Source organism: Pteronotus mesoamericanus, unplaced genomic scaffold (genome assembly GCF_021234165.1).
Source record: "Pteronotus mesoamericanus isolate MK-2021 breed Mesoamerican mustached bat unplaced genomic scaffold, CSHL_Meso_final contig_220, whole genome shotgun sequence".
Taxonomy (NCBI): domain Eukaryota; kingdom Metazoa; phylum Chordata; class Mammalia; order Chiroptera; family Mormoopidae; genus Pteronotus; species Pteronotus mesoamericanus.
The window spans coordinates 2,182,575-2,470,932 of record NW_026555091.1 but is presented as its reverse complement, the minus strand read 5'-3'; the positions used below and the strand labels follow the sequence as shown (position 1 = coordinate 2,470,932).

At 45.9% G+C, this 288,358-nt stretch overlaps 1 protein-coding gene and 1 non-coding gene across 3 annotated transcripts; both read right to left on the bottom strand.

Moving 5' to 3' along the window:
- Positions 1 to 59,081: 59,081 nt before the first annotated feature.
- BMPER (BMP binding endothelial regulator) lies at positions 59,082 to 274,930 on the bottom strand. 2 transcript variants are annotated; one of them, XM_054571349.1, is made up of 15 exons: positions 274,711 to 274,930; positions 273,555 to 273,640; positions 243,278 to 243,377; positions 222,747 to 222,829; positions 219,020 to 219,110; positions 214,847 to 214,929; positions 158,077 to 158,176; positions 153,611 to 153,720; positions 150,271 to 150,411; positions 148,068 to 148,172; positions 144,212 to 144,257; positions 128,003 to 128,332; positions 122,380 to 122,716; positions 69,206 to 69,336; positions 59,082 to 60,488 (listed from the first exon to the last, which is right to left on the bottom strand). In XM_054571349.1, exons 1-15 carry the CDS (start codon positions 274,841 to 274,843, stop codon positions 60,307 to 60,309), a joined length of 2,058 nt encoding a protein of 685 aa, XP_054427324.1. In that variant the 5' UTR covers positions 274,844 to 274,930; the 3' UTR covers positions 59,082 to 60,306. The 2 variants fall into 2 exon arrangements, with proteins under 2 accessions (XP_054427324.1, XP_054427325.1); XM_054571350.1 differs by lacking the exon at positions 150,271 to 150,411.
- Positions 173,779 to 173,917, bottom strand: LOC129068947 (U4 spliceosomal RNA). Its single transcript, XR_008528971.1, has one exon. It is a non-coding gene; the product is annotated as a U4 spliceosomal RNA (small nuclear RNA).
- Positions 274,931 to 288,358: the final 13,428 nt, after the last annotated feature.

Genomic DNA, 288,358 nt, shown 5'->3' with positions numbered 1-288,358 from the left:
TCCGGGTCCCTCAACGTCTGCGCTATTGCCATTTGGCGCTGGATGGCGCTTTATTGTGGGGGACCAATCTGCGCACTCCAGGGTGTCTAGCAGCGTCCCTGGTCTCGACTCACCAGGTGGCATTAGCACCCCCTCTCCCCCGGTTTTAACAACTTTAAATGTGGACATGTGGGTGAGGACATAGAGAAAGTTGAGGGGCTTTTGAGCTTTTACTTGTTGAAACTGGGTATATGTCAACTCATTGCGCTATTCTCGCCAAAGTTGTATATATTGGAAATTTTCTAAAACTTTCTATACCAAAAATAGTTTTTCAAGGGCAGATTCTGTCAGATAAGCTCTCAAAATTACAGAAAGGCACACACATGTATTTACATGCATTGAAGTCTGGCAAACAAGTAAACCAGCCTAAGCCTGAAGGAAACAAGATCCTAGAAAGATGGGAAATACATTGAGTAAGCAGCTGTTTGATTGTTTGTTTGTTTTCTTTGAGGTGTATGTTTTATTTATTTATTTATTTGTTTTATTATTCTTTGGGCATTTACCAATTCATATTATGGGGTATCGTGGCTAAAAAAAAAATCAGTGGACTGAACACTTCAGCCATCCTTCTGGGGTGAAAAATAATAAAATAAGAAGAGTTCAGGAGTCCTAATGTGACAAACCCTTGAGGGACCAAGATCCTGGAGCGAAGACAGAAAAGTGAGCCCAAAATGTATGCCATTTTCTCTGGAAGCATCTGTCAACTCCTATGAGGTGTGTGGCGGCAGGGAGGGCATGCAGTGCTCGGAGGTAAGAGACGAAGTCGGCAGCATCTACTGAGAGGCGAAGAAGCTAAGCAGACTTGGGCAGCCTCCTGAGACTGGGGAGACCAAAATTGGGGCTGGGCCTGCTAGGGAGGTGAGGCCCTTACAAATGTCCCAGGACTTTACCTGGGCCCATGACCCAAGGAACTACCCCGAGGGGTCAGGACAAGCAGGAAATATAATACATGGGCCTCACAAAGCCTGTAATCATGGAGGTCGCTGCTTGCGTTAGGTGATCTGCCTATATCCACCTGCCTGCTGGAAAAATATTACATCCTCTCTGAAGGAAGATGAAATCTTCCAAAGCCCCATATTATTTTTCATAGATAAAGTTTGGCATCCGAATTCATAAGCACACAAGGCAACTGAACCGAGTGACTAAAAGGCAAGAGAAGAGAAAATACGAAATGGAAACAGACCATAGGTGATCACAATACTGAAGTTGTCAGACATGGATTGTAAAATATCTACAATTAATGTGTTTAAGAAAAGATGAAAAGATGGATAAATTCTCCAATGAACTAAAATATATAGAAAAAGCATCAAGTAGAAATTCTATAACCAAAAATAATGTAGTACTAAAATTAAGAGTTAAATGGATGGGCGCAACAGCAGAAGAACCAGAGGAGAGGATGAAGCAGCTGGAAAGTAACCAGTAGAAAATACCTAGATTGAAGCATATACAAAAAAAATTAAGAGCAAGATATTTTTGAAAAAAGGTAAGACTCAATGGCATAATATCTAAATTGTGTAACTGGGATCTAAAAAGAAGTGAAGACAGAATGGTGCAGAAGAAATACGCAAAGAAACACTGGCCAAGGATTATCTAAAATTTATTAAAAATTTAAAGAGGCAAATTCAAGAATCTCTTAAACCTACACAAGGTAAATATGGAGAAAAGGATGTAATAACAAAGAGATAATTTTAAAAGCTACTAGAGGAAAAAAGATATGGAACCCTTTAAAGCAGCAATACGACTAACACCAATATTTTTCATAGAAACAATGGAAGCCACCAGACAAGAGTGGGACACATTTACAGTGTAGAAATAACACATGTCATCTTAGAATTCTATACCCAGCATAGGATCTTTCAGAAATGAAGTAAAATAAAAAAATTTTTGACCAAAAAATATTGAGAAAATTAATTCCAGAAAGACTCTACCAAAAAAAAAAAAAAAAAAGAAAGAAAGAAAGAAAGAAAGAAAAAAGAAAAAGAAAAAAAGATGCTAAAGGGAGTTTATCAGGCAGGAAAAACAAAACAAAACCAAACCTGAGATGGTAACAAGTAAATGTAGGAAGAAATGGAAGGAATGTGAGTAAATGAAATAAATATTCCCTTTTAAATCATAAGCAATGTCTTATGAGGGTTCAAATAAGTGTATAATGAAAGGAAATAGAAACAATAGCACAGAAGGTAGGAAAAATATTAATAGAGCAAAGTGTTGTGAGATCCTTGCATTACAGAGAGGCAGTAAAAGTACTAATTTAAGGTAGGTTGTATTAAGTCAGAAATGCATTATAGGTTGCCACTAAGAGAAGAAAAAAAAAAGTAATTAAAAAGCTAATAGAAAAATAAATAAAAATTTAAGATATTAGACTGATATAAAAGTAGGCAAGGAAAAAAACAGGAATAAGATAGGACAAATAGAACACTAATTGTAAAATGGTATATTTAAGTTTAAATATGTCAGTAATTATAATAAATTTAGATTGACTAAAAAAACTGGAAAAATATATCTTACAAGAGTATCCCTTAAATATAAAAACAGAAATTTTGAAAGGAAAAGGATAGGAAAAACATGTCACGCAAACTTTATTTTTTTAAAGATTAAGTTTTCTTATTTTTAGAGAGAGAAGGGAGGGAGAAAGAGAAGGAAAGAAATATCAATGTGACAGAGAGACATTGACCAGTTGCTTTTCATACACACCCCGACCAGAGACTGAACCTGCCACCCAAGCATGTACCCTGACTGGGAATCGAACTGGCGACCTTTCGTTTTGTGGGACAGCACTCAACCAACTGAGACACGCCAGTCAGGACTGTCATTCAAACTTTAACCAAAAAGAAGCTGGCACTGCTTTATTGACATCAGACAACAAAGACTTTAAGGAAAGGAATACTACTGGAAATGAAGGACATCATTATGACAATAAGATATAAGAATAATGCAACAAGGACATATCATAAGACATAAATGTGGATGCATCTATTACCATAGACATATTATACACCTGTGAAAAAGAGCACACTGTTCTCATAAGTGGCAACATGAATGGCTCTCATAGACATCATGCTGACAGCATAGTCCAGGTACAAAGAGTTTATACTGTATAATCTTATTTAAAGTTCAGAAGCAGGAAAAACAGCCCTAGCAGTGAGGCACGTGTGATGGCGATTTCCTTTGCGGGCCCAGCGGATGCTGACTAGGACGGGGCTTGGGGGGGTTTCTAGGTGCCAGGGACGGCCTCTCTCTTGATCCAGGCAGTATATGGGAGAGGCAATTTTTTAAATACTTACAGATTTTTAAATACATTTAGGATCTGTGTGCTTTACTGGGTATATGTTACGTTTCTACTGTTTTACTTTCTAAAGGAAAGAAAACATATCTCCAGAAGTCCTGATGTGCTCCAGGCCTGAGATCCACAAAACCCTGCGGTACTTGCCAGTTGGCTGGTGTCTGCGCCTCACACCAGCCACTGGACATGAGGCCCCACCTCCCAAGGGAACTAACTGCAGCTGGGCAACCCTGGGGCATGTGGGGCGCTCCAAATGCCCCTGAGCAGAGCAATATGCTGGAGAGCCTCACCTGCCACAGGTCAAGAACCCCACGCCTTCTCTGGCCTGCGAAGTTTTAGAGCCTTCACTCCACCCATAAACTTCCCCCTCTAGAAAACACCAGAATATATCAAACATATACTCCATTACATCAGTTTTTCTTAAATAAGCCTCAGCTGCTTCCTTCCACAAAAGACAAAACCCTGCAGTTCTAAGACCTGTGTGTACTACTAAACCCCACAGCTTTACAGCTAAAAACGTCACTGTCTCCTCTCCCATCCACATGGACTCCTTTTCGTGTTCCTCATCACGGACTCCTATTTCTAATCACTTTGGGAGCAGGGAGACACAGTCTGATCTGAACACAAAGTGGTGGTAAGTCTCCCTCCTCCTGACCTCAGATAGTATGGCTTCATCTGGGGAGCAAAAAGTTTGGGTTATTATATATGGAAATCTAGGGGGACTGCCTCCTTGAGAGCATTTTAATAGCCAATGTGCTTACTTTGCAAATGTGGGAAGCACTGCAAACTTTAAAAGGCTTGGACTGGTGTAGCAATTGGACAAATCTGGCCAGTCTTCAAAGACACGCTTCCTCTTTCCGTCGTAAGCACGGAATTCCAGCCGAGCTGGACCCGTTTCCTGCAGTGGTATGATTAATGCACTTACTGGTGCGTGTAAGCACTGAAGGTGCCACTGGGTTTTCTCTCCCTGTGTTCGAGGACGGGAAAGTTTCCTGGAGAGGAAAAGAAATGTGCTTTTTGTTTCTGCTCAGGTTTACTTATTTATTTTTCACATGATGATAAATTGCACAGTGTTTGGGCAAACTGAAATGGTACATGTTAAAACAAAAGAGCAATGGCGTGGAGCACCACAGTTTGGGAAGCAGCTGGAACATCTTAAGGTAAAAGGGGGAAATGGAAGTGACAGGGTGCTGGGAAGAATTAATTTCCTCTTCATCATCTAAACAAACAAAAATGTTTCTTCGGGGCTCCATTAGGAAAGATGAATGTTTGATGACGCTCCTGTTCAAAGCCATTGAGTGTGATGGATAGTACCCAGGTTCTACCCAAAAGGGGTATGATGGTCCTGAGTAAATGATTTGTTATTCTGTGCCTCAGTTTACAAATTCACAAAAATGGGTAATAAGCATGGAAATAGCCCACACAGACGGCTCCTAAGTGCAGTGCTCTGAGCACTTGGCGTGTATTACCTCCTTCAGTCACCACAGTGAAGTGCGCGCTCTTACCATTGTCTCTGCTTTGCAGAGCAGGTTGCTGAGGCTCGGCAGAGCTCACCGATGTGCCCACAGCCACACAGCCAGTGAGGGGCAGAGGTGAGATTCAAAATGAGGCTGTTTGGCTCAGTGTCGTGTTCTCTTAGGCATTAGGTTCTACCGCTTCTCTTTTAGGTTGGAGCATGTCCCTTAAAGTGTTCCTCTGGGCCCTGCTTGCCATCAGGGTCAAGTCTCAACTCCGCAACATGGAAAGGATGGCTTGCAGAGTGGAGGCTGCTCCTACCTCTCCAGTCTTCTCTCTCTGGACATCTGGTCTCCCCAGCTCTTCCCCCGCTGGCCTAGGGGATTCTCAGCATGCGCTCCCTGAACATCACTGGTGCCCTCCCAGCCCCTGGACTGTGCTCTTGCTCTTCTGTCCACCTGCAGTGCTCTCCCTGCACTGGCTACCCACCCCTCTGGTCTCCTCCAGGGACTCCTATGCTTCCTCCAAGTCTCTGAAAACTTACTATGTCTCAAGAGTTTTCTTGACTTCTCTGGACATAGATACATCACCTACTTTCTCTTCCTCTTTTTTTAATCCTCTCCTGAGGACACATTCATTGATTTTAGAGAGGGAGGAAGGGGGTGGGGATAGAAGAGAGCAATACCAATCACTTGCCTCCTGTACATGCACCACCCAGGACTTGAACCTACAGCTCAGGTATGTGCCCTGACTAGGAATCAAACCTGCAGGCTTCTGGCGTGTGGGACAAGACTCCAACCAACTGAGCTACCTGGCCAGGGCTCACCTACTTTCTTTGTTCCCTTACAACTTAGAGTGCACTTCTGCTGTAGTATTTATCACTTGACCTTGTACTATTTGATGTATGAATCTGTCTGGATCAGACATTGTTTCCTTCTCTACCAGTCTAAGGAATTAGTGATACTCCTCAGAGCACTGTGTTATGAAGGATTCTGAGGTCATGTTTGAGTTCAACAGAAGAATGCTGAGTGCAGACTTCACAAGGGCAAGGACCTTATCTGACGTTTATACTTTGGTATCTCCAGTGCCTGGCTCAGTCTGAGTACGTAGTGGACCCTCAATTAATATTTACATAAATAAAGGATGAATGAACGATGTCTGCTGTAGTCAGGGAGGTGAAAAGAGTGACACTCATCCAGATATTTTACATTCCTCCAGTAGCCTCTGAACCCTTCACTGCATCTTATTTATCTTAGTACCTTTGGTACCTTGTTTAGCGCATTGAACAAGATATTATTTCTATGTAAATATTACATGGCTGATTAAAGCAGCTTATAGCTCAGTCTGTACTGATGTGAAGCATAAAGAGGAAAACTAAGCCATATGACTCATTCTCTCCTCCGTAATGAGCCACATGGAACAGCCTAGAAAGTAATGTGCTCTGTGGCCAAAGATGGGTTCACTGACGTGTGGCTCTCGTCCCTACATTGTGAAACAACACTAGGTCCACCTGAGGGTTGGGATGGAGAGGAAGATGGCAGCTACCAGAGGGCGCTGGGACGTGGTGAGCCACTCTCTACATTTATTGTTGTCCCCTCCAACCCTCAGAAATATCATCTCCGTTACACATGTACTGTGGTACCTCCTCTCCCGATGAGTCCACAGTTTGTCCCATCAAAGGGCTTGTCTCTAGGTCCTTTGGATTTGAAGAATCACTATTTCATTGTGTTTTGAAACTTTTCCAAACTGTTATACAACAAAGAGAGGACGTTTAGTCCTAAAAAGAGGACTGTTTTTTATAATGAACCAAGGCCAGGTGGGAAGTTCTCCCTCAAGATGCCAACCTGGCATGACTATGTCTCTTTTATAAGGTTAAACTGTTGATTCACCTGCTGGCCTTGAACCTGAGAAGGCACCAGAGAGTCTCAAGGGAAAAGGCCAAAGACTCAAAGTGAGAGATGACAGAGGGGTCTGGTCAAGGAAGCCACACCTGAGCAGCACCAAGTGACCAAGCACGCGCCGCTGTGTCCATACCACACTAGTGAAGTCAGTGGTGGGCAAACAAGCCTATGCAATCTGAACAGGTTCTATTTTCAGGCCTGCTCAAAAAAGAGCTTTTCTTAGAAGACAGAAACAATAAAAGTTTTGCTCTTCACAGGAAAAAAAGAAGTGGAGTGTGATATCTTTTTTTGTTTTCATTGCTCTGAATTGGAACAAATTAACTTAAAAATAATGCAGAGGCCTTCTTTGAGATATTCTGGGAACGTTTGAAGTGTCATAACACCAAAGACAGCTTAGGGAGGGCGAGCGTTTCCTCTCTTCTTGTCTCACTCGGGGGCTTGATACGAACTCGCTATGGTATCTGGAGCAGAGCTCCTCTAATGGAACTTTCTGCATTGATGGCAACGTGCCACATTTGCACTGCTCAATATGATAGCCGCTGACCACACGTGGGCGCTGAGCATTGGAAATGTAGCCAGTGTGACCTTATTTTACCCTTCTCTTCAAAATGAGCTTTACAATTTAGCGGGGCGAGCTTTCTCCTTTCCCCTTAACATATACATTTACCTATAACTTGAAGCCAATGTCAAGCGCAGTCAGATCTCTAAATCCCTCAGCTCTCAGGGGCTGGGCATCAGGAGCTGCATCTGGCCAAGCAAAGCTGCCAAGCCTCTTCTTCACTGTGTGTCTGGGTTATCCTGAACTCCCGGCACCTCTCTCTGCCTCTATAAGGCTCAGTATCACCCAGAGAGTTTTCCTAACCCTCGCCAGCTTCACTGCCCAGACTTGTGCGGCCCTTTATTTTGTGAGGATCATTGTCTCTCCTTTTTCCTTACCTAGAGTCCCTGATAGTAGCCTGGGAAACAATCTCACCCAACCTCCTCTTTAATAGCAGGGGATACTGACGTGCGTCTGTCCTCATAGAGAGTTCACACCCCCTATCAGATTCCTACCCTTTTATTCGAGGTTCATTTCTAGTGCCCCCTCTTTTTTCCTGAGGCCTCCTCTAATTGTTTTTGTGCCCCCAATAACCCTTCTGTGAATTTGTCTAGCATGCCACCAATAGCATCTACTTTGGCACAATGTCTTGCTGTTCCGTCAGCCTTTTCTATTTTTTTAAGATCCTAGTTCTTTATTTTTAGAGAGAGGACAAGGGAGGGGGACAGAGAGGAAGAGAAACATCAATGTGAGAGAAAAACATCAATTGGTTGCCTCTCACACACCTCCAACTAGGACTGAACCCACAACCTAGGCATGTGCCCTGACTGGGAATTGAACTGGCAACCTTTCACTTTTTGGGGTGATGCCCAACCAACTGAGCCACACTGACCAAGGCTTACCCTTTTCTTAACAAGAATGTAGATGTCAGAAAACAGGAACCATTCCTCTAACTGTCTTCCCCGACAGTACCGTCTATCAGTGTGTGTGTTTAAAAATACTGATGGAAAAATGAAAATGACCAAGCGTGTCCTGACTCCTAAGACAAGATCGTGTACCCAAAGGGGAAAATTGTAGGGTAATCACCTCATGTCTCCTCCTCTCAGATAAGCTGGGGAAAAGAAATATTTGCTTAATTTTTTTATGTGTTTAAATGGCCTTTTTAGATAGCCTATGTTCAAGCATGGATTTAAAAATTGAAATTAATTTCAGTATATGAGTCAGTCACTTCCATTTGGCAACTATTTATTAAATTCAGAAACCGTAAACTATAATTTAAAGGACAATACTTTATCATATAAAGGAGACTGAGATTATTATGACAGAAAATAAGTTAATTCAAGTGTCTATTGAATGCCTATCTTGAGTCAAAAAATGTGTCGCTCAGAGCTATTCAAGGTTGGTGGCTGCCCAAGTTACTAAGGATCACCTTATTAACATGGTAAGAATTAACATGGGTTTTACAAGATGGTAGAAGATAGCAAGACTGATAGGAAGAAGAGGAAGAGGAGTTGCCAGGTTGGGAAATTAGTTAAGCGGTGGCATTGATGTGGAAATGCATGGGATCTGGTTAGACTTCAGCCAGAATTGAGGTTATTTACTAAGAGGTGGGCATTTCACGATTTGGGGCCACCAGCCATGACCAGGGCATGAGACTGAACGGGACTGCTCAGGCAGGAGGGAAGCGCATGAAATTTCTGAACAACAGAGGGACACACAGGGGTGTCTCTGAGCTGTTCAGAGCACAGTGGCGTCAGTGGCATTTGGGGAGAGAAAGAACACACTAGTCCAGGAGTGAGTTGCTGTTCGCTCTCACTACGGTGGGGCAGTGGCCACAAAGGGCAAGAGATTAACCCCTGTTAATAAGTGTCAGAATAACTTAAGGATATGTTAATCTTATGGGTAGGAAGGGTTTAAAGAGAGAAATGAAAGACTTTTTACAAGCTTGGAGACTGGGAGAATGGAGAGATGTTCCACTGATGAAATAAGAATTAAGAGAGGAAGTGAGGAGTTGATGTGGTAAGAAGAAAATATATCGAGTGTGACAAGAAAATGGGCTTTCGGACAAAGATGCTAAATAAATTTCAAAAGTCATTTGAACTGCAATTAGGGGCGAGGATGAAGACAGTGGCTTTCCTGTCAAGAGAGATGACCTCCTCTCCTCCCAGCTGCACATGTGTTCTTTCCTATTAGACTCTCTAATATAGTCAGTAATATTGTAATAATTATACACAGGGCCAGGTGGGTACTGGAAATACCGCGGGGAACGCTCTGTAAAGTGTATGATTGTCTAACTGCTATGCTGTACATCTGAAACTAATGCAAAATAATATGGAATGTAAAGAGTAATTGAAAAACATTTTAAAAGAATGTGTAATATGGAAGTCCAAGAAAGGGTCAATGTTAGACTACAGTTCGACTGAGGCCACTATCTCCAGGGGTCTCCGACTTAACCTTGCCCTTGCCCAAGGCTTTGCAGGTGGTTCAAAGTCAAACCGCCAGTTGCTATATGAATTGCCCACGAATAGATGGTCTCAGTTTGGTCTGAGGCCTAGACCTTGAAAGAGAGGAAGACATTTTGCCTCATGCACTCCCTCATGGGAAGACCAAGGGTGGGAAAGTGGAAGTGGGGGAGGGGTGCATTTACTTTGTTCATATCCCTGGCTTTCTCATGTGAATGCTAATAAAATGACCCATGTTTCCCAGCCCATATGTATCTGAGACAAGTGAGCCACATGGGTTACCAACGACAGTTCTCCCTACCAGAATTCTGGGAGCACCACACCCCAATCCACTCCCCATTGCCTACGCACGCACGCACGCGCGCGCACACACACACACACACACACCCTTCTCTTACTACAATATTGGGTTAACGTGCACCTTCCTCTGTGGCTGCCACTGAAGTCCCCCTCTAGCAGAAAAGGGGTATCTCTCTGTCATTGCCTCTGCCTTATGACACCTCCTCAACCATGATGCTGTCACTCCCAAGCCAAACTATGTGCCTCTGATGTTTTCCGTGCGGGGTCATCCCAGGTCTTTCCTGGTCTGTGGGATTCCTTTTGTGCAGCCTGTTTAGTCACCTAGCACTGCCTTGGCTCCAAACAATGAGAGATGACTTTCTGGAACTTCTGGCCATGGTTGGTGCCTCACGGGTTGCACTTCCAACTTGTCACAGTTTCTTTTGCCCTTCTTGTTTCTGTCCAGCCTGCTCTGGCCGAGACAAAGGAAGTCCCTGCCAGGCCCCAGTCTTGCAGCTTATCACAGATCTCCAAGCAGAGGCCATGCTCGGACCTCGTAACTACTGCTTCTTGGTGTTAAGTCACCTTTTCAGAGTCATACAAGGCCCCTAGGACAAAATCTCACGTCAGTGAGAGCACAGTGTGTGCACTGTCATTCCGTGTTATACCCAAGACCTTTCCTCTCCCACCATGGCCCCTCGACAGAGCTCCGGAACCAGCTTCTCTCTGAGCTTCTGGCAATTCGCCCACTTGACCAAGGGCACACTCTGTGGCGGGCATTTTCCTGCCACAGTTCTCATCTATAGGGTCTATGGTCGGATGGGATGGAGGCAGCCACTTCCTCTACCCGAAGACTCAAGGACTCCGTTTCTGAACGGAAGCAGAAGCGCCCATCTTGACCTGCTATGTCATTTTAGGGCTCTGGGAAGGTCAGCCAGCTGAGTTACACACACGCGCACACGGGCCCGCAGTATAAAAACAGTAACAAGAGTAACGGTAATCAGAGACTCTACTAAAGGCACATGCTTTCTTTCAGTAACAAGGACCATGTGTTTCAGGAGATGTAACTCACAATTATACAGGATTATTTGACTGAAGCCAGTGGCCTAATCTCATGTAAACCATGTCCCACTTTCTTTGAAATCCCTGATAGGAACTGGAAGTTAGTTTAGGATAATCAGTTTCAAAATAAAGATTAAATCATAATTCATTACCCTAGGCGAGTCCAAAAATTCCTTGGTCAGGAGTTTCAATCATTTCCAGTCATTTATAAAAGACAAAACATGGCCCCTATGATAACCCTGCTGATCATTTCAAGCTGCCCTTTACGAGCGTGAAAGCAATACTGGTTCCAAAATATTATCTGATAGCGTAAGAGGCCTTTTTTTTTTTTTCCTTTCTGCCAGTGAAAAAATAGGTTGGAAGAGAACAGAGGAAAAATAAATCCAACCTGTAAGTTCTAAGCGCAAGTTAGAGCCCGCTGTCTCTGCCAGGGTGCCTGATCTGGCTAATGATCTTTCAGGAAGTGCATCAGCATGCAGCAGGAGCGAATTCTGGTCCTCTTTTCTGACACAGTATGAATTGTAAAAAATGGAAAAACACCAATCTTCGTCATTTGACGCCAATTGGCAATAGAAACTTCTTTCCTAAATTGTTTTAGCAATTTTTCATAGCCACAGCATGTCTAGGTAAAAACAGCTGGTTCATGCTCAGGATTTCAATCCGCGCAAGTACTTATTTTATTTAAAAGGTCACAGCTTTGAATATTGTTCAGAAAACCTGCCATGAGACGTAGTATGAAGAAAAGAAAAGGGCTAGAAAGAAGAACTCAAGAGGACTGAAGACTTGGCTCTTCCCAGGGGAGGCAGAGTGATCATCAAGACATGTACTGGTGAAACACAAACAACTATTTGTAGAGAAATCATATGGTGGAAATTAAATGCGGACGCTTTTGCCATTGTTGGTGGGAGGTGAAATGGATTGTACTAGCTTCATCGCTGCTTTGAATCTGTGACATTTATATGCTTGTAAAGACATTTTTATCCTTGAAGACTGAGGAAGATTCCTTATACACTCCACAGATATTACCAGGAAAGATATTTGATCCTGACCCTGTTACCCTTATGCATAATATTCCCAGCATGTGCAAGATCAAGGCCAACCCCCTTCCCACCTGCACAGTTTAGGAGATCACTCCCCATCTGCTACTATTTTTCTAGGCTTCTCTTCCTTGGCCCCTCCCCACTCCTGTTTGTATAAACCCTCCACACCGACCATATCGATGTGCTTATAGGACCCTGAGAAAAGCTATTCCCTATGTGGGTGTGTTGTCTGCCTGAAAAGGCCCTCTGCCCTTCAGTCAGCATTCCGGTGCTCCCGTCCTCCACCAACCCAAAGGCTTCTCCCAATAGATCTTGTCAAGGTTCCCTTTGCGTAGCCTAGCCAAGTGCAACCGTCTCCCTGTGACGGACCGACCCCAGCCTTGCCCCATGACTAGACTTACAAAGTGATGCTCTCTTCAGTTCATACCTGGACCCCAACCTGGGGACCCTGGAGCTTCACAGGGCTCCATCCCCTGTGGGGAGTCACTGTCAGAATGAGGAGAGTGATGATGACAATGATGAGAGCCACACTGGTATCAACACCCTTTGGATATTTCACATACTGCCCTCCAGAAAGTGAAAAATCTACCCCATTAAAAGACCCAATGGCAAGTACCAAAATTAACCCCCCCCCATCAAAAAGTTTAACATAGGTCTTTTACATCACAACATGCTATTGAAATTCTAAAGCCACCTCACAGCAATGGCCAGTGTTTAGTGGGATTCATTTTGAACGGCTTACAAAATTATTCTCTACTCTCTATCAGACGCAAAGTCAGTGTTTGACAGCAGCTGAAGATGTGAGTCCTTAGATGTTTTCAGAAGGGAGATAATTAAAAGATTCAAGCATCTTTTCAACCAAGCACAGAGAACGTGGAGCCTAGATCTGGGCGGCAGGCACAGCAGGAGGCTGCAGGCAGGTACAGTCACCTGATGGGAGCTGGGGGCAGGGGCGGGGGCAGGTGGCTGGACCACCTCGCTGGCTGCTGCCTCCTGCTCAGTGCACCCACGTGGGAGGCGCGAGTCCCGGAGCTGGGGGCTCTCCCTCGGCGCTGCCTGGCCACTGAGTCGCAGGGACAGCAGAGCCACAGCAGCTTTATCAGCGCCATTTTTCATGAATTGGGTAAGGAGTTTTATTGACAATAGCTGGATGTAAATTCCCCTTCTGAGCACTCCTGGAAATGTCTAAATTAGAAGACAAGCACTGTTATCATAAAATTATATTGCATGTAACTGACACAACTGACTTTTTAAAGTAGGACAAACATTAAGGGCCTCAGGGTTATTTAGAGGCACAAAGATTTCCTAGCTGCCTGCCTTCCACATTTAAATCTGCATTCACTGTCTGTATTGTGGATGCTACCCAGTGGCTGTAATTAGAAATAAACAACAACAACAAAAAAAAGTGCTGCTAATCTATTCAGCACTTGACCATTTATAGGCATTATATGATTTAAACCTCGTACTAATTCTACGACATAGGTTCTATCATTAGCTGTACATTCAAAATTAAAAGAGGCACAGAGAGGTTAAGGAAGCTGCACAAAGCATGCAGTGGGCACAGGCAGGGTGGAGGTTCCTGGTTTTAGAGGCTGTGCTGTCAACTGTAGAGCATCATTGTCCCCTCTGGACCCAAAAGTGGCACTGGGACAGTGTGCTGGCCATGGTGCAACTTGTACCTGAGTAGAAATTTTACTTAATCTGACCTTTTCTCCTACTTTCCTGTTGATTCAAACAGACCCGATCCAACCTGGGAGCAGCCTGGCTCCCCCGCCTCCTTCTCCCTCGCATGAGCGCTCACGTAGGCATTAAGCCCTCAGAACAATGAGCTTCTGACTGGCATCTAGTGATGTTAGGAACAGAGCCTCGGGTCTGCTGACCACAGAGACAGGATTGCAATCAAACTAGAGACAACATCTAGGCCTCAGGTGCATTTCAGCTCTAGGCCCAGAAAAGCAGCAAAACCAAATAAAGCAACTCCATGGCGACAGCAGGACCAGATGCACTGATCTGCCACTTGTTACTCTAGCACTGACCAATCAGGAGAGACCATGACCCTGACCATGGCCCTAACTCCCCTCGTGACCATGATTAATGATTTCCCCCCCATGTAGCCCATCCTCTGGAAGCCTTCAGGGAGCCGTATCTGTGAGCATTAGCTCCCCTGTGTCTCCGGGCTTGGCCACGCTTTCTTTGCTGCAAACTCCTGTCCCTCTCTTATTAGGCTCTGATGCTATCAGGGAATGGACCCCTTTCATCTGGTAACAAATCTTGTCGCCCAGCTCTCCTGCCCCTTCAATGCCTTGGCCAGAGCCTCCCCAAAGCTCCCTGCACCCACAGATCTCGTTCTGACCTGCCCATGCCGAGACTTGGCATCAGGTGGAAAATGCTCTCTGATTCACTCTCAGCACAACGCCATCTCTCAGCAACCTTCCAGAAAGCCATGGGCAAGCTGTTGCTGTTGGCTGCCTGGCCTCCTCTCTTAACCTCCAACTCCACTTTGCCTAATCCTTGTGGAATCACGGCGGAGATGAACCCAATCCTTTGTTACCCATCCCCATGCCTTTTTTTTTTTTTTTTGCACAACCTCATCTTTCTTTTCTCCAGTTGCACAAAAAGTGTCCTTGGCCTGCTCCTCTTACACAGTCTCCAAGTCTCCCAGGCACGTCCCTGAGTAATTCTGTAATGCTATCTAAATTGCCTGCCTGCAATGTTCAAACAGTAACTTGGTTTCTTAAGCAATTTCCATATTCCCTATATAAATTTTGGACATTATTACCTAATTAAGGTAGAAAGCATGCTAAGAAACTGTCATTTATGAGTCACTATTTTCTGTCTAAGAATCCTTCTATTAAGATCATAGGAGAGATCAAATCAAACAATGTTTGCAGCTTCTATTACTTCCATTTCACTCATTAAGAAAGACACTCAGGGAAGTCAAGCCACTAAAACCCAAGTCAGCTCCCCTCCAAACCCAGGTTTTGTCACAAGGGCTGAGCTTCTGACACCTTAATGAGTACATGTATCACCCAGGGGTCTTGTTAAAATTCAGATCATGACTTAGAAGGTCTAAAGTGGGGCCTCAGATTCTGCATTTGTGATGAGCTTCCAGGTAAGAAGAGGCTGTTGCTTTGTAGACCACAAGTTGAGTAGCAAGTCTTACAGTGCTCAGCTTATTTTTTTTTCACAGTGCAAAGGGCATCCTTAGGCCAGCCCCTTCTAAATGCCACAAATCCCATGTCCTGAGAGTCAAAATGAACATACACTGACTCAATGGGAAGACGGAAGGTACTTCCTAAGGAGGTGCTCCTTGGACCATCTGTGCAGAAGCCCCTGGAATGCCTTCTCAGTGCAACTTTCTAGGCATCTCCTCAGCCCTCCTGGACCAGAATTGTAGGAGGTGGGACCTGAGAAGCTGCATTTATGGCCAGCTCCCCAGATGCTTAAAATGCATGATCAAGTTTGAGAAAATCTTGAGTAGCCTAAGCACTGAATGTCTGGGGGAAAAAAAGCGTGATCGTGGGGTCTTGCAGAGAAAGACCCACAGATGAAGGAGCCTGAATGACACCTCCCTGTAGGCAACAGGAAGCTTCTTCCTCCATGGTGGGAGAGTGGGGTCAGAGCCAAAAGGGCGGGTCATAAAGTTGCAAGGTTGGAAGAAGCTCAAAAAATAGATATTGACAGACATCTCCTGGGAGATCTCAAGAAAGAAACTGTCCTTTGCTCCTTATGAGGAATGTTTCATTGCTTCTTTCTCCTTGGAGAAAAACTTGATGGATATTACGTATTGCATTGATATATACTACACTTTTGATATTGTCTTGGCAGTGTCTGTAGAGAAGAGAAATAGAAACAAACTCTAGTTCACGAAGCATTTTTACCATGTGTGCTAAAAATGATGTATATGGCCTCAGAATGTGTGTAAAGGCAAGGATTATTCATTCCCAGCCCGCAAGTGAGAACAGCGGGCCAGACATCCAGCCTCCGATATCATGACCATGCTCTTCAACCAGTCCCAGTGCTCCCAGATGTGGCTGCGCATCAAAGCCACTGAGAAGACCCCACTCACCCCCGGAGTCAGCACCTTCCGGAGGGAACCTGGTAGCAATCCCACTGTGACGCCATGTTTGGAGACCACTCAACTAGATTCCGTGGCATGTGAAGAGTTTTCTAGGATTCAAAGGATCATCTTAGAAGAAGTAAAGGTATGGGACTAGGGAACCCCTTCTAAAGATCCTAATGGTAGCAGGTACTTTTTAGGGTCTTTCTCACTTATAACGTTGGTTTTAGAAGTAAGGTGAGACCCTTTAAGAGATTTTTCTTTTGAAACATTGACCAATAGAAAACATAGCTGAGAATGCAGCTGGTTTTATTAGTAAGCCCTTCAAGGTTAAGAGAAGGATTTAAATTTCTGTAACTATAATATATGAGGAAATCAGAGGAGGATGCTACAGTGCTGGGTTTAGGATCAGCACTTGGTTTACATCCTTCATTGCTGTGTGACTTGCCTAAGTCAGCTACTCTCTGAGATGTTTGACTGCCTTCTCCCTAGAACATAAAAATGTGGGAAAAGATGAGGGAAAGCAGGCAAAACATGGTAGGTGCTCTGTACACATTAGTTGGGATTGAACGTGAGGTTCTCAGATGGGTGGGCTGGCAATAAGGGACCAGAAGTCATTGTTCCTGTCACTGTGGGCCAGGTCCAAAGCAGCTCAGGCTCTGCGGTCTAGCCCTTCATCAGCGGGTCTGGTTTTCCAAATCGACAGATGGGGCAGCAAACTGAGCGGTGTGACTGAGCAGTCTCTAGAAAGTTCCTTAGGGACGTAGCATCAGACATTTCATTGTTTTATTATTTATAGACTGCTCCTTGGAACTTTTTGGGTTTCTCTTTGAAAAGTGAAAAAGCCCTAGTGAGTCAACTTTATTCTCAATTTTAATTGTCCCTCTGACCAGAGAAAGCACAAGAACATGTGTGTGGGAGAGAGAGGATGCCACGGGGAGAAGGGGGCACAGGAAAAATGGGGGGCTGCAGAGGCCAGTTGTGCTGGCTTCCCATTTCCCTTGTGCTCGATTTAGGAGCTGTGAGTGGTGACATGAACTTTAGGTGCCCACTAAAGGTGGGAGGTTTACCTACAGGCACGAGAAATCTGAGTCCCCCTGAGTGCAAATAGATAGGAATTTTTTGTTTATCATTCTCCCCTTCGAAGCCATCAGAGAAAACATTACTCCAGCTAAACCCCAAAACATTTCCACTCTGTGTAGATCCTTGTTGCAAAAAAGGAAATGAAAGTCTGTTTGAGAATCACAGCTGATAATGGTGCCATCGAAATATCAGGGATATATTGTGAGATTCAGTGAAGGAAAGACTGGCTCGAGGAAGGGACTGGTGAAACCGAGATGGACCTTTTACAGAGGGAAGTGTGTATGGACAGAAGTGGACAGTACTGTCCACAGAACACATCCAAACACCCCCAACCTCGGAGCAGCAGGGGCCGGAGCTGAAGGTAGCCTACTGCTCAGTTGATGAGAAGCAACGGAATAGAGTCTCTGGTGCAGTGTCCAAGGCTAGTGTGGGCAGCAGCTGACTGCAACTTTTACTCCCAGCTTATTCCAAGAGTATTTGCTTTTTTATATCCTCACCTAAGATATGCTTATTGATTTTAGAGAGATGAGAAGGGAAGGGGAGAGAGAGAGAGGAAGAAAAACATTGATGCAAGAGAGAAACATCAATTGGTTGCCTCTCGTACCCTTGACCAGACCAAACTCACAACCCAGGCATGTGCCCTGACTGGGAATTGAACCCACAATCTTTCAGTTTACAGGACGATGCTCTAGCCAACTGAGGCACACTGGCCAAGGTGAGAGTGTGTTTTTAATAAAACACAACAGCCCCCACCTCAGCCGTGCCAGATAAGAAGGGAAATGTTGCTCATGTTAGCAATGACGAAATTCTTTAATAGGAATCTCACTGTACTGTACCTCTGAACCTAGGTCTCTTCCGACCCCAATACACAAAGTTATTAAATAGACAACATCTATAGTCAAATCTACTTAAAGTTCTGTCTAAAGTCCCCCCCTCTCCCTTTGCCTGGACCTGTATTCTTTGATTAGGATCCTCTATGATTTCTAAGTGAAATTCCCTCACCTACCAGACTGGAACAAAGTGACACCTCACCTGATAAGGTTAAGCAAAAGAAGAGGAGTCATCCTGTGTGGCAAGACTTACTAGGTCAAAGGAAACACCCTGCTTAAGGCTAAGTGCCATTAGGTGGCAGCTGTGACTTCCTGTCTCATGAGCATCGTTGACTGACAGTCCCAGGTGCTGCCACGCCAAACCTAACATGCCACTCACACCAAGGTGCCTCCTCCCAGACCATTCCAGCAAGCAGTGCACCAATGCAGGCTCATTCCTGCATGACAAGGGACTCCTCTTACAGGTGACTCTGGCTAAAGGACCCAACTATCAACATCACCAAAAATTTCTTAAAGCTTCGCTGTAGAACCACATCCCCTTCCTCTCTAATTCTGCACAGGTATCAGACCGCAGGGTCGGAGGCATCTGCTGCTTTCTCCTGCTTCTTCTCCTTATCCTTTATGGCCATTTCCCCCCAAATCCTTTCGCGTGTCTACTCCCATCTTGGAGCGTACTGAACAGAGGACCTGAACTGACCCACAGTTGAAATAAAAAATATTAGAAAATCATCACCATTGAAGGAATTTGCATCAACGCAAGGTAACCCAAGACCAGGCATGATTACTATACATTCTCATGTTGTAGATAATGGTTTAAAATCTTTCTAACGGAGATAAGAGAAATACACTGAATAGTAGATCCTATCAATCCAGTTCATTTTAAATGCTGGCTTGCTTGTGCAGAACTTGGAGGGAAAGGATGGATTTAAAATATATAGAGAATGGGTCCAAGAGAGACAATACATGTTCTAGAAGAAACCTACGGGAGCAAATTGAAGAGATAAGGGAGAATTAATGAATAAAGGAATAAAAAGATGTTTTCCCTGATTCTGAGATTAAAGACGTCATCTTCTTGCTCTAGATTCTATAATTCAAGCAGCATAAGAAACAAGAGGAGCTAAAAGTCATGCTCTCAATGGCTCTAGAAAGCAGCAGTCCTAGAAAACCCTGCCACGAGCTCCAACCTCTGCGAGTCCTGTTGTCAACTGAGGAGTGAAGAATAAGACTCAAATCGCTGGAGGAAGTAATAGTTTTTGATGGATTATTTTCAACTGGATGCCAGCTGATAGGAAACCTGGCCCCGAAATCATCTATTAAATGACATAGTGTGACATCAGGGAAACACGTGATCTCAGCATGATGTGCCATTCATCTAGATCAGCCTGGCAAGGTGGAGGCTGTGATTTTACCCAGACGCCTTTAAAAAGCAGATTATTATTATTTTGTAACTTTATGTCAAAACTCAAAAATGTCTTCTTAGCTACCCCTCTGCTAAGACCTTGTCAATGGGATTAGAACATGTGACCGATGAGCGATAAGGCAAAGTTTTGGGTAGGGAACACATCACCCCCAAAACAGACTCAGCTCTGCCCAGACATGTGGCATGACTACATGGCTACTGGTGTGACCAGGGTGACATCTTGATCTGAATTAAAGTAGATTCCTATGATGACATTTCTTTTTGAAAACAGAAATGATATATTCAGCCTCATTGGCTTCCAGAGGGGGAGATCTAGTTGCTGATCATTGGGGTCTTCTTGGCCCGGGCCTTACCCCCAAGTGAGACCGCCCACCTTGGAAGGGCAGGGGAAACAGGATTAGCACACAGACTGAAATTTCAGGCTCTCACGCTCCAGCTATGACCGATAGCTATGAATGCAAAAATTATATCAAAGTGCGGATATCTCATTTCATACGCCATTGTACCCATGATCATTATGTTCAAGGCTCTGGATTTTGATTTCAATAAATTAACTTAACTGCTCTCTCTCTCTCTCTTTATAGAGTACATGAAAATTCCATACTATTTGGTTTGAGATATAGGCAATGACTTTCTATTGAATCAAATATCCTGATTAATAGAGAGCTATCACCATTTAGACATACTAGCTAGGCATTACTAATTTTCAAAGAATTTGAACAAAATCAATTCAACATTAAAGTAGTCCTGAAAAAAGTTAATACCTTAGATTCACGTAAGTGTTTTAAGCCCTAATTTATTTAAATTATAATAAATTTTTAAAAATAAGTTTTATTTTATTAATTTTTACTTTTTAAAAATTGATTTGAGAGAGAGATGGTATGCATCCCTAACGAGGACTTAATTTTTACCTTGTATCAAAATTTTATAAATTTGAATATTTAAGAAGGAAGGGGAAGAAGAGAGTTGAAGAAAGTATTTTACAATTTATTGAACTATGAGTACTTGCTACTCCTTTTTCATGTATAGGAAAAAAAAGGGGGGGGAGGATTAAAAAGTAGACCTAAAATTGGAGCAGAAGAAAATTCTCAGTTGGCCATGCCCCTGTGGGGAACAGGCAGCCCACAGGATTTCAGAAAAGCTAAAATGGCCCACTGGAGAAAGGAGAAGACTGGCTCTTCCCTGATGGCACGTTGTTGCCACTGGAGTGACAGGAAGGCGGCCTCGCGCCCCACTGAGCGCACGGAGGAAGAGCTCCAGCTCTCACCTGCTCTGGGCCAGCGCCTGGGCTGGACCACTTAGGGAATCTGGTGTGAATAGCAAACTGGGTTTGAAGAAGGTTGAGGCCATCGGCTAAACTAGGCAAAAGCAGCATTTCCACTGCATCAGCTGTGTCAGTGGACAGCTGTAAGCTACAAATAACTGCCAACTGGAGCTGGCAGAGTGAAGAAGTGGAACGGCTTACATAATTATAATCGGGAGGGAGGCAGGCTCCCGTGCCATCTGCCTGTTTTCCCCGCTCCTCTGCGCCCATCCCTGTGGCTGTCCCCTTCTATCAGCTGGGTGGCTGCAGCCTCGTCTACAGGGAGAGAAACCAGTTGTTCCAAAGGCTCTGTCTATATGTGACAACACTCTCAAATAAAAAATGTTTCTTTCACCTGTAGTGGGGCCCCTTACACATTCCGAAAGCAATACTGTGGCCACCCGTTGGTGAGGCATGGCTTTCTAAACAAATTCCTGGAAAAGACCAGGCGTGTGCCCTAGGATCTCATGGAGGGCTCAGCCCCCAAAGTTTGTGAGTCAGCAGGACTCGGGTGGGAAAAGCGCATTTGCAATTCCAAAACTATAGTTTTAGAAACTGATGCTTCAGGCCCCGGGCGCCCCACCTGATAACCACTGGATTAGACCAAACAGGAATGACGATTAGGCTTCAGAAAGGGGCTCTGCTGTTCTGACAAGCTCCCAGGGGATGTCAGGGCTGCTGGCCTGCAGGCCAGTCGAGGAGAAGCACAGTCAGAAGTCCTTGTCATACTCTCCCCTCCCTGCTCACGTGTGTGCCTCTTTGTAGAGCACTGTTCCCCCTCCACCCCTCCGCCCCGAATGCTTCTGTAGGAGGGCTTCCTCTTCCTGAAGAATACAGAGAGCAGCTCTGTCAGTGTACCTGAGAGTCACCCACAAAGGGAAAACTGGCACTGGGCAGCCCCGACACCCATCTTTGGTAGGCGTATCACCCTCTGCAGTGAGCTCTGGGTTCAGGGACATCGATGTGGTACCGAGTCCAGGCCTCTCAGATACAGGCAGCACCCTCCCGGCTGAAGGCTTGGTGCCAGTTTCATCAGCAAGACTGTCTATCAAAAGCTCAGTATAAACTTATCTGAATGGAGGAAAAACTTTTTCATTTCAATAGCATCCTTCATACAAAAATGCTTCAATCACACTCCCGTGAACATCGCAATTTATTACAAAAATATCATGAGATGAGTGATCCCTTTACTCCTAACGCACTAGTCTTGGTCTGGGAGGGGACGTGTCAGCCGGGATGGATGTGGGAATTCATCACTGTCCTCAGCCTCCCCTTTTGTCCGTTCTTTGCTTAAAATGTTTTATTTAAAAGCCATAGGAGACAGTGGCCATGAGTCAATGCCAAGCTCTCAATGTTGGCCATGAATTATACTCATGAGAAATGATCCTATCTGAGGCAGGTGGGAGGTCTGGACCAGCTGATGGATGAGTTAGGAGAACAGGGCAAGAGCCCTCGGCAGCCATGACGAAGGCTTCCTTCCCGTCTTCAGGCATCACATTGGATTTTCTCAAGAATGAGGTAAAGTGCTTCTGTGGGGCTATGTGAACCATGCGGTGTGCTAAAGCAATCTCTTGCTAAATGGTGCAGGTCGAAAAAAGAAAAAAAAATAAACCTCCAGAAGACCTGGTTAGTGTACCGTTTGGATGGCCGCCAGCCGTTCAAGAAACCCCACGAGCAAGAGGAAATGGAACCGGAGGAAGAGGATGTTGGCAGAGAACACGTGTTGAGGAGAATGGTGTTCAACAGCTTGGCCCAGTACCTGCTATTCAAGAGCGAGCAGAGAGGTCAGGTGTCTGGGTCTGTTGATTACAATCCCAGCAAACTGAGAAGGGCTGCACCATTGGCTGTGTAAATGGAACCAAAGGAAGAAGAAAGGCAGAGGGCGAGGGTGGGAGAGGAATATACAAAGACGTGGATGGCCAACGCGGAAGGCTGGGCGGACCAGTCTCTAAGGGCCGTGCTACTTAATGTTCGGTGTGCAGGAGAGGGTGCATTTCATGTATTGGTGGCTGTCATCACTTCTGTGTTCAGAGAGCTTAGTCTCAATGGAAAATGACGGTCTTACGAATGGCCCCATTGAATATAAAGGACAAGGCTTGGCCACAAACTAAGAGCTAAGCTGCTTTGCCTAATGGTGAAATGGGAACCCTGGGTATTAAATAGGAGAAAAAGGGTCTAGGAACAGAGAGAACAGAAAGGAGAAAGCCCTCACGAGGGAAGCAAGGGGGTGGGAACCCCGGTCCCAGTAGGGCAGACAGAGCAAGAGGTTTCTGTGGTTAGAGGACGGCAGACAGAGCTCCAGCAAAAGTGACTCCTGACCATACAGCGAGCAGTTGCTCCCTGTTCTGTGCTGCCATCTCTCCAATGTCCCCAAATATTTTCAGGAAAAGCGAGTTGGACACTACATGCCTTGTATTAGTAAAGACCTGGGAGAGTAACAAAAAGTGTGCTATGTCCCTATTTGGGTGCTGTCATTGTATCTCTTCCCCCAGCTGCAGAGGAATGAACTTGTGGATTACCCAAGGGAAACAGCAATTCTCCGATGGAGGAGGAGGGCTGATGAATATTTCCAAATTATTAGATGTGGGCAGCTCATTAGAAGCTTTAAAGAGTCTTTTTGCGTTGTTTTAAGTAAACAAGATGTGCAGGACCCCTGGAGGTATGACTAGCATGGAAAATTTTGAGAGTTACAGGGTTAAGCAGCCTGTTTAAGTTAAGAGAGGCTGTAGATGCTGTTTATGGCTGTCTTACTGATGTGACACATTGTGTTCACACCTTTAAATCATCAGAAGAAGGAAGAAATTTTTAACCCGGTCCCGGCCAGGAAGGCACCCTTCCGCTAAAGCTTCTGAGGCCCTTCTCGTCCTGTGTCCCCCAAGAGACACACGAACAAAGCTGTGGTACAGGTGTACAATGGCATGTGACTCAGCCATAAAAAAGAATAAAATCTTGCCATTTGTGACAACGTGGATAGACCTAGAGGATATTAGGATAAGTGGAATAAGTCAGAGGAAAAGAAAAATACCGCGTGATTTCCCATGTATGTGGAATCTAAAAAAAAAAAAGAAAAAGAAAAATAGAAACAGATTTATCGATTCAAAGAAAACACTGATAGTTGCCCTAGGGGAGGGAGGTGGGGAGGTGGGTGAAATAGAGGAAGGAGATTTAGGGCTACAAACTTCCAGTTATATAATAAATAAGTCACAGGGATGTAATGGACAGCGTGGGGAATATAGTCGATAATATTGTAATAACTTTGTGTGATGACAGATAATTACGAGACTTGTGATATTATTACAGAAAGGATATAATTGTGAAATCACTACAGTGTTCCCTTGAAACTAATATAATATTTTATGTCAACTATATTTCAATTCTTTTAAAAAAGCCTTCCCACTGCCACAGGGCAGGCGGACAGGGAGGCGATGCTGTTGAGGCACAGGTGGCAGACAGGACCACGGGGGAGGCCGAAAGCGTCAGGGCCAGAAAGGGACGGCCGCCAATGACCAGGACAATCGTCCTGCATCGGAGGAAGCAGGCACGCTCAACTGCTCCCATTCGAGAAGGAGTGAGCGAAGAGTAGCACAGGCCGCTTTGGAGTGGAGCGCATGCAGTGACAAGGGCCTGGGTATACGGGAGGGGTCAGCTAGGGGCAGGAGGCGAGATGGAAACCAAAGAGACCCGAAGAGACGGGAGGGTGCTGGGGAATTGTGCGGAGTCAGGGATTTTGCCATTCTTGGTGGAGACTCAGAAGTTCACCTCAGGAGCTATTATGTGTCATTTATAATTTGTTAGGTGCAATTTTACTAGAATTGTCTGTATTGAATTAAATTGTATTAATTTAAACCGTATTAAATTGTCTGTAGTGAATTATGTGCACAGTTCTTATTCTAGTACCAAAATATAGGTTCTGTCATTTTCAACAGACTGCCTGGGCTGTTACCATAAATGCTTGGGCTTTCCAGGTTTGACGTAAACAGACACCTTCCAGACACCATTGCTCCTACCCAGACACACACACACACACACATACACACACAAAGGATTCCTGGGCTCAAACTGAGCATAACATTTAGATAGCCTATTTATTTTTGAACCCAAACCAAAAGTACAAGGTCGTCAACACATACATACAGGGAGGAAGAGGGAGAGAGAGAGTGCGCGAGAGATTCCATAAATTGAGGGATAAAATGTTAGTTAAAAAAAAATCAAATATGCTTTGTAGACATTTTAGTGCAGTAGTTTTTATTTCTGAAATTTATGGCCTACTTTTCTTCAGTGAGGAGGGACCACAAGGGGGAAATCAGATTTTAAGAGAATCTTAACCTCCACATCCTAAAATAAGGTAAAGAAGGGATCACTGTCTTAGGAAAGTGTACTTTCTTTGGAAAGATTACATGAAAGAAAAATATTCTATAAAAATGAACAAAGGAAATAAATAGGTAATTTATCATAGACAAAGTTCGAATGGCTAAGAAACACATGAAAAAAATGTTTACGCTCACCGCTAATTAAGAAACGCAAATGAATACAAAATCCCACTTTTTGGCATCTCAAGTTGGTGAAGTAGAAAGAGGATGAACATGCCTATTACTGGCAAAGGCACAGGGAAACCAGCTTTTCTGGTGCCAAGGCGGGCACAGCACAGGGCCAGCCTTCAGCTGGCGTTTCTAGGAAGAACCAGAAGCTGCATCCCATGTTTGGCCCCATACTTCCCCCTGTAGGAATGGTTCCCAAGAAACTGATCGGTTGAGCAAGGAAAAGATGTTCCTCGCATCATTGTATAGGATGATTCATGTTTGCTCATTTCAAACAGTAAAAATTATTTCTACATATTATGATATGTCAGTACAATGGACTATAATTCAGCCACTTAAAATAAAGATGTGATTAAATAGGTTTTATTGGCATGAAAAGATGTTCACAATATATTGCTATGCCAACAAGAAAGTTACAGAAGAGAATAGTATGATACCAGCTAGAAAAATGATAAACACTGGGAAGTTTTAAACACACACACACACACACACACACACACGTGCGCGTGTGTGCAAGAGAGGGGGAAGTGGAGGAAGAACTTACTCCAAAATGTTACCAATGGTTTATTATATATGAAGAGGTGAGATCGTGGGTGATAGTTTCCTTATGGTTCTTCTGTACTGCCCAAGTATTCTATAATAAATACAAATTCATTTTGTAATATTTACAATAAATAAGAAAACTACATCGTTTTACTTCCATAAAACAGAGATTGGGTTCTTTTGTAATTAAGTTACTGTTACTGGTATTTGCAGCTGTCTTTCTTAATAATAGCAAAACTAATACCAATGCTTTTTAAAAGCCATATGTGATCTGCATCCAGATGAGTCTAGTAGAGGCTAAACTCCTTCCGAGTCCACCTTCCTAACAACCTAAAGGAGAACAGAGGACTGTTGTGTTCTGGATGGAGAAAAGGAGGCCCAGGCAATCAGTGAATTTTCCCTTTGAGTTTAAGGAAGAATTAGAAGCAGCTCTGAGGGGGAAAAAAAAAGGCAAGACCCCGTACTATTGTTTTGAATAAAAGCTGATTTCTTCTTGGATGTCAGTGGTAATTTTATCATCAATGCAGCCTCGACACCCTTTGCCTTTGGCTCCAAAAAAGAATTTTTTCCTCTGGTCTGAAGGCACCTTCCTCGAGCTGGGAGCAGGTATGTAGGTGGATGGCTCTGGGGCCGCTGTGGACACCAAGTGTCACTGCCACGTTGGGTGGATACCCTGGAGCTGCCCTCGAGCCCTTTCTGTCCTCAAGAAGAGATGGCTTTCCTTCCACCAGGATGAAGCTCCCCCAACAGAAAGGGGTTGAGCAACCCCAAGTGAGAAGAACACAGAATCAGACATACCTTTGCGCCTTCCTGTCCTCCACAATGAAAGGGCACTGCCCAAAGAAGGGGAGAGAAATGGGGAGAGTGTGACGAGCCCAGTTGCAGGCTCATGGTCAGGGACTCAGCAAGCGGGAGCACTCTGTCCCCAGACTCCTACCCCGTCTGTGAGAGCCTGGTCCGCTCTGCGCAGGAGGGTCTGGTCCATCGCACATCTGCTCATGCCCATGGTGGGCACTCAGCCGAGAGGGGTCCCCATGAAGTCATTGGGTTAACCTTTGGGGCTCTGCCTCGCAGGGGCCCATAGAGCGTGTTCTATGCGGAGATGGGATGACACATTATAATAAGAAGCATTTCTGGACAATTGCTTGAAAGGATCTCTGAGAGAAGAAATGAATCTCTAAGGCCTCAATAATCTGTTATGATTTCTTTTTATATTCTAGACCAACTTAATCTAGATTTGTTTAGTGGGTGTTTGTACTCTTGGAGTTTTTAAGAGGCATCCAAAGACTGTATAAATTCCAGGTCCTCCAAAACCTGGATCATCCCTGAGACCTTTGTTCACCTTTCCTACCACCGCCACCCTGGCCTCTGCTCAGACACCAAACAGTGAGATTTCTACCTCCGGGGTAGTCCACTCAAGTTAGAAAGTTCTAAATGAGACCAAACACACCAGTGGAGACACTATGCTTCTAAACTCCTGCTCACAGTCACATTTCTGCTCTCAGGGACCGCCCGGAATACGCAGCATCTCTGAAGTCGCCTTCCAGGCCAAATGCCCCAGCCGTTAGCCTCCTCCCCTCTGCTCGCCTGCCCAGTTTGCGTCAACCCCTAAAGCTGGGCCCGGCCCCAGGTGTGGCGCTCGCCAGAGCACGGCAGCCTTGCTGCTACCACCCCCAGTAATGCTGGGCACAGTCTCTCTTTGAAAAAGAGCGACCGCCCTAACAGTGCCTGCTCAGAAGCAACTTTCCCCTAAGAAATAATGGCCATACGTTTTGATGGGACATTCCCAGGGCCAGGAATGCGGCTCCCGACCCGCTGCCCCTCCACTGGGAAGCAGCGGCACCCGGCACAGAGCCAGCTCTGCCTGTGGCGTGGAAAGTGAGGGTTCATGTTCAGGTGCAGGCAGGACCTAACGTGGGGGAGGAGGGCCAGCTTGGGGGGGGGGGGTTCTGTGCCCATAGAAGGAGCAAAGAGAAGAATGGAGCCATCTTTGCCTGCTTTCCTCGGAGGCCTCACCCTACCTTCTCCAGGTTCCTTTCATTATAGTCCTAACGATGGTCACGACAGTGCATTCCCGTAAATTGTCTATTTGGGTTATGTGATCGGAGGGAAAAGTTGCCTCCTCTGAATTGACTATCCACAGCCCCCGCCACCACGCAATCAAAGAAGGAATGTAATCCCGCTGCCTCCTAAAAGCAGTTTTGCAACTGGAAAGGGCTTTCTTGATAGCTTTGCCCCAGGATTTCCTAATAAACCAGGAGCCTTTGCTGATGGGATGCAAGGTGTTGTCCCAAAAGGCAGTCGGTAGGTGGGGTAACACAGCAGAGTGGGCAGGTCAGCTGACATGGGTGCATGGTAGGGGTGCGGTCAGGGTGCCGATGGTTCCAGGCACCACCGATGGGCTCTCCAACTCTTACTTAGGTCCCCTACACACACACACTCATGCACATGCTCCTACATTGCAGGGGCAGCCCACGGTGGACTTCCTGTGTTGAGACAGGCCTCCCTGCTATAAACTGAGGCCAAAATGAAAAGGCTGTGCTAACTGAAACAAGCACATGCAAGCAGCCCAGTCAGTTTCTATATAGACATTTCATCCGATGCATTTGCCAGGTAAGGAAACTTTAAACATGTGAAGCTGGTTCCAGCACTTTCCCACCTGCTTGCTGCCCTTGTCTTACGCCCACGGCATCCACAGGTTAGAGTGGATCCCAAGCCAACAGCCTCTAGAGAGTGAGCCCCAAGTTACTCAGCACCCTGAGTGGTAGTGTAATGGAATCGCCCCATGTGTCATCTACCATAACATGTGAAAATTCTGATTAACTAGAGGGATAACTGATAATAACAGTAAAAGGCTAAATTGCTGTTTTCAGAAACAAGCCAAACTGATTCAATGGGCAGATTGGTTTTGAACATTTGGAGTTTGAGGGTCATGAAATAAACATGCTGGTTAACATGCTCCGTTATAGAAGACCAGTCAGATGATATTTCATTTTTTAGAATTGACCGATGAAGGTTACACAACAGCCTTCTAGAACAACCATTAAAATATCCACTAACTCATCCCACCCAGAGCCTAACAAAGTCCAGGTGAAGCAAACTTACTCTTCACTTGGCTGCATTCATCTACCTCGTCCCCCATCCATTGAGTTGCTACCCCCAACCCATTCACCTCACCATCATATGAACTTTGTCCAGAAAAAGTCCAATATAACAAGAAGAGTTTGCACGACACCAATGTAACCTGGCAGTCAAGGAGAGTGGACTGGAACATGCATGTGTGAACAATGATGACTTCACTGTACTAGTCAGTGGGGGCGGTAGACGCCATTGAGTGAGTGTGTGTGTACTGTATGGCTGTGGCATTCAAAATGACTGAATGAGTAGAGCAATGACTCTGCATCAAATTTTGCATTAAACTTGAACGTTCCTCCGTGGACACAATTCAGATGATTCAGAAGGCTGAAGTTATGGGTAACTGGCAATTAGCAGCGTCACCACAACAAGGCACCTGCGCATGCATCATGTCTCGTGCAGAGTTTTTTTAGCAAAACACCAAATAACCAAGGTGACTCAGCCCCCATACTGCCCAGATTTGGTGACCTGTGACTTCTGACTTTTCCCAAAACTAAAGTCACCTTTGAGAGGGAAGAAATTTCAGACCATCGATGAGATTCAGGACAATACAATGGGGCAGTTGATGGAGGTTCCAACAAAGGATTTTGCAGAGTGTTTGAATAGTGGAAGAGATGCTGGGAGAGCTACTGAGGTCCCAAAGTGCCTACTTTGAAGGGGACTGAGGCATCATTGTCCTATTTGCAATGTTTCTTGTATCTTCTTCCATAAATGTCTCTATTTTTTCACAGTACATGGCTGAATACTTTCTGGACAGACCTCATACTTGTGTATACATACTTCTCACGTGTTAGAAACTGACACGTTGAGCCACAACACAGGAATTTGTTTTATACAGCCCTTCTCTTCCCATCCCTTCCCTTTTCTTCCCTTCCCCTTGTTTTGGTCATCATAAGGGTCCAGGCTATGACTGGTGACTCAAGACTGCGAGGCAGATGGGAACCAAACCCAAGTAATCCAGGTTCACTTCTGAGAACCATTGCTAGGGCAGGGTCAGGCGCAGAGAGCTAGTGGCATCACTTGCTGAGATGCCAAATCAAGAAGGCATGAAGCAAGGGGATGTTTGTGTGCAGTGTGCACAGCGTATATTTACTTCTCTGGAGACACTAGGGCAGCAACACTGGAAGCTGGATTTGGATCAGGATGAAGCAACAGGGAGCAATGGGCCAAGGAAGAGGGTCATGCTCAGACTGTAGAGATGAGGCAGAGTCTAGAGAGAACAAACTAATTACAGAAATTTGTATTTTTATTATAATGAATAATTCCTTTGAGCCATATTATGCCTATCTTGGTGGCTGTCCGTTCAAAGCATGTCTTAATTTAAATCTGGCAATAAAAAGAGAAAGTTAGGAAGAGAAAAAACAGACATTAATGCAATGGGTTGAGATGAACACAAACTTGTCAACCATGGAAAATTTTTGTATTAAAAAATGTTTAAAACAATATGCAAAGAGCAAAGTGTGTGCCAAGGAAGTTTGGTACCAATTTTTAAGTGTCACTATCATTTGCTTTATATTATAACAAAGTCAAAAATCATTGCTATTTCCTGACTGGGTGCACGTTCTTAAGACTCTTTAATAGCTTGGCTGGGAGCCAGATGCATTCCACAGTAAGCCGTCAATTAACCTGACATCAATTAGTGAGACTGAGGCAAAAACTAAGACACTAAAGAAGACCATTGGAGCAGTCATAGTGCTTTTTATTTAAATGTATGCAGCAGGCATGGGGGCCATCTGGGACATCCTGTTTGGAATTTTCAAACTCCTACAGTGAAGTGATGAGACAGGTCTGGATTTCAATCTTATGTAGCTGGGATCTCTGCCAGTTCATCTGTCAAATGTGCATCATAATAGCTCCTTCACATGGTTCAGTGGTTTCACCGCCCAGCTCTCTATCTTGTTGCCATCAAGGTGTTTAGGAGCCATAATGCAGTTACAGAGGGAGACTGAGGAAGTGATTTCGAAGCTTCATTTACATCACACTCCTTTTCCTTTGACTTGGGGTTTATTTGGAAGAGTAAAGAACTTATCAGGTGAGAGGATAACCCATCCACTCCTTGTCTACCAGAGCAAACCTCTCATGTAAGAGACCAGAGGGTAAGTATTTTATGGTTTATGAGCCACCCAGTCGCTCTAGTAACCACTCAGCTCTGCTAGGAAGTGCGAAAGCAGCCATGGGCAGCACACAAACAAGCAAGTGTGTCCACGTTCCAATAAATGCTTATTCACAACCACTCAGCAGACCAGGCTTGGTCCATGGGCTGTAGTTTGCCTACTCAAATGAGAGAGCATCGAGTTGAGTTATTCTGTTACTTTGACAACATAATTGTAGGAGAGAAGGAACATCTATTCCATGCAGAGTGAATAGTGAGAGTGAATGCCCTAGGCTAGCGATGAGCACTTCCTGTTCATGGAAAATAAAGAAGAACGAGGACAAGCATGAGGATGAGAAAGGGCACGTCGGACCAGGCAGGAGGGAAATGCAAAGCAAACCACAGATACAATTTAAAATTCTCTGATATATATCTATATGCATATCTAAAATATTATCATCTCAACATGTAATCAACATAAACATTATTAATGAGATATTTTCCTTTTTTTTTCCATAGAGAGTCTTCAAAATCTGATCCATATTTTACACTTACAACACATGTGGACCAGCCCCATTCCAAGTGTTCAGTAGCTGCACATGCCTCATGGCTTCCCAATATGACAGTGTAGATTTAGAAGTTTGTAAAGTATGGGACGGAGCTTGGATTTTTACTCCAAGCCATGGGAGGCTTTGAGCAGGAGAGTGATATGATCTGATTTACATTTTAAAAGAGCATTCTTTGCGGACTGCTTTGTGGAGAAGGGGTCACAGGAAGACTGCACGAGGGAAACCGTGGAGGTAAGAGGAGCAGCTGCAGAGTTACTGGCCTGGTGCAGGTGAGGGGAGTTGGTGGGTTGGGTTGGATCTGTGGACGTGATAGAGAAGATGGAAAGGATGGATTTAAGATGCGGATCCTGGGTTTGTGTCACACACAAATTAAAGGCCTATGGCTTTCAGCGTTGGGGTCAACACCTGCACATATAAGGGACTCTGCCACACTCACGAAAACTTCACGGAACCTCCAAACAACCTAAGTTGTTCCACCATGTTTGTTAATGTCATGGGGACGCTGCTAGTCTTTGCTGAGAGAAAGGTCCCCAGTCCAGGTCAAATAAGGATGATCCATGCAGCCCTGGCTCGTGTGGCTCACTGGATTGAGCGCCAGCCTGCAAACCAAAGGGTCGCAGTTCTATTCCCAGTCAGGGCACATGCCTGCGTTGCAGGCCAGGTCCCCAGTAGGGGGCGCATGAGAGGCAATCACACACTGCTGTTTCCCTCTCTCCCTCCTTTCCCCTCTCTCTAAAAATAAATAAATAAACTCTTTTAAAAAATTACATTAGGCTAAATATTGAAAAAAAGAAAAAAAAAGAATGATCCATGCAGAGAAGAGAGAATGACAGACAGCACAGAAAATAAAAGTGTAGACTTTATTAGAACTGGCCTAGAATTTCCCTCCCAGTTGCTCACCTATCAGAGGCCTGCTGGGCAAGCTTAGATTTCTCAGGACCCTGCCCACTTCCGCCCTGCCCACGCCACAGCAGACATTTCCCGCCCCGCCCTTCTTTTTGTCCCGCTTCCAAAAGTAGCAGCAGGACACCTGTAGCCCCGCCTTTCATTGCCTCCAATCTCAGCTGCCACCTTGGACCCACCCCTCAGCCAGTGACCCTCAAAGGGATCCAAGGCCACACAGACAGAAGGAAGAAGGGGGCTGCTCAGAGCAGCTTCTGGGGAATTGTGGAAGCACACGAGAGGGGAGGACACCAGACAAGGAGCCAAAGCAGGAGCAAGGGACAGACCCCGATCATCCACAGAGCAGCAGGCCCCAGGCCAACGGGACACTCTACAACTTGCCGGGTGCTTGCCTGTGTTTCCTCCATGTCACCTTCAGGAAGACCCTTGAGGCAGACACATTTCTAGAATATCTTCAGGAAAGGAAACTGAGCCTGACTCATTTGTCTGCAATCATGCGGCCTGGAAGAAATGGAGCAGGCGCTTCAAGTCCATCTGTCACTCCTGTTACATTCTTACCAAAGGGGAAGCGCGTCCACAGGGCCATGTCAGAGAATCAGCCACGATCGCCCAGCTGTGCGCTGCACAGGGAAGCCGAACGCACCAAGGCTCAGCCTTCCAGGTGGAGCCGGGGAGTCACTTGCATTACCCCCTGTGGACACCAGGCATCTCTTCTTCATGTGTCCCCTCGTATCTGATTCCAGACAATACATTTCAATAAGTGAAATGCTGCCCTGGGCTGAGGATATCTGTAACATCTGGATCAGGCCTAGGATGGGGACTCTGGCTAGGGCAGCACGGAAAATGTTTTCCATCACAGTTTATTTACATATTTCCAAGTTAACTTGGCCAATCTTGAAGTGCCTCTAAAAGATAACCAAAAAAACCGAATGCCCTAAATGAAAAAGGCAGCTAAGGGACATGAGCTATTGCGTTCCTTCTATTTGTATGACATGTCTATTCCAAATAGAAAAAGGGATTTATATGGACTTGTCCTGTCTTGTCTCCATCCACATGTGCCAAATGAAAACAAATATCCATTGATGCAATACTTATTATGTGTGCAGAACTAGTCAAAATGTGTTATATTTAATCCTGAAAATAACTCCACATGCAAGGGTTCTCCAATCTTTCCCATTTCACTTGTGAGGAAAAGAAAGAGGAGGAGGAACATGAAGGTAATTAGCGTTTACTGAGCACCGACAATGGCCCGGCCGTAGAAGCAGCACCTTAAACCCTCTGAGTTGCCCCTGACTGTCCCCCATGCCACGGGCCCCGCTCGCTGCATCTCACGCGTGAGCACACCGGCTCAGAGAGGTCAGTACCTTGCCACAGTTCACAGCTACACGTGGTGGGAGAAGGATCCCACCCCAGTCTTTCCTGCACATTCAGCCACGGCTGCGAGAGATTTCTGTGACAAGGGGTCTCCTATGGCACAACCCTATGATGTGCAACATTCCGTTCCAGTGTACGAACAGTGTGACTCTTTCTTCAGGAATCAGACAGGCTCTCCTTTCATTCTTGGAAAGTACATTTTGCCTTCAAACCCCCACCCCCCACCCCATGAACTCATTTACCTCAGTGTTTACCCGCGCGCCCACTGATTCACTCAACCAACCTTAAGGGCAGCATTCCAAGTGCCAAAGAACGGACTGATGCGGAGCGCGTGTTCGCCCCAGGGCCCGGCCGACAAGATTTCCCTCCTTACCCGCTGCCGTTTGTCGGAGGCTCCATTTCCTCCGCTGTCTAATGGCCTTTAGAACAGGACCTGCCTCCTGGACTCATGAGGAGGCCTTAATACCATCACTGCACACAGAGCGCCTAACACACTCAATGAAATAGCAGATGTTATTCTCGCTGCCGCTCTTAGGTGCCAAGCACATAATCAGACCGATCAGAGAATCAGACAAAATTTACAAAAGGGACCTGCAGGGGACAGGCACCACGCTCACACCTGAACGGGAGCAGCACAGCGTCCCTGCTGTGTTTTCTCGGCACTGTCCTGAGGGGCTGTGGGATACTAAAAAGCCACCAGCCCGCTCACCTCCCTTTGAAAGGGAAATCGCTCCAGTACCTTCGAGTACCCCAGCTCAGAGCTGCCTCATTTTTTGCCTGAGTGAACATTGTGCAAAATTCCTCACACTGCAGAGCCCGTCCCTGAGAAGGCTGTTAGTTCCATCATTCACCTTGTCTGCTTGCATAAAACAGATGTGGCTCCCCCAAGCTGACTTGAGCATCCAACCATCTGGAGATGCGGCATCTTTATGTGCATCTGATGATTCCAAAAGAGTGAACACCAAGGGCGGGGCAGGTCTTAGGAGCAGGGAGCAAACGCTGCCACCCAGTCCCCCAGCATGGGCCGTGCGTCTTTCCAGCTCATCCTCTAGCTAGGGTAAAACCTAGCAAATGACATTGCCCAGAAAAAGAATTGCTCCCTAAGGAAACAAAGAGAATTCCAGTGATCCAAGTGGGGTCATTGTACCCATTTAGATAATAAATGGTAATGTAAATGGAGATGGATGGAATTATATGCAACTTTGAACTCTAGCTTTGGGACAGACAGAGCAGTCGGGCATGAGAGGTGAGAGAGGACAGCAGGGAGCAGGGAGCCATCGGAGGTAAGTGACTTGGAGTATGGGCGCGGGCCCTAGAAAGCTGGGGCCAGAACTCACGTGCCTTCCACTTGCAGTTGGTATTCACGGGCTTCTACAAAAGTGGGTATTTTTACAGAGGGCCATTTGTTCATTCATCTAATCGCTTATTTGTTGAATATTAATGTTGTAAAGAGAAATTCTCCTTTTTATTGTATTTTCCCCATTACCCTTTAGTCCCCTTATACCCCCATTTACGCTGCAATCTCCACACGGTGGTCTGTGTCCATGGATCATTTTTCCTTTTTGCTCAATCCCTCCACCGCCTAACCTCCTCCCCTACCAGCTGTCATCTGCTCTCTATCTATGAGTCTGTCTCTCTTTCGCTTGTTAGTTCAGCTTGTTCATTAGATTTGTCTTTCTCTGACTGGCTTATTTCACTTAGCATAATGCTCTCCAACTTCATCTGATATGCCTGTATGTACATGTATGTAAGTACATATATATGTGTATGAGAATCAGACTCCCGCAGAGCAGACCTGAATCCAGCCTACAGCCTGAAACCAAGCCCAGCTGAGCCCAGCAAAGCACCTCAGAGTCACAGCTGCTGACATAAGCCTGTGGGTAAGAAGCAAATATTTGCTACTATTTGGTGAGGTGTGGGGGAGGTTGTTTGTTGCACAGCCTCATTGCAGAAAAACCCAGTTAACAGAAGCGTCAAGTTAAAAATATTTCACATAATGTCTATGAGAAGTTCAACTCAGTTGATAATTGCACTTAAGTTCATAGGACCCAGAGGGGAGGGAGCCCGGTAAGGAACTTCCCCCACCCCGTGTTGTCTGAATAAAGCCATATGTGGCTGACATGCCACTTACCATGTAAGTAATCTGGAGTCCAGGGATGAGGATGGTATTCCCATGTATTATAGTCTAGGAAACCCTGGATAACTATTCACGGGTATCATTCATTTCTCTGTTAGTACTAATGCTACCATTTATAAAGGGCTCACTGCTAGGCCACATATCTATTATACAGAAACTGGAGTATAGAGAGTTAAGAAAGGCATCCCCAAACCACACACACACAAGCAAGGGAGCCAAGACTTAAACCAGGTCGGTGGACCTCGGAGAGTATGAACTTGCTGCCTCTAGGGATCCGTGGGGCTCACAGCGCTTTGTTCCCACCTCCCTCCCATCCATCCAGCCGTTCCCAGGGACGGCCCTTCCTCCGGCCCTCTGCCAGGGCTCCTTCTCCGTGGTCCCTCAGATTAATTCTGGATCACACACGGGTCTGAGGAGACTCCATGTAAACAGATCCCTTTGTTGTCCTTGAGAGGTTCTGTCTGGGTGATTCAGAGGTGATGTGGTGAGGCAGAAAGGTGGGTCACGGTCACTGAACCTGAACCTCCTAGGGACCATCTGGCTGCGGGCTCCTGGCCGTCTTCTTCCTTTCTTTGGGGAGGCCTCCCAAACACCCACAGTTGTTGGTTTTGTTGTTGTTGTTGTTGTTGTTTTTTACCATGAAATTTGTTTTCTTTTCTGGGAAAGGCTAGGTTTCTTACCTTTTCTCTGTAGATACTCAGTATTTTTCTTTGGTTTACAGCCTTTGCGTTTACTGCCCTCACAGTTCCTCAAAGGCTTCGAAAGGCTTCCAATGCTCATCCGCCTTCTCAGGATGCAATAAAGGGCAAATTTCATTCTGGTGAGTCTAGCATTGTGGTTGGAAAAGAAACAGCCCCTTCTGAGATCGTTTAAGCAAAAGAAGAAAGAAAAGTAAAACACCTGGATTAGAAAGGCACTATGTGTTCATTGTTAAAAAAAGAAAATTTGGGAATATAAGTAACTAAAATCAATATAAAACTACCCATACTTCCTCCTTCCTCCTGAGATTACTGCTTTTAGTTAATATGTTAATATTATATTTTCTGCCAGTCTCTTAAATACACTTTAACATAATCGGGATTTTACAGTACATAAAATTTAGTAGCTTGCTTTCTCACTTAATGTGATATTTTCTAAATCTATAAAAACTATTAGAAGAGTGTTTGCTGAAGCATGTGAAGGACCATTGGTTTCTAAAAACACCCTAAAAATTAGGAGGACCGTGGTCAGACACTTTTGTAAGACAACCTAAGCGCCAGGAGCCCATCTTGGAGATGCACATTGACTTATTTAAATATCCGGAAAGCTGACTGGTAAAGAACTCTATTTCATTTCCTTTACCCAGCATTTACTTCCCAAAGACATTGAGGAAGCGTCCCATCTTTGGAGGAACAACTGTGAAGTCCCACAATGGTCTAAGATGGCCCGGGGAGGGTCTTGGGAATTGCTATATGACTCCTCACTTGAAGTCAGTTGGCAAGCTAGGCCCCAAAGCTTGAAAAACAAGACATTGTCATTAAACCTTGTAAAAAAAAAAAAATCTAGTTGATGTTACAAGAAGAGACGTGAGGGTATGTAGTTTTCTAGATTCAATTTGCATTCCTAAAGAAGGAAAATCCACTTATTAACCCACTGCAGGTTATATTTGACAGTTGTATGCCACCTGGTCTCTGCTGGGTCTCTTTATATTTAGTTTCTCGTTCCACTGTAATCACAGCCCTGTTCAGCCCCTACCGCTGTGCCCATTCTGCAGGTGGGAAAACTGAAGTTGCCAGAGCGAGAGACTCATGCAAGGGCACGGGGCTCCTAGCTGAGACGGCACCCTCCACAGCGTTACAGCCGGCTGCGGTCCGCCTCGTCTCCTGGCAGCCAGCAATGCGCATAATAGCTTTCAGTGTGGAATTAAAACCAGTGGTCCGGAGATAACAGGTTCATCCCAAAGCCATTAGCCATCATCTCAGTGATTTCATTACACCCCCCGCACACGAGTAATCCTCTCCCTTCCTATCATCTATCTAGCAGCTCCGGCCACTGAAGGCATCTCACGTTCCTGCTTATTTGGATCACGAGGGAAATCACTCTGTCTCGTACATTAAAATCACTTCACTCATTGCATTGAGTTTCAGCCTCTTATTTGGTACATTAGAAGATGAGAGGAATGCTAAGCCAGAACCCATTTCAAGACAGAATACTGGGGAGATCACACATCATCTCCCCTCCAACAGAGAGGAACTGGAACCCAGTTGGCATGGCTATAAGTTTCGTTAGGGAAGAATGAAGAAAAGGAAAAACTAGGATCCTTTGACCAACCCCAAGTCAAATCCTAATTTATATACATTATCTTATTTAACCTTCAAAGCCATGCACGAAGTAGTTACTGTTATACCCATTATATAGATGGGAAGACAAAGAGTCACTGACGAAACTCCTTATCCAGGTCCGTTCATTTAGAAAGCAGTCAACTCGAAAACTGCACAGAGATCTTCCTGAGTTTAAAGCCATAGGGCGGTGGTCACATCCACCTATCACTTCAAGAGAAAGGGCCCCAGGCACAGCCCCCAGTCAGGGGAAGCCTGTTGCACATTGGCTGCTACAGGCAACGTCAGGAGAAGGAGGTAACTGGTACCTGTGATGGTCCTGGTTTATTCTTTGTTCTGGCCTGATTATCAAGGGCACCCCTTTTGTTCTCAAAGTTGTGCCAACTTGGAATGATAGATTATAAGTTGCTCCAGTTCGAATGAGTGGGTCCGCCCCTCAGGAGTAGTCAATGACAAAGGTCTAAGGGGGAGTGGAGCTATCATACACTGTATATGATACAGTGTTTTCAGTATCAGGAAAACACTGGAAACTGCCGGCTGAAGGCACAGTTACGTTAAAGCTTCACTGCTCGCCCGAGACTGCTGGTCTCTTCATCCCTTGTCTAGCCCCTGGAGTAAACAGCTGCAACCCAGCTGAAATGAAATGGCAAGTGGATTTCTTTTCAGGGACAGGAAAGCGCCATTTCACCACCTCCCAAGAGCAGGGACCAGGAAGCCGTGAATGTGGGATCCGGGGAGGCACGCTGAAGGCCGGAGAGAGGGGGCGACCGACGTGGGCCCAAGGAGGGGCCCGCAGCTGAGCTGGAGGAAGTCAGGATGAGGCCGACCCCCACCCGCGGAGCAGCCGGAGGGCCGCAGAGAGGAGCCAGGTGGGGATTCTGCTACGAGGCCTGGGACAACGCGGTGGGCTGGGCCAGGACGCCGGCGAGGATCGGGGAGGTCCGATGTCAGAAGAGGGCACGCAGGCCCTGAGGCCGGGGCTCTTGGAGTCCCTGAGGGCTGCATGGGGCTGACTTGGGGGGACCCACAGAAAGCCAGCCACCTGGAAACAGAAGATCTAGGGGCATGAGAATCCTGGGGAGAAATGCAGTCAGACACTAAAGTCCCAAACGCCGGGGCCGAGAACCCCTGGAGAGATGGCGCCCCGCGGGGACCGGCGGGAGGAGCTGACTTCTAGCCCTGAGTCGCGTGGCTCCATAATCGAGTCCTGGATTTCAGGAACGGCTAACACTGAGGATTTTAGCTTATTTATTTGTGCTTGCTTTTGTAGTTTTTTGTTTGATGCATTCATTCATGAAGAAAACATCGTTTAGCTACCACACACGTTGAATTCCTATTACATTTACCTTCATTTCCCCCTTCCCACCCTGCTCTGACACCTATTAGTGAAACCAAAATACAAGATAACTCATGAAAATAATTGAGCTGCCATTCATCATCTCCCTCCTCTTTTGTGTCAGGAGAAAAGTGTGTGCATGGCACCTATTATATACCAAGTTAGATATGCGGTAATTGCTACTACGCAGCTCTGCAGCCAGGGGTTGCCTGGACTATGGCAGGGTTTGCTGTAGGGGAGATGCTGCCGGGCCGATACATTCAGGAGTACAACCTGCTTTCCCCAAGCCCGCGAGAGACAAAGGAGTAGTGGGAAGAGGCTCATTCATCGGCTCTGAAAAGGGACACATTCTGTTCTTACTAGAGTTGCGTTCCAGCGCCTCCCCCACCCCAATCAAGTTTATTTACATCTCGCTAATGTATCTGAGACCAAGGGCAAGCTCTCCGGAGGAGAGCACATCTTTTTAGGGCCAATGTAACATGCAGGCTGGCAGTTAAGTAGCTGTTCAGTTTGAGCACTTACAGGTGTGTTGGCTAGCGGGCGGGGAGAGGCCAAGGGGAGACTAAGCGGAGGAAGGCAAAGAGGTGTCATCCTCAGAGTCGCCGTGGCTGGCCCCGGAGCGGCAGTCTGACGCGTGGTGTGGAGAAGGATCCGGAGGCTCACCACGGAAGGGCTGCTCCAGCAGGCAGGCCCCCCACGTGCCGCCACAGTGGGGGCAGTGCCAGGGCCCGGGTGCCGCGGGAGCCACTTGACCCAGCTCTGTATCTGTGTCTGGAGCATAGTGCTGAGGGACAAGCCAGGTGACAATTTGCTCGTGTGAGAGAATGGGGGGAGCCTGGGGAAAGGCACACCCTAAATGCTTTGGAAGTACGTCAACTCATTCCCCAAAGACTCCCCGTGTTTCAGGTGGATGAGAGGCTGAAGTCACCCCCCCGCGGAGAATGGTGCTGATGGCGGGAGAGAGCCGTGCGCAGCTGTCCGGAGGGGCCGGCCCCCAGGGCAGGCACGAGGGGCGGTGGGCCATGGCCCAAAGCCCTGACGCTCAGATTGGCCTCCAGCCTGGTTCTCTGGGCAGCCAGAGTCCTCAGGAGAGAGAGAGCTGTAATGGAAAGAGGAACCAAAGAAAAATTTGGACGTGAAAGGACATGGGCGGGGCTGCTTTGTGGTTCCGAAAGAGAGCCGACTGAAGAACTGAAGTTCTTTCCAATCCAGCAGCGTGGAGCCTGCTGGATTGGAAAGAAGAACCGACTGGGTCTCCCAGAACTGGGAGGAGAAAAGCAATGCTCAGCCATGGTGGTCCCCAGGCCCGTCGAGGCATTGGCAGATGGTCACCATGGCAACCCATAGCCAGCAGCCCACCAGGAGGCAGAGCACAGTGAGTGAGCAACATTAGAACATCTCCTCTCGGCTGGAGCAATGGATTTGGAGGGGCAGGCCTGCCAGGATCTTGCATCTGCAGCGAGTCACGGAACCGGCACTGTGATTACCATTGGTGACTTTGTTGTGCCCTAGGGCCGGTGACCTGGGAACCCCAGCTTCCCTGCAGTATCTCTGTCACCAGAGCCCTGGTGGAGCGGCGCTGTTTTCGGTCCCATCTGCTGCGCGGAGGCCAAGCCTGCTCTCAGCCCAGACTTTTCCTTCCCATCCTCCCCCATATTTCTAGAAGGGCCTCTCATATTTTCTATTTCTCCCTTTCCCAAAAGCCCTTGTCTGAGGTGCCTGACCAAGGGAGACAGTGCGTCCCTCTTAAACTAGTGAGAGGAAGGAAAATGCGGAGCCGATTGGGAGCGAAGCAAATGATTCTGTGGAAACATTTAATTCACTCTTGGCGAGCCAGGCCACGAGCTTGGAAAAACCAGAGGTGCTGTGTAACATCCAGCAAAAAGGGCCCTGCTGCGCCGCTCTCCTCTGGAAGCCTATTCAGGGGGCCATGGAAAAAAGAAAAAAACTGAAGAAAGGTAAAACTGATGCTTTCTTCAGCAATCTGGGCATAACGGTGACAGTCCTGTGAGTGACTGCTGTGAGCAGGACTGGAACAGAGGAAGGGGCTGGCTCAGGATGGCGGCCTGAGGAGGCAGCAGGGCTCTGGCCCCGCCGTGTGCGTGCTGCCCGGGGCCTCGCCTGGGGAAACCGAGCTCTGCTCGCTTTTGGACCCGATTCTGGGCCTTCTTTTTTCTCCACGTGGAAATGGCCTTAGCTTCCCATGGACGGCGGGTAAAGGTTAGACCTCCTTTCTGCCCAGCCTGCCCCTAAGGGAAGGTGGGAGTGATTTATTCACCATTCCCAGTGTACCGTTTTACTCCGCGCAGAGCTGTCTGGTGTGGATGTACTGCGGGCAGCTCGGCAGGGGCACTGGCAGCCCGAATCCCGTGGGGACACCCACAGCTGTAACAGCTTCAGCAGATGCTCAGCCGGACGGCGGCAGCTCTTCACTTCCAATGGCAGACCCTGGGAAAGGACCAGAGCTCCCTTTCCTGTCGAGATCTGACCTACGGGCCCTGGCCAGGTAGCTCGGTTGATTAGAGTGTCATCTCTGTGTGCTAAAGTTGTGAGTTTGATCCCCAATCAGGGTATAGACCAGAGTCAACCAAGGAATGCATGAATAAGAGGGACAAAAAGTCTCTCTCTCTTTCTTTCTCCCCCTTCCTTGTTCTCTCTCTAAAATTAAAAAATAAAAAATAATTAAAAAAAAAAAGATAAGACCTACATAACCAACCCAGTGCGGCCAACTGGAGGGAGTTGCACGTGACCTGGAATGGTTGCCCTCCCAGCCTCTGCCCCCACCACGCTTTGCCCTGTTGGCCCATCTGGACGGCTTCCTCGGGCAAGGAACGAGGGACCGGCCCCAGGCCAGGCACCCTGCTAGGGGCGGAGTCCGTGGCACTGCCCCAGGCACCCACTCTAGCCAGACAAGTTCTGACGGAGGCCGCCAGCGCCGCCAGCCCCGCCAGCGCGCGCCCCTCCATCCAGCCTTTACATTGCTCGGACTGTTGTGTGGCTCCTGCTGCTGGTCCTCCCAGACCCCTGCCCTCAGCCGGGCCCCTGCTTCTGAAGCAGACACGTGTGCTGCCCTGGGCACCCTGGCTGTGGCCGCTGCCCACACAGAGGTCAGCACAAGGAGACTTGCGAGCCCCGCTGGGCGCACCTCGAGGGCCAGAGGTTGTGCGACCCACGTGTCTTAGGCGCAGCATTGGCATAAACCAGTTTAGGGGAGAAATGTCCCTCCTGTGTACTTATCCCCTTCTTCTGCTGCTGCTGCACTCACAGTTTCCAGCCCCTGTGAGATCGTGTGTCAAGATCGGTGCAGGAAATTAGAACATACAAAAATGCAAAGACCCGGCCCTATCCTAGAGGACTCGGTCCGGAAGGAGAAGCACGCTGCCTAGCCCTCGGTAGACTCGGGGGTCTCCTTTCCTAGGTCACCGTCCCCAGAGCCTGGGCATTTCCCCCCTCCTCCTCCCTGCGCCAGAGTGGCCACCATCCAGGGCGGCCCTGGAGGTCCCCTCCAGACTTGGGCACTGGCGGGGAACGGGGGGCCTTGGCCAAGCCCACCTGTGGCTGCAAAGGCCAATGTGTGGGTTTCACGTTGAGGCTACAGGGAAACAGCTGGGGAGGAAAGGCAGCCTGAAAGCAGGAAGGGGGAGGGCTCGTCACCTGTCATTTCCTCCAACTCTTGGTCACTGGCTCATGTTTCCCACCTCCTCCTGCGAGAGTGCCTGGAGGTTGCTGGATATTTTTCTAACAAATAGCTTCAATTTCTGAATGTTGTCACCTCCCAGTCCCCACCTTCCCAAGGCTACTCGTCCTGTCCTCAGGTATGGGTGGGAGAACCCCCGCCCCAGCCCAGACTGCCAGCCCCCAGCCTCTCAGATCCTTGTTTCCAAGCCAGCAAAGAGCAAGGAGGAGGCCCCTTGTGGTAAGGACCAAGGAGAAGCTTCAACCAGCTGTGCAGAACCCGGCAGTGGGAGGGTGAGAGAGACGGAGATTTGGGGGGACGGCGACCATTAGGAAGAGCGAGAGGCGCCCTAGCACAGCGCTGAGGTTGGGCGAGCTTGCCTGGAGCCAGCGCTGGCTGCCTCATGGCTCCCTTTGCTGAAAAAGGTGCACAGAGCTCACCTGCTCTTGGATTTGCTGGCGAGATGGAGCTAATGAGAGGGGAGATGTGATCGGGCACGGGGAGGCATAAAGCCGGGGCCGAGTCCTTCATCACGAGGCCTGGAGGACAGAACAGCCGCCGTGAATTAGTATCTATCAAAACCGCTTTCTATGGGTGGAAGATAATATCACTTCCCCACTTAGTGGTTTTTGTCTGCGATAATTAAGCCTCCACGTAGGACTCCAGATAACCATGCCTACCTTGACATATTCCTTTCAGAGATGGGCGGGAGAAGGAAGGAGGAGGAACTGAATCGAAACATTATTTACTGTGAATGGCTGCCAATGGGAATAGCAGGATGTGTTGAGGGCTACAACGGAAAGGAACGTGTTGCATGCACAGCTAGCGGCCCCCAAATTCTCCTGTTCTCTGGGGGACGTCTCTCTCCAGATGAAAAGCCTTAAGCCCCAAGCACCAGGGGAAGCCCAGAGACCCCAGAGACCTCATAACACGTACACAATCAAATCAGAAGGATTTCAGCACATTTCCCAGAGGGTTTTGTTCGTCCAGCCTGCCTGCTGGGAATTTGCGTTCTGGCTAAACTCTCGGCGCCTCTTCGCTGTCTCTGCCCTGGCCCTGCTGTTCCCAGCCTGTCCCCTCCAGTCACGCGCGCTTGTCAATTCCACAGTCGGGGGAAGGCTCGAGGATAACAGAGGCGCTGCCACGAAGTGCTGCTCCCTGTTCACGCCGCCCCCGGGGCGAGGGCCTCTCGCTGTGTTTATTCGGACCCCTCTTTTCAGAGCTCATTTGGTGACCTTTCACGTCCAGGGCCAAACGCACATATTTCTGTATTTTTTTTTTTTTTTTTGAGAAATAAAATCTATCTTCATTTTCTCATTTCTCTCCCCTCTAAACCAAACCAAGGATTTATCATTGCACACTCAAAATGTCCCTTCAGGCGTTCTGAAGAAAAAGACCCCCTCGGGTGTGCAGGTCAGCCCTCCTCTTCCTCTGTTGTTATTCAACATTTCCTCTCCTCAGTGTCTCAGTCAGTCTGCTCACGGCCCTTTCAGTGGGTACCCTATGAACGACCACACGTGTCCTTAGGTATGTCTAATCGAAGCTGTTTACTTTTGAAAGTGCCCTGGACCTTAAAGTGGGTCTAGCTCCCACTTTTTCCCCCATCTTTTTGGCATTGTGGTTACGCCATTTTCATTCTCCGTGTTTATAAGATAAGACGTCGTTATTTTTGTTTCACACAGTCGGTATTTACTTACCCACAATTTTATTTACCCACATAAATATCCTTTTTATTGCCTCTCCATTCCTGTCTGAATTTTCATGTGTCTCAGTAGGATCATTTTCTCTGCCTAAAAATTCCCTTTAGTGAATGTCTTCTGGCAATAAACCCTCTCAGATTTTGTTTTTCTGAAAACATATTTTCAGCAGTACATTTTGGTTTTATTCCTTGGGCTATTTCTGTTGTGCGTAGACTGTGAGGTTGGCATTTATTGTCTTTTAGTACTAATAGTACTGCACTACTAAGCTGCTAAAATCCGTTGTCCTCTGGATCTCTTATTTCCATGGAAGAGTCAAGCGTTAGTCTTACAGTTGTTGCTTTCAAAGTAATGCGTTTACTTTTCTTTGGTTTTTGGACACTTGCTAATAAAGTGCCCAGGTATGCTTGCTCTTAAAAAAGAAAAACGCTGGTAAGAGTTTACAGTGCTTCTTAGGTCTACAATTTCGTGTCTTTTACCCGTTTTAGAAAATCTTAATTGTTCTCTCTTCAAAGAGCATTTCTGCCTCAGGACCTCTTTCCGCAGCTGCGGGGCACCGGTCAGGTGCCCAAACGTCGCTGGCGCCCTGGCACGGACGCGATTCCTGGGAGGTGAACCACGGGAATGTTGGTGTCACACGGGAGTGGATAACTAATTCCCTCCCACAAGATCACTTTGGTCTCTGGGTGAAAGGTTCAGACCTGAGGGTGCCCTCGGGCTGTTGGAAGACCCAGCAGAGCTGCTGGGGCTGCTGGGACAGCCACCGTGCTACCCAGTCGTCCCCGAGCCTCGCGCCACCTGCCCCCCACACCCCGCTCCACAGCTCAGGCTCCCAGCCTCTGCCCACTCCTCAGACACTGGCCGCATTGTTGACTCGGGGCTCACTCTTCGATAATGATAGCCACGCTTTTCATGAGTCGTGAGACATCAGCTTCCGCTCTTCACTTTCAAACGGCGCCTGCTCGAGCGTGTGCAGAGACAAAGACAGACACTCTTCCAGAAATGCTTTAATTTCTCTTCCATCTAATCTATCCTTTGGGTTGAATTCAACTACTTTGGGAAAGTAGTTCTTAAAGGAGAGGTGAGCGGGGACTTCATTAGCCAACAAAAAAGGCGGGGCAGTGTTTTTCTTTTCCTTCGAAGCCAAACCATTTAGGACAATCGTAATACTTTGCTATAGAGGGAAAATTTTTTATAGCTATCTGAGGTATTATTTCAGATGTTACTTTGTTTATGGTTCCATGACTTGAGTTGTCTGTGTTTGCTGTTTCTTTCCTCCCATGGGAAGAGAGCTGACAAGTTTTATTTAAGAAAAAAAAACAAAACCTCATTGTAACAAATATATTGCAAAGAGGATGTTGAAGATTCATCTCACTGAAGCATTTCCCTGTTCTTAGTGATATATATTCAGTAACAGTGCTTTATTTATCTAATTTTGGCAGGTTCTAAACAATCCATCATCCAGTGAGGAAAAACATTCAGGCTCCGCAACACATTAACAAAAGAAAAATGGAGTATAAATCAGGAAACTTAAGTTATGATCCAAACTCAGTTGCTAATTAACATGTGACCATAGGCAAGGTAGTTCATTTTGTGTTGGTGAAAAATATTATTGCACAAGGTAACTGAGCGAGCTAAATGAGATACTACATATAAAGCACTGGGTAAAAGCATATGATATAATACACATAAAAATATTTTTTAACTTAAAGAAGCTGTTCAAATGCAAATTATGTTAGACCTTAGGGATAATAAAAATGCATTTTACAGTCTTAGACTCAGTTTCCTCACTTATATGAGTCAGAATCAATCTTCAAAGAAATATACAAAACAATGCAATTGTAACCAACAGGCAAAGGAATTTTTTTTAAATGATTCTTTATAAATTCAACTTGACACTTGTCAAAACAGTGGTTCAGCAGCTCCATACACTAGAATAGATTCTGGGTGGATAAAAACCTTAGGAAATTGATCAGTAAAAGGTAGGGCTGGACATCAGGTGTGCGACGAGCAGAGGGGAAAGCTCAGAAGCCTCAAGAGCAGCAGGCGGACGGGCTGGGGTGTTTGGGACCCAACGATGACACAATGGTGAGTCCTTTGAGTTTCTTTTTCTTTTTTTGCCTGAAATGCCCTAAATTAGGAGCTGGAGAAACCAGCAATTGCCAACAGGAACAGACCAAAGAGCCCCAAGAAATGCCTGCTGTCTCTAGCCAGGACGAAGAAAGGGGCAACCCCACCAGACAGGAAACGTTTAGACAACAACCACCCTCTTCTGCACCGCCGCCCCCACCAGACGGGCCGGCTGGGAGGCGTAGGCTCCCACACTGACCAGGCTGCAGCGAGATGCCCAGTTCCTCCACCAGGATGGCGCCCGAGAAGACTGAGTAGGGAACCAGGACTTCCCACCCAGCTGGTGGGAATAAAGAGCCCCTCCTGCCCCTTGTTCCAGTGCGGGGAGCAGTAGTGGGTGCCTTCCCCTCTCTCCAGGGGGCAGTCAGCAGAGGCCTCGCCCAGGGCAATGACTGCTAATGGCTCAACCCTCCTCCCCTGCCTCTTCTCTCCGGTGATAAGCAGGATCCTTGAGCTCAGTAGAATACCCACTGCCTGGGGGCCTACTGTTGGGGCTTCGAGGTGGCTAGGGGCATCACGTGAGTCAAGTGGGCTTTCGAATTCCCCGCTCTGCCATTCACCAGCTGCTCATCTGTGGGTAGGTCACCTCGCCTCTCTAACCCTCTTACCCATAAGGAATGAGGGCCCCATCCAATGAGCCATGCGCATAGTGTGGCGCAAAGATTGCTGACATCCTATGGAGTCCTAGGTTCACGGCAGGCAAAACCGGACTCACTCTTGTACCTGAAATTCCCAGTTGACTCTGATAGGGACTTGGCTTTTCTGTGATTCCCTCAGAACAGGCCTTTGAAAGAATCCAGTGGAGAGGAAGCCCAGGACATCTATGGATTCCTGGCTACCTGCTTGTTGAGTCGTCTGGCTCTATGGGAGGCTCTTGTCCTTCTGTGATCTATGTCTACATTTAAATACATTTCTGTTTTAAACATCCTCAGACCTGTGGGAGCTTGTTCTAAAAGAAGTGAGGGATAAACTCCCCCGTATCTTCTATATATGTGTTAGCAGAGTTTAAAAATACTCAGACACCCAGCTTGCCAGGAATCTTCTCTTAGAAATGACAATAGGCTGCCTCAGACTTTAAAACATCTCATTTGGAAGTGAGCTATTTTTATAAAGGGCAGGGAATGGGGCGCCGGTGGGAGGGGTACGATCTCATTAAAATTCTCCCAATTTAATGAGGATGGATTGTCTTCATTTTACAGTCGATGAAACAGGGGTTCAGAAAGATTAAGCAACTTTTTCAAGGTCACACTACCTGTTAACAAGGAACCTGGGATATAAAGCCTGCTTTCTCTAACTGCAAACCCCAAGCTGTCTACGGGCACCCTGCTGATGCTTTTGGAAATAGGGAACGGTGCTTTGAGGGTAAGAGACTGAACAACAACAAAAAAACCCCCACAAACTCTTTCAAGTTCTGGGAATAGAAACAGCGTGGACACAGCTCAACAGCAACAAAAACATCATAGGAGACCAGACCCTGAGGACAGTCCTACGAGGCAGGCAACGGGCTTCAGGTGGCCCCTCCCACCTCGACCGCTCCCCAGTTTTATCTTCCTCCCTAGTATTACGTGCGTAATCTGGAATTATTTGCAGGTCTTCTCTTTGAAGCACAGGAGGCATTCTCAGGAGCATCTGTGGCTCTCCCTCATTTTCCCAGCCGGGGAAGGCCGCCTGTGGAGCCATTGCCGCCCCGATGCCCACGGTGCCGCTGTGGGCGGATGGGAGGGGCCTCCCCTGGGCTTCGGCCTCAGCGACCGCTGGAGGGGACTCCAGGTTTCAGGATTTTCCCAGTTCTCATTTCATCGATTGTCACTCTAACATTGTGCAATTGGCAGCGCCCAGCGTACACTCCCACAACATTTTAATTTACTTTTCTGTTGTTATTTAGCCAATTTGTGTTGAGTTCCCTTTTTAAATGGCGAGCTTTTAAATGAACTGAGTCTCACTGAGGGTAGACCCGTGGCTCACATAAATACTAAGTTATAGGGCAGGGACTAAAATCCTAATTAATCCAATTTCTGATACTGGTTTTTCCCACTCTCTCAGGGGCTGGCAAACTTCTTCTGTTAAGGTTCAGATAGTAAACATTTTAGTCTTGTGGCCTATATTGTCTCTGTCACAAATACTCAGTTCTGTCCTCATAGCACAAAAGTAGTTCTAGATAATTTGTAAGGAATGAGTGTAGCTGTGTTCCAACTAGACACTATTTACAAAAATGGCAGTGGGCCAGCCTGTGAACCATGTCTGCTCCCCACCCCACCGCCCAAATAGGCTGCTACCTTAGTTCCCATAACATCAGCATCCTTAGCCTGGTTTTTAAGTTTTATGCTAGTTACTTTCCAACCCAACACGGAGGCACCCGCTGACTTTTCCTCCTCTGTTTTTGGATGTCACGAGACAGCAAGAGGCCCGTGGCGACCAGCACCTGGAGCAGAGTGAGAGAGAGGCAGTGAAGTGCAAGACGGGCTTAGACAGGGAGCAAAGGACCCAAACAGGCAGGCTTTTGTAGCTCTTAGAAGGGATCTGGGGTTTATTCCAGCTGAGATGAGTGGGCACTGGGTCTTACAAGAGGGCAGGACATGCTATGATATGAGTTTTTAAAGGTTTCCCGCGGTTGGCAACCTGCTGTGTGTCCTGCGTGGTGGGGGAGGGAGGTGAAGCAAGAATAAGAGTGAGAGGTCCCGCAGGAAATGGATAGGACAGTCTAGACGAGAGAGGTTAATAGTAGGCCCGGGTGATGGCTGTGGGCTGGTGAGAGATGGCCGGATTGGGGATATATTTTAAGAGCTGCCCGAAATTACTGATGAGTGGACTTTGAGAAGAGAAAGTGTGGAGTCAAAGATGACTCCTAGGTATTTCACCTTCTCATAACCTCTCACGCACCTTTTTTGTCCCAGCAGTTGCTGTGGCAACGGGCTGCCTCAGGTGCAGCCCGGCTGCCCCACGTTGCAACTCCTGCTTTCTGCCCCAGGACATTCAGGCACCTGTGGGAGCCAGGAAGACCCAGCAGGCCCGCAGCAGGGCCAGCTTCTGACCGGTGGTTTGGAAGGGGCGGACGATGTCAACGTCTCCTCGGAGTGGCGATTTGTGACCGGTGCGCCGCAAGCATCTTTAAAACCTGCAATACCTGCCTATTTAGTCAGGGGCACTGACCTCTTATCCGTTAGATTGTCGAATAAAAAAATGACAATAGCCAGCGGGACAAAACGCTGCCCAGTGTGAACGAATCAAGATTATACTTGATTTTTTTGTCAGACCAGCAAAAAATATACTTTCTGGTGTGCCGCAGAATTTGAGTCATTAGTCTGTGTGTGAGTATCGCTGCCTTTGAGAGTGCCTGTGGGCTGCGCGCCCCCCTCCCCACACTGGGGGCACAGCGGCAAGCCATTCAGTCAGACTCCCGTGGATGCAATGATTCCCCTTTTTCCGTATTAGTCTTCTCAGCCGGTTGCTATCGTCCCTGAGTTTCCTCCCCCAAATAAGCTGCCCTCAGGCAAGTCCTCGCAGGAGGTTTTGCATTACAAGCCTCTCCACTGACTGAAATGAGAAGACTGCAGGAGGGGAGAGGTTAGTGGGCGGGGCAGACAGGAAGAGCTAGTGCAGGGAGACAGAGAGGCTTGAGTTGGCTGTTAGAGCTCCCTTCGGACCTGCGAGGAGGCAGCTGGATGAACAGTGTGCAGACGAGAGGGGCCGCTAGCCTTCCACGTCCCTGTGTCGGGTGTGGCAAGCGTCCCATCCCCACCCTACCCCCACCCCGCCCCCGCTTCACAGACTCCAGGAATACAGTGGGTCTCCGTATCCCATAGTTTCCTTGGTGAGGGACTCTTAGCTGATGAACAGCGAAGCAGCAAAGCAGCGGACAGCAGCATGTCCTGTGTTGTAATGACAGCTCTTCAGGCCCCCTCATTTTGTTCCAGCAGAGACTGTGCCCTCACGGTCACATTAGAATGAAAGCTTGTCATCGAAAGTCGGCATGGCCACTTCTGCCGAGACGTTGTCTGATGGGAGCCTTCCCTCCTCTAAGATTCTCCCCCCGCCCCCCGCCCCCGCCAGGAGACAAGGAACGTGAGGAGAGGCAGTTGGGGGCTGGGGAGAGGATGAGCTGCGGGGTCCCCAGGAACCACCCCCCCAGCCCCAGGCCCACCCCCACCCCCACCCAGAGGCACGGTTACAGAAACACTGCGGCGACAGGACCAGGCTTCTGTTTTCATTTGCATTTAATTTGCCCAAATTAAAACCGCAATTACCGAGCAGTTAGACATCCCCCTGTGCTTCAGATGAGGCCGTCCCTGGCACATTTGCTGTCCCCATTTGGAAAATCACCCATAAAAGCCTCAGACTTGCCTGTGTTGTACGTGGAAATTGGCAGTGTCATCCTTTGTGCAAAGGAGGGAAATTCACCCCAGGGCACCGATGTTAATAAGGTTTAATTAGACCGATTTGTACTAAGCTGAGGTTTCCACTCTGTGGTTTGACAAGCAGCTTGAACTGGTTCGTTTTGTTTTTATGTTTGAGAATGTATCTCCAACAAAAGGTCATATGAAACATAAAATTCTATCCCAAAGACTCCTAAAGGTGCAGTGAATTTCTGTTGCCATTAGCGTGTGTGTGTGTGTGTGTTGTGTGTTTTAGAATGTGCTAGTTGGGGATGAGATGGTCATCTTGGGTAGCCATGTGATCCATCCCATCGGCGAAGCCCAGGAGGGCAGGTAAAACTGGTTCCCTCTTGCAAAGACCTTCTTTCTACGGAGTCGGGGAAAGGACTCCACCAGCCCCAACACAGAACATAAGCAATGATTAAAATTCACTGGAGGTGGATTAAGAGGTAAGCCTACTTGTCCAGGGATGACAAATACAATGTAGACACTATCTTTAGATTGTTCAGAAGACGGTTTGATTGGAACTGCATTATCTTTCAGACCTGCAGCAGAGGGGACAGAGGTGACTGAGTTGCCCTCTGATGCCATATTCCCGGGATCTCCTCCAGGTCCCTTAGAAGGAAAAGCTTTGCCACATTCACTCACATTGCGACAGGGAAATAGCTGAGGCCACCCTTCAGGAGAAGAGGATGTGCGTCAGGACATTCAAGAGAGCACAAGTGCAACAATGCCTTCTTTCATCAATGATTTTTTGAGGCCCGAAATTATAGATATTCTACCTAACAATAGAAGAAAGGCTTTACAACCAAAAAAAGTACAAACAAGGTTTCAAAGGGCATGGGACAGGCCAGTCCTCTATGTAGGCAGAGTCTACCTTGTGTCTACAGGGCTGGCGACAACGAACAGCCAACCGCCCTCCAAGGAGCTTCCGTTCCGATCACGTACAGTGCTTTCAGTGCCCACATTGGAACCAGACTATTGGTCAAGGATGCTGCCTCCCAGAAGAGTCAAGATAAGAAAATGAAAATCTGGCACCTAACACAGATACCGCTCAGACCTCAGAGGAACTCAAACACATTTTCAAGAAATTGATTCCTGAGGGGGTAGAAACCTGGTCAGCTTCATTTTTTGAGAGCACCTGGAAGCAACTGGGAAATAAGATGCTGTCCGCAGGGCGGGCCAGGTGGGAGTGGGGATCGGGAGGCTGGTAGAGAGCAGCACAGGATATCGGCATTTGGGGAGAGGACAGAAGCCATAGAAAGGGACAAGGCTGAAAGGTGAAGGCAGGGGGCACAGATGGAAGGGAAGGTGGCACAAATGAATAGCTGACCCGACAAGTTGTTTTAATTCCTGGTAGAAAATCTCAAGAGGCTACACAGTGATCTGTTTCTCCTAGTAGAAGAGTCGTCATTGGCCCTGTTTGCTCTGGTGCAGCTGCTGGGATCTCTGGCTACAAATACTGAGAACATCTGGTCTTGTGAGGGAGGCCTTTCCTCTCCCTACCAGAAAAGCAGTGTGAGCACAAGAAACCCAGTTATTCCTACAGGCTCCCTAGACATCGGCAGGAACCCCTCCCGAGGTGTGCACACACCCAAACCCGTGACCCGTGGGGACCTGCTGGAGCACCTACTCACATCCAGGCTCTAAGTGCCAGGTCTGCACAATCCCCTGCATCCAGCCAGCTCATGCCAAGAAAGCCTGGTCCATCTGGAAGTTGGGCCCTCCCCGCAACAGCCTAGACATCTGGATGACAGATCACAGCTTTGAGGGAGCTCCGTGGATGCTTTGGGACAGGGGTCCCCTGTTCCCACGCGTCATGAAAGGCATACAATGTGGGTCAGGCCATGCAGTTCAGAGGATGAGAATCTCAGACCTGGCGTTTATTTCCTTGCATTTGTTTGAAGGCAGCATAGATAAAGCCACATCTGCAAGACTCCTGCAGGATACAGCCTTCCACGGTCGTGCTGCAGAGACACGTGGTTGGGTCTGCGGCGTCTCTGCTGTTTGCCTCACAGCCTCTGCCCATCTCCTACTGGGTCTCTTCTTTCTTTGTAAAAAGCATCATGTGCTTATGCTCAGAGGGGCATGAACAAATGAAGTTGCATGCATTACTGATTTAAAAATAATAAATGTTATGTAAGGAAAATACTGTGTATATACATTATTTAGGCAAGAAATGCCATGCACTTTCGGTCACGTAGCGGAGAGCCCATATGAACTAGCCATATGAACAATAGATCATGGAGCCAATTTCAAGGAAAAACGAAGCGTTGCTTTGGAAAATTGCATCCAAATATGTTCGCTTGAAATCAACGAAATATGAAAATTTTAACATTCAATAAGATAGATTAGGTAGCACTTGAGTGCAATGAAATATAAAGTTTCCCAAATTTGAAAAGTTATTACTTTACCCAAGAGAAAATTAAAATGTGTACAGCATATTTTTTTTTTATATTCCCCCTCCAAAGTAAAATCAAAGGAAATAATTAGCAAATTCAGACCGAATTAATATGCAAAAAGCCTTTCTGCCCTTGCTCCATCCCCAAATAAAAGGCTGAAGCTCATGGCTTCACTCTGCCCTCAGGGACAGTCCAGGCAACGCCAACGCCCCCCAGCCCAGCTGGACGCTCCAGTTCCCCTGGGATGCTCCCCGGCCATCACCTCTATCTCCTTTAACCAAAGCAACCTAATCGTTCTACTGTGCCAGCCGATGACAAAGCAAAACAAGGGCGAGACAATCATGCCATGCATTCTATGGGAAGGCCTCAATGAGTAAACCCTAAACTGGTTTAGGGTCTAAATTATCTGCCAGGGCTTCGCCCATTCACAGACCACTGGAAGGATTCTCCCCAATGTGTTTCGAAGACTTACAGAATCGAGATAGTTGCGCGGATCCAGTGAGGAAACAAAACCACTTGGGCTGAGCTGTTCTGTGAAGACAGAAATCCCCAAATGCCATCTCAACAAACAGAGGAGGGAATGCTCTTACTGCCATCAAGCAGTCCCCCCTTACATTGTAGGGGTGCACAGGAGCAGTATATACTCGGGATGCATAACAAGCAAGCAGGTTTCCTAAGACAGAGTGCCCCTGTCCCGCTGTCTTCAAGAGAATCAGTCGAATCCCTACCACAGGCTGAGGACCCTTGAATAGCTTTCGTCACAGACGCGTGCTGGGAGCCACCAGGAACACATCACCCCCGGGTGCACGGGCGGCCTGCTCTGGGCGGGGGATCCGCCAAGCTGCCCTCTGCCTTCCACTCCTCTTCCTGCCTTTCTCAGCCTCCGAGCCAGGAGGAGCTGTTCAGAGTGATTCTTTCAATTACATGCAAAAACATGGTGAAAATGACAACATAACTAATGATATTTACATTTTCGGAGCCAAACTGAAACTTTTTCATCACCGCAAACATTTCTCAAAGCCCCAGATTTCACTGCTGAAAGCACCCCTCTGAGGAATTGCTTAGGAAGCCAAGTTCCCGGCTGAGGAAGTGGGGAAGGCGTTTATGTCAGTTTCGGAGGCACGAGCTGGGCGCCGGCACCAGCGGCTCAGAGCTGCGCCCAGAGCCCAGGGCCAGCAGCGTTCTCGGGCCTTTCATCCGTAGGTGTGACCAGAGCTGCTGACATCGATAGGTTCAACTGTGTGGACCCTAAGCGTCCCTGGCCCAGCCCTCAGGCCGTGGCCAAGTCAACAAAAGCCGTCATTAAGTGTATTTACCTTGGACCGGCTCTGTTAGGGAAACCAGTGCCTGGAGGGTCTGAAAGAAGACGCCTCCTCACCATACAGTGCAACACGGCAGGTCACGGGCAACAGTCTCCTTAGAAGCCTCTTCCTTCTTCTTTCCCTCTCCAGGTTCCCTGAAGCGCATCAAAGAAACTCGAACACACCCAGGTGCAAGAAGCAAAGGGAACGTGTATCGAAATGTCAACGTTTCCTCAAGCCCTGCTGCGCTCGCCCCACTAGAAGTCAAGGGATGCACGCGGAGACCTCTCAGGGGGTGTGTGAGCTCCATCGCCACAGCTCGAAACAGTCCTGGGAATCCGTTATCCCCTGCAGCACCCCAGCCCTGTGGCTCTCTGTTCCCCTTCCCGCCCCCCCCCCCCCGCCCACCCGCAGCTTGCTGCTGGTCTGTCTGCTTATCCACACAGCAACTCAGGCTTTAAACTCCCAGATGGCACCAACCCTGCTCTCGCCTCTCTCTCTCTCTCTCTCTCTCTCTCTCTCTCTCTCATACACACACACAACACACAAACTCAGGTTTTGCAGAGGTGGAACCTACTCAGCTGAGTAAGATTCATTTCAGCTGTCTCCTTCCCTGGCGAGCCTCCGTGGCATGTGCCCCCTGCAGAAAAGCCCCCACTGGACTTCCTGAGACCCGCGGGTCGGCTGTGTGCTCCTCTGTTTTGTAAGCCATTGTCCTGGATGGTGCTGTCTGAAGAAAGACCACCTCTGAGCCCTAACGCCCAGGATGTCAGCCTGAGAAAAACATTTGGTTTACAATAAAAATTTCCGTAGATCTGCTCCCCGGCCAGTGTTCCTTATGTGACAGACTGGCCCCATCGCTGCCCATCACTCCAGCCAGAGACTCGCCTGGCCGCCACCCAATCTGTCACCGAGTTCTCCCCTTTTACCTCCTACTTTGCGAGCTCATCGCCTCTCACCTGGACCGTCTCACAGACCTCCTCCCTGCTCTGTTGACCAAAAACCTCACCTCCACTCCACTTGCTGTGACAAAGCTCTGGTCACATCACTCCATTGCTTAACACTGTCCCTTAGCGGCATCGGCCCTGGGGTGGCTCCTCTCACCCAGTGCCACAGCCCACTGGGAGCTGCGCTGGGAACGGTGACAAGGGGTTGGCATCTCTTCTACCCCTGGAGCAGTTGGATGGACCTGACATGTCCCCAGAGGTCCCAGCTACAAGCAGCCCTGTCGATTTACGCCAGCACCCAGACAAATGTTATTTTCTGGATGCACAACGACAGACACCACTTTGGGCCCTATTTCCTGAAAGGACAACGCCCTGCCTGGGACACCCGTCCCACTTTGCTGAGCCAGGCTTGCTCAGAACTATCTCTTAAGGCCGGGGTAGGTCCGCCATCCCTTTGCCCCACACTGGTCTTTCCGAAGCTGGCTTGCTCCACATGAATCTGAAAGGGATCCGCCGTGAAGACAAAGCTCATGCAACCGTTTGTCAGTCCATCAGGTTCCATGTAGCGACATGACTCTAAAGCCTGAAAGCTCCCTGGAAAGGACTCACGTCTGGTTCCTAATTTAGGGTCGGCATCATCGCCAGCCTCCGTTCCCTTTCCCTGCATATTCATTCATTCTTGGCCACTTGAACGCTGTCATTTTCCAGAATGAAAATCTTGGATTCTGAAAAGGCTTGTACGTCAGAATTTAGAATCAGAGACAATTTTTGCTTGTTCCTGAGGGTTATGTCTGGAGGAGACAGCTAATTAAAATATCCTGGCGCCTGTCCCCTCAGGCACTCTCTCCCACGCAGAGAGCTTTCCGGCTCACGTCCGCGATGCTTGTCAGATCCAGGGAATGTGAGTGACGAAAAGCAGCAAAGTAAACAGAAACCCAACAAGCAAATGTTCCACGCAGAGCTGTTGCACCGTGTGTCTTGGCTTGATGTTATTTATGCACGAAAATGTACTGATTCCCTATCAGGTTATTTTTCTTAATTAGGGTAAAGTATTCACGAATGTTTGCATCATTATACCTTTGTATTTGTCTGACATATTTCATAACAACAAAGAGTGTTCCAGGCAAATTGGTTTATCCACATTCAATGAAGCTTGAGGGATGTGTCCTTCCAGGTCCTTCTCATTTTGCTGGGAGGTGCCTTTCACGGGCTGCCGGTCAGATGCCTGGGAAACTTCCAGCAAGTTCATAGGGAGAGACCTTCGACCTGAAGAGCTGGTGATTCTCAGTATGCTGCCCTTTGAATAAATCCTTGCTCTTGTCCATGCCAAGGATTCATTTGCTTCCTACTTCAAAACTTTTCATTTGTGGCCTTCACATATTCCTGTTTTCACAGGAAGAGAGAGAAGAACTTACTTTCTCTGAGCACCATGTGTAATGAGAATCCAAATAGTGTATGTTCTTCACCACGGGCATTTTTCCCTCATCAGATTCAATATTCATAGCTAAGGGCATAATCAATGCAGGGATTCTATGCCTGTGGACAGAGCAACATGAACCCATCTATTAATTTTGTAGATATCATGGGACCTGGACTATGTACGTTAATGAGAGAAATAGAACATGGTCATCTCAAGTCATCTAGCTCTGCAGGAGCTTGGCTTTGAGAACCCATGAAAATGTCCCATGTGAATCAAGCGGGGCCACTATCATCTCTTATCATCAATCCTGAGACAAAAATCATTGCTCAAGTAGAGCCCACGGCTCTACCCAGCGGGAGCGGATGGTCCCCCCCCCATCAGACAGTTGTTTGGCTCCCTGCGCCCAAATTACCCTCTGTCCTCTTCCTTCCTTCCAGAATTAGGAATGAAAAACATATTCAAAGATGAATCTAAATCCCACAGATGGTATGTCACACAAGCTTGTAATCGAGCCACCCAAATTCATGAGACAGATCCATGAAAAAGAGCCCCCGTCCCTCATCCCCCAAGGGCGGCCATGGCATCAGAAAGGGGGCTATTCCGTCTTCCTGGGTACAGCTGCTCAGTCCTTGGGTGAGTCATGAGCAGTGAATAACCGCCCACAGATGTCCTCTTCCACATCATTTTTCTTCTGCGTCCCTCTTTCATGAAGAGTGAACTGGAAAGGAATTCAAAGATAGAGTAAAGGAATAAAAAAAAAAAAAGAATAAAACAAACAGGCCAGGTCAACCCATTTGCCCTATTTCTCCTTTCAGTAGAGTGTAGGGAATAAAGGAGGTTCCAAGTATGACTGCAAATTGTGCCCCAGTCACTGTGCAAGTAACCTCACTGGTGGCAGGGTGCCCAGATCGCCTGATCCTTAACCCGCCCATACACTGCCTCCTAGAACCACAGATGAGCAGAAGTGTGGCCCCAGATCCTTACCCAATATGGATAAGTCACAAACTACACCTGGAACCCGACTCCTAAATCAAAGCTCTCCTTCCACATGTGGCACTGAAGCAGTGACCTGGGGTGTTTAGGGCCCAAGTTAGCAACGGCCACGCTCCCCAGTTCCTCAGCCAGTCACTATTATGCTGTGCACTTTATTCCGTTTACTCAAACCACCAGATGTGTCCCATTTAAAAATCCAAGTTCATCCTTTAGCTGCCATGAGTATATGTTAAAGAAACGCAAATGTCTTAACAGGCAATGGCAATATGCTGACTCTCAAAAATTTGGGATTTTGCTGCCATCTCTTAATAATATTCGTTACAAAGTATTGTAAGAATATAAAATCTATCTAAATAGAGCTGTTAAAAATCGGCGAACCTGAAGTTGGTATAGCTTATTTATAAAGTAAAACAAAGCACTTCTTGAAATAGAAAATGCATGGTTTTAAGTCTTAAGCCCTTTATTTACTTCAATGCAGAACATTTTATTTTTAGACATTGGTGGGTTTTGTTTTGTTGACATTTTCACTTAGTCAGCTGAAAACAAGTCAGGAAAATCACATGGTGACTAATAGCAACCTTTCAGGATGCTAGAGCAAGTATATAGACCGTTCTTTGTTTGGACTGAGGTTAAATCAACTGGTCAGTAAAGGCTTTCTTTCTGTCCAATAATTATGACATATCAACAGTCACCAAGTAGCACTGAACTGAGAATCCTCCAGAAATAATCGAAGGCTTTCATTTTACCAAAACAGCCATCACAAAATGCAGATGGCTTATATTGACTCATTGCATTTGCCCGTCCTAAATTGCTGAGGTTCAGAGAAACCGATTTTTTTCCCCATGTTGTGCAACAGTTTCTCCAAATCTCTGCTCATGCCCAGTGGAACCAACATGTCCCTCAGACACCCTTCATCTCAGTGGGCAACATGTGAGCAGGCCCATCCATCACACACACACACAGGTAATTAGGAGACGCAAGGAATGCACAAGGATGGCAAGAAACCATTTGATTCTTTGGCTATGCGCTAGTAGCAAATATATTATTTCTTGGCAACTAGCCCATTGGTTTGGGAAATAATATCAGACCCTGACCCAATAAACTCTGACATCCTGCGCCTCACTTTACATGCACCATAGGGCCTGCTACTGACCACTGACCGCCAATCCCAGGTAGGCACCCCTTTCTTTGGAATCCTGGCACACCCCTAGACCAGTCTGCCCTTCTCTAGAGAGACACATTTCTCCCTCCACTGCAGATCCTGATTCAGAGGTAAAATTACGCAGGCAGGCAATTCAGGGTTTTTAGAAGACTTCCCTAAAAATGACAATGTATGTGACGTTCAAGCCCTCCAATATGTCTGCATGCTGCCTTGTTAAATTAAACACACCTGGTTTATTTATACACTGTATCCAATGGCTTACAGATTAGGATTCTAGAAACAATACGTGTCTTATAGCAAAAAATATACATATAATAATCCACCTATAGTTTATATAAGTGAGGAAATGTTTCTGAATATATCTATATATCTATATATGTACACCTATATACTCCGTGTGAGCGGGTTTGCAGAATCGGCATGCAAACGCTGCAGTCCTTCATTGGCCCTTCCACTTCAGTGTCAAGAACACCAGGTTTCAAAGTCTTAAGCTGCTGAGCAAGGGTCACCGCTGAGGACAAAGGACTGGCTTGATGCACCTTCCCCGGTGAAGGACCAAGTTTGCTGGACAGTGGCAACCTGCAACGCATGGCTTACTGCATGGACCAATCTCATTCCAGTTGTCGCAGGTCTTGACGCATCCTGGGCCGCAGGTATCGTACACAGCCCCGTGCTTACACTGTGTGGCTGGAAAAAAGGAGGAGACAAAGGTGAGATGTGGAGATGCTGCCTCGTTAATTCACCCACAGCCTGAGGCCGCTCCGCAGGCTCCTGCCACTCACTGCATAGGGCTTGCAGGGGCGAAGGTTCACTCCCACTTGTTAACAAAGGACTAACAAACACCCCACCTTCCGCAACGCCCTGGCCCTCACCTGCACCGAGGAAAGTAACATCAAAGATCACCTGCTGCGCCAGTGAACTTCAAAATAAAATAAAGTGAAAGCTTTGTATGCCCAGATAAGACAAACTATACATTAGTAAAGCTATAAAAAATACTAAGATTATTTAATTGTTGATAACAGTGTGGAAGGTGGACTCCAAAGAGTCCTTCAAGCAATTGAGCTGTGATGAATGTGAACATTTTGTGCAACCACACCAATATTTAAATATACACAATTACATGTACAGGAAAAAACCTATCAAAGATATTGGAAATGTGTTACATATTTTAATATTTTGATTATGTGTTGAATTAATCAATTTGAGGGAAGTCAGAGCAAGTGTAAAGCCAAATATATCTGACAGGAGCTCAATATCCAAAATTTATACAGAACCCATGCAGCTTAGCACCAAAAAACCCCAACAAACAACCCAATTAATAAATGGGCAAAGGACCTGAACAGACGCCTCTCCAAAGAGAACACACAGATGGCCAATAATCACATGAAAAGATGCTTAACATCACTAATCATCATGGAAATGCAGGTGAAAACCACAAGGAGATATCACCTCACACCTGTCAGAATGGCTGTCACCAACAAATCAACAAACAACAAGCGCTGGGGAGGATGCGGAGAAAAGGGAACCCCCTGGCAGGGGAGCTCAGTTGGCTAGAGTGTCACCCGAATACATAAGGGCTGTGGGTTTGTTCCACAGCTGGGCATGTACACGATTCGACCAATGGATGCATGAGTGAGTGAAACAACACAGTGATCTTTCTCTCTCTCTTCCTCTTTCTCTCTCTCTAACATCAATATTTTTTTTTAAGGGAACTCCCGTGCACTGTTGGTAGGAATGCAGAATGGTGCAGCCACTACAAAAGAAAAGAGTATGGAGGTTCCTAAAAAAATTTGAAAATGGAACTGTTTTGTGACCCAGCCATTCCTCGTCTGAGTATACATATGAAGAAGCCCAAAACACTAATTCAAAGGGGTGCATGCACCCCCATGTTCACTGCAGCATTATTTACAATAGCCCAGGTAGGAAAGCAACACAAGTGCCCTTCAATAGATGAGTAGATATCAGAGCTGTGGCACATATACACAATGGAATATTATTCCACCATTAAAAAGGAACAAAATCTTTCTATTTGCAACGGCATGGGTGGACCTAGAAGGTATGATGCTGAGCGAAGGAAGTCAGACAGAGAAAGACAAATGCCAGGTGATTTCACTTATATGTGGAATCTAAAGAACATAATGAATGAATAAACAAAACAGAAAAAGATTCAGAGGAACAGAGAACTGACTGATGGTTGCCAGAGGGGAGCGGGGTTGGGGGGCTGGGTGAGAAGGGTGAGGGGATTAGGAAGTACAAATTGATGGTCACAGAACAGTCACAGGGATGAAAAGTACAGCATAGGGAATATAGTCAATAATATTGTAATAACTATGTACAGCGCCAGGTGGGTACTAGAAATATCAGGGAGAGAAACATCGATGAGAGAGAAACGTCAACCAGTTGCCTCTCATATGCACCCAACCAGGAATTGAACCCAGGACCTTTTGCTTTGCAGAATGACACCCAATCAATGGAACCACACCAGTCAGGGTTCATGCAGGTCTTTTAAAAGTGGAACCAAGTTACCATTAACTAAAAAAAAAAAAAAAAAAAAAAAAGCGCCCACCCAGCCCAGGTAATGTTGATGGGCAATCAGGACTGAGAACCGGCCCTAATAAAAACCCTCACATTCCTGCTTCAGTTGCCAAGGAGACTCATGTGTTTCTAGCACATGAGAGGGCAGCGATCGTTTCCAAGGTGGGAGCAGGCGCACGGGGGGAGCGCCTGTCATTGCCCATCTTCTTCCACCTAAAGTGACTGGCACTCTTCCCGAGTCCCACAGCACTTGTCCTCTCTTTTGATGGAGTCAGGTCATCTGCCTGTGCACCTTTTTTTTTTTTCTTTTTAAAGATTTTATTTATTCTTAGAGAGAGGGGAAGGGAGGGAGGGAGAAAGAGAGAGAGAGAAACATGGGTGTGAGAGAGAAATGTCAATTGGTTGCCTCTCGTATGCACCCCAGCTGGGGACTTGGTCTGCAGCCCAGGCATGTGCCCTGAGTAGGATTTGATCTGATGACTTTTCAGTTTGCGGGGACGATGCCCAACCCACTGAGCCACACTGGCCAGGGCTGCACGAGCACCCTGAACCCATCTTCCTGCCGCCTGTCCTCATTCGCACCCGCACTTGGGTTGCCGCTCCTGTTTGGGGCGCATCTCCTCCAGGAACCTGCTTCACTGTGTGTCCTCACCGCCTACCATCTCCTCCTCTGTTAGCTCCACCCTCTAAATACTCGAAAGAGTTTTATATAAATGCTCACCTTTAACGACAGATCTCCCCAGCCTATCAGACTGCCTTTCTCTTTCCTTACACCTGCAAACTCCAAAGGAGCACTGACAGTCATTCGATCCAATCCCGCTGCAGGTAACTGATGTCGGGGTGCTGCCGCCTACCACGTCACAGACCCCGCTCCCACCAAAGTGTTCAGCAGCGACCACATCCATGGACACACGGGCAGTCCCCATTCTCCATGGTCTCTGCAGAACAGCTGATCTTTTTGTCCATTTTACCTAAAGGGTCTGAGCTCTCCAGGGTCTTTGGCTAACACCTTGGGAACATCTCCTCACGAGCTTCATTGTTTATTCCCTGGCAAATTACCCGCAAGATCTTCCTTCTGCATCGCCCCCGCTCCACACCCCAGTTATTCCACTTTCGTCTCCCATGTCTAGAGAGCTCTGAACTATGTTATCATCAGCTCTGATCCTCATCACAAGCTCCTCAGTTTCTTAGTCTCAATTCAAATGTGACCTCCTTCCAGAAGCTTCCTGGCTCTCCCCCAGGACACCCTTCCCTCTTCTGCATTCCATAGCACTTCTCATGTGACAGTTATCTGTTTATTGGTTTTAATCCCACAATTACAGCGCAGCTGTAGTTCTTAATCAGGGAGGCTCCTGAGAGTCCCCTGAGTATCTTTTAAAAAGACATGTATTTCTGATACATAAGGATACCCGTCCCCTGCAGACGGTTGCCGTGCGTCTGCCTCAGGGCCCAGGTGGCTGTGGATGACAAAGCTCCGGGAGCCACGATGATGAGCACCGTGAGCTGGAGCGAGCGAACTGCGGAGACCCTGCCTCCTGCGGGCAGAAGCCTGGTCTTCCCCGACAGAAGCTCTGGCACAGGGCCCAGCACAGAGGAGCGGCTTAGCCGATGCTCGCGCCCGTTGGATGACAATTTACTCTCAGGGACGGTTAATCCACCACTCATTTCCCACTGCGGAGTGCATCGGCTGGCCTTGAGTTCATTTTCCACTCTGATGCTTCCAGATGCCTCAACTTGACCCTCCAGATACTTCGCTCCCCTTCGAACCTTGCAAAGATCCTTTTAGTGTGAAAACTCAGCAGAACTCCCTCCTTCCCACCTGTGTCCTCTGCTCTCCCCCTCTCTGACCTCTCCATTCCTTTTTCTAGCTCCGCCACTTAACTCACAAGCGCTCTCCTGGGACACCTTACCTTGGACTGCTGGACACTGACATTCCCTGCACAGTGTACAGGCAGAAAATAGGATGTAGAAAATGAAGAACTGCTAGGGGGAAAGAAGATCTTTTTGATCATAGACGTATCACGTCCATTTCAATTCAAATTGAATCAATAAACCTCTCCTAAGTGTCTGCTGTGTAGTATCTAAGTATCACCTTAGGCCAGGGAATCAAATGCGATCATGTCATTTCTGACCTCCCGTTACAGGAGTCTGGGCCGACCCCCAAACGGGGGAACAGATCCTTAATGAAATGCAGAATGTACCCTATCAGACAGTGAGAGCAAGGGGCAGGGGAAGAGAGAGAGACATCAACTCAAGGCAGAGGGGGCTGGGCATCAATGAAGACTTCAGAGAACAGATCCCGCTTCAGCCTTAGAAGGTGGGCAGAAGTGGTCAGACAGCGGCAGGGAGAGTCCCCTGGGCAGGGAGGGCGGCCAGGGCACAGGCAGGGTGTGGGCCACGACCAGCCACCTGGCTCCCCCGCGGAGGGGGGTCCTCGGCTTGGCTTGGTGGGAGGAAGCAGGAAGTTTGAGGAGGGGGAGGGGGCAAAGGCAGAGAAGCAGGCAGGGGTCGTGAGCCTGGGCACAGGGGCCACTTGGAAGGGTTTTAGCTGGGGGACGGTGTCATTGAGTTTAACTTCAAATTGGCACCTTTTCAAGGGCCCTAGAGAGTTAATATTGACTTGGATCTGGGTTTGCCCTTCTGTGGATCCAATTTTTTTTACAAAATTACAAAAGGCAAACGATAATTTTTAAGGCGTAAATACGATTCCATTTAAAAGAATTCGTTTGGTTTCACATTTTTAAAAAACACCCAGGAAACTTCTTAAGTGGTTAGAGTTGACATGTCTTTATTCTCAAAGGGGGCACAGAGAAGCTACTGTGTAACACGTACACACCGCATCGCGTGTTATTTTATGTGGTGGCCCCTACGGGCACCCCGTGTTGGCTTTATCAATAAGGTCAGTAAGTGTGGCTCTGTCCCCTCCGGACCACGCTGTCGCCATGACCCCCTACTGGCCACTGAAGGTCACAGTTCCGACTTCATCTCCTTAACTTTTGCAGGGGCGTCCAGCCAGCGAGGAAGGCTCGGGGCAGGGATACCGCAGCCACGGGGCGAGAACCCCCTGGAGTTTGCAGGTAACACCAGGCAGACCGGCTCACAGACCCGGCAGACCCCTCAGGTGCTGCAGCAGGACACGCACCGCTGTGGCTGGCCCGGCACCTTTCCCACCTAGAAAATCATCGCTGAAATTGCAGTGACGATTTGTGTCAGCGACAGGCAGGGGGCAGAAAACCTGTTAGGAGGGGGCGGGGGAGGAGGCAGGAGCAAGGCCCTGGCAAAGCTACAGAGTCAGGAGCGCCCCTGACTGGCTACTAGCAGCGCCAAGTAACAACTGCCGATGCTAAGGAACAAGTGCAGAGAGATTGGGAATATCTAAATAACACATAAATCTATATTCATATTTAAATATATTTTTTTCCCACAATACGCATGCTTCTCTGTTCTCATAATGATTAAGAACAGCGGCTCTAAAGCAAATTGGCCTGGGTTCAATTCCCAACTTCCTCCTTTTCTGGCTCTGTGACTTTCAGCAAATTATTTAAATATTCTTAGTCTCAATATCCTTAGCAGTAAAACATGGGTAATAGAATGTTACCAAATAGATTACAATGTGGATTTAGACTGATAAAATGTAATAAAAGTACTAATGTATCCTCTGGGCAAGGAGGTGCGTAGAAAATGGTAACTATTAATATAAGTCGTCATTACTGGACTTGCATAGACCCTGCATATTGCGTGGTGCTCGGCAATCCACAGGCTACGCGGGAGGGCCCCGAGCCCTGCCTCCCACAGCGCGTGGGCACGTACTTTGTGTTGATGTCATGATACCTCTGAGATCCAGGCCCCCTGGGAAAGTCTCTCATTCAGAGTTTCAAGTGTGCCCGGTTTCTTATTTGTTCAACTTCCCAGCTTTTTTTACTCTGGAAAATTTCTCTTCTCTGGGAGCTAAAAACCAGGAAGGAAAGAGTATCCTTAGAGTCTTCGGAATTCCAGATGAATTGGAAATGAATCTACTGCGATGCCGCATGTCTTTGTAAATTTCTTACGTCCCAGCGGTCGGTCTGTGGAAGTCCATACTGTGTGTGTGTGTGTGTGTGAGAAAGGGCCTCTGCAAACCACACAGGGATTGAGCTCCGCTTCACTTAGATGGTCCTAGAACTCTAAGTGGTTACTGGAACGTTTCAGGAGCCAGGTTCTCTTTCCAATAGAAAAGTAATTTTAGCTTCTGAGATTCAGCCCCTGAAATCAGGAGGCTGACACGCAATGCGTATTCTTCAAATGCAATGCGTCTGCTGAAAGGGTGCTAAATATAGCCCTGGGCCCGGCAGAGTTCAGAGATTCTGTATCTAATATGATCCTCACCACAGCTAACAAAATTAACGCAGTTCTGCTGAGCCCGACATCTCAGGGATGAGGATTTGGAAGGGGGAGGGAATATTTAATAGGAGGATTCAAGATGTGCTGAAAGGACCCAGGCCCTCAAAAACGTTGCCCGGACTAGGTGAACCCACGCTGATGCTTTAGGGGACAGGCGACCTTTTGGTCTCACCTTCGGGAGCCTCCGCCCCATCCTCTCACGAGCTGTTGTCAGCAATGAGTTGTCCCCTGACAGGCGAGCAGCCTTGACAGGGAGCCGCTCTTGCTGTGGAAAGTGAACTCAGACATAAAGACTGGACTGGGGTTCACAGGGAGAGCAAATTCAAAAGGGGAGTCAGAGGAGAGAAAAGGGCTCTGTTGCTTTTCAGGGACACAGACTCGTGACCGCCTCAAGGCAGGGCTTGAGGAAGCTTCGCTAACCTCCAAAGACCCGTCAGCCCACGTCCCCCCCAAACCGCCGGAGTAAGCTTTCAAATGAACTCAGTGGTTTCAATCCTGGCTGCAGGCCAGAACCACCTGAAAGGTTTTAAAAGTCACACAAGGCTAATAAAGGAGGATATCTGGGCCAGGAATAAGTTTCTGGGTTTTTGTTGTTGTTGTTGCCGTTTTAAGCTCCCAAAGCGACTCCACGGTCCAGCCAAACTGAGACCCAGCGGTCTGCGTGAACAAGGCATTCAGACCCTGAAAAAGCTCCCAGGCAATCTTTTTGACTCTTTCCCTAATCAGATGATCATCCCGGCCCGACCCAGAGAGAGAGAGCAGTCAGCCCTGCGGTGAACAGCCTTCTGTTCTAATTGCCGGGCTGAAGCTATTAGCATCAATATCGTGTTACAAACGCCAGCCTCTTCATTCCAGGCCGATCTGGCCCTTTGCAGAAAAACGTCTGCCCGCCCTTGAAGGAAGTCACCCATATGCTGTCATCTCCTCTCCAGGTCACAATAGCAGCAGCAGCCCCTATTGACTGAGCATCTTCTGTGAGTTGGACACTCTTCCAGAAATCTCACAAACATGTCACTAATGCTGATAACTCTGCATAGACATTACTGTAAAATTCCAAAGTATATCTAGACATCTGCTGCCTCCACCCATTGCCTCTCCCTTAATCCGAGCCACCGGTGGTGGTTTTCACCGCAGCTCCGGCCCATCGGCTTTCCTCGTACCCCATCCGTTCTATTCTCTGCATAGCCACCTGCACACGGGGCACCTTGGAAAAGCGGGAAGAGGTGTGCTTAAAGCCCACCAGTGGCTTCCTGCTCCTGGAGTAAGAGCTACACTCCTTCCCAAGGCCTGCGAAGCCCTGCATGACCCAGCTCCGGCTTCCACCCCGCGCGGCTCCGTGTTGGCCCGCCGTGCTCAACCCACGCTGCGTCCCTTCCCGCTGGAGAGCGTGCTGTCTTATTCCTGTTTTTTTTTAATACATAGTTTTAGTTTTTTTCTGCCTAGAATGTCCCCCCGACTCCCTTTCATCCTTCAGAGCGTGGCTGAAATGCCACCTTCACAGAGAAGAGCCTTCCCTCTTCACCGTCTAAGCACTACCGACTCCCTCTCCATCTGTTTTCCGTTGCTTTGCTCTGCTCCGTTCCTTCACCACACTGACCATGCACAGCAAGTACTTATTGTGGAGTTACTATTTGTGTCTGGTTCTCCCATGGGACAGCCAGCACCTCAATGACAGGGGTCATAGTCATCAAAGTCACCAAAGTCCCCCCAGTGCTTAGCATGATGCCTGGTACTTAGCCACTCTGTAGGATTTCTTGGATGAATAGAGACATCCATTTCATAGAGAGCAACGAAGCTAATTAACTTGCCAGAGATCAAAGAGCTCTAGCAACAATTACAGAACATTCTGCTAGGCTTTGTATCACAATCTCTCTGTCTCTCAAAAAAACATAAAATCACACATCCTAAAGACCTTAAATGACTGTAATTGCCCTGAATCTGCTTTGCGCTACTCATAGCCTAACCCACAGCTGTGACTGTCCATGTGCTAAGTACATCCAGGTGGTAGTGTCAGGCTGGGAGGAATGTGTAACAGTGGAAATCCTTACATTGTTCAAATGTGCTGGTCACAGAGCTTTTCCCTCGAGTGCTGCCTCTTCTGCCCCAGGTGGGAGGACCCTGTGCTTGATCAAGCTGCAGTCCTTGGAGGCCCTGGTTGGGTAGCTCAGTTGGTTAGAGTGTCGTGCCCATACGCCAAGGTCGTGGGTTTGATCCCCAGTCACGCACATACAAGAACCAACCCATGAATGCATCATAAGCAGAACAACAAATCAATGTTTCTCTCTGTCCCCCTCCCCACTCCTCTCTCTCTCCTTTCCTCTTTCTCTCTAGAATCAATCAACCAAAAAAAAAAAAAAAAAAATTTCAGTTGCCATGCCTGGGCCACTGATGGGATTTCCCTGCGGCCTAGGTGGGAAGTGACTATTCACGCCAGCTCGGCGGCACGGCTGTCCTGGGTACCTGGACGGACCCGCCCCGGACCCTCTTACCCGCACAGCTCTGCTGCGGCCCCCAGTGGACGCCGACGCCCTCGCGCTGGCAGGCACGGGTATACGCCAGGAACGACTCGCAGTAGCAGTTTTTATGGACTGGGCACTCACACATGTCTGTCACGCAAGACCTATGGGAAGCAACAGAAAGAAAGAAACATTTAAAAATGTCAAACGCCCTAAACGTGACTCGCAGCAAGGGCTGAGTCGGGGAATGGGGAAGCTCAGCGGGCCACTGACGGTCGCTCTTTTAGATCGGAGTCCTAAAAAGGGGATGCAAATTCTGCATGGGACCTAGGCTGCTACCTCTGAACATGACCAGAGATTCCTTTTCTTCAAGAGCAAAACTGCCCAATGGAATTTTCTGCAGCGATAGACTCATTCCAGAATCCCCGCTACCCAAAGCAGTAGCCACTGTCTGTATGTGATTACTGAGCACGTGAAATATATCTAATGTAAGTGAAAATCCAAATTTTGTACTTGATTTCATCTTTTTTGGTTTTGTTTTACATCATATTTTTTTTTATTCAATAAAAAGTAATCAAGTATATACTCACGCTGTCTACCCCCAGCTATGAAACTTAATCTTTACTGTGATTTAATTTCAATGACTTAGATATAAACAGCACGTGTGCCTAGCTGTGATCATGCTGGAAATGCAGCTCTTCGATACAGCCGCCATTGCAGGTGCTGTCCTTTTGCGAATAGCTTTGACATGGGAAGAGTAGGTTCTGAGATAATATAACTGAAATAGTGACCAACGGGATGAAAGTACAAACTCCCAGGGCAACATCTGGAATCTTCGTCTTTTGGGGAACACCAAACACCGTTTTCAAGAATGTGGTATCACAAGTTCCAAATGAAGCAACACTTTCAGCCCCCTAATTAGGCTGAAAGGTGAAGAGGTCTGAACCAAGGTCCCCTTCGCTTAACTTTAAACGTGGAAATGAGGCGCCAGGACATAAAGAGAACAGAATGATGTTTCCCTGTAAACGAACACATTTTGAAACACGTTACCCTCAGTGACACCGTTATGACATTACACGGGTGTGTAATAGTATAGCTCACAAAGCGTGGTCTCTCCCTGTGAGGTCAAGAGAACATCTGACAGCCTCTGTTTGATAAACAAAGAGGTCGTTTTACAAAACAAGAGATGGGCCCAAAGTCACGTTAACAGGTGGCAAAGGAGTGAATTAAATTACATCTCCTTACTCAGAGGCTAGTGCTTTTTTTATCAACCCGTACCACCATCCTCACCTTCACCTCTCAGTGAGTTTGCTCCTAACAATTTTGCCTTAACATTCATGCAAGAGGCCACCAAGGTTAATAAAATTAAACCATGCTTATTTTGTCATACTCTTTCTCAGCAAAGCCTCTTCCTTATACAGGACCTAATTCAAGATGACAAGTGACACAGATGATCTTGAACGGGATCAGGACACGGTCCTCCAATGTTAAGATGCCACCGTTTTCGCTTGGGGGGACACATTTGCACACCCGACCAGAGAGCGACCAGCCAGCTCTGTGTGGACGCTGGTGCCTCACCTGCTCTGCACAAGAATGAACGGCAGAAGCCATATGGAAGGAGCAGTAGGCTCACTAAGTACCCGCAAAGCTATTACAGTTCAATAGTCAAGGCAGAACCTGGGGAAATATGAACTGAGAGGGGCAAACGAGCAACCGATCTGAAACCTGAAGAGCCTCTTCCACTTCCGCATGTGAGAGATTATTTGATGACAGACACTTAAGTCACAATAATCGGGACAGACACATTGATCTCTCTCCTCCCAGTAATCATCACGCTGAGTTTCTGAATAGCTTCTCCCACTTGCTTTACAGAACTCCTGTGAAATCACATTCACTGGCAAACCCCTTCTGGTATGAGACACGCAGTGCTGTGTCTAAATTCGTGTGCAGCCTCCAGCTTCCAGGAGAAGCCACATAAAGCTGATCCTTGCAACGGCCTCTCAGTGTCTGAGTCTGAAGCCTCCTTTTGCCATCATTTCCTCTGTTGATTCAATTTCCACTTCAGACTAACCCACGCCCGCCACTCGCAAGCTCTGACCTCATGGCCACGGAGCCCCTGCCCCAGGACCTGTGCTCTAACCTCATTTCTACGTCATCCCCCCGCCATGGGGTGTGGGGATCTCTTTCCCTGTCCCCAGGCTGTTGAGGTGACATGAATGAAATGGTACCTAGGGGACCTGGAAAAATGACAGCACTTGTACGGAAAAGAGCTGGTCTGTCCATGAGGAAATGCGTCCTCTGATGTGAAAACACACGTCACATAATTCTTAAAATCGTGTGGACAGTGAACAAAGAAAATTAAATTTGCCTGGGTAAAAAGATTATTGGTGAGTGTTTTCCTTCTTTTCTCTTTGTTTTGACTGGTTGTCTTATTGAAGCTATTTATACAATTTAAAATAAATTATGGACAGCTAAATCAAACTCCTTGAAACTGTGGAGAGAAAATGTGTTAGGCTCACATTTAATAATCATTCCGGGCATACCTCCCGCCCGCTTCACCCAGACCACCTGCGCGTGCCCTCAGACACATAATAGACCTGCCCCTGAGAACTAAGCAGATTGGAGCTTATTTGATTACTTGGAACTACGAGGAACAACATTTGAGGCAAAAACATTTGCCAGAGACAGCCCTTCCCTTGAAACATTTCTCGTATTTTTGAAGGCTTGGGAGATGTATTTTGTCATGGAAGTTAAAACTACAAGATGTCTTTTTTCAGTTGTCAGGCTGATGACTTTTACACAGAATTTTGCCCAGGATTTGGGAAACAACATAGAAATGGACGGTCCAAACTCCGTGGGCAGAGGGTAAGACTGTTAGCTCTACGTCAAGCGTTTTGCTACAGTCAGCCTTTAATGGGTATCTCGTTTGTTCCCACAGCCAGGGCCGTGAGGCAGGTCCCAGCACCGGCCCGCATGGCAGGCAAGGGCACTGAAGCTTGGAGGTGTTACCACCTTGCCCAGGGGCACGTGGCTGATGACAGAACCAGGCTGCAAAACCAGGACTTTAACTTCGGTCTTTGTCATCGCAACACCCGTCCTCATAAGACCTACATTAGAAGACCTTTCTGAGAACAATTTGACGATATGGCCCTTAGAAAGGTTCTTATGCTCTGATTGGAAAACTCCACCCTAAAGAAACAGGAATGCATGTGCACAAAGGCGTTACATATGGGGGTTTTTGTCACAATACTATTTAAAAATGGAAAAAAAAAAAAAAGCCTGCCATGGGTGTCTAGTTAAATAAATTTAGTTGACCTCTACTGAAATATTCTGTGGACATTCCAATGATATTTTGGAAACATTTTAAAATATGAGGAAACACTAAGGAAGGATTTATTGGAGAAAAGCCAAACTGTGTTTCAATATCGTGTGGTCAGCCACAGAAAACAAAATAAATCAACATGTATACATGCAAATGCCCATAACAGGCAACAATGAGTAGGGGACTGTGGCTCTTTCATTTTTTTCTGATCTGTATTTTCTACAAGGAACACACATTGCTTTTCTAAAAACATAAATCACAATGTAATGTTAAAATAACGCCACGAGCAACACAGCTCATATTAATATTTAAATCAGAATTTAGGAACTGGAGTGAGAAAGTAAGGAATAAAGGAAGGGAGAACATTTGAGTGTGCGCTCGCAGGTCTTAGTACACATTTCTTCAGCTCCGACCCTTGGTCTGTGTGTCGGAGGCTACCTGATGCGGCCTATGTGTGACTCGGTGAGCTGTCCTTCACCTCTGGGCCCACCGAGGCTGGGAGCTTGGCATCGGACAGATGGGAGGGATAATGGAATAATTACATGTGCTTCTGCAGGTTACAGAGAAATTGATCAAAAGAAAAATAAAAAACATCCTTGACTGCACTTCACATTCCAGGGAGAGGCAAAACTACTATTATTCAAATGTTCGATTTGTGTTTATCACACTTAATAATTTGGTATTTTCCTGCCTTGAATGTGCTTCCTGGTCTTTCCCCCAGAAAGATCTATTGCCTATCTTTTCAGACTCAGTTTGAATTCCTCCATGGTGCTCCTTGCCTGGCCCAAGAGAAGTTAGCCCCTTTGATTGGGTCCTACCCTGTCCACACCTTTATTCTCGCAGATCCTTTGAGGTCTAGTGACCTCTTTCCGTGTCTGTGGGGAGGACTCTATCTTGCCTGTCCAGCCAAGCACAGCTCACTAAATATTTGGGGAATCCTCAGAAGAGGATGTTCTTCTAGTTGAGAATGGCCTAATGATCTCTGCTCAGCTTCCAGGGTCGGGAAGTAGGACACTGGTGAACCCGAAGGAGAGTGAACCCCGTCCTTGCCCGGACTCCCCCGTGGCTGCCCAGCATAGCCCGGGGGCTGCGGTCCAGCAACCTCTGGACGAGGCTGTTTCTACCAGAACTCTTCCACGGCCATTTTCCTTCTGAACCTCTTGCGCTGCTCTCCTGTATCCAAGGGGAGATATATATATATATATATATATATATTTAAATTTAATGAATGGTGGAAAAAAAGGATTTGATGAGAGCATTCTGCTCTAATGACACATTTTCAGAAAAGCACACTCAATATTGTAAGAATAACCTACAGGGCTTCCTGTTATTAAAAAAGGCAAAGGCAAGCCTCCAATGTGCCTACAATCAAAACATCAAACATCTCTCAGCTTCCTAGCAACGGCATACCAAGTGGTTTCCCCTCTGCTTTTTCTGGCACAAGGGCCCCGCTGTCGGAGAGGCAAGCGCTCACGCCCTTGCTACCCAGACACGGTTTCCACCGCTGGGAACTCTCCACCCCGCTTCTGGGAGGACAGACGGGCACGCCAGGAGTGACAGCAGCCAGTCCCACCCGGGAGCCAGAGTCAGCTGCCACCAGGAAGAGTCTTTGGCTGGACTCCATTGTTCCTTCTAGAGGTCCGCCTTCCTGAGAGCAACAGCAGAACTGGGGCTGGAAGGTGACTAGCAAGCAAGCTGGGGACACATGGCTTTCCTTGCCGGTGTACCTGGGGAGTTCACAGATGCATGTGAAGGCATCTCAGGCTTGTTAGAGGCTGGGCGTCAGTGGGGAAGAGGGAAGGGAGTGGGTGTGAGAGACAGAGTCCTGCCTGGGTGGACGCAGTGTGTTCACCTACCAGGAGACTGTGAAAACGTTTACTTACATTTGACCCCTTCAGATTCTGCCCTGACCTCCCTGACCTGAGCTGTGTGGAAGTCACGAGAGGCAATAAGTTCAGGAAGAAGACACATCCATGTCACACTGCACCCGAGAAAGTGATTTCATCCACAGCTCAGTAGTGCCTACCTCTGCTCTTCTCAATACTCTGTGGGCACCCCTGCACCTTTACAAAGGACAGTGCTCTGGCATTAAACACAGGGCCAAAAGGCTCCATGGTGGCAGCGCAAGGCTGCTTTGTTGAGTTGTTTATGAAGGGGGGCGGCAAGCCCACCGTGCCAGCCAGGAGGGAGCCCCTGCTGCTCACTCCAGAACCTCACTGGGCCAGCCAGCTTGGCACTTCTGTGGCTTAAGTGTTGGTGAGCATATTCAGTATCAAATGGTTGGCTTCAATGTTGGTTCTGTGGCTGCCTGGGGTTGCCAGGACGGCCCAGCGAGGCCAGGAGTCTCTGCAGGAGCTTGTCCGTTTCACACAGTCAGTCCGCAGAGAAGGAGCGGGAGGGTGTGCGGGTCCAGCTGTTTCTCTGGTTCTGGACACGGAGCTCCCTGCAGTCCAGCCTCACCCAGTGCCCCGCAGAGACACACGCACCGCAGGCCTTTGGCCCACTCCCAGGGGCCAAGAGTGAATTCACTGGGCCCTGTGGGTCCCAGGCACTGAGGGAGGCTCAGACAGGCACAGAGCAGGACCCCCCTTGGAAGGGAGGTTGTGCAGACACTAAAATCCAGAGTCCAAGAGACCAAAGGGCTACTGTGGACGGGAAGCTAGTGCAATACCTGCTGCGGACTAATTCCATGCAAGCGGGCAGGGGTGTCCAGGGGGGCTCAGAGTGGGAGAGACATGAGAGGTGGATCCCCAAGTGTGTGTGTGTGTGTGTGGCGGGGGGTGCTTAGACAGACATGAGCAGAGCAAGGGCGATGCGCCAGGTACAGAAGGTTGCTAAGGCAGAAAGTCCTGGGTGCCTAGCAACAGGCAAAACTAAGAAAACAAGGATCTAACCCCCAAGGTGACCTTTCCTCCCCTGCCATATCACTGGCCATTTGGTTTGGAACCCCTGACCTTTCATATTGCTGCTTATGAGGTTGTGCCCCCGCCCCGACCTTTCCTCCCCTGGCATGTAGCTAGTCATGTGTGTTAGACCCCACTTACAGGAGGAACGAACAGGGAGGGCAGAGGATAGCCTTTAAACATTAAGCCACTGGGACAATGAGGTTCTGTCCTGCACCAAATACATCGAGGCCTCAGCTGTGTTTCAGCTCCAGGCCCAGAAAAGCAGCGAAGCCAGACAGAGCAACACCATGGCAACATCAGGACGGCTGCCGTGACTAATGGCCCTGGTGCCCACCAATCAGTAGAGACCATGGTCCTAAAAGGACACACCCGGGAAGCTGACGAGTGTTCCATTGGGATCCTCTCCTGAGACTTCAAGATGGAGGACTCAGTGGGTCTCTCCCTCCCAGGAACACGTGTGTACCTTACCCCTCCCCATCTCCCCCTCCCCCCAAGGCATGTTACCTTTACCTTTCTCTCTTCTAAGCTCCAAGGGCCCTTCTTTTGCCTCCATAACTTGTTTCCTGAGCCCATTTCTTCTACTGCCCACTTCTCCTACCTCTGTGACTTTATAAATAAACTCTCTCTTCTAGTTTGAGTCTTGCCTCTGAATTCTTTCTTAGCCAGAACTCAAGTACTACAGCTGCCGAACCAAAGTCCAGTCAGACCACAGTGGTCTAACACCTGGTGCCATTTTTGCCGCCAACAGGCGGACCTGTGGAATTTTGCTTAGAGAATAAGAAAAAGGAAATTCCAGGCAAAGCAGGGAACTCAAATAAAAGCAGGTTCCAAATCACCAGCTCTTAGATTTAATGGTCATGTGTCCATCCTCCAATATTAAAAAACAAAACAATGTCCCTGACAGTCACACAGCCTATTCTTGATGACCTCATTTTCCCTGCAGAGTAGCACGCAAGATCTACTGTTAAGACCTTTCTTCTAGGCTGTGAAGTCCTCACCATTTCCAACCCTAACTCTTGGGGTGACACCTGAGGTCACACAGAATCAACCCCTGTGCCTGTGTCCATGCTGCGGACCCTCCAGTTATCTCCCTGAGCCCCCTGCTCAGCCTCGCACCTTTGCACCCTCCTGCCTTTGTGTCCTTCGCTCTGTCACTGATGTTCCTGCCTTGACAAGAATACAAACCCAGCTGCCCAAGCAACATGGGGAAAACCCACCAAGCCTTTCGATAATTATTCACGACGAGCCCCTTCTTCAAGGCCCACACTGTGTCCCTGTTGGGTATAGGCTGCCTACCAGTACCTAGTCTGATGCAAAACCTAGGCACTCTACACTTTTACCTAATTTAGGCCCACTCTTTTAGATACCAAAAAATATCGATTGCTTTAGTCCTTATGACAGTCTCCTGGAGGTACATGCCATTATCCTCACAGCAAAAGCCAGCACGGCGTGCAAGTTCCAGAAATGGTCATGAGCCTCAGACACCCTTCTGAAGCTAGAGATTGGTTTTGTGGAATAAGGGAGGCTTCTGAGGACACAGAGACCTCCCCACAAGAGCAGCAATGTTGATGGCTTTCCACAGATGCCAGTTTTAAAAGTGGTCTTTCGAACTTGCTGCGAGCAAAGCCCTGCTTTGAGCTGAGACCAAACAACCACCATGCATTTTCTGAACCTGTGTGTTTTCTCCCTTGATGAGGCCATCCGTCAGACCCTGTGTGGAGAAAATGACCTCCATGCCCACAGTAATCTTGTGCCTTAGGGCGAGGAGTGGGGAGGTGTGTGCACCATTCTATTTTCCCAGTGCCCAGGGGCGAAACGACTTTTAAAGGACCAGAGCCAGAGGCTCTAACCACCAACAGTTACAAATACTTCTCTTGGGAGAGATGAGCTCTCTTTGCTGGAGTAGGAGATACTGGCTCCACAGTGTCGGGGGAGGGGGATCTGGCGACGATGCACAGACATTTGCAGAGAATGTGGCTCTTCCAGGGATAACTCATTTTTCAGTTTGGGCAAAGATGTTGCACAAGCCAGCCAGGGAGAGGGGAAGCCTGGTCACTACCCCCCTCTAGTGGCCCAGAGTTAGAGCTTCAAGTAGCCTGTATTCTTTTTCCAGCATTTGCTTCCTACTCTCCGCTCTTTGTGGGGAGGCTGGCTGATAAAAGAGGACATTTATGTTATGTTATGTTATGGTGGCTTGTCAGAAAATCCATCACTTTTCTCTTAAACACGTCCAATACATCACTGCCACGCCCACTGTAAAACACCTCTAAGGCTGGTGGGCGCGCTGGGTCACTGCATACCCTAAGAGCCTACCCAGGTGCAGCCGCGGCGAGGCGCCATCGAGGCCCAGCTGCGCACGGCAGGCCGGTGCAGCATCCGTGGGAAGAAGCCTACGCCTTCCCACTCTCTGTAGGATCTCATTTCACCCATGCACTGCATCCGGTTTCTCACACTTATGTTTTTACAAAGACTCTCAAGCAGGGGAGAAACATTTTCTTCCACGGCAGAGGCGGTAACACCACCAGGGGTGAAGGTGCCAGCCAGTTGCCAGCATTCGGCCAGATTCCTGCCTCCTCCTTTGTACAATGACAAGATCCCTAAACTAGGTGCTAGTCGCACTTCCAAAGACCTTCCAGGAATGAGAGGGGGCTCCTTACCCAGAACACCTCAACACCTCTTCTCTGTGGTGTGCGGTCTCATTATGTCTCCTTGCCCGACATGGATGGAGGAGACACACAACCTTGGAAACTGTTCCCTTCCACTTGGCAACCACTAACTGCTGCGTGCAAGGCTCTGTGGGGAGGACAGGAGGAAAGAGGACCCCATTTTCACCTCGGGCCGGTGTGTAAGAAGGGCGGGCAAGACCAGTCAAGGCAGCGGGCGACCCGCAGCGCTGGTTGGGAGGCTCGGTGGGGGCCCCTGCATGCGCGCGCACCAACGAGGGGCCCTGCCCACCTGTGCACACGGCGGGAGGAGAGTGCGCCCGCGCACGTATGCAGCGAGCGCTATGGGAGCGGGAAGAGGCGGCCAGCTGAGGCCAAGGGCGCCGTGGAGCTGTCACACCCGGGAACGCCCCAGCTGCCCTTTCAGTCCGTTCTTTCCCTGTTCTATGCCTGACTTCCTTGCGCACGCTCGCATAGGGTTCTAGTGAAAAGGACACGGGCACACAGACTGTCCCCCACTTCCACAACCGCCGACCCCTGCAGAGGACAGAGAAATCCATCTGCCCGTGGAACTGGGGGCTAGAAGACGAAGCAAGGCGGCCGTGGTGGGCTCCTGGCTTTGGCCCGCTGCAACTCAGCAAGAAAGGGGTTCGTCTTCTCTTTCCTTGCCTTCCAGGGTGGCAGCCCCCACGCGCTTTTCTCAGGGACACCTTGTCCCAGCGGTGCCTTTGTGAAATCCAGCAGAGTCCGGACGCGTCTGCCAGCTGAGAGGCAGCCCCTGGGGGCGGAGTCACCGGTGGCCGTGAGGAAAAGCCACGAGAGCGAAGGCACCAGCATCTGGCGGCCACACCCCAGCCCCACGCAGCAGCCACCAGCAGCCCGCCAGCTTCAAAGGGGCTGAGCCGGCCCCAGGCCTTTTTCACATTAGGCAGTGGACCGCCGCCAGGGCCTGCAAACCCTCGGCTACGTGCAGGAAGCAAGGCGGCCGCCCTGAAGCATGTGGGGTGCGGATGGACTCTTTCAGAGGCCGGGTGCCTTTCATCAGGCATCTGCCGGGCCTTTTGGCTCCGCACTAAACCAGACTTCCCACCCGATCGCTGCACAAGGAGAGCTCTTTGCTCTCCATCCCCTGGGCAGCTTGGATGACATGGAAAACTGAGTGCACTAGACCTACGAGGACAATTACCCTTCCGCAGGGGCCCACCCCGCCCCCACCCACGGGGGAAGGCCCGCAGGCCATCCTCAAGTCACCGAAAAGAGGCTCACGGGGTAGATTTCCGCCAAGCCCGAATGACAAACACCGCGGCCAGTTACCTGCCGGTCAGCCTCTGCCAACCTGCGAGTGCCCCTAGGAGCCCCACGAAGGCAGATGCAAGGCCCGCGTCCCGGAAGCTACCACGGAGCCTATTGCCTGAACGCCGGGACTCCTCAGCTCCAGCGTGGAAGGGGCGTGGATGAGGGGACATTTCCCGAGACCTGCTATGTGCTAGGTGCACTGCATATACGAGTGCCTATACTTTTGACTGCAAAATGTCTAACAGAGGACAGAACTAAGACCCAAAGAGGTCAAGCAGTTGTTGTTGTTGTTGTTTGGTTGGTTTGTTGTTTGTTTTTTTAAACAGCACACTGTTAGTAAGTGGCAAAGCTAGGTCCATGCCCCTCCCCTACACCCTGTTGCCTTCTACAGCACATGCTGTTCCCTCCACTGGAATGTTCTTCCACCTGCTTCTCCTGCCTGAAACCTACACCTCGGCCAATAGTCAGACCAATAGCTTTCTCAGGGAAGGCTCCTGAGATCCCCAGGCTGGATAAGTTGCTACTGAACATTCTCATGGCCTTTTTGAGTGACTCCTGCCACGGCCTGTGTTGGTGTCCGAGTGTGACTGACCGCTCACGCCACGCACCCCACTACAGTCCAGGGTGGGCAGTTTTGGCTCCCCCTCTTTCACAAGCCCAGTGCAATGTCTGCTCAAGGGCAGGTGCTCAAACCTATTTTTTCTGAATGAAATCAAGGGCGGCCCCCTGATTTTACTTTTAGCTGTTCATGCAGTCAAGTCCTGATGGAGTGAGGACTAAGGCAACAACGAGAATCACATGGCTAACTGGCCCAAGAGTTTGAAGGAGTGAGCATTATGGACCTGAGTATTTCCAATGGCCAAGTGGAATAAGAGCCGAAACCTGGCCACTGGGATGGGCAATGAGGAACTCAGTGGTGGCCTTCACAGGGATGGATTTGCAGGAACAGAGGGAAAAGAAATCATTCTGATGTGTACTAAAGGTGAAAACTACATGTCATTGAGTGAACAGCATCTTTCAGAAGGCTGGCAGTGAAGGGAAGCAGAGAAAAGGGGCAATAGTTTGAAGGGAAGCCAAGGGTGTGTGTGTGTGTGTGTGTGTGTGTGTGTGTGTGAAGGAGAGAGAGAGAGAGGATCAAGAAGACTTAAATATGTTTTGCACCAAGAATAAAGAAGTCCAAGACAAGATGTTGAAGCTAAAGGGATGGGGGAGGTGGGTGAATTACCGAACCCCTAGAGTAATGCCATGGAGAAAATAATTGAGGATGCGGTCAAGAACGAAAGGGAAAGATCGCCCTTCCCTTCACTTACAGTTGCTAGTAAACTGATAAAAAACCAAACCAAACAAAACAAAAAGTCCCTGTACATATATAAGACATAGTGGGAGAAGGGGTAAAAATCAAGCCGACCTTCGAGATCAGCAGATGGATGGAGAAAGACCAAGGACGCAGTACAAATATCTAGCAAAGAAGGGGATAGAACTGAATGATGGCAAACAGTATTGCCAGGTGAGAAAGGGCCCCAGGCAAGGGCAAGACTGCCACTTCTGGAGAAGGAGGGCTCCGCTCTCTCTCAGTCTATGACCTTGGGAACCAATGGCAGAAAAACAGATAAAATTAAGCTGCAGTTTTAATCAGACAGAAATGTGGTGCTGGAGAAGTTTGCCCTTAGCTCCCATGGAGAGGAAGATAATACGGCAGGTTCTCTAGGCTGTAATTTATGATCCGAGATTAGTGATGGAACATTTCCCCCCCGCCCCCATCAAAAAACATGAAATTTCAAAGGCACTTTTTCTTGGGGTAGAGGGGATGGGGTGGGCTTTTCTAAATGCTTTCTTTCTAAATGTTTTAATTCTCCCAACTGTACAACAAAAGTCTTAATAGCAACCATTATTGCAAGCCATCTTGGTTTAGGACACTGAGTGCCCAAAAATCCTACCACGAGGCTGGATGAGTCATAAACAGTCACAGAATCATAAAATCAAGAGTCTTAAAAGCCATTGGTGAACATCTACTCCCTGCAGGAATTCCTTTTATAACATCCTGGACAGATGGTCATACGACAGCATCGTGTCTAGAATAAGGGCTCAGGAGCTTTTAAGGAATCTCATTCCTGTGATAGACAATTAAAGAAGTTTTCTTGTGTATTAAATGAAAATGTGTTCTGTAGCTTCCATCCATTTGTTCAGATTCTGCCTTCTGTTACATGGTGGAGTTGTTCTGTTCTATTCCAGCTTCCATGTGATACCCTCTTCAAATACATTATAAAAAATAGAAATGTTCTACTTAAAAGGTAACTTTGGGGGGACTTCCAGAAACCTTCCCATTATGCCATTTTTTATTTCCTGTGTTTCTGTTTCCTTTATACCTACCAGCTAAAGGATGAATAAACCTTCTTTCCCTTGTATTTATTCTCTTAACAAACCTCTACTGAGCAGGGACATTGGGCTTGCCTCCAAGTTAGCAGCAAAGATTAAAAGGATGAAAGTTCCACCCTGGCCAGGTAGCTCAGTTGGTTAGAGCATCATCCCAACATGCCAAGGTTGCAGGTTCAATCCCAGGTCAGGGCACATACAAGAATCAACAAATGAATGCATCAATAAGTAGAACAACAAGTCGATGTCTCTTTCTCTCTCTCTCCTTCTCTTCTTCCCTCCCTCCATCCCTCCCTCTCTCCCTCTCTCCCCTGTGTCTAAAATCAATAAAAAAAATTTAAAAAATGGGGTTTCTACTCCAAACTACACAATGTGCTAAAGTGAATTGCAATAAAAAGAGGAAAATGACGAGTGCTCTAAAACAAAACAAAACAAAACAAAACAAAACTAGTACAGTATTACAAAGGAACTTTAGGGGAGTGGGGGAGAGAGAGAAATTATTTGGGGCTGGAGGATAGGGAGTGAGGAGAAGTTAGGAAAGATTTCAAGGAGGAGGCCTCATTTGAGTCACATATTAAAAGAAGAGTAAGTTTTACCCAGGCAAAGAGGAAGGAAGATCTTTTTAGAAAACTCATATTTTAGAAATGCTTACATTTGAAATGCCATGGGTGGCGGTGGTGGGGGGCCCGTGAGCACTAGGAACAGAACCAGAAGTCACAGGAATCATCTGGAAAGGTAGGCTGTGCTCATGTGACAAACTACCCTGTATGCCAAGCTGTGAAGCATAACCCTCGTTTGGAGATCAGAGAAGCTGCTGACAGATTTGAGCAGAAAGTGATAAAATACAAAACGGGTAAGGAAAGTAAGCTCATAATAGTGTGTTAGAGGGGCCGAAGGGAGTTGAGGTGAGGATTCAATGGGGGATTAAAGAGCTATTGCAGATAACCCAACTCGGGGTTAAGAGAGGAAAAAGGCACAACCAGGGACTTATCCAGGGAAGTGTCGATAGAGATTCTGAGATGTAAAGCCCATGAGATAGGAGAGGCATGAGCTGTGGAGGTGGAAAAAGGATCTCATGTTGAGGCAAGAGGGTAAAGTAGGGTCAAAGATGCCTCTGGAGATTTAAGACGAAGTTTAAACTCTGTTAACAAATAAGAGAAACACAGGAGGAGGAGTTGATAGTGGAAAGAAGGAGTGGAAGGAGAGACGATGGATTTATACTTAAACATGCTGAGATTCTAGTAGCCTATGTGGGCACTGATGTGGTTGTAAATATTTAGCAACTGGCCCTTAGGGGGACTGAGGAGAAGAGAGAACCCCTGCTTTGTAGCATCTGCCAATGCCTGTGGTGTAACTTCTCCCACTGTAGCTACTTCCAGGCTACCAATGTGAAATCACTGATCACTGAACATGGAGCTGGAAAAGGTTCTACCAACTGTTTCTATAGAGCCCCTACGAGCCCATCCCAGCATACCACTGCACCCAGTTAAAATATTTAACAGACACTGGAGAGTGAAGATAGCAGTTGAGCCAAGCACGTTCCTTATTGTCCAGTAAACAAAATGGGATTCTTTGCGAGACAAAGTTAACACCATGGTTCCCAACAGGCTTGGGCATCCCTACTGATGTGTTCCAATGTCAGCCAAGAGGCACAAACAAATTTTTTCATTCTCTTACCAATGTTCATGCAAACTTCATGAAAATGAGTGCTGACAGCCACCAAGTCATTTGTGCTAAATTTATTTTGCATGATGTCTTAGAGAGATCCATCTGTTGAGATTTATTATTGTTTTGCCTACCATTGAAGAGGATATGCTAAGTCGATTTAAAGGTTGCTTTGTTTCACTGACAATTTTGCAAGTACCTCTGGGCTGTCTGCTGTTGCACAGTGGTGCTCAATCAATCACAGAGAGCAATTTGGTTTTTACAAAAAGCTATGAGCTACTCTTTATATCTTTCCAGGTGTATAACAATCTAGCAACACAACTGATTAATATTGGGGCAGTTGATAATGCTAGGAGGTTGGTAAGGGGTATTACATGAAACAAGGAATTTAAATAGGAAGAAAAGTGAATAGTCCATACAAAGATAATGGTTGAAAGTCACACACTGGGAAAGAAGATAGGAAGAGAGAGAAAAAAAGAATGGTCAAAAAGGATTGACCTATGAATCAACAGGAACATGCTTTCCTTTCTCCTCTATATTTCCCAGTGATAGCACGGAGTGCATTACACACCTTCTTCCAGACACGACAGACTGTCAACTATTTTTGTCAACCATCTTTTATAGTTCCTTACAATTCTTAAAGGAACAAAAATTATTTATTCTCTATGCAGCAGCCAAATGTTATTTTTAAAAGTATAAATCATATCGCTCCTCTCATCAAAAGTTTCCAAAGGAAGAAAAAAAAAGTTTCTAAAGATATCTCATCAAATTAAAGCTACACTTCCTAAAACCTAACCCTGGTTCATGTACCTCTGGTGATCTAAGCCCTTCCTGCTCTACAGTGTTACCTCTATTTACCAGCTTTAGCTCATGACCTTCCAACCAGGCTGGGCTTCCTGCTTCTCCTTAAACATGTCACACTCGTTGCCACCGCTCGCTGGAACATTCTTCCAATCTCACTGGAGGAGTGGCTCACACCTTCTCAACTTTCAGGCCAATATTACCTCCTCAGACATTCCTTCTCACCACCAGTAGTAGATCCCATCTCAGGAAACCACATTCTTCACTCAACCGTAAGAAGCTACTCTTCACCCGTATAATTGTTTTCATGATAGTGCAGCTGTTCGGTCTAGTTCTCCCATTATTTGTACCACATCTGCACTTACTTTTTCCACTGAAGCCTTGAACCCCTCGAAGTCCTCCATGGAGTTTGGAATCAACTTCTTCCAAACTCCTGTTGATGTTGATATTTTGACCTCATCCCGTGAATCACAAATGTTCTTAATAGTATCTAGATGGCAAATCCTATCCAGAAGGTTTTCAATTTACTTTTCCCAGATCCATCAAAGGAATCACTTTCTATGGAAGCTACAGCCTTAATAAATGTATTTTCTTAAGACATAAGAGTTAAAAATGAAAATTATTCCTTGATCCCTGGGCTGAAGAATGGATGCTGTGTTAGCAGGCATGAAAGCAACACTAATCTCATTGCACATCTCCATCAGAGCTCTTGGGTGACCAGGTGCACTGTCAATGAGCCGTAATATTTTGAAAGGTAGCTTTTTTTTTTTCCTGAACAGTTGGTCTCAACAGTGGACTTAAAATAGCCAATAAACCATGTTGTGAACAGATGTGCTTTCATCCAGGCTTTGTTTTTATAGAGCACAGGCAGAGTAGATGTAGCAGAATTGTTTAGGAGCTAGTATTTTCAGGATGATAAATGAGCATGGTTTCAACTTAAAGTCATGAGCTGCATTAGCCCCTCACAAGAGAGTCAGCCTGTCCTTTGAAGCTCTGAAGCCAGGCATTGACTTCTCCTCTCCAGCTACGAAAGTCCTAGATGGTATCTTCTTCCAGTATGAAGCTGTTTCATTTACACTGAAAATCAGTTGGTGAATGTAGCCGCCTTCACCAATCATCTCAGCTAGGTCTTCTGGGTATCTTGCTGCAGCCTCTACATCAGTATTTGTTGCTTCACCTGGCACTTTGATATCATAGAGACGGCTTCTTTCCTTAAACCTCATGACCGCCCTCTGCCAGCTTCAGACTTCTTCTGCAGCTTTCTCATCTCTCTCAGCCTTTGTAGAATTGAAGAGAGTCAGGGCCTTGCTCTGGATTAGGCCGTGGTTTAAGGGAACGTTGCGGCTTGTTTTACCTTCTCTCCAGACCACTAAAATTTTCTCCACATCAACCATAAGGCTGTTTCAATGTCATCATTTGTGTGGTCATTGGAGCAGTGCTTTTAATTTCCTTTGAAAACTTTTCCTTTGCACTCACAGCCTGACTGTTTGGCACAAGGTCTATTTGGCCTGTCTTGGCTTTTGACCTGTCTTCCTCACTAAGCTTAATCGTTTCTAGCTTTTCAGTTAAAGTGAGAGATGTGTGACTCTTCCTTTCATTTGCATATGCAGAGGCCATAGTTAGGGTTAACAAAATTGGCCTAATTTCAATATTGTGTCTCAGGGAGCAGGGAGGCCCAGGGAGAGGGAGGGAGATGGGAATGGGAAGTCTCTGGAACAACTAGAACACACACAACATTTATCAATTGTATAGAAGCTGTAAAAAACAATTTCACTAAATGCCAGCAATAACTTCTTAGGAAATACACTGTACAAAAAGATACAAGTCATGCTATCAACCAATCACTATAACAAAAATAAGACTCACATATGCAGATGCTATAGGAAGCAAACAACATCGTGTGCTTATGGAGACCAACAGAGATTTCCAGGTGTAGAATAGCAGACTTTATTTTTATATTTAAAAATTCGGCTTCATGTAAGTCTTAATGCGATAAGAATCAAAATAAGAAAGGGGAAGAAAATAATTTTTAAAAATCCCTGTGGCTGCACAGTGGACGGGTGAGTGTCTGCGTGGGAGAGGGAAACACCTGGAGGAGGAGGGACGGGACCTCAGCCCATGAAGGGGTACTGATGGTCATCACCAGGGCAACAGCGGTTGCTAATGCAACCAAGAAAGTGGGGCTTAGGTATGTTTAAGAGCTTACATCAGCATGATTCAGAAACTGACGCAATATTTGAGCATGAGAGTTGAAGGAGAGAGAAGAATCAATGGCTTGTACATTCAACAAATATTTGCTAAGTATCTTCCATGTGACAAGCATTAAATTAGGCACCAGGAACCATGGATAATTAAATGAAAATATATATTAATTCGGCATCCTCCTAGGAAAGGGAATGAGTAAACAAACAAAAACATAGTTTCAACAGACAAGAAATCTATGCGTATTTCATTAACTATAAACAAGAACCTAATGTGGGTCACAATTAGCTGGAAATTAGGGGGCAGGTATACCTTCAAATCACAGAATAGCCAGAGGGAAATCTAAGTGTTTGGCTCATGGACGAGAAGAACAGAGAACTACAGGGAAGGGCGGAGGTAAAACCGATCTGTAAACTTGGCTCAGGCGGAGCAAATGCAGAGGAATGGGAACCGTAACCCAAGAGGATTATAGTGCAGAGTGACATTTAGAAGGGAGAGAGGACCAAGCCTCTGGACCACCGGTTCTCAGCCCTGATGGCACCTGAGCATCAGCAGGGAGCTGCGAACAGCAGAGATAAGCCTGCGTGGATCTGACGTAGCTGGTCTGGGCGTGGCCAGCAGGTGCAGCTGCGAAGGAGACACGCAGAGGCTGGTCCGCAGCACTTGCAAGTCTCGCTGTTACTTGCAATCAAACAGAGTCGAGAAGGTCCTATTTGTAGGGTTCAGAGATTGCATCAGCCCCTAATTCTCCACAGGAATTTTTAGAGTCAATAAACTCACTTTTTTTTTTTTTTGGATAGAGCAACTAAGATGTAAATTTTTAAAATCTTCTACATGCTAAACAGCTGTTTCAACCTTAAAAGTGCTGAAAGCCCATTCTAGTCTGATGATTTCCACCAGTGCTGTTGTATAAATAAAATTGGGGGTCCAATGTAAGACTGCTCCCCCTAAATATACATTAAAAAAATTTACTTTTAGAAATACTGGTCAGCACTGAGCTTATAATTTTATCCTTCTCTAAAGAATTATTTTATTAAAGAATGTACTATAAGAACTGATTGGAAGAGTTTCTATGAACTCTAAGAAGAATATTATATTTGCCCATTTGCATAAGAATCAGGTAATTGCTGAAACAAATATTATTTCAGGCCTTCGATGAAAATTATTCCTGTGTACATATCATAAAGTCAGAGAAAAATGAACAATCTTGGTCGTTATTAGAAACATTCAAATAAAGAACTTGTAATTTCTCCCGAGGCTCTTTACTCACAATTGTCCTTCAACTAAAGGTCACAGGAAAGCCAAAATTGTCAAAGGGGGGAAAGAAGGAGTTAAGGGCAAACAACAGGGCCGCTTCCAAGCAAGGCTTTCCTCTCCAACAAAAGCAGCCTCCTCCTCTGCCTGCTGAGCTCTGCGGGGCTGGTGTCTGTGTGCAGGAAAACTCACTGAGAGGCTGAACGCCCCGCTGAGCTCTGTGCCGCTGGTCCTTCTCCTCAAACCGGCAGCCTCAGCCTCACCTGGGGCCTGACCTCGGGTGGGTTAGGAACGCGGGCCTCAGCCCTACCCCAAACCTATCACAGCAGCGCTCTCCCTCTCTGTTTTAACAAATCGGGAGCGGTTGAATGGGTATTGAAGTCTGAGAAGTGCTGGTCTAGAACAGAGCTACCAAAGACATGGCCGGTGGAACGGGCGCTCCAGCATCTCCCGAGAACCAGGGAGAAATGCAGATTTGGGGGCTTCATTGCAGACTAACTCAGTCAGACTCCCAGGGGACGGGGACTGAGGCCCAGGAATTGGTATTTTAATGAGCTCTACCGGTAATTCTTGGGCCCAGCCAGGGTTGAGAAGAGTACCCTAGAGCAGGTGTTCCTTCCTCCCCGCCCTACGTCCAGAGCACCGGCTGGGGGTCTGGGCTGGGACGAAAGGGCGAGCAGGAGTTAAGGAGAAAGGCAAGGGGATGTAGCTTCATGACAGGACGGTGCCTCGCCCGTCACCTCTGCCCCACCCTGAGGTTAGCTCATCGACGGAGGATGAGCCCTGTGGTCTCCTGCCTTGGCAATTCCAGAATAAGATGATAAATCCAGTGGTTTGAAATCTCAGTCTCGGTTTTTTCCTTTATTTTTATATTTTTGGCAAAGCATACTTTTAATTCCTGTTTTTTTAAAAAACCAAAAGTTTGGCTCCTGGCCCACGTTCCTACCCCACCATCCCACTACAGACTCCTGAGAGTATGAAAAATGCATCTTTCACACTGATGGAAACCGATCTCCAAAATACTCATGGCATCAATGCTGTGGGTAAAATGTAATTTCGGCCTACTTTCATGGTGATTTCGTGGTATGAAAAACGCAGCCGAATTCCTCAGAGAGTTTACTATGTGCTTCATTTACACCCTCCCTCCTGCAATAAACACGCATTGAGCATCTGCTGTGCATGAAGCCAAGCGGCAGGACAGGGAGCCAGGCAGGCGGCGTCCCAGCCTCAAGGAGCTAAGAGGCGGACAGGGAAGAGCCAGGCCCTGAGGCACTCAGCTTGTGAAGGACTGTGGGAAGGGCCCCAGGGAATGCGGTGGCAGGAACCCCCTCTGAGGTCCTGTCCTGAGCTGGGATGTGCCAGGCGGAGGACTGAACTTGGGCTGGCAGGTCAGGGGCGGAGTTTCTGAAGTGGACCTTGATGGAGAAAGGTTTTCCTGCTCTTTCCAAATACAATAATCAGGGCTTCGTGAGCTTCTTCCAGTTCCATTAATTCCTTGCTACGGGAAGACATTTAGCTTTTTAGAGATGAGCCAAAGTAGAATGTCACCTTTTTTGCGTGCAGGGAAAGTCCTTGCTCTCTATTTCTTTCGTCCCCCACAATGCTCTAGGGTTGACACACTGCACTGTGTTATCAAAGATGCTCAATGCACATGACGATTATTTGATTAAAAAAGGAAAGGAAAAGAAAACTTTTCTTCTTCAGAGGTCCTGGTGATGCTCATTGAATTGCAATCAAGCTTAACTTAGAGTTGACAAAGGTGGATTTGTATTTCATCCTCATGCTACAGGTCCTGTTAATAAAGACGGACTCTATAATTCTTCCTTGTTTAATATTTACAGCCAAAACTCTCAGGGGTCAAGGAGAAAAGTGAGTAAGAATGCAAACAAAGAATAAACTTCAAGAGGGAAAGACTAAAAATCAACTCACTTTATAAGTATAAATAAACTTAGGAAAAAGTGGAAGGAATTCAGTTTGAAATTATAAACATTAAGAATTTTTGTACAATAAAAAATAAAGAAATCAAAATATTGAAACTAAAATACCAAGCACTAGCTGCGTATCCCTGGGTAAGTAACTCAAACTTTTGTTCATGATATTTCAAACAGAAAGGAACAGAAAATATTATAGCAAGTAGCTATGTATGCAGCACTCAGAATTAACAAATTGTAATGTTTTGCTATATTTGTTTTAGGTTTCCAAAAGAAAGAACACATTTAGAGGTACAGTACAAATTCTCTTCCACCCCCCTCTCCCTAATTCCATTCTTCTAAGCCAAACGACTATCCTTTCTTCATAATAATTTTATATTTTTACTACATATAATGATATCCATGGAACATTGTGGTATTTTTTACACTGTATTTTTAATTTTATGCAAATGGTATTATACTGTGTATATCCTTCTTGAACTTGATTTTTCCACACAATACTATGTTTTCAAAAATTATGAATGTTGATATAGAATGTCTAGTTCACTTACTTTAACCAATTTCTAATACTTTTTGTAAGCCATTCACTAATCACGGACAATAAGGTATTTTCAATTTGGGACTACTATTAAGAATACTAAGTAAGAATCCTTGTGTATGTATTTTTGCTCTTTGAAAATTTAAAAAATTTAATTGTATTGAAGGTTATATCAATCTTTGGAACATGTTGAGACTTTTTGGAGTCAATTTCTCATAACATTCAATGTATAAATGGATTTTTTTTAAAAAGAATATTTATGTATTTATTTTTAGACAGTGGGGAAAGGAGGGAGAAAGAGAGGGAGAGAAACATCAATGTGAGAGAGAAACATCAATCAGTTGTTTCTCACATGTGCCCCAACTGGGGGCCGAACCTACAACCTAAGCATGTGCCCTGACGGGGAATTGACCAGTGACCTTTTGCTCTGTGGGGCAATGTTCAACCAACTGAGTCACGCTGGTCAGGGCTGGGTATGCTCTATTTCTTCAACAGAATTCTATCTGTATATTAAATTACAATTAATTTAATTGTTTAAATTTTTAATATATTTACCAATTTTTCAGCCTGACCTATTCATTTCTAAGAGCAGTGCCTTAGAATTTTTCCTTCTCACTAAGGAGTTGCCAAATTCTATGTGTAAGTTGGAAAATTTTTGATGTATTCATATATGTGAAGGCAATGTAATTAGGAATCACACAGGACGTCTTCTTAGTGTGTTGTTTCTAATATCCCATTTCACTACCACCACAAATCTGATTTTGTCTATTACCCCTAGAGCAGCATCATCGGTCAGTAGTAGGATATATTTTCTCACTCTTTTACTACTTTCAATCTTTCTGTGCTATTCTGTTAGGTGTTGCTCATGCAAACTGCATATAACCATGTATAACTACTATTTTAGAAGTCCAATTTGAGAGTTTATAATTTTCCATAGGCCACTTCAACCAATTCATGATTTTTTCAATTACTGATCTATTTGGATTTTTGTCTTCTCTCTTTTTATATTTTCTATTTATAATGATTTTTCTTCTTTACTTCTCTACTTTATCTTGTATTTCTTTTAAGATAACAAATGTCACTGTCCTATCTAGCAGTCCCATTACTGGCTGTTCACCCTACGGAACAAGTAAGAGGTCAGAAAGAACAGATATATGAAGATGTCCCATGAGGCATTATCTACAGTGTTAAGCTAGAAACATATGTGCTACAGGAGGGAACATGAGACAATATTTTATAACCACTACATCTACTTTTGAAGCCTAGATAGTATAATGAGAAAAAGTTGAATACTGTTCTAGTCATTCTAGTCCCTTAGGAGGAAAAATTCCACATATACCACGTGGACCACTGTTTCAGCCCTGTAGGGATAGGCTGGTGTTTGGTTGAAAGGTGTCCAGCGCATCTGCTTCCTTGGAGCAGCACTGTCCCTCGGTGCTGCTGATACCCTGGCACGTGCCGTTTGAACATTTCACTCAGCCTGTGCCACACAGCTCTGCTGTTTTTCACCCTCAGAAATCCTAGCTAGTGATGTATATACTCAACCAGACAGTACTCCTGAACTCACTGAATTAGTCGGGGTTCTCCAGAGAACTAATAGGATGGGTAGATGGATGGTTGGATAGGTAGACAGGTAGGTAGGTAGAGAGATAGATAGACAGGTAGATAGGGTCAGACAGATGGACATGAAAGAGATTTATGATATTTATTTTAAAGAACTATCTCACAAGATTGTGGAGGCTGGTAAGTTCAGAATTTGCAGGGCAGGCTGGAGATGCAGGGACAAAATGACACTGCAGTTGTTGAAGGCCTTCTGCTGGGAGAGCGCCCTCTTCTTTGAAGAAGGCCAGTCTTCTTTTTCATTAAGACCATTGATTGATTGCATGAGGCCCACCCACATTATAGAGGGCAATCTACTTTACTCAAAGACTACTGATTTAAATGTTAATCTAATCTAAATTATATTCTTAGAAACACCTAGAATGTTTGACCAACTACCAGGGCACACTTGCCTAGGCAAATCGACACATCCAATTAACCATCATGCTGCTGTTGTTCATGTTAGTCACTCATCTCTCCGTCCATCCAGCAAATTTCCATTGGATACAAACAGACAACAGGCATAGCTGTCCTCCCACTTTCCAAAAGTGTTGCTACCTCCTCATGGCAGTAAGTCCCAGGTTAATGGGCCACCCTTCCACCCACAGAGACTTTGTTCTGGAAACCCTTCTTCCCTTTGAGCAGGGAAGAAAAAATATCAAGATGTAAATATCAATAATATTGTGCAGAGATGGTAGAATAATTTCTTTTAAATAACCTTGTGTGACTCTTAACTTCTATTTTGCTTTGTTTTAATAAAAAGAGGTAAATGAACTCAAGGCTTTCTTAAGACAACAGAAAGTGGAAAAACCATAACAAAGAAATGCATTGAAGGTAGAAATTTAGTGCTCAGGAATTTTCAGAGGTTCATGCTTAAATCTTTAACACAAGGAATACTAGCTCTGGAAAATGCGTTTCAGCCCCCGAGGATGGCTGCATTTATTACATTAGCAGAGTGTCCTTTTCACTGGCCTCAGAGCTACCATTCTGAGGCCAAATTGGCAGAATGTCTTCTATCTCAACCTTCTGTTTTTGGGTGAAAAATGATTTTTGAAGCAAGTTTGGCTTGTGCTATGCAGACTTTTCAGAGACCCACAGCTTCCAAGGTATTAAATAACAGCTGACAAAAAAAAAAAAAAGGAAAAATAAAAGATAATAGTAAACAGGGTAATAATAACAATACCACTTTAGAATACCTTTCTTTTGTAATCATAAAAGCCTTGGGGTTCACAGGATAATAATTTTATTGTTTCTCTTTAGAGAAACTGAATATCAAGAGTGATTGTCAACAGCTTACTTGCCTGTTAGGAAAATTACTTAGGACTTTTTGACCCCAAAGGGGCCTGGGACAAGATATGGCTTCTTGATATGTTCTTCTAAGGAACTGAGTTCAGCGCTTTTGATTCGAGGGAGCCTTGAGACATCTTGTTGAGAATGTTAGCTTAGTACTTTTGACTCAGTTGGTGTTATAAAAATGGCTGTGACAAGTGGAGAGAGAACAATCTTAAATTCAGAAATACCTAAGTTTCCGAGGTGGCCTCCCATTGATGAATGAGACTATTTGGCCTGAAGCTCTGACATTTTACTGTATTGTAAATCATTTCCGAAAACTTAAGAGTAGATGAGATTCTGCTTGGGAAGGTATGAATTTATTTTAAGAGTCTCTCTCAACAACTTGCAGTGCGTTATTGTCTGTGTACTCCAATAATAGTACCCATTAAGTTGAAATAATGACTTGAGGATCCCAATTTGCTTTTGGAAGTTTGCTCATGCATGATTGCTGAACTTGTATAATCTTGTTGCTATTGTTGTTGTTGTTTATTTTTGTTTGATTTTGTTAAGAATTATGAAAAGAGCTAAGCAGATGACAACAGTTGTTTGGAAAGGTAAAAAGAATAAAGCATTTATGGAAAACTTGGGCATTTTTAATGCTTCAAAAGTCTCTCCTAACTCCCACAATTCTATAGTTCTCAAAAGTGAAAAATTCAGAAAAACAAAGAAAATGAGCAACAGAAGTCTAAAACCTGACAAGTTTTCTTTCTTTGTAAATAGAAGAATGAGTGAATACATTGAGTAAGTAGTAGGAAAAGGCAGATGGAAAAAACTACGTTCCATCTTAGAAATCTTTAACTTCATTACAAAGAGTAAGGCATGCATCCAACCATCTATCCATCCATCTTCCTATCTATCCATCTACTCACCCACCCACCCATCCATCCAATATTTTGCTATGTACTCCTGTTGCATACTACTAGGTAATGGAACTACAGATATGAATAAGAAGGTACCTATCTTCATGGAGTTTATATTCTACATCATTTTTAAATATTCGTTCTTTCATCAAAGCAAAAAGATATGTTATTCATTATTATTTAACATAAGAACTAAGGCCATCATATTATAAGATGCTGGACATCAATAGTCATCAAGGAAGTGCAAACTACCAACACAATGAGATATACTTCATGCCCCCTAGACTGGCTATCACCAAGCAGCGAGCTAATGATCAGCGTTGGCGAGGATGATGAGAAATCAGAACCTGAATACACTGCTGGTACAAATGAAAAATGGCAGCCACTTCAGCAAACAGCCTGGCAGCTCCTCTGATGAATAAACATAGAGTAAGCATACAGTCCAGCAATTTTACTCTAAAAGAAGTGAAAGCAGGTATTTAAACAAATACAGGTACCTGACTGTTTGTAGCAGTGCTATTCACAAAAAGTGGAGACAACCCAAATATCCATCAACTAATGAATGGATAAACACAATGTGGTCTAACCATATGATGGAATATTATTGGATCATAAAAAAGACTGGAATACTAAAAGGGATGAACCTAGAAATTATTACGTTATGTGAAAGAAGCCAGTCACAAAAGATCATGTGATACATGATTCCATGCGTATAAATGTTCAGAATCAGAAAATTGATAGAGACGGAAAGTATACTAGTGGTTGTGAAGGGTGGGGGGTGGAAGAGATAGTAGGAGAGGAGGTAACTCAAGCGCACAGAGTTCTTTTTGAAATAATGAAAGTGTTCTGAAATGGACTGTGCTGATGGTCACACACATCAGGGAATGTAATAAAAAAACACTGAATTGTTTATTTTAAATGGAGGACCTGTATGTAGGTGAATTACATCTGAAATAAAACTTTCAATAAAAGAAAAAAGTAATGTCATAACCATTTTCTGAAGACAGTAGTCACCTTTCTCCTAAGACCATCATCCCATTAGTAAAGATTTGTGCTTGGTTATCTGTACTGCCCTTACTTGTGTTAGAGTGACCTGTGCACGTTTATTGTCCCTGTTAGAATGCAAGCACCTGGAGGGCAGGACTTACATCTGTGTCACATTTGTAGCCCCTGAAGCACCTAATATTAAGCCATTTACATGGTAACCACTCGATATTCTTCTGAGTGATTGAACTATTTATTGGTTCAAAGTTAAGAATTACTTGGTTAAAGGTAATTTATAATGAAGAGTCCAAAAAAAAAAAACCCACATAGTGAATGACCATCATTCTCACTGTTCACACTTTCTTGACCCCGTACTACTCTTCCTGGTAGAATAGTGCAAGGACCCGCGCCGTTCCCATGACCTGCGCGCCCTGGCTGGGCCGCATCTCCAGCCTCCTCTCGCCCAGCCATCCTCTTATCCCCCTTTGACCTCAAGGGCTTGCACTGCAGCCGCCCTGCACCGACCTCCTCTGATCTACGCCCACGCCTCTTCAGTGGCAGCTTAAGGCTCCCTTCCTTGGGACACCCTCCCAAGGGTCCAAGCCCCCTTGGGTTCAGGTGATAGCTCCTTCCAAATCCTCTCACTTTTCCTGCTGGCACTGTGCACTTATCACAATTTGCACTAACTTTCACCTGTGTGATGATGTGCTGTTTTTCTCTTCACCACATCGTCAACTCAGGGAGGACAGAGGCCCTGCCCTTTGTGATTTGCGAAAGCCTCCCCAGGCCATGCAGGTCAGGAGGCCTCCTGGGCACTCCAAAAAGACTTTCAAATGAATTCATACACTGAGTTTTTAATAGTCAAGAAAGACAAAGTGCAGAGAGCCTCAGTGCAAATATGAGGAAGATTTCATAAATTTGCAATTCACATGTCGAATCTGGTTTAAACACCCAAAGACCCAAGGGATGAGGCGAGTCCACGCATCCAGCCAGTGCCGGACGCAGGGGCAAACTGGCAAGCAGCGCCAGGCCCTGGGCTGGCTCAACACGCAGCCGCGCAGGCTGGGAGGTGTGTCCCTGGGGTCCGGGCCTGTGGGGATGGAGGTGAACTCCCGGAGATCCTGCAAAAACATGTGGCTGCGTGTGGTGGAGTTTATAAGAGGAAGGGCATGAAACACATGGCCACATGAAGACAGCTGCCTATAAATGGAAACCCAGGCCTATTATGCAGGAATCATCTCCCCGAGATTAAAAACAGAGAGGCAATAAAAATGCCAATTGTGTCAATAAATGCTGTCAGTAAGAGAAGACACACCAACACTCATCCATGGGAACAGCTGCACTTCCAAACCATCAGAAGAAGAATCTAGCAGGAAAGGGGGACATAGTGATACTACGCAACCGACACCCCAGCAGCAGGGGACGTGGGGTTAAGAAGAGGGAACGCATGGTGAACGCAGGATTGCAGGTGGGTACGATGCCCCTCACCAAGCAGCGTCCGGGGGCCGTTTGGGGAAGATGACCAGTTACCGTGACTACAGGAGGCTTTAAGCTGAGCTGCTTGCTGGAAACCCATGAATGAATACCTGCAAGGCCCTTAGCATATTACCTGACACATGGTAAGAAGTTAATAAATGCTAATTTTTTAAAGCTATTATTATTGAGCCCAAGGTTTGCTATTTCATTGTAAACTTGCTCCAAACCCGTATGGACAACATTTGCTCCTATGCACTGGAAGCATTCTAGATGGTTTAAAAAAAAAATGGATGCCGACCAGAATAAATTCCAGATGGATTAGAGATTTAAAATGAAATAAATGAAACCATAAAAGCTCTTGAGTGAAATTTATGTATATTCTTATATAATCGGGGAGCAAATAAAACCCATATAAGCATAAATGCAAAGGGAAAACCCATAAACCACAAAAAAAAGATATATTGAGTACCAAAAAAAGTAACACTTGCATATGATAATCACTACTAGAATCAGAGTAACAAAACACATGACTTGGGGAAAACTACAACATATTGCGAAAGGTTAACACCTTTAATATGAAAAGGACTCCCCAAAATCAATACGAAAAAGAAAAATGTCATTAAAAATAAGAAATCAATTTTTACCTATCATCTTAGGAAGGGTTCTTTCTCTTTGCTTTTGAGTTTTCCAGATTTTTATTGTTTGTTTTAGTGAAAGCGCTCTGTTAGTAAGAGTGCCTGCTCTCCTATTGCTGGTGAAAACATAAAACTGGCTTAGACTTCCTGGTGGCAGTTTGTAGCATAGATATGTCAGAAACCTTGCAATTTGCCCTGGCTGGCTGAGTGCCAGCATGAGAACCAAAAGGTCACCAATTCAATTCCCTGTCAAGGTACACACCAGGGTTGTGGGCCAGGTCCCCCATAGGGGGCATGTGAGAGCCAACCACATGTTGATGTTTCTCCCTCTCTTTCTCCCTCCTTTCCTCTCTCTCTAAAAATAAATAAATAAAATCTTAAAAAAAAAAAAGGCCTTGCAATTGCATGTTGTTTGACCTAGAACTTCCACTTCTGACCATTTACCCTAAGGAAATGAAGAGAAGTACAACCACTGAAATATGTTCATTGCAATGATACTTAAAATCATTACAAAAACACCTTAAATGCCCAACAGCAGTGGTGGGATATGGTAAAATGAGCTATGTTACATCTCTATTTATATGAAATGAGACCGTATCTGTAAAGTAACTAGAACTCTGCCTGGCACATTATACACCTAGATAGGTATTTATTAAATGAAAAGTCAGTAAAACACTGTAGAAGCATTTACAATAATAGTATAGAATAATATTTACTGATATATAAGGATGTGAATAACACATTGTTAGGTGACAAAAACAGCTTATAACATTATGTACAGTATGATCTAGCTGTTGTAAAACAAATATACATATTTGTGTTTACATATACATATAAGTCTGAAAATAATAAAAACCAGGCATATTGATGAAGTTATTTTTATGTTGTTCATTGTCTCTAGTCTCTAATTTGCCTATAGTATTCATATGAGTGAAATACATTTTAGAAGTATACTGAGTTTGAATTTTAACTTGCTAAAACAAAGACTTTTATAAATTTTATAAATTTTCCCAAGTTGAAATATAAAAATTTATACCAATGTTTCTATCAATTCTATTTAAAAATAGTCATATCTGTTCTTTAGCAACCATTTAGATAATACAAGATGGTTTTCTCCTACATTCATTTCTGAGTTGACAGCAACCCCCACAGACTATAATTCTGCCTTGAATTGTTTTCTCTTTAGGGGCTCAAAGCCTGTGAGATTCACAGATTACCAAGAAAATATTTATAACATCATCAATGCCAGCGGACATCCAAACCAAAGCCTTGACTTCAGATTTCCCTCACCTTGTTATCCCCAAATGAGATTAATTTTCAGCAGACCACCCAGTCGCCTCCAAATGACTGTAACATTCAGGCTTCAGCCAATCAGCAACGTTTTTACAACCCAATTGGATCCACCAACCGTGAAACCCATCTGATGGATTATGCAGGCAAACCGTATTCGTGACAAGGTAACTGGGGGACAAATTAAATGTGAACAAAAAGAGAGGCTGCAAGGCCACGGGTAACTAAAACCTTAGGAATGGCTAGCTCACTAGAACGAGACCCCTGTTAATAATCTGGGGCCAAGAGAGGACGCTACTGAGTCTCTGACTTCCTATTTGAAGTTCTATGAAACAGCAGGAGATTCCATAAAAACTTAATAACAAAATAATAAAAAGCTGTCTCTTCTCAGTAATTTTTCCAAGGAGTTGTTAACAGGACCACGTCACCGAAAACTAACGTAAGCATCCATCTTTCTTATGGAAATCCCAGCATTCGCCCTCCCTGCCCTGCTCGGAGAGCAGGTCCGGTCATTAGTCTTAAAAGAAAACCGCAGAGCCAGAAGGACTTTGTCCTCTGAAAACATTTTAAGAGCAAAAACAGTCTTCATCCTTCCACAGAGGCTCTGGAGCCCACATCGAGTGTCTGCTACACCTTAATGTGGAGTTTTATGATCACCTCACGACCCCAAGTTTAACATTAGTTATGCTTCTCAATCCGCACTCTTATCTGATTATTCAATCTGGGTGCATTTCTCATTTACAGTTATAAGTTAAAAAAACCCCAAACTGATCTGGACGAGAAAGAATAGCTTTAGGGTGGGAGGCCCGCACCTTTGGCTGCCACAGGAAGCTCCCTTCCAGGGTCTCCATATGACAAAACTAAACCTTTCCGTCTTAGAGACATTCGCACAGATCCTTCCAAATTTCACAGGAACACAGTATATAAAGTCTGAAAGCACATACAACAGCGATGAGGAAAGTGACAAACATACTACTTCTGTGGTTCCCAGACCAGCAGGCCAGCTGTTGTTCTCATCACTACATCCTTTTTGGAACTCTCCAGAGGCTTTGCGATCTGGCCCTTACCCTCAGTGCCGCACGCACCACACGGAACGGGAACAAATGCTGACCTGTGCGTCCACCTCCCTTCTCCCTCTCCCTGATGCCTCACACCCTCACCCCAACAGGCACAGACCCCGCATGGGGGCGGGGGGCGCAGGACAGGGAAGGAGCAAACTGCCGCGAAGTTGTTGGGACATGCTGGACTTGGATTGGCCATATGAGGCAATAAGACCTCGGTGCTTATAAAGCCAGGTGTTCTTTGCCCATGAAAAAACTGAAGATGATAAAAACGCAGGCTACAGCGAAGAGCCAATGGATACCAGTCAGCCAAGTCCACTGCACATAAGAGCCAGTCCGTGGAAACCTTGATGCAGGGTTCAAAGTCAGGTCGCTGCTTCAAAATACCATCAGCAGCATGATTTCATCTGGAAGGCTCCTAGAGCGGTGCAGAGATTTCCTGGGGAGGCATTTTCCCTCTTACTGTGGGGTGACTACCAGCAAGACTCTCCATGACATTAAAACCCAGATGATAAAAAGCAGCTCCTTCATTTTGCAAGGATTAAAAAACAAACAAACAAACAAACAAACAAAAAACTAGAGCAGGTAGGACCACCCCTTTGGTATTGGTTACACTCAAGAAAGTCAAGTTGTAAAAGAAACCTGCATGCTGACACACTCAGGATCAACTAGTTTGAAGAAAATGGACTTCTAAAACTAGGTTGGCAACAGACAGCTGGTATGAAGGGAGTTTTAATCTTAAGGCAGAAACCACACCTCGTCCATCTTTGTTCCCCACAGAGTCTCACGAGACCCACATATAGTGGGAGCTCAGTAACTGCTTACTGAGCTAAAGCCCCTTTGCCATTCCAGGTATTAGGCCATCAGCAAAGCTGAGAAAGGATAACAGAGTAATAGAACAGCCGCGGGGTGACTTGGAGAACTGAATCAAAGGGAAAGTCCATATGGTGATGTTTAATTTTATGTGTCCACTTGTATGGACCATGGAGTGCCCACCTATTTGGTCAAACACTATCCTGGGTGTTAGTGTGAGGGTGTTTTGGGGTAAGATTAACAGCTAAATCAATAGACTGGGTAAAACACATTGTCCTTCCCAATGTGGGTGGGCCCATCCGATCAGAATGAAAAGTCTGACCCGTCTTGAGTAGGAGGACATTCTTCTGACTGCCTTCCAACCGGGACATTGGTTTATTTCCTGCCTTTGGACTTGAACTGAAATATCCACCCTTCCTGGGTTTTGCAAGGCTTGGCCTTCAGACGGGAACGACACCATCAGCTCTCCTGGGTCTCTCCCTTGCCATCTCCCCCTGCAGATCTTGGGACTTGTCAGTCTCAATAATCACATGAGCCAACTCCTCATAATAAATCTCCTTAAATGTCTTACAGGTCTGTTTCTCTGGAGAACCCTGTGAAACCAATCCATTTGGTTTCAACCCAATCCATTTGAAAATCATACTCCCACCTCTCCTGTGACTGCCCACTCTCTTGCAAGAAATATTTTAGACTAGTCTGAGACTAAGACCATCTGGTAGCCCATATTGGGCTAAAAATTAGAGCTATATAATACTCAAGGGAGTCCTAACTGTTTAGGAACACTCAAAAATCCATGGGGACTGTTAGGGTCTTTTTCTTATTCCAACCCTGGAATTTGCAACCAGGTAGAAATAGCTCTAAAGTTCATGTTTCCTGGGTAAGCACTTCAAAAAATACAGACCGAAACAATGTCCTGGTCGTCAGAAAAGTCCTCTCCTTTTCTCCGCTCTCATGCTCGAGATCCTATAGGTTAGAGAGAAACCCTCGAGGTAAACGTAAGAACACGGAGTAGGGAAGTCAGCAGCAAACACACTCTGCGTGCCGCTCAATCTATCACAAGACTCTCCAGCATCCTGAAGGCGGCTGACCAAGAGAAGATGCAAGAATGTGGAGATGCTGCCCTAAGCGGAATAAGTCAGTCAGAGAAAGACAAATACCATATGCTTTCACTTACATGCAAAACCTAAAGAACAATATAAACAAACAAAACAGGGACAAACTCATCGATACAGAGAACAGACTGATGGTTGCCCGATAGGAGGGGGTTGGGGGGCTGGGTGTAAAAGGTGGAGGGATTGAGAAGCACAGATCGGTAGTTACACCACAGTCATGAGGATGTAAAGTACAGGATAGGAAACAGCATACTCAATAACATCATAATAGCTGTGTATGGTGCCCGGTGGGTACGGGAGATATTACTTGGTAAAGAAAATATCTGATTGCCTAATCACTCCGCCATATACCTGAAACTAATACAAAGTAATACTGAGTGTACACTGTAATTGAAAAATGAATTTCTAAAAAAATGTAAAAAAAATAAAAAAGAAGATAAGAAAGCGGACGTGGAAACTGGGAGCTCCGGTGCGGCCTCCTTGCACAGGTCGGAGCTCCAGCAGGAGGCTGACTTCCCATTCAGAGGACTGTTCATGACAGTGTCCTCCACTGGTTCCACAGGTGTCCTCGGCTTATCCAGGGGGACGATGCAAGGCCATTTCCAACAAGTTGGGCTCTTTTCATAACACTGGAAAAGCCAAAAGTACACATTGTCCATATAGGTCCAATACTCCAGGGAGCCGTATATGGAAAGATGAACTTCCTCCATTACCCTGTCAAAATCATTGTTAATACTGAGATCTATAGAATTGACACAGATCATTCACTGATATTTTTTAAATCTCTTAAAAACCTTACAGATCCAGAATCATAAACTTAAAAAGATTCGTGTTTGTTTTGTTGTGTTTTGTTTTGTGTTAACCTTTAATCACTACATCAGCAAGTGGATATAGAGCATTAAAAAAAAATCACAAACATCTGCTGAGCGTTTCCTATATCTTAGACTTTGTACAAAGTACTTTAAATATATTATCTTCTCTAACAGTTACAAGAACCTTAGGAGGCAGGCATCAGTTTTACATGCACCTCAGAAATGAGGAATTTGAGACCTAAAATGTTTGTCATTTTTCTAATTGCACACAGTAATGGAGAAGCCAGGATTTCAGCCCAAACGGTTACACAGCAATCCCTCACGTTTAGCCAATACACCAAAACTCAACACACCAAGAATCGAAAGGATAGCTCATATATTGAGCATCGAACTTCATCCATCACACAGCTTCTACCCGAGAAAGGGGCCTGGCACAACATGGAATGAGAAAGGGTCCCATTGGAAAAACAATCCCAAAACATGCAGAGCTGCCCTAGATTTATTGTTTAAAGACCAGAACAGAGAAAAGAGGGGAAAAACACCTGGGCCTGAGTCAGTGTCATATTTCTATTTTACTTCCGAAAAAAACCTCAGGCTAAATCCAAATTACATAACACTCCGCACCGCTTACTTCGTCAGTTGCCGCTGTTCCAGTTGGGCCCCTGGAGGATGTCAGCCAGAGCCCTGCTCAGAGGTTTGGCAAAAGTTGTTGAGTCTGAGAGTGTTAGCATTAGTGTCCAAGGACACAGTGACAAATTAGTTCGAGAAGGCTGCACAGTTAACAAGGTAATTCAAATTGGCGTGTCTCAATCGACATTAAGACACTGCGTGTTGAGTTGCCACATCTATTGCTAAAAACAGAATTCCAGGCCCAGGCCGGGTAGCTCAGTTGGTTAGAACATTGTCCCAATACAGCAGGGTTGTGGGTTCCGTCTCTGATCAGGGTACCTATAAGCATCAACCAATGAATACACAAATCATCCATGTTTCTCTCTCTCTCCCTTCCTTCCCCCTCTCTCTAAAATCAATCAATAAAAATAAATAAATAAAAATAAAAACACAGAGTTCTAAATTCTATAATCATGGTGAATCTCTCCTGCACCAAATCAATGAAGAGGAGCCTCCAATGCAAGGAACATCGCGCCAGGAGACATGAACTATAACTGCGACACAGTCCTCTACTTTGTGACATCTGCTCCCTGTGTTGTAAAGATGGTGAATAAGCTGCAAGAAGGATAAACAGTGACAGAGTATGTAAATCCCTATCCGTGACCACAACAAGAAGCTTGGTAGTTTGATTAACAATCAAATCAATGGCGTGGTCAATTCATGTAAGAGTTCAGGAACAACAACCAAAAAAAGCACATGTCTTTGGTGGACAGGGAGGATTTACAACAGTCACAACATCTGAGCTGGATGTGGGAAGATGGATGGGATTTGGAAAGACAGGAGAGGGGGTTCCAGCAAAGGGTGGGAGGCACCACAGAGCACACGTGGGACTCGCAGAGCCTGTCAAGTCCAGCTGCACAGGACAGTTGGGCACAGGCAGTGTTTATGGGGACAGGTGTGTAGGGCAGAGGCTGGAGCAGAGCTGGGATGCCACGTTGAAGAGCTCGGACTTTGCTAGTTCCCACCCAGGCCTGAAACCCTCTACTTGGCATAAGCTTTGGGTACATGGTCTTGTGGCACCTATGGTTGGGTCTACATACGTTATTATTTTGATAAGAATCAACAATACTGTTCGGAAGGTAGACTTTGGGAGCTGGGACACTGAAGTCATGAATATCAATCCAGTGCTCGCTCACCACTCACAGATTGGGTCCCCTTGAGAAATGGGGTCATTCCACTTCCCGAATCCACTAAAAGGAGCAGTAAAAATTGCCTCAAGGCCCCCTCAGCCCAGGGACAATGTTAACTTAAATGAAACGCTATCCTCAGTTCACATGAAAATTAGTACCTTTAGTTACTTCAAGGCAAGTGGACACTCTGGAAAGGACATGGCCCCCTTTCTTAAATAGGACTGTCAAGTAAATATGCACTTTGTATATAAAACCGTCTCATAGTGTGTAAGTTGAAAAAGGACTAATTTCGTCCTCACTCAGGAATCCACATATCAAAAATTATTTCATCTTCCATTAGAAAAATTGACTTGTGAGTCAAAGTTCAAACTTTTCTCCTCTCTGGTGAGTCCAGACACAGCTGATTGGCCCTCTACAGTAAGCTCAGCTTATAAGCATAAATGTGATTGGCTTGGACAGGTTCTCAGGTGCTTTTAGTTTTCCTCCACTGTTGTTTAGAGGGAAAAAGAACAAGGCCCAAACTGAACCTGTCTTCTGAGACCTCTCTTGAGAAAGTCCAAATGAGAGCGTGCCCTTCCAGGGGTGCGCTCGCGGTCCGCGGCCAGCCTCTGCGGGCAGACGGGAATGTGCTCAGGATCCACACAACGCGAAGGCCCTGGCAGCCCCACTGTGCACAACACGCCTCAGATGGCAACTTGTCTCTGAGATGAGATTCACAGAAGCCTCGGGAGCAACAGGACTCTTCCCAACACACCCAGAGAGCCAAGGACCCAGACGCGCAGGCACACGGCACTGCTTGCCTCCTCCACCCCTGGAAGACCATGCGCCTCCTGCCCTCACCCCCAGCATGTGCTCCCAGCCAGTCATTTCTACAGAGGAGGCAATTCCAAATGAAGACAAATCTAGAAGGCAGACGGTTGAACAAAAGGAAGCAAATGCAGCTTCATGCATGCAGTAAGGGATATCTCTGAGAATCCCACAGCCCCGCAAATGTGCACACATCAGCATTCTTCTCCTCTCTCTCTAGGCTGAAATGTGTTTCTGAACACGCCCTACACCAATCTGTCAGGTTGGGATATCCATGCTGGTGACATCTCCTGTCCTTTCTCCCATCCAGGCGATGAGCCAACAGAGGGAAGACGAGTTTGCCACTGGAGGCCAGGGAGCTAAGCACCGCCAGGGAGCGAAGTGGTCTGAGTTCCTTGCTGGCCCTGCCCAACCAGCACATGCTCAGATTTCAGCCCCAGAGGCAGACTGGCTGGTTGGTTGGGTTGAATCGCATTTCCCTTTCTCTTAAATGGTTCTAGAAACTGCTAGAGAAAGGGGAAAGTGGTTCTGAACTCAGCACAGTGCAATCCAGGTGTGTCCAAAAGAAAAGGAGAGTTTAATAAAAATAAAAAATAAATAAAAATGAAAAAGAAAATGGCTTGCTAAGTCCCAGGATTAAAACAGCCCCAATTGCCATTCCTTGGCCAGAGTTGGAATTCGATCCAGCACAACTAGCTGTGCCTTTGTGTCTTTCCTGATTATTCCCTCTGATTCACTCTGGCATGTGCAGGGTTAAGGGGGTGAAGCAGGGTGAGAATGGCCTCTTCCCTCAAGAGCCTATATCCCTTTAAAGAAGTTGTCATATAGAGGAATAATGGTAATCGATCCAAGGCCAAATGGAATTAGTACATAAAACAGAAAAAACAACTTGTAAGAGAGAAGGGGGAAGTCAAATTTAGCTGGAGAGAGATCTTTTAGACAGGAATGGTCCTTACACTTGGCTGGAAGAGACAGAAGCAGGGAAGGACAGTCCCAGAAAATGACATCAAACATACACAAAGGCACAGTCTCAGGGAAACGCCAAGTGCATGCTGTTGGATGTCGGAGTGGGTGGGGCTGCCGGAGTGGGCGGGGCTGGATGTGGTTAAAAAAAACGAACAATGCCCAGAACACATAATGCAGGGCCCGAGGGCATGGTGCCTTGAGGGCCACACTCAGGCATGTGAGCCAGGTCGAAGAAGTGACAGCCACTAAGGCCTCCCAAGCACAGAAGAGATGTGTGCAGCCGCCCTGCTGGCCCCAGGACCAGTGCGGACCCCCTGGACGAGCCCGCCCCTGGGAGGCTGTCGGGGGGGCCCCACGTTCCTGCTGATGGCCGGAGCCAGCCTCCTGAGTCACTGTCTTGACAGTCCCAAGGGGCCCCCGTCCGGCAGCTGCGCAGACCTACAAATATGTTCCTCAGCTGCTACACCTGTATTTTAATCAAACCTCTGTTTCCATTGCTTCCTTTTCTTTGAAGTTATTTTTAAACAATGAATGTGCTTCCACAGCTTTTTCCCAAGCAGGAGCCCACAGCAATCGTGTTTCTCCCCTGCCTTGAGAAGGAGCAGGAGAAATGGCTGAGCTGCAAGCCTGTGTGATATTGGGCGGGGGGCGGGGGGGATGCTCAGAGTTTAAATGCAGAGGAAAACAGTGTTACACTGGGCTCAAAGGAGCACACCCCAGGGATCAGGAGGCGCAGACTAGAAGACGGAGGGGCAATGCACCCCTTCCTGTGTGGAATACTGAGTTTCAAACATATGGGTATGGGAAGCGTTTAGGGTAAAGAGCAAAAATGCCAGGTCGCCCGAGGGCCCGAGGCTGGATTTTCAGCAGGTAGACATTAACCAAGTAGAAGGGCACGGTTCATTCTCTCCATATCCGTGTTTATTCTATTACATGTCAAATCCCTGTTCCCGCACGGGCCCCTCATGTCTCGGGGCCTTTCCCTTCCTCCTCCCAGGAACACCCAGGGCCGTTCCCACAGCTGGGAAAGCCCTGTCTCTGGGCCTCGCCTTCCTCCCTCTCTGCTTCGCCCCTTCTGCCCCAGAGGCAGTGAGCTTTTGTTACTTCTCAGACTCTCCAAGGCCTTTGCACTCTGCCCAGTAAGCGTTTTTCCCCAAGTTGAGCTCGGCTGCGTCCCTCCTGTCTCCAGGTCTCAGCTCAGGCGGTGCCTTCTCCAGGAGGCCTTCCCAGACGCCACCCTCTTCCCTGCTCTCCATCGCTGCTCCGCGTTTCCTGGTAGCACATGCAGTCACCACGGGTATTTCCCGTGCCTTTGCTCACTGTTGTCACTCTTGTCACCCTTCCAGGCGATGAGAGTAACTGTATTGCTCGCAGCTGCAGTCCCTGGGCCTGAAAAGGCACGTGGTGTAGACGTTCCTCACCGCTTCCCAGCAGGAGCTGTGCTTGAACAGGAGCACAAGCACGCTTCAGGGGAGAAGGGGGTGATACTGCAATCAACGGCAATAACTCGGTATGGAACGAAATGAGTGATTAGCTGGCCCTGCAGGGCTGGGACTCAGTCACTGTCATCAAGAACGGAAGGACAGAGTCTGGGTATCAGAGAGCAGGGAGAAACAGGTCCAGTGGGGCAGGGGGTGCAAGACGTAGCTGGATGGGCCAGAGCCTGAGCCAGGCAGGTGGCTGGGGCTGCCCATCACTGACGACTGGTGGCCCAACATCTGTGAAGACCATTTTAAGGAGCAAGGATGAAGCAAACACAAATGACCTTACGACTCATCAATATGAGCTACTTCATTAATTAGTAGCCAGGTGCCTTGTGCTATTTCTACCAAAAACAAAAACCAAAACCCAAATCTCATTTCAAAACATTCTAAGAGACCTTCTATCTGATGTAACTAATGAAGATCAATGCCAGTGATCAACAGATGACCCACCCACGAACAGGTGGGAATCCTTTCGGCAGAGGTGTGCTGAGATGCCTTCTACCCCTATGAGTACGCGTGTCTGTTACATGTGAGAGTCCAATTACAACTGTCTCGCAACACATTTACTGGGACTCCTTTTCTTAATGAAAAAAAAAAATAGCAATGGTTCTGTTGAAATAGAGATAATTAAAAGCGTCCATGTGCTATCAAGCCTTAAATGAAAGCATCTGGACAGTTATTCAGCAGCACAACACAGAGTAGGCCAGAGTGAAAACAGAGAATGGCAAACCAGCACAGCTCAAACTCACAGTGTACACAACTCATGGGAGCCTCACCCAGCTGCACACTCTGGTTTGGGAGGGCTAGGGTAGCCCCTGAGATGCTGTATGTTTAATAAGCTTCTTGGGCTGCTGGTCCCAGAATGGTGCTTTGAACATTAAGAGTCTGGGTTCCATGATGGTTCAGTGACAGGCGTGATTCTAGAATGCACACTGTGGGGCATGGACGTGCCCAAGTGGGAGCACCCACAGGGGTAGCAGGTGTGCCCACATCCTCCCTGATGTATTCTACAAAGGAGCGTGGCCCTGACTCTACTGTATCAGAGCTGGTAAAAGAAACCACTGCCCCAGCTACAACAGCCTCTGTAACACGGGGACCCTGGAGGGTGAGGAGGAGACTCACTTTCTAGCTCCGTGATAGGGATTTACCTTCAGGAAGAATGTGATTTGGCCCATAGCAGGAATGAAACACCGGCAGGCAAGTGTCTGTATAATGGACATTACTATGTTGAGAGGGAAAAAAAGGAAGGACACAGAGCTCCTTGGGACAGGTGCGGAGGCAGCTCAGGGAGTCAACTGTGTTAGTCTTTCAGAAGTTCAAGAATGTGGCACAACAGTCCCTGGCTGGTTCCCTCTCCCCCGCTCCTTAGCCTTGTTCACTGCTACCCATCCTTTGATCTCAATTCAAATGTCATTGCCTGGGGGGAGGGGCAGGATCTTTCTCAGATTCATCTGCCTCCCCCTTTCTCTACAGTCACACCCATGGGTCCAATACCCCTGTCACATGATCTTTTTCTACATCGGAGTTGTCCTTCACAGCATACCCGTATCACAGCATGCTTACTTGTGAGGATATGGTTTACTGTCTTCTTTATTCACTAGACAATGAACTCCATGAAGACAGGAGCCATGTCTATGTCCCTTGCTACTGGAATCCTAACACACAGCACAATGCCTGGCCTTTAACAGGACTCAGTCAATAGTGACTGAAGAGCTGAGGGGAGAGAGAGAGAAAGGAAGAGGCAGATTTCTTTCCTTCATGTCCACGGATCCCTCTGCAAAGAATGCTGCTGTAAGCAGAGGAGTGTGTGCGTTTTTCTGGAAAAGGGAGACTTAGTTTTGGTCAGAATCTCAAAAAGGGTTGGAGCCTCCCCAGAGTTAAGAATCACTGAGTAACTAGTATGACATCAACCCAAAAATCTTAAGCAAGGTGTGAAATAAAAATCAGTCTCTTTCTTTAGAAATTGCTTCTAAGCACTCTTTAAAAACACAAAGGAAAAAAAAAAAAGAATAAGAGGAAAAAGGAGAAAAGACATTACAGGTCCACAGAATTAGAATCAAGGATGAGCTCAGCAGGATCAGGCATTAGTGTGTCTATAATCTCTAGGATTATACTGCAAACCAGGAAAAACTTCTTAGTAGAAAATGGCCACCATTTTGAAATCCACGTTATTTCTCTTTAAAAGACTGGTAGGATGAAATTGGTTTATTTAAAATTCAGCCAACCTAAACTACAGCATGATACTTTCAAAGTCTGAACAATTTTGCTTAAAAGAAAAGAAAGTGCTTTAAAAGGAAAACAAATCTTTCAAAATGAAAATAAATCATAGTACCGTTAACCCTTGAACAGTGCGGGGGTTAGGGGAGCCAACACCCCCACCGTAAAAAATCCCTGTGTAACTTTAGTCAGTTCTTTACATCCACGGATTCCCAACCTCGTACGGAAAATACTGTTTTGATCAGCAGTCACTCGAAACCTTAGATAAGAAGCTATGGTTACAGGGGCCTGACTGTGTTTACTGAAAAAAATCTGCATGTAAGGGGCCTGTGTATTCAAGGGTCCACTGAATATGAAACATTTCCAAAATCTGAGAGTTTTAGCTCATTTTAGAAAATGAAAAAAATTTAGGGTCAGAGATGGGTTACTAAGAGAAGTCACTATGGGATTATGGTGGTAATGGTCAAAGACGCAAGCTCTGGGTCAAACAGATTTAATGGTTCAAGTCCTGGCTCTTCCTCTTTCTTGCCTGGTAACCTTGGGTGCTAATATTCTTCCCTCACTTAGGTCCCGGTTCCTCATCCACACAAATGGAACAATACATGCAGGTAAAGCCCTTGGTGGCCACCTAGCACACAGCGAACACTCAAACAGGTAAGCTCTTACTCCTCTTATTATCAACACTGTAATACATTACTAGGCTTCCCAGAGTTTTAGGCACATAATGCATGTCAGTCAATCAATGCTGGCTGACATGGTTGTCATTAGTTTCTAGTAACAAAGCCAATGACTCATCATCTATACTCATACAGCCCTCTGTTTTCAGTCAACTTCTGAACCTGAATCTTTTTAAATTTTACTCCTTAAGTACTAAATGCCCACCTCAGCCTTCCTGCAGTCCTTATTGGCTTTTCAGGTCAATTAATCCTAATGGTGGCCATAGAACTATGGGTCAGTATCTGCTTAATGTCTTTCTTCCCTGGCTTTGATGGCAAAGACAAAATGAAGACTCCAATTTCCTGGTTTCCTTTTCATATGGAAAAGCTTTCAGGGGTTCTCAAAGGTCTTCTGGCCCCTATTCTTTGAGCAGCTCCAATGTGTCCCACCTCACACATGGGCCATTGGCTTGGGATACGATGAAGAAACCAGCTCGCCCTCTCCCTTTTGAAACTCCACACTCTAGGTAAGACAGTAAATAAAGATCATAGAGAACAGCTCTTTCATGTTAAAAGAATTATTAATTCCAGTATCATCACCAGATTTCCCTGTTTCCTTGCAAACCATTTATTTCTCTATTCTCTGTGTTCTTTGACCAGGCTCTTTAAAAGCCTGAAGCCAGTGGGAAGGAAGCAGATTTTTACAGATACATCCTGCCCGCCATTCTGGGCGCGCTGTGCGGGCCCCTGGCCACGATCCTTGTCCTCCTGGGTGCATGGCAGGGGGCGGATTTGGGCAGCTCTGCCTCCGCGCAGGAACCCCACGTTCCATGTGGTCCCGCAAGAAAGCTACATTGTAGCCAGTGCTCTCTCCTCCCGGACTTGCGGGGCCCTGGTCATTCATTTACAAGTGACCAGGCCAAGTCCCTGTGAACCAGAGACCAGGAGAACTTTGATTCTGGATTCTAATTCTGGCTCACAAGTGACTCAGTCAAACACGCGCCCCACTTCTGCTGGGCAAGCCCTTGCGAAGAAGCTGAGACCAGTATCCTCTTGCTTCCAAAAAAAGACAAAAAAACGGTTTGCTTTGGCATTTGTACTTCAAACTACACACCGAGAAAATGCCAGTGGGCGCCAATAACCATGTTGGTCCAGGTGGGCATACCCTTAGCTCCTGACCCCGTTCGTTACCCAGGGACCCCCTCTTTGTTCTCATCTCTAATGTTTGGAGGTTGACTGCATAGGACAAAAGAAATATGAGCCCTGTCAGTCAAGAAAAGGTCCTTGAGTAGACAACGTGTCAGGGAACTGAGTCCATGGGGGACCACAGACACCTGGAAGCAGTTCTTGTAATTCCTTCACCTGGTGCAGAGGTTCTGCAGGTGTGGTTCCTGGCCCCCAGTGCCCTCTGGGAACTCGTTAGAAATGCACAGTTCAGGGACCCCCGCTGAATCGGCCCTCTAAGTGATTCTGAGTCCTGCTAAAGTTTGAGAAGCACAACCTCACACCGAGACTGTATAACAGGTGTATCAAAATGGAGACATAAATGAATGGTGAATGAATGAAAAGCCTTCAGCTTTACCAATGCACTGCTCACTCGAAGCAGCTCCTAGTTAATGGGTCAAAGACACTTCAGTGCCCCAGTGGCTGATGGGGGCGGGGGCATCAACTGCGATGACCTGGGTGGGGCCTTTGCCTCCTGACTCACTGTCCTCACCCCTTGCCGCTTCTGTCACCACCCCATGGGATAGCTCCCTGCCAGCTGCCTGCACTGGGCTCTCGCTGGCCTCTACAGCTGTGAACGAGCCGTCTTCGAGGGCTGGAATCTTCCCCTGTTTTCTCTTCCCCAACACCCTGCTCCTCTTTTTGTGCCCCTAAACTGTATGTCTCTGTTTTGGTTTCAGCTTAGAGAGTCACCTCCTCCAGGAAGCCACCCTCCCTGGCAGGTTCTCATAGCATCTTGTGCATCTTCACATCTTCTATCAAAAATGCGTCCCTCCCTGTCTGCGCTCTGCTTGTCTCTGTCACCCACCTGCCCACACTCACGCTCCGCGAGCCAGAGAACCCGTTCATCTCATTCACAGCCAAGACTCCGGCACCTTGAACAGTTTAGTGAGTCAATCAATTGTGACTATAAAATAATTTAAAAAGAATAGATAATATATACCTATTTCATTGACTCCTAGATGTGGGCAATTGACCATTAGCCTAGAAGTGGGGTCTGTGGATATAAAAGTATAATTCAGCATTTTCTTTTTCATGAAAACATCCACTCCCCAGGTCTTTCTTTTTTGAACATATACACTCCTAAATATTCAGCCCCTGGTTGAACCACTGCCTCTCTGAAGCCAGGCTGGGGAAGGCTACTGCCCCTTTCACTCACCAGGGAGGGAGAAAACTGAGACAGAATATTAGATTTCCGTGTAAAGAAAGAACAATGAGTAGGACGCTCCAAGGACACAGAAGCCCCTCTCTGCTTTTGTCCTTGCACACTCTCCAGCAATTTTAATTTTCGCCAGCTTGAGTGGAAACAGCCAACGCGTCCTGGATGGGTGTCAACCTGGCCTGAGCTCCAGGCCGAAGCCCCGTCACTATTCCCAGAGCAACGCGGGCTGGGGGCCACCTTGGAGAGGCCCATGACGCTGCCAGGCCACCAGCGGGTTTCACAGGATGCTGTGTTCCGCTGAGTCACAGCGCTATACTCACGACACGCTGAGGTTCCAATGGGCCTGTCAGCCCACTGGGGCCACCTCGGTGATGCCCACCCCCAGGGTTCCTCGAGACCAGGGAATTCTGGGACCCAAAGGCATAGCCTGATTTTCTAAAGGACGCCCTGAAACCACAGGGCTCAGGACTATCCTCGTGAGTGTCACCAGACCTCGCTGGCCGGGTGGCCAGAGGAAGTGGGCTCCTGGGCCATGCTATCTGGGCTTCACAAGAGACACCTCAGGCAACAACATGAACAGCATGTGGGCAATGATACTACCCTCTGCTTCACCATGAAAACAACGCAAGTGCAGAGGTGTTAGATAGCTTTCCACGGCTGCGGCCTCTTAATCCCCAACTGGTTTCAGAAATCATTTAAATCAGCCTAAAAAACAGGCAGAAAGAAATAAAACAGTAAATGAGGACAACAGGAAAGATAAAAATGAACCCAGGATTGGAATTAGTTTTAAAAATAAAAGCCATATCCGGAAGTCCTGTACACTTGATAGAAATGGGTCACAAACTTGCTCTGAGCTGCCTGGTATCACTGGCAAGAGGGGGGAAAAAAAGTAGAGTCTAGGTCCCAAAGTACTTTGCTCATAGGACAGAACTTTGGGTCTTTCTTCAGAACCTTGTAATAATCAGCTTGCGTACAGTATGAACTAACATTACTTTCTATATCTAAACGAACAACAAATGAGAATAAAACCGGGCAAGGGAAAGCTGTAGAAAGAAGACAAACTACTAAAAAGGTCTCTATCTGGAGAAAATAAGAAAAAAATCTCATAAACACAGACAACACTATGAAGATTATCAAAGGGGAAGAGGGAAAGGGGGTGGGGGAGGTTGAAGCAGGTAAAGGGAGGAAAAATGATGGAAGGAGACGTGACTTGGGGTGGTGACCACACAATACAATCTATAGAGGATGTGTTATAGAATTGAACACCTGAAACCTATATAACTTTATTAACTCATGTCACCCCAATCAATTCAATAAAAACAAAAATGAATAAAACAAAAAGATTTAAATCTTAAACACAGCTCAGAAGCCCCTCTCCCTTCAAGAGTTCCCTAGAAACTGACGCTCCTAATTCAACTGATACTCCAGTAATAACTTTGAATCATCATGTAAAAGTTAACTTAGAGACTATTAAAGAAAACAAAGAAGGTTCACTCAGTATTCTTCTAAGAAAAACAATAAGACACGTGAACCCTTTCTCTTTATCTCTACCCTCACTGGGGATCAGGCCATTTTTTTTTTTAAGTTCAGAGCTAAACACTCAAAGTATTAATTACCCTTTCCCTGTCTCCTGCTCTTGTTCAGTATCATCGACTGAAATAATTTGTAAAGAGCACAATATGGAAACTTTAATTAATTCCCAACTAGTGTTTGCTTTTGTTTGCTTTCCTTTGTTTGAAGAAAAAGCATCAATTTTTTGTGCAAGATGGGAAGAAGTTCTTCCAGATGGGTCTAGAAATGACCGTAGAAAATAAAAGAAACACTTCTTTAAGTACTGGCACCATATGGTATAGGTCATATTGAAGGCAAACTACATACAAAACAGGTGTCTATTTCTGAGCAATGAGATAATATTTTTAACAGTCTTTTTTTTAATGTAACAATTACGGTTGACATTCATAATTATTTTATATTAGCTTCAGGTGTACAGCCTAGTGATTAGACATTTCTGTAATTTACAAAGTGATTCCCCTAATAATTCTAGTACCCACCTGGCACCATACACAGCTATTACAATATTATTGACTGTATTCCCTATGCAGTACTTTACATCCCTGTGACTATTTTGTAACTACCAATTTGCACTTATTGTTCCCTTTACCTTTTTGTAAAAAATAGGTAAACAAGATAATATTAATAATAAAGCTGACACCCTGGCCAGGTAGCTCGGTGGGTTAGAGCATCATCCTGATAAGGCCAAGGTTGCTTGTTCGATCCCTGGTCAGGGCAAATACAAGAATTAAGCAACGAATGCATCAATAAGTGGAACAACAAATCAATGTTCCTCTCAAATCAATAAATACAATTTTTTTTTAAATTGCCACTGACTGAGCATTTGCCATGTGCCAGGCCTGAAGCGCCCACCTGCACGCACTACATCCTGCGATCCTCACAACGGGTCTCAGAGCAGTGCAGCGGGTCCTCTCGTCCCTCCCTTGGCGCAAGGGGCACCGGGTGTCCACAGGCAGACTAGCCGGCCGGCTGCACCACCTTGGACACAGAGGAGCTCAGAAGCCGTCTCAGTGCCCCAAGTCTGCTCGACGACTGTGCCACCCTCACCTTGTACCATGCTCCCCATTACTTTGTTAGGAAATACTTTGACCTCATTTACTCATTTTTTTCCTGCTTAGTCATTCAATAGATATATTTTGAGAACCGGAAAACATTTATATTTCCTGCACCATCTCAGGTGCTGGGTATATAACAATGAAAAAACACATGAACGTCAAGGAGGCTACAATTTTGAGGTGATAGAGATTATTAAAAACAGATATTAACAATGCATTTGTAATGCCTGGAATGTTAAGGGAAGCCCAGAGTGTTATGGGACCTCATAGTCGGATGTAATTCCTCCAGCCTTGGTGGAGTTACATCAAATTATACAGAATGGGCAAATTAAAAATGGTTGGGAAAAAAGCAAAGTGTTACTTCCCTTTCTGTCAATATTTAAAGGATAATAAAGCCAAAGATAAACCAAAATCGATTTCTATGTATAGCAGTTGGCTATTGCTATGTAACAAGTTTCACCGCTTTAACACTACATTTCCTGGCTTAAAACAACACACACTCTTATGTTAGTTTCAGTGGATCAGGGGTACCAGCAAGGCCTCTGCTCAGGGTCTCACAAGGCTGCGATCAAGGTGTGGGCTGGGCTGTGATTTCACCTGAACCTCGACTGGGGAGGACTCTGCTTCCAAGTTCACATGGCTGTTGGCAGAACACCCACCGCTTCCTGAAAGTGCCAGTCACAGCAGCCTCCCTTCTGGTCTTCAAACAGCCCGCGCTCTTTCTAGAACTAGGTCTGCCCTCCCGCCTGCCCGAGCCGGGCCTCCCCGCCAGTCCTCCCCATGCCCCGCGGGCCCCCTCAGAGGCGAGCTCCCCGCGGCGGCTTTTCCTGTCCCCCGGGTTCAACATTGGCCACCACCAGCCCCCTCGCCCGGCAGCGTATTGCGCTTCTCACAGTTGGCAGCAGCCTTGTTTCTTATTTACAGCTGCCTGCCCACGGTAGGCCCTGAGTTCTTGGAAAGAAGAGCTTTTGTCTCTCGTTCAGTCCCAAATCGCCATGCCTACACGATGGTTGTCACATCGCAAGTGCTGAGTAGAAAGCTGTCAAAGGAGGAAATGAAATCATTTTTAAAATCCCCCTCTGAAGGCTCACGGCAGAAGCAGGGTGCGTGAAAGCCTCAGTGGACGGGGTGGACTCTGAGCAGCCCCAGCGGCTCCCGCCATGTTCCCTGAGACAGACTCAAGAGCAGGGGTCCTGTCGGGCCGGCTGCTCGGGCTCCGTGGGTGGCCTGGAATGAGTCCCCTCACCTCTCGGTGCCCCAAGGAGCTGTGAACAGTGAAATGAAATGAGGAAAACACTACTCAGGGCAGCCTTGTCTCCACAGGTGCAAAGGGCTGTACACTCGTAAATAACGAAAATATAATGAAGTTACACCAGACCGCCACCTGCTTACTGAGAAGTAATCAAGAAGTCCCCTCAGCAGCCAAGAGAGATGCTACAAAATAATTAGTGTTTTACCTGCTACAATGGCACTTATTGAAATCTGTGTTTAAAAGCCTCATCTAATTGCATCCAAGAATGTAATTTTCTGAGGGGAAACACTGCAGGATTCTAGAAAGTGTATGCTGAAAATAAACTCCCAGCTAAAATTAAAGTCGAACTGCAATTGCATTTGACCTTGTGCCAGGCCCTTTGTGTGGTGGAGAATTAATCTCGCCCGGGAGAGGCTGGCCTTGGCCTTCGGCTCGGAGGTGATCTGGACGCTCCTGAAAGGTCATAATAGCGGTGTCTTCTTCCGCTTGTGGGCTTTGGCCCCCAGACCCTCTAACAATGTGATTTGTTATGGGGGCTTTGGGCCATGTGATAACAGCCCGAACATCAGGGAAATTGGAAATTAAAGGCATTAACGTGACCTCCAGGAGGGGCCAGAGATGAAAGGTCAAGCACACAGGCAACAGGCAGTCGAGTCCCAGTAAAAACTCCAGGCGCTGAGGCTCAGGCGGACATCCTGGGCTGGAAATGCCCCTCGAGCAGGGTCACACGGGCACCTGAGAGGAGCTCTCGCCTGCTGGGGACGCCGCAGGAGATGGCAGAAGCCCCGGGCGCGCCCCCTCCTGGACCCGGCCCTGCAAGTCTCTCCTGATGTCAATCTGTGTGCTTCCCCCATCACCAAGCATCGCCATGAGCAGAACAGCAGTCAGCGAGTTCTGTGGGTCCTTCTAGAAAATCACCGGCCTGAGGGGGACCTTGGGAACACCCCCCAATGGGTGATGTCAGAAGCGAGGGGGGACCAACCTGTACAGTTGACATAAACTCTCCTCAAAGCGTCACCTACCTGTTAAGAAAAGGTACAGTGTTCTTTGTTTTTCTTTTTTCTTTTTTTTAAAGATAGAGCTTGTTTCTTTTTGAGATGAGAATATTAAAAAGGAGCAGATTTGGAACGTGGGTAAAATGATACCCCAAGCATCCTCATACCTTTCTAAGTGTACCCACGTGTTTGTTTGTTTGTTTGTTTTTCTGCGTTAGCCCCAAGAAAAGCAGGCTAACTAGGCGGGGCCCTTCTGAGCTGAAATCTGGGAAGCTGGAAGGCAACCACGGCCTTCCTCCTGGGTTACTTTGGTGGCTCAAACATGGAAAAATCTGCCATGTAACTCAAGTGAAGAAGAAGCAATGAAAGGTTCAAGGGGAACCGCAGTAAGGCTTCGGCTACAGCCTGGCAGAAGGCTCGGGACGGTGATGGAGCAGAAGGACGGTGACTGCTCAGTGTGAGTGACACACGGGGCCAACACAGAGGGTCAGCCTGCTGGAGGTCAGTCTTCCTCCATGAGAGGAGGCTCATTTTAGGTCCTAAGATCAACTGCAAGAGAACAATGTAGAAACACCTATGGATCAAATATTGCCTAAGGAGACGGCAAGGTCAAATGCGAGCCGAGGGACAGAACAGGAACTGCGATGTCCACGTGGTTCGTCAGTGAGCTGTGCAGAGGCGGAGGCAGGTGCTGAGATGAGACTAGGCCTGAGGGTCCCAGCAGTAGAAAGACTATGCAGTAAGAAGTCACGACAGGTCTTGGAGCATCAAAGGCGGCCCAGAGGCTCTGCTTGCTCTGCTAGTCATTTCCCCGAAAGGACAGAGGAAGAGGCGCACTCCTGACTCTAAGGGACAGCTGAGTGGGAATAGAGACTAAAGAGGGACTTGAAAGTGTGGGCAGCAAGAGTCTCAAAAGCATGTGAGAGGATGAAGAGGAGACAGAGGCTAGAGAAGGAGATGAGAAACATTTCCTGAGAGCCAACCTTCCAGGGTGATGCTGGGTGAAACACAAAAGGGCAGAGAGACATTCTTCACTCCCCAGTGAACCTAAAGTCCAGTCCTGGAGAGAGACCGTGATAGCGCAACAGAGTGGGCACGCTAAATAACCGCAGACACTTCAGCTTATCGCAGAAACCAAAGAAAGGCTTTTACAGAGTCCTGGGACCAAGCTCAACCTGCGACTTCAGCTTAAACCAATGTAGAAAATGCCTCTCTCAGGCAGGGGAATGACATGGACCCAGAGACATAAACACGCACTGCGCAGATACAGTGACAGGAGTGCCACAGGGCAGACATTTCAAATGAGAGAGAGAGCATGCCAGTGAGTAGGGGAAACATTTTGAAATATAAGGTTGAATGTGTAAGGGCCAACATCTAACAGATGGTACAACTGAGGTATCTACTGCCACCTGGTGACAGCGTACCTTAATTACAGATTCAGCAAGACTACTCATCCTAAAAGCTGAGTTTACCAAAGGAAAAATAAAAAGGAAGGCCTATAACATCACACACTAAAATGAATGTCTCACTTGATTTAAGTCTCCAGCCCTAATGGCGATTTGGGACAAGCATTAAAAGATATAAACATAACTGTTCCCCGTATGTCCTCTGAAGCAAGGGAAGATTGACTTGTTTTTAATTACAGAATAGCAGTTATCTTTATATAATTTTCACACGCACACATACCCACACAGTCTGGATCTCTCCTTTCACTTTATAATAAATGCCTGGTTTCCTTTAAAGGAAAACACAAAGTGGGTTCTCCGTGAAGCCTGCCATCTTCCCCTGGCAGGAGGCCACTGGCCCCCGGGATGCGGGTCCACCAGCACCCCAGGGCTCTCAGAGTTCCAGCCTGCACCCGCACCGCCCGCCTCCTCCACCTCCCAGCGCCGCCGCGGGAAGAACACGGCTGCGAATCCTCTGGCACCCCTTCAGTTCCTTACAGCTGCAAAAACCACTGCACGGAAAGGGAGAACACTTCCTAGCCGGGACTCTCCGGATCCTTTCCCAAACCCAGTAAGCGCATGGCGCTTTTGCACCGGTGAAGTACGCCCCCTGCCAGGGCGTGGGAGGAGGAAGGCATCCCGACATGAGTGGGGTCTGCGCACATCTGGGCTCCAAAGCAGGGCCCACTCGGTTTTCAGACTTCTCAGGATCCGTGCCCGCCCTGACTTAGGAGTCCTGCTTTGCTGGCAGGTTACATGTACGTGCAACCATTTCATCTAAGATTTGGGCCTGAGTTAGGGAAAAAGCTCATGGCTGGTGTTTTATACACCAGCCCCAACTATTTGAAATCTTCTCTTTCTCTGGTATGTTGCGCATAACCCGCCCATCTCCTCGCCTCTCCGTGTCCCCAAGCCAACCAGTGCTGGGCTGGTCAGTGTGGCCTGAGTCAGCAGTGGAGGGTGGATTTGACACTGGGCAACACCACACGGCGCCAGTACTTTCCAGACACCATGTGACAATGCGGCACTGCCCGGTGACCTCAGTCCTTGGAGGGGCAATCTTGTCCCCTAGGTGGTTACTGCCATGCCTTTTCTGTAGGTGAAGAACCTGAAACTCAGCCATCTGCTAAGGCACGCGGCTGGACTGCGGTGGGGTTGAGATGAGGCCCGGCCTGGCATCAGCCGACAGGTCATCTTGTGTGATCTGGCCATCGCTTCCTAAAGCCTCCCTAAGGCTTGGTCTTCCCTGGAGATCTCCGGAGAACCCATCTGCCTTTCCCTGTCAACCCTGTTTATTTTCTTTCTTTTGCCACATGAGTGCTTGGAAGAAGCAGCTCAGGATTTACCAAACGGTGGGCTGGCCTCACTTGAAAACACATGAAGACGCATCTCTTGGTTGGGGAGTGAGACCCTCAGGGAGGCGGGTGACGGGTGGGGTTGCTCGGCTCTACCCTCCTGAGAACCGTCTTCAACACGTTCCTGCCCCTTCCAGGATGGAGTGGCTGACCGTGGAAGGGTACTCTGCCCCTCCACCGTGCATGGCAGAACATGGGCGCACCTCCCACCCCACGGGCGCATTCTCCCACCTCAGCACACAACGACCCCGGAGTGTTCCCATAAGCACCCAGACTTGACCCACGAGGCCCCTCACACAGCCTAGCTGTGCTGCTGTGGCTGCTGTCACCCCTTGCAGAGGCAGAAGGCAAGCATCTGCCTGGACACCTAGCAGTTCCAGTTCTCTCTGTTCGTGTTTAAGTTGTTTCTCACGGCTTCTGCCAAGGTGCTCATCATATTCCTGCTCACAGGCCAGGGATCCTAATACAAAATAAATCACCACAGGGAAAAAATAGAAATGTGCAACAACAGAAAAAAAAAAAGGACTGATCTCTGTAGGCCCGCTCTCCAATTTTTGTTTTCAACACATTCCTTTGAAATGGGATAAAGACCAGCAGTGTAGGCTGCTGGGGCCCTGGGAGAAGCGTAGCCCTGCCATTCTGTTCTAGACAGACAAGGGCCCGGTCGAACTCTGCAACCGGGGCAGCGGAGCGTCCCAAAGAGGTCGTACACCGGTTCCTCGCTTAGTCAACAGAAGATGTGGTAGCAGCCCACAGCGGGGGAGCAGGCCCTACCTGCCGGCACTGGGTTGAGCTTTCGCGTCTATGGTCATTGTCTCACTGAGTCTAAACGGGAACTCCTCAGGGTGGCTTCTCTTACTGTCCCCACTTTCCAGATGAAAAAACTAAGGGTTCGGAGCTTGGAGGTCTGCTCAAGGTTGTAGAGCTGGGCGGGATGTTTCGCCCTGGGAGACGGCAAAGTTCTTCATTGCCATGCTTGACTACTTCCCATCAGACCTTCGAGCGAAGGGCATTAGGTTCCAAATAAAACCAATCCAGCTGCTTACCTCACTCCAAAGTCTTCCATTAAGATCTTTCCATTGCAATAGTCAAGAGGTGGGGTCAATTAACTGGGGCGGGGGGCACAGGGAGAAAAAAGAAGGGGAACCCAGAGGATTCAAATTATAACAGGAAAATGGATTGAAAGAGCTACGCATATGTGTTGGAGCCAAATGGTTTGGCAGACGCAGCCACGTTCAGGGATTGGTGATGACAAGGACAGTCCTTTTTCCACCCCACTTTGAGATGCCTTTATAGAACTTTATCTTTTATGTCCAAAGATCAAATAAAAAAGATCACATTTAATGAGAACTAGGGGAAATAAACTGGTGGCAATTAAAGAGTAAAAATAACTTCTCTGTGGGTTCAGACCACAGGCCCTTGCTCGTTTTAAGAGGCGCAGGCAAATCGTTTAAGGCCGTGTAGGCTGTGTTCAGCTCACGTTTCTGCCCACCCCTGCAGCGGTTAAAGTTATAGACAGCGTAGCTCTTGAAGACGTGGAACTGTGCAGTAAGTAGAAGTACAGCCAGGCCAGGTTCACAGACGTGACAGACGTGACCTTGTAACACGGGAGTTAAATCCAAGTCTCCTGTGTAAGCAGGTGCTTTGTGGGGAAGGGGGTTAATTAGAGTGAGAAAAGGTTATGGAATCTCTTCTCTTAATGAGAGACCTTCCCTGCTTTACTCTCAAGCTCTGATTCCACCTCCTCTGGCTCTGGACACAAACTTTCAGGCTGTGTCTAAGATCCAAGGGATTGTCACTTCATGGTCTTGTTTTCCCCGAGCAGAAATGTTTTGGTCTACGCAATGAGGCAGACCCGAATGCTTCCTCAGACTTAGAATAACCCAGTTCACTCCATCATCCACAGGCAGCCAGACAGATTCGAGGTTTTCACCTCTGCCCTACACCGCTGTGGCTTTGGCCAGAGTTTGGGAAGCACTCATCCACCTTAGCGTCAAGCTGACACCTGGTAAAATCCTGGGTGTCACCAGCTTTTCACGGAATCTGCAGACACTCAAAACCAGAACCTCCTATAAGGTATCACTCTGAAATATTCCCTGAAATCTCCTGCTTTGGGATATAATGTGGGACTGACTCACGAGGAGATCACCTGCAGAACAGAAAGATGTAGAAGTTTTTACCCTGGACTTAGGAGCCCTTGTTTTGTGCGCCAAGAGATTTGATACACCCTGTTTCAAGGTCAAGTCTATCCTTGGTCTGTCACCCATGCCATACCCTGGAACACCGCACTTACCGATAGAAAGTAGCATAGTCCACTGTTGAGTGGCAGGTCTGAAACTCCCAGGATTTGAGTTTCTGGCATTCTCGATGCGCTCGGAGCTTCACCTTCACTGTTCCTTGACACAGTTCAGGCACCAGTTTTCTCCGGGGTCTGTTGCAGAACTCATTGGACTCCACCCTCCAGGACTCGGCAAAGTCATCCACATCAAACTTGAAGTTTCCATCTCCACCAATTAAGTCATCACGCTTATGTCCATTATAGTTGCCGCAGAGACCACAGAGTTTGCCCTTGAGATGGGGGGCAGCCATGACTTCGACAAAACTGTCTCCATCCCAGGATATTTCCAAACCTAGAGGAGAAGGGGGAGAGAAGGGGATCAACCACTCTCGAATCCAACAAGACTCCCCAAGTGCATATATCCTTAAACGGCACATGCCTGTGCTTGAACAAGGAACACTAAGGGTCGGTCCGAATTCTTGGTCACCTTTTACTCTTGCCCTATTAAATATGTGAAATTACACGAATCACTTACTTGTTAGGACCTAGAATGTTTACACTGTATAAAGTTTGTCTTAATAATGATATCCTATGTATTCTGGTTTGACTTGCAAATAACATGGTCTCCTTATTCCCTGTCACTGTCTCCTAAGAGTGACAACCCACACACAAAGAGCAGCTCTTTTTAATAGGAAAAAAAAAAAAAAAGTCTGCCCATGGGTGTTTTTTAACCTTATCCTCTTGGGTTTTTGACAAAAACTAGTCTTTCCAGTTTTGAGCCTCTGGGAAGAACAACATGACTTTACTCCTAGAAGACTTTGCTTTTGGTCTCAAAGTATAAAATTAGGCTGATGAGCAAATGCTCAGAAGATGCTCAGAAGAAGTTTTCTGAGGACAGGGAGAGAACGAGGAGAGAATGGATCTTGCTTGGATATAAAATTGGCATAAAGCAGCATGGGAAAGGACAGGGAGAGAACGAGGAGAGAATGGATCTTGCTTGGATATAAAATTGGCATAAAGCAGCATGGGAGTGATGTAAGATCAGTAAGAAACGCCCAGAAGCGAGATTGCAAAGCCACTATTCCCTAGTTTGGACGTGGTCCAGGAGGAGAGGAGGCTGGCCGAATGGCATTTCTGTGAGCAGGCCACACAACTGCCACAAGTAAGAGTCGCAGATCAGCCTCAGGCAGAGCTATTGGTAGAATCAACCACTGGTCTAAAACTGGATTTCTCCCAAAATAAAGAGAAAAGCACCCATGGAAATCACTCTCTGGTAAATTGAAGGAAAGGACACATTCTTCATTCAAGGCAAGAGGTGGAGAAGCTTTTCCTTGATTGGGATGAAAAGCTGGGTTCAGAAAAGCCATCAAATAGAGTTCGGTAAAGAAGCAAGAAAGATGATCATAAGAAAGTGTCTGTTGGGTGTAATTTGATGAAGAGAAGACAGTGACGAGACAAGGTGCTTAGAGAAAGGACACACACAGAATGCACACATGCTGGGCTGTCCACCCCATGTGGGTGTCGGTAAGAAGGTGGTACCAACTCTGACAACCACAGCTATCGTATGAAGTGCTTTATATTTCTCCATACCCCGTCATCTAACACATTATCTGGCACGTAATATATATGCACTGAGTGGATGCATTGCCCTGTAAATTGATACGTCATGCGCAGCCAAGGAAATTGTGAATTTCATGCTAGTTAAGGCATTGCAATAACAATTTTGAAAAAAGACAAGCAAACTATAATATGATTTGTAATATACTCTCTAAGGTATAGAAGAAACTTGACCTTACAGTCCTGTAGCCAGGCAGCTGCCCAGCAAAAGAAATGAGAAGGAAAAATCAATTTCATCCACATTCTTTTACAGCACTATTCCAAAGATTTTTTGGTGCTGCAAAATTCTCTAAACTACAAATCTCTTTCCTAGACAGCAGGCAAATACTATTCTTCTAAGTGCCACAGTGGTTGAAAGTTTCTGTCCAAAACAGCCTCCAACATCATTACTGACAATGATATAATAAATTTGAGACTTTGGGCCACGGAGTTCATGGGAATCTAACTCACAGCGAGCAAGCCAATTATTGTGTTGTGTGTTTTTGTTTTTGTTTTTTGCAATGGACTGGTGATCCCTGAATGCTTGGGTTGATGCAGACCCACTGTGCTCTTAGTAAATGCTTCTTAAAACTCTTAATGCCTCACTCATGAAACAGGGTCCCCAAGGTAGGAGAATGATTTGTAATTCATTCTCTTTTCCTCCTCTTTTCTTTGTTATTATTATATTAAGAGGATTTTCATGGATCAGTGCTAGGCTTCCTATGTGAAGGAATAAATGATTCAACTACAGATGCCTTTGTCTATTCCTATATCATATACATATGTGTTCGTGTGATTTTTTTCATCCCCTATGTGAGCAAAATCTATGAAAAGTAGATTATAGTAGTGACAGGCAAAAAAACAAAAACAAAAAAACTAGTAAGTTGTAACTAAAGTACTTGCTCTTCCAAAAGATATTTTAAGTAGGCATCTCATGGAAGTGTGGGCAGGGGTTAGCCCCTTCCGCAGCTGGGATGAGTTTCCCACTTCTCTGCAGGGGACACTGGGTCAGAGTCACTGGCAGAGTCAGAAGGCTGAAGCGAAGCACACATCCCATCTGGGGACACGCAGCAGCCACGTTCCTTCCACTGTGTGAGGGGCCTTCCAGTTTTCCCTTCTCACCAGGGAATGTTTTACAAACTGGTTCTTCACCCTTCAGATGTGTGACCTGGCTCCAGACCCCTAGTTTGGTGTTTTTTCTTGGGGGATGAAGGGGGACTTGTTCTTTCATTTGTTGGTTGTTTTTGTTCGTTCTGCTTTGTTTTGTTTTCGGGTTGTCATTGTTGCTTTTGTTGTTGTCCATGGAGAGGTGAGAAGAGGCGCAAAATCAGTACCCATACCACAGAGATGCTTAAAAATGGATGGCTTTCTGTTCAGAGTTTACATCAAAGAAAAAAAAGACACATATGCTCCAGGTTCATCAAGTGTAGAACTCTTGACGAACCTGGAAAAAAGGAAGGTAAAAAGCCACACTCACACGTGTTAACGCCTTTCCGGTGGAGCTGATGTAACTTTTCAGGTGGATCAGATGAAGCGATCAGATGGCAGAAAGACAATATTCTTAAATTGTCCTCCAAGTGCCGAGTGGGGTCGGGGTGTTGCGGGGGGCCGGGCTTTCTCAAGCCGCTAAGCTTTGCTCTGCGCCCTCTGTACTACCCCAGATGTTAGTAGGTAAGCAGCTACCGCCTGATTCCTCCCAAGTGACAGGCCACCTGGGCTCCCCTGCAGGTGATTCCATCATGAAGCTCCGAGTCCATGGACCCCAGGGCCAAGTCATTCCTCCCACTTCCCATCCTCCAGCAACAGGCTCGAGTTACGCAGTTATTCTGAAGAAAGGACCCTTTGATCATATGAGCTTATGATATTAAAGGGAAAAAAAAACCTATGGAAGAAGGACCCTCAAAGGATCTTTTAAATAGATGATCAATAGGTGATAAAAAGAAAATATCCCTAAGGGATAGCGCAAGCTGGGGTTGGTGGACCAGAGTGGAAACAGCTATTGCCTAGAAATGCAGTTGTTCCGTTCAAAGGATAATGTCAAAGCAAGCTTCATGTCCAGAGGAACACAGCTCTTCCCCGGGAAGAGCTCCATGGCTCCAGGAAATTGTTCAGCTGAGCATTAAGGGAGCCACATAAATTACGTGACTCATCGGAAAGGAGGTGAAAAAGTAAAAGAAGTTGTAAAACTAAGTTCAAGGCCTGGAAGAGTTAAATTCACTAATCTACTTGCAGTATGTATGATGCATTATTATTTTCTTAGCAGCCTCGTCCCTTGGCTCATTTTTACAGAGAGTACACTTATCCCCAAAGGTATTGCCAGCTGTGAGAGGGAAGAGCACAGAACCTCCTAGGCTGTGAACAACCTTTGAGCATCCAGGGACCCTTTGAGAACAGGGCTGCGCTGACTAATCATCTCCACATCGGTAGATTCCCCTGGGTGCCGCTGGCTCCCTAATGGATAGGCAAGGTGCTTCTCCTCAGTGCTGCGTAGTAACGTGTGCACATTGTACGGGGAGCCACAACTGGCTGCCTCCTTTCAAGGAATGAGCTGAGGCCTATCTCTGCAGCGTGGTCTGTCATTTGAATACGACAACAGGTGTCTAAACTTCCTGAGCAGGACTAATCCTTCTACAGGTGAAAGATTAGAGCTCTTCACACCTGCCACACTCCAAGTTCAGAATGGGAATCTCCCCGCCTTTATCGAACGTTGCAATGCATCAATATTTAACATCCTCTCACTGAAGCCTTGTTACTCTCCCTGAATAAAAGCTCCCAGGCTTCTCCTTGGCTTCCAGCCTTGTTTAGCTAAGCTGGCGTTCCATACGCTAACTCAGTTCATCAAACATACATTTGGCTTGAATTGAAACAATTCACAGGGTTCTGGAGGTAAAGAACAAACAGCCTCTATAACCCCTCAAAAGTGTCTGCCGGATCAAAAGCTTCCCTTTTCGATCCATATTATCTAAAGGAACTGGAACCTAATGGGTGCTTTCACGTTGTTAAATTCTCATCAATGCCAAAAGCAAGACACATGTGGATTTCCTCAAGTGTCATACTTAAAGAACTAGCACCAGCCAGGAAATCACACAGTCCAAGAGCCCAGTTAACAGTACGTCCGAACCAAAGGTAGCATGAAAGGACCCATGCATGATATAACAAAATGTGTAAATGAGCTGAATTCAGACTTTGGGGCGAACATTGAAGAACTGAGTTCTGTTTCTAAGATGCCTCTCTTAGGTAGCACCTCCCAGGCAAAAACGTGGGCCTTCTTGAGCCCCTAAGAACTACCTAGGGACCGTGAACAGAGTGGCTGCTGGAGGAGGCGGCCGCCCCTGGAGCGGACAGGAGGCCTCAGGGAACAGGGGCTGCTGAGAAAGGGCCGCAGGCGTCAGCCCCATGTGCCCAAGCCCAGGGGAAGGGCTCTCAGAGCAAGCGTCCAAGTGCGCCCAAGCGGCTGCCAGTGGTTCCGGACACCAGCTCAGCGAGCGTCCTTCCCCGAGGTCAAGAGCAGACAAAACTGCTGCCCACGCAGTCCGCCCTCTGCCCTGGCGCCTGCGCACCCGCACAGACTGCGCCTGCGGTTTCCTTTGGAGGAATCCCCCCTCCCTGGACAGATGCTGACAAGGAGACACTCTCACAGCTGTGCGGCTGCACATTGCTGGCTGGGTCGGGAGAGACACTGACCATTCCAAGCTGGCCACCAGTGGCCTAAAATTAGAAACAAAGTGCAAGAGGGGTCATGTGGGGAGCCCCACTGCTGCGTTTGGAAGGAGGATGGAAAGGCCCTGGGTGTTGGGTTGCACGACTGGCGGGACTGGCGCGGGACAGCAAGGCAGGGAGTGCGCACATTTCTCCGGCTATCTGGGGGCATCTTCACGATCTGCTGCCTGCGGCTGGGGCCCTTCTCCGTCTCCGGGTTTCCCTACGTGGAGGAGGAACGGAGGACACGGAGGAAGGAACGGCAGGCCGGCGCGCTCGGCGCCGCTGCTGCGCGGGCTGGTAGGCGGAGGGACGCGGACACCCCGTGCTTCTGGAAGCCCACCTGCTTTTGTCGTCACTTTGAGGAGGTAGCCGTCCAGGTCGATGTGGAAGAGCGGCGCCTGCCAGGGCAGCGCGATGCGCGAGCCGTTCCAGCGCACGGTCAGGTGCTGCTGGAGGCTGACGGTGCCGGCGCCCAGCACCAGCTCCACCGACTTGGTCCAGGAGAAGGAGCGGGTCCTGCGCGCGTCGTTCTTCACCAGCACCTGAAAGGGCGAGGCAGGGGAGGAGCAGTCTTTTGTCAAAACGTACTGACACGTCCCCTGAAAGTTAAATGTCCGTCCGTCAAAAGTGTTGTAGTGGGGATCTCCGAATACCGTGCAAACGCCAGGCTCTGCGGATGAGTGAGAGACAAAAGCAGGGTCACAAACCGAGCGCAGGATTCGAAGACAAATCAGGGGTCCCTGCAGTAAACCCGGAAGGGGCGCCCGCCAGGTAAGGGAGGGCCTTACAGAGATGCACTGAGCAAAACCAAGTTTAAAAACAAAAAAGAAAAAGTTTGGTTGGTGGTTTTAAACGTCTGTGCCAAACCTCGTAGGACATGGAATACTTCTGGTGCTTTTATACTTAAAAGTTATTTATTACACTTCTGAACAAGCATCTCTGTTTTGGAGCCTTGGTAGAGTTCTGTGGTCTTAATGTAAGGGATGGAGAAATGGAGCTAAGATAATTTTGTACACAGAACTGGCCTAACTTCATACCCCATATAAACAAGAACAAAGCATAAATAAATAAGAGGCAGCGACACAAATGACAATACATCAAAACATAGTGTTATTTCCATTTAACTAAAAAAACAACAACAACATGGTATTCTACATGCTACTCATGGTTTTAAATGAAAGTATTATATTCAACACATATATTTACTAAAGACAAATAAATAGAATTGCCAAACAGATGCATGTTTCATACATCTAGGAACCAAGGACTGATAAATAGTCTCTATGTGTTTTATAGAAATACAAGGTTCCTATATTTTGATCTGTGCATCAAAATCTAAAGTTGGATAAAAAAATAAATCTTAAAATCCATAATGTAGTAAATTTAACAAATTCCAGTGAATTCATCACTTCGAAATACCTTTAATTTAAATACTTTATGAGACCCAAGTAGAGTTTCACACTTCGGCGTATCTCAAAGATATTTATAGAAAATTAAATATTATCTCTAAGACACAATTTGGTATTGATCTGTTCTCCATCTAAAGGTATTTTATCTGTTTCCAGGAGGCATGAATAACCAGGAAGTGAGGAATTCATTTAGAGAAATTATCCCAAAGGATGAAAAGATCTATAATAAAAAATGCAATTTCCAGTCAACACCAGAACAGGTCAAAACTCTGACAATATTGAATAAGCAGTTGCTCTGCATATCTAAGGGAAGAATTAAGAGTTGAGATAGAAGGAAGATGGGTCAACAGAGCAGGTAGGACCAGTGGGACCCAAGGCAAACATTTGCTTGTAATGTCTACGGTGTTCGGAGAGTAACGTTGTTTTATGCTGTGATATATGTTATTGCAAACATCAATTCTATGTTACTCCATATAAATCACATGCATTGGGAATACGATAGATGAATTGTTCTAGGTTAGCGTTCCTTATCCACATTGGACAGAGACTCGAAAGGAGAGTTTGGGGCATGTGCGACATTTTCAGTGAATGAATGTTGTAAAGAACGTATGGAAGGCACAACTTGGAGAGGAAGGTTAAAGGAGTGGGCAGGAGAGAGAAGCTCTAAAAGGTCCGCAGCAACATCGGAATGCACCTTCCACCTCGGTTTCTTTCTCATCCTTTCCTCGGGGGTGTTCTCCACTGGACTGCAGTTTCACTCCATTTGTTGCTCCACCCCACGCCCACCTCTCTGATCTGGCCAAGGCTTCTCACCAATCTAATCGCCTCATATAGCATTTTTTCAGACCTTTCTCCATGTGATTACTTTCAAAATTGTCTTATCACACATTTCCCTCACATGCTGACTAACAGTCTCTCCCTGGCACAAAATTGGTGCTTTCCGGTTACCAGGGAGCAAGGCAGTCCTCAGAGACTCCCCAAGGGACATGAGGAGAGTTACAAGCAAGAGCTGATACTGCCAGGTGCCACAAAAGGGCCTGACCACCGATGCACTAAATTCAAGAGAAGGGCTTCTTTGGAGTTCTTAACTCCATACACTCAGCAAGAAAGCATGGAACCAATCAAGGCTTGGGAGCTTTGGCGTTTGTAACAGATGGCCCTCAGCTTGAAAAGGGTCAGCGTCCTGGGGAAGGATTTGAAACTATACTCTGGCAGAAATCCTCTCTCGGCTGTGAGCAGGCCCGGGAACACCTCTGTCCTCTGACCAGAGTCGGCAGTAACATCTTCTCCTGAACCCAGGACAACCACAGCTTCCTCTGCTGTTCTGACAACAGTTGCATCAAAGTGATCATTTACAAAAACAACAGCTAACATTTACTGAGAACTCAGTGCACACCCTATGTCCTCTATGCCTACTGATCATAGCTACCTTATAAGAAAACATTTCTTATAAGAAATGTTTAGATTGTCTCCTAATGTTAAACAAACAGCTGAGCACTTGGTAGCAAATCCGTAAAATGGATTATTACCTAGTCGTTGAAAAAGTTTGGGAATAATGTTCATAATTGAGGACATGCTTATCATGAGTTAAGTGAAACATGGGAAAGACACAAAATTCTATCTTAACTGTCTTAAAATAAATACAGAAACACACACACTAAAATTGTAAACTGTGGTTATTTCTTGGTGGCAGAATCATGAGTGATACTTTTTCTTCTTTACGCTTTTCCAAACTTTTTTTTTTTAAGAGTCAAAGTGTGGCTACTTGTAGATAAGGCCAATTTTGTGACAAAGCAAATGCTCAAAAAAGCAACAGGAAAATATACTGTCTCTAGTGGCCCTGGGGAAACCTGAACTTACTCATAGCTGGGCAAAGAGCTTTGAGGACACCAGGGAGACCAGGCAAGGGAAATTACGTGTGAACAGGGCTGTCAAGAAAGATATTTTTCAAGAGGCTCTCACTTGGGGAAGAGAAGGGTTTGGAGATCAGGATGATTTTTCTGTGTAACAGCTATACAGACGAGGCCAACAAAACTTCATGACTACAAAGATGCCTGAGAATTATGTGTTGCATTTGGGGACATTTGCATCATGAGCTAAAATGATTTTGAAACCTTGGCCCTTCTTCCTGGCACCTCAAGGTCCCTATGCCAGATCCCACAGGAGAAGCAAGCACGTGCCCTAAAGGGGGGCTGAAAGTGAGAACCTCGGGGTTGCGCAAATCTGCCTCGCCGAAGAGGGACAAGGCTAGGGAAGCACTTAGGGGACACAGAGAACATTGTATTCTCATAGAATTTTTTTCCAGCAGAAGCCATGAAGGGAGCTGCAATCCAAGATGTCCAGATGTCTGGTCCCACTCTCCTGGAAAGCTTGGGGTGATGGCTGGAGCTAAGTAAACAGATCATTCTACAAATGACCTTGAATACATGCAAGTCAGAGGATGAACGGAAAGTGCGAGTTTACTCTTGGTGGTACTTTTTTCATGGTCCTTTAAGTCAGATCATCAGATGTCATTTTTATTTTGGTTTGTTTTCAATGTATGTATACAAAGGTCTAGGCGAAGGAGAAAAACGATTAGAAGTAAATAAACCCAAATATAAAGAGTGTTTCTTTTTTCTCTTAGGTCATGGAATTGTGGGTGACATTTATTTTCCGTTCTTGTTTATGTGTATTTACATTATTTTTTTTTACATTGACATTCCTTATTTACAATGGCTATGTATACTTTTAGAATTAGAATATTTGCTTTAAAAATTAAAAATATTGAATTAAAACATATTGCTTTGATCTTACATACTTTAATAAGATTGCTATAAGAATTAAGAGAGTCAGGCTGCTTCTGAAAACATAATTCCAATGCTTTTCTCTTAACTTCAACAAGTACATTTATTTCTGCCATGGATATATTTATTCTAATGAAATGCTTTCCTTCTGAGAGCAGTGATTATTCTCAAAACATCCGTCAAAGAAAATTAAGGGGAAATTATACAACTCTATGTTATGAAAAAGAAAATAAGAGAAATTGGGAAGACTCTAAGCCCTTTCCTCTATAACACAACAAAACAAAAACAGAAAAGCATAAGGAAGAAAAAAAAAAGTATCATTCATGGTTCTGCCATCAAGAAATAACCACTGTTTGCAAGTGCGGGATGTGGTGTGTTTGTGTATTTTAACATAGTTAAGATTATCCTGTACATGAAATTTTATTTCCTCTCCATTTAATATGTCACAAGATTTCCCCAGTCACTAAAGTCACTTTGAACACATAGAAAGTGACTTTCACCCTTTGGCCATTGTTTCTGCAAGAAGATAATTCTCTCCAACTCATCCTACCACACACAGGCAGGCCAGTGTATTTCCAGAGAAGTGTTCTAACCACGAGCAAGTCTATGAGATGAAAAACAAAGCTGTAAACTTTTCTCCATACAAATGGCAGGGAATCGGGCCCTGCTGGACGCCAGGATCCCTGGGTCATGCAGGGGCTACCGGGAACCCCCAGTGGGTAAGAGTTGTCATCATAATGTCAAGTTCAGGCCAAGAACCAGGAAAGGCCTGGGTCAGGAACACTGCTCTTAACGTAAGCCCCCGTGGTATTGGCCTAGGCGTCTTCTGAAAGTCATGTGAGCGTCTGATATAAAAAGGCTGCGTGCGACCTGAACTTCCCCATCGGGGGGAGGCCCCGACAGCTGTTGCTCCCAGGGGACCCGAGGTCCCACCAAGGGGCACCGGGATTCCTATAAGACTTGACATCCTTGGCTTCTTAAATCAAGAACTTAATCTAACTTGACTGTGTGAACGTGGGAAGAAGGGGACAGCGGGTCTCTTTCTACCAGTTAATAAATCTACATAAAAAAACTAAATTTTAAGAAAGCTGCATAGGCACCTGAACCTAATATTTAAAAAAAAAAGTTACCTAGGGATATTGTTAAGAAGGTAACTTTCCTTTTACATAGTTTCTACAACCCCATACCCTTACCAACTTCAAACAGAAGAGCAAAGGAAACCATCCCTACGTTCAAGACCTGATCCGAATTAAATCTAACCCTAAAGCCATGGCTGACATTCTGGGCCTCCAGCTGAGCTCCCTTCTTGCCCAACTCTCACCTCCGCCCTTGGATGGCCTGCGCCTGCCCTGCCCTTGACCCCTCCCAGCACAGTGGCCCTTCAGCTCCTGGCTCCAGTGCCAGCTCACGCAGCAACTTCCTGGACGCCTCGCATTTCTAAATCCCTAAAGCAAAGCTGACCACATAGCTCAGATGTTCGGGACAGTCTTAATTTCAAATACTCTACCCTGGAGACACATTACATTTTTCAGTTTGGGGGTTAAAAATAGGGCCACCAAACCCATAGCATGGTTATGATAATCAATTTCTACCTAGCTTATAGTTATAATGCCTTAAACTCTTTATATAAAGCAAGTCTTCAATTCCTTATATGTAAATTTGATTTATACTTCTCAGTGCCTAGCACACTGCCCTGTATATTGGAGAGACATGTGTGTGTGCATATGTGTATATACGCAATTATAATATAATATATTATGTTATGTATTATGTTTTTATATATTATATTATATATTATATATAATCTTTGCATTATAGCAATGCCTGGTACAATACCTATTAAGAATCAATAAATATTAGTTGAATGAATGAGCTAATTAATTAAAGAATATATTTTAGTGAAAAAAAATAAACTGCCCCCACTGAACTTACTAAAATAGATAAGTAGAATAATTGGCATATGACAGGTAATCAACAGAATTTTGCTTAATCAATTAACTTAATAATTATTGCTCTCAGAACAAAAAATCAAGGCTGCAACTGGAATTCAGGGTGCTGATCAGCTGCCCTTGAGAAGGGGAGTGATCCTCCATCATCCAGGCCAAACTAATGTTATCACAGGGGGCGCTACACAGGGAAAGGCAGGAGCGGGGGGGGGGGGGGCGGGGCACCGCGAGGCAGCACGAGAGGGACTCAGCCCACCTCCATGGCTTTGCGGATGGAAGGAGGCCTCGAATCAAGACCTGCAGGCGGCCTCTAGAAGCTGGACAAACAAGGAAGCAAATTCTGCCCTAAACTTGCAGAAGGGCAGGCCTGCCCACACCTCGATTTTGGCCCATTTGGATCCATTTCAGACTTCGGACCTCCAGAACTTGTAAGATAATAGATGCGTATTGTTTTAAGCCACTAAGTTTGTAGTCATTTGTTGTAGCCACAATAAGAAACTCATAAACTCGGCAAAAACCCACACAGCCGGTCTAAAGCGATGAGTGTCTGTCAGGCCCTGTGCCGGATGCTCCCCGCATTTTTCACTGCCGCCTTTAATCTTTCATGTTATTACCCGGACTTCTTAGCCATGAATTTGGAGAGGTCGTCATGTTGCCCGTGGTCACTCCGCCAAGTAAAGAGATCGTCCAGCCCAGTCTCTGCCGTTCTGAAGCCAGTGCCTGCCCCGCCGTGACCCCAGGCTTCCACTTGCACCCGACACCACTGCACCCTGTGCAGCTGTGGTTAACTAGCAGGGATCAGAGCTCTTTGGGAATCTGGAGAAATGTGTGGATGCTCTTCCCCGCAAATGCACAAGTGAATCCACTCAAGTGTAGAGGTTCATGGACACCCTGTCCCAAGGCTGATCAGTAACCTCCTAGGAGCCCATGAACTACAGGTAAAGAATATCTGTCTAGAAGTTCATTATAGACTATATTCTATGTTGTTTTTTAAATCCTCACCCAAGGATATGTTTATTAATTTCGAGGAGAGAGAGACAGTGACAGAGACAGAGAGAGATCAGTTGCCTCCCGGACACACCCCACCCGGGGGCTGAACCTGCAACATTTTGGGGTATGGGATGACACTCCAAGTAACTGAGCCACCCGGCCAGAGTTACGCTTTTCTTATTTAATGTATTTATATTTCTTCTCCCAGCCCCATTAGAGGTTCCTAACCTCAGGGCCTGCATCCGCTTTTCATCCGTGTCCTCCTGGGCACCTTCCAGAATGCTGGAAACTCACCGAATGTTAATACACACTTGTTACGGAAGATGCGTTTTTGCCATTCTCATCACCCAAGCTCTAACCTTAAAATGTCTGCTCTCTTTAAACTAGAAATCGTCGTTTATCAAGTAAGAGAGTTGTGCGTCCGAGCTGAAGAGATGAGTTTCACATCTCCACGTGGACCTGGCTTCCAGTTTGAAAGCCACCTTGGAGCTTTGCAAACACTCCCTGCTTTGAAAAGAGCCCTGGAATTGCATCCCAGTCTTGCCACTTAATGACTACAAAACCATGGACCAGCCACCTACAAACCTCAGTGTGTTCGCTGACAGCATGTGGGTCTAAGAACAGCTGCTATGAAGGGCAGTTAGAAAGATAAAGGGAACATTGCAGGGGTGCTTAGATGCTCAGAAAGTAGTCATTGTGAGTGTTATTATGATGAATTCCATGAAAATCCAGCAAGTAGCAATCCACTGCTGGCTAAAGCGGGGTGGGATAAGGCTGAACATATGTATATAAAGTGTACATCTGTTGAAATTTTGAGTTCATCCACAAAATGTTGACCTGGGGCTAGACTGGAGTGCGCCTTCTAGGCCAAAAAAGGATGTTAATAAAGTCATAGGCATGGAAAAGATCGCAACTGGCACAAGAAGATCAAGAGACCAATCTGACAGGAGTGGGGAGTTGCTTGGAGACGTGGGAGAACCCAAGCTGTCTAAATAAATTGGCCTGAGATTGATTGCCAGCCTGAGAGGTTGAAATATATTCCAAAGAACCAACATTTCTCAACGTGCTTTCCTACGAGACATCAATCCTGCCTGTGGCTCTGCCAAAATAAGTAGAAATAAACAAAAGCTCTGTAGCTCAAATTAGTTCACGGGGTTCTCTATTCTCCATCGCCCTCCTGGAAGTTTACCCGGTGCCCTGGCTGGCAAGAGCGGGCTCTGAGAATTCTGCAGTAAGGAAAAGCATTTCAGTTTACTTGACCCGGCATTTCCCGAATGTATTCAATCATAGACTCTTGTTTTGAAAACATTACTCATGACTATCCCTCAGCACCAACGTTTTATAAAACAAACTTTGGGGAGCGGTGCAAGAAACCAGGGCAGGAAGCTGGCGTCGGCTTGCGCGAGAGCCAGCGTGGGGCTCTGACAGCTGCAGGCGGAAAGAAAGGCTGAAGGAGGAAAGGCAGAAATTAGTTGCAGTCAGTGGGATGAGGGTCTGGCTGCCGTGGAAATGGGAAGAAAATTATTTGTTAGAAAAACAAGGCAAAGAGACGATCCACCGGACTTGACGACTGATGAGCAACACACGAGAGAAATGCCAAAAGTATGAGAAAGAACATCGAGGCGCCCAACCTGTGCAGCTGGGATTGTGGGGGGGCCGCCAGCATTCAGTCAATACACAGGGGCTGGAAACAGGCACAGAGCCCTCCGTCCAACTCCCGACACAGAGAATTTGGAGAATCAAAGGTAACACTGGTTAATAAAATTCAAATGCCGTACTCGAAAGAAGAATGGTGTCTCCAAAAAAAAATTGGAAGACATCTGCCATATCTGCATCTTCTCAAGAAGTCCTATGTTGGGGACCTCGAGGTTCGGGTAAATCTGAAACCAGAATGAGAGAGTAGCTCCAGAAGTGTGCCGTGGAGGCAGGCAGGGCTATGAGCTTATAGGATGGAAAGGCAAAAAATCAGAGCAGGAGGTATGTGTACCGAGGAGAGGACGAAACGGCACAACGGAGGCATGGAGTGGGGGCTGGGCCTGTGGTATGGAGAAAAGAGGGCATATCCATAAACATGAACTTCACACCGAAGGGAACTAGGGAGTGCACCTCACGCATCATTTCTCCAAACTCCCCGGGAAGGCTAGAGCTCACGTATTGTAATCCAAGAGTCTGGAGAGGTTAAGTGACCTCCTAAACATAGATAAGGTTTTAAAAGGTGAGCACATACAACTGCTTTCAAATAGAAGTCCTTAGTCACGGAGAGAGAAAAGGAATTGGCAAGCTTTATATGCATTGCAAGGCAAGCCTCCAGAACGAATAAAAATGTAGTCCATAGAGAATATAAAACAGTGCTTGAAAATTTGGGCTTTGGAGTCTCATGGGCAAGGGTATTACCCTATTTAATGGCTCAGATCCTCATATCTCTTGTCTGTAAAGTGGGGATAACAATAGCTTTCACTTCGTGGATCACTGTGCGGATTAAATGACAGGTCGCACAGAGAGCGTTTATCACGGTGCCTGACACAGACTTCCACTCAATAAATCACTGCTGGTAACAGGAGCAATTTAGTGCCAGCAGGAAAGCAATTGTTCTTATTTTGCTCATAGGAGATGTGACCCTCAAAGAGAAATAAATCTGCCTCAGCTAAGCATACAGTAATGTGCAATTTATTATACAGCATTACCTATGGAGCACACGTTTCAGTTTCAGAGTTGGGGGTTTGTAGCCTCTGTTTGTGTTCTGTATGTGCACCCTGTTAAAGGGTTTTAGTCCCTAGTGCTTTCAGTCAAAATCGGGTTCCAGCATCTTTCCTGAGATTCAAGATGGCGGCCTTGGCTAAATCTGGCAATGGATTTATATCTCTGTGTACAAAGTATATTTTTCAAAACTAGGCAAGAAATTCACTTTTAATTGAATGATTTAATAATGGTATATTGAGGTTAAAAATAACTTTCCCAAGCAAAGATCCAGGGGAACCATATGATATAACAGAATAAATATTAGACTAGGAGGATTAAGGGGAAAAAAAAAAAGCATGCTCCTGTCCCAGTATTTCCAGTTAATACTATAGTGAATATGAACCTTCGTTTCCTTACCTAAGAAGTGGGAGGGCTGCCTTGGCCCAGTGGCTCAACTGGGTGAAGCACTGTCCCATTCATCAAAAGGTCACAGGTTCGATTCCTGGTTGGGGCACATGCATAGATTGTGGACTTGATCCCCAGTCAGGGCATGTATGGGAGGCAACCAATCAAAGTTTGTCTCTTTCTCTCTCTCTCTCTCTCTCTCTCTCTCTCTCATCAGTGGCTGTGTCCACAGGTGAGGATTTAAACAAAAAGCTAGTGGGAGGGCTGACCTCACAGGTAAATCCCATCCATTATACAATCCCATGGTGCTAAAATGCTAATGAGCTCGTGTGACAGAGTGCTCTTTCTCACGCCTGGTGGAAATTATACACAATTAATTTCAGTTTAAAATTATACACAGTTTAATATTGTAAGTAAAAAAATTGGGGAGATCATCGCTTACCACTGGAAATGCCTCAATCCTGAGTTGTCAGGATGAAAAAATACCAGGAAAAGTGAGTGGACATGGAAAACAAAGCCAGTTTGATGCACCTCTGAGAGCTGGAGCACCTGAGAACGTGGTCAGACCTGGGGGGCGGGGGGCAGGGGCGGGGTCACTGGGCAGACAGAGGCCTGCGTACTTCAGTCTACATTTCTTCTGGATGGAGTAGGGAAACCACTACTGAATTGGAAATGTCTCCCAACATCCTTCTCCACTGTCCAGTCCTCACCAGCGGTAAATCCTTGTAGACTCTCTCTCCTTCCTAACTGCAACTGGTTATCAAAGTGAACAAAATGACCAAGATGACAATGGAAGAAATTCCCGCCGAGGCCCTGGGGCCAGACTTCCTTGTAGGAATGCAGGCTCCACCGCTTACCTCGGGCATCCCTGTTAATAATCACTAAACCTCCCGGACCAGAAGAGGGCTGAGAGAATTCAGTAAGATCAAATGAGAGAGTTCCTTGAGGCTACGTAAATATTAGCTCCTGCTGCTCCTGCTGCTGGTATGATTGTTGCTGCTGTTATTGGATGGTGAGGATGAATGATGGTGACGATGACTGTTGACTACACAGTCAGAACTGATGGGTGCTATCACTCTGTGGGTGGTGAATAAAAGAGGAGCCTTAATAACTTCAGGCTCCTCCTTCAACTGTGTACCAAGTCACAGCCAGAAAACCTAAAATAACGATATCCCTTAGGACAGAAGAGCATGTAAAATAAAACAAACTGATGTCCACACCCTCCCTCCAAGGCTCCTGCCAGGGTGGGCTTTCCTAGCCGCCATGAGTAAGGTGGTTGGGTTTTACTTGCCACCCCGCCTGCTGGTGGGGACACGGGAGCAGTGACGCCCCAGCTCCAGATGCTCCTGCAGAAACTTTGGTGGCCTCTGGGCTTCCCACGCCCTTGGCAGGGCTAAAGGCAACACCACTAATTCTTATTCTACAAGCGTCTTGAGCTCTGGTTTCAAATTTCCTTGCTCTCCCCAGTTAAGGACGGACTCTTGGCGTTAAGGGACCTGGAGTTGCTTATAGTCTCAGAGGCCAGAAACCTTGCTCAAGCTCAGAATTAGTAATTTGCAGAACCTCTGTCCGGGAAAATTTCTCATAAATGGGGCTCCAAGGTCACCATGTTCATTAAGTGGTTGCTGTATCCCCCCTCCCCGCCCCCCGCAGCTACCCTTTAACTGGCGATGTCTGCAGGCATGCCCAGAGACTTTTAAGTATGATGTGCCAAAACTGGCCGGGGCACTTCCACAGCGCCCATGGTGGGTGCATGAAGCAGGCTGGGGGAGGGGGTGGGGGGCCTCCACACAGCAGGCTCACCAGGCAGTGCACAGCTGGAAACTAACCCTTGGGGGATTTAAAGAGGTCACCTGGCAACTGTGAGCCTCCTTGCACCCTGAGTTGCTGGAATCTGATATTTCCTGTTACTTGCGGAACATGTAGTTGAGGTTATTTCAATTAAATGCACATCTGTGCTCAGTATAGTCCTACCCGGCCCTGTGTTATGTAACCATGAACTTTCCTTCTGGGTTGGGATCCTAGCTGCAGGCGCAGCTCAGTGAATCTGAGACCTGGAGTCCCGGCTGGGCACTCAGGCGGTGCTGCCTCTGGCTGTGCCTGGCCTTGCAGATGGTCAAGAGGGTAAATTCTCTCTCATTGTCTCTCTATCTCTCTTTGTCTTTTGTTCTCTCTCCTTCTCTAGACACACACACATCTCTCTCTTATCAGCGAAAAGTTTGCTCCTAAGAATTATTTCCATGTCTGAAAACAGACATTCTGCCCGCAAAGCATTTATCTGTTAGGTCACTGTGGGTGGTCAAGTCAAGATTCTGCCACCCATGGTTCGCCAATACACAGGAGAATAACACCTCACATAAACCAAGTGCAACACACAAGGACCGCTGGCCTTCTCGGCACCTCACTGTCGGTCCGTGGTGCTCAGTCCAGGCACAGTGGGATTCACTCTGGGCTGTCGCTCATACTTTGGCAAGAAGTAGCACTTCCACAAAAGCTTTATAAAGTTTGTTTAGCTCACTTGCAATATTTTATTTTAAATAATTCACCCAGACCGAATTTAATTCTTTTCTGTTGGAAAAGGAGAATGTCCCATGTTAATAGAACACAGCAATGCTTTTCATAGTTCCTTCAGGTCTAATTTTAAGAGGATTCCTTTGCCCCCATCCCCACCCCAATTTTGATAGAATCACTACTGTCCTCTCAGACAACTGGTTAGTGCCTCAATTACTGCTTCCTACCTACAGAATTGTCAATTAACCACTATCTCTGACTGTCGCTAGGAGAGGCCAATAACATGTTCTGCACCATGAATTCATTTCCTCTTTACCTTGCAGAGGTCTGAACAGCCCCAAGTACTACCAAGACAGACTAACTCTGTCAATAAGGCAGGCATTCTGTGGGACTTTAGAAACAGATGATGCAATGTCACCACTGCTGAAATAGGGTGACATACAGCTCACTATTACAGATAATCAAAGCAAAACTTAGGGTAGCGACACTATGTAATCAACCCATTTCATGTATGTGTGAATGGGCGGATGGATGGATCTAAGTACTTATTCCTGCCTCCTGCCCAAAAGAACTGTGAGGAGTTTATAGGTGTACATACTAAGGGATTTGCCACACGGAAGGGCAGATGTAGAAGATGAAGCCGGAAGTGAGCTTATTACTCAGAGATGCAGCCATTAGAGGCAGGCTGCACATGAACTTCTAGCTTCCTAGCAACTAAAGCAAAGATGGTGACTTGCAATTCATCAAGATATAATTATGCCTTTATATTTTTTAAAAAAATATTTTATTTATTTTTAGAGAGGGGGGAAAGGAGGAAGAGAGGGAGAAAAACATCCATGTGTGGTTGCCTCTTATGCGCCCCCTACTGGGGACCTGGCCTGCAGCCCAGGCATGTGCCCTGACTGAGAATTGAACCCACAACCCTTTGCTTTACCGTCTGGTGCTCAGTCCACTGAGCCACACCAGCCAAGGCTCCTTTATACTTTTTTGTATGGCTAGGCAATGAAACTACAGAACTACGTTCAATGAACTCCAGAGGCTTCTAGTCTTCTGTGTTTCACTCCCACAGAGGGGCGCCCTTGCCTCCTTCTCCCGCTGCAGCTAATCACAGCGTGCTGAGAGGGTGTTACTGTTACTAGTACTGCAAGTGTTCATTTCCGTATTCACCTTTGCTGGGAGTATCAGTGGCTCTCAAGCAGGGATGATTTTGCTCCCTAGGAGACATTTGGCCATGTCTAGAGACCTTGTCAATTGCTGTAACCTTAGAGACAGGAGTGTGACTGCGTCTATTTGGTAGAGACCAGAGATGCTGCTAAACATCATACAATGCGCAGGCCAGGCCCACAACAAAGAGTGAATTATCCGGCCAGACTATCAGTAATGATGAGGTTAGAAATCCTGCAGTAACTAAAGGGTAAGTATGTGTGTGATTTTGTTTGAATAAAATGGAAATCAGTCATTTTTCTGGTTTTAGAGAATAGTGGCCTTAGTTTTCACTTCAGCCTCCATTCGTCTGCTCTAGAAACCCATATATCAGAAGAGATTTCAGAATTGGTGGAAGGGGTAAAAAACAAGCCCAAACTTTTCACCTGGACCCTGGTTATAATAACAAGTGAACTTCAAAATAGGAGCCCTTCCGGCCACGGCTAAAGGACAGCAGAACAAGTCTACCTGGAAGTGTTATGAAGGTCTGGGCATTGCTTAAAACAATGGGAAGTCACCCCATCTCTTAACTCAATGAGAACAAACAAATTTTGCCCAAATAGAATGTGTTTTACAGGCCCAGTGGAATAGCTGCTGGACAGCAGGCAAGAGTAAACAGAGGGAGCGAACACGGAGGGAAATGGCGGAAATAGCCGTGTGATGATCTCATGCAGAACCCCATGCCGGGGCTCCTCCCACCCCGACCTGCTGGAGGCAGGTGCACCGAGTTCATGGCCTCCTGGGCGCCCCTCCAGCTGGGTGGCTTTCACTCTTGCCGATTGTGTCTATCGGCGACAGAGGTTGTGGGCTCCTTCACGTGTTTCACATAATATTTAATATGGCTGGTTGAAACCTTGGTTTGATTGTGTCATGCTCATCCTTCTATTTCTCTTTTTTTCCCCCCTAGTAAACCACCAGTATTCTAGATATGGAAAGACTAACCCATCATGGGCAAACCAATAATGAAATGCAGCTTTTCTCTCAACTCTCTCCATAATCACCGTCTTGACTCTTCGAAGATAAAGTCAGGGGATTCAGGAGGCAGGCTGTTTTTCTGTATGAGGCTGGCCATGTGTTTCTGTGAACACGGCCATGTGTTTTTGGGAAGCGGCGTGATGGGCATATGTAACCTATCTGTGCTCACGCAAACTGAAAGGTTCGTGAGAAAGTCAGGGGAGCTCCTTTGAAGTCTGCCTCCGCTTCAACTAGGAGATGCAACACTTTCTAGGGAAAGGCAAACAACTCCGCCGACACGGGTATGGAAAGCCATCCATTTAGACTCGACTCCGCTCACCCAGAAGGGACTGGGGCTAGAGGCGGCCTCCAAACCATCTGTGAACGCAGTTTCCTCAGAGAGGCTGGAAGGGTGATTAAGTGTAATAGCTTATCCGTGTATTTCAAAATCCCCTGCTGTGTTAATCAGCCAAATCGGCCTGCCCTAGTTCCTGGGCTCCACTGAGTCATATTTTATTGGCCTCCTTTGAGTTATTTTACTGCATTTGCTCTAAAGAAATATTCCTTTATGAAATCTATAATTTAATTTTCATGGATTCAATTAGTACTTTTATGCAGTGTATAATGTAAAATTATTTAACAGCTCTCCATCTCAAGACTTCATGACATCATATGTGTATATTATATATAAAATAACGTAATGATATGACATAGATAATAACATATATCTCACATACATATATATGTAAAATCTCTGTATCTATTGTCCAAAGTACGTCAGACAAGCGAAATAAACAAACCAGTCCCCACGTGAAGGCCGCTTTCAACCATCCACAAAGCCCATTTCTCTCAGCCTGACTGGCTCCTAAAATGCTTTCTAATAGATTTGATGGCTTTGTTAATTCTGCTTTTCATAGTTGAAAACTAATTAGATTGGGTCATTACTATTTCTCCTCTTGCCAAGAAACACTTCAGAAAGCTATCTCAACGCCATACGAATTTGAGGAAGTCATTAAATTTGCTACTAGATCCAGGCAGCCACCTGCCCATGGGGAGGACACGGGGCGTGTTGCTCTGCATGATCTGTGTGATTAGTGGGGTGGCCTCTGACTTCTTTCAGGATGGCCACGTTAGAACTCAGGTGACAATAACAGGCTAGCCCAACCAGTGCCCGGCCAATGGCCTCTTTTTTTATCTTTGCTGACAGCAACATGGATGCGCCCAGGTGAGAAGATGAAGAGGTGGGAGTTGGAGGAGGGAGGAGGAAGTGAGTACAGCTGTTTGGCTTTATAGTGATTGAAGGAAAATCCCTCCTAGCCTATGTATACTGTTTGGTTTTACTGGATACTGCTATGTTAGCCACGAGGACTGCAAATGTGATTGGAAGTTAAAATGCACACAAAGTTATCTAGTTCTTCTTAAAACCTCACCCGATCATTTATCTTCTAAATTTTCCATAGCCACAAATTCTGATGGAAACGTCTACTTTGGTCTCAGTTGTGCTTCTGTGAGGATTGTAATGGACTTAAAGTGTTTGTATGGAGCTGGGAGGATCCCATCTTCTACCCACAGAAACAATGCACACAGAAAACTTACACCACCATTCTTCTTGCCGCACTATAAAGTCGAAATGAACATTCATGGTACATTTTCAAAGGAATAAACTTACTTTCAGTGCAAATAGGACAGCATCCTTTTCTGTTGAGAATTTTACCCTAATCAAGAGAAAAACAAAGAAGAGTTTAATGTTAAGAAATAGGGTCTGCTGAGGACAAAACTCTTTCAAATCCAATACCAGATAGGCCAATGAAATTGGTCCAAGCTGTATCGGAACTCAGTACCCCAGTGGTGATGATGATGGTGAACATGAAGTTGCAGGCATCAGCTTCTCAGGCCAGGGAAAGCCATTCAGAAAGCTTTCCTGTTTTGATCCATCGAGAAATATCTAAAGGACTCATTGCTATGTCTTTTCTCACTTGGAGGGAAAATGGAGGCAGTCTAGATTCAGCCTCTTCACTGAACCCAGATCTAGTCCTCTATGAACCAAGAGTACACACACACAAACAGGAATTGTCTGCCCGCCCACCAATCCAGCTAAGGCCTCCCTCCTGCTCTGCTTCTTGGAGGGGCCCAAAAAATCAACATTAACCCAAGTAGAGGTCTATGGTTAGGGAAATGTCTATGATGCAGATCCAATTCAGCTGGATTTCTTCTTTCGGAAATGGCTACGCAGTCAAAGCCAATGAAGCTGAGAGTTTTGAAATGCTGAGTAATTTTCCATTACCTTTCTGGAAATACAGTGTAATCTCCTAAAATGCATTTCTTCCAATTTTTTTTCACATGTGGCATTTAAAGGAGGATGCATATTCTCAGGGCCCATATCTGAAAATGGCACGTTCTCATCTCTGATTCAGTGGGACTCACAGCGAAGAAGTGCGGAACAGATTAACATTTACCAAGCACTTCACTATGTAACAAACACCCTTCCAGGTATTTCCCTTAAGTTACCCAACATCAGGCTAGTGGTAATGATTTAATAATTTAACACTGAAAACATTTAAGGCTTAATTCATATTATATAAAATAATAATAATTATTATTAAGATGCCCAAGAACTTTATGAGCTGAGTATTTCCCTTTTATAGGTGCAGAAATTGACATCATGCAATGCAGCAGTGGTAGAACCAAAAATCAAGCCTAACTTTGAGTCACCTTAATGGCCATGAGCTGTCCCCTGATTTTTACCCTCTTTCATCCTTTACCGCTAAGAGAATTTAATATTCATTGGATATCTGCTGTGCATTCTTCATATTTTATCCCATTTAAACTTCACAATGACCCTCAATCAGGGGTGTCCAAACTTTTGGCGTCTCTGGGCCACACTGGAAGAAGAAGAGCTGGCTTGGGCCATACATTAAATACACTGTGACACATAATCACAAAAAATCTCAATGTTTTAAGTAAATTTACAATTCTGTGTTGGGCTGCATTCATAGCCATCCTGAAGGTGTCCCTACACCTGATTATAGGAAAGTAGAAAAGAAAGATCACAGAGAGGGGGCCCAAGGCCTGTGTCAAGGCCACATAGTTAATATAAGGCTCACTCACTCATTCGCTACTGGTTGGCTTCATCAAGAATAGATTTAGGTACTCAAAAAAAATCACACTGACTCGAAAAATGCTGATTTATAACTCAGTAACCAAAACCACGTCGGATTCATTTTTCCATCAGCCAGACCTAAATGAAGGCTATGGTGACGTTGAGTAAGACTTAAAACTCAGTCCCATCCAGTCACCCCATGGTTTGAGGCATCACCACGCATCTTCACAGCCTAGAGCTCTCATCTCTATTCAGCACACAGGTCTCCTTTGGCTTCTCGGACAGAAAGCAGTTGAGAACAAAGCCTCAACTTCTGTCTCAGGGGTTTGTCTCAGGCCGATGGCTTGATGGCCCCAGGGGATGGGTAGGTGTCTATACAAATGGAACAGAGCTGTCTACTGCCAAGGCCCCAACAGCGTGTGGCGATATGACCCCCTACGTGTGCACATTGGCAGAAACTGCCATCAGTTTCTTTAGAAAATGTAAGTGGGGCTGGTAATCATCCTAAAGTCAGTGGGGAATAAATCAAACACAAACTATGAAGTAGGAGCTCCTGGGTTACACATAACCAGCTGTGAAACTCTAGACAGGTTGTGACCTCATCCGTAGGAAGGGTGTAGTAGTAACACCCACTTCAGAGGGGTTGGTCACGTGACCTCAGAGCCAGTCTCCACGGATGTTAGTGATGAGATGACAGTGTCAGAACAGCCCTGTCCCCAAGGGACCCCACCTAGCCCTTCTCAAAAAAGGTGCTCCTTTGTCTCTGGGGAGTTGCCAGAGAGGGTGGACAGGAAAATCCTTGCTGAAAATCCTTCTTCGGCAAGGCACACGTGCTTCTGGGAAAGGGATGTGTAGCCCTGGGGCAGGGCAGGGAATACAGGATGATTCTTTAGACTTTTCAAATTTCCCCAGGCAATGCAGGGGCAGGGCAGTAAGTGGTTAACGAGGCCACGGAGTGCGGAGAGTGGGAACCAGAGGGATCATTGGAAAGATGTTTAGAAACAGAAAGGTGGCCCCTGAGGCAGGAGCCGGGCACTGACAAGCTTGGCCACGACGAGGGTGGTGTGACCTGGGGAAAAGGCCCGTCACTGGACGCACAGAGACCCCTGGCCCAAATGTGGAAGCAGCCGGGGACACCCAGAGCGCTGACCTCCCCGCAGCAAGAGAACAGTGAAAACCAGGAGCCCCGCCACCCACGGCGCGGCTCACATGCAGCCGGACCCTCCACCCCGGCCTGCTGAGCTCGGTCCCTGAGCCACCAGGTGGCCGCAGCGCCCAGTTCTTGTCTTGCAGCCTGAGGAAGCCCATTATTGCCAACATGTGCTGCAAGAGGTCGTTAGCAGGGAGGGTTCCCCGAGGCCTGGCAGAGAAGATGTGACCTTATTTTCCCAATGAATATGTATAAGTAGACCATGTGCAAGTCTATGTGCTGTATCTGTTTTTTTTTTTCCTCTGTCGTCTTTTATGGGAGGTTTTCAGTTTTATGTCTGAGGCTTTCTAAAGCAAGTCTAATTAGGGATTTTTGGTGGGTTTTTTTTTCCACTTCTTTCTCCCCTCTTTATTCAGTTGTGCAATAGCAACAGCTGTTGTTTCTTGTGCCTCATTTGGTAGTCAAGCAAAAACAGCACCGTTTTGTTTACAATAATAACAGATGTGAATAAAATTAAAGGCTGTCGATAACAGAGAAGGGCGAACATGCCCTGAATCGGTGTATATGTATTTTTTTTTTCATTCACTGGAAGGTATTGAATAGGTTTGACATTTTCCCAAAATGCATAAAACTTTGAGAGGTTTCAGGTTGCGAAGGCGAGTTCACAGAGGCCCACACTTAGAGGATAATGGCTGCTTTATTCGGCGCCGGGACTGTGGGCTTCTGAAAAGAGGTCTTTCCACAAGGACGTGAGTTCCATTCGGGGCTACCATGGAGGCCAGGGTTCGAGGGGGAAAACTATAGGGGGCAGGGTAGGGGGAGCTGCCAGGCTGAAGAAAACCCTTGAGAAATTTCCTGAGAAACAACCTATGACTTTGAAAAGCTATGAAAGTAAGTCCCTGATCTGAGAGGGGAGAGAGAGAGAGAGAGAAGGAAAATGCAAAGGATGCTGCTGATGTTCAACAGAAAACCCAGCCACGGAAACAAGGGAGCGGACCTAACAGGAGTTGGAGACATTGAAACAAAGAATGGGGCAAGGTCATTAAGAAATAGGAGAGCAGAGATGAGGGAAAGGTGGGAGCTATTTTCACACAAGACTAGAATCTGGGTGGAAACTGCAGAAGAGTGGGGGTGAGCTTTGCAAGGGGCATGTAGCTCCTGGGGAACGTGGAAGTTCCAGGGGGTCTGGACTCGGGGACCAGGGGACCGTGCCACACACAGGATGTTTCCCAGGATGCCCAAGCAAAGGCAGGTCAGCCTGTATCCCCCACATACCTGCGGGCAGCTGCTGATGGGGGCGCACTGCTTCTTGCGACACTCCGCCCTGCCTTTCACGCAAGCACAGATGGTGCAGTTGACAGAGGACCACATCTCTCCATCCTGGGAGAGAGAACACAGATCCTGCTGTCATCTGGGGGCGGAGGGGCACTAACCCAACAGGCTGGGCTTCCTCTGCCAAGGGAAGCACTTTGTACCCTGGGCGAGGGATGCCGACATTAGACTAAAGAACTCGGAGGCATCTACCTGCACCTGACCAAATGAACGTTAAGATTAGGTTTGCATGTGTGCGCGCGTGTGTGCATTCCCCTCCAGGATATAAAAAGAATTTGTGGGCAGCTAAGTCCTATTTGCATCTTGCTCCCCCTGCTTTGGGAGACAAACAGGTGTTTTCACACATGATGTAATAACAAAGACCTAATTTTTCCCGCTGGGTAGGACAGAAACTTTCAAGCCGTGCCAGGCACCAGCTGATAACTGAGCTGTCCAAGGCGGTCGGTTTATCCCCAGAGACGACATGGTTCTGGACCATACTGGGCCCCGACATGCCAAGAACAGAGGCTGGTTCAAAGGACTCCCAGGGCCCAGGCTGACACCTGACCCGGAAGTCGTCTGAAAAGGTGAGGCCCAGCCAGCAAAATGCAAGAGCCACTCACACCGTGTCCCTGCCTGTCACATACTCTTCTCCCAAAAAGGTGGGAAGCACATGCGGATACATTTTCTAGCCCAGAAAGATCTGTTTGAAGAATTTCTTTGGCTAGGTACAATTCTAGTCTGCAAATGCCGAATGCCCAGCTGCAAGAAGCCCCGCACCCTGGAGAACACTCAGGGCTGTGCATCCCTGCTTTGGGGAAAAGAGATGGCAGGCAATAGCGCTGGGCCTGAAAACATATCGGAGTCCTTCCTGGGCTGGGGGCTCTAAGCGGCAGATTTGCTAAAAACAGAGAAACAAGCTAGGGTCTGCCATGTAGACTGCTCCGCCTTCTAATTTTTCTGCAGCTGTGTAAGGACTGTCTACTCCCTAAGGACTTTCATTCTTCAGGAGAAGAAGACCTACCTGAATCTGTCTTAAAGGACATCAGACTATTCCAGAGTCTCCAAATGCACATTTCTAGGGCTCAGTTACAAGGATGACCCTCTGTCAATGACTTCGGGACTCGGTCACTTAAAGGACCCTCGTACAAAGGAGCCGGAAAAGCACTTTGCACACACAGCACCTCCATAAGGACGAGTCGCCGCACCTGGGTGCTGTGGGCAGGGGTGACCTCAAGGAAAGAGGGCATCAGGGGCTCTGAAAGCCTGGGGTGCACGCCACATGCATATGCCCCCTTCCCTTGGGCATGACACACCACGTCTTCTCACCGATGCGGGAGAGCCAAGACTCTCCCTGCTGCTCCGTGGGGTGATAGGAAGCCTGGCTAAGGGCGGCAAGCCCGAGGGGCCTCCACAGGTGACTGGATCATGAAGAGGCACCTTCAGGTACAGAGAGACCCTCTCCGCCCCTGGGGAAGATAGACTAGATGGGAAGCACTTTGGACAAAGTCAACGATATTCACCCTGAACTTTACATGGTCTCTGGGCAGCTTCCTACCTGGGCCGTTGGACAACAAGGTGGAACACACCTGAGGCAGGAGTGGCCAGCCAGCAGACAGCTCTGATGGCTCAGCAGGGGGCACGCGCGCCCCCTTTGCTGAGCTCCTGGGCCGCCCATGTACACCATGAACAGGCATCCTCACCTGAACATCTTCCAAATGAGAGAATCTCCCTTTGCAAAGCAACGGTGTGAAAAAGGCCCAAGAGCGCCCAGCTCTAGGCCTGAGCCATCCCCGGGCACTTAAGCACCTGTCACTGCACCATGCAGGGCAGCTTCAGATCAACCCCAGTCCCAGGCCGGCCACATTTGGAAAGGGCAGTAACGTTTTACCCATTTAAAATATTTCACAAAGCAAAAACAAAGCATATTTCAAAAGAAAAATTTTTCAGAGGAAAACATTTTCAAAACAGTTGCTTCTCTGTCCTTATGTACTTGATTCTAAATATATAGGTATATATAATAAGTAATTATATTATAGATTAACACACATATGTATATGCACACATATACACACAAAATACGGAAGACTCCAGTCTGCATTTTGTGTGAAGCTTTTTACAATTCAGCCCAGCCCAGGAGTTGCCATGAGCTTGGCCTCTGACATACCCGAAAAATCTTGTTGCCAAACTTGCACACTTTGATGTCCTCTGGGGGCACACGTAGGAGGCACTCCTCACAACAGGCCCCCGCGCCCTTGTCGCAGCCACCGGGGTGGGAGCACTTCTTCTTGCATACTACAGTAGAATTCTGGGGGCCCAGAAGCAAACTAGAGATTAACAAGGATGTCCACCACTACCACGCATCCTCCCTGGCTTCGCCTTAACAACCCCCAACAACTGCTTTCAAACATATTCTAAAGATACCACATTTTAATTCATCAAGTTAACAAGTCTTTTGTCCACTTCCAAGTGTTATTTGTTGATTAAGTATCTGGACTATGAAAAGTGCGACACACGCTCCCTACCTTCCAAGGGTTTATAATTTAATGCTCGAGAGACTGAAGATACTGCTTCAGCCAGCGTGTGGCAAGAAGGCCCTACTCACCATGAGAAAACCCGTTTCCTGTCCCTTTCCTCTTTTCTTCACCCACAGTGCTCTCTGGGTCTCCTCCTTGGCTTTGTGCCACCTTCTAGGAGCTCAGCATAGAGGCAGGATATATCTGATCAAAGATCAGACATGAAGAGTTGACGTTCCATCTCAAGATGAAATCCCTTAGTGTGTTCTGTGTTCACAAGGGAATGGAACAAGCTATTCCCAAACTGGGCCTACGTTCTAGGGCTCTTCTGTAAACCATGTGACCCTAACCAAGCCACTTAACCTCTTAGGGTGACAAGTTTCTATCTAGAACTTAAAGGGGTAAGACTTGACTGCTAAAGAGGTAGTATTCCATGAACAAACTAGCCAAGTAAATTGTGCCTACTGATTCATTCAGCAACATGTGGAAGCAAAGTTCAGAGCAGCTTAAGAAAAGTAAACTTCCCTGGCTCCCCAGCCAACAAGACGCAACTTCACCTGGGGTAAGCTGACAGCTGGGAGGACTGTAAGACTGAAACTTGTGTGAAATTTGGTGGAAGAGAAGATGGGATGAAGAAAAGAAGTGTCCCAGGGCAGATCAGCAGTCCCCCAAAAGTATGGTGTTAGTGTGAGAACAATGGCAGAGAAATGAGACCAGGCCCCTCTCCCAGACACAGACACTATTAGTAAACTTGGAGCGAGGACTTATTTCTGAGCCTTCTACACAGTTAGGTTGTATCAATCAACCCATGTAACGCCTGTAGATTCTATGCTAATTATATAACTTCAAGAGGTATTTCCGGTACCATCTACTATAGTCCCACTGGTTAATCATCTAAGATTAATGTCATGCTGAGGTGATCTTTCAGAAAATGTTATTTGTTATCCTTTATATTTAAGGTCCTACCCACATCATACAGTGGATAGGATTGAGAACTGAACAAGACCAGGAGCACATAAAAGGGGTGTCATCTTGTGCAAATCTACCTCTCTGAGCCTCCAAGTCCTGACCTTCAAAATGGAAATAATAATACTGACTTCTCATGTTTCTTGTGCAATTTAATAAAATACTTTAAGTATCTGAGACATTGCCTGGCTTATAGGAATTATTATAAGTCAACTCATCAATTGGAAAAAAAAAATCCTTTGTCAAATTGCATGTTTTGATTTGTACTCACTGGCTTTCACATAACGCATACATCCAAGTAGATTTCCCAATTCTCATTAAACACACACAGCACCCATTAGATCGGTTGTGTGGCCTGGGTTAAGCAACAAGAGTACAGATGGATAATTGTCTGTCTTCAACAAGCTCAGAGAGGAAGAGGAGAGAAAACCACGTGAACAAATAATGGCAATACAATGCAGTAAAGAGAACTAGTCACGGTGTGGAGGGAGCAGAGCAGAGGAAATAATTACCCATCTAGGGAGCTGGGAGAGCCTCTGTACAGGAAGTGGCATCTGAGACAGGCTGCTGTGGAGGAAGAGGAGTTTGCTAATCAATGTAAAGAAGATGGGGACATGCCGGGAGAGAAATCATCGAATCTGAAGGCACACTGTGTTCAGAGAACTACTAAATAGTTTCCAGCACCTGTCACAGCACTGAATGGGAATGCTGGAGAGGGACGTTCTAAGCGAAGAGAAAATGACACAGACTTCTTCAAAACAAGTGCAACCTGATTCTCCAAGCATTCCGTGTCCCAAAGATGACAGCAAACTCATACTCTGATAGAACAACCTCTGGAAGGAATGGTGTTAATTCCACTTCTTTTGAGGCCTGGAGCACGTTTCCTAATCATCTCTCATAGAATCCATGAGACCCAGAGCCCTGTGAGCGGAACAAATTCCCGTCCGGGGGAGCCTGGCTCCCCTACAATCAAGAGAACTGTGAACGGGACGGGTTTTATGGGAAGCTCGGTATCCCCACGAGGAAGCTGTAACTTGTGAAATTCCTGGAGAAGAAGAGAAGTCCTGAGGATGGAGGCCAAGGCCAACAGAAGGAGTGGCAGTGAGTTTAGCACTGGATGATACAAACCACAAAGAGAGGAGGGAGCCACAGGAAAGTGTCCTCGGGCTCAGGAACGGCTCCGGGTTCAACGCCAGGGAACACGCAGAGCAGCGCTTCCTTGGCCACCCCCACCCCCGAAGGAGTGCCCGCCACCTAACACAGCGTGCGTCACATAATCAGGGCCTTCCGAACACCAGTCACGGCTACTGACTCAGACCTGACACTGAGCAAACCTCCTCTCTTTCCCTCTCTGGCTCTTCAGCTATTACAAACAAAACAACAGCCATCAGCACCGAAACATATTATTCTACACGCATGTCACACAGATGTTTGGGTTAACCCACTAATGAAGGATCTTAAAGTCCTCCATATAAATGATTCTCTTCTGAGTTCCAAAAATAGATCACCGCATAAGCACAGTCTAGAAATGTGTGCTGTGTGTCCCTTTAAAACTTGGGAGTGGTGGAATTCTTTCTTTACCAGTCATTAGACTTCTGGTTGCCTTTTGAGAAAAGTGAGCAATGCCTCAAGTAACCAATGAAACGGTGAACAAAACACAAATACTGTCTTCCCAAACTACCAGGTTTATCTTGTGATGCACTGTAAATCCATGCCTTCCTTTCCTCCTGGCTGTGATTAAAGCTGTTTTTATTGCCAGGCATGTCAGAGAATCCATTGTGGATAATGAGATCCAGAGACCACTGCCATGAGCATTTGTCTGAGTTTAGCTGGTGCCTCAGACAGCCCCTCAGACTTCAGTTCTCACCGCCAGGCGCCAACGTGCTGTTCCTGGGAAGATGGCAGTGAGCTATAATTTGGGTCCTATGTTTGACCTTCCTTGCGACCTCAAGTGTGGCTATTGTATTAACGCTAAAGCCCCAGACGCTCCTGTTGTTGGACCACAGCCCCCCAGAACCGCCGTACCCTGCAGGTGCACGCAGTGCAGTTATCGTAGAGAAATGAAGATCCGTTGTCGTAAACATCACTGCGAAAGAGGCAGCTTCCAAACGGGAGATCGAACACTTTCCTCTGACCTAGAGGGAAGCAACGCAGAGTGTAAGCAAGTCAGAAGTCCAGGTGGTCCCACTGTGTCACCAGCAATTCCAACACAGGGCAGTTAAATATTCTAACAAGACCAGGACAATCCAAGGCACAAGAATAGAGCCTTGGGTCGGATGTCCCCAGTGGATCCTCAGGAGTCATTAGCTTAGAGAGTTTTTGTTGAAGAGAGTCTGCATACTCTAAGTTCAACAAATCTTTGTTATACAGGGTATGGCACAAATAAAACCCTCTTTTTATGTGCCGGTAATCTATATCAAATTTTTTATTACAAAATCATTAGCATTTAATTCTGTAACATAATAATATCATGCTTGAGTACACCAAGTGAAATTTTAGATCAAATGTTCAAATTGCTGTCCATCTCGTGAGAGACATTCACATATCCTACCAACCACACTCAATGTCATGACTTCTGCTGGACCCTTATTTCCACAGTGAACCAAGAGGACAGAGACATAGACATGCCCTCACGGAGCACTAAGTCTACTGGGGAAACAAACCCACAAAACATGACTTCAGTACAAATATATGGTAAGTTCTGGAAAGAAACCAATCTGGGAAGTGTGGGGGCAGAAAGAACAGAGAAGACTTCTCAAAGGATGTGATGCCTGAGTTACAATGAGGAAAACTACCCAGAAAATGAGTACTGAAAGAAAGAAGGCAAGAGGAGTCAAGACACCCCATGAAGGAAAAGATGAGCAAAAAGAAGGACTAATGACGAAGCCTTGCAGTTGAAGGAGTTGCAAGTCCATTGGCATAAAGGGCAAAGCTAACTTAAAGGGCTCATAGAGGCACATGTCCAACCTTGCGCAGGCATTGCATCTCTGTAAAATTAGCTTGTTTTGCCTTTTCCATATAATTGATCTACCTATGCTTCATGTATTTTGTAAAGTGGACTCAAATCCTTTTTGGCAAAGGGCAAGATACAGATATAGTTAAGCTTTCTTCTCCACCAGTCAAAATACAGGTTCTGAGGAAGCTTTTTCCCCTCTCAAAATAAATACCCCTTCCTGTTACTTGTACTACAATTATAGTAGGCAATATTGTTGCATGGATGGGTGGGTGGCTGGATGGATGGACAGATGGATAGATGGATGGATGCATCAGGAGATCACTGAACAAAAAGACTCTGCAGCAAGTTTATTCCTTACTCCACACCCAGATGTAACCAGTGGCTTAAATTATCCTCAATAAAATGTAAATTTTACCTAAAAATGTCTTAGCACAGAATCTGGCACTCATTAAACACCACAACAAGTGGCTGATGATATGTATTGTCATTATTAGTGGTCGTATAAGTCAAATATGATTCTGGGTTACATCACTCTGAAGGGGACAACGGGTGCTTTGTGTACATAGAAGTCTGACCAGGCCCTTCATTGAAATGGAGAAAAGAGAGGGAGAGAATGTTGTAACGTGAAAGACAGAGGCATGCCATGTGAATGGATCTTGGTGGAGGAAAAATTTAACAGCAAATCAGTGTCCCAATAGTGCAAAGTCTAAATTAGTCTAAGATTTCAGCATCTAGGTAGTACCCTTGTTTTTTTTCTTTCTGTATTCTTTTATGCATGGGTATGTTTCTTTTTACTCCCAAAGAACATAAAATCTTACCTTAATCCCAAAGTCATCATGGCCCAAAGTAAGATAAAACATTCAAAAAAGTGGTTCATAGGCTCCGCGTACAGCGTGATTTGAACCATTTCCGCATTATTCCACTGGGGCTTAGCCCCACCGAAAAACAGGTCTCATTTGGGAGAATTATGATTTTCAAGTTTCCTAAGACTTTCTGTTCCATTTGGAGTCTATTTAATGACCACAAATGGACAGAAAAATCTGCATTCAATACAATAGCCATTGCTCACATGAGAAACTTCTGTGCTGACTCAGCATATCCATGGTACTGGCTTAAAAGCATTAATCAATCCTGCTTATCTTTGAGGCCAGGCCCCTGACGCCACCTCCTCTGTGGTGACCTTTCTGCTTAGACAGAACACTGCTTCCACCATGACCCAGAGCATGATGATTTCGACCACAGTGAACTGGCCAATTCTACTTCAGGGGCACAACCCCAAGTGCATGTTGACAATCCAAGAAGCACACGTATCAGTGAAAATATCTTTAGTCAGGCATGTCGAAACAAGTCTCCTTTGTTCTTATCATTATTTCATATTTACTTAGAAAGTATATGTCTGCATATGCGTGTGTAGCAGGACGGGAAACTCTGAGATAGAGTTGGCAGTAGAATTCTCCAAATAGGAGAAAACTGCCTTAGTTAACAAGATACCTTCATTTGCTGGTTTGGTTGTAGAAAGACAGGGTCTTCGGGGTGTGGCTATGATAAACGGGCAATAAGTCAACAGGAAGCGTTGGAATTGGGAAGAACAAACTATGAAAGAAAGGAGAGAGGATTCAAGACAAGGGTGAGGACAGTAACTGGTGCCCAAATAAAAGGGACAAACAGTAAAATGCTCCTAAAGGCAAAAATGGCTGAGACATTTTCAAAACAAAGGAAGCTTAACATTTCCTTTTACATGTTCTCTGCTTCTCTATGAAGCAATCACCCTCGGTGACTGCAGACCAGGAAAATCTGCTACACCAGCCTTCAGTCAGTAGCACAATAAGACGTGAAAAGACTGGATGAGGGTAACTCTAAAATGACAAAATGAAGAAGGAAGAGGAAGAGGAGCAGGAGAAGGGAAAAAGGAAGGAAGGGAACAAAGAAATAGCAGGAGCAAAAACACAAAGCCAGCGGTGGCTTGGGAAAATAGTAGCCTCTTCAGGGATCCCTGGAAATTCTGGTGGGGTTGCCGGATGCTCTATTGTATTCATATGGTGGGTGAAGCTACTTTTATTTAAATCTTAAATAGTCTGACCTCCACTAACTCAAGAGGCTAAACATCACATGGAAGAAGCTGACATATGGATTATGAACAGAAGCCCAAAAATCGCGTGCTCTAGAAACTCCCCGTCGTGGACCGTCTCCTTGCAGCTGGCGGCATGAATGCTGCCCTCTGTGTCACCGGGTGGGGGGGTGGGGGCAGGTGCTGGGGGGCAGCGGGGGAAAGCACGGGCTCAGGAGTCACAGAGACCTGTGTCTCGGTATCAACCCATCACTCCCTGGCTGCGCCACCTTCCAGAAATCTACTTCCCTCTCAGGACAAGAAAACTAATAACTGTATCTGTATTACACAATGAATTATATAATATATTTAGTACCTATATATTGGGCTGGCCAAATGGTGCATTTAGGTTTTTTCCCATAAGGTAGAAGACACAGTTTTCATTTTCACCAATAACTTTATTGATTTGGATACTTTGAGTGTGTTGGCTATCTCCCACATGGTATAACATTGATTGTTCTCAGTTAATGTTTCAGTTTGATTGCTATCAACTTCAACTGGTCTACCCGACCACAGAGCATTGTCTAGTGAGAAATCTCCCACACAAAACTTCACAAACCATTTTTGACACATTCGATTAGTCATAGCACCTTTTCCATTCACTGCACAAATCTTTTATTTTTATTTTTTTGCATTTCAGTTGTGTTTTTACCTTTCTTGAAATACTAAAGCATAATACACTGAAAATGTTGCATATTTTCTTCCATCTCAAAAATGAAAATGGCTACACAAAAATTCACCAATTTTGATAAGTTTTTTAAAATGAATGCTGATATGACAGTTGTCACAATAGAATCCAACAAAATTGTTCTGAATGAAGTTAAAGACAACTAAGCGCTACTATAAGCCACCTTGGAGAAAAAAAGCAAATGAACTTTTTGGCCAACCCAATATCACAGCTTCTTAAGATTAAGTAAAAAGAAGCACATAAAACATTTCACATAGTGCTTAGTATCTGGTAAATATGCAATAAGAAAGAGCCAGTACTTCCTTTCTTGGCTATTATTCATTGTTCCCTTCCAAACCTCTTGTTTTTGGCATGTTATGCTTTTGCCTCTAAAAGTAACACTGGTCTATATTCCTCTGTGTGTTTACTTCACATGTTTTTAAAATCTGTTCCAACTTATCATCACATGCTCAATTAAAGAGAGCGTTTTCAATGCTGTCCTCCCAAAAGAGGGTATTTACTGCCCCAAGCTGTCTGGTGGGCCAGGTTTACAGACACAAGGGAGGACAGAGAGAAGCAGCCCCCACGCAGGCCTCAGTGCGGGGACAAGCCCTGCACCCACCTTATTTCCGTGTAACCAGAAGTAGTTGCCATGGACACAGAACAACCTGAGGACCCCAAGACAAGCATGTGGATGAACACCCTCAGCAGGAAACTCCAAGGACATGACATTGTCCTTTGACCTTGAAACTGTCACTCACCCAAACATTTGGGGCAGCACTGTCCCGGGGGGATGTGGCTAAGGTGCTGAGGACAGGAGAGAATGGGACAGACTTCTCGCACGCACTGTGTCCTGCCTCCCTGAAGAAAAGAGAGAGAGGTAAGTAAGCACATTTGGCAAAGTAAAGTGCATGTAGGTTGGATGGTCAAGGTGTCGGGACCACGCTGGGGCCTTCCCTGATGCTAAGTCCCTGGGGTGACTGCTGAGATCAGTGCAATCTCTCCCAAGCCTCCTCTGTCTTCCATACAAACTCCCAGCAAAAAGGCTGCCCGTCAAAAGACGATGACAGCATCTCCTCTCACCCCAGCCACCACCTCATGTCTGTCCTTCTGAAGACGAGCCAACTGTCTCAGTGTGTCTGAGAGTGGAGGCCTCCAGGACTGCAGCTGGGAATGTGTCAGGCAAACCAGGACAAGCTGGCCTCCGCTCCCAGCCCCCCGGCAAGCCAGGGAGCCCTTCAGGTTTTGCCAAGACGCTGCTCCTCGTTCGGGGCCCTCGTCTCTCCGTAGGTCCCACACACATCTTCTGCCAGGAAGGACCCCTGTCTGCCACAGCTTAAAGGCGCTGCTGGGAGGGCTCAGTGAGGTTGGGACGGGGGAGAGCCACTGATCTCCTCAAAATGGGTACACAAACAGCCGCTGTTTGGAAGAACAATTTCATTGAATTTACCAAGCTAACCTAACTGGTTTCCATTCACCAAGTAGAAGTATATGATGACTGATACTGAGAAGATTGGAAGAGCCTCCACGCGTCCTGGGAGAAGTCTAGAGCCTTCAAGTATTGTCCCTGCCCCGCACTGTGAACCCTCCAGCACCCATTACCTCTGACACCCATTCCTTCCTCTCGGAAGGCAAAGACGCAGTGCACTGATACTCTCCCCTCCTCCATCCCTGAGAGACCCCTGCTTTTCAAGCCTCAGCAACTTGTGACTGAATCTCTAGAAAGTGGGGACAGGGTTAAAAAACTGCTTTCCAGTCAATTTACAGCCGCCACCTTTGCAAGCCTAATGTGAAAACTATCCTGTGCAAAATGAATTGCTATCAAAGTTGTGAATAATTTCAATGTGTTGGCTTCTTGGGGATCTGAGGCAGAAATCGAATTAAGAGACCCTCCAGTATCGCTTGCCTCGGGCTGAGGATTTCTTTCTCAAGAGGCCTCAGGAAAGGAGGCACTCGCCTCAGAGAACCCTGGGCCTGGCGAGGAAAAAGACCCTTTTAACTGTCCCCACACCTTCTGCCCCGACACTGGACGTCAGCTATCCACGTCACATTTTGTCCCTTCCAAGCACACGGCCATCTCCCGGCGTCTCTGCCTTCTCTTCCTGTTCTTGCCGTTTTTATTATTACAGTTTATTTTTTGGTGGGGATGGATGAAAAGGGTAGGGTACATTATATCTTTTTAAATATTTATGATTTTTAAACCACTTTAGGGTTGGATTCTTCCCCAAACCAATAAAGAACATGTGAAAATACCACAAAAAGCTCTTCTGTTGTTTTTACATTATTTTCAGATCAGCAAGAATCACTAAAAAGCTCCTAAGAATCCCTGGCTGGCCCCGGTGAGGTTCCTCACTCAACTCCGCACAATCCTGAAGTCCGGCCTTTCATCAGACTCCAGGGACCGTGCACGAGTTGAGGCCAGACTCTGAGGTCTGCCCCAGCGAACATAGAAGCCACAAAAGCCAAGTCCAGAGAGAGGACATAGTCTGCCCTTAGCATTTAATTTCAAAGAAATCTATCTGCAAACAATGCTCTGAAATCTGGAAGCCTCAGGCCACACAAGGCTACTAGTGTGTCGGCTTCTCTTAGGTGCACAGAGAATATACTCTTTTCAGCGATATTCTCTGTTCTTGCGGGGTCAGCGTCTATTTTTCATGCATGTTTTAAAACTAAAAAAAAAAAAAATGTTTTTAAATGTTGCATAATTGCATAGGAGTGAACTTGCCCGGCACTTCGGAGAGCTGGCAAAAGATTATGTGGACTCCAGTCGTTTTCCTTACAATAAGGTCAAAGAGTGAATTTTGCATACATAATCCAACGGCAGTTTGTGTTTCCCTCGAGTCTGTTCAAGTAACTTGAACTCCTATCTGGGTTTGCTGGTTTGGTCAAGTTTTATTTTGTTTGGGCTGCAGCGCTGGGGCACAGCCGCGGTCCCCAGGCTGCATCCCCGTGGATGGCTGCAAAGGGAGCCCCAGGCCCTGTTGGCTCCCAACCTGCTTCTAGGATTTCAGCTCCACAGGAACTCTGGTCAAACTACAAGCTGTGGCTACGCTGTAAACGAAAAAAGTTAAAATAGCAGAAGTAAACATTTCTGTTTCTAAAAATGTTCTCATTCTTACTGTACCTGCACTAACTTGAGCTTTGTAGTTGGGCTTCCCTGACTCAACTCTCTTCCCCAAATTCATCCTGGAAGGTTCCATCCAACCAGGACTCCTTACCAGCATCCATCCATCATTTCACTATTTGATCAAATAGGTAAGGCCTATCCTATGTTGGGATAGGGCAGTGAATGTAACACACAAAAGTCACTCTTTATGGAGGCTGTACCACCACGGACCATGCCCCCACGCTAAGGTAAAGGATAACTCGCTCACTACTGCATTCAGGATCAAGTGTAACCTACTCAGGCTAAAAGTTGCTTGCTAATATCTACTTATTTTTTTGTCCTAACACAGAAAACTACTTGTATTAGACTCTGGCAGTTAGGGTTGGCCCTATGACTCAGTTCTGACCAACAGGAGGTAGGTGAAAATAATATACCACGCCTGTAGGCGTTGCCTGTTAAAGTCTTTCACACACAATGCTCCACTCCCTCTCCACAGGATGGGTCATCAGCTGAATGGAGGGGACTTCATGACCTTTGCAAAACATGGAAAAAGCCCACTTTCCTGAGTTGCTGTATGCAAATCTACCCATTCAACACCTACTGTTACATGAGCAAGAAAAAAAATTGCAGCATTAAAATATTCAGACGTATTACTTCTTCATTACCAGTTAGCCTACTTTGTCAAGATACCCATAACTTTCTTTCCAGGCTTCTTCCCTCCCAACTCCAACCTGAACACAGGGGTCCAGGTACCTCATTTCTTTCTTTGTTGCCCTCAAGCACATCTTACAACTCCCACCTTTTTTATACATATCTCCTTCCCTCCCCGCCCCCATCCCTGACCCCTATGGAAATCCTGCTTCATCCAAGGTCTGTCTCAAGCATCTTGTCATCTGTGACACCTGCTAGATGCGTCCATGTTCCAGGAACCTCCTCCATCTTCCCGTATCTTTCCTTTTTTCATTTTTTATCTGTACTCCTATATTTTTAACACATACATTTTAACTCTGCAAGATGACACTGGTTTTGCCTTCAAGCTAGACTATTATTGGGCCAGGGACCAGTTCTTGGAGCCCAACATCCTTCAGGAAAGTTATGGGCTCAAGGAATGTTTCAGTAGAAGTTTACTGCGTGAAAGACAGAGCCACTGCTCCAATGGACTCCAGGCCACAGCTGCATCCTTCAGACGCCTTTAACTCCAGGAAGCTGATGAGGTGTGGTTCAGGGCTGTGGGCCTCCATTTACTTTTGTATCCCCTTGAGTTTTGCACATTTTGGGTAACAGTCAAATGTTTCTTGGTGCTGACACTGGAAAAATGAACACTCAACTTGAACTTGTAAAGCTGATAGGATTCCTAGGTTCCCATGTATTTTGTTAAATGTTTGAAAATTTCTAAATAGTTTAATAGTCCTGGCTGGTGTGGCTCAGTGGATTGGGTCCTGGCCTGTGAACCAAAGGGTTGCTGGTTTGATTCCCAGTCAGGGCCCATGCCCGGTTTGTGGGCCAGGTCCCCAGTGGGAGGCGCGCAGAGACAACCACACATTGATGTTTCTCTCTCTCTCTTTCTTTGTCCTTTCTTCTCTCTCTAAAAATAAATAAAATCTTAAAAAAAATAAACAATTAAAATACATAGGCACTAATGACTACAGCTGATCCTTGAACAACTCAGGGGTCAGAGCTGCCAACCTCCTACCAAGTTAATCTTTGTATAACTATTACATTCTCATCTGGTCAACTAAGAAAGGAATGCCAGGAACTTGCATAGTACAGGTGAGTTATGATTTTCACCATTTGTCTTTTTCTGGAAAGGTGAGCTTGCCCTTTAGCAGTGGTCCTTTGTTCTAATCGCATCTCTGAGTATTTCTCCAAAAGGAGCTGTTTTTACAAGAAAGACTTGAAACTTGTCCCAGGTCTCTTTTCTGCTCCTTAATTTTTGTTTTAGCTGATTCAGTCAAGAACACAAGGCTTTGTGTCAAAGTTTACCCCAAGTAGCAATTATTGCGTAATAAAAATCTGTCTTCCTGAGTACAGTGACGAGCGCAAGATCATCACACCACAGCCTTGTGCCTGCAGGATGTTTCCCCACCCCTGAGGACCTCTGAGACATGGGGGCTGGAAAGCATCCTGTAGCATGTGACAGGGCGCTCATCCCTTGACCAGGATGCAGAGCCTGGCTCTTCCACAGGAAGCAAGAAGGAGAGCAGTGCACTGCCAACCAGTTACAACTAGCCAGCTACACTTGAGCACTCTCTAGGGAGATGTTTTTTCCCCCACTGTTTAATTCTTTGAAGAGAATGGGGTTCTCTGTTGATTCCAGTTGAAGGGGGTACAGAGGGACAAGAACACGGCTGGGGCCGGCATGGGGGGGAAATGCATCCTGAGTGCAAGAGTTTATGTGTGACCCAGAACTCTTCCGTCTTAACACACAGAGGTGCAAAGCTGATTTGTGAGCAGAGCACTCACTCTGAATTACAAACTGGGCCAAAAACGTCACACACAAATAAACAGATGTCTTTAGCCATACCTCTCTTTGACCTGGATATTCATTGTGGTAAAGTTTCAGAGCCTGACAGTTACTTCCAGGGGAAAAGGTCTTGGTACTTGGCTTTCCCTGTTCTTGGCCAGAGCAGAAGAGGACATGAAGCTGAGGAGGGGCAGCATGTGAGCTCTCCAGCTAAAAGAAGAGAAGGAGGTTGGACGAGGGGAGCGGTGACACCCCAAATTGCAGTGGGTAATGAGCACACTCAGAGAGAGAGAGAGAGAGAGAGAGAGAGAGAGAGAAGGTATATGTAGATACACGCTCTACATTGGCATGTATGTATATATTGCTGTGGTACAATAATTTATGTGTGTATTGATGAGACTTACCTAGTAGACTAGGGTTTTTCAGCTTTGGCACTAAAGACATTTTGGGTCAGATATTTTGGGTTTGTTCCAGGGGGCTATGCTGTGCATTGTGGGACATTCAGCAGAGTCCCTGGCTTCCATCCATTAGATACGAGTATCACCCTTCGTTCCTTGGTTGTAACAAACAGAAATGCCTACAGATATTGCCAAGTGCCCCTGGGGGGCGGGGGGGGGACAACCACTGCACTAGACAGAAGTTTCCTTGGCCACAATCCAAACACTTACATTTTTCAAAAAAGTATTTTATTTATTTATTTGGGGGTATGGGAAGAGAAAGAGAGGGAGAGAAACATCAGTATGCAAGGTAATCTCCTGATTGCCTCTCACATCGCCAACTGGGGACCTGGCGCACAACCCAGGCCTGTGCCCTGACTGGGAATTGAACCAGCGACCCTTTGGTTCATAGGCCAGCACTCAGTCCACTGAGCCACACCAGCCAGGGCAGAACCTGCATTTTTAATAACATGCCCAGATGATTTAGACACTGCTGCCTGAGGTGTCGTCTTTTGCAAAACGCAACACAAAACTCAAATTTGATTTCACACAGAGTCAAGGACATGTCAGGAAAGCTTGACCAAGACGCACTATGTTGCCCCATAAAAGTTGAAGCAAACAATACCCGTGGGAAGTACGCGCTGGGCTGACAAAAACAATACCCTTTTGTCCCTCACTGCCTATTCACAGGACTCTGACCTGATGCTACGTCTTCAGAATCAAGCCCGAAACAAATTCCCTTTCTTTTTCCCATCAATTAACACCTTTAAGTCCCATTGTGGTGTTGTTAATGTTACTGTTTTGGTTCCCTATTGCTGCTGCAACAAGTGCCACACAGACCGAGTGGCTTGAAACCACATGCATTTACTATCTCCCAGTTCTGGAGGTCCAAAGTCTGAAATCAATCACTGGGCTAAAATCAAAGTGACAGCAGGGCTGCCACATTCCTTCTGGAGGCTCCAGGGAAGAATCCATTTCCGGGCCTCTTCCAGCGCCTAGACACTGCCTGCATTCCTTGGCTCATGGCCCCCTCTCTCCATCACCAAAGCCAGCAGGGTAGCATCTTTAGCTTTCTCTCTGCTCTGACTCAGGCCCTCTGCTTCTGCAATCATGTTTCCTGTGATTGTGACCTCCTGCTTCCCTTGTATAAGGGCTCTTGTAAGAGTTTATCCAAATAATCCGGGGTAATGGCCCATCTCAAAATCCTTAACTTAGTCATATCTGCAAAGACCCTTTTGCCATAGAAAATAACAGTCACAGGTGTGGGGGGTTAGGACGTTGACATCTCAGGGGTCAGGGTGCATTACTCTGCCTAGCACAGTTATTATTCAAGAGGTAACACTCAATGCCACTGTGCAGTCCCAGGTGTAGTATTTCAGGCCTGAAGCTACTGCGACACACTAGTATAACCTGTTCCATCAGCCTCTCCCTCACTGAAAAAGCTGGCTGTTCCCATGTTTTTCAGAAAGAAAAGATAGTCAGGAATCACAGTTTAACTCCTGGTTGTATGGTTCCCGAACTGAACGAGTAGTTGGTTCTTCCTATGCTCATCTCTAGTTACTTCATCACACCTTTTAGAAGGAGACATGCAAAGCAGACCACCTGAGTGTCTCATTCTTGTTAGTCTGTCCTTGTCAGAGGCAAAACCACAGGTGCTGATGATGGACATCTTTAGGAGCACCGTTCTGGGTGTTAATGGAGTAGAAAGACTTCCCTGTTGGCCAACGGGCCTCTTTAAGGGCACGGCGCCAGGCCTGCTGTAAACCCCCTGAGGTGAAGTTCCCACCAAGCGGAGTGACTTGGCCAGTCACCCTCTGGCCCACGCCAACCAGCCCTGCAGGGGCTTCAGTGTGTTCTGATGGCCAGACAGATGACTCCCCGAGTTTGTGTTCATCCTATTCAAACACACCTGCAGGAGGCTGCCCGTGCTGGCCTCGCCAGGGGGTGTGCGCAGCCCCACCGTGAGGCCTGCCCCTGCCGACCGGGTGGCTCCGGGCCAGCTGCCTGATCGAGCAGCCTGGCCTGGCTGCAGAGCCTTCACGTGTGCACAGAGGTAGAGCCCAAGGGCATCATGTTGGTGAAATAAATATTAGATTCACAGAATTAATGGGTGATATACTTGTGTTCACTATTGCTTCACCAATGCCGCTTTAAAGGAGGGGTTCAGTATTGTGTTGCTTATGCCTCATATTTAAAGGGAATATTTGTCCTCTTTGAATCCTTGTTCTTCACTCTTTCTTGTCACTTAGCTGAATGGCAGTGTTTTGTGTTCTTTTCCTTCATGTTTTTGTTTTGAAAAAGAACACTTAAATCATTTTCCTCTTCCCCAGACCTAGCTTTCCACATGGGCAGACACGTGGATCACTGATGAGACAGAGATACCATCTGAGGCGAATTTCGAACGGTTCTGGGTTTCCACTAACCTTTTCCTTTTTTCCTTGTCTAATTGAGAAGCAGGAATAGGAGAGCATCCCACAGGACCAGGCTCAGAGGAGATCTCAGCAACCAGAGCGGACTTTCCAGCCATGGATTGTCTGGTGTCTGAAAGCAGGTGCTGAGGGACAGCTGGGACAGACTGGTAGGTGATCTGCCCTGAGGAGCGTCAGAGCTCTCCCAGGGCTCCCTGAGCACAGAGGTGGGGCTCGCCGATAGGACCCCGAGGGTCTGGCCCTGCCATGCTGGGGAGCCTGGGTGTTCCCTCCCTGAAACAATCGGTAAATAAACAAAGAAATTCCCAACAGAACACCCTCCTAATAGTTCAGATTCCCGGAGACCACCCCGGTAGGACATTCCTCAACTGCCACCCGAAAGAAAGAACCAAAGGAAGGGAACAAGCCCTTTTCCTGCTCTTGCCATTTTTATCCAAGTGCAACCTTTCATCATCGCGGACGTAGTCAAAGCTGTTACAAGCCTACTGCTGACACATCAAACGCTTTCCCTGCAGGTTGGCCCGCTTCCAGGGAGATGAAAAGAGCAATCGTTCAGAACTTACACCTTCTATGAGCTACGAGCCATTCCTGAAAGGAAGGAAATAACACCATGGTGCAGGAGAAAGGGCATTTTTCACGTCCCCCGGGCGGTCTACACCATAGCAGCGCCGGACCTACACGAGGGAGGAGGGCACAAGAGGACCTGGCATAGGGGCGAGAGTCTCCGGACACACGGACCCACAAAGACAGGAACACAAGCATCGCCGATAAGCTGTTTCTCTAAAACCTTTCTGTTAACTATGAAGTTTGAGCTACCAAAAACAGTTTAAGTATACCACATGCTTTACATAACGCTTCATTTTGTTCCTGTAATGTCACATTTGGATTTATCATTGGCCCTGAACCAGGTTGGCCGCTCACTAAGGGCGGAAGCTGTGTTCCTATTTCTTTGGTCTTCCACAGGCGCCTCTGCCCTCCTCGCCCCACAACAGGACTGTCATAACGGCTGGAGTGCTGGGCTTCCAGGTCCACCCCTACTCGTGGGGCTGTCCGTTAAAGCGGAAAATAATCCAAAACTATTTGGGCCCCAGGGAGGTCTCCTGAGGCACCAAAATATCTGTTGTCTTAAAATGGTGAGTCTTAATTAAGATACGTCTGCATTCCCTCGCTGTATTGACAGAAGGATCCTTAGAAGTCTCCGAGCTATTTCCTAGTGAAGTTTGCCTGAGAACGCTTCTGGAAAATAAAATCGCATTTACAGTTTATTTTAATTTCTGAATAGCGGCAGACGAGCCACAGCCTTTTTGGCTTTTGTTTGCCTATTCGACAACTATGTGAAACACTGCAGTCTTTAAATGAAAACTTTCAAAATCTTCATTCAGTATAATTACTATGTGCAGGTCTGTATTTTGTATCAGGTGCCAATTTCCTAAAATTCTAACAAATATTAAAATAGTGTAAGTAAAGTGTCATGGAGTCCTTTAAACACTCTGGTCTCCATCAGGGGACACGGTCCAGGTGGACTAGAGGTTTTTGGCATGGTTCACTGCAGCTGGCGATCTCCTGGGCATTGGTCTTGTCAACCCATTCTAAGTTTATGTTCTGAGATAATCAGGCTGCAACACAGTCTTGGCAAGCTCTTGGGATGATTGCAATCTAGGCCAAATATGATCAAAGGAGAAGAAGTGTACAGGCTGTTGGAAACAGCTCTGGTAGGGGGTCCCAGTTTGAGCCAAAGCTCGTGTTCTGACATGTCCGGGCAAGTCCAGTGAAAGGGAGAGTCTCACTCATTTGGCTTCTCATAAGCACAGAAAAAATCCATCCTGAGGAAGGAGGAGACGCAGCACCACCAGTTCCTGAGGCCAGGGACAGAAGGAAGGCGTCGTCCGAATGCGACTTGGCATCTGTCCCTCAACCCACCCCAAAGCCAGTGCCGTGGCGCTGTGTTGGCCCAAGGGGATGAAGACACTGACAGCAACGCTTAAAAGGACCGTGTCACTAAAACCTCAGTGAAACAGTCAAGGACAGGTCCCACTATTCTGGAATTCCTAGAATTGAGAGCGCCATACAAGAAAAGGAAAAGTGAATTTTGGTCCTCCCAGCTTCCCCTCCAGGACATTAGTGCAATGCACAATCAGAGAGCGTGGAAGGGGTAGTCATGTCAGCTGATAACCAACGGGCCTGGGAAAAGGCGGTGATGCCCAACAGAGGCAACCTCAGCAGAGAGATGACACAGAAGGCGGAATCAGCCCCCCAGGATAGTGGTATTTCCTCTCTCCTGAACACCGACTTACAGGGAGGCTGGCCATCAGAGCCCAGAAGAGGGCGATGTAGAATAGCACCTGGAGACAAGGCACAGATGCGTCCCCTACAAATGTATTTATCGTTTGGCCAGGCAGAAAGAGAAAGTGTCTGGTCTCTTGTAGAAGCAATGAGTTCTATTAAATTGAGCTTCTCCTGGAATGGTATTAGGCCTGGGTCAGAAGCTTTGTCTTGTGATCGTGGCCAGAACATGCCGTGGAAAGGCCAAAAGGGAGGAGGCCATGGGGAGGGAGCAGCTGGGTAGAAGGCTTGTCTGGTCATGTAAAGGGACCGAGGGGACCAGAGCTTCATAACTGTGACAATATGCCTAACAACCCCAGAGTTTTTCCAAGAAAGATGCAGAACCATAGGATTCAATCCGTAACCTTATTAAAGGAACGGAAAAAATTATACCTGGACAATGCAATTAGCACCTTCTATTGGGAAATAATACAGAAAGGTCAGCAGTTCAGGACTGGATGTTTAGGCCATGGCTAGGACAGAAATTTTAAAGACCCTTCTGTTTGCCAGAACGACCCTAAGTGCTTCAGTACGAACCAAGGACAGTCCCCATGGTTCTTAGGAACTAATGGAAGAAGAATGAACAGCCACCTTTGATGGGAAAGGCCATTCCACTTAGAACACCTGTCAGGACATCGGTGGTCAGAGGACCAGAGGTGCACCACTCAGAATGTGCCCAGGGGTTCTCTTTAAAGACCAGAGTAGACAGGGAGTATTTGGGGTGGTGGGAGGGGCAGGGAATGTCCAGGACTTGGGGAGGCAGTGGTTCAAAATTATCTCCCATTTTAAAAAAGATTTTATGTATTTACTTTTGGAGAGAGGGAAAGGGAGGGAGAAAGAGAGGGAGAGAAACATTAATGGGTAGTTGCCTCTTGTGTACCCCCTGCTAGGAACTTGGCCTGCAACCCAGGCATGTTCCCTGACTGAGAATTGAACTGGTGACCCTTTGGTTCATAGGCTGGTGCTCATTCCACGGAGCCATGCCAGCCAGGGCCAAAATTATCTACCATTGTATCATACCAGGCCACCTGAAGGATGGTGGCAATGTCTTGAAAGACAGGCAAATATGGGAAAATTTATGTACTAAAGGATGAACACTCAGTCCTTTTTGGACCAAGAAATCCAGAAAAATCCCCTTTTAAATTGATCTGTGTTGTTTATAAAGAGCCTCATCGACAAGTACCACAGTTTGGCTGCCAAGCTCCGAGAACTGCTATAAACAAGTACATCAAAGTATATGACCAGCTCATGACCAGAACATTGCTAGTTCCAATTAGCAAAATAAATTTGCGATCAGAAGAATGTCTGGCATATCCACAAGGGCTCAACTATGAATATTGCCCTGGCAGTGAAATATTTCTCTTAGTTTTTAGACATGACATAAAAGTTTTCTTTGCTCTGAGGAGTTTTCTGAGAAGGCCCTTCATAGACTCTGCAGGTGCAACTCTAAAACAAGATGTCTCCGTCCCCCCTCAAAAAATTGCTAAGGTGAAAAATACACTCGTTTATGTTGTGGGTTTTACTTAAAATGCACAGTGTGGACATTCACGGGCAATGACTATTTTGTGCTCTTGCCCCAGGAAAGTGTTTCCAGTGGTCTAGGACAAGGAGTATGGCCCACAGAGTCCGAACTGGCCAGGCCCAAGAGCCATGAAGCTCAGATCTTGCTCCTTCTTCACAAACGCTGGCAGGCAGACTAACTTTGAAATCCCAAGCAGCTCATTCTCTTGGACCAATTCTGCCTGGAAAATGGATGCTCTCTTTACAGCTGGAAAAAAAATGTGCCACGGTGGGGAAACAGGCAACAATGCAAGGATAAGGATTCAAAATCCACAATTCTCAGAGGACCTAATGGGTTTTACTTTAAAGAGCAGAAGATTCTTAAAAGTTGGAAATGACAAGAGCACCGAAATTGCTCACAGTGAAAATTTTAAATGATTCTGTTCTCAAACACCCTCAATTGCACATCTTTGTAAAATGGCCATTTCCTTCAGCTAATACCTAGATACGAGGTCTTTGCACTGAAATATTCTCAAAACTCCAAATCTGATCTATTATTAGAGCTGTAGAAATAACATCATCCATGAATGTGGAAATGATACCGAACTCCAGATAAGGGGTGATAAATCAAAAGCCTCATGGAAAATAATGACTTTTTAAAATGTTTATGAACTCCTAGTCAGTGACGTCATGAGCAGATCTGTGCCTTAAAGCTCAGTACAAACCAGGAAAGCTTCCAGATTCTAAGTCAGGAAGGGGAACTGGAAACCCACAACCCCCAGTTCCAAGGAGCAAACCCCTTGGGCTAAGGTTCCTTCCGACCCTAGATTGCACTTCCCTTACTACTTTGCACCAAAGTTCCTTAACTTCTCTAAGCTTCAATTTCTTCAACTATAAATTAGGAAAAACAACAGTACCCAGACTCACAGAGCACATATAAAGAATGAAATGATGGAGGTAAAGCTTTCAGCCCAGTGCCTGATGCATAGCAAGTCGTCATTAAATAGTAGCTCTTACAAACAGTTAGGGTCAAATTAATTTTTGAATCCCAGCCAGCTCCATAAATGAGTGGCCTTGGGCTATTTATTTCATCTGAGCCTCGGTTATTTTATTACTAAACAATGTCATTTTCCTCACAAAGCTGTTGTGAAAATTTTATGAGTGAATGTGCTTAAAGCACCCAGAACAGTATTTGACCTCAGTACTTGACCTGTAAAAGTTACTGATAAAATGGCGCCTTCAGCACCCTCACCCCGCCTTGCCCCTTTAGGATTAGCTATTCAAAACGCCTTTTGCCGGCCAAGAGAACAGGACTGTGAACGGTCCAGGGCTGTGGTGACTTTCGCTCTGGGTTCGCCGCAGAACATGCTGTTTTTTTTGGCACCAGGAACACATGGAGTAGTGTTCAGGGTGTACAGTAGTGTATACATCGCCTGTGTATTTGCATAAAGTTTCAAAGCACTTTCTTGATATATGCAGTATGACAGCTGCTGTCACAATATATTTGTATAAGTTCTACGCAGATTTCATAAAATAAACTTGCAAATGTTTGTTTTCCTAAGGAGGGGCGTGAGCTGGTGCTGCCGGGTGAGTCACTCGTCTCGCTGTGGAAAGGGACGCAGGCTGGCCCGCCCCCTGGCTGCCTGGCCCCAGGGCCACAAACAGGCTGGCACTCCCCAGGAATGTGTGCGGCAACCCCACAGACAGAGTAGGTCACTGTCTCACCATTCCTTAAAATTAATTTTTCTGTAAAACACAGCATTGATGGGCAATGCCACCACCATCCATCTGAGGTCCAGAGGGAGGGGTGACTTGCAGCAGGCAGAATACAGGCAAACTGTCGCCACCCCAGCTGGCTGTCCGTCTTTGCATTCGAAGGAGTTCGCCAGATGTCAAAGACAATGACAGCTTCTTACGAACACGTGCCAGCATTCACCTGTCTCCTTGCAGAGGCCCTGGAAGAACTGTCTGGATTGGCCGAGTCTTCCCATCCAAACTGTCAAAGTTAATTCACATTCAACTACCTCCTATAGCATTTCCTAAACCAGTTCTCTTGGGAATCCTGTCTCCTCAGAGGGCAAAGGGGGTTCCCTGACACAAGGTGTCTACAAATAAATGAGCAATGTTGTGCTCAACCAAGTCACATAGGTTTCATTATTGCAGGATTTTGCTTATCTTTTAATGCACGTTAATCATATAGGATATGATGTTTCTCAAACTTATTTGACCACGGAACCCTTTTGTTACAGCACATAAATATATTCTGGTGTGATATAATGAACACAATTTGGAAAATGCTAGTCCACTTTCATTTATGACTGTACGTCTGTCCTAAGTATCTACAACTATAGGGTCCTTTGTCTTCGGCATAATTTATTGATGACAATTGTTGGTTAAACAAGTCCTTATATTGAGTAATCAATATCCCTTAATTGAGCAATCAGTTCTGTTCCCCAAATCCTCCCCCCACTGTCTGTAAATACTATACTACAAAATACGCTCTTCAAATGCATTTTTAGGATTATATTTTTATATGTTCCAAAAATCACTCTGACAGAGGTTTTTCATGTTTGTTTAAAGAATACTGTCAATTCAAGCTATCTTTGGATTCACATTCTTTTTTTTTTTTTTCAGGATTATCTTGATTTTTTTTTCAGACTATTTACATATTTTACTATAGGAAAAAAAAAAGAATTCTAAGCCTTTTTCCAGTTAGATGAACCAGGTCACCCTACCGATGCCTAGCATTTCTGGAATATTTCTAAATACCACAGTATGAAAACTCTACCTCCCACATCCCATGAAACAGATCTGGCTACAAATTCCCCAGGCTGATCTGTGGGATGTGGTTTCCCTGTATTTAAACGGGGTGTTTGGAGAATGTGCTGAGGGCTATTTCAGCCCTGTCTTTCTCTTGTCTTCCTTTGCCTCGCAAACATGCCCCTCCATTTTGGGCAGCCTCTTAAAAAATGATACATTGTACACAAATAGAATGGGTACAGGATCCTCAGAAGGCGGCAATGTCAGAAATGAAGATCCAAGAAAAAGGCTTATTTACTGCTGTAGCTCCCTTTGGGTGGGACCTCCTGGGACCACAAGCGAGGCTGTGACAGCCCAGGCTAAGTTAGGCCAAAGGAGCTGCATAAACAGAATAAAGAAAGACAGGAGCTTTGGGGACCAGGCAGGGGCGCCAGGCTGGGAGCAGCCCGAAGGACCAGTGCCCTTCCCCGTGCCCAGTGTTTTAAGAGACAGAGGTCGAAATAGCCCCTCTTTCCCTGATATTGTAATAAATATTAATGCCAACAAAATATCTCTTTTAAAAAGTGTGAGAGATTTGAAGCAGCTTCCCCATTAATCTGTTGTCATTTTTACTTATGACCTTCAAATTCATCAACATGCATATATAATTCTATATCTATAGTCAGGGACTGTGTCTTTTGTTCACCAGTGTATCCCCAGTGTCTAGCAATAAACAAGTACAGCTTTTGTTGATACAATGTAATGATAGACTGTAAGGCCATTGGGTAATCTACCTTCCCTACATGAAGTCCTAACAAGCAGTTTTCATGAGTTTCCACAATTCACATTTCATTGCCCGCATAACAGTCCGCCATGTTGACGATATTCTTTATGATGAACTCATAAACATTCCTCCAAATTCCACTTCTGTCTTAAGATAGGTTTCACACAGCAGCATTTGGGCTAGTCAGCACGCCCCCACGTCCCCAGCCAGCCAGCTGTCCATCGGTCCATAGAAAGGAGTTAGCCAGGTGTAACAGACAGTGACGGCTTGTCCCTAACTGCACACGGCTCCTCTCTTCCCCCTCAGGTGGTAGAGCCGGCAGTTCGTGCCCTCTCCCAGGGGACAATGTACATGTCAGGGGCCTTCAGGTGGGAGTCAGGAAAGACATTTCACAGACATTTCCGGATAAACACACAGGCACCAAGGGACAATGGAAATGCTAAGAAAATTGGGGAGAAAGTGGAAAATGACTTGCTTTATATTTAAACAAGATATGTGGTCCTCATTTTGGCCATATGAGGAAAACAGTTAAATCAGTCATTTTCAAACTCTTTGGTTCAGGAACACTGTACATTCTTAAAAATTATGAAACCTACCAAAGAAGTTTTTGTTTATATGGCTTATATCTATCTATTAATATTTATTGTATTAGAAATTAAAACTGATAAATTTTAAAAACTTGTCCATTGTAAAATAACAAAAATCAATTATGCTAACATAAGTAGCATATTTTTATGATAAATAACTATATAGTTTCCAATTAGCAATAATCGTGCCTTGGATAAACCTCATTGGCTACAATACTGCCACTGTGCAAAGCTATGTACTTTCCAAAAACAAACAAAGAATTAGTGAGAAAAGTGGCACTGTTCTACCTTTTTGCAAATCTCTTTAATGTCTGGCTTAATAGGAAATATGGGGTTTTCTTAATTGTTTCTTTCCACTTATTGCAATGTGTTGTTTTGGATGCAGTATGTAAAGAAAATCCAGCCTTACTTAGATATATAGTTAGAAAATAGAGGCAGATTTTAAGAGCCATTTCAGATAATTATGAATATTCTCCTTTGATACTATACCAAAGGTTGGTTACCATGTGGAATTCAAAACCATATCTTAAGCTTAGGTGGGCGTTTCTCCCGTGCATAATTCTTGCGTCGTTGTGGTCTGACCTTTGGGAAAACACTGATTTAAGCAAATCTTCCCAATGTTGTGTATTCCATTATCAAATATCAAAAAATTACATTAATATCACTTCTTATATCTTCAAAAAGTCTTTAATTCTCAGAAATCTGTCAAGCTCACAGTGGCAAACAGAAGTTTTCCAAAATCCTCATTTTCCCAGAAAAGCTCAGATTACATCACTGGCAACTTAGACTGCCATTCATTTTCTTTAAAGTGATGTGCTCACCTTCTTTCTTGATTTTTGAGAAGATGTCTACCAAATGCCCAAGTCGAAATAATTTGTCTGTCAGTCATTCTTTCAAGTAAAAATGAAATTCTGTGAAAAAAAGGGGTGGGTTCCGTTCACAATTCAAAGAAACTCCTAAGTGTTTTTCCTTTAGACATCCACTGTATTTCAATATTCAGCAAGACTAATTTTTTGCATGCAAGAGTGAGCTTTAATAAAAACATCCTATAGTTTCATCAAGGACATTTTTAAGTAAAGCGGGTTTTTTCTCTGAGAGTACGCGGTTCGGACCAACACAATGGCCACTGCGGCGCCGTGGCTTTGGCCGCGTGGAGCCTCGCACGGGTACTCGCTATTGGTGCAAATGTGAACACAGCCCTGTAAAAGGCAAAGAACATCCTCACACGATGATAAAAGCAGTTTTGAACTCGTGAACGCTCTGAAACAGTCTCAAGGGCTTCTGGGGGTCCAGGCCTTCCCTTGGGGACCACTGACTCAAACACTGACTTTCACATTCTTGAGGCCTACCTCCTGTGAAGTCATCCTTACAACAGGAAAAACAAACCAGAGTAGAGCTGCACGTTTGGGTCACAGAAACGAACTCCACGGTCTCAGGGAAACACTGTACGTCGTCACTTAAACCGGCAAGTTCGCTTGGTGGGCTGCGATGCCGTGCGGGCTGCGGGGCGAAAAGGACCCTCACCACCACCCACGGAGCCCGCCGGGTCTGGGCCATCAAAGCCTGAAAACACCAGTTTTGTTCCAGCAAACCTGTCAAGAATCCCCATTAGTCATTTGCACCCATATATTCAGGTATTCAGTAGAAAAAAAAGACAGCCTTTGTGTCGGTAAGAAGTGAGGTATAAACCTAGAAGGCAAGACTGAGAAAGAGCAGATGCTTCTGTCTCCGGAGTTTGTATTTTTTCCTCTAAAAACATTATCTGTCATCAACTGCAGCTTAAAGGACCAACAAAGTACTTTTATAAATAAACGCAGTGGCCATTTTCATTTTAGGGACTCTGAGTTCTTAACGATCAATCTGATGCGATCGATGTGAAGGCTGTGCCGCTCCGGCTAACCCTCCTCTGATGCACTGTAGGCCGCCTGTCCTCACAAGACGCTCATTGTCTTGAGTAAACCAGGACTTACAATAATCGTGTCCGCTGTGCCGAAGTCAACAACCTGACATTTGTAGCTCCTTGCTTAAATTTTCATCTCAAGGAAGCTGAACAAGAAGTTTCCATAGCCTCCCTCATTTCAAAATTCAAGAGATCCTTGCATAAAGTTGCCCCTCGAAGAAGAAATTAATCCAAGGGAGAACCTGTGATTTATAAAACTGACAGTAATCAAAATGTCTCATTGTCTAACAGGGTCATCTTTTAATTGCCTGGTCCTGTCCCCCCGCCGCGGCCCCAAAGCTCTCCCCCTACACCCGCACTACCACCACAGTTCCCAGACCAGTCAGGGCAAAAGAAAATACGGGGCCAACCAGTCTCATGCCCTCCACCTTCCCAGCTCCCCGGAGGCACTTGATACTGGATCGCGTTTCTTATGAGGCTGGGCCAGGCGGTCAAATTCTAATGTTGAGCCCAAAGTAGGGAATCTGGAATTGTTCCTGAAACTTCAAGTGCTCTTGAGCCTTTATCCTGACCCCTCGGGGTTCTGGGCATGCTCTGCCTTCCCAGGCTCCCTGGAGCAGGATAAGTTAACTGATAAACCCTGATTCAGCTTCCAAGCAAGTGCAGAAGCCTAACAGGTAGGTCAGAAATACCCTGGCCGCTCTATCTCCACAGCTTTTCCTCTTAGGCACTAGCAGCACATGAACACACGCCAGGCTCCCCTACTCACCCCGAATCCATCCACAGACAAACATGCCTCGGACCTGGAAGGGATATTAGTCTCACCCTCCCTCTCACCCCGATTGACTCATGCTTCCAGGCTGGTCGTCTGCCTCAGCTTCCTTTATAACCATTGAACGTTTTCTCAGCCTGACGCCCGGGACCTAGAATCACCTCTGTCTCTGCCCCTGAGCCTCAGGCTGACGGGTAGAAGCGTCCTTCGTGTAGAAGCAGTTCCTAAAGAGGACACCACACTTGTCTCCCTTGATGTGTGAGCACCGTGCCCTCCTGACTCCTGGAAGTAGGTGCCACCCTCCTGGGATCCCTCTAGCTCATCTCAGCCCCTGAGCACTAACCGTGTGCCTGAAGCTGGGCGGTGGAGGTTTTATTACCCAATGCCCAGCCTTCTGCCTGGTTGCACCTTTGACTTTCATAGTCTCCCCTCTGCCTCCTCCCCTGCCAGCTGTCACATCTGGGAGCCTCTGTGCCACATAGACAAACACATATTTAGAAATCAAAGGACATTATAAAGCATTGATTAAAAGGTCAAATTAAAGCTTACGCTTCTGCTGGCAAACCATTTGGGGTGGGGGTGTCTGTGTTTGTTATGTTTCAGGTGAATAAACCACTTTCAATCCTATTTATGAACAGCAGTTACATAATTATATACAATTTGCATGAAGTCTATAGATTCATTTTACCTAGTCATTAAAGCAGGACTCCCGAATCATTGCTTGCAAATTGCTATGTCTTTACAACCTCCTCAATTCTGGAAATCCTGCTTCCCCAACACCTAGGCTCCAGTTTCTCCAAAATCATCCTTGGATGCCTGCATCAGAATCACTGGAGTCGTTTGTGCGAATGCAGGTTGCATAAAAGTGAGGCCTCCCTGCACCTGCTGTATGAGAATCTGAGTGCAGAGCCTGGGATCGCCATGGGTGCTCTCACATTCAAGGTTTGTATTCGTAGTAATAGTACTATTAGTATGTCGCATATCTGGAGAGTAGGCAGTAAAGAGAAGCACATGCAAAAGGGCTAAAATAATCATCAGCCATGATAGGAATTCTATAGGTAGTATTTAAAATCCATGAATCAACAATGAGCAGTACATGTGTTGTATGGAGAAAGACACCAGAAGAAATAACTGAAAGCATGGGAACTGGCCGCTTTGGGGAAAGAATACCAAGTGGGAGGAGCTCTTGATTTTGTTATTAACCTTCAGCACTATTTGACTTTTTCCTTAACCACATATTAATTTAATTACAAGTGAAAATACATTAAAAATAAAGGAACTACTCTATTACTCAGACTTCTAATCTATTCAGGTGAATGTTTCCATCATACTTCTATTCATCTATGGTTATAAAATGGCACAATTTGAAACGAACCCATAGGAATCAAGGATGACTGACTTTTCCATTTTGCTTTACTTTGACAGAAAACAAAATACAAACCAATATATTATTTTAACCCTTAGCTTGGCTGTCTACTCATTAAATAAATAAAAAAATTCCACAGAACCTTCTCTCTTGACAAAAGGTGCAAAAACACTATTAAATTCCTGCATGTGATCAAAAATGGATTCTAAACATAATTAACTTGGACCACTTCAAATTTCCTGTACAATAGCGACCTAATTCCTGGTAAAATGTAACACCATATAGCATAATTCAGTATTCTCTCGAAAGTCGTGTGATTTTGTGTAAAAGGGCCACCCAGGTTCCTTCGGGCCACCGCCCCCCTCTGTGGTTCTCTCCCGCAGTCTGAACTCACTTCACTCACTTCGCAGCCCGAGTTGGCTCAAAGCCCCTCTGATCACATAGCAACCTCTGTGACAGGGGACCGACTGCACTTCCCACGTGACATCCGAGGGGAAGCCCAGAAGGGTGATCAGTCACATCATTACCACAGACAACAACTGTATCTGAGACAGACTCGGGAGCAATGCTGGGACAAGGCAAGGGATGTTTGAGCACTTTGCCAACATGATAGCTCCTTTTCCGCCTCTTCCCTTGCCTTTCTTTTTCTTTTCTTTCTTTTCTTTTCTTTTTTTTTTTTTTTTTTTGGCAAATGTTAAAGGGATTGGTCCACCCAGTCATAACCTTGTTAAGTGAAGCCAGATCTCAATTACCCTTTGCAGGCTCTTTCTTCTTCCAGACTGAGCAGTAGAAAGCTGGCTATAACAAGGGTCCATTCTATGTCCTGCAAAGCTGTAAAAGGTTTTTGAATTAAATACTGAGCTGGAGTTTCCTGATTGAGAAAACTTTCAGAAAGGAGTTCAGATTGTCTCCAATGTTTTGAAGTCTCCACAGCCATAGGGAATTCTTGCGTTTGTCTCCCCTAAGAAGCCACAAGAATGGAGGAAGGAGGTTGCCTTAGCAGCTCTCCTCACTGTCAATTGCTCAAACCTAGCACAAGACAGCAGAAGGCAAAGTATGGGAAATGGTCCCTAGAACTTGGCCCTCATGGACGATGCCCAGTCAAAAGGAGACCAGAATAGTGAGTCCTACTGAAAGGGAAATTTTTCAGTGGCAAGTCTCTAATATTTTCAAAAATGAAAGCAGCTACCTGAGTCATGCAATTTGGAAAGATTCCCTAAAGGACCCAACATTAGATGACAGGAGTTTCTATGTAAGTTGGACAGCTGTCATGAATGCCAAGAAAATTCTAGACGCCATGGCTGACAAGCACCACAGAGCAGAACAATCACCAACATTCTCGAATTCATTGTATTACCTCTTGTCCACCAGTACCCCACCCGAGTCATCATTTTTCAGGAGCAGCAATACTCGACAGGAAAGCAAGTTCCCTGACAGCAGGGACACGTCATTATGTTTCACACTTCTGCGCCGTGTCTAGCACTTGATAAATATTCAGGGGGTGAAAGAAGGAACAGAGGCCTCATGCACAAAGGACAAGAGCAGCTTAGAGAACTTGGCATCTTCTTAGGATAATCATGTCCGCCAGAACAAAGTATCGCTAAGAGACCCGCTGAACATCTTTTATGTTTCTGCATCAATACAACCAGTGAGAAAAGAATAGTAATCGGGTACCTTCAGTAAAACAATAGAAAACGAACGCCAGAATCACAATTGTCCAACGAATTCTTTGAAGGTTTGTGTTGCAGCCAGATGTTGGTTCTGGTCCTGGCTGAGCTGTTTAATTGTTGTGTGAGCAGAAGGATAAATGCTCCCTCTGAAAAGATAGAACCCACCTCCAATGATTATTGGGAAAACTATGCAAAATACCTCACCTAAGCTTTCATTCGCAGGTCCTGGCATAGATAAAATCCCATAAATAAAGCTCTTCCTAGGGTCATGTGTAAAAAATATTGATTTTTATTAAATTTCCATTCATTATGTCAGATTAAAATCTTTTAAACATCTAGAATGTTTACTAGAACATGCTCTTACAAGGTCACACAAGGAAATGAGTATCCCTTCATTAGATAAAAGAAAACTTGATCACAATGACCATTCAGTATTGCTCCAAAATTTGGAGATGAGAGACGTGAATGGTGGCAACACATGTGAAAAAGACAGTCATCCTAAAATGTCTGTCTAAAAGTTTCAAAACATTTAAAAATTGTTCTCACCGTACTTCCCTCAGCTCTGTCCCAATCGAGAGCCTTTTCTTCCTCGAGCTTGCAATTCCACTGCTCTAAGGTTGGGGGAGCCCCTCCCTCCATAGCAAACGTGGGTTCCGATGAAGCAACTGACATGCTGGAATGGAAAGTGCCAGTGAACCCAACCCCTTCTTTATCTTAAACCTCTCTTTGCACACATGCATGACTATAAAATACATGCAAGTGTGGGTGTACACATGTATGTGCATATATATTGATTTTTTTTTTAAAGAAAAGCACTCATTAGAGAGAGATGATTTGATTTTTAATTTTCTGGGGAAATACAGATGCAGTTATGGGGAAGATGCATCTATAAATGGGAAAATGCCACGGAAGGATCCCTGCTGCCTGCAAAGCGTGCTCCTAATTGCCTTCTCTGTCCTCACTTTGCCCGTAACCGACTGCGACTCTTGTCTGATGGGAGTCAGTAGATGTCACCCCAGGAAATAATTCTGGGTAATTCAGTCCAGTGATCCTTCCCCTCAAGTCCATTGTCCAGGTCTGGTCAGGTGCATCACTGCTTAAACCTCCTGGTGGTCCTCTTTGCTCTTGGCATAAAAGTCGGCAAAGAAACCTTCAACCACTTCCATCTACCTCTTGTTTCCACGGTCCACTCCGGCCCTCCCGCACCGCCTCTAGCATGGTTCGCATTTTCTCTGGTCCCTGAGCCTTTGCACCTGCTGTCTGCTTCCCATCCAAATGCTCCTTTCCACTGGCACATCCCCATTTATTGTCCAGATTGCAGTCTGGTTATTACTTCTTCCAGAAAATCTTAAAGAACAGCATCTCCCTGTCTCCCAAGACTACGGTCAGTTCCCCTCCTGCGGTAGCCTCACTGGCACCTTCTGCTAGTCTCTGAGCACCAGTGACTCATGGGCAGAGCCACTGCTAATTGGACTGCTTCGTGCATTTTACGGTCCTTACTATACTGTCCTGTGGTTGCCAGCTGATTTGCTGTCACTCTCCAGTATGGCTCCATGAAGCAGGAACCACGTGGCTCCTACGCACAGCAGCGCCCACAGCATGCGCAGGGGCCCAGCCCATGGCAGAGCTCCACGTAATTGAATCAATGAACAGGTGAGTGGTCCTTGCTCCCTGAACTCCCTCAACTATGAGAAGGATGCATCTGTGCCTGTGACATCACTCCGAGGCGGAGACTAAACTCAGCAACGTCAGGCAGCTTTCCACGAAGGCTGCATGAGCTCACCCTCCAAGGACTTTATTGAGGTTGAGAGTACAAATTATGCAGACCAGAGAGGAGAGACATGTTTTTAATGCCTCTGGGCTCCCAGAGGTAAAATCTGAGTGGGAGAGACTGAGCCCAGAGTCAACCTTGGCTAACAAATAGAGTCCTTGATCTTGTCCCCTGACCAAAGAATGGCTCTCGGTCTGCTAACACGTACAGCTTCCTCCTAATCCCAGCTGCCTGTACCATGTGATTTATGAAAGAACTGAAACCCAAGTCTCCACTGTAGACAAGCTCTTTGGAAGCTGAAGAAGGGGAGTGACATTCTTTTTCTCCAAAGCTATATGCTAGACACCGTGATGCAATCCTGGGAGCCACTCATTTCCAAAACAAGACCTCGATTCCCCAAAGATCGACATCTTCCAGGGAGCCACTAAATCGGTTACAGAGCAGATCATCCATGGTGAGGGGGGAGCTTTTGCTCCTCAGTCCTCTGCAAACCTGCATTTCCTTGTCCCATCCTGAGCACTGACAAGTGGGTCAGGCACCAGGGGTTTTCCTGTGGCAAAATGACGTTTTCACCCGTCTGACCCCTCTGTGAATCAAACGTAATTTTCAATTTCAGCATGAGACAGGCATAAAACCATATCATGTTTTCTTTCTTTCTTTCTTTCTTTCTTTCTTTCTTTCTTTCTTTCTTTCTTTCTTTCTTTCTTTCTTTTTCAGGTTTTGTTTTGTGATTTTTACCTCCTGGGAATTTGTCTTTCATCTTCCAGATTTACAGGGGAAAAGCAAGACAAGTTCCCAGGAGACACTGCTCCGCAGCAAGGTTCCTCCGGAGCACGGACCGTCTCAGGAAGTGCTTGTGATGAAGTCGCAGCGGAGCTGCATCAAAAGGGTCAGAAGCGTGAGGCACAGAACAAGTGTGAGCCACATTTAGACTGGAAATGAAACAAGGCACACGTCTGGGCGTCTGGTTGCATCCCAAAATTTTTGCGAGGTGTGCAGAATTTCGCCAGGGCCCTTCGAAGGTGACAGTTAAGATTCGTACACACGCTTTCTGAATAAAGGTCTGGAGGTTATAAAACAGAGCCATCTGTGCTAAAGGTGAGCTTTCCTTTTATATTTTAGGGCGTAGAGGTGTGGAGGAGCGGAAGGAGCATATTTCCATTTGGTTGCTAAGAGAGGAAACGTTCCCTTATATTCCCAGGTCTCTTCTTTGAAGTCAACCTATTTTTCTACAGCTGATAATTAGAACCTTCAAACCAGTATGTTCTCTGTGTTTTTCCTAGCAAGGAAGGTGGAATGGCAAACTGGATGTGGTTGGTGACTTTGAACTCCATAAATGCAGCTCCGGCTACAGGCCACAGGCCACAGACAGCGGTTTTGGACACTGGCAGTGACAAGACAAGTAGTGGCTGTTAAGCCAAACTGAGATAAATGTACCCCTTGCTCAATACCTATTCATAAAACTCAACTACTGGCTTTTGATGACAAGCTGAAACGTCTTTGGTAGAGGCTCCCCGGAGGAGAGCCAGGATCTCCCAGGATAGAGGTTACAGAGTCAGAAACAACAAGAAGAGAGTTAGACACGCAGGCCTCCAGGCTGATCGCGAGTTGGCTCGCCCTTTTGCCCAGTGGTTCTCGGAGCCCCATCAGCAGCCCCAGCATCACCTGAAACGCGTTGAAATGCACATTCCCAGGCTCGCCCCAGACTTACTGTATCTGCACCTCTGAGGGCGAGGCCCAGCCGTCTGGTTTTTAACAAGCACTTCAGAAGGTTCAAGTTTGCAAGTTACTGCTTCACTCCATGGTTTTCAAATCTGGCTAATGGCTAGCATCACAGGGCAGCATTTAAAAGCGTTCTGATTCTAAGAGCCACCTCCTCCGTACTGAACTGGAATTTCCCCAAGTGCACATGATCGGCCTGCGATATGAGACCACTGACTAACTCACCAGACTCAGTCAGTGGGGGACTTCAGTGGAGCAGCTGCCGCATGTGCCGCGGGGACACTGACTATCTTCCAATTCCAGCTCCACCCGGTCTCAGGAAAGCCTCTCACATCCCTTCTGGGTTTAATATCAAATTGTCTTCTGCTTTAAAATTAAGTTGGTTTCTGTCACTGATAATAGAACAATAGCAACAGTGACTAACGGCAACATTCTACCTGAAAATCCTGAATTTGCAAGAAATATACATTAAGTGACGAACTGCCCATTGCTCCTTCCCGCCCCCCCCCCGCCCCCACAATGGCTTTTCCGTGGCTTTTCCTGGACGCATGGGTTCGGCAGGAGAGTTGCAAGGTGGCCCGAGGCTCTGTGAGAGGTAAAAGCAGCTCGGATAAAAACTGGAGCAGTGAGAACAACAGAGGACAATGCAGCATGAAGAAGATGACATCTATCTCAGGTGAGGTGACAAAGAAGACCCTACCACTTTAAAGAAATGCAAGTCTCGGTTCAGATCCAGATGAATTTCACCCCAGGAACTAAGAGAAATTGCAGACATGATCTTAAACTGCAGTCAGTAATCAGAGAAATTACGGAGGGCTCACTTGTGAAAGAAAAGGGAAAGCTGATTTTTGCAAATTTCAGACCAAGGCATTTAACAATTCACTTGAGAAATTTTTTAGGCATTGCATTAAACAGGTTTGAACATTCAAGAAAGAAAGTAAAGTGATTATGATCTTGTGCCGTGATTATTTAAGAACCAATCACAGAGAAAAACCCTTCCAGGTCTGTTTTATGTAGTCACTGGGGATCAAAGGCTATTTGAGCCACACTGTCTCTTTATTTCAGTAAGGTTATTGGCAAACATCCCATTATTTTCCCGGGAAAGGATAAAAAAAAATGTGAGATGAATGATAAATGCCACCCAAACATAAGTTTTCATTGGTGCAATAAATATGATCAGGGAATAGATTATGATCCTGACTGAGGTTTCTTTAAAAACCTTAAAAGTTTACAGTGTTCTCATTTTTCCTGTCTTCTTCTCTTTTGGCTAACTCCGTAATGTCATAGCTGAGTGAGACTCCCGAGCCATTATTCCCAAAATGCCTCTATTCCTGCTAATAGGAACATGTGTTATTTCCCAGGAGCACTGCTCCTGAGGGGGAGCAGCACCCCAGTTCTCTCTGCTTCAGCCACACTGGCCTGCGGGGAGCAGGGGCTAGCGGCCCCAGACTCCGAGAACATGCCCCCTGCTCAGCCCCTCAGGGTGAGAGCGCTCCATCTTCCACAGAAGCCCCTTCTGGTCAGAATGATCAGATGACAGAGAAAACCCAGTATGACACTAATCAGTCACCTTTTTCATGTGCTCAACCGTAAAGGGATGGTGCAGCTCCCCTCTTAGGATTAACCAAACTTTCCTGTGATTCTGCTCTTTGCGTCTCACTAAAGGGACATCGGTAGTTAGTGCCATCACAGCAGCGACGACGGCTGGAGTGTCTGTATCCACCGGTGCTTACAGGCACCGGGCCCCCGAGCATCCTTCGCTCCCCTCCCTCGCTCCCCTCCCCCCCCCCCCCCGTCTATGAGTCAGTCTCTCGGAGGCCTGGGTCCGCTTCACCCATCACAGCAGTCTGAACAGACATGGCTCGCACGCCTCTTGCTATGCACTAGGCGCTCTCCTAAACACTTGAACAAACCATTTCATTTTTGTCCCACACAGAAGTATTAATATCATTGCCCTACCGTACAGATGAGGAAATGAAGGCACGGAGTGGTTAGGTAACGTGTCCAAAGTCACACAGCTAATCGCTGGAGAAGTTTGGATTCAAACCCAGGTAGGCTGACTCCGGAGTCCAGTTTTCTTAACGTGGGTGCTGCATATGCTTTTTCTTTGCTTCTGTATAGGTGTTCCCAAGCCCAGGGGAATTTCAATGCACGTTTAGCGGACCTTTCCGAGTACGGAGTGCGAAATGAGAGGCTCGCTACGAGGGAGGGGGTGCGGGGGAGGGGGGATCACGGAGGCACTGTTGCTTTCTCTTTCCCCGGGGAGCGGGGAGGGGACGCCACAGGGGCTGGAAGCACTGCTACTACTGGCGAGAAAGCAAACACACTTGGGAGCATCCTTCAAAAAAGAGGAAAATGCTGAAAATATGCCAATAAGCTAAAATGAATGCGTGAAAACCAATCATTTGATACCTATTCTCGCTAACGTAAGATGTGTAAAATATACAAAGATTCTCTCTGTTGCGCTGATTTGACTGCTTCACGTAGTGAACATATAAGCTACAAAGGCTATGGAGGTTCACCTACAACCTGAAATCCCCCACATCGTTTTCCTATTAGACCTTAGGCTGACCAACCGAGGGGCCTCACACGGGGTGTTTTCAGGGCCTGAGCCCCCCAGATGGGAGGAAACTCCAGACTGCACACTGCTGGCCTGGCGCGGTGCGTACAGGGTGGCCGGGAGGCCCCACAGATGAGAGGAGATGCGTGTGCTGCTTTGGCCCACGTTCACCGCATCCCAATGATGCCTCCGAGGGAAACTGAGATGGGACATGGGGCCGCCTCGCACGCGTTCACAGAGCACAGCACAGCACACCTCGTTTCAAGGATATGCCTCTTCACTATGCCCTCCAAATATGAATGCCATCCTGGGCACCGCAGGGACCTCCCAACTGCTGCCGCTCGGGGTCAACAGCGAGTGCGGCGCCTCATCCCTGACCTCTCTGTCACCACCTTTGAAAACACTGGGACTCTTTCAAAATGTTCCCTCTTGGCTTTGGTCTCTCTTGTTTCTTCAATTGTACTTGCCTTTCTCATTTCCTCACCATCAGAAAAGGGGGGGAACCCCCTACAGTATGCCTTTTTGTATAGACGCTCTAATCCCCCGTTGGTTTAACCTATGAGCTTGTTCATTCATGCCTTCCATTGACCACGTGTGCAGCGAGCACTCGCATTCATCAGACACTCTCCTCGTCCTCCTGTGCTGGGGGCCGTGCTCACGGCCAGCACCCTCACGGGGCTAGTGAAGTCATCAGACAACAGACTCCAGAATGACCCCAACAGACCACAACAGCATTCAGTGGCATGAACAGAGCGGGAAAGGAGAGGGAGCCACAGGAAACCTTTCAGTGTTTTAAACAGATCAGATTTTCATTTTTAAAAGTGAATTGTATGAAAAACAAAGCTCTGCAGTTTGGCTGTGGGCAATGACTATCAACAGCTGCTATAAATCTCAGAGGAAAGGGTGAAAAACTTTAAAAAGGACAGATCGGACTAATGACCCACAGTTCAAATCCACAGTTTGAACTTACCCTCACAAAAATACGTACAACCAGATGTTAGGTGGCCCCTGATGGAAGTTCATGACACCAACTGTAACGTGCTCTTCTAAGATAACCAAACCTATGACTGATCCACCCTCTAGATATAACTACCAGTTTCCAAGGGACAGAAGAACATGCTAAATGACACAATGGAGATGCCATCAGACAACCTGGAAACTGGGAAATAATAGTGTACAAAAAATGTGATTTCTTCAACAAATAAATGATAAAAACAAGGGGGAAATTTGCAATTAACAGAAACTTAAGAGAGTGAATCAACTCTAATATATGAACCTTGTCTAAATACAAACCAATCACACACACACAAAAAAATGAGAGACAAATTTAAAGACTGACTGAACACTTACTGACATTATAGGATTATCGGTAGCTTTTTAAAGATATGGTAATGTATTCATGGTTATGTCTTTTAAAAGAGTGCTTCTCTTTTAAAAATATGTACTCAAATATTTACGGATAAAATAATACTATTCTACTTTTGTATACACAAATTTCCCATAACAAAAGTTTTGAAAAAGAATGTAGTATTTTGGTAATATTGCACAACTTTAAATTTACTTTAAAAAAACCATTGATTGTACACGGAACCAAGTGAAGTATCTGGTATATAAATTACATTTCAGTTCTATAGAGTTGTTCTTTAGAATGTAAAATAAGAGATCTATTAAACCTTAAGCCTATTAAAACTTTAAGAATGATAAAATAAAAATAGTCAAAGTAAGGAGACTACTCAGGGAGCCTTCACGAGAGATCGACAGAGAGGTGATACAGCTGAAATTGGACAGAGGCAGGGAGGGTGGGGAGGAATACATTTAGGAAATATTCATGGCACAAACTCTACAAGACCTGGTGGATGGAGGGCGGGGGGAGAAGGAGGTGCAGAGTACTGTTCCTGGGTGTCTGGTTTTCAAGTGGACAAAGAGTTGTGTACTTGCTGAGCCAGGGAACTGTGAGAAGCAAAACTGGTTGGGAATGACCAGAAGTTCGGTTTTGGTACCTGTGGAACAACACGCAGCCATGAGCAGGAGCCCCAGATATAGCATCCGCATGCCATTTTTCTGCGTGCGATTTTCAGGTCGTTGGTTCCTTTTTAGCAACCTCTGCCTGTTGTGGAGCCAGGGCTTCCAGGCTGAGGCATGTGGGGATTCCAGAAGTCTGACAACTGCCAACAAATGGCAACAAAAGATGCTGTGCTTTCAAAAAGCTGGAGCTGGTAATTATTCAAAAACAAAGTTTATAAACAATAGAATGCTAAATTTTTTAATATTTATTCCATTTGAGATCATCTTTAAAAGCATAGCTTAACCCAATTAGATTTATTGATAATCGATATCTTTGACTGTCCTCCTATCAGTCTTTTCTAAGCTTGTTGTTCATACTTCTTGGATCATTTCAGTTGGTTGTGATTGTTGTTCTATGAAGTTTTATCAGTATAACTTGGCGTTGGTATATTTTATTTGTTAGTGTATTGTCAACATTTTCTTTGATTTGTTTTTCTCCAGGGTTTCACATGGTGGTTCCTTCTCATCTCACAAGAGTATCCCCTAGAGAAGGGGTGTGGAAAGGAAAGTGTCTGGTTTCCTGTAGGTGCAGTGCATCAGGTAGTGGAATGGCGAAGAGGAATCACAGAACATTGACAGTTGAAAGAGAGGAAAATTAAATATGTCGCAAGCAGAAAATTAAGTCCCTGTCCTTCACTAAAATCACTTTGCCTGTGATCAATACCAGCTTCTTCTGGATACCAGCCTAGATTTCTGCCCATCTCAATTTTCAGAGTCCTTGAGAGTATATTCTTGGATATTTTGGTGGGTGCTTTTTAGGAGAAATCAGAAGAGGCTGCATTGAGGACGACCATGGAAATGAGATTTTGAAGCTAAAAGCCCACGTAGGAAATCAAACGAAAAGGAGAGGCATCCAGTCTCCTCTGAACTTTCAGCCTCAGTGATTTTTTTAGCCCACAGAAGTTTCCTATTCCCAGTCTTCCTTTGTACAACATCTCTGTACAGAGTTTGTATTGGAAAACTGATTTTCCTTGCTTCCCCCTCATTAAGTTTCTATGCCCCTTACCAATTTCATCCTAATAATTTGCAGATTTCATTTGGCTTCATTTATTCCCATTGTTGCTATTTCCAGGCCCTCCCAATTGCTGCATGACATTCAACTCTGGATGCATTCTTGGGGTTTTTCCTTTCAATTAAATGCTTCCAGAAACAAAATTTCGGAAAATGGGTTCACCCTAGCTGACTCAGATCTGAAAGCTTTTCCAAAGAGATTTTACAGGGAAAATATTGCTGGCTTTAAACCTCAAACACGGAGCGCTGGCCTGCTATTTGAATTTGGCTTTCATTTTTCATATCACCAGCAATGTAAAAACCCCAGCAAAGGAGTAGTCTTTTCTAAGAAGGGCCTGGATCTCTGGAATGTGCTTGTTTTCCTTATCCAATGCAATTTCAAGGTATAGTATACACTGGCTTTTCTTGCCCTGACCCACTGAAATCAGCAAAGCCCTTATTTATATTCAGGTTTATAAGGTTTTCCTTTCATGGAAATTTTTACTCGTCTTCCATACAGAGTGGTATGAGGATGAGACAGCTCAGTTGTATTGTGAAACTTTGCATAAGCAAAGCATGCTCTTTATTTCCTGTCAATGATTCCTTCAGAGGTAGCCAAACAAGTTTCTAATAAATTCTTAAAGGTATAGCCTCATTCCTGGTCCCTGTTACTCCAAGTGTAGTCCTGGGACCAAGTGCTTGTTAGAAATGCAGAATCGCGGGCTTCACCCCAGACCGACTGGGTCAGAATCTGCATTTTAACAAGAGCGTCAGATGAGCCATATGCACATTCAAGTCTGAGAAGCAGCGGGATGGCAGGTGTTGCCGTTGCTGCTGATCTGTGGACTAAGTCTCTTAGGACGCCAGAATCTAGAGAATGAAAGAGGAAAAAGCCCAGTTGTACTGTAGCCGACAGGTGACCAGTCTGGCTCTCCAGGGACAGGAGAAACACACCAGGCTGTCCCACGAGGGGGAGAACTTGGGGGAAGGGGCTTTGGAGGTCAGTAGAAGAAAAAGCAGTTCTGGGGGAGGAGAATAATGTGGCATTTTATACACACGTATCTGCACACACACGCATGGTATGTACGTATGCTCACGTGTGTATGTATATTATAATTTCTCAATTTCATAACAGTCTTGTAAGGTGTATATTTTCAGCCTTTCTATAAAGGAGAAAACTGAGATTCATTGAGTTTAAGTAGCTTACCTGGAAACCAAACACAAAGTCAAAAGTGTATATAAATTGAAAGCTAGATTTGGTCAATTCCAAAGCAATTCTCAAAAAAATTGCTTTCATTTTACCATCTTCCCAGAATCTAAGACAGGCATATTAGAAGTGGTTAAATTAAGCTCTTTATTTTTTAATGATAACCTTACTAGAACCAGTACCTGGATAAAGAGAAACATAAGACCAAAAAAATAAAAAATCATGTTCTCAAAAAATGCCATGGATTCCTACTATAAGTCGAGGAGATTTTTTTAACCTAAAATTATACTTCAGTAAAAGAGATTCTTCTTAAATTCAAGTATTCACAAATCTCTCTTATTAAGAAGACATTTTCTAAATTACTTCATTCTGAACATCAAATTACTGTTTAAGTAAGACCCATTAGCCTGACTGCATGCCAATCAATACTAGCTGACAGAGGTCACCAAAAGAAATCAGTAGAAAAGAAAAGAAGTTTAACAAGGATATGGTAATTACCCCTGGAGCAAAAGTTCACATTTAAGAAGTATAGAATATTATCCTAAACAAAACTCCACAAGATCACATTAAAAAACAGTATAGCATGTAGTTACATGGTGAAACTCAACTCATGAATATAACCCTAGAGATGAGGGAACAAACCAATGTCTCTAATGTCGTGTCAGTGGGGACTTGTGACAACATCATGCACAGACTTTAAGTACTGGATCTCAGACAACTGAAAGAGAGGTGAAGACAGTTTACTCTGGAAAAGCACAATATGATGCAGAGAGTAACCCTATTGACGTCAAAGATCCTGATGGAGCTGCATGCAGTCAGTTTGAATAGAATTATTTTATGGGCCCTGGCTGGTGTGGCTCAGTGGACTGAGTGCTGAACTGTGAACCAAAGCGTTGCCGGTTCAATTCCCAGTCAGGGCACACATTTGGGTTGTGGGTCAGGTCCTCAGTATGGGGTGCTCAAAACACAACCACACACTGATGCTTCTCTCCCTCTTTTTTTCCTTTCTTTCCCCTCTTTCTAAAAATAAATAAATAAAATCTTTTAAAAATTGTTTTATGGAATGCGATACTAGAAGAGCTATGTTCCTTAAACAACATTTTATAAAACAAATGATTTTAAATATGTAGTATAACTAAATCCATAAATTAAACATTAAAAGTACACTTTTGACTAGCCCATCTAAACTTCCAAAAATATGCTTATCTAAGTTTACCAAAAAGTTTTTCTGTAGAATTTTCTCAATGAGAAAATGGAGGGTAACCTTCTTAATACCATGACATGTATGAGTATTCCTAATACTCAGGAAACAAACCAAATTAAACACCACATGAGAGATGTAACAGTGAACCATGCGCAAAATGCATGGAGGGAAAGGAGCGAGTAAGTGGGGTGCCCGGGGAAGGCTTCACAAGTGGTGACATCTAAGCTCGCTTTCAAAGGCGAATAGAAGAGGAAGAGAAGGGAAAGACTGCACATATCAAACACCACGTGTCCTGAGTCACGGAGGTGAGAAGATAACGGCGTGCTTGAAGGAACACGTGGTTTGTAAGATGTTGGGGAAGGGGACCACACAAAAACATTTGCATCTGGAAGTAATTAGTTACCCTGCTCGGACCCCAGAAGAAGAGAGGCAGGAACATGTATCTTATCAGAAGTACCTGGAAGGTCGCTTTCCTTTTAAGATTGCCTTATTTCAACAAAAGTGCTTGTCATCCATGTTGCTGCTCTCAGGTCCAAGAAACTAGTCAACTTAGAATCTCAGTATAAGCTTAGAGCTACAGGCAAAGTGATGCTCTAGAAGAAAAAATGTTTGGGGAATGTTTACTTTTTTAGAAACAAATCCTAAAACTAGCTAAACAGACCCAAAAAAGTAGATATGGAAATGTTAGCGTTAGTTTAGGGTAGCTTTTCCTTCGCATCTTTCTCGTCCTAATCCCAGGATGCTCCCTCCCTCCCTGACAGGCAGCCAGAGAAAATGCCCCATCTTTTCCACCATTCACGGACTTGATGTGAGGAAGCACACTTTTCAGCCACAGGAGACTCTTTGACACTTTATATTTTATTATATGAAGTACTAATCATTTTTAAATGGATAGTAATAATGTCACTAAATGCCCAAGTCTACTACTCACATTTGGAGATGGGCATTAAGGTTAAAACACTCATTTTGCACGCAGTCACCAAGGTGGCCCTTACTAAAACAAATGGGGAGTCTTTTCCGAAAGTGAACCGCCCCCGCATTTACGAATAGAGCGCCTTCATCAAGCACAGTTTGGGTAGTTTTACAAGAGCGACTTCCTCTCTTTTTTCAATCATTAAGTATTCAGAAAGAACAGATTCTAATCTCAGAGCATTTGATAACAAACCTATTCGAGAATTCTGCTTTACTACATTATTTTTAGCCCTAATAAAATAGGGTTGGATGAGTATTTCCTTAACATGATGCTATAGCAACCCCGAAAAACAGCCTCATGGGCGATAAACACCGGGATGTTGCCATTCAAGTTGGGAACAAGAAACACATCTACTCACATGGTTGTCAAGGTGCCAAGTCAGCAATTGTGCAATTCAAACATATACACACCCAACAGAGAAAGTAAAATAATTGTCGTCAGATGATATGTTGATTTATATAGAAGGTCCAGATATGACTCCAAATAACATATAAACTGGATGCTCTTTAGACTGTTTTTAAAAATGATATCATAAAAAATTATGGAAAATTATACACTGATAAGTGACATAATATTAAGATAAAACAATCAGAATAATAAGAAAAAGTAACTGGGAAGAATTATTTTTTTAATCTCAGAGTAGGAAAGGCCTTTGTCATAGTGACACAGACTCCAGAAGCCAATGAATAAAAGCTATATGAATTTAACTACATAGAAATAATAATATTCTGCATGAAAAATACACAGAATCAACAACGAAAAATTGGGAAAGGTAACACACATCACAGACTTAGGGCCAGTTTCTTCCGTATAAAAGGCCTTGGAAATCAACACCAACAAACCAGTAGAGAAATAAACAAAAAACCCTTCATAGCATGAAAATAAGTATGGCTCCAGTATCATACTTCATCAATTCTAAGTTGGTCCTATTTTAACATTTCTAAAATCTGGGTGGATATTATAATCATTGTTTTTTTTAAATTTGTTGTATTGCAGTACATAAGAAGGTATTCAATTGTCTTCATAGTGAGAGAACTCAAATTAAAAATGCAATGAAATAATATTTTTTACTAATCATATTGACAAAATAAAACAATAAAAATACTGCAATGGCAAGGTCCAGGCCAACAGGCACCCCCACACACTGTAAATGGAGGGGAGAATCATGGCAACCTTCATGGTGAGCAGTTTGGCAGGACCCATAAACAATTAAAATGCATGTGCCCTTCGATCCAATAGCTCTAGTTCAAGGAATTTATTCTAAAGAAATATCTTCACTTGTGTGAAATGAAATAGGTCCAAATATATTTTAATTACACCAGTGTTTATAAAAACAAAATACCAGAAAGAATATATACTTATGTACATAAGTAAATTACCCTATACCCATGAGTAAATTATCTTATATCTATAAATGGAATAACATAAAGCCATTAAAATAATGAGATAACTATTTAATACCTTGACTGGGAACAATATATGAGATATATAATTAAATTTAAAAAGCAACACAGAACATAGTATATATTTGTAAAAATAATAGGCATGTGTAAATAGATATACATGTGTTTATGGCTGTAAATGCATAGACTGTGTGTGAGGGATACATGGTAACCCAGCAACTGGGGTTACCTCCAGGGAAAACTAAGCTACCAAGAGGCAGGGTGGGTAGGAGACTGTTTTCATCACCTATCACCTTGTACCTTAGGAACATACGTGTGTGTGTGTGTGAAATCTACTCAAAAGAAATACAATTAAAATTAACACTGTAATACAATGTGCCTAAAGATTCTAACCCCTTAAGAGCAGGGCACAGAAAGGATTGAGAATCACTAATACAAATCCCTCATTTCATAGATGAGACAATTCATCTATGATTAAGCAACTTGCCCGGGGTCACTAGATTACCTCAACGCCCTTTCCAATGCTAAGGCTCTGTGGTTTTATTTTTATTTCTATTAAGCAATACAGTGAATTGGATAGGGGAGGGCAAGGTTTAACAGCTGGTCGCTGAATTCTAACTTAACCCAGGAAAAAATTCTCCTACTAATTCCGTCAGGAAGGTGCCTTGGCAGAGAGGGGCTGGTCCACTCTCAAACAGGTAGATGAGCCTGGATGTGCTCCTCAGCTCTCCCTCATTCCAGCCTGCTCTCTACTTCCAGAATAAAGGAACAATCAGAAAACATGGACTGATTGCTTTGTTCTCTGTGCCAGTTTGCACTAGAGGGCAAACTCTGACCACCAAATTCATGAACCTCTCTCCAAGCGCATCCCCAAAAAGAAGGGAGAAATTACAATGTACAGGTGTCCAAGAACGGAAACATGGCTATTGGCTATTTGCATAGGCCCTGCTTTCTGGTTTTACCATTATTCCTCCTCGTTTCCTTGGCAAACAAGAGTTTAGTAAGGTGTCTCCTTCCCACCCAAACCTAGCCAAGGATGCATGATGATTTTAGGGGTTCACTCACATACTGTAAACCCTAACCCTTAATTAAGAAAACAAACTAAAATCTCTCTCAGAATTTAAAAACAACACATGTCACCTATATTTCCTAAGGTTTTTAAAGTGAAATTAGCATGTGTATATTTTTTGAAATGGGGTAGACTATAATGATTACTTTAGAAAAAACTATTTTTATTTAGATCACACTTTTTTGGCCATTATCCTAATTGTTATAGTAGTTTGTCTAAATAAGGAAAAAAAGGTGGAATTCAAACTCTGTGTTTTCTAACTTCATTGCAGAAAAATTAGCATTTAGTACAACATCTAGAGTTGTTAAGCATGCAGGGAAACACGCCTTTACATATACTAGTGGCCCAAGTGTGAATCGAGAGTTTTTGTGGAATGCAAATTGGCAAAGTATAACAAAAAGTAAGAATATTAATACCTTTGAACCCAGAAAAATATATTTCTAAAAATGTATTATCTTAGGGAAAGACTTAAGGACCCAAGGAAAGAGTTAACCTCAAGGATGTTCCTACTGCATTTAAATAAAATGAATTCATGAAATGAAATACAACAGTAACATAGGGTGATTCTGGAGTGCTCCTAACTTCCAGAATAATAGCGTAAGGACTTCTGAAAATTTACTCTTCCATTAAGCATATGGTAATTAAACAACACACTCCTAAAACCACTAAGTCAAAGAGGAAAGAAGAAAGATTTAGAAAAAACTTTCAGGGCAATAAAATGAAAAACACAATACATCAAAACTTATGGGATGCAACCACAGCAGTGCATGGAGGAAAATTTATGCCTCTAAAAACCAGTATTAAAAAAAGATGAAAAATCTCAAATAACCTAATCTTTCATCTTAAGAAATTAAAAAGAGGAGCAATAAAATCTAAAACAGTCAGGAAAAAAAGAAAATAATAAAGACTAGAATGAAAACAAATAAAACAGAGAATAGAAAAATAGAAGAATTCAATGAAACCAAGAGTAGGTTCTATAAAAAGCTCAACAAAATTGACAATCCATTAACTAGACCGAACAGGAGAGAAAAAGAGAAGACTCAAATTACTGAACTCAAGAATGGAAGTGGGAACATTGCTACTAACCTTACAGAAATGTAAAAGGTTGTAAGAGAGCACTATAAATAGCTGTGTGCCAACTCACTAAATGATCTACGTGAAATGGAAATTCCTAGACATTCACATCCTCCTGAATCTGACTCAAGAATGAAAAATCTAAATAGGCCTGTAACAAGTTTAAAAAATTAAATTAGCAATCATAAAACTCCCCCCCCCCCCCCACCCCTCACACACACAAAGTCCAGGCCAAGAGGCCTTCACTGCTGAATTCCACCAAATGTTTCAAGAGGAATTAAAACAAATCCTTCTTAAAGCTTTCCAAATTATAAAACAGGAGGAATACTTCCCAGCTCAGTCTGTGATGCTATTATCCTGATCAAGGACCAAAGACATCACAAGAAAACTATAGACACTAAAATCTTTGACAAAATACTAGCAAATTGAATCCAGCAACATATAAAAAGAATGATGCACAATGACTAAATTGAATTAACATGAAAATCAATCAATGTAATACACTCTCATTAATACAACAAAGAACAAAAATCCGTGTGGTCGTTCCAATAGGTGCAAAGAATGTATTCAACAAAATCAACACTATTCATGTTAAAAAATATTCAACCAACTAGAAATAGAAGAGAATTTCCTCAACTTCATAAAGGCATCTACAAAAACACCCACAGCTAACATCATACTTAATGGTGAGATGGGTTAGCTAACAAGATGACAAGAAATATCTTTGCAACCACTTTCTATTCTTTCCCAAAAATTTAATTTTGAAGAATTTTAAGCTTTCAGAAAAGTTACATGAATAGCATAATGACTACCATTATCCTATTAGCCTCTTCACCTAAAATCACCATTTTGTTTCTGTTTTTGTTTTTAGTGTTTTTAGAGAGAAAGAGATGGCGAGACTTTCTCAGCCATTTAAGACTCTCATGTAAACCCTTAACCCTAATTAACCACGTGTCCTCGGGGGCTACAAACATTTTCCTTTTTCCTTTATAACCACAATGAAATTATTACACTCAGAAAATGTATCATTAATGCAGTACTACTACCTAATACACAGTCTAACTTTGAATCTTCCCAATTTTTCTAATGAAGGTTTTTATAGTTTTGGGATTTGTTCTGTGTGTGTATGTCGACCCAGGATCCAGTTCATGACCTCGTGTGGCATTTAGCTGTCATGTCTATTTCATCTATTTTAATCTGGAACAGTTGCTTGAATTTTTCTTTTCTGTCATGACACCCACACGTTTAAGAGCTTGCCTGATTGCTTCCTCATGCTAGGATCCAGGTTGGACACTTTTAGTTGGGGCACTTACATAGGTGATGTTTCAACCATTATTTATGATGACAGGTTTGTTTCCTTGGAATGGTGGTGCTATTTCTCCATTTTTGTGCAAACATTTTTTGGGAGGAAATATCAAAATTCACTTGTAAAACAAGGGCATCAGTACCTGCTCCAAAAAAATCACAGAACACCAGGCCCTAAAATGGCTATAACTCAATGGGTCAGCACTCAGTTCAGAAATGGAAAAGAAATGTGAAATCTCTATATTCGTATGTGCTACATTCATTATTTGATGTAGACAAATATATGGATACGCCTTAATTATTATGAGTTCTTCTTCTTTGGAGTTCTTTTATTTAACAGGTACATGAGTGTCTATTAGTGGCAGACAGTAGAATTTGGGATTCAAAGCTCTCAAATACACTAGAGAGACAACAAATCCACTTCTTCGAAATCACCATCCACCCTCTCCCAGCACCCTGTCTTCCTCTTCTCTGCTTTGTTCTTCTCCTTAGCACTTTCTGAAGTACACATATCTCACTTGTCTCTCCTGGGTATACCTTACCTCCCTCGTGGGAATGTAAGCCTCGTGGGCATGAGCACTTTGATCTTCCTACTTCACTGTTATTCTCCCAGAACTTAGAGTCACACCTCCGCTCTAGTGGGTCCCCAGTAAGAATTTGTAATACACGAACGAATGAAAGAACGAACGAATGAATGAATGAATGGTTTCATTTACCACATCAACATGTGCCAGAGTCACAAGGGCACTCGAGACTTGAGATATTGGAGCCACGTGGCTCCTTAAGCTCCAGCTGTCCCTAACTCTCCTTTCTTCCTTCTTTTCTCCCCCTTGGGCACTCAACATGTGAGTATCATGGGATTTATGGGTTTGTTATAGAAAAGGATTACAAATGGGCCACTTAGTAGATAAGAAAAATGAACACAGTTATTCACCAGTTTGTCCCAGACAAATTCCAAACTCTTGCAGATCTTGGCCATGAAGCTCGGGCTAGGACATCCTCTGCTAGGTAGTTTGCAGAGGTCTCCAACTTACTTCCAGCCATGATTACCTTTGAAGTTCTGAGGAGCTGGGAGAAACCAACGAGGGACGTAGAAGAAGGAGATAGAAGACAAGTTTTAAAAAAGATCGGGGGATAAAATGGGTTCCCTGTCCCCATGTCTCTTCAGGACTCCCAGGCCCCAGGTTCATGCATAGTTCAACGTCAGGCTTTGAAAAGCATTTGGCCTTGTTCTGTGAGGGTTGTGAGAAGGTCAGGAACTGAGTAGCCAACAGACAGGATATTTGTCTTCTTTTTCTAGGGCGTAAGGTCTGAACAGAAGGTTCCAGAGGGAAAGTTTCTTTAAGAGAAGTGGAAAACTAATTTCAAACATCATATTGTTTCCCTGAATGAATTCAGAAGTTCCTGTCAAACTGCACATTCTGTACGAGCTCTCACAGTATAAACCGGTAACTATAGCAAAGCCTTTTCTGCGCTAATAAAATTTGGAAGTATAAAGATTATTACATACTAAAAATCAGGTTCAAGAACACAACTTCCTATATTTGATTCTTTTTTACAAGAAGAGATACATCTTTTTAAAGTTTGGGTTATTGGTTTTAATCTAAAATGATTTCACCAAACTTTAAACTTAGGCACAAGACCTTTTTGACTTAGAATTCCAAATTCTCATTCGTAAGATTGCGTGTTCTCAGTACACAAAACCCACTGTGTTCCCAAAAGCCAGGCAGGTCAAGAGAAGTCAAAGTGGGATTCATCACCTAGAAAATCCTATCCTGAGTTTAGACTCAAGCTTTCAACAAAGGTTGGATTTCCTTTCTGGGAACATGTAAGAGAATCAATGGTAATAAGAGGCTGCCCCACAGCAAGACAGAATGACTTAGTGGGAAATATATTTGTGGCCATGGCCAACTTTATGTTTGGGGACCGAGAGCAGGCTGGGCGGGAGGAAGAGATGGCAAGAGCTCCTTGCTCACCTCACACTACAAGTCACAAAATCGTGAGAGAACCCCTCAGGCCCCAAAGACTTCCCTCCTGCTGAGGCCTTCGACACTTTGCCTTCTTGGAGGGAAAAAAAAAAAAAACAGAAAGAGAAAAGAGAGTTGTTTGGCTTCTAAATTAGACTGGCCTCTCTCTAACTTAGACTGGCCTTTCCTCTGAAGATCCAGGCAGCCGCTGCGCCAGACTCTGGTGTCTGCCAGCGCTCAGCAGCCGGAGGATCAGGTCGCACTGTTTGGCTGCACCAGCCCATGGCGAGCAGTGCTCCCCACTGGACCCAGCCAACGACAACAACTACCCCTCTGTCCATTGAGCCTGGCCCCTGGGCATGTGTTCACAACGTTCTCAAGGCCTCTGCTAAAACCGAACGGGAGAGGTCTGTCTGAAGGGTTTGTGGATTTGTGAAGATAGGGCAGGAAATCCAGCCTGCCTCCATGAAATAGTCAAGATGAGAGTTGCTAGATTTTGAGAATTCCTAAGAATCTACTTCCAAAGATGGGAAAGCCTTCAGGGACTCGTGAATTGGAATCTGCTCTGACATGCCAACAAGTGACGATTAAAAGTGAGCAGCGCTGCGTGGGAGGGCACCGACCAGACTCCCGCTGGGGTCTAGCTGACCTGGACAACAACAGAAGACCCTCAGTGGGCCCCCCAAACCAGAGCAAAGCTCAGGCATAGACAATTCGATTGAGTTTTCCAAATGAAGCGAGGTAACTCCATTTACCTTGGGCAGGGTGGTATTTAGGACTTGCACAAATGGTTGACCAAATGCTGATAAATACTATGATTAAAATCCTGCATTCTTAGAAACATCAAATTCATTCATCCATTCAGCTTATATTTGTTGAGTGCCTCCCATGTGCTAAGTTCTGTTTTAGGCAGTGGGAACACAGGGACTTGGTAGCAAAGTAGTGCCACCATGATGAATAATATTGCATAGGAAATACCTCATTGAGAAGGTGACCTTCCAGACAAACCCTGAAGGAGATAAAGGAGCCAGACCTGGGCACCTGCGGAAGAATGTTCCAGGTGGAGGGTTGGTTCTACAAATACAAAGAAGCTGAGGTAAGAGTGTGCCTGGCATGTTGGAGGGACTGCAAAGGACCCAATGTGTCTGGAAAAGTTTGTGTGAGGGGGGAGTCTTAGAGAATAAGGCTAAGGGATAGAGCTTTGGCTTTAACTCTGAAAAAGACGGGGTGCCCATGCAGACTCAGAGCAGAGAGAGGCAAACCCTTAGAAAGGATTGCTCTGGCTGGTTACTACTGTCCCTTTTGACTTCTTGGCACAGTATCAACCAGGCAGATCCCAGATGAACATCAATGTGGCATATGATGGGGCGAGGCAGGAGGGATGGTCCTGCTGAGTGTGCCTGAGGGACCCGGTCCTGTTTCGCCTCCCAGCATTGGTTACACCAGTGCTGTCCAACGTGGTAGCCACGAGCCACACGTGCTACTGTACTTGAAATGTGGCTGGTCTGAAAGAAGGGCCGTTCATGAAAAATACACAGCAGAGGTTAAATACATGGCAAGTATGAAAAAAGTAGAGAGACTATAACATGTCCCATTTACATTTTTACAATGCTATATACAGAATAATACTGCTAATACAATGCGTTAAATACAGAGTATTATTCAAGTTCACTTCACCTGTTTTTTTTCTTTCTGCATCTCACGTGGCTACTAGAAAATTAAAAGTAGCACATGTAACTCACATTCTAAACCCACTGAACAGAGCAGGGTTAGAATGTTCCTTGAATGGTGCTTCGACCTTCCCATGATAAAGAAGCCCCAAGTAAGACTGCAGCAGCTCCTTAAGCGAGGAGAAGGAATGACTCAGACTTCAAAACCCTCTCTCCCTATGAGCAGAAAAGAAAGGCACCGGCATTTGAAGGCCAAGAGGCAGCTTCTTCGTGCACCCTCCTGGGTGAAGGACAACAACCAGACACACCAAGAAGCTATCTGGTAGGGTTCTCCCAAGAAAAGCCAATCCAGAAAACCCTGGTTTGAAGCATTTGGGTTTGGTATAGAAAGAAATGTCCTGAATCCAAACAGGTTCCCATTGAAAGGGCTCACTGAAAATCAGTCAGCGCTGTAGGAAAGGGGAGGTACGTGTGAAGCCCTGTTATTAGGCACGGCGCTTTGTGGACATCACCCCATGAAATCCCCACAACAGCCTGGGACTTCTTTTATTTAAAAAAAAGAAAGAAAAATGGGAGTGGCAATGTTTTGGGCTCCAAAGCCCCCAAATTTCTCTAAAATCTTCTATTTTGCTTCTACAATAAGAAGCAAAGGATCCTGGCCCTTTTTGTTTGGCCTCTAAGGCCCATTATGTATGGAGTAGCTTTGTAGGTCCTATTTGCTATAATATCATGTACATTATAGTTAGAGGAAGAAAACGTAAGTTCCCTGGGTATTTTTGGCCAAGATATGGTTCCTCATTTTTTCTTTTTCTCATACTTGGGGTGTATTTGACTTCCAGTGCGTATTTCCCACGGATGGCCCTCCTTTCAGACAAGCCACATCTGAGTCCTCAGTGGCACGCGTGGCTCATGGCCAGCACGTTGGACAGCACAGGTGTGACAAAGCCTGAACCCTTTTGCCCACAACAATACCCTCTCCGGGATACAGAACACACCTTCCTGCCTAAAACCACTCAAAATAACGTAGTAACAAAGGGAAGACTTTCAAAAATACTAAAAACTTCATTGCACTTTTCCTCGTGCTTGGCCAAATGATTTTTTACTTAATGATAGGCGTTTTGGGTAAACATTCAGTTTGGTTATAAGTGAAATCTTGCTCCAATATATGAAAATTTTTCATGTTGGAAAAACTCTTCTTGCAGCTCGCTGTCCTCTGGCATGCACTCCACTCTTTCAGTGGGGCGGCTCGGTTATTAAAGACAGCTGTGTCCACTGTTTATGAATAGTGTGGATGCTGAAAACCTAATAACAAAACCAAAAAGTCCCCAGAGTCCCCTCCTCTCCTTCTCTTGAACTTGAAACTGAAAAGACACACATTTCCCACCCGTGTCAGGAATAGTCCCTGCTGTCATCTACCAATCCCATTCCTCAACTCGGCCTGGTGAGTCCCCACAGCCCCACAGCAAAAAATGCACAAGGATCATAACAGCTTGTTTTGTCAAATTAAAGAATGAAAAAAAATGAAGACATGTATCAATATGGATATGGTGAGAGTAATTTTATGTACATTTTGAAGTTAAAAAGTAATTTTTCTATTATTGAATTTCGGTTCTTAACGTAGGCTTGCAGGGTAGTCCTCTGTCATGTGTAACTGCTTTTATAGATGTTTGACTACACTAGAAATTTATATTTATTTAGATCAAAAACAAAACAGGTAGGTACCTTGTCACCCTACTCAAGGGAATGTCTTTTTATTTGTTATGAATATAACCGGGTTTTTTTTTTTCTTTCATTGAACTCCAGCAATATTCAGGTTTCAAAAGTCCTTGCATAGGACATTTGGAACGTACTCCTGTTAATTGGGATCACGTTGTCTGATTCTGTGATGTGTCAGAGAGAACAGAAGAGAGGCACTGGGACAGAAGAGTAGCCTGCAGAATGAGGCGACAGAGAGGTAGGACGTGGGATAGGACTCCGGGTTGTCTGTACATTTCCCGGTGCTCCTTACACAGAAGGTTCACCCAGACCCTGGAGGCCTGTCCCCTTTCTAAACAGGAAGGCCGCTCGATAGTCAAGCGGGCTCCTCCGAACGACAGCTAGAGCACTCGGAGGGGGTGGGCAGGAGATGATTCGCTGGAGGGACTCAGTGGAGGCTCAGAGCTGGGCTCCCGAAGACGACGTTGCAGGCTCACAGAGACAATAATCCTCTCCTGTCCCCAGGGTCCGTATCCCCCGTCTTCGGGAGGACCGAGGCTCCCTGGGATCCTAACTCGTTGCTGCTTCCGCACACAAGTGGTACCATTTAAAATTCCACTCAAAGGAAATGGTGGTAATTGAAGCCATTCACAGGACCACAAAAGCACTGCCACCCTCCAAATTGAACATTTGAATGACATTTAAAAGGTGCCAAAATGTGTAATCAATTCATTCAAAAGATATTTCCTGACTATCTAGTGTATACAGCATTCTGGCATGGTTATTTGAGGGGAGACCAAGATAGCAATGAATGCTGTTTTATTAAAACGGGCTCTCATGCACAGATACTGGTAAGAATCCAAGAGGGACAGCTTAAGGAGGACTGGAAGTGACCCGGAAAGGGAAATGGAAGCAGGAATAAGAGTAGAAGGATGGGGATGTGGGTGGGAGAAGGGCAACAGAGACAGAGGCAGATCCACAGTTACCAATTAAAAAATAATAATAATTTCTCATCTAACCACGATGCTACACAATGCAAACTCATGCAAAACAATATTGAATGTAAACTGTAACTGAAAAGTGTAATTGAAAAATAAAATAATAAATAAAAACTGGAAAAATTCTCAGGATAATAATGGAGAAAAAGACCAAAAATTCTGGAAATATTCCAAAGTTCTGTGACATTAATATTTTATTTTATTCTGCTGACAAAATAAGATATTTCTTTTTCTTAAAAAAGATGTTCCTTAGAAAGAGGAAAAAGGAGGGAGAAAGAGAGAAAACAAAACATCAATGCAAGAAAGAACCATTGACTGATTCTCTCTCATGCGCCCAGAGCAAGGACCAAACCTACAACCCAAGCATGTGCCCTTACCAGGGATCAACTAATAACCTTCCACTTTGCAGTACAAAGCCTAACCTACTGAGCCACACTGGTCAGGGGTAGGATATTTCTTTTTACTTTCATTAATGCACGTTTCCTTTCTCTTCCTCCCATACCACAGGAAGACACATTCTTACACATGTTGCCCTGTGAGGCTGTGCAGAGCCAACGCTCACCTTGCCCCCTACCCGGGGTATCCAACCCGTGGCCCAAGAGGGCTATGAATGCACCCAACACAACAACGTAAATTTACTTAAAACCTTTTTTTTGCTCATCAGTTTTGTTAGTGTTTGTGTATTTAATGTGTGGCCCAAGACAACTCTTCTTCCAGTGTGGCCCAGAGAAGCCAAAAGGTTGGACACCCCTGCCTCATCCTCTGCACAGAGCTACTCTGAAGTCTCCTCAATAGTTGTTTTTGGTTTGTTTTTTTTAATGCTTTACATTGGACTCTCTTCCTCTACAGATTGATCATAGATCCTTCATGTCACCATGTTCACTGAAAGAAAAAAGGGAGTAGATTGAAACAAAGACCCAAGTAAGAAGATAAAAAAGTTCTAGGTCCCATAACTCATTTTTGAGAATACAAATACTTAAATCAAAAAGGGTTAAGACCAAGCATCTAGTCAAATATCTTCTGTTTTAAACATGCAAGACACTGTACTCAAAGGTGTGAGATACATTGGGCCCGTCCACAAGAAACTTAAACTCTAAAATACAGAAGGAGAAGGAGCCGGAGGGATGGGACCCAGAGCCTGAATAGGCCAGGCCCAGGTGGCGCCCAAACCCTCCTCACTCTGAGCCAGCAGAAAACGAGAAGGCTGGGGCGGCTCAGAGAGGTGGGGGGCCACAGAGCCACGGGGAGGGAAGAGGCGTTGCACAAGCTCAAAGAACAATGTCATTTTAGTATGCGAGCAGGTAAAGAAAGAAGGTCATTATCTCAAAATGAAGGAGTCAGAGATGGAAAGAGAGGAGCGTAAACAAAGAAAAGTCTTGGACTAATTAAATTTGGGAGCTGACAATGTTGACTCATTTTTCTCTTTGTTAATATATTTGGATCAAGATTTGAGGAGAAAAGTTTGGAAGAGGACACGGGATTTCGGCACACTCTGCCATCATCCAACACACAATACACGCGCTAAGGTCAAAGTGCACACACTGCCAATTTTTTCAGTGTTTTTAAAAACATACCTTTATGTAATTAGCAGAAGATTGATATTCTTTGTACACACATAAACTTCAGTAGAACTTTACTCAATAGAAAAATGAGAAATGAAAACACAATTTACAGGAGAAATACAACGGACTAAAAAAGTATGAAAAATGTTCAGTCGCAGAAGCCAAATGCCAGGGAAAACAAGATTCTCAAGTGGAAAAACAATTTTGAGGCAGGAAGATATACATGTATGTACTGCTGATTGGGGTGCAAATTAGAAGGACATCGCCTCTGTGAGGTGTTATAGCAATAAGACACACACACACCCCTCCCTTAAAACATTTGTATCCTTGACTCGCTAATTATCTTTTTATGAGTTTAGCCTAAGTAAATAATCAGAGAAATGGGTAAAGATTAATTTCCAAAGATGTTTGATGTATCATTTAGAGTAGCTAAAACTGAAAACAGTACTTTTAATACCAGAAAAATGATTAAATCAATTACAGTGTACTGAAAGTATGTTACTATCATGTGACTATTAAAATTATTTTTCAATCACTTTTTAATGAAATGGAGGTATGTTCACAATATACTCTTAAATGAAAATAACCAGGATGGAAAACTACATATAGACGGTGGTCCTCTCTAGTCATATAACTACATGTACATAAGAAGAAAAAATGGTTGAAAGAAAATATATCAAATTATATCAATAGTAGTTATCTTTGAGTTGCATAATAATTTCTACTTTCCAATATATCCAGACTTTCTATAGTTACCATATATCTTATAGTTGGCACATATCATATATTATCTTATATTTGACACACACAAAGTTTTGCAGGATGATTTGATTTGGGTCTTATTTTTAATAAACTCACCCAAGCCAGTAGATTGTAATTGTCTGGAGAGAAAAAGAGAAATCCCCTTCATCTCTGAGCACTCACTGTCTGACATGTAGTGTCTAAAACAGACGTGACACCCAATCACTGTTAAATTAATAAGTGACAGGCTGCCTGTGGACACAAGTGGTGGATGGAAAGACAGAAAGAGGAATGAATATAAACAATTGGAAAATTCTTTAGTGTTTAGTAAATTGATATATTCCCTGGGATTTCTGGGAGATGCAGGGACTCATTGTATAACAGACTTTTAAGAGAATAAAGAAAGAGGGGAAAAAAATAAAAAGAATGATTTTCACAGGAATGCAAGTGGATGAGAGTTAATCGATTGGGCTCATCTTTCTACCAATTCTCAACATGTATTCCAAACGTCACTCAAATTTGTAAATGCATTTGCTTCTTCAACAAATAGGAAAAAGCAATTGTTCAAAAGCAATTACACAGTTGTCCCTTCACCCTACCAGGAGGATGAGTTTAATTCACAGGACCACTGAAACTCATGTCCAGATACCTTCCAACTCCTGTACATGTATAATCTCCAAGGAGGGCTATCCAAAGTTGATGTTTCATCCCTGGCTGGGGTGGCTCAGTGGTTCGCCTATAAGCCAAAGGGTCACTGGTTCAATTCCCAATCAGGGCACATGCCTGGGTTGCAGGCCAGGTCCCCAGTCGCGGGCGCACAAGAGGCAGCCACACATGGATGTTTCTCCCTCTCTCTCTCTCCCTCCCTTCCCCTCTGTCTAAAAATAAAATGAATAAAATCTGGAAAAAAAATTTATGCTTCAACTTCATCAGCAACCATTACAGGGAAGAGATGGGCCCCCTCAGATATACGCATTTCTATCTGTCTGGGGAAGCAGAGGCGGTGACAATGGCTCTGTCCCAGCCACCATCGTGTTGTCTGTGTGTATTCATAACTCCTTGGTGAGCAGACGCGTCGCCTCCGTTCTCCAACTGACGTGAGGGTAACAGATACGTCTTCTTCATCCTCTCTGGCATCATGGTGACAGATTCTTAGGCTAAACGCCTGAGGCGAAATCTGGTATGAGTTTAAACTTGCTTAGACTTGTGAACTTCAGAGAGAGGAAGTATAACTCACATTTCTACTGTGTTAATATTTCTCACACCAAAACTGGGGTTCTTCGTGGATGTTCATGTCACGTCACTGCTTTTTCTTCCTCAAAATGCCTGTTTGCTCTTCACTCCATAGGTTCAAAGGGCCTTTCTCACTTTCAAATGTCTATGAACACTCATTCACCATGTCCCAAAATGGCACCAGTTGGAAGGGAGGGATGGTGGATGGCAGAGAAATGACATGTGGCTTTTAAATCAGACAGTTCAGGATTTCAGCTCTTGTTAGCTCTTTGACCTGAGGCAAGCTATTAAACTTCTAGGAATCTTAGTTTCTGAACACACACACACACACACACACACAAATATGGGGCTAATGCCTCTCGGTTGCAGAACTATTTTGAAAATTAACATTAAAGCCGCATATGTAGTTGGCACAGCGTGTACACTCAGTAAAAGTAGCTGTTGTTATTAATACTGGCCCCTGTAAATGAATTGTTTGCTGACTTTTTTTCAGATTGTGTATTTTCCTGTAAATGCTCAAATGCCATACAAGACATTTCCTCTCCAACTCTTTTCCCTATTGGACTCATTTTTAAGACGGTGGCTCCCTGTGTAGAAAAATAACTTTACAGGATGGTCCAGCCATAAATTATATAAAGAAGTAAGCGTAACAAACCTTAGAAACCACACAAAAATAAAAACATATATGGGGATTAAAACTCTGGATTTGGCCTGAAAACATATGAGGGGATGCTGAAACTGAATTCAAAATATATAACTGTCATTCCCAATCTTTTAAACACCCAAAAAGTTCAGCCCCACTTTGATTTCAGAAACTTGCTGATAGTACTGGGAACACAGAGAAAGCAAGGAGGCTCATGAACTCCTTCAGACATGCTTTGGGGCCCTCGCCTCGTGCATTCTAAACTAGCACATCATGGAACTTGCCCAGTCCCAACTGAGTCCTTAAGGTGAAAAACCCACCTTAACCCAACCCCTCAAAATCTCATGAGTAACCCAACTTTGGCCTTTTCCTTCAGAGACTCAATTTTAAGCCTCTGTCAAGGTCACAATCAATGACCACAGGAAGCGATAAACTCATCTTTGCCTTCTAAATGGGTCAAGAAGCAACAATCCAACACTCCCCTACGAAGAGCTGGATTCACTCTAAAGAGAGTGGCATTACCGCAGACCTTCCCCCAAAAGCCTTGGTTGGCAGGTCACAATGGCACAGATTCACCCACCATGAAACACCATCAAGAGCACCAGCGAGTTTTCTAAGCAAGTTGGAGGCCGCTACTGGTGGTCACGTGCTCTCCAGCCCTGAAAGAAAAGCCTTCCCTCCCCCAACTTACTGTCCCAATCCAAGACCTTTTCATCCTCAGGGAGAAGGTCCACAGTGCAAATGCTGCGGCAACAATACCAGTGTTTTAAGCCTAGTTTTGAAAACTACTGAGGGTTTTGGGCCCCCATTGCTTAAGCTGCCTGCATTGATCTAATTCACTTGATAATTGCTCAATCCTCCAATTTATTGCCCAGAGGTAGCCAAACTTCTCCCCATGGATAGGGAAGATCCAGTGATAGCCCACAAAGAAACTGTGCCAAACTGCACGTATTATTACAAGTAAGGCAGAGGCCGTGAGACGGTTCAGCATGGAGGGTCCCTTGTCAGAGGAACAGTGGCGTGGCTGGGAATATGTAACTGGAACTGGCATGATGGGACCACAGAAATGCCGGGCTGGCCCATGGCCTCCTTCCAAGGGAAGCGCAACCTGAAGCCAGACGTTGGAACAGGGCGAGGCCCCGCACGTCTCCCCCTTGCTTCAAGGCAAGGTCAGCTCTGAGCGGGGAGAACTCTGCGCTCTTTTCAAAGCTCTGGCGCAGCGGGTGGCCCCAATCATTGGTGAGGGCTCCCTGCCATTGTGTCTTCCTGCTACCATGCGCAGTGGCAAGCTTTGGGGTTAAAGAACGCTTTTCTAACAAGACATCGCCAGGGAAGCCATCCACACTCCATGTAAAGTAATTTATAATAAGTGCTACGCAGCTGATCATAAAGCCATCCTCCTTTCTGAGCTCATCGACTGTGATGGGCATCTCTCTGTTCTCTGCTGAACTGAAGAGGACTAACTGTGCAAGGGGAAATCAAGTGGCAGAGAGAGAGGCAGTGGGGGCAGAAAGGAACCTCAGGCAGTTGTTATGAACGCCCTCCCTCCACCGCACACGGAAGATTCACCTTCACCCCTTAACCCAAATGAAGTTAAATAAAATGATCACAGACCAAAATATTACAAATCGTTTTAAATATTTGGAAAGTAAAGTACGGTTGCTCGAAAGGGCTTATCAACAAGACTTGATCTGGTCTGGGAGTCAGAACAAGCTTCCCTAAGGAAGGCAGGTTTGAGCTTCCAAGGACAGGATGAGTGGGTGCGAACGAGGAATGGGGGGCAGGAGGCAGAAGAAGGAAAGATGAAAGAAAAGGCAGCCCAGGTAAAGGCCCTGAGATCTTAGGCCAGTGCTCCTCCCACCATATTTGGCAAACGAATCCTCCGGGCAGTTTGTTCAGCTTCAGGCTTCAATTCAGTAGGTCTGCGGTGGGGCCCAAGATTCTGCATTTCTAACAAGCCCTGGGGTGAGGCCAACGCTGCTGGTCTGGTCCACGCTTTGTGCCGCGAGGATCCCGGGATCTGCCCAGAGGCCACAGCAAGGGAAGGCTTACGCGGAGGCCAAAGAGCTTGGCGGAGGGCAGAGGAATTGGGCTTCAGAGGAAGGGGACCCACGAGGATCTCCATTTTCTTTGTTCTCGCCAAGTATCTGTCCTCGGAGTCACTTGCCCGTGGGAGACAGCACTTTGCAATCTCTGCAGTGTGAGGGAGAGCAAAGGTGTTTATGGACTTCAGGGCTTCTCAGAGCCAATAAAGTGCAGCGCCTTCATCACAGACAGTCCATTAACAACCCATGTTTATTAGTAAAACTCCTCTGAACTTAATACCCCTTTGTCAGCAAAAGTAATTGATCTTGGCCGGTTAATTTGGCGGCTTTCACAGACCGAGGACTTGCCGCTCTCTTAAGAGCCTCCGACCGCTCGGCGGGCTTTCCGCCCTTCAGGAAGCCACTGCCCAGAATGCGGAGCCCAGAGGCTCCTTAGAACAGCTCAGTAAAAGAGAACACAGACACATCTCACCGACGCCCTGTTCTGGAGGCTCAGAGGCCTGGCAGACATCGCGTTTTACAGAAATGTCTGTGCCAACTGCCACCATCCTGTCCCCACAGAATCTGACTGACAAAGGCAAGAGGGACTGTTTGCTGTTCATTTAGGCAGGTCATGAAAGTTCGAGCCGAAATGAAAGGGAAGCACATGTGTGCTTTAACCAGTGCTCAGGATGCTTGATAAACTGCCCTTTCCATCCGCCTTAGGAAAGAGACATGTCTTTCCACCTTAAAATCAACATGGGACTTACTCAGACTGAATCGTGCCTTGGGGAGCACACGCCACAGTGACCCGGACAACTGGAGCTAGAGGGACTCGGGTTCCCGCCCCCACCCCCCTACCCCCCAGCCCCCGTCAGCCCTGGGACTCGGGAGAAGTCACTCCCTTGGCTCTCTCACTTACACAATCAGTGAATGGGGATGATGCAGTTCACCCAGCAACAGTAAAGCGTTTTTTACGTGAGTCCTGACGATATTTACCCCTAAAAATGGGTAAGAGTAAAGCTGAAATCCTCTCCAGACATCTCCAAACGTGGCATGTTTTCCACTGCCCGGAACGCCGTGCAGACTGCCCCAGCCTAAGCTGGGGGTCTAAAGTCACGGGCTAGGCCTCGGCTTCCTGATCGAAGGGATCCAGCTCAGTGAGAGGCAGTGTCTTTCTAGGCGTCTGCCTCTGTCACCACAACACAACAACGTGGAAAGTGGAACTAAGGGGGCTGGACGTGAAATACAAGCCACCTGGCGTACATGGTATTTACTGGAGAGTTGGGGGGGCACCTCGAAGGGTAGGCGGTTCATTCATCAAAGACAGCGATACACACGGGGGATGTTGCGTGCCTGCACGACTCCAGAGGGGGTGCTCCGAGGCGGAGAGGAATCTAATGAGAGCGGATGTTTATCAGACAATTCCTAGTCTTCCCCAGCAAGAAAGGGCAGGCTGGTATAAAGGGCAGAACGCCACAGTTTGGAAGAGAAGGCACACACAGCCTAGTGTGCTGTGTCCCAAGTCCGACAGATGACGCCAGGGGAAGAAAGGCTCCCAGGCAGGGCGGCAGTAGGAGGTAAGGATGGGAGGCCTAAGAAAGGGTGATGGGTTTCTTCGGAGACAGACCCAGAAGACATGCACCTCAATGTTCATTGCAGCGTTATGTACAATAGCCGGGCTATGGGAGCAACCCAAGTGCCCATCAGTAGGTGAGTGGATAGAGAAGACATGGCACATGTATACAATGGAATACTACTCAGCCATAAAAAAGAAGGAAATCTCACCTTTTGTGACAACATGGATGGCCCTGGAGTGTATTATGCTAAGTGAAATAAGCCATCCAGAGAAAGGAAGTACATATGGTTTCACTCATATGTGGAATCTAAAAAACAAAATAGCCGAGCAGACGAAATGTAAACAGACTCACAGATGCAGAGAACAGGCTGTGGTTGCCAAAGCCGGGGGCGTGGGGACTGGGTGAAAAAGGTGAAGGGACTGAGAAGGACAGATTGGTAGTTACAAAACAGTCGTCTGGACGTAAAGTACAGCACAGGGAACATAGTTAATAATAGCGTAACTACTCTGTACGGTACCAGGTGGGTACTGGAAATATCAGGGGGGATGCTTTGTAAATACATGACTGGCTAACCACTATGCTGTACACCTGAAACTAATACAAAATTATGTTGAATGTAAGCTGTAATTTAAATATGTATTTTTAAAAAACAATTTAAAAAAGAAAGAATAATGGGTTTTGGAAAGAGCTAGTGGCCCGATGCTCTGAAGATGTGTGCGTGAATATGTATATACACATGTGTATATACATACATATTCATAGGCATAACAATGTGAACGCATATGTCTGTGTGCCTGTCTACACACACACAGACATACACGTAGCTATCGTAGTCGACTCTGTTGCTGCCCCGCCCACATCCTCCCCATCAAGTGCCAGCACCTTTGCTTCTTCCTCTTGCTGCTGGAAGCCACTTAGCCACCTCAGTGGCAGTCTCGGAGTGGCGCCCAGGCAACCCCCTTCCCGCTGGGACAGCGAGGGGCTGGTGTAACCAGGTCCCGTCTCTCACCCCTCGGGCGGGAAATTCTGAGGCCTGGGTCTCACACCGGCCTCCAGACTTTGCCTGGCAGGAGTGCGCTCTGGTCACACACAGGGGCACAGCCTTGTGTGGCTGCCTCACCTCCTTGCCGCCCCCACACGTTCCTCTGCCACAGTCTTCTCCATCTCTCCCGAAACTACAGACACGCAAATACTTGTTTCAGGGTCTGTTTCGGGGGGAACCCCAACTTAGACATGTGAATGTGTGTGCTTGTATTTGTATTTATAGGCATGTTTATATAGATGTGTATATACGTGTGTGGATACATATAATCATAGATAGAGATGTATATACATACAAACAGGCACACACACAACTACCACACATGCTGAAAGGCATTAATGTGTTCATATCTTTCTACACACAGCATTGTTGTTTTTCTTAACACCAAAGCACAGCAAATTGTTATGCAGTCTCCTGTTTTTACAGGGGAGCCTGCAGCCAAGGCCCCTCTCTGGAACCTTCTAGTGAAGCATCCAGCCTCACACTGGTGCCTTCCAAGCCCTCGCCCAGCTTAACCTTCCCACTCAGCAGGACGGCTCGCACGCCCTGCCCGCCTCTCCCACGGAAGCTTCCAAGGCTACTGCCGAGCAGCACCCTCCAATCCCAGGCCTCGGAGCACCAGGGCCAGGGTGCACCTTTGCCTTATGAGCTTCTAAAACAAACCTCTGCACAGGGACCGCTCCCAAGATAGGCCATTTGCTGCCGAGAATCTTTTGAGGGGAGGGGGACTACATCAAAAGATAGCAAAAGGAAAGAATATTAAAAATCAGGTTACTTTAATGACAAGCTGCCAAAAGAGCAGCTGACACCTCAAATTTTTGCATTCCCCAAAATAACACCTGCTCTCTGGCCCTCCCCTCCCCGGGCTTCCCCACAAATGTCCTGCCCCCAAGCCCGGGCCCCGCCCTCCCTCCCCTTGTCCTGTTAGTGCAAAGACGGTCTTCAGGAACGTAATCAAAGCCATTAGCTGCCTGTTAGGTGCTGAGGGCGGCAACAGGGAGAACTAGATAGAACATGGGATTAGGAATATAGAAGCATAAGAAATTAGATGTAGGGATATAGGAAATTATATAGAATGTAGGTCTGGGGGAACTCACCAAGCAGGAAAGCTTGGGCAACAAACTTCTTTGGATTTTTATTTCTTCAACCAAAAAATGGAAGCAGGACTTCCAGGGGCGTGACTTCGGCCCTGAGGTGCGTTTTGTTTAGCACGCACTGTGTTTGGAAACACATGAAATCTGAATGCCTTGAATGCATTGGAGTTTGTGCTCCCAACCCATATAAGCTCTGAAGTCATTTCCAGCCCCGCCACCGGATAGCTTGGTATGACTGTCCTTGCTAAATCAACAGGACCTTCTGTCCTCCTTTCTGCCTTCTAAATGCCTCCCCAAGGAGGCTCACCCACCCAGCCTGGGCACGCCTTTCTGTGAAAGATGGCTTGCTCAGGGGAAGATTTAAAATTTCCTACTTAGATGCACCTTGTTTTTCCTCAATCTACCCAAAGGAATGAGAGGGGAAAAAAAATTACCAGAAAACCAGACAACAACCAATATGAAAGGTACAAAATTGAGAAATGTGCAATATTTAATGGCAAATAGAAATTACTTACATACAAAAACACAAAGCTATTTAACCATAATTAACGAGAGGAAATAAAGGAAAGTTGAAGCTGAATATGCAAAATCATGTTCACCTTCATTAGTAAATTACCCCTGTGTTTTTATATACTATTACCACATGGGGTGTATTCTATGCCTCATATTACGTATGTTATATATAGACCCCTCAGTCTCCCTCCCGCCCCCCTCCTCGTCTGCCCCCGTCCCCATACAAAATCCCCTTGCCCTCGGCCATGTTTACTCGACTCTGGACTCTCTAAATTGTGTGCTAGGAAGGGGGAAGATTTTGAAAAGACATGTAGAGAAATGACAAATGATATGATTTATGACAATCCACATATGATTCTACTTTGGTGAAATTATGATGCTAGCGTTTCCCATTATTTTTTAATATTCTGAGATGCACATTGCATGTTCTTTATTACAAAAGATGAAACACTTTAAATCTATATGGTGTAAATAACTGGGAACGGCTGGTGAGGGCTAGGTTCCCCATCATCACCCTGACCACCAACATCACCCATAGTTTACTCCAAATTTAAAATACATACATAAAAAAGACACCCTTGCCATCATAACACAAACCAAGTTCCTTTTTCATGGTTAAGCACTGGAAGGTGCCCTGGGTACATGAGTTACAATAAGTCAACAATGCTTGGAAGGGCAAGTCTATGGATCTGCCTCACCAATCCCTACTCTGCCCTGGGTCCACAGCTTAGGGGCTGCTTCTTCCTGTCCGTTCCCCTCAACGTAACTGGCCCATCCTGTCACCACACAGGATACACTGACCAGGTTCTGTCACCACACAGGATACACTGAGGCGAGCTGTGCTTGACCCCATCTGCTTCCCATTTGACCGCACTCAAGAAGGCAACAGCTGCCGCAACAAGAAGCTTCTTTGCCCCAAGAGCAGAGAGTCCATCTTTTCCCAAAGAAGATGGCAAGGGGAGGGAAATCAGTCTCTCTCCCTCATTCTTTAGACCCGTGGTCCTCAATCAAGAGTGACCTTGCTCTCCAGGGGACAGGGGGCAGTGGCTGCAGACATTTTGGGTTGTCACACTGAGGGGGCGAGCGCTACTCGAATCTAATGAGCAGCAGCCAAGGATGCTGCTGAACATCCCACAATGCAGGAGAAGCCGCCGCCACCAGGACCCACCCAGCCCAGAAGGCCAACAGCATCAAGGCTGGGAAACCTGCCGCATAGAAACGAGCTTGTCCCTTGGTTCCATTTCAGGAGGGAGAGAAGGGGAGACTGGGGGAGAGTCAGGGCCGCTCCTGGTGGGCCCCAGCTGCAACTAACCAGAAGTCAAATCCTGGGAACGCCCAGGGCAGTACTTACAACACAGGAACACCTGGTGCATTTGTTTCCTTCTGGCTGAAAGTCTTCCCCTTCTCGGTACTGCACACCCTCAAACACACAGCCTGCAAAGCAAAGAAGGGCATAGAATGAGGCAGCAGCCTTGGTTCAGTTTGACAGGATTCTTCCATCCACTGCTCATCCATCTCCCATCTCCACCCCCACCTAGCAGAGGGTCCTCTCTAACCAGAGGACAATATTGCTTCATAGTGAAAAACAAACAAAAAACCCAATAGAATATGAAGCGCTGACATGGGCCCAGAGAGCCAAAGATGCTAGAAAGCACATAAGAGGCTGGAAGTGGGGTCAGCCTGAGGGGATCTGAGCACAGGGGTGAGCGCTGCAGAGTCTCACCATGAGCTCACGGACCTCAGCCCGGGAACCAAACCCCAGAGCAGCCGGAGGAGGCGGACGGAGGAAGTCCCAGCGAGAGACGTCCATGATGAACTAAGTAACAGAAGAACAGGAAGGGCTGCCTCTTAGTGAGTGCCCAGGGATTATCCAGCCTCTGCCAAGTCCTCCATACCACAGATCACCCTCCATCTTCCTGGTGAGCTAGCAAAGCAGGAGCTCTTGTCATTGACCCCACAGATGGGGAAGACGTGCCTCAGAGAGAAGCAACTCACCCAGCTGGCAGGTGGAAGAGCTGGTTTTGAACTCAGTTCTGATCCACTGGCCACACCATACAGAGGATGAAGCACCAAGACAAGAAGCACCAAGGCAAAGGCAGGTCAGGAGGTACCACACCGGTTTTCCGTCCCACCCTATGTCCTGTTATAGGGGCTGCGGCCCCCACCAAGTCTGGCTAAAAATAGAACCAGAAACCCAGGAGGTGTATCCCATTCGCTCAGGATGTGAAAAAAGTTATATTCTTGACAGATCTCACAAGTGACCTAAAGCACAGGCTGGCCAGTAACTCCGGGTCACACAGGCCACGGAAGGACCGTCAGCTACTGGCAAACCCACTTTCCTCAGGCCTGTCCTCCAAAGGCACTTCGCCAGAATAGCTGAGGGCCCTCTCCACACAGGGCACAGTGCTGGAGGCAGTAGTGCCAATGGCTACAATGGAGCAAAGGGGGCTCTTGCGAAAGACGGACCCATGCCCCTGGCAGGAAGTGTCGGAGGCCTGCCAACTGAACTCATCAACAGAACCCACCAAATTCTTGAAGCAGATGGCACCTTCCAAAGAGGAATAAGTACTACACCCCCCCCAAGTCCGCCCTTCCCCCTCCCACCCCTCGCCGCTAACAGGCTGCTGGACCCGTTCACTTTGACGCTGGATACAGAGCCCTTTGTTCACCTGAAAGACGCGGAAACAAATGGCACCACCGAAGGTGCATAGCTGAGTGATTCAGTTTTGAGGTCTATCTGGTACCCACACCCAGCCATCCACCACCTCCCTGCTGTCCCCACTGAGGCAGGAAGGCCTAGTGAACCTGCGCCCCTGCCAGCGGCTGCACCTCGGTGTTGCTCAGGATGGCAGGCACCCGTCTGGCCACCTCTTTTCAGAGGACACCGCCAACAAAGACTCTTCAGCTCTTTCATTCACAGGCGCCTGCACCGCTGGTTCTGTCATGCGGCGGCCGGGTGATGAACCACAACGATGTATATTTGGCAACGTAAGTAGGGAATTTTCCATGAACGTTCCATGCAAATCATTCCCATCACAACCCACCATCCTTGAGCAAAGAGTCAGAAGAAAAGGAAGGAGTAGACAACCAAGAATGCCCCGAAATCTGCCTCAGGAGGAAGCTGACCACAGATCGTACACATTGGCCATACTGTGGAGTACCAATCTGTGATCAATGAGAGATGCCAGTCCTGAACACCAACGGCAATATCCCAAGGCTTCCTCTCTCTAGACGTGGCTGGGTCCAGCCTCCCAAGACAAGGATAAAGCATTCTGGATCCGCCTCTTAGTCTCCTGGTTTACATCCCAAAGGATGGCCTTTGAAGTGACGGAGAGGGAGCAAAGTTGATTCCTGACCCCATATCCGAGGGTACAGAGCCTGCCCAGGTGTGCGGGCCTAGTGCATGTCCCTGGGATGCTAACTCTAAAGGTCTGTCTCCCAAGGCACCTGGAACCAGGCAGGACAATTGTATCATGGTATGTGGGGTGTTGAGAGGTAATACAACATGGTGGCCACATCGAGCCCAACCTCACCTTCGGCCTTTACCCACTCACGGGCCCGGTTCTCATTGGGTCCAATTCCTTCCTCTGTGATGTGTGGGCAGTACCTCATGCCTCCCTGGGGGGTCATGGGCACTCAACAGTGCAGTATATACAGTCATGGCGCTCAGCCTTTCTTTCTTGGGAACTCAACTGAAAACAGGATGGAAGAAGCAGTTCCTCAGATATAATGACTTCATCAGCTGAAATAAATTCACTCTCATGTCTGGAGACCCACATTGTCAAAGGTAGCTAAAAAATATGGCTACCTCCTGACTGAGAGGAATGTTACATATGCTGAGTCTGTATCAATAAAGCCATGGTCTACTCGGTGCAACTGAATTCATATGTAAGAGCTATGATCATTTTTAAATCTATACAGGGTAAAAAATTTGCTCTGTTATCAATCTCAGGCTTGGAATTATCTGGGAGGGCTGGTCCATGAAATTCAGAGATTTTTCCTGGAATTGGTCTGTGATGCAGCCAGAGGCATCCATGTTTATTTTTTAATTTTTTTTGTTTTTAAAGATTTTATTTATTTTTAGACAAAGGGAAAGAGAGGGAGAAAGAGAAGGAGAGAAACATCCATGTGTGGTTGCCTCTCATGCGCCCCCTACTGGGGACCTGGCCTGCAACCCAGGCACGTGCCCTGACTGGGAATTAAACTGGCAACCCTTTGGTTAGCAGGCCGGTGTTCAGTCCACTGAGCCACACCAATCAGGACTCATGTTTATTTTTTAAAGCTTCCCGGGTGACTTTGATATGCAGCCTAGACAACTAGTGATCTAGCTTAATAACGATTTTTTAGGAATTTAAAAGTGTGGTTCCATGATCCAAAGCCTATTTAATGCATTCAGAAGGAAAAAGTACTCGGGCAAACTCTGGTTGGTACAAAATAGCTGAAGTACGGAAAGAATTATCAACCCGTTTTTGGTCTCAGTGTGAGCTCATCCAATAATACTTCGCAGAAGTCCAGCTGTGAAAAGGAAGTTTGGCTCAGTGAAGACTGCGCAGGGAACTTAAGAAGGTCGGAGCTAGTGGAGAAGGAGCGTCCTTACTGTCAGGCAAAGATGAGAAAAGACTAGACTGCAGAAGGGACTCAGGTCCAGAGGCATTTCAGACGGCATGGAGGGGAACGGCAGCAGCGTCCCTCCGCGTTGCCTTCGGGGTGTCCCACCCGGGGAGGTCCGCAGAGCAGAAGGCTCTTCGGAGCTTAACCTCAAAAGCAAGGAGGAGTTGGAAGTATCGCCTCCTACGAGGAAAAACGCTCAGCAGAAACCCCCAAATGCAGAACATCTGTCTAAGAGCATGGGCCAGGGGCTTAAGGGATCAGGAAAAAATCTCTCACCTCAGAATCCCCGGGCTTGTACCTAAGGGCAAGGAGAGATGCAGGAGGCCTTTGTAATCCTGTTCAGAAAAGTAGGTGGAAACACTGCAGCCCCTGGAAAGGAAAGACCCTCTGCTGTCAGCTGGGCAGCGGGGCCCTTGGAAAGACAGCGGTCCAGCTGGTTGCACCACACTGAAAACTGAGACCAGCAGAACCCGAGCCCGAATTCACTGAGGGCCCCGGCTCTGTTTTCAGAAAACATCTGGTTACCTCATCATCACCAAGGCCAGCTCTGGCCAACGCACTGCGAACCGAGGCAGTGAGAAGACATTTCTGGTAGCAAGGAAAAGCCACAGCCTTTCCTTCCAAAATAAGCGTTTGCTGTGGCCCCGTGGAGTGGAAGGCGGGCCTCCCCAGCCTCCAGCGGCCACATGCCAAGACCTACAGCAAGGCGCGTTCACCCCAGGCTCACCAGAGTCCGGCCAGGCGTTTCTGTGCAAAGAGGTTTGCTCTCCAAACCCATCAGGTGCGCAGACGTAAAGTGAGAACAATCCCAGATAGGAAGGGGGAAAAGCATGCGTCCCTGGGGAACGCGGAGGTGTGGCCCGCATGGCGCCGTTCCAGGGCGCCCTGCAGCGCCCCCGCCCGAGCAGTTTACCTGGACACGTCGGGCAGCACGCTCCCAGGGGCTTAGAAGGGTTTTTACAGTGAACGACACAGCGCACCTCAGACTCCGTGACAACGCCTTCCTGGAAAACAGAACACCGCAGGCGATCAGCCCAGAATTCCCCCGGGGGGTCCCGCGCTTTTGGAAAGTAACCAAGGGAACTGGAGAAGAGTCTGAACACTAAACGTGCCGGGGAGGGTCGGGGTCAGGTCCCAGGTTCGTGGTACCAGTGAGGTCGGGTCTCCCTGGCTCAGCTCGTGGATGCTTTTGAACTCAGAGTGCTGACCGATTGCTGCTTGCCAGCCTGTTCTGGGGTCTTTCTGTTTGGGCCCAGTTTCTTTCCTTCTTTTAAATCTAGTGTTTGAGACCTTGCTGTCAGTCAGTAGCTGGGAGAGCCTCGCTGTTCATTCACAATGGTTTTATGTTTTCAGCACTCACTGTATTTTCTGTAATTGTTATTATACTTGAAGCCATTAATTATGAGGCAAAGAGTACAAGCCTCATATCCCAGGCTGGCATCTGGAGACCTAAATCCTTACCACCCTTCCAGAAATAACTAGGCCAGCTCCGCAACCTTGGAAATTTCACTCTGCCTCCCGCAGAGCCTGGCTCTCCAGCATCCGCTGAAGACTTTGGCTGAAACTATTTTCAAGTTATAATATATGTGTCAAAATAGAGGCTGCAGTAGGTCTTAATAATGAAATCAATGGCTCCTTTGCAAACTGGTCTCAGGACTCTAATATTTCAATGTCAATCAAAACATTTTTTTAGATTACGTTTTAGAGTTGGCTTTTGAAGACTTTTCACCATGTTCTCTACCTGTTTTACAAATGGATGTGCCTGTGTGTTTGTGTGTTCAGTTGCGCTTTGAGGGGAGGTATAGCACAGGCTGAAAATAATGTAACAATTGGATAACTAGACAGTTTTCTTCATTCTGTCTGCTACTGTATCATCTCAGTGTAACAAGGAAGGTTATATCCTAAATGTCTTCATATCTCTCAGGCCTGGGGTTTCTACTGCCTGGAAGGAACTGTTGTGGTCTCTCTCTCTCAAGCCTGGGGTTTCCACTACCTGGAAGGAAATGTTGTGGTCTATACCATATCAAGGAAGAAAAAACAACTGCAGGATACTGTAATAGACAACAGCAAAGAAAGGATGGCTGCTTTAGTTATATAACTGGAGCAAAGCAAAAGGCTGCAGCTCCAGATCAATTTCCCTTAATCTGCAACACAGATGGAGGATTCTGGTGAGTTCCAGCATGGATTGCCTGCCTCCTATCTTCAGAGTGTCCTCTTCCAGGAAAAAAACAAAAAACAAAAAACTACAAGCAGAAAAATAACAGTAAAGTTTTCACCACCAGAACTCCTTTGGTAGGAGAGTATAAGAAATAAGCTCAAATTCAACTCAGGTCGAAATAAACCAGGTCTTTAGACCAGATGTCACCTGCCTGGCACCCAGCTGGACCCAGGACACACAGACTCTACCGGAAGGGTTTCCAGCATCAGCCTCCTCGTCGCTCACAACCACCCATGAGGTCCTCCTATCCACATTGGGTCCGGGAGGTTCAGTAACAAGTTCCAGGGGTGGCGGAGCCCATATTTCCCCTACTACACTGCAGCGTCTCCTCCGTTCCTGAACCTGCGCCCTGTGGAGACAAGGGCTTGGGGAGGCTGCGACTGTGTTGTTCTACATAGGAGCCTCGTAAGTGGGTCCTTCCCTGCCAGGTGCCAGTGAACCGTCAAGGACCAGGGCTCCTTCCTAAAGAAGGAAGAAAGTACACAGGAGTGGGAAGGTGCCAGCCGAGACGAGGAACAGATTTCCGAAACTACTTCAATGTAGGTTTTGTTCTTACGGTTATTGTGTAATCATATTGAACAACATGATAGTTTTAAATTAATGAGCAGGGCTTAGGCAAAGGGTTTTGTTGTTGTTGTTGTTTTTGGTTTTTGGTTTTTGTTTTTTCTAGGAGGAACATTAAAAGGCCAAGTTCATTTTGGGGAGGTAGTGTTTCCTCCCTGTGCAGCATTTTGCAGGTCAGCATTTCCTGATTCCTGGGCTGCTGGTCTTTAGGATCTCTCCCAGCAACGATGTGATTGCTGGGAGAGATCCTAAGTGGGGTTACAGTCTACAGTCTGCATCATTCTCTCGGGCCCTGCTGACTGGCCAGTGGCTCTGAATAGGCAATAGGAGTTTCGGTGTTAACAGATGACGGTTTACTGTGTTATTCAGTCCACAGACTGTTCCCTCCCAGATGATAGTTTTCATTTAATTGAAACAAAGCCTTCATTCAAATTCACCACTGGTCAATGCAACCTAAGGATCTTCCAGACTTCTGACTGCTCTATAAATGTTATACAACACTCCAAAAGACATGCAGTATTTCTTGTTTAAAGGACATGTAACCAGGGCTCTCTGAATGCCCCTGTCAAAGAATGGAAATTTCATTGGTCAAAAAGCAGGGTGGGAATGGGGTGGTGCAGATTTTAGAACAAATGTGGGCTTTTGATGCTATTAAAACTCATTGTGCTGCCCTGGCTGGTATGGCTTAGTAGGCTGAGCACTATCCTGTGAACCCACATGTTGCAGGTTCGATTCCTGGTCAGGGCACATGCCTGGGTTGTGGACCAGGTCCCCAGTAGGGGGGTGCATGAGAGGCAACCGGTTGATGTTTCTTTTCCTCTTTTTCTCCCTCCCTCCCTTCCTTTCTCAAAATAAATAAATAGAATCCTTTTTTAAAGCTTAGCTTAAAAAAAAACCTCATTGTGCTTGTCTATTTCCATAAAGCTGATTGAACCTATAATCCAGGGTAGAAATTCAAAAAATATTTATTCAATTAGCCTCTTATTTATATCTGTTCTATCTACTACATATTTTCACAAACAGTTTAGATTGACTATATATATAAGCTGAATATTTAACTAAATGAATCGCTGAAGAGCTGACAAGTGAACCTGACTTCTGTGGGCCTAGAATAAGTACATGAATAGATAAAATTCAGACTTCAATAAACTTAATGTAAATATACTTGAGATAAGCTCAGAGAGAAATATACATTATTATATTAATCTTTCTTTTTCCTTTACATACAAAAGCATATTCTTGGACAGTAAAACGGGGCTAGGAGTAAGATGGTTTAAGAGCATCTTCTCTGCAGAGAAGAATTTTAAAATTATGTCAAAATTCAATAGGCACATTTTAAGGAGCATTTCTTAAGCAATAAAAATGGAGTTTGAAAATCTTGCTGTGTTTCAGACCTGTAACATCAGAGCCACATGGAGCCCTCTCTTTCCCAAGCTCAGTGAACACCAGCCACCGTGGACTCCTTAGGAGCTGGCCCGGTGGTTCTTAAATTTGTTGGGCTGGAATCAGTGGGGTTACAGTCTACAAATTGCTTTGATTGAATGTAGTGCACAGATTGGCTCCAATTCAAAATGTTTTTAAATCAAAGAAGGAAAACATACATCCGCTCACAGTACCTCTTTCTGCTGACAGGAATTTGTGTTTTGCTTCAAGTTGACTCACAGGAAGACGCTGAGTTCTCCCCAAGGACATATGCATCTTCTAGGAGTTTTTCCAGGCACAATTTAACAATAGTGAACAATTCTGCTGTGTGTTTCTGAAAGCAAGACCTATACAGTATCTATCCTGTGCCCGTCCTGTTTCGGTGGATGTCACGATAAATATGTACAAGAACACAGTTGGTTTTGGTGTTTTTTACCTGGCACTGGTGCAGGACACAGGGTTCCGCAGGATTCTGCCACTTGGAGGAGCTGTTATAGGTATTTCCTTCATAGGTGCAACCTACACCAGAAACAGAGAAGCAGGAACACAGGCCAACAGTGAATGTGGGTTTGCTTCCTTTATCTTTGGAGCAAAAGAAGTCATGTCCTCTAAGCCAGGACCAGTGATCGCAGGAACCACTGTACTCCTTGGCTATTTTACCCCAAATATAACTAAGCTTTCTCAATGTCTACTTGACTTTCACTGACATTAATTCTTTGACTACTGAGAAGATTAACCGAGCAGACTATATTTTCAAATGAAAAGCCATGGATTGATAAGCTCTCTTGGCCAAAACCCTTAACTTCATGAGTGACTTTACTTATACCTTGTGAAATAGGTATCAATAGGACCAGAGTGAAAATGGGGAAAGGGGATCTTATATAAGATTAAATGGACTCAATATTACAAAAGGTCAAGAGGAAAGTTTAAAACATGGTAAGAAGTAAAAGCAGAATATTAAAATATAGAAAATGATTATAAAACCCTATCCCCATCTAAGACTCTTAACAAGCTAGGACCTTCACCCGATAAAACCTTCCAAGTCTTGCCTCCCAGCTCTGAGAGCTATGATTTCATATTTGACTTCGATTTTACTTTCAGGTTGTAAACTAGATTAAGGAAATCTGAAACTATCAATGTAGAGATTATCACATGTTAATTCACTAGCCAAATCAGAAGTCATGCTCACCCATTTGAAACAACAGAAGTCAAAGGCCAGAGATTCTCAAAAGAGGCAACAAGCCAGTTCACTTAAGTCTCTGGAGAAAGAGCCAAAGAAATAGAGGTACAGCCCTGGCTGGGTGGCTCAGTTGGCTGGAGTGTCGGCCCCCTACACCAAAAGGTCGCGGGTTCAATTCCCAGTCAGGGCACATAGGAGAGGCAACCCATAGATGTTGCTCTCACATTGATATTTCTCTCTCTCTAAAATCCATGAACATGTCCCCAGGAAGGATTTAAAAATTTTTTTCATGAATGAAAAAAATAATAGTGCAAAGATCACAGCCTAGACCTGGATGTAGTTCGTCCAAACAACAGCCTTTGCCCTGTGCGTTCCCCTTCTGGGGATGATGCGCCAGCTATGCCTCGGGGCACCTCGCATTAGGTCACCTGGAGCTGCCAGGCAAAGGGATTTCCCAGTTCAAGTCCGACTGCTGGGCCCAAAGAGCACAGAAGCAGGAACACACACAGGATAATGCAGAAATAGAAGGACCTGCCTCTGCTACCAACTCCCGGCTTCTGGCAAGCCAATCAATGCCAATTCACATCAGTTTTACTTGTCCAAGATACAGAGAGGAGACCCACCTCCTTCCTTGAATTCTTTTAGATATACTGCTGTGGCAACAACAACAACAACAACAACGTCTCTTAATACATACAATACAAACAGAATAACAAAGGACTTCAGCAAATTTAGACCTTTTCAGAGGCTTGGAATTATGCTCTGAATTCCCAGAGCATTATGAATGACTGCAAAGAGCTCTTCACTCTAGTTCCTACAAATCAAACCACTGAAGTACACAGCAGATTGGAAACATATTAGGGAAATGCTTTCACTATATATTTTTTAATTTCCTTTGCATGAAGTGTTACAGCGATAAAATGTTCCACCACAGGAACCCCCCAGCACACTACAGATGCGTACGCCAAACCAAGAAAGAATAGAGTGAATTTTCAACAATGAAAACCAATAGAAAACAATTGGGGCTAGCATAAATCTTCCCAAACAAACTCACTTACAATGGACGTGCCACGTGCATGTCTGACCCACTCACACAGACTCACTCGGATAATAAATAACTTGTCCCGGGGGAGGGAGGGAGGCGGGGAAATCAGAGGACCAAATCCAATGTACGTGAAGTCCAAGTAAATATGAAATGCCTGCCAAGTCCACCAGTGGAATGTCCAAATATGTTATATATTTTCATTCTCTGGATTTAAAAAAAAAACCCTGAAAGATGGGGTGATTTTATGCTGCTAATAGGACAGGCAAAGCTCTTGCCTTTTTACTGTGGAGGCTGAAATGCTCTACAAAACCTGTATAGACCAAGGAGAGACTGCAGGCCAAGGGACTGTTCCCAACAATGCCAGGTCCTGTGCGGCGGGGGGCGGGGCGGTGTCCCAGGGAGGGAGCAGCCTCTCTGAATCATTCCGCTCCGTGTGGGATAACAGGCAGTGGAGCAAGTGTTTCTTGATGCAGGTATCCCAGTCAGTGGGAATAACTGTCAGTGGGAAGCTTGGCTCCTCTCCCCTATTTCAACATGTAAAGACCAAGGTCAAGTTGTAAAGTGCTTTATTGCTGCACTGCCCTTGTTCATATGTCAGTCCGCCACACCTGACTCCGTGCAATAGATTTTCCCAAATGTTGGATGAGTCTGAATGATAGAACAGACTCAGAAACACCCGTCGTTATTTCTTTAGTGAGTATAATCCATCCTTCTCCTTTGCCTACCCTCACCAGCCTCGGCTAGGGATGGAAACTCCAGCATACCGAGCATTCTGGTAGACTGCATATCTAAAGGGATTCGAGGGAATAAAATAACTTAGAAAAGGATTTGTTCATGCTCTTCATTTCATGTCCTGAGATAAACACATTCTCAATGTCAGACATTCAGATGAGCTATGTGAAGACAAATATACATGCAACCAAAGAACTTCATGTTCACTCCAGAATTACTTCTTGTTTTCTACAAGGCAAATTACTTTATAATAAATTCTATTGGCCATCACCTTTATGCTACTAATATGGCAGATAGGAAATATCTTGCCTTTGTTTTTATTTAAACCCCAGAGGAGTAATATATTAAATATCTTGTACTGGCCAGGGTAGAAAGGGAGGCAAAGAAAAATTTCCATTATACATAGAGACAGTGCTTCTCAAGCTACCTTTGGTGAAAGACCAATTGGTTTTGTTTTTGTTCTTCCAACCCAACGTGAACTAATACTTCCATAAAATATAATCAAAATGAATTACTAGAAAAGTTAAATTTAAAAGACTAGCACGAAAAATAAAACTGTTTTATTATTCTGTGCAACCAGATTGCTCTGTTGAATTCTAAAAAGCATTTCTAACTGCGTACTCTCCATTTCTGCATTTATCTCATTGGAGACCAGCATCACAGTCTATGGGTCATCGGTGACCTACAAAGCGCATTGTGGGCCGCACTGCATTGGAGGATGGGTTGTGGGGTCAATCTTAGAGATTTAGAACGAGAAGAAAACGAGAAGATAATATAGATTATCTTCTTCATTTTACAGGTGAGAAAATTAGCACAGAAAGATTAATGTAGCTTGCTCCAAGTTAGAAGGCATTAGGTGTAAAACTAACACTAGAATCCAGGTTCTGCATGAAATCCACATTTTCACACCCAAGGTCTAAACTAGCATCACTATTTGGACACTTCCAAATCACAGTATCCTTCCCATTAAGGACTTAAAGGTCCAGGAGAAAATCCAATACTACCCTTATAAAATTAAATGCAAGCAGATCCAGGAACTAAATGAAAGAGTGGTTAAGTGGGGTAAGCAAATGAATGGTTAGGCAACCAGTAAAGTAGCTTTCTCTTTGTCTTTAAATACTTTTAAATAGATCCTCAACAAGGGAATTTATAAACATTCATTAGTTTTCTTATGGTGATAAAAAGCTTTGCAGGTTGCACAAGTTTCAATAAAACCATCCATACTGCAACAAGAAGAAGTGGTTATTTTCTGATAAATTTACTACACTCTATTTAAACCAACAATTCTCAATCTAGGGCAATTTTGCCTCTCCCCCATTCCCTACCCAAGGGCCTTTGAGAAATGTTAGGGACTATTTTCAGTTGTCCCAACTAGAGGATAAAGGTGCTGCAAACATCTAGTGGATCGAGGCCAGGGATAATGCTAAACATTCTACATTGCACAACAAGAACTAACCAGTTCAAAATGTCAATTGTGCCAAGGTTAAGAAACTTGGACCTAAACCATCACACAGCCCTGGCCAGGAGCTCAGATGGTTAGAGTGTCATCCTGATACGCCAAGGTTGTGGGTTTGACCTCCTGTCAGGGCTCATGCAAGAATCAACCAATGAAAGCATAAATAAGTGGAACAACAAACTGATGTTTCTCTCTCTGTCTCTCTCTCTGGGTCACTAAATTCAATCAACAACAAAATTAAATCTTTGCATATAACCCAAAATAGTTCTTCTTTACAAAACTAAATTAATACAAAAACAAGCCTAAACTAGCTACACTTTCCTTTTGTATGTATTTTGCCTTTTTGTTGTTGTTATTAAATATTTTCAGGGTGAATAAAAATTGAAAACCTTTTTTTTTCTGTAAACATCTGTACTCTTAATAGAAAAACTTGGCCTAGTCAACAAGTCAACTCAGAAAATACATGGCAAGGGAAGCAGGAAGAATACAAATAAACTGAACCCACAATTAAGCAATAAAACTCGTTTTTCCTATTAGTTGTAACCTTTTCCAGTGGCCACATTATCCCAAGGGAGAAAGAATACCACAAATTTTCATCATTCTGTTGTTAAAATAGCTGTTAAATATCATCAGGACTATTAAAAAAACAGCATTGCACAGAAAGGCCTTCTAACAGCCTTTGCTCCACCTAGTTTCATCCTTCTAATCTCAGTCCATTCATTTCTCAAGTTAACATCAGCCTAAGATCAAAGAACTGTATCTTACCAATAACTCAACCTCTGACACCCAAGGGCCCCACAACGTGGCCCCAACTCTGTGCGCGCTCAGCCTCTGAAACATCCACGTCCGGGTCCCGCACAGGACTTTGTATGTAGCTGGAACCTAGTCAATGTTTAATTTCACTGCTGATTCACAGTGAACGCCAGCATAGAGCGAGTCCTGGAAACCAGAGAGAACACAGAAAAGACAATCTCCGCTGGACCTCCTGTCTTCTCCTCTGGGCTGGTGGAGGTGGACCAAGTCCACCTCCAGAAAGGGCAAGCTCTCCTGGATCAAGTCAGATGGCAAAGCCCAGGTAGTCTCACACCAACCTCCTTCCTCCTCCATGGACCAGGCAGGCTGGGATTGAACACGATTGGGAAAACACTGGAGTATCCTAGAACCTACCAAACCTTAGAAATGAGAAGCATATCAATACTCCCTTGTCCCTTCTTCCCACGTCGTTCAAGATTCCTATTCAGATAACTTCAGAAGGTGTCTTTGCTTTCCAAAATTCGCTTTTGCACCCTGAATTATGAGTTTATTCTTGTCTTTTGGGAGCAGAGTTAGCATGCAAACTGTCGTAGTTACTTACATGAAACCAGACTTGGGGCCTTTGAAATCTGTTCATGCCACATGGAGCAGGGCAGTAGAACAGACAGGTCTGCCAGTCTTGGCTGCTTCCGGGCCACCTGACAGGCACCCCAGCCCCTGGACTTGGTCAATAAGCCCCAAATTACCCCCAGCCCCATACAATTTGTGTAATGAACCACTTTTCAGACACTGTTCTCCAGAAACATATGGAAGTATAATCAGAAGGGATAAACATAAAATCTGACTAGCCATTCTAGGGCTTAAATTGTGTCCTTAGGAGTTCATTTAAAACAGGCTTTTATTACTCTTCAAGGCTGTACCTACCATGGATCCTGCAGGCAATTTTACTTATTTGGGGCTAATGGGAATTTTATAGCCAAACCATTTCCTCAATCCCAAAAGAAAGAATGAGACCCATGAACTGAGTCCTTAAAGAGTGGTGCGTGCCTTCCTGCCACAACATTCTTTTTCATAGCCTCTTTGTTTTGTTTTCCAATTAGGAATTAAAGATATGATTGAAATAAAATAATTGACAATAGAAAAATAACTTACAGAAAGCTATTTTCCTTAATTTTGATGGCTTTATGAATAAAATCCCAAGTACACAGAAATATCAGATGAGAACACATGACTTGCCAATTCAGCTCACTTCACCAATAAAAAGGAACACAAAGCCCCCATGTGACTTCTTGGGGTTTCTAATCTGTGTGTTTATTGAAGACTGTAAAGTGATGAAATTGGGGTTTAAAGAACCATGCTCATAACTTCCTAGGATTATGATATATACAATATCTGGCATTGATATTAAGGTAATGAAACAGATTCTACGAGCCGCAACTAATTCAGGACTTATTCAGTAAAACATGCTTTCGAACTTTTAATTAATACAATAAAGGGAATATACAATGTATTAAGGGAAAAACATACTCGCAACAACTATTTTCCATGAGCCACATTGCCCATCGTGCCTGCATTTGATTGATTGTTATCATTGTCACTCCTCAGCATGGGAGCGCTTCTATCCCTGGGTGGCATCGGCATTGCAGCTGTCCTTCGGCACCCCGTTGCCAAGTGGCCAATGCCCATTGCTTCCATGGGCGAAGGAGAAAGAACGAAGGGGAGCTCCTACTGAGCAGAAACGGGAAAGGAAGGAAAAATGCGAAACACTGTCCTGCAAAGTCACGAGGCTGGTTTTCTGATGCGGGCAGAATCATGTCGGTGACTGCGGTGGTTTCCAAAGGTGAGCTCGAGAAAACACCTAAAGGTGAGCTCATAAACATCACCTAAACACGTCTCCAACAGGAGACAAGGAAAGAAGGAAGTGAAAATCATTGCATCATCCTTTCTAGGTGAGGCACTGCAGTGGGAGCGGCCGTGTGTGATTTACTGTTATTCTGAACACAGGCTCCCCCAGGACTGAAGACGTTTCACCCTTAGTTTTTAAAACAAGGCCGTCAAGAGCCCCAAGGGCTGAAACCCTTCGCCCAGGCCACTCGGACAGTCTTTTTATCCTACTCCAAAATCCGTGTTCCACTCATATTTTGAGCCTGGCCAGGTACCTGTAAGAAGCTCAGAAAGGGGTGTTTTCAAGAGTAAAAATGGTCCCCCTGGAGAAGATGACACGATGCCTCTCAGGAATACTTATCGCACCTCAGTGATATCTGGAGGCCAATGTGATACATTAAAATGCAGGCTCTGTGGCTGAAGAGGCAGAACCTGGTTTTGTGGATTTACGATTAAACGGTTCTAAACGCCTGTACCTTTGGCCACTCATCATGCTGGGCCGGAGGCCTTCTGACATTGCGAGGCAACAAATACTAGGATCAATGGATTAAATCAGGCATCTCAGGCAAGACTCACGCGTTTTCCAAAGCAGGCGCGCGTTTCGCAGTTCAGGCTGCATGGCAGCAGTGTGAGAAAAGAGAGTTTATTTGAAGACAGCAAAACAACCAGCAACCTCATCGAATAAATGACAGTGGCTAGCGACAAAAAGTCGTGCATGGGACTGTCAGCTTCCCCAGAGTAATTTCAAAGACATCAGTGGAAATCTCTTTGACAAGCATAAAGAAGGAATGAGTTATATACAACATGCATATGAAATGCCATTTGGGTGATGAATGTAGTGTCTGGCACAGCTTTTAGACTTTGAGAAGCATATCACACAGATGCAACCTTTATGCCTTTGTGGTTGATTAAATAAGATGTTTAAGGCTCACTGCAAAAAAAAAAAAAAAAAAAAAAAGGCAGAAATCTCTTACACTTCTCTTTTTCTTTTACTTTTGCTTTTGAAATAATGACACATTCCCAGGAAGATCCAAAAATATCCCAGGAGGTCACACACACTGTTCACCCAGCTTCCTCCAATATTAACATCTTGCTTTACTATACTGCAATGTCAAAATCGGGATATTGATATTGATGAAGTCCACGTAGCTTACTCAGATTTTACTGGTTTTATGTGCACTCATGTGTGTCTGCGTGTGTGTGTATGTGTGGTTCTATGTGGTTTTGCACATAGGCAGATTTGTGTAATCAACTGACATACAGAATTGTATTATCACCTCAAGGCCTTCACCTATAGCTACACTCACCAGCATTTGGTGTTATCACACTTATGTGCTTTTTAGCCATGTTGATAGGTGAGTAGTGATACCTCATTGTGGTTTTGATTTGCATTTTGTCAATGGCTAAGGATATTAAATACCTTTTCCTGTGTTTTATTACCACCTGCATTTTCCAATTATACTTTCTGTTTTCTTCACAGGGTCTTCCACAAAGCAATTTTTGATGGCATCTGCTTTACCAATTTTTCCTCTGTATGAACAGTGCTTTTGGTATCAAATCTAAAAACCCTTGGGCCAATCGCAGGTGCCAAAGATTTTCTCCTACATACTTTTTATACATGTTTTATAGTTTGACGTCTCACATTTACATCCATGATTAATATTGGCTTAACATTTTTTAACATATAAGGTTTAGATCACATTTATTTTTTTGCCTATGTATGTCTAATTCTTCCAGAACCATATATTGAACTCTTCCAAAACCATAGTCTCTTTCCATTGAATTGCCTTGGCACCTTTGTCAAAAATCAGGTGGGCCCGTATTGATGAGCCTGACTCTGGGTTCTCCGTTCTGTTCCGTGGATTTCTGTGTCTGTCCCTCTGCCAGTACCACACGGTCTTTATTTTGTGGCTGTAAGTCTTGACATTGGGTAGACAGACCTTTCCTACTTCATTCTTGTGTTATGAAATTGCTTTAGCTATTCTAGGTCCTTTGCTTTTTTATATAAATTTTAGACTAAATTTGTCTATGTGTACAAAATGTCCATGCTGGGCAAATCTCCTTTTATACTGTTTTAAAAATTACGTCCATAAGAAAGTCTGGCTTGAGGCGCACATCGTCCAGGAGCCTTGCATGCTGCAGGATGAAGCCTGCCTGGGGACCACGTGCGCTCTCAGGAAGCATTTGCCCAAGAGCAGTCTATGGACTACGAGCAGCCCCAGGCGACCTGTAAGAAGGCAGATCCCTGCAGCCTGCCTTTTCCTCCAATCTGCCACATCCTTTACCTGGACTGTGTTCTGGGACATGTAAGCGGTGCCTCGCTTGACTGGGACGGCCAGCAGCAAGTGGGTATGAAGAAACATCCCCACGTTACCTGCTGAGTCTCCTGGGGGCCCACGTGGCCCCTCTGATCTCAAGCCGTGAAGCCAGAGGGAGGCCTTTGTTACATTCAAAACATGGGTAGATCAGGCATTAAGGAGAAAAATTCACCCTCTCTGAAAACAGGACACAACTGAAAGAGATCTTAACTTTTGGGCCAAAGCTGTGGAGGAGACAGCTCAATATCTGGCAAGAAAAGCAGTTGCTGATGGGCGTGGTCATACTTGGAGACAAATGAGGAGAAATCTCTGGCAACAGAGGTCCCCCCCACCCCGCTGACTCCAACAGGGAGTGGGGGATAGGGCGCCTAACGGGAGCCCTGTGCTGTCAACCTCCTGTGCTTCCTGAGTCGGGGAACCCTGGATTTCTGGAGGTCAGCTTGTCAATAAAGGCTTATCTTTGAAAATGGTATGTCTTTGGTTAGTGATATTTGTTAAAGAGAAGAAAAATGCCGAGCACCCGGCATGTAACAGGTGGTAGGCTGCTCATGGCTCACCACCGGCTCCACAAGACAGGAAATCCTGGTGGGGTGGTGTGCTCCAGTCAACACGGTGGAGGGTCTCCCCCACCACGGTCATTCTGAGCTACCGACACACCACTGACCGTGGAGCCGGGGAGCCAGGCACCGCAACACGCCTGTCTCTGCACAACTCCTTATGTTAACAGTAGAGGCTATGGGGTCTGCAAAACCTTTTCTCCACCTAACAGCAGACCATGAACATTTGGCTGGAATTTGGGATATTTTATTGTCATCAGAGGTCCTGCTGTTCATTCTATATGCCTAGAGAAAATATGTAAGAACACCAGTACTCACATCTTTTCAGTTATGACATTATATCTGGCCCTCCTCCTCCTAAACCTTGTGTATACAAACTCACAATTTAACCAAAAGAACATTCATTCCAGTGGCTCCCAAGCTCCCTGCCTGGGGGCTAATTAAGACCGCAGACATTCAGTGAAAACAACCCAAATATCCACTGATGGACGAATGGATAAACAAAATACAGTATATGCATACAATGGAATATTATTCAGCCTTAAAAAGGAATAAAATAATGATATATGCTACAACAAGAATGAAACTTGAAGGCACTATGTGAAGTGAAATAAGCCAAACCCAAAAGAACAAATGCTTATACTTGGCGAAGGTCAAGTCCCCGTAAGTGGCAGAGAAGGACATGGACTCCACTTCTGATTCCAAGTCCGGTCCCCTTGGACTTCATTCTTCAATCATGGCGGGTTGTTATGACCATCCTCCCACGCACAGGCCCCAGGGCACAGAGGTCCCCTGCGTTTATCCTTTAGTACCTCAGCGTGGCCTTGCTCCTAGAGGCCTGAAGTTGCTCCCCATACATTCACAGCCTCGTCATGGCGGGCATACTGCAGTCCCCGGAAGTCAAAATATCAAAACCTCAAAGTCCATTTTTAAATCTGACGCCTCTGCCTATCCTAGGTATGGCTTGGAGAATGCCCAGACATTCCCAGCTCATCAGAAGGCGGCCTCATGGGTTCAACATCAGCCGGTTGACGCCCGAGCATGTCTGCAGATAAACATCTTGAGCCTTTTCACCACTAAGCTACTGGAAACATAATTAGCTGGCTCTGGTGTGAATAAGCTCATCGGAGTGAAGAAGGCGCTCAAGTTCATGGACATACCAATGTACTTTGTTCACCTTCATTATCACATCAGTCCTGGTAAACGCGAGCCTCTCTATCAGACAGAATTTCATGGCAAACAAATGCACGTGTGCTCTCAAGAGGAAATCCCTTTCAAAAAGCAATCCTAGAACATTTGATGTTGAAAAAAAAAATGCCCACTTCTGAAGAAACTGAGATTATTCTCTGATCAAAGCCCAATAAGAATGGTTATAATTGCATCCTGATGACCATTTTTAAAATAATAGGTGCACTGTATATTCATACATCTTTATAAAAAGATACAAGTCACTCCTATAGACATATGTTCGATTTTGCAGTTGCCAAACTTAACCAGCAAATAAAAGGAAACCCAGATGGACATTGGGGGATATCATGTCAAATCATTTCTTTCCTGTAGCTTCTGAAGATGCTTCCCAACTTTCCGTTCAGAATAGCTTGCTTCATTTTGCCCAGTTTGATAGACTCCATGAAACAGTGCCAACAGAAGCCTCGGAGGAGATAATGTTTGCATTCTCAGACATTTTGTGATGATAAGCATCGCTGTGATTTCACTCTCATAGTGGAATACAAGACAGGAGGGCAGAAATAATCTCCAAGCGCAGGGCTGTTGGCTCCGCATGGCGGGCCAGTTGCAGGCGGTCACAGAACAGTTTTAAGAACAGCTGTGGGAAACTCGAAGCCAAACTAGACGTGCATTTGATGTGATGTTATTAAAGGAAGAAGATAACCATATCAAAATGATGGTAACTGGAGGATCTGAAGTCATAACTGCAAAATATATTTGGTAACGTTGCAGAATACAATGAAAGATCTAAAAAAAATCACATGTAAGTTATCACTATGCCTATTAGTACTCAAATATACCACAGTCACTACCACATGAAGACAGACTTAGGCTGTGGTGATGTGGAGGATTTTTTTAACCTCTATGGAATTTAAGTGAAGAAATAGTAAAGTATCCGGAGCTGGGACTGATGTATAGACATTCAACCATTTTTCTTCCAAGATCAGATGCGATCAGGCACGTTCAAAGTGGTATGGCTGTAGAGTCAACCAATTTTCCTTCCCTGTTTTCACCCTTATTCTCTCCCTACAATGTCACTCAACTTTTGTAAGCCCTGCAGAATTCCAAAAAGGACATAAGATGTATTAAGATGTATATGGCTCAGTAGTAATGTGCTAAATATGGAGTTGACGTCATGAGACACGCATTGAACTAGGAAGACTAGAATTTAGCCCCAATTTTCCTATCTCTTCCCTACTCCCTTTTTCCCACTAGCATATATTTCCAGTAGGGTGTTTAACTGCTGTGCGCTGAGCACAATGATCACAGCTGAGAGTGCTGCAGATCCTGCCCTCAGGGAACCTCCAGTTCAGCAGGAGTCACAGAAAGTCAAAACGCTACATGACAGTTGCACCAAGTGTTAAGGACAGATCCTTAATTTTATGGCAAGTAACCCTGGATGCCAGGAAGGGATTCCTGAAGTAAGAAGTACAGGAAGGGTATAAGTTAACTATATGACACAGGGCGGAAAAGCAGCCCAAGCAAAAGGAAAAATATGTGCAAAGCCCCATGACAGTAAGCCTCCTACCCGAAGGAGTCCAGAACAAGACAAGGAGAAAGGAATAAGCAGGAGGCAGACCTTGAAGGGCTTGGTGGCCACCTAACCAGGACAGAGGGAATGGCCAAGAGGTACACTTGCTAGCACTTTATGTGTGCAATGATCCGTAAGCTATCTTCTAGCTCCATACACCTTCCTCCATAGAGGCTTCTACCCTCCATGCTTCCCAGAGCTTCTCTGAGTGCGGCTAGAACTCTAAGATGGTCCCCAAGATTACCACTCTCTGGTACACCCATCCTATGAAATCCCCTGCCCTTGAGCACGGGCAAGACTTGTGAATGTGATGGATATCACTCCCACGGTTAGGTTACATGATGTGGCAAAGATGAAGCGATTTTGCAGGTAAAATCAAGATTCCTCACCAGTTTGACTTTGAGTTATTAAAGAGGACAAGTATCCTGAGTGGGTCTGTCCTACTATGTGAACCCTTAAAAAGAATCTATAGAAGAGAAAGATGTTCTCTTTGAGGAAGCAAGCCATTCCATAGCTGCAAGGAACTGAATTCTACTAACAACAACATGAGCTTAGAAGATGGCCTTGAGACTCCGATGAGACCCAGTCCTGGCTGACCTTGTCCGCAGCCTTTGAGACCCAAGCCATGCCCAACACTCTAACCCGTGGAAACTGTGTGATGATAAATGAGCATTATTTTAGGCCACTAAGTTTGTCATAGCTTGTTATGCCTCAACAGAAAATTAATAGACTGGGCATCAGTAGCTGAAAGCTGGGGGCCACCAGAGAGGACACCCAAGTTCTGATGGTGGCACTTTCATGTGATTCAACAGGGAGACCAGGGCCCCCAAGCTCCTCCATCACAATGAGGAGCATTGTCAGCTTGCCTACTTAGACAAGTGCAAGCTGATTCGCCCCAAGTCGGCAGCAAGCCTTGGAAATCTAATCTTCTAACATAAAGGCAACCACAAACTCTCCACTTAAACTGCCTTCCAAAATCCTATACAATCTAAAAATCAGGGGCCCTGAACAAATGGATCGGGACAAATTTGACAGGGAAAGTTGATCTCTGTTTTAAATTTTCTTACTAGTTTTAACAATAAAAACAGATTTTCGTAAAGGATGACTTTAATGTTCACAAAATCTTTTCAAACAAATAGAGTCATTTTTATTTAAATGCCAAAAGAGCCTGGTTTATATTATGGGAAAATAATCTGTGAAATATAGCTTTTTGTACATCTTTTTTCAGTTAGAGAGAAGAGCAAAAAAGAAACCCCTGTACTTTTTAATTCTGTTTTTGTTTTTTTCTCATCTTTAAAACATATTAACAACCCCCACTCAAATTTCTGGGGCTGGGTAGATAAAATTAGTCATACTGTTAAAGGTTAAAATAGTCATCGATTGAAATATATATGTAGGAATTCCATAATCTAACAATTTCATTTTTTAAAAAATTCATAAATTCTTTTCAGCACCAAATCATGGTAAAAAGAACACTGTCACTAGAACACTGTAGCTCCATGGGGGGAATGTTTTTCAGGGCAACGCACTTTCCCAAGGTGTTTTAAGTGATAGGTCAGGGTCTCCACATTAAAACACTTAGGAGTAGCCTGGCGAAGACTTCTATGTGGTTGGCAAAGGAAACACACACACAGCATGCCGAAACTGGCTCCAGAAGGATCCCCAAGAATCTGGGCCGCAGCCGTCTCCAGGAAAGGGTACAAGAGGGCCAAGATCAAGAGTAGGGGGGAGCCTTACTTTTACTATAGATGCTTCTATATACTTTGAACTGTCTGTGAAAACTATTTTAGGAAATCAAACTCACACTACCTCACTGAAGAGTGAAGCTCATCATGGATACTGAAGAGGGGAAAAGAAAATAAGGAAGGATTTCCCAAAAGAATTGCAATGAGTATGAAAAGCCATGGCCTCCTAAGTCACATGTTGTCTTCAGCTGCCTCCACAAAGCTTCAGGGCCACGTGCTTCCTGTGAAATCCTGGTCCACCCGGTAGAGCCGCGGCAGGCTGATGCAGGCAAACCTGAAGCAGGTCTCTCTCTCCCTCATCGCCAGAGCCCTCCTGCCTCTCCAGGTCTCCTCTCCGTCCTTATCCCGCATGAGGTGATGCCAGCCAGAGGAACGAGCCTCTGGGGCCTGGGCCCTGCAACTCCGCACACACGACTCTGTGATCCCAAGAAACATCACTTCCCCTCCCTAAACATGTGCTTCCCTGTCTGTTGAATCAGAGTGATAACCATCGCAACCGCAGGGCTGAAGACAGGGGTATCAAGACCGGGTGTGTGCATAGCTAAATACTCCCTAAATGGAGTTCCCAGTGTAGATAAGATGACTGATAGCACATTAACAAGGCAGCGCACTCCTTATTTGGGATGTGAAACCTGGGGCAAACTGCCTACAGAATCACTACCAAGAATTTGGTTGTGACTAAAAGGAAGGGAAAACAGAAGCTGGGGGAAGACCCACTCTTTGTTTGGGCAATTCGCGGTTGCAGGCCTGCAGTTGGCAAAAGAAGTTCGGTTATAAACAAACAGACTGACAGTTGCATGGCTAACTCAGCCTTTCCATCTTAAACAAAAACACAATTTACTTGGTCAACAGAGTACTATTTTTAAAAATTTTTTTTCTAATGCTCACTCCTGTAAAAGGAGGTGGCTGACTCCCTTCAAAATAGCTGCATAGTGATACTTTGAAAGGCATGGTCACCTTCCAGACCATTCTCAAGGACACAGTGAGAAGAGGCCTCTTATCATGACCTTGTACTGTACAAAAGGCAAGCTGTAATTAATAAGACTCCATCTTTTGCCATTATTCACGGTTCCCTATTACTTTGGTCAGTACTTGGTCTATGAAAATGAAAATTCTCCATGCGTGTTTTGCTCTCTAAATCTTATTTATGAGAACCTAGGATGGTAGTCCTAATTTTGGGAATTGGTGTGCAAATATTTATATTTTACCTCTTTCTTTTCATTTTCTAAGACATCATAGGATATTTTTAAAGCAAATATAAAAGTTAAACTATTTAAAAGTGCAACTCATGAAATCACAATTTCTCAAAAAACAAGACACAGCACAGAGAAATCAAAGACAAGAGAAGATTGTAGAAAATAAACCCCACTTGACAAATGAAAGACTGTTTTCTTCTTTCATCAAAGTATTGCAGACAATTAATATTTTAGGTTCTACAGAAAGAAGATGGAATTTGACTTATAAATGTTTGAAACCTACCTTATTTGTTTATATCCACTAATAACAAACATAAACGTATTCAGATAACAAACACATTATTGTCTATTAAAGAACCCCAAATTAAAGGGCAATTCTCAGTCCAAGTAAATACAGAAAAGCTGCCAAAGCGGCCTGTTTGATTCTCGATGATATCATTTGTTTTCGTCAATCAATATTGAGTTTTTCCAAATTAAATTAATCTTTGGCACAGTTTTTAGGTAGATGGGTAAAAATTTATAACCATTATTAGCATAAAATAAAATGAATAGCACACTAAAATGCTTGGTTGAGAAGAATTAGTTATAATTTACTTACTTTTTTGTTTTTTAAAGAATATTCTGGCTTCCTAAAAGTTAAGAACAATCGGTAAGCAATGCCAGGCCATAAATACCAGGCATGTGGGTTAGTAAATACCTGTTGAATGAATGAATGAATGAATGAACAAATGAATCATGGGAGCAATCTGAAGCAAACAGGAACACAACGCAAATACATACACACATACACACAACCTTAAGAATCCTTTCGGAAATATGAGCTTTCATATTCCTGTCCTCAAACAGATTTGCCTTTTTAATATCAACATCTCTTTCAGAGGAAAATAAGTAGAAGTCATGATCGAAATCTGTTACGTTTTTGTCTGACTCCTCTACCCTCCCCCAAATAATCAACAACTCACAAACAAAAACTTATTCCAGATTCGTTTTAATTCAATAGATCTGGAGGGAAGCCCAGGAACTGATATTTTAACAAGTTCCCTAGGTGATTATAAGTGGCAGGCGGTGCTTAAGAACTATTTCTTGCCTTTGTGTGCACCAAGACCCCTCCCCCAGCCCTCCCCTGAACAGCCCTCTTTGGATGTGATTAACTCCTTCTTGTTCATGAAAGTGAGCAGCTTCCCAGCACACTCCGACCCTTAGCCCACAAGCTGTCCTTCCCTTGCCCTGCTCCCCCGGAGAACATCCCCCACCCCCACCAAAAGGTATTTCTTTGTCCCCTCCCGTACAGCAACCTCCTTGAAGACGCCCTTTGGTTGGTCTTTGGGTTGATGACTTAACTTCTTTGTGCCCTCAGTTTCTTCATGTGTCAAATGAGAAAGGTAGCAATTATCTGCTGGGGTGAGGACTAAGTGATGAGCATAAACCAACTAACCCAGTCTCCAGCGGTGTGGGAAAGCAAGTCCCCTCTGGACTACTATGAAGATAATAGGTTGGAGGGGTGGGGGTAAAGGTCTTAAAATCAACCAGATAATTCATACTTCACACCCCACAGGGCCCAGGGCTTTCACAAGCACAGTGTCTTCACTAAGGAGCCGTGTTCCCAACCAGCAGCCTAGCCTCAAACAAACAATGGGAATGACCTGGGGGCAAAAAAACCCATGAAAAATGGTCGTGGCCATAAATACCAAGATGCAATGAATATAAACTTCTGTAACGGCTTAAAGAAATGGAATTAGGCTCCAATAATCATAAATAAACTATTAACACCAATTATAGAAATGGCCCACATACACAGGAGTACACATAGAATAAAATATAAACATAGCATAATAAGGGAATTTTAAAGGGTCCAAATTTCTTAGTAGGCTGTCCAAGAAAGAATGAGTTAATAATATGCCCTCTCTGCTTGTCCCCCAAGAAAGAATGAGCTAATAATATGACTTCTCTGCATGCTTCCCCCATATTGAAAGTAACGAACCAACCAAACAAAAAGTAGTAACTTCCAAGAGCTTTCAAATGCCTTGAGTATGGAGTATGTTTGAGAATTAGGATGTTGAAGATGATGGTAATTGTATTTCTCATTGATATAAGAGCCAAGAAAATCATTCTCCTCTTCCCCATCCAGCCTATATTCTAAACTGAATTGATTCTGTAACTGTGGTTCTTCAGTATTGGGCTAAATTTTGCAAAAATAGTATCATACAAGTCTCCAGTTGTTCACAACTACCAGCGCTTTCTATGTCTCATAGAAAAACCTAGAAGCCGTTGACGGCCCTCAGCTACGTTCTTTCAAAAGAGCTTGATTCCATTTCCTACCAAACCACAAGAAGAGGAGGAACATATCCGGAACAGGGAAGAGTTGGGAGGGAAGTGTGCACGTGGCAGTTGAAGATGAAGAACTGGCTATGTGGGCAGTGCATGGGCACTATGGCTGTGTGGGCAAGTTTTTAAGGAAAAGTCAGCCAAGTTGCCTGAATGTTGTCATGTGTAATACCAGCTCTTCCTCCTCTAGTCTATCTCTGGGGAAAAACGATCTTCAAACTCTCAAGGAATAGGAAAGGAAACTAACCTTGCCACTTTGGGAGGCCACTGAGTGCCGTCCACTACAATTTAATGAGTGCACGCCTCTTCCCACTGCATTCTGATATCCAGGTTTCTGTCCTGGAGAAACACGCACCTGTGGCTGCAACAGGAATGGCAAGCAGGTTCGCTGCAACTTGGCAAGACACTGAGTCTCAACCTCTATTGGTAAGATGTTAATTGAACTGCTGTGCATCTGTGTTCTGGAATCCAAACAACAGCACGAAGTGGCATGGGAAAATCTCCAAATCATGTTATTGTGGAGGTGTTTTTTAACTGTTAAAGAATATGTATGGTTTCATTCCATTTGTGCAAAAATAAAACCATACATACAAAATTACATGTGTGCGCGCGTACATGAAACAAAGCAGAAAAGGAGGTCTGGGAAAGATACAGAAAATTGGTAACACTTGTTATTTCAGAGAAATGCAGGGTTTTGTAGCTCAAAAATATGCTTTTCCCCTTTATTGTTCAAATTTTTGGTATGATTCTGTATTAATGTAGTAGTTATCTAACTGAAGCTAAAAACTGAAAGAATTATGCTAAGGAAGGGAAGAAGGAAAAGAGAGACATTGGAAGGGAAATAAACAAAGTCAAAGTCCCAAGAAGTGATGGGAGGTGGTTAGTCAGTTCTCGGGGCTCAAGTCCCCTCACCCCATTTAGTTACACCATTGGAAGAGTTTTGATAAGCATTCACCAGCACTTTAACACTTCGGTTCTATTTTCTTGGCCATGATCTATTTTACTGTATTTCTTCTACCTTCATTCTAATAATATAAAATAAAAATAAAAATAGAAGAAAGGGTCAAAGGAAAACCCAGCTCCAAAAGGATTCAGACAATGTGTGTTTATAGTCAAGCCTGCCAACTATTTCAAGAGCACCTACTATACTTATTTAATCAAGAAATATTTACATGCTAGGCCGAGTGCTAAACACTTCGACTGTATCTTCCCATTTAGTTCCTTCTACACACATTGTCCTCACGTTACAGGTGAGGGAACCAGGGTAGAGCAAGGTTCCGTGTCTCCACCTGCCCAAGTGGAAAGATGGGGCATCAGTGTGCCAGGGCTGCCGTAACCAAGGACCGCAAGCTTGGTGGCCTCTGGCAGCAGAAACCAATTCTTTCACACCTGGAAACTACAAGTCCCAAGTCAGGGTATCAGCAGAGCCGCTGAAGGTTTGAGGGAAGACCCTCCTCAGACTTCACCTGGTTCCTGGCACACCAGGCTCCGCTTGGCTGCTGGGAGCACAACCCCCAGGCCTGTCTCTCTTGTTTTTAGTTTGCTTAATTGATTGTTCACTTGGGGGGGGGGGTTGAGCAAAAAAATTATTATAGTTTACAATAACTATAGTTATTAACAAACAATTTGGTCTTCATACTGGACATGTAGATATTGTATAATGGGAATTTTGAAAAGTTCACAGTATCTTCACTAAATATAGAGATTCAAGGGTTGTCACTAAAATATTGGGCTTTAGTTTGTTTACCAGGTTTCTGTAAGAGCTTTTTTTGATGGGTGTTTTTTTTTAGGTTTCCCTCCCCCCGCCCCATATGTATATTCTGTGGGAGAGGGATCCCCTGGTACAGGGTCAAGAACTCTTTCAGAGTCCCGCCCCCTGCCCCAGGCTACACATTAAATCTCCGGGGAGCTTTTTAAAAAGACAGAGGCCTTGACCTCTCCCCAGAACAAGTGAATCTGACTCTCAGGAACAGAGCCCGGGGGCTTAAGTTGCTTCTCTGGTTACTTGGCCACCTTCTCATGTGTCTCTGTCTGTCTGTCTTCTTCTCTTCAAATAAAAACAGCAGTCATATCGGGTCTGGGGCCACCCCAGTCCCCTAGGGTCTTATCTTAACTAATTACATCTCCAAAGGTTCCATTTCCAAACCAGGCCACACGCGGTGGTTCCTCGTGGGCACGGCCTTTCAGGGAACACTCTGCGACCCAGGACTGTCGGATTAGGAGTCGGCGGTGTGGCTCCTCAGTCCACACCCAGAAGCACTGCGCTCATTTTGCGTCCCAAGGACTCTGCTCTGCTGAGCGCTGTTTACGCACTCACTAACATACACCGGGCGGTGCCAGAGTGTGACCTGGGTCCTGCCCCCCGAGAACAGGTGACACAGCACTGAAGTACAGGTGTGAAAGTCCCCCTGCCATAGAAACTTGAAGGAGGAAGTGATGCCTGAGGCCTGGCGACCTGTCGCACAGGCAGCTTCTGGGCAGTGGAAAGGCCTGGCGAGGCCCCGAGGCTGGGAACCGGGGTGTGCAAGAGACACTTGCGCTGCAAGCCACAGGTTCCCAGAGATGCTTGAAAGACAAACAACGTAAATTTAATTTGTAAGGAAAGAAAAATTTTAATAGGGACCAAAATGATAAAATGTGGGCTTCCAGACTCTGGCTGAGGTGGGTAGGGCAAGGGAGAAGCCTGGGGAAAACGGAGCGTAGAAACTTTCTTAAAAAGATGCCGGCGTGTGTGTGCACCATCGTGCACAGGCATCATGTTCGTCCGAGGCATTTTACCAACTTGCCTTAGAAAATAAGCCCGGTGGGCAGATGCTCGCCTTTCTTTCAGACCTCTCCTAGGAGAGTCCCCTTATCACCACCCACCCCCAACACACACGCACGCGTGCACACGTGCCAGCTTCCCTCCCCACACCTGTCTGCACCCAGCCAAGGGCTGAGTGAACAAAAAGGTGAGAGAACCAGACAGAAACGTCGGCAGCAACAGCCAGACACGAAGGCCGCCAAGACATCGGTCACCTTTGCACCGCTCACAGCAGGCTCCCCGCTGCTTGATGGCCAGGGCGCAGTCCCTCGACAGCACAGGGCACTTCTCTCTCTTACAGGTCACCTCCTTGTTCTGGGCAGAAAGAGACAAGAGACACGGGAAATCAGCTTCACATAGAATCCCCAGATTCCCACACACGGCCCAGGCTTGCTCAGCCTCCCTCTCCCCCTCTTGCCTTCACCTGGGCAAAAAAATCCTGTAATGGCGAAAGAGTTTTGTCTCCTCCGGAATGGAAATACCCATCCAGAAACACAGGACTTTATTAGATTAAGGGCAGACGAGAGGGGATGAAAAGTCTCTTTTTTTAGAAGCCAACTTGACCTAGATGACCAAACACTGAGCGAGAGAGAGGGAGGGAGAGAGAGAGAGGGAGGGAGAGAGAGAGGCTTTCTCCCGCTCTGTTCTAGGGTTTCCTTTTCGTATGCACTATAGAAACCATAATATTTGCGTAAATCATGTTTTGCCCATTGGGCTACCTGAGCCAGGACTGCATCGTGAGAACAAAAATATTTGCGCACGGCTGTCCAACAATCCTTAATAGTAGACTGCATTAAAATGCAGCAATCTAAAGTTCCAACTCAAATAACGACAAAGTTGAGCACTGAATCGGCTCAGTAAGAGGAAAAAAAACTATTCCCCCTGCCAAGCAGAGACACAGTCCTCAGTGTTTAATAGCCGGGGGGGTGGGGGGGGCAGCTGCCTTAGATTAGCCGCATGCTAATGAAAGTAGGGTGAGCATTTGCATCTTTGGTTTTATCCTGAAAGGTTAGCTGATACAATGACCCAGAGAAGACCCAAACAGAGTGTACGTTCCTGCATGTAGACAGAATGCACAAGAACCAAAACAGCCATGTCCCAGAACTTCCAGGAGAGTCGAACTTTGTTAACAAGTGCTGGTTAAATGTGAGGTGCCTTGGCTTTCATTCTTACTCAAATCCTGTGAGGCAAGCATTATCACTGTCCCCTGTTTAAAAACAAGAAAACTGTGGCTCAGGCAAGGTCCAGGGCTTTTCCAAGACGATATGGCTTTGCACACATAGGAGAGGTGGATTTCAAGTTGAACTCACAAACGTGCATTTGGCCAGGGCCTACTCTGAGCTAAGGCTGCTGGTCCTAGCACGTTCCTTGCCTAACTGGGGCCAGATCGGAGAGGAAAGACTGATTGGCTCTCTCACCTTGAGATGAACCTAGAACCTTTCAGGAATATGAGCAGGAGAAATTCTACCTCAGCTCTGACAATGACCTTGGGAGGTCCACGAAGATACCCAGTACGCTTCAATGTCATTTCTGGTCCAAAACCAAAAAGAGGCGCGTGCACGTGCGTGTGCATGTTGGGAGCTGGGGGGCCAAGCCCAGCCCACAGACCATATTCCCATCCTGAAGCAGTTCTAAGATCAAACACATGTGTTTCCACACCACCCTCAAATTCCCCAGGAGTCCCACAGCCCCCCAAGGTGCTCCCAGGGCCTCATTCTATAAAAAAATCCACTTGTCACCTCCTCCCCTTTCAAGGGATCAGTCCTGCTGAGCATCCCAGAGCCCCCCAGTCCTCCAACTCCCCAGCTATGGCTCCCCCAGAGTGAGGCAGATGGCGCTCTGGGCCCACTGTCCCCAAACCTCTGTTATTTTCCCAACTTCCTGGCTTTGCAAGGCCCCAGAAGCACGGGAATAATGAGCCCGCTGTGGGAAGAATGTTGCTCAAGCTTTCCCACTGGATGACTCACACAGGGCATGACCGTCACCTCAGGTACGGACCCCTGAGGCCAGTGTGGTGAGGACACTGGCAAGGCCATTTCAGGACCTGCCTGGCCACCGAGAGGGACGGTGTCGGTGCTCAGCTCCCTGTACCCACTCTCGCAGGCTGGTCGTGTAGACCTTTTGGGTTTTCATTTACGGGTCGTCGGTGTATGATTTTTGGTGGTTGACCCAAGTAACCCAGTGGCCTCTTGTCTTTCTTTTGCATGTCTGTGATGTGGTAAGGGCCTCCATGGGGACTAATCTCATTAATTCCTTAAAATCCCATGAGGCGATGGTCCTCACACTAGGTGACACATCAGAGCCCCACGCAGTTCTTACCGAAGCCTGGCACTGCCTCCCAGCCCCCGAAGCTCAGACCTGGGTTTTCCAAGGAGCAGGCCCAGGCGTTTTCTCCCCGCGCCTGGGTGATCCCAGTGTGCAGGCAGGGCTGACAAGCAGGCGCATTCCCGGGACCAGGGAGGCGGAGATGGGTCCACAGTCCCCTAGCGAACAGCTGAGCGACAGCCTGAACCCAGGGTCCTGCCTCTGAGCCCTCCAAAGCTGGCCTTCTCTCCCTCTTCTTCAGAAAGATGGCGGCATCAAGACACTGAGTCGCTGTCCTTCAGTTTACTTTCAGACTCCTTACATTACAAATGTAATACATAGCTATGGTCTCAATGCCAGCTAAAGGAGCAGGTCTAAAAACTTCAGAGCGCCCTTCTTCCACCACCAAAGGAATCCGGAACAACGATCCGGTGTGTGTGCCACTTGGCACTGTGAACAGTGACTTCGCTTCGCTGAGCACACTTCCTGCAGCCATAGTTTGTCACCAACTCCCCCCACGCCAAAGCGCCTATGAGGTGAACACCCCTCCCACGCAGGGCATTGGTTACTCCAGCCTTCTGCAAACCTGGCTGCAGCCTTGGGGAGGACCACCCCCCAGTGCAGCTCCCCTCTGAATGGCAGACTCAGATGCGGAAAACGCAACGCTCCAAGGGCGGTCCAAGAGGGTGTGAAGTCTCCATTTGAGGTTTGATAAGTAGGAAGGAAGACACATGCCCTCTTAAATATAGGAACTCTTTGCTAAACCTGAAACCTGGGAGCCAGTCAAGATCCATAACAGGATCCCAAAATTCATAATAAATAGCTTGTAATTACAGTCCAGCACAAAAGTTATTCCAACCAGATGGTTTATAGATTCACATCTGGAATTTTTTTTTTTTTTTTTTTTGTACACACACAGGGAACAAACCTAGACCTTAGCTGTAGGTTAGTGGCAGGGGGAGGGGGAGCAGGTTTCTCTCCCTTCTAATAACACCTGGGGTTTTCTTTATATTCTACCAACGGTCACGTTGGCCCAGAGCTGCCGTATCTGACCATTTTTCCAGTGTCTGGTCGGTGTGGACCAGGAGCACATGCTTAGAATCCCAGGCCCTCAAAGAAGGAAGAAAAGCTACGGAGAACCACTGGTGAGTGGCGGGTTCCTGCATCCCCTTAATTGGGCCCAGCAGCTACAGAGTAAATCCAAGCACAGGTTAATTAAGACCACTCACTTTACTTTCCCTGAAAAGACAAAAACACTGGCCTGCAAGCCAGCGGCTCCGGCTCCGGGCGCAGTGGCGCACACAAAGCCGCGCCTTCAGGGGTCCACCTCCACTGGCCTCCTCATCACCCCCTGCCCCAGGCACCAAGTGTCCTCTACTCTGATTCAAGGTCACAACTCATTTGGTTCACTTTTCCACTCAAGGCTATCGCAGGTTCTGTGCTAAGAATTGTATATGCACCATTTCACAAAAAAACTCCTCATTGTCCCCATTTTACAGACGGGGTACCAAGGTTAAGAAACTCGCCCAGGATCCCACAAACAATCGTGTGCCTGATTCCAGAGGCATATTACACATTTAAAAGTTACTCTTTGCTATTTGCCAGGCATTCCAGGTACAGACCAGAACAAAACAATGTCAGCGCCTTCTCGGTGACTCCACCAGCGCGGCATGAGCTCTCTAACAAGAGCAGAAAAACTCCAAGGGGCTGCGCCATCGCCAACGCAGGAAGGTCTGCGGGCACTCGCTGGGTCCTGGTGGCGAGGGAAGTCGTACCATTTTGGATATTGACAGGTATCTGTGCCAGTCACACCTCTGAAAGCCAGGTGAGCATCCTCAAACAAATCTTCCCCAAGATTCCTGCTCAAATCTAAGCGACAGAAACAAATATGCCCTGGAAAAAGATGTCGTAACACTCTAAAATACCAACCGCGCCCGAGCATGAGCGTAAAAAACCGCATCACGCGCTTCGTTCTCAGTGTCTGTCTCCTTAAGCCTGTCACTTTCTAGGGCCGCCCAGCCTAGGATTTACCCATTGTCAAAAGCGTCTGTTTGCATCGACTGCCTCCTTTCTGAAAGACCAAATGTATCACAACCCAAAGTGTAGCCTCTGGAGACACATGAAATTAAGTGCCAACATGCAAAAATGAAAGGGGGCATAAGGAGTGAAAATGAAAAAAATCTCCGTGGCTGGCAACAAAGCTCTATAAGGATGCACGCCAAACCACAGCTCCCGCCACAGCCAAGTTCAAACGGGACTCCGGCGAGCAGCTGGCTGTGGCGGGGATGGGCCACTAGATGGCAGCACAGAGTCCCCCGTTCCCTGTGCGTAAGACCTGCAAGGGCCTCCTGAGCATTTTTCAGCGCCAGGGCCAGGCGGAGGGGAATGAACTCTCACCAATGGGGGGTGGAAGGGGATGGGGTGGAGGGGCTGGAGACAGAGAAAACAGCGAGTCACCGCTGTGGGATTCTCCGGTTTGCTTTCCTCTGAGAAACCAGAAAAATCAAATATTTTTGAGATGCTTTTGTTCTACGTCAAGCCAATGTCTTGAAGATATTTTTTTCTGAGATTCTTCCAGGACCAGTCCTATTACGGACTATGGAAAGTATTACCTGACCTTCCATTTATATTTTTAAGATAATAATAAAATAGAAATCTGGAGAGGAAAACACAGCCGCTAATCCGCGGAGAGTGATCAGGGAGAGAGACAAGTCAGCCGGCAGACACTCTATTTTTAGACTGAAACAGCATCGCAAATCTCTTGAAGTAAGAATGAAAACAGAAATGCCGGGTGCCCTGCCGGCCCACCCTCCACGGCCACATTAGGAAGGTGGCAGAGATGGGGGCATTCTTTTCCTTCAGGCCTGGGCTCCCGAACGCGGAGCCTGCCTGCGAGGCGGGCAGCTGTCACTTGGCACACCGGCCAACTCGGAGGGCCAGCTCCTTTTCCAAAAAATCTAGAAGGCCGTGAAGTTGCGCCATGTCTTCCTGCCTGGATGAACGCTGGTCGGTATGTCAGCGAGGCACTCAGGCCAGGCGGTACTGGTGTCGCAAGAGGGGACAAAGAGGTACAAGTGACTTACCCCGCCAGCGGCACCCGCGCACACGCCGCTCTGCCACCTCATCACTGTTGTCTCACTGGGGAAGTGGCCCTACAGATTTTGCTGCTTTCAAGAATTGCCCTGCCAAAATGCAAGTGGCCCTGAGGGGGAGGGGGCACCCACATCACTCCTGAATAAACGACTCCCCTGGCCATCAGCTACTGTCAGGGGGCAAATGCCCAGTGACTCTGAGGAGTCATGAAGCGAAGCAGTGGAAGTTCTAGAGCTGCCCCACTTGGCACCCGCGCCGCTGTGCTCAGTGCTGTGGGAACGACGAAGAAATCACGCTGCAAGTTGCTACCTACTCTCCAGAAACTTCTGCAGTCTCGGAGGAAACCAGCTGGCGAACAGTGGCAGGTGGCACACTGCTGTCACTTCTGGCATCCGATGACACTTACAGAACACAATTTCATTTGACTAGAAAGCCATTGTGGTCGGTGAGTACAAACAGGGCACTCTGACCCTTAATTAAATTCTTTTTATTGAAGAACTCATTCAGGGCAGACACACAGTCATGTTTTACTGTTTGAGAGTCTCAAAATGGCTCACAGAGGAATCTGTTTTCAGGAATACGAAGGTCTTGTGTCAAGTTCCCCAAGGAAGGTGACCTAACATACCGTACTTTTCTCCCTGGAGTTTTGAATCTCCCCACAACTGAACTCACAGAGGTCACATTCTCCTTGAGGTGCCCCCACGGTAACCCAATTCCAGCCCCCAGACAGCCAAAGGGAACTTGACACAGGTTGGAATTTCTCCTAGGCGATATTATAAACCTTCTCTTAAACGGAAGAATAATCCTTCATGTTTACACAGCACGGTTCTTCTCCAGAGCTCTGCAGACATTATTTCACTAATTGCACAGGTTTCTTAAGGATTCACAGACAGAGGAAGAGCAATGAGTTTCAGTGTCACAGGTCCCTCAAAGAGCTGGCTAGCAATGCACAGGGCGATGCAGACTGGTTCTTGGGCCTGGATTCAGGGGCCAGCCAGGGAGGCTAGTTGCTAAGGCACCTCATGAAAATCTGTGGGTGTATCATGTTAGTGTTAGGTTAGCTCCTACATGACCGTTGCAATTTCAGGAATCAACTAGCGTGTACTTGAGGAAGTCTGGAAACTTCTAGGAAAGACGGGTCACCTAGGTCAGACGTGGCAGGTCTCCTGCCACGTTCCCCGCCCTGTGCTAAGCTAACCTGCGGGCCAAAACTCAGGGAACCAAACCTGATGTGAAAACATCCCCCGAGAACTCAGGGTTGTAGGCGAACACTGAGAGAAAAGACCCCCAAGGGGGCAGGTTCCATTCCTTGACACCCGTGTTGATAATTAAACCCATAAAATAAAGAGACTCCGTCTCTGGAGCATATGGTCAGGGGAAAGCCTTTGCAAGCAAGAGCGACCTCTCGAACAGGAGACAACACGAGATTGTACCTGCCCCAGCCTGCCCCCAAGGACGAACTCTGCTCTGCACCTCTGAGAAAGTAATCCCGGAGCCTGGAGGCGCCTGAGATAGCTCAGTGGTTGCCAGCGGCAGTATTAAATTTGACTGATAATTTATTATTTTAATTAAGCTTTTACTTGCTTGTTCTTTGTTACTGATAATACAATTGACTTCCCCATAACTTTTGCACAGAAAGAGCTGGGAGGAAAAAGAAGGCAGCGTGGTCCAGTACAAAGCCCTCAAGTACAAGGGCACAGCTCTGGGCCGCAGCTTGCAGCTCGGTGGAAAGTTGGGGGAGGAAAATGGAGAGAGAAAAAAACAGCTAACAAAACCATTTCTGAAGTGAAGAAATTACATTGGATAGGGAAAATGACCCAAACTTCCCCTCCAGGAGAATGGTTTTCCAAGCTCTCTTCTCCTCCCCAATTGAGAAAGGTCAGCAGGAGAGGTGGGAGGTGCCCATGCCCTAGCTTGAAACATAAACTAGCATTTCCAGATCTTTCTGAACCCCCAACTTCCTCTGCTTTTGCAAATCCCTTCAGCTGCCAAAGCCCCAGAGCTGAGCCGTCACTAACCAAAAAATGAAGGGGCATATAGTTTCCCCGGCAGGTTATTGAACTCTTAAGGATAATAACAGCTGATGGTTAATAGAAAATCTATTACTTCCCAGATGGTGATGAACACATAGTATGTATGTCCTTTTTTAACCCTTGCAAGAAGGCTGAACGAGGCACTGATGACGCCTATTTTATGGGTGAGCATATACCCCTCTTTTATGATGTGCCCAGGTTTGCATCACTAGCCAGGGCAGAGGTTCCAACCAAGGGCAGAGGGATCAGAGCTGGCGACCCCACTCGCCATGCTCCACAGCTTGGTGCAGAGGCTAAGATGGGCCATCTCTTCCTTGCAGCGAAGAATTTAAACGTGTACCTTTGTTAAGCATGCCTCGTTTTCAGAATTATCAGCCTCAGTGGTTTATGGTTTCATCTGGAACACAGGAGCAGAAATAGTGCCTCTGAGAAAGACAGATGAAGCCTCTGACTTAAAAGCTCAAAACAAGTCTCAGTCTCCAGGGCCCTGGTCATTTGCAAGACAGACCAAAACCTGGACCCAGAGCCTCTAAGTCCTCCCATTTTTGTTCTCGATCTGCGCAGAGGGGACATCTCTCCCAGAGACTGGCGGCATCCCACGGCCCTACTTTTGGAGTCTTAACGTGGAAGCCTCTTGCAAGAACGTCCCACAGCGCGCCGCACTACGGCTAGGAGTGTTATTCTTTCTTCCTCCTGTCTAGGCTAAGCAAGCCCTTACCCCACAGACCCGGACTCCGGCAAGCACGGCCTCCCCCGGCCCAGCGAGCAGGCAGACCCCGAACAAAGCTGCCCTTGAAGCCCAGCCATTTAAAAGACTTTATGAAGCCCACTGGGGCCCCCCGATTATTTTGCAACAAGTCATATCCCATGAAGAAACTCACTTCTCTGCAACACAAAACAGAGGGAGATTAAAGAAAAAGGCAGGGGGGTCAGAGAAAAGAAGTAAAGACCCCCCGTTGCTCTGTCTGGCCAGAATCGTGTCTTTTAGTACCCACGTCCTCTACAAAGACAATGTTCGGGTGATATATGGCCCTAATACATCATTAAATGACAGTGTTCTCCTGATACTGTACCTTGAAAATATGACACGTGCCAGCAGAAGCAACGGGGGACTAATAAGGAGGCCCTTTTTATATTTAACTTACCTAACATTTCAATTCTTTTTTAATGGGCTTTAGTTTGTTGGAGAGATTGTTTTGGATCCTATGCGGTTTAAGGGCTTTGGTCTGGCTTTTTTTAATGTATTTATTTTTTTGGCCTCTTCGAGGAGCGTTCAGAACAAAGAAACACAAGCTGTTAGACTGTCCCAGCCAGTCAAGGGCAGCTCTGATTTAAACCAGGGCAGCGCCAAACGGCGACTCGTCGCATTTAATCATGTTGTGAAACAGAACCAAAGCGTTCGAGAGAGCAGAACGCACAAGAAATAACCCCCAAATAAAAGCAGTAGCCCAAAGAAAGTTGCACTACCTGGTATTCATTACAGTGTATGTGGCATCGGCAAGGGGTCAGCGGCACCCCACGTTGGGGCAACTGGAACGCGTTGAACACAAAGCAGCCAGTGACTTAGCCAGTGGACTCTGTCACAGGGCAGCCCTGCCACCGTCCTCGGGCTCCCAGAAGCAGACTGGAGAGCCCAAAGGCAAACTGCGTCCCCATCTGCCAGGGGGCAGGCGCCAAGTATGCACACCGAGAGGAGTGAAGGTTAGCATCCTTCCCTTCCTTTGCCCAAATTCTCAAGTCTACCCAACCTCAAGGAGCCCAAACAGCTAGGACGCAGGGTGAGGTCGGTGCCACAGAGAGACGTCTACAGGAAGGCGTGAACTGGGGGGAGGGGAACAGGGCCCCAAAAAGTCACGGGGCCTCACACACAAGCGTCCCGGCTGCCTCTCCCAACATCTCTGATTATTTTACACTGCTGGGCGCCCTTCCGCACACAACAAATAATGAATCAGCTTCTTCTTCTGTCCCAAAAAAGAAAAGAGAAAAGAGAGAGGAGGTGAAATTCTATGAACATTTGTGTGCCTTCTGGTGAGGTCTTTTGAACTCTCAAGAAGATAATGGGGGTCCCCCTCCGACCACCACCGGCAGGCTCTACAGCTCAGGGACCTCCGCCGGGCTTCCCAGCATCGATGGCACAGCCAGAGGCTGCTGCCCAGGCAGGCAGGGGCATTAGAGCGAGAGCGGAGTGAGGGCGGAGGAGTTAAAGTCACCCCTGGGGAAGGTCGTGAGGTGACAGGAAGGCAGGAGAGCTGGAGGGCCATCCTGGCCACTGCCGCTCTGACTCAGCGCAGTTTCAGAAGCTGGGCTCCCTGGCTCTGCAGACGCTGAGCGTTCCACGGACCCTCTTCACTGTGCACGTAATTGGTTCTCTGCTGAAGAAGGGTGAAAACATCCGCAACACAGGCACGGAATGTCTTAGCCCCCACCCGTGTCCTGCCCGGGTGACTGGCGGTGGCCCGTGTCTCTCCCTGCGTCACCCAACCATGATGGGTGGGACTCACCAGGTCCTCAAATGCCCCTCCCTCCTGTGGGTCAACAGCAAGCCACCGAGCCGATTTTTCACAGAACAGAACAGACTGTTCACGGGTTGCCCGTAAAAGCCCACGTGCTGCTGGGAGCCACAGAAATACCGGATCTTGACAAGTAAATGGAGCTGACATCGCGGGGACTAGGCTGGGCGGAGGGGTGGCTCGCAGCCCATCTGTCATCTTGACAAAGTAACTTTCTGGTCACTGGTGAGACACTCTTAAAGACATCTGCGCAATTGACCCCCGACCACCAGCAATCACGGAGGCTTTCAAAGGGACCCCGGGGACAGCCGGCTCCAGAGCTGGTTCCTGCCTTCCTGCCTCCAGAGAGCGGTCAGTGCGCTGTGACGTGTCAGGCGCTGGAAGAGTCCCTGCTCCTGGGCTGCGCTTGTGTGGGTGCCCACTGTGGAGGGTGCCGAGCTCCCTGGGGAACGACAGGCAGGGGACCAGGAGGACAGGAGCCCTTTAGCTGGCTGGACGGTCACAGGGCTTTGTGAAAACGGCTGGCCTTTGACAGCATCCCCCATAGAGGGGCAGGCCGGCGAGTGGGGGTTGGTCGGACCGCTCACCAGGGCCATTAGCAGCCTGCGCTCATCGCCCCGGCTTCCCCAAGGGCCCCACGCAGATACCAGCAAGACCGGGGGAAGCCACAGATTTACGTCATAGCTTCAGAACGTGATTGCAACCCATTAGTGTCCACTTTTAACTCACTGAACAATCAACGAAGGCTCATTTTGCAAATAAACCACTTCTGATTAAGCTGTGATCCAGAAAGTGCCGCGTCACCCACAAAACATGAACAGAAACTTGTTGCTAATGAGAATCATAGCATGTGCCCCATTTATAAAAAAAAAGAAAAAGAAATTGGTTTTTAAAAGGGTTTCACCATGAAACAGCTTTGCAGAAGATTTAACAACTAAAATAAGACGAAAGTGACGTCTGGTCTATACGCTTGGATTTTTCTGCTGGTTCCAACTTTGTGGTACAGAATTCAAATCTATCTGACTAGAAATCCATGCCTCTGTTTAACAAGTATTTTTTGAGTGCCTGCTGCTGCCAGGCACTAGGCCTGGTCTGCTGGGAAGAGAAACTATGAATCAGACCCACGTCCCGCCCTGGAAGAGCTTACAGTCCAAGGAGGAGAAGGGCGGGAGCGTGAACTTGCAACCGGCCCTCGCCCGCGGCAGCCAAAGGCCCAGCCACTTGCTCCTGGGGCTTGTCCAGGTCATCATGGTTCTTGAGACACGATGGGAGCCACTGAATACGCCCACGACAAAGCCTTGTTATGCAATCATCTCACAGAGGCGGAATCTGACCTGCATGTATCAGCGCCCTGGGGTGTGACGACCCACAGAAGGCATACCCTCCCGGGGTGACTTGCCACTACATTCCAGCTCAGGGGAGGCCACGTCGCTCGGTGCTGCGAGCACGACAGTCCGTTTGCTGTGTGCCGTGGGAAAACATTTTGTGCCGCTTTTTTCTTGCTCTGTGTACGAATTAACACACACATGGCTGGCCTGGCATCTGGGTGATGTTTTAGGTAAAGCATAGAATACCAACATACGGAATTTTAACTTTCATTCTAAAACCCATCATTTTAGTGCTACCAAGCAGGAACAGTGGTATCTATTGTTTAGTTTCCTATAGAAAAAAAAAAATTTCATTTTATAAATGTTACCGCTTATTATCTCTTTTACTATGTTGGTATCATTGGTCACTGGAGACAGCTTTTCCTCTTTCAGTCTGTGTATCTGTATACTTTTCGCACCACCAGAACTGATCTGCAAAGTAACGTGAGCAACGAAGAAGGCACGTCAGCACGGCCGCAAAAGCAGAGTGTGAAGTCGAAAAAGAATCGTGATTTATTTTGGGGGAAAAGAATTAGATCTTCACATTACTGAATAGAAAAAAATAAGTACCCATGGCACATAGTCATGCATGCAACAGTCATGCACTGAACGGGCCCAGCACTGGCGCAGTCCTAGCATTACCGCATGACAAGGAGAGAGTCCGCCTCCTCCCAGAGCAGACACTCTCATAGGGAGGTCGACAGGAAACAGACACAGACACGATACAATGGGCACTGATGAGGATCTTGGAGAAAAGGAGGCAGGGCAGGGAACAGGAGGGTAAGGAGCGGTACTATGGGACACGGTGGTCAGAAAAAGCGCCTCTAGCAAGGAAATATTTGCTCAGTGACCAGCATGAAGGAACAAGACCATATAAACAGAGTGGGTAGGCACGCTGTGGGTGCAGGAAAGAGCAAATACAAACGCCCTTGTGGAGAGCCTTGTGGAGAGCCCAGGCGTGCTGGGCATCGAGCAGGAGGAGCGAGGGGCTGAGGGGCGTGGCTGCAGCAGACAGAGGCAGGAGGATGGCCTGGGAGGTGAGGCCGGAAACAGCGTGGGGCCCAGGTCATGCAGGACGTTGGTGGAACAAGTTATATTTCAGACTGCATTCTGAGTGAGGTGAGAAGCCGCTGGAGGGTTTTCCATGAAAACAGTGAAATCATTGGATGTATTCTTTTAAATAAATGATCACTGGTTGATAATACATTGTCCAGAGGAAAGAGTGATAACAGAGATAGTTACATGATCAGATATATTGTCAAGGTTTTGCTGTCACGATTTGCTAATAGATTGAGCATGGAGAATAATGAGAAAGCAGAACAAAGGGCCCATGGTCGACGGCCTGAGAAAATGCAGCTGAGATTGCTGGTTGGAGGAAACTAGATTTCGGGGAGAGGGAGGAAGAAAACAAGATTCCTGTGTAAGCCATTTTCCATTTGAGATGCTTCCTAGATGCCCACATGGAGATGCCAAGTAGACATTTGGATATACAAGTCCACACATGAAGGGAAAGGCAGCTGCAAACATGAACGTGGGAGGTTCCAGCACAGAGTTGGTTTTTTTAAGTCCTAGATCTACATGAAATCACCTGGGGAAGGACTGTCAAAGAGAACACATCCTCACTGAATATTGGGGTCCTCCAACATTTAAAGTTTGAGAAGATCAGGAAGACCCAGCCAAAAAAGGTCTAGTAAAGAGTAGGCAAATAAACAAAATTCTGATAAATTCATCAAGCAAATGCTGAGAGAACTCTATGCGTGTGAGTCTTTACACATACATAGCTGTACGCTGTCCCTGGTTGAGATTATTACATTAATCTAGTGACCACCAGCCCTGGCTGGTGTGGCTCAGTGGATTGAGAGCCAGCTTGCGAACCAAAGGTTCTCCGGTTCAATTCCCGGCCAGGGCACATATCTCGGTTACGGGCCAGGTCCCTGGTTGGGGACCCGTGACAGGTCCCCACACATTGGTGTTTCTCTCCCTTTCTTCCCCCCTCCCCTCCTCTCTCTCTAAAAGTGAATAAATAAAATCTTGAAAAAAAATTTGCTTTAAAAAGAAGTAATCCAGCAACCACCAGAGGTCACCTTCTCTCAGCACCGGCCACTGTGCCAGCTGCCTAGAGACCACGAGAGCCCAGGATTGTCACTCTCCACCATGGGAGGCTCACAAGAGATGCCACTGCTGGCCACTCCTTGCTCCAAGGGCTAGCAACCCCCAGGCCTGCCGGGCTACACACCTGAGGGACTAGGCTCCAGTTTAGGAAAACTCTGGCTGGCGAGAAGAACTGAGAGCGCCAGGGGAAAGTTCTAGGGCCAACGTCTCCACCTCACGGGGCCGGGACCCACTGGAGCCCGGTGACCGAAGGCGAGGTGAACGTTAAGGGTGGTGGGGGTGGAGGGGTGAGAGGACACTAAACACATACGAGTAATGGAAAGAAAAGGGGAAAATCCCTCATTTGAAGTCTCCCTTCTTCATGACACTGAGAGCTAAAGACGAAGCGCTGGGATCAACGTCCACCATCAGACCCTGCTTTCCATTTCTGATCCCAGCAAATGCAGCTGGAAGCTGGGAGTGTGCGCTCCTCCAGAGCGGGGTAACCAAGGTAAAGGGGTGCAGGGAAAACGCCTGCCCTCGCAAGGAGGCATTGGCCAAGAAGCCACGGAGCCAAGACCCCACAGCCACCTTTGGGCCCCCCTAGAAATGTGTGCAAGAGTCAGAGATCGGCAGGGAAGCTGGAGCTGCAGATACGTTGCAGCTCTGGGATTTGTACTCCTCTCTATCCTTTTAAGATCGTGTTTCCTTCCCACATGTTTGAAGGCCATTCAAGTTCCCCTGCGCATTCTCTCCAGCAGGCGAAATTATATCAGCACATCATCATTAGTGGAAAATATTTACTAAACCTCCACCTAGGCACTTGACACGCCTCTCAGCTAGCCCTGTGGCTCTCCCCTGCCACCCTCGTCTTGACCTCTTCGTCTTAGCACAAACAGCCCTGCTCTGGCCCTCCCCCAGCTCGCCCAACGCTGCCGATGTCAGAGAGCTCCCTCCTAGACACTCCACCCGCCAAAGGGCCAGCCAACTGTGTGCGCAGGAAGAGCCACCACCTCCTATAATTCTGTGTGTACATGTCGTTATCAAGCTGCAACCCCGAATTAAAAACTGACACTGAGAAATACAAGCCACAAAACTTGGGGAGAGGTGACATCAAGGAAATGCTGGGTTAATAACAGAGAAAGAAAATAGCATGGTAAAAAAAATAATAAAGGTGGAGATGATAAAGGAACAATGGAATGCCAGGCTAATTTTTTTTTTAATTTTTAAAGAATTCTTATTTAAAGTGCAGACAATAGTTTAGCAATGTGACCAGAATTGTGTGAAGGCCCATGTATCAGGAACAATTCAGCCTGAGTTATCAAAAAAAAAAAAATTTTTTTTTAATCCTCACCAGAGGATATGGTTATTGGTGTTTGAGAGAGAGAGACATCGATATAAGAAACATTGATTGGTTGCCTCCCATACACGCCCCAACGAGGGATCGGACATGCAACCTAAGTATGTGGCCTGACTAAGGATGGAGCCCGCAGTCTTTTGGTGCATGGGACAACGGGCCAACCAACCAGACCAGGGCAGTTCAGCCTGACCTCACATTCCCTGCAACCAAGTAAAGGAAGGCATGGGCAAAGACCAGGAAGCCTACCAAGAGGGAAAAGAACTGAAATCTCTCAGGATGGCTCTGTTCTGGATGAGCAAGGTACCTGCTGGCTGGACGTGGCCAGGAGGAGGGGCCAGCGTCTACTACAGAGGTTTGGCGATGGAAGGGGTAGAGGTAGGGGCATCTCTAAACCGCGCTGCACGTGGCCATCAACTCAGTTGCCGCTTGTCTCTGGCTCCTCCAGATGCTGCTGGAGCCCAACTAGCCAGTCATAAAACCCTGGCCGCTGTGTCACGTTGCTACATCTAGCTGGCTCGTGCTGCAGAGTCAACAAACACACGTCACATCAGCTTCATCTTGCAGCTGCCGCCCATCACAGCAAGACCACAGGAAATGGTGTGGGTCCCTGTGTGAGTCCATCCCATGACAAGGCTGGCAGCAGCCCAGGGGGCCAGCCTGTCCCACCCAAAGGCACCAGCCAGGACTCTACCTAACTGAACCCCAAGGACCATTAAAACCAGAATCCCCAGGGAAGTGACTTGCTGGGTCTCTGTCTCCCAGCTTTGGGGGGTACTTTCTGAACCCTGCGGTCAGGACGCATTCTCTGCAAGAGATCTGCCTCAGGGGGCCTCCCCGGGGAAACCAGGATCCCCATACTTGAATTGTAGTCCCAAGTGTGCATTTGCCTTGCTTTACTTCTCTGAGCCTTGATGATCTCAGCTGCAGAGTGTGTTTCCTGAGGAAGCCTGCCCTACCTCATGGCTGGAAAATGGCATCCACGCTGGCCCCGGCATACGAACGTGGTATTTCTTCATCAAAGAGTTGTGGAGACTTACTGTGTGCAAGGTGCTATTCTGCTGAGAAGAATCAGACACTACTTTGCCCCAAAGAAGCTTAAAGCTCAGTTGGGGAGATAGCCATGTTAACAATTAACAAAACTTCAGGGTAAGCAGGAGTAATGGGTATAATATGAGCAACCAACATAAGGCTCCAAAGAATAAGAGATTCATTCTGATCAGGTGACTGGGGAAGCTTGACCAAGAAGAGGACGTGAGAAAAAGTAGCACTTCAGTACATATGGTTAATGTGAATGCCCTACAATAACATGAGTGAGATTATATTCTGTTCTGTACCAAAAACAGAATTTCCACTGTACCCAACCACTAGTTCGCATGCTGCTTCCTTGGAGAATTTACTTATATTTATATATCCTTCCCTTTCCCTAACTTCAAATGGGAACAATTTTTCAAAAGTTGGCCCCTGCATAGAGGCCCTGGAAAAGCTGATTAAAAATGGACAACCTGTAGTCTCCGTCAGAACGACTGAATCGGAGTCTCTGGGCTAAGGCTCCAGAATCTACACTTTTCACAAGTTCCCCAGGTGGCTTATCTGCACATTAAACTCGAGAGCCGCCATGGCGGGGGCCCTGGTGGGAGAACAGAGGACACTGAAGGCAGCATTGTCACCACCGACTTGTGAATGACCTACAGCTGTGTGACAGAAGGCAGGAGTCAGATGCGTGTGGGGGTGAGGAGGCAGGGAGAGGAGAGTCTGCAGTACCAGAAACAGAAGCGTCTGTCCCTTGTCCCCGTGTTCAGAGTGCCACTGTACACACCCCCAATTTGCACACAAGCTCTGGTTTAATCGTATGGTCACATTTTTTTAAGCTCTCTAGTTGATGGAGGGTAGTTTGCAACCTAAATCCATTATCCAAATTTTATATTAAATACATACGTACGATGTCTGTCCAGAAAAAGTCCAGCCACTGTTAATATAACGAGAACAGTTTGCACGACAGCAATGTAACCTGGCAGCCAAGGAGAGTGGACTGGAATGCACATGCACGGACAATGACGACTTCACTGCACTAGTCAGTGGGGGCAGTAGATGCCATTGAGTGAGCATGTGCGCTGTGTGGCCATCACATTCAAAATGACTGAGTGAGTAGAGCAACAGATCTGCATCATATTTTGCATTAAGTTTGAACATTCCTCCATGGAAACTATTCGAATGATTCAGAAGGCCGCAGGTATGGGTAACTAGTGATTGGCATCTTCATCACAACAATGCACTTGCTCATGCATCAATTCTTGTGCAGAGTTTTTTGGTGAAACATCAAATCACCAGGTGACTCAGCCCCCTTACAGCCCAGATGTGGCATCCTGTGACTTCTGGCTTTTCCCAAAACTAAAATCACCTTCAAAAGGGAAGAGATTTCAGACCATGGATGAGATTCGGGAAAATATGATGGGACAGCTGATGGTGATTAGGAGAACTTGCGTAAGGTCCCAAGGTGCCTAATTTGAAGGGGACTGAGGGGTCATTGTTCTATGTACAATGTTTCTTATATCTTGTATCTTCTTCAATGAAAGTCTCTATTTTTCATATTACATGGCCTTCCGGGCAGACCACACATATACGTACATATATATGTATGTGTGTGTACGTACATATATACGTGTTCATATGTATTTGTATATACAATCTAGCACAGTCAAGGAATAATGCTTTGTTCTGATTAATCACGTACTCAAACCAAGGGTTAATATCTATAGCTTGCATGAGTTCATCAGTTTTCAAAGAGCTCTAAAGCAATAAAAGATATCTACCTTCAGAACTATCTGGGACATAATTTAATCTCTCTTTGTTCACTTAAGAAGTGTTTTCTCCAGTCTCTCGGGGCCTCAGGCCATTGTTACCATAAATGCTCAGTGAAGATGTGCGGCGTTGAATGGCCATCAATCACTTTCCTGCTTCAGTCCTGCAATCCAGTTGCCTCATTTCCCGCAAAGCTCCCCCCACGTGCCCCCTGGCGCTGGTACTCAGGTGAACCTCCCCTCCCCCGCCCCCATCAGAGAGGCGCTGAGAATGAACAGAAAGGCCCCTTCATTCCGAGCAGGGGTTCAGAGGTTAGGGGTGTTAGCATTTGACTCTATCACCACATTCTGTTTTCAGCCTGTGAACCCAGCGTAAAGCCACCCTGAGTTTCCAGCCCTGTCATGGAGGTGCATTGCAGGGCCTTGTCAGGGCGACTGCCTCCAGTGGGAAGTGCCTGAAGAGCAGTGAGGTTGAACCACGAGAAACTGCTGAGTCTCTAGGGCAACACCAAATATCAAAGTTTTCGTATGCTCCAGTGTAACACCAAAATCTGAACTTGGCCGACTAGTGCCCGGAGTCCTTTAAGCAAACTTGTTTCTGCCCTGGTCCGGTGTAGGATTTATAGGAAACAGATATAAAATAACTCCGTTTTGTAACAAATCCCAGCCGATTCCCTACACACGCGCAGGCACTCTCAGGGAAAGGGGAGCTGCTGCCATCTGGCCCGGGCACCCTCAGCACCCCCAGGAGGCAGAGGGAAAGCCATTCCCCCTGGGCTGACCAGATCCCAAAAGGGCAGGCTCCCGCTCCCTTCCCTGCCACTCAGTCTGCTCCCCAAGTTCCAACGGAAGTCACCTCTTAGCACTGGGTGGTCACTTGTACGCTCGTGGGACTCAGCATCAGCACACAGTGTGATGCACTAGGCCTAGGAACCAGCATTTCACGTGTGTGTGAAAACACAAATCGCTGCATCACAGTTCTCATAGCCCGGTGCCTCCGAGGACCAGCAACACAGCTACATGGCGGGAAGCTCTTTGGGCAAAGAGGCGCCCATGTGGGAGAATATCTGCTTCATCCTCCACGTCCTCTCCACCAGGAAATGAGCGTCCCCCTGGCACCAGGAAACTGCTGTGGGATTGTCTCAATGCTCCCGCTTTTACACCCCAACCCACAAAGCGGGGGGCCGTGAGAACTCGTGAGCGTCTGAGAGGTAAAGGGACAGAATGAGGCAAATGCGGCACCGCCAGGTTTTACTGGAGCGGAAGCTTTGAGCGCTTTTGGCCGCGGACACAACACAGGGCCCCCCAGGCTGAGAAGGAGCGGCTGGCTATCCAGTCGGGGTCAGACAGACCTGTGCCATTAGAATATTAAACGGACTAGGAATCCCCAGTATTTTTTTTAAGTAATAAGCTCTGAGGGTAAATGTGGACAAAGATAAAAGTGTCACTTCTTTGCGCATTAAAAAGAAAGCAGTGAGAGGTTACAGGAGCCCGAATGCTTTTGCTGTTGTCCATAGGTTTGCCTCAAAAAGAAACCTGGGAAGTTAGGTTTAAAAAAAAAATGTTTATGTAGATAGAGGAAAAGAAATTAAGATAAAAGTGCTAAAAATGCCTCTCACTGAGGCCGGAGGACATCCACGCACAGCCTTGGGCCTTCCGGTTTTCGTGCCTCCTTTCGGAAGTCCGGGCCCCCTCTGCCCTGGGGGCGGCCCTCCCGAGGTCCCCGCAGCCGAGAAGGCCAGCAGCTCGACCCGAGAGACCTGGCACATGGGCCGAACATTGGAGGCTCCGCCCACGCCTCACCGCCTCAGCGGGCGTGAGACAACATCTGGCCAACATCTCTTTTATTTGACCAAGAGTTATTTTGGAAGTGGGTGCTTTTATAAGCTAAAATGTGACATTGTTGTCTACGGTATTTTGATGATCACTGTCATTCTCTTTGAAGTGTCTCCGGGGTCCCCTCACTCATGTTGCAGGTCCTCTCCCAGGGTCGTTTATGGTTATTCCATCAAAGCAAGTCATTCAGGGGACATGCTGTGGCCAGGGAAGAGGCCACGTGAGCCCTCCTCCCCTGCTCTCTGGTTGAGTTGCCTGAGTGAAACCTTCGATTGCCCTTCGGGTTACAGACCTTTGACTTTCTCGTTTGGCAGATCTGGCTTAGTACCACCCATTACCTAACATTAAAAAAAAAAAAAAAAAAAAAAAAAACCCTCATTATACTACACGACACGCACATACAATAAGGCCTTTGTCCTTAAAAGAAAAACATAATTTTCAACAGAGTCAGCTCCCCGAAGCCAAGGAGCTCACATCCAAGACCTAGTATAAACATGAAGACTGCTGTCCAGGTTTCGGAGGCAGCCTCCCTGCGAGGGGGCGGGGGAGCAGATGATGAGGACGCGGCCACAGGGACCAGAGGCAGTTTTCATGGTGACTTTGGAAAGCAGAAGTGACACATGACCCCAGACCCTCCCGCCCTGTCACCTGCATCGCTGCTTTTGCAGCAGGCTATTCCTAGAAGAGGAAATGTTCCTTTTGTCACCAATAAAAGCAGGCCTTAGTGTCCATGTGGTTCTGAATTTGCAAACATGAGTACCTTCGTTTCAAAGGAAAGAGAAGAGCTCGGGGAATGATTGCTTAGGATGTCCTTTATAGAGCTGGTTGACCTTCTGGGACAAACTTTCTGAGAGAAGCCTGTTTTGGAACTCGGAGTTCATCCTGGGGGGAGCTATCCCAAGTGTTAACAACCCAGCTATAAACAGGAAACTAACTCCAGGCCGACTCCCACTCAAGTCCCTACGTCGCAGACCTCTTGCTGAAGCCCTGGGCTTAAGGGACGAGGTCCTTAGACTCCTCTCTTAAGACATAAATTCAGCCCAGTAACTACACAACAACGCAGAGCATGACTGAAGAGAAGAATACACGGACTCACAGAGGAGTAGACAGGACCTCTGGTCGCAAACGTACAAAGCTGTGTGAATCTGTCGGGTCCACATGTCCCATTCGTCACATCGGTTAGTCCGGAATTATGCTGTGAGGCTCCACACCATGGGGACACACAGTGACAGTGATCGGTCCCATAGCAGGACTCCGCACGCTCCAAAGTGGGGGAGGCTCAGAAGTAACAGGCTCAGTGTGTCCTCTCTGCAATTAGTTTTACATCTTTGTCACCCACTTGTCATGTCCTGATTCAGGGACACGTGCCAGGGAAGGACAACTAGAGCTCGCTGCAAAAGCAACGCTGCGGTTATCTGATGGACACCAATCAAGCGGCTGAACCTGTTTTTAGGTAAAAATTGAGGAGCAACCCATCAGCTCCGCCCCCAGTGCTGCCAGGACAACCCATCTTTAGCAGGCGAGCTGTCGCCTCTGCTGAAGCTCCATTGTCGATGCAAATAGAAATCCAAAGCAAATACACTTCTCCCTGGCCAAGAGGCCTAGCTGTTTAGAGCATCGTCCTGTACACCAAAAGGTTGCAGGTTTTATCCCCATTCAGGGTGTGTACCAGGGGCAACGATGTGTTTCTCTCTCATATCAATTTCTCTCTTTCCCCCTCTCTTCTCTGCCTCTCTCTCTAAAACCAATAAGCATACCCTTGGGTGAGAGTTTAAAAATAATAATAATCCAAGTAAACACCACACATCATAGATGTTGACAAAAAATTGTAGCAAGAACTGTCCACTTAGTTTTTCCTAGAAGAACCGCATAAGAAGCAGCTGCACACCATGTAGATACTAGCAGGAACTATCATTTCTGAAGTGCTTATCATGTTCCAGACCCTATTTTGAGATTTTCATGTTTTAACTTACAAATCTGACCAAAGTACTATGACAGAGATAAAGATGTTGAGATATAGAAATACGAGGCAACTTACCCAAAGCCATCCAGCTATTAAGAAGTCGACATATGAAGCACTGTCTTATCGTTCCTAAAAATATACCTCCATTTAAATGATGTATTGAAAACTGGTTTATGGCCTACACTTCACTTATTCTATTCAAGTTCTTGTCCTTAAAAATAATTCCACTTAGACTGTTTACCAAGGGCTTTCACAGACGTCAGCAAGTGTTTAACCCAATCGAACCCCTTCTGTTAATTGCTACTGCCAACAGTTGAGGTCCGCAATGTTATTCCTCCTTAGAGGGAAAGTTGAAGGGCAACCAATACACCCTTGTGGCTTGCCCTGTACTCACAACCAAGTCTCCAAGAGAGGCACCCGGTTGGTGATGTGCAGCCACCAGGTAGCCCAGGTGAGACTTGAAGGCCACCACTCCATAGCAGTACTTCAATAACAAAAAGGACATTTAAAATTTAGTGAAAAAAGCCCTGGCTGGTGTGGCTCAGTGGATTGGGTGCCAGCCTGCAAACCAAAAGGTTGCCGGTTCAATTCCTAGTCAGGGCTCATGCCTGGATCATGGGCCAGGTCCCCAGTTGTGGGAGTGTGAAAGGCAACCAATTAATGTATTTCTCACACACTGATATTTCTTTCCCTCTCTTTCTCCCTCCCTTCCCCTTCTCTCTCCTAAAGGAAAAAAAAAAAATTTCTTGAAGATCTAGCTAAGGGATTAAATTATATCACAATATTTTTAAAGCACCATTAACAGTTTAATAGAGCAAAGCTGAAAGTTTACAATGGTAAGCTTTTATATTAGACAGGCTCTTTTTTATTATTGCTCTTTTCATAATAATAAGAAAAAAAAAGGCCTCAATGTGGCCTTGTCCATTTTGCACTTAACTATAAAAACATTCCAAAGGCATTTGCAAAAATATATTACTTTTATCCATGAAATTAGTTTTGTTTTGGTACCTTTTAAAATTTCATGTGGTATTTACTCCCTTTTTCTAAGATCTTTTCAAATCCAAGTTTGGAAAATCTGTGAGTTTTGCACTCAATTTTCAAAATCCCTACAGCAGTCTTAGTTTTGGATTTCTGTCAAAACGGGATCCACCCAGGCTCCATCTACCAACAATTCAATCCGAGTGCAAATGTGCAGCAGGGATCGGGGAGGTGGGCACCGCTGCCCATTGTTCAAGATCATCCGAGACGATGCAGAAAACTCCCTCCTTGAGACTCTTCTAGAACCTTCGGTCTCATCTGCAATCGTGAATACCACTGGGCTTTCTCTTCGTCAAACATCCTCCTTCTTGGCTTGTGCTTTCCTGGTTCCCCTCTTTCTTCTATAATTACTTTTCCATCTCTTCCATGGGTTTCTCCTCTTTCATCCTCTTAAATATAACCCTTCTTCTCGTTACTATTTGAGGCTCATTTCCTCAAATCTCAGGTTAGACTCCTTCCCCCCAAAATAATGTATTCCCAAAGTCTTGAAGTTTATCTCAATGCAGACAGTTAACAAATTGGTGTTTTCCAGTCCTGGTTTCTCTACTGAAATCAAAGTCCACATTTTGAACAGCCTGTGCAGCTTTCCTACGTAGAAGGTCTACTCAACGCATCAGGTCTGAACACATCACCACCCACCCACGGTCCTGGTCTCAGCTCTTCCGACACTGGCCATACCATTGGCCAGTCCCCTTCAATCACCCTGTCTCTCACCTCTGCCGTCTATTTTATTGCCAAGCACATCAGATGGGGCTCCAAAGCTCCTCTGCAAGGGTCGGGGTCCCGGAACACTGGAACACTTCCAGCTGGTGAGCCACCCACCTTTCATGAGTGCATAAAATGAGGCTAACACAGAGAATACATACTCTCATGATAATAAAAAGTTTGCCAAATCAGTTGTGAGACAGTGTACAGCAAGGTATCATGGTGGGTACGAAGTGAGAGCTGGCGCCCAAAATTCTATTTTGAGAGTGAGTTCTAGGAAGTAAACCATTCAGCTGAGGTAGCAGCACCCCGCTCTTGAGACACCACATGACACACAAGGTGACTGTGACAGAGACACCCAGCACGTCACTCCCCTGTAATGACAACGGCATCTATTTTTTAGAAATTTTTTTTATTTTACTTATTTATTTTTATACAGAGAGGAAGGGAGGGAGAAAGAGAGGGAGAGAAACACCAATGCGTGGTTGCCTCTCACGCAACCCCAACGGAGGACCTGACTCGCAACCCAGGCAGGTGCCCTGACTGAGAATCAAACCGGCGACACTTTGATTCACAGGCTGGCGCTCAATTCACTGAGCCACACCAGCCAGGGCTAATGACAACTGCATCTTAACTACCGTGTCTTGCTGACCATGGTTGAGTCTTTTCATCCGAATATCCTAGGACTAAAAGGTGCCTGAAGAGACTCAGAAGGGCGAGCCACACCGGGTAACGCCAGCATCTTCTTTCCATTCGCGCTGCCTGGCCTGCTCACCTGACCACAGCACCTGCCTGGACACCCCTTTCCGAACTCCAGCCCCTCCACCTTCTAAACACCGCCAATAAAAGCACCTGGAGGAATTTACATAAAACACATCTTATTATGTTCTGTGGCTGCGTAAAACTGTTCAATTTTAAGCTCCTCCTCCCCCCGATGAATGAGTGGAACTAATGTCCCTGTGATTGCTCTCAAGGTTCTCCCTTTGCTGGCCCCGCCGAGCTGTGGGCACTCGGGACCCCACCGTCCCCCCACGGCCTAAGCACATACTTCTCCATGCCTCTCCTCCAACAATGCCTTGGCAGGGGTGTCCTTCCCCCACTCCTCAAGGTCCTCGGAAGGTAATTCAGTCAGAGCTCACCTACAGCCCCCACGGCACTTGGGTTGGATTCTATTAGAACGCTTTTCCGTCACTGCCGTAAAACCTATTTATGCACGTGTCTGTCCCCCCGTTAGGCTGCGAGCGAGAATCTGTCCTCTTGGTCTCTGCCTCCCCAAGGCGCCCAAGCAGCACAATGCTTCCAACACAGAGAAGGCTAAAAATAATAAAATAAAATGGAAGGGGAGAATGAAGTGTGGAGAGAAGGAAGAAAGAATAATATTATTGAATTTATAACCTGCTATCCCCAGTGCCATGAGTGGTGTTTTATAGAATTAGGACTGGGAATCGAGAGGTTTTAAAATATACACCGAGCTCATTTGCTGATCTCAACTAAGTTCAACAAGCACACTTGACCCCCTGGTGCCATGAAAGGTGGTGTTATTTGTATTCTTTTATAGCACAAAGGAGTCAATGTATACAATCAGTGGGACAGAAGTACCATAGAAGAGGGTGTGAAAAACTGATATCCCTTATTTATTCAGCAGGTTTTATTAATTGGCTCTATTTGCCATCACCCTGCCTTGCCTGACTTCTCGCGTTATTCCACCCTGTTCTCCTGCCCCCACCGTACCTGCCTCTCTCCCCCCACAACAGCATTTCTCACACACAAAACACAGTTTACCATTGACGTGCACTGGAAAGACCAGTGTCGCGAAACAAAATGAAAGTGTGTTGAAAATGGGATGGGGGAGGCGCGGGGGAGGCGCAGGGGAGCACGTGAGTTAGGAGGTAGCAAAACCCACTCAGGTCTGGATCGGAGCTGAGAGACTTCCACGCGGCGGGCCAGGAAAATCCCAGGATGCCAGACCACTAGGCAGTTTTTCCAGAATTACAACGCTCCTGAGTCCCAGCCCTATCCCTCTGCCAATAAAAGTACAAGTGAAGGTGACCCCACAGGCGCAGAGATGTAAATACTGCACAGAAAAATGAGGCCCCTCTTCCATGGAAAGTTTTTTTTTTAGTGTTTAATGGAGAACAAGAGGAAAACTTACACCAGGGCCCACGGACCACTGGACGAATAAGGAAGCAGCATGGCTCGGTCCTGTCCAAGTCTGCCGAGGCAGAAGGGCCCTCTCATTGTTCCTGAGTCCTGCTCATGCAGAACCACGGGTGGCCTTAGCATCCTGATTCCTATGTCTCTTCCCCATCAGTTTCCCCTTTTTTCGGTTTTCTGATGAGGCTTTCCACCTATTCCACATGAAGAACTAAGAATTTAGACAAGAATGTCGTCATCAACGAGAACAATAATGAATCATGCTAGAGAGCTATGGTACACTGAGCCTTCTGCACTGTCTCTCATGGAATTCTCACAGCAACCTGTGAGCTCACCATCCAGATGAGGAAGCCGAGGCTTAGAAGGGCAAGGTGACTTTCACAAATCTACCACCGGTACGTGGCAGAGCCCAAGTCGGAAACTAGCCCCGTCTGATGCCAGGCCCAGAGAACCCTTTGCCAAAATGAGATGATGCCCTCTAAAGCCACCTGAGCGCTGTCTTCCTTTGAAAGAACCCTCCGAATTCCAGACCTGATGTGCCACAAGACCACAATCACTCTAACTGCCTCTTAAGAGTGCTTGGGTCAGCGTTGGGGAGGCTGGAATTACTCTCTGAAGCCCCCAGAGGTATTTTCAGACACATTTAAGTATCAAACTAGCAGAAGCAAACTGGTTTAGTGGAGGAGGCACAGGCCACACACCCCAGCCTGTCTCCTAGGAACCGTGTAACCTCAGGATGTTTGCTCTGCTCTCGAGCCTCAGGACAGCATGGGTCAAAATAACTGCCTCAGAGCTGGTATTGGCGAAGGGGCCAGCACAATGCTGTAAGTTAATTACCTTCCCCCTGAAACTGTTCTATTCAATACCTTGTTCTAGGGAAAGGCAGCTCGTTATAATGCCTTCCATACAGAGAATGAATGAATGAATGAATGAATGAATGAATACTGATCACTACTTTAGTGAGAATACGAAGTCTAAAAATGGTGCAAAACAATTTTCAAAACATTACAGCAATCCATTTATATGTGCATATATTAAGCGAAGTATCTTTCTGAACACATCTGGATTCCTTTATATCTCCTCTTTCTCTCTCTCTCTCTCTCTCCCCCTATCTGCACCCCAATGCCTTTCTCTCTCTCCCTCTCTCTCTCTCTACACACACACACACACATACACACACACACACACGAATTGAATCCTGATGCGGTGTTATCTCTCATTCTCAAACATGTGCCTAACACTTGTTCAGATAATAGATACCTATTCTCTAGCCAGTTAATTTGAACAATAAAAAGCATGAGGATTTTATAGAGATAAGGCACCCAAGAGAATGGAAGGCGCTGGTAGCTACTTGTTTAGTGATGGAAGACTTTTGTGATTAAGAAGCAGAAGACAGCAGACAAAGTCTCCTCTGTTTTCAACACTTGCTCGGCTCCAAGATAGGGGGAGGCCCGCTTCCTGTAACACCAAATTTCACGTTGCTTTTTATGAGCAGAGGGTCCATTTCTACATTGCACCTCTGGATTTAAAAGAGGAAATTTAAACCTCGGAATAATGTTTTTTGCTGAACAAAATGTCTGCCAAACTAAGCTCTGACTGACTTCTGGTTTTCAAAGTCCCGGCCTCCAAAGTTTTCTCAGGTTTCCAGTCCTGGGCCGAACTCACTGGCTCTGCCATCTCCCCCTCGGCTCCAGGTAGGGAAAAGGAGTGACAAGTCAGAGGGACACCCCCGGGTCTGCTTGGGGGCTTTGGGGATGCCCCGCAGAACCAGACGATTGCTTTAGACGCATTATCTGGGCGTGGCTGGCTCCTATCAGCTCTACCTCGAGAAAAGCACCGAAGTGTTTCCCTAGGCATTATGGGAAAAATAATTCTAGCAAGAAGGGGCAAAAAAAATCACACAAAAGAGCATTAAGTCTGCGCCTTCTTTCCTTAGCCCCTTAAAAGACCACTTCGTAAGGCAGTGAAAAGCCATGTTTTGCTTTGTAACTAAACAATGGAACACTTTGCATCCTGAACATAAGCCACCTAGCCCGGTTCCCCAGATTTCAGGCCAGTGACCCAACTTCTCACCTTCCCCCTTGAACAGAGGAACCAAGCTTTTTGTCCCACACGCTTTAAAACGATATCCATCACCAGCGAACAAACAGGTTATTCTTGGACCACGACCGGTCCTGGCAAGAGGCTCGGGTCTACGCAGGCGACGGTAGACGAGAGGAAGAGGATTCGGTTCTGCCTATGGTGGCCGCGGCCGCCGCTGTCATCCCCCGAATTCCCACAGAAATGAGCTCATTCCGCCTTTGAAACCTTTCAGAGCTTACAAGTTTAAATCAGGCCAAGTTGAGTTTGTGGGGTTTTTCAAGCTTTTACACTGTAATTATATGCAGGACCTCATGCCACCTACTTCCTCCCAACTGTAACATTTTACGTCTTTTTTAAGCACACGTTGAGGTTAGCTTTTTTTTTTTAATACATGTTATGAAATAAGATATGAGCTTATGCTCAGCCTTAGGCACCTTTCTGCCAAAAGGCTGGACCAACACAAACTAAATATGACTATTTTCTTTATCCGAAGCACAGTTTTGACTATTACATACCCTCTTAATGGACATACATAAAACTAGCTCACAACCAAAGCTCCCTACAGGTCAACTGAAATCGTAATGAGATTTTCCTTTCATATAATGTGATTAACAAATGTTAGCTAAGCGAACTCCTACGAGACTCAAAAGAAAAAAACCAAAATAACTCAAAGCAACGCCAAATAGTAAAATAAGTCGACGATCTTTCGCTTTTCTTCTTGCCTTTTCCCATGGTAACTCAGCAAAGAGCCTGTTTCACTTGATTACAGGCATGGGCTCTAGAAGCAGACGAAACCAAGAATGAGCTCCAGCTCCGATATTTACTACAACGTGCCTTCGCAAGCCACTTAACCCCTCTGGCCTCAGTTTCTTCATCTGCAAAACGTGGGTAAAAGGGCTCAAAAGATTTTTCTGAGGATTAAATGAAATCATATAGATAAGTGCCACAATTCAAGTGGTTCATAAATACTAGCTGCTAGTGTTAATATTATTAATCTGTTAAATAGCTCTATCTTCCTACCTAAGTATAGAAATAGAAGCAGCCTCATGGCCATCGGAGGTGCTTGGGAATCCACAGGCTGCAGTGGGTCCCATGGAAACTTACAGGCACACATACAGATAGAGACTTGGTTTATCCATCTATTCTTACTCAGTTGCACTGAGCTGTTACAAATGATTGGGAAGCAGTAATGACTATGACAACGTAGGCCTCATGATCCTAAACCCATGCACAGGTCACAGAAGACATCCCTGAGCCTCGGGCTAGGGCAAGAGCTCTGAGATACCTCCTGAGGAACCTGAGTTGGGTTGTCCGGAGTCTTGTCTTAACACATTTAGAAAGAAGTCCCGACAGCTCTCACTCAAGACAGAAACCTCTACATGGTAAAGATGCAAGTGAACCTACTAGCCATCTAAACTTACTCAATATTTACCTGAAATAAATAATACTGTCACTTGATTTCCATCAGAGGCTTTTTTTTTTTTTTTTCTATTCAGAGTCCCTCTTTGCCCTCCCTGGCCAGGCTTCTAACCTCTGTCTAATTATCAGCGAGGCTGCACTTTTAGAGAAAAGAACTCTTTTCCACCCGGGTGTGGTACTGAAAGGGGGAATGTTGTTGGAGAATTTTTCATAATGTTCTTTGGGAACAGTGTGCAAAACCCAAGCTGTATATTTAAACTTGATGCAGAGCAATATTGCCAAGGAGAAAAACAGTATTTTCACATGTGTTTGGAGCTCTAGGCACATTTAAATGTTGGGTAATTTCCTCTTAAGAGATTAAGATAATTCACTCACAATATAAAGATAAGAGAAATTGAAACCAAAGATTATTTCTGCCCCTTGTATGCCCCACATACACACACACACTGCACATGTAAATATATAACTGAGTCAGAATTTAAACACAAAGCTGCTTTTCCACAGGTCCTTCAGTGAAAGATCATTAATGAAAACGCATAAACACGAAAATCGGAAAAGCCTGTCTCTCTCCGCTCTCTTTTCTTAAGGCAGCAATATTTATCTTCCCAGCACACGTAAGGCATTTTCACTTCTGATCCTGTTGATTTCCTTTGCCCTCAGAACCTGATAATCATTTGATACAGGCATCCACCTTCACCCATTTATCATTTCACAACATTGACCTCATCTCTTGTCATGAAAAAGTTTGGGTAGTTTAAACCCAGATGGCTTGGCTTTCCCTATACAGAGAAGAATCCCTTCTACAGTTTTATACAGAATGCTGATCTGATTACAAATATTCGTCTATTTCTTTGGAGTTTTACATTCGACACCCTTCATGTATTTCCAACAGGGTTTTGCGGTGTGTAGTATTTAATCAAGAGTTTGCCAAAAGTGATTGGCATGTAAAAAAAAAACCCACAAAAACTCCTTAACAAAAGGGTTGCTCTTTTTGAGTCTATTATTTCATCTCAGAAATTCTTATTCATATAACTTAATCTCCCCCATGTGGTTACTTACTAGTTCTTATCATTAACTATTAAGCTAAAATAAGTTGAAACAAATTCTTCTTGTTGTTGTTGTTTTTTCTTTTAATCTGCTGCTACTGCCAGGGTAAACTAAGCAGCTGACAGCCAAGTGTTACTCTCCATTAGGGATTGACTGTCCTTCCTGACTCATGCTTCCAAATCAGACATTTAATAAAGACTGTTGTTGAGAGTTTAGGCCAAAACAGGCAAAGAAATCCCAGATTACATCTTGTCCTTCTGTTTGTCCTTTATAACTGTCACTTCTGTTTTCCCTGGTCATACCTTATCACTGGTGAGATACCTAAATGTTATCTCCCCATTTTCACACTGAGCTCTGGGGACAGAATCAAGGCTGATGGCGCCTAGGATTTGATGGTAACAGCCATTCCTGGGAACAGACAGTACAAATGGTAATTACCACGGAGACAATGCCTTACAAAGTCCGCCTTAAATGTATTTCTGTAAAGATGATGTCAATGATAAGAATTCCCAGCCTGATGAAATGGAAATCGCCAAAGTCCATAAAACGCAGAAATTCAACCAAATTCAATTCACAAGCTATTTTGTAATGACTAAACACAATGTTTAAGATCTGGTTCTACTATTACATTTAATGGATTCACCTTGTCCCAGGAAGCAATTGGCTTCCCGAGACCTGGTCTCCCTACTTACCAGGCAGACGCACATTATACAAGGGTTGTCCGTAATGAACGGAATTTGGAGGACTTCACCTTCATTTTCACATTTTGCAACAGAACCTGAAAGGAAGAAAAAAATTAATTTGAACTTAGCTTAGTGGCATTATTACAAAATTAAAAATTTTTGCGCTAATCCTTTTTGACACAACTACCCAAATTTCAGAAATTCCTAATGAGTTTTAAGTGATCGCACTTACAAAAAAAAAAAAAAAGTCCACCCAACCCCCCCCCAACTATTCTAAATAGTTATATTTAAACAGGTTGAGGTTTTTTCTGATGACCTATAGATTTTTTTGTTGCTGTTGTTCTCATGGTTTAAGCACAGTTCTGAGTATTTCACTAGATCTTTGATAACACTCCTTTAGGAAGGCCTTTTGACACACACCCACATATGTCTCCCCCCCCAAAAAAAATTCAAATTGCCCATTAGGGCTGATTTTAAATTTGAACAAAATTCAGGACTGTGTCAATGCCCAGGCCTTTATATGAATCTGCCTCTTATTGTCTTGAATTGAAATCACTTCTTGAAATACAATCTTCTTTCCTCTTCTCTGAGAAATTGACTCAATATTTTCTTTTCTGCACCAGGTGTCAGTAAAGTATGTCCTTCGGAATAGCAGCTGAGGTCTTCACCTGCCTGAAAACATATAATTACTATATCCTGCTATTATTGCCTTTTTAAAATATGATAGTTTCTTTAAATTCAAGGTCTGAAGAGCAGGGGCTTTCAAAAGCACGCCTAGCACATAAGATATAAGGGAACCCTAGAGAGTCAGCGGGATGCGTAGAAAACGGTGCAAATGTTTCCTTAATTGTGTAAGAGGAGAAGAGACCAAAATAAGGCTTGAGGAAAACATTTAAAATAAATAAAGCGATCTTTAAAAATTCCGATAGAACCATCTCTATCACTATATTGACGTCAACATCCTCTCAGCCCTCCACCCCTTAACCTATTCACTGCCTCCCACCCCTGAACCGCACGGGCTCTGCTTCATCCCCACCGGCCAGAGATGGGCAGGCGCCTAGGTGCTCGCTCCGCACCCTCCCATCCCCGGGGCGAGCCAGCGCCTCCTCGCCCAGGTACCAAGCCAGCGTCTGGGAGGGCTGGTCCCTCCCGCCCCCTCCCCTACCTGTCAAGAAGGAGGAAGCCAGAGACATGGGGACCCCCGAGCAATTGAGCAGCAGCAAGACGCAGCAGGTAATCCCAGGCGAGCGCCGGCAGGGACGCTCAGCCAGAGCCCTGACGCCGGAGAACCAGAGCATCGTCACCTGGAGGGAATCCTGGGCGACTGCAGGTCCCGCGCCGCCGCCTCTGCCCCGCTACGGCCGCTCGCAATCAAAAAGGGCTCTCAGCCGGCGAGTCAGGAGACAGTCCGCGAAGGAGGGAGGCGGGCGCCCGGGAGCAGGGCGGGGGGGGGAGCGGGGGGGCGGGGGGGCGGGAGCGAGAGGCGAGGGGTGGGGGGCGCCCGGGAGGAGGGGTCCTGCGGCCAGGCTCCTCCAATGCGGTTTTTTAGAGGGAGTTGCTCCCCAGGCTTAGTCGTCGGCCCCTCCACGCCAGATAGGGGGCCGGGAGGAGGGGGTGTCGGAGCCGCGGGAGATAGGCAGACAGGACTGGCAGCGCCGCCCGCTGCGCACCGCGGCTCCGCCGCCGCCCGGCTGCAGCCACGGCCCGGGGCGCCGCTGCCGCCGCGCGCGTCCTGCACTCCAGCTCTCCCCACCTCCTGCCGGCCTCCAGCTCTCCGCCCGGCCGGCGCGCGCGCTCGCTCCCGCGCCCAAGACCGGGGCGCCCCGGGCGCCTCCTGGAGCCCGCTGGGGGCGCCCCGGCGCAGGGGCCCCGCGCCCGGGACACGTCTCAGCGGGGCGTCCAGCCCGCTCCCCAGCGCCTCGAGGGAGGCCACCGTCCCCGGGGCGCAGGTCTGAGCGGGGCAGGCGTGTCGCCACCGCCCCACGCGTTCGGTGCCTCCTCCCCTTCCCCGGGGACCCTCCCCTAAGCCAGGATGCCGCACCACCCTTGCTCACTTTCGGGCGCCCCCATTCCAATACAGGAGCATGAAGTGGGGCTTAGGCGTGCCTCACCACCCCTACTCGCTCCCAGTTCCCCGGCTTTGGGAAGGAGCGACAAACGGGGCGCAGGAACGGGGAGACGCAACTTTTCACTCTCAGCTTTGCTTCCCTCGGGGCGGGTGTACGACCGCGGACTCGCGGGCGGAGTGAACCGAGGGGTCCAGACTAGCGCCCCGTGGTTATGTGCCCGCGCGTCCCGACACTGCGGAGGACAGAAGGAGAAACCAAACGCAAGGTCGTTTAATAAACTCACGGAGGCAAATGCCTTTCGCCCTGAAAAAAAGAGAAACAGTCGCTCCGAGTCTCCTCCCTTTCAACCCCTGACGGACGGGGCGGGGAGACGCTGTTGGACTAATCATTCATTCACCCGCGGAAGAGGGGGGGGGCCGCCAGTCGGCAACCCCGCGGGGGCCTCCCCCGCGGCCTCCGCAGCTGGGAGTCCTGTCGCCGCCGCTGCCCGCGCTGCGCCCTTCCCGCCTCGCAGCCGCGCGTGTCGGGGTGTCAGACCCTACGCCCCGCGCATCGTCCCGGCGGAATCGCGGTCTCCCGCCGCAGCCGTGACACCCTCTGCTCAAAGGGAGGTGCTGCGGGGAAAAGGAGAATTTTTGTAACCAAATTATGACGGCGCGCGGGAATTAGGGGGTGTTTGGGAAGTGCTGGGACCTAATCATCAGTAGCCCTCGGAGCGGACCGTGGGTCGCCGGCTTCCAATCCCCAGAAGTGGAAACTGGGTCCCGGACACCCATCCTCCAGGGCGGGCCTGGGTGAGTCCAAAGTGCTGTCACTCACAAGCCGAGCACGTTTCTCAGCAGGACGCGCTTCACAGTCTCCCGGGAAAGTGGTTGCCTGTAGGCTCAGAGAGTGTACCTTTGAAAATAAATGAGTCTGTTTGGTGACACAGTCTAATTTCGTCTCAACCCCTCCCCGCTTGGGGGCGGGGTGTTTACATGTTTTCATTTTTTCAAATGCTTCGGAGGTTTTAATTAATGCAGCATTACCAGCCTCCCTGCGCGCCAAGGAGCTGATAGGAGTTCAGTGCTCTGACGTGGGAAAAAAAATAAGAGACGGGAAGGCTGTCATTAGCTTGGCACGCTCCATTTCCTTCTCAAAACAGATTTTTAGGGTAAAACTTAAATGAAAAGAGATGAAAGATGATGTGCCGTTGGGTTTTTTCCCCCCAAATAACCACCACCGCCAGGCAGCTTCTTGAAAATCAGAGTGTGTTTAATGTATTGACAAATCATCAAGAACGAAAACGTGCAAAAAGAAAAAAAAATCCAACTTTTCCTCCCAATCCATAGTGACTGATTAAAAAATAAACTAAAAACTTAATACTATAGGTAAGTACCATCAGACGACACCACTATCTCCTCTACCTAAAAAGATTCTCTCTGCAGGAGTTTTTTTAGATAAAGATGTTAAGAGTGACTTAAGGAAAATGGACTACTTTTTTTGCCCTTAGCTTCTGCAGTAGATTGTGACTAACACACTATGGAACTGCAAGGCAATTGAAAAGGGCACGTTACTCACTCTGACATGCCTTCCCTGGCACCAGCCACACTTCCTCAAGGGTTGGCAGGACACAATTCTTTCTGATGGAATCTAGGTGTGTGTGGCATTTCCCTACCCAGGGGCATGGTGCTTCCGGGTGCACTGGAACGCACCCTGAAGGTACAAATTCCAACACCACCTGGAAAACCCTCCTGTCTACCTGGAAGTTTATGAATCGGGAAGATGTACAGAAGCCTTTGACAAACCTGTCTGTCTTCTAATCAGCTGCGGCCAGTGAGCTCCTGTGCTGCCTTCTGAGCAAATAAGCCCCACTTCTGAAAGCACCCTTCTCCCCAGAGGGTGGTCAGGATGTTTCTGTGTGCACCCATTGCCGTTGCCGCCACCCCTCCAAGCGGCTGCTTCCACAGCTGCCAGGTGGTCCCGGTCTACACAAAACTGAGGCATTCTGGAGTCAAAAACAATGAAGGGGTAGGACCACGCTGAAAGACACACTGGTCTACTTTCACTTTTAAAATAAATGGTGGTACTATCCAAACCCAAAATGCTCTTGACTGAAATAAAAATGTGAACAAAATGTGTTTGGCTCTGTTTATGACACTTTTCAAGGAGGAGGGGGTCATAGGGCCCAAAGACCACATTTAACTTGGGGCCTGTCCCCATCTCAGACACAGCACCGTCTCTTCCTCGATAGAGTGAAATATAGAACCTAATTAGACTCAAAGGGAACCAGGTCTGTACAGGCAAGAGAAACTCTTCTTACCTCCTTGCAAAACTATGATGCTGAATTTGCACTGAAAAATCTGACTGGATATAGAATTCCATAACGTGGATTCAAAGCTACTTCAAGAGAAATAGTGTCACCCTGGCTGGTGTGGCTCAGTGGATTGAGTGCTGACCTGTGAACCCAAAGGTTACTTGTTTGATTGCCAATCAGGGCACATGCCTGGGTTGCAGGCCAGGTCCCCAGCTGGTGGGGGGAGGGGGGGTGTGAGGGGCAACTGATCAGACATCGATGTTTCTCTTTCTTTCTCCCTCCCTTACTCTCTCTCTAAAAGTAAATAAATAAAATATTTATTTAAATAAATAAAATGAAAAGAGAGAGATCGCATCAAGCCATTTTTAAAAAATAAACAGGAGGAAATAGACCTTTCCCAAAGGCACCCTGATAATCATGATACCAACCACTAGGGAGGACCGAAAGAATCCCATAAATGTGTAAGGGTTTTACTTTATTAAAGATACCAGGCTGGGCATTGTAGACTTGACAAGGGAAGCTCAAGTAGACTTGAGCTTTACTGTCTCCTAAGGGAGACACAGTATGTTTGTATATGAATGCAGAGCAAGGTAGGAAGTAAATGTAAGAGGAAGAGGTAAGGTGCCCTGCCTCCGAAGCTTAAAGAAAGACAACATTAAGCTTCCTGGAGGAGGTGGCACAGGAGCTAAACCTTGAAAAGGGGGAAGCTTTCGTAGGGGGAAGGTCAAGCTGGGAACAATGGGGAGCACCAGCAGGAAGACACTGGGTTTGTGAAGAGAATGGGGAGCAGTCATGCCTTGGGCCCTCTCTGTGGGCTGAGCAGGAGCTGGGGGAAGGCGGCAGGGTCGCAGGGGCGGGGGGGCGGGGGGGGGTGATAATGGAGATAGGAGAGGCAGCCCTGAAGGATCCCCCACCCCCCGCCCCCGCCCTCATACCATGAGCAACAGAAGGTTTACCATGGAGTGAGTTCCTAGTTCTTTGAAAACAACCACTACCTTTATTTAGAACGGAATTGATTTCTGTAGGTGTATTCAGCACTATGCACACTTCCTCGTTACTCATCGCCACACTGGAGAGCACCATTTCCGCCCACAGCCGAGCACCCGCTGGCCAGTGGAACAGGAATGGAAAGTGACTTCAAAGCGGGGACATGCTCTTTCTTCTGCTCTTCTTTCTTCTGATGGGTGGAATACGAGTGTAAATAATGAAGCAAGCACCTTGACCCATAAAAAGACCTTGAGAAGAAAGCTTCAAGGACCTGGCAGAGCCAGAACAGAGAAGAACAGACTCCGATACCGTGAAGGCAACATGATCCCTGGGCTCACTGTCTCTGACTTTCCGGAACAGGAAGGAAAAATAGCGCCTATCTTATTGCGGTTCTTTGTTAGTGTTTTTCCCCCACCTTGTTACCTTCAAATAAATCTTTAGCACCAAAGAAAAAGTGCCCAATATAAAGATGAATATATTAATTCATTAATCTATTAATGAAAGATAGAAGCACTTTCAGAGCCAACAACAAATCTAAGATTTCAATCATCTATGGTCCATGTTCACATGTGTCATGAGTTTCAGGAAACTTAGGGGAAATTATAATATCCTTTCTTTAAAAAAACAACTTTAAAATATTTGTACACCATATTGGTAGCAGCATTATTCACAACAGCCAAAAGGCAGGAGCACCCCAGGGTCTGCCGGCAGGTGAGTGGGTAAACGAAACGTGACCCATTCAGACAGTGGAAATGAAAGCAAGTCTGGCGTGTGCTGCAACCCGCACGGACCTGAGGACATCATGCTACGTGACATAAGCCAATCACAAGAGGACAAATACTTGTGGTCCCACTTGTATGAACCCTCCAAAGCAGTCAAATTCATAAGAGACAGGAAATAGAATGGCGGTTGAGAGCAGCTGAGGGAGGACAGAACAGGGAATGAGCGTTGAGTGGGAATAGAGTTCTCGTTTTGCAAGGTGAACAGACTTCTGAAGGCCGCTGGCACAGCTCCGTGATGTGCTCAACACTAGTGAGCTGTACACTCAAAAAATGGTTAAGATATTACTATTTTGTTGTGCTTTCTTGCAATTATAAATTTTGAAGTAATTTTTAAACTTTTATATTTTCTTCCTCATTACCTAACTAACATACTTGTTGGCCCCCAAAAGTAGGAAATACAGGTTGGCAAAGAAAAATAGGTACTGCATTATAAGCTTATTAGAGAGCGGCTGGCTTTGCGCTATACAGTTTATATCGATGACCTCATTGAATTCGCCCCACAGGCTTATGAGGCAGGTACTCTCATTAGCCCCCATTTACATCTGAGTAAAATTAAGCACAAAAGGTTAAGTAAGTAAATTGTTCAAGGTCACACACGGGGGTTGGCTGAGCTAGAATCTGACTCCAGGTAGGCTGACTGCGTGGCTCACACTCCTATTGGTTAAGCAATTGTAAATGTTTTTGTCACTAATAATTCCTTGGCAATATCATGTTTAATAATTATACAATATTCGATTTCATGAAGATAACATACCCTCTTAAATAATCTCTCCTCTAAGCTGTTTCTAGCGTTTTTACTACTATAAGAGATGCTTCCATGAACATCCTTTTACTATTCATATTTAATTCCTTGAAGAAATAGTCATTCATTGGCAGGTCAAGGCACGTGCATTAAGACTTTTGAATAATATTTTTATACATTCTTAATGAAAGGTAATTTATCCCTTTGGTCTTAAAATTGTTATATACTAGACTGATAGGCTTGCTCAAAAAAATAGCAAGTCCTTAGGAAAGCTATTTCTCAGAGTTATTTTAATAGATTATGTAGATGTAGAGGATATACAATTAAGATCTTATTAAAAATAAAACACATTCCATTGACTTTCTAGACTTCATTGACTGTGTGGTAGAAATATTTATTTAGGGAAATCTTAAAACAAACGATAGTGACTTATTTGAGCACTATCAGCTTTGTGGCATAATATTAAGTGTCTGAGCTGAAGATAATAATCAGTTCCTCCCAGTATTTTCTGCAACCTCTTCCTAAAAGCAGTTTTTTTTTAGCCTGAATTCTCAGTAGCTTTTCCTGCTCCGAGCCCCCACTTTCCAGCACCTCCCATCAGAAAGACAGTAATCATATCAATGAACAATCTCAGCATCTCTCAGAAGACAACAAAATAAAAAATGCAAGTGCCCAAGATTTAATTCATCCGAAGTACCCCATCAACTCTAGCTGTATTTATAGTAGTTTGCTATCAATGAGATTAGTGGTCATTACGGAATGAACAAAACTAATTTCACTAATGTGGAGAGCATTCAAAGGCAATTCTTTGAAACTAAGCCGATGACTTAATATCTAGTCCCAGGCCTGCCACTGGACATTCTAATGATTTGAGGCAGATGAATTAACTTTGTGAGGCTCAGTTTCCCCAACTAATAAGAGGGTGAAATAGCATCACCTCTGCCTGCTTGTCAGGGTTGAAAGCAAAATCATTCCATAAAGTGCTACATAAAGAAAGGAAACTGGAAACTAGAGATTTTAGATGTGAGAGGGCCCTCAGAAAGCACCTAATCCTACTTCTTCATTATACAACTTTTTCAACTGAGGCTCAAAGAAATTTAAGTACTTTGCCCAATGCTATAGTGAACATGAATTTTTTCCAGAAAAGCCGGGGCCTTCTTTGAGAAATACTCCTCCAGATCTGTGGTTTGACTAAGGCCTGAAAATCATTATACATTAGTTTCCCCCTGGCCCTGGGGAATGCAGTCCAAGAGCCCAGTGGATGCCTGAAACCGAGGACAGTACTCAACCCTTTATATGCTTTGTTTGTTCATCACATATCTCTGATGAAGTTTAACTTACAAATTAGGGGCTGTAAGAGATCAACAACAATAACTGATAATAAAATAGAACAATTAGAGCGATATACCATTATAAAAGTGATGTGAGGGAAAGTCTCTCTCCTTTCCTCTCTCTCAAAAGATCTTGTTCCACACTCACTCTCCTTCCTGTGATGAGGGGAGATGACACAATGCCCACAGGATGAGATGGCATGAGGCAAGTGACAGAGGCGTTGTGATGGAGCATTAGCCTGCTGTTGACCTGCTGGCTGTACATAACAAGCCCTCTGTGGCTTCTCTTTGGTGTGTCTGAATAGCCAGCATCACTACTCTGGGGCTTCAGGACCACTATTAAGTAAAATAAGGTGAATACACGCACTGAGATGCCAGACAGTCTATCTGATCACCAAGATGGCTATCAAGTGACTAGGGCGGGGGGTGTGGGGGGCTCACGTACAATATGGAGACCCTGGGCAAGGGAATGAGTCACTTCCCAAGCGGGATGAGTGGAATGGCATGAGGTGTCATCATGCTACTCAGAATGGTGCACAATCTCAAATTTATAAATTACGTATTTCTGGAATTTCCCATTTAATAATTCCGGACTGAGGTTGACCGTGGGTAACAGAAACTGCAGAAGCCAAAATCTCAGTTAAGGATGGACTACTGTACCTGCATCCCCACACATGCTTCCAATAAACAGGGAGAAGAATGGCCCGACCTGGGCTGAATGTAGCCTCTCATCCCTCTGACCACATTCTTTAGTCCAGGGTTGGAAACACGACGCTGGCTCTTCTGGATGCTTCACACTTGAACCGAAGGGAAAGTGCCCTTTTCTCTCTGCTTGAAGCCTGCCTCATGGTTGGCCCTGAATAAATATTGGCAAACATAGGTATTATTGACAAAACTAATATACAGAGTTCATATACCAATATCTCGGTACTACAGCACCTGCTACAAGCCGTGCCTCAACCGAAAGGACTAAAGCAGAGGGTAGAAACGTTTTGGTATGAGAGGGGGAACTGCAGGGGAGGGAAGAGAGGCTGGCCTTGCTGGACCCCTCAGATCACAGGACACACATAGCAGCAGCCTGTTTCCTCTCTGCGGGGCCTCCTTATCTTCGCCATCCATGTCAGTCTTTGCTCTGCAAGCCTAGCAGTCAATCTTAAGGCCAGTCAAGGCAGTAAATCACCCGTATTGAAACACTGCTGTGCGCATAACAGGGACCTTGTTCCTCTGGAAGTTACCATACTTTCTTTCATTTTCTTCTCATTCTTAAAATTGCTCTAATGTTCCACTACTCGAATTTGAGACATTATATTCCCTAAAATATAAAGCGGTCATTTATATTTAACCACTTAAATGTATATGTTTATTTGTGTGCATAGGAAGGGATGAGGGAGAACTCCACACCTCTGCTGAGTATTTTAATTGATGTTGGGGGAAAATCCATTCCGACCCGCAGAGCTAGTTCCGTTGCACTTCCCATCCTCAATGAGGTTTATGATGGAAATAATTGCTGGGCATTAGCTATTGTAGTACTAACAGATGCCATTCAATGGACTCCAGACAAAACAAACAACTAAATGGCAGTCTATTTATGGGTCACTCTATTCTTTACTGTTATAAATAGCTCGTCCTTTGGGCATCATACTAGGTGTTTGCTCTGTATCACATGTGCATGTGTTACGTTTTGCCCTTCAGCATCTGGAGGCTCTGATAAGCATACACAAAGCGAACCTCCAGATCTGAGTGATTTGAGGAGGTACTTCTTGGTTTTAAAGTGGGTCACGGGGTCGACTTCTCTGTCCTTCCATGGAGTCAGCTCTCTAAATGGCAAAAGGGTCAGCTTGAAAAGCCTGAAAAAGTGGAAAGTTTCATTTTGAGGTATTTGCCGTAAGCTAGCATCATCACCCCTCTCCCTTAGAGTGTGGAAACCGGTTCTCACGGTGCCCGCGTTACTCTTTGATTGAAGGCAAAATTCCTTCAGGTCACAGAGTTCCTAAAGATAAATACTGTATAATCCAGGCAGGGTGAAGGCATGGACGGTCCTGATAAATTCAGTGTTCTATCAGATAAAATATTTCGAATGGAATGTCCAGTTTATAATTAATATACAAGCAATTAAAAATATGTTGACAATTCAAAGGACCTTTGAGATCTTCGCACTGCTCGAAACTCCAGGTGTGGGGGCTCGGCCAGCAGCACCTCCAAGTAGCATCTGGGCAAGGAGCTCTGCCTCTTGTGGTGACTAATTAGAAATAGAGCATATCAAACCCCATCCCACCCCACCCCAGCTACTGCGTCAGAATCTGCATTTCAGCACGTTACCTGGGAGACTGACATGTGCACTCAAGCGTGAGAAGCACTGTTAGTGCCACAGGATGGTCAGTTTAAACAGGACCTTTGTAGTATAAATGTAGCATAATTGTGCCCAAATACTGATTAATCCATCAAGAGTTAGAGTTGGTAAAAGCCAGACAGGGCACTTGGTTTTGCAGTTTGGCTTACAATATTAATTCATTCAGGTTGGCTTGAATGAATAGAAATAACTTAATTTACAAATGGACACAGATTTAGGCCCTGGTAATAGAGACCTTACTCACTTATGCACATGAAAAATACTGCAATAACCTGTTCATTTGAGGAATCCAGATTTTCAAAGCAATAGCTCAAAGTAAAAGCAGTATTTCCCACGTGCAAACAGAAGCTCTTTGTGATTGTTGGTCCTGTTTGGTCAACTCAATCGTGTGTGCTTTTATACTTGGGAAAGATGGAAAACTAATTTGTCGGGTCGTGTGTTATGACATATATGGTCTTTGGAATGTGAGTGGCACAGGTTCTAAACAGTTATGTATTGGATTTCTTAGCCTACTTTGAAACGCAGATAATAATACTGACGCTATTTTTTTATGTGGGTTAAATGCAATAACATGTGCCACACCACGAACTTAGTGCCTGGTACATGGTGCTATGTCAATGTGACATTTCAATGTGACATGTCTGAGAGGAGCTTTGTCTGGTTTTATTTTTCACTTCCCCCTTTCAGAAGTAATGTTTAGAAACGTGTTCAGCACTGCTGTGTCCAAGGGCAGAAACATTTAAAGCCTGTAACCAGGGGAGCTCATTGCAGCTGTTGAGGAAGCTCCAGGTTCTGCCGGGACCTAGCCGCGACCCGCTGCGCCTCTGCCTCGCAGGCCCTGTAGGTGGCAGCACTGAGGCCGCAGGACCGGCGCGGCCCCGGATGCCGCAGTAGAAGCGCCCGCTGCGCCCGAGGCTGTGGTTAAGCCCGTGTCATCTGCCAGATCGTGCAAAGAGTTTGCTCCCACGCATGTAGAAACTGTTCTTTCCAGTACCTGTCAATATTTCCTTTTCCCTTCCCTCCCAGCCAACTGCTGCGCATGTGTTTACATTTGTATGGTTTCTCTATTAGCATGAGTCTGGACTCAAAACGCCTTCCATGATCTCTGACCAATTTCTTTGATTCACACCCAAATATTTGAGAGTGGTCTTTCTAAAGTTACTCCTTCCTCTTCCTGGCCACCCCGGGGCACTCCTGCCCCTTCCCCACCCAGATTTAGACAAATAACAATGCTTGTACACCATATATAATAAACGCCCAATTCTAACGTGCTTTTTACTCTTAAAACAAGACCATGAGCTAGGCTGTATTCTCAGTAACTCCCTAGAGGGCAGGCTGCAAACCAGGATTCAAACCCAGGCAGCCTGGCTCTTGCCTGGGTGTTTTTGACACCACCCTGAGCTGCCTCTCAAGGGAAGGTTGTAGAAGAAATTGCAAAAGCCATCGGATAATTGCCTGCAAATTGAAGAGCTCTCAGAAGGAAAATAAGTCCCTGCTCTTCTGGAGAGTTCCCCAAAGGCAGATGATAATTCTGGCTTATAGACCAGACAGTGGGCTGTGAGCAGGCAGGAGGGAGGTAAGAGGGATCAGTCTGGCAGCAGAACAGGGAGTCCCAGTCAGAAGTCCCCACGGAGAGAAGAATGTCCTGTGTCTAGTCATGGAAAAGCCACACCTTGGCCAATTCATATCCAGCCCTGACTTACATGTTTTGCTCTGTGTCATCCATGTCATTATACTGACAGGTGAGGCCAACTTCTCTTCCTTTCCCCAGGGACAGGTAAAATACAGGTAGAGTGGAGTGAAATACTTTCTTCTTGGTCTTTGGAACCCAGCAAACCTGGGTTTGAATTTTTATTTTTGTATTTACTTGAGGACGCATAAATTAACTGATGGGAAACCCCATTTCCTTGTCTGTAAAAATGGGTCGCTTGGTAGTTACCGACCTCAGCACAGTCCAAGATAACCCTGGCTGAGCTGTTTGCACAGTGCCCAGCGCTCAATGAGAGCTTCACCCCAGAGAGGGGTGGGTTGCAGTAACATTCCCCAGTGTTTCCTGTTTCCAGCTTCTGTCTGGTCAAATGGGAGAGACTCCACTCCCCTACCTGCTGCCAGATTAATCACCATGAAAAAGAGCACACGCTATCATTCCTTGGCTCCCAAACCTTCACTAGCTCCCATGGCTTACAAAAAAGAACATTGAAACTCCTGACATGGATGATCGGAGTTTGCCACATGTTCCCCTCCAGTTGCCTGGACCACACGCAGCCTTCACGCGGCCTGGGCGTCAGCTGAGCAGAAGTATGTGCTGCACCCCAGCCCGCCCCCTGGGTTTTCTTCCTCTGTCACCGCCTCTGTCACTGCGTCGTCCTGGCCTGTCCAACGCCAGCCATAGGTGGCTGTTTAAATTAATCAACATTAAAGTTAAAATTCTCTCCTCTATCCCACTAGCCACATTTCAAAAGTTCAGTAGTCACATGTTTCAGACAGTGCATATTTCCATCGCGGCGAAAATTTTAATGAGATCACGCTGGCCTAGAGGGTATATCTAAATCCTCACTGTCCCTAGGGACCAGCCCAAATGTCCCTGACGCCACAAAGCCACTTCTGTGCTTCCCCAGCTGCAAGTTATCTTTCCCAAAGCAGCAAAGACCCTGCTCGCCATGACTCACTGGGCTGACTGGTTACCACTGAGACACCCAATGTCCCAGGCCACATGTCACATCAAGCAAAGCAGCTCTTTGGTGTCTGAGCCACATGTGGTAGACGGGCAGGAATGGAGGCTGGAAGCTCCAGGGGATAGGAAATTCAATCTGTTTGGTTTTTCATAAGTTTGAAGCACCTACATCCCACGCACAGTACTTGGTTCCATTTAACTCTGTAAAGTGGATATTTTTATCCCTATCTTACCGATGAGAAAACTAAAAAACACTGTGGTTAGGTAACTCGCCCAAAATATGGTATGCTTGGTATGCTCACAGACCAAGAAATAAAGCAAATGCAGAATCCAGATCCCTATGACTCAAAGTTGGGGCTTGCTCCATACACATGCAGCTGGCCCCCAAGCCTGCTACATGAGGTTGTCTTCATTGCTTTCAATCTAATAGAATGATTTCAGGGAGAGCTGGGGGCTGGGCCTGGACAAAGGGCAAGAGTATTGTGAGTAGAATTGCACAAGTCTTTTATTCATATAAGTGTGTTACCTCATTGACATCTGATTCTCTTAACATTAAGGTCCGAGAAGAGGAAGGTTAAGTCATAGTGTGCGCATGTGTGTGTTCTTAGTACAGGTATTCTGGGTACAGGGAAAGAAGTTGGGGACATGAAACATAGTAAAAGATGAAACAAAAATCTTTCACAATCTTTTCATTGAGGCCAGCAAACGTTTTTCAGTATTAGGTAGAACCATAGGATATTGCCACATTTGTAACTATAAATGATTGAATGTGGGCAGTTTCTTATGATTCGATCTAATTTTTATCAGTTATCAACTATTTTATCAATTTTACTATCAATTATTTGATCAGCTTCTTATCAGTTAGAAACAATGGCTACATCAGGATCTAGCCCTGACTTTTGTGCCGCCCAAGCAGGAGCGCTTTAAAACCTCTGGCGGACACGCCCGGGCACAGAAGCGGTACCCTCTGGCCTGTAACCCTCCCCTGAACTTGGAAACGGAGAAACCAGGCGGCTTTCTGAGCCATAAAGGATCTTAGAGATAGAAAAAGTCCTCCCAAGCAGACGGAGAGGCCGCCCCAGGTAGCTCCAGGGAGCGGGTATTACCATATCTAAGGAAAGGATGTGAAGATCAGAGGAGGGGGAGGGGCCTTGGAGCTGGAGAATTTCAGCCTGAGCCAGGAATGTGGGGACAGAAGCTGGTTCCGGCTCACTGGCTTGCAGGGGTGTCTCCCTGGTGGACACAGATGAGCCAAGCTAACTGCCGTTAAGATAACCCACCTTCACTTACTCTCAGCTTTCCTGTGTCTTTTTTCTGCAGGGGAAGGAATTTCTTTGCTTGCAATACCTAAAAACACAGCTGTTTTATTAAGGTTGCTCTGAAACAAGGCAGCTCATGCCTGCTTCCCGTCTCTGGAGCAGGTTGTCTCCTTTCCTACACAATATCTGAATCAGAATGGTCAGAAGGAAAGTTGGGCCTACCTGGGTGAGAACCTGCTGTAGAAACAGAAAGTCAATTCCCAGAATATCTCTGTAAAGGGGGAGAAACCTACGATTCCAAATACGTTTGGCTAAGTTCTTAT

Coding starts and splice junctions, on each gene's coding strand:
- BMPER (XM_054571349.1), bottom strand. CDS start 274,843: ATGCTCTGGTTCTCCGGCGTCAGGGCTCTGGCTGAGCGTCCCTGCCGG. Junction 273,641..274,710: donor GGCTTCCTCCTTCTTGACAG/GTAGGGGAGGGG, acceptor TCTTCCTTTCAG/GTTCTGTTGCAAAATGTGAA. Junction 69,337..122,379: donor GACTATGCTACTTTCTATCG/GTAAGTGCGGTG, acceptor TGCTTCCCATAG/GTCTTGCGTGACAGACATGT.